Source organism: Dendrobates tinctorius, unplaced genomic scaffold (assembly GCF_039654945.1).
Source record: "Dendrobates tinctorius isolate UK_male_01 unplaced genomic scaffold, ASM3965494v1 ptg000062l, whole genome shotgun sequence".
NCBI lineage: Eukaryota > Metazoa > Chordata > Amphibia > Anura > Dendrobatidae > Dendrobates > Dendrobates tinctorius.
Window position 1 is genome coordinate 22737364 of NW_027361730.1, and position 288358 is coordinate 23025721.

At 44.1% G+C, this 288358-nt stretch overlaps 1 protein-coding gene across 3 annotated transcripts; it reads left to right on the plus strand.

Annotated features, from left to right (window-relative positions):
• Positions 1–50653: 50653 nt before the first annotated feature.
• DAPK2 (death associated protein kinase 2) lies at positions 50654–213221 on the plus strand. 3 transcript variants are annotated; one of them, XM_073579380.1, is made up of 12 exons: positions 50654–50750; positions 59156–59255; positions 120695–120916; positions 130435–130573; positions 131021–131150; positions 132343–132391; positions 132488–132514; positions 141028–141180; positions 141944–141989; positions 183426–183515; positions 189581–189664; positions 212713–213221. In XM_073579380.1, the coding sequence occupies exons 2-12, from the start codon at positions 59194–59196 to the stop codon at positions 212791–212793; spliced, it is 1083 nt and encodes a 360-aa protein (XP_073435481.1). In that variant the 5' UTR covers positions 50654–50750; positions 59156–59193; the 3' UTR covers positions 212794–213221. The 3 variants fall into 3 exon arrangements, with proteins under 3 accessions (XP_073435481.1, XP_073435479.1, XP_073435480.1); XM_073579378.1 differs by lacking the exons at positions 183426–183515; positions 189581–189664; positions 212713–213221 and adding an exon at positions 143264–144207; XM_073579379.1 differs by lacking the exons at positions 50654–50750; positions 183426–183515; positions 189581–189664; positions 212713–213221 and adding exons at positions 50799–50850; positions 143264–144207.
• Positions 213222–288358: the final 75137 nt, after the last annotated feature.

Below are 288358 nucleotides of genomic sequence, written 5' to 3' on the forward strand. Positions count from 1 at the left end.
AAAAATGCAGGTCATTTGACCTGCGGATTTCTTCCATTCTGCGCGGAAAAATCCGCAGGGATAAAAAGTCCGTCTGCACTCAGCCTTAAACCAACAAATATTGGTTTAAAGCAGACCTGGGCAAAAGGTTCGCAGGCCACATCCGGCGTTGGCCATTCCAGTCTGGAACGGGACTGCAGAATTGATGGAAACGCAGGTCGCACGCCACTGCTGTTCCCCTTGGCCAACATCCAGATGTAACTAGTTTCTGCATATTCAGGTAAATATAGCGGTGATGGGGGGCCTGGCCGAGCGTGCGAGCGGCCACATTGCAGATGAGCTCTGGGGGTATCTGCCTGCACATCACTCCACTGGGTCCCCTGTTATCCGAAAACAGAATTAATATGTACCCGAGCATCCTCTGCATTCAGCGGTGCCGGTGAGTGGAGTCTTCATTGTCTGGAAAGTAGGGGGGAGACTTTGGGAGATGCAGTCATCAGCGGGCAGAGAGATCCAAAATGGGGCCGGCTTGTCTTAGCAGGTTCCAGAGCGGGAAAAGTTATTGCAGCCAGCTTAGCAGTGAAATTTGCCAGCTTTCCCAGAATGGCACCTAGCAGAAGTGTTTCCACCCCCCTCCACAGTCACCCACCTGTGGAACATACTGATCACCTTACGAGACCTATGGAGAGTCTATTCATAAATATATGCATATTGACTGGGTCATTATTACTCTGCAGTCCCAACTAAACTGATCATGATGTGGGGTCTGGTACGTGTCCCCCTGCAGCAAAGTATCACTGCAGCTAAGTATCCAGAAGCTGCAGATATTTCAGTGGCCGGGAATTAACATCCATCTCCTCTCTTCACACAGGTAGAACCTCTGCTTGCTGTCTGTCATCTGCTGCTTATCATCCTGCAACATTTCTTTTAATGGTACAACCTCTGCTGTCTGATATCTGCTGCTTATCATCGTGCAACATTTATTTTAATGGTATATAACCGTGTCTGCTGAATCTTTGCTAAATTCATGTGTTGCATTGTACTCAATACTCACTGCTGTATATTATTATTTATAAAGCACCATTGGTTCCATGGTGCTGTACATGAGAAGAGGTTGCATACAAATTACAGAAATCACTTACAGTAAACAAATTAGCAATCAGATTGATATAGAGGGGAGGGAGGACCCTGCCATTGCGGGCTTACATTCCATGGTTGGGGTCACTAGAGATCAGGGCTGTGGAGTCGGTAAGCCAAACCTCCGACTCCTCAATCTCCATGACTCCAACTCCATCATACATGGCTCATGTTTAAGTGATAAATTTACTGTAGTTAAATGGTATCATCAGGCTTTTAATCATTATTATGATACAATAATCAAGCCATTTAGATAGAACATAAGATATATTTATTGGAATACAATTTTAGAACAAAAAATCTTTTGCATATTTACAATTTATTATACACTATGCAGTAAGTGGAAAAAAGTTTTCAACAAAAACGTGTTGAATAACATTTATGCAGTCTATGAATTTGTTCTGAGAAATAGTATCGCCTCCTTCGTAGATGACCCCTCAAATCTGACCTAATTATTTTAAGGTTAGAGAACAACCTCTCTACACTAACTTGGGTTGGTGGCAAAGCAGTAACCACACGGCAACATCTCTATTAATTTCAGGGTGTAAAGGAATTGCTTCATGCACAGTCAGTTTTGATGAACGATTGAACTCTTCTACTTTGAGAGCAAGTGAAAAATGTTGCTGAAATATGGTCAATCTGTTTTCTATGGGAGTGGAAACTTTTTCACTGCAGCAACGGTTTCCCTGCTCCATGTCATCCAAATACTTTTTGAAATCAAACTTCTCATCTGATGAGGATGAAGAAACAGCAGCAGCAGCACTGTCAGGACCAGAGTCCTCTTACGCTTGGCCGTTTTGTAGCCCGCTCATCCTAACTGCTACCTCAATCAGAGCTTCTTTTCTTTTAGTAAGATGTTGATCATCCAGCAGTATACGATGACTCGGGTTCACATAAACAGCTGCCAGAAGAATTTTATTTTCTAATAGCAGTGTGTCTCTACGTTTCATTGAAGCATCAATTCCATCTGCGATTAAACCTCCTCTTTGGGACAGGCAAAACAACAAGTTCTTCCACGCCTTTATAAAAATGCCAGGAGAGTAGCTTTTTAGTCACTGTAAATGGCTGATGAAGCAGTTCCTTCAGTTCAGCCACCTGTGTCCATTGACCTTCATGTAGTTTTACCTGAGGGTTGGCCATATCTACAAGGAAAGGGTTTCAGCTCAAGCAATCGCTCAATCATTAAATAGGTGCGGCCCCACCGAGTGGCTTGAACCACAATTGCCCTTTTTCCAGCACATCTCTTCAAGATGGAATCAATTTTAGGGATTCTGGCAGCAATAGCCAATTTCCTCAGTTTGCTAATCCGAGTTCCAGCATGTCCCTCTTGCAGACTATCTCTTATTACCACTTGCAGCATGTGCACAACACAGTGCATGTGATGAATAAGAAAGAGGTGTGAAGCAGCTTTAACAAGATCCTCTAATTGTAAAGAATCATTTTGCTGTTCTTCTGTAGTAATATGTATTTGTTCCTCCATTATGGGATCAGGACTGTGGCCTTCCATCTCCAACATACTGAATGTGAAATGTTCTTCTAGCCGCTGTTCACCTTCATTATTCTCATTCATCAGTTTTAATTGTACTTATGTTTGAAGCATTATCAGCTACAATACCAAGAACCTGTTCTTTTGTGAGTTCATAATCTTGCAGAACTTTTTCCACTAAGGTCTGGAGAAACTTTCTGCTGTGATGAACTTTAGTATCTTTTATTGCCAGCGTCTAACAATTTTTTGTGCTGTCACAAACATATCGAACATTGACAGCAAGTAGTTCACTCTGTGACGTGTGCAGGCATCCATTTTAAGAAACACAAAGCGTCTCTTGAGAGTCTTTTTAAGGTCTTCCTTTTGGTTAAGGGCTTCTTCAATCATTAATTTTCTAATACTTTCTCTTTCCAGAGAAACACCAAGTTTGCGGGCAATTTCTCCATTAAGAGCTGTAAAAGCTGGTCGTGCAAATAATCATGGTACACTGTCCTTCACAACAAGCTCGATGAGCTGTCTTTTAGACTCAGCTGTCATTGTTACTGTAACTTTGTCACTTCCAAATATCTTGTAACTGATGTTTGAGACGCTCGTTCCTCCTCCTTTGCCTGGCGGGAAGTGCTGGGCTCTGGTTTCTTGGTGCTGCTGTGATCTTTATCAATCACAGCTTTGTAAATTTCTGGGTGGCAGCGTTGTAAGTCTTTTAGATTGGAAGCTCTTGAAGGAGAATTTTTATCACTGTCTGAGTATGCACTGATTAAGGCATCACAGCATTTGTTTTCATCTGGGTCACTTATACGCTGACACACAAAATGTTTTTTACCTTGAGTCTCTGCAATGCTCAAATAAAGCTCACTTCATAAGATGCTTCTTAGACATTTTGTAATTATGTAAATTCGCTCTCAAAATAATTTTGTCCTGTAAAAAAAGGTATATTGAAATTCTTGCAAGAATAGGGAATCATGCACTGTATAATTTAGGATAGAAATAAAACAATCTTTGCATAAATCAATAGGACAGGTAAGTATAAAATTTGTAAAATATGTTGTTAGATAGCTTTACTCTAAACAAGCTTGTCTCAGAGTACAGCTCACTAAATGCTTCACATCATGTTTCTTCACAGTCTGTGAAGAGGGGAGGAGGGAGTGAGCATGTTTGTGCTGAATCATATTCCAATCATATTATATTCTATGTACAGGTGCTTCTCACAAAATTAGAATATCATCAAAAAGTTAATTTCAGTTCTTCAATACAAAAAGTGAAACTCCTATATTAGATCACTGTTTGTAATGACTATTTCAAGTGTTTATTTCTTATAATTTTGATTATGGCTTACAGCCAATGAAAACCCAAAAGTCATTATCTCAGTAAATTAGAATACTTTATACCACCAGCTTGAAAAATGACTTTAAAATCCGAAATGTTGGTCTACTGAAATGTATGTTCAGTATATGCACTCAATACTTGATCGGGGCTCCTTTTGCATCAATTACTGCATCAATGCAGCATGGCATGGAGGCGATCAGCCTGTGACACTGCTAAGGTGTTATGGAAGCCCAGGTTGCTCTGATAGCAGCCATCAGCTCATCTGCATTGTTGGGTCTGGTGTCTCAGCTTCTCTACAATACCCAATAGATTCTCTATGGGATTAAGGTCAAGTGAGTTTGCTGGCCAATTAAGCACAGTGATACTGTTGTTTTTAAACCACGTATTAGTACTGTTGGCAGTGTGGACAGGGGCCATTGCCTGCTGGAGAAAGAAATTTTCATCTCCAATAAGCTTGTTGGCAGAGGGAAACATGAAGTGCTCTAAAATTTCCTGGTAGCTGGCTTCGCTGACTTAGGTCTTGATAAAACACAGTGGGCCTACACCAGCAGATCACATGGCTCCCGAAACAATCTTTGATTGTGGATACTTCACACTAGACCTTGGAAATCAAGGTCCCAGAGTCTGGAGAAAGAGCAGAGCGGGACACAATCCAAGCTGCTTGAGGTCTAGTTGTTATCGGGAACTACCTAATAGTTTGGAGCCATAAGTTTTGTTAAGTAACCCACAGCCCAGTGGAAACACATCGTTTTCTAATCCTTTTATTACAGGCTACTAAGGAAGCACTTACACTAGAAAACACCTGCGGGCTTAATACATGTCTGGCTGCACGATGAATGGGGCCTTCTTCTACATGTTTGTTTCAGATGGAAATGTAATTTTATATGGTTTCTTTGTTGTTTTGAGGTAATTGTCTGTTCAAAATATGCTACACGGTTCAGTACACATTAATATCAGCTATTCCTTTTAAGGCTGGACAGAGATATGATAGGGTCCTGGCTTGGTTTCACGTGGAATTCAGTGATGTCTCTCTTATTTGCTTCAATACATGTATAGACAAAAACTATGGCTGACAGTGTTTATTTCCTTACATGGGACTTCAGAAGTTTGGATGACACTGCTAAGAGGTAACCCTTTATGGAATCTTTCCAAAATCATTCACCTGCAGTTGTATGCATTCAAGAAACACATTTAGAAAAAGATAAAACCTCTTCTATAAACCGTTAATGGATCGGTCATGGCTTCCTCTCTACTTTTTCAAGCTATTATGGAGGAGTCAGACTCCTGATTCATAAATCTATCCCATTTGAAGTTATTTCCTCTAAAATTGACAGGGATGGTAGACTTGTCAGTATTCATTGTAGAATATTCTCTAAGGAACTCCTGTTGATAGCAGTCTATAACCCACCTCCATATAACAATAATCTGATGAAATAGATAGCAACACTCATAGATAAAGCTCCAGGAGTCCCTGTACTTGTTATGGGAGACTTCAGTAACATTATACATCCATATTGGGATAGCCTCAAGACAAATCGGCCAACAAAAGGAGCCCCTATATCCATGTTTGGCAAGTTACTTATGGAAATGTCATCATCTGACCTCTGGCGAGTCAAACATCCCACTGCCCAACAGTTCTATGGCTACTCCAAATCACAGGAAGCACTGTCATGCAATGATATAGCGCTGGAACAGAACATATTTTGTACAGTATCTCCCTAGAGTCCTATCCGATCACTCTCGCGTACTGTTGTGCCTATGCTTACTACCTAGACCAGAGTCATGCATCACAATATGGACAGGTAATCCTTTTTGGCTCCAAATTATAGATGTTAGTGGTAAGCATTCGCCATCATTTTCAAGATAACAATGATTACGTTTTATACCCATGGCAACATAGGACCCAACAAACTTAAATACTCTATAATAAATAATTGAGACATCCAGACATATGTGGAGAAAAGTGGCCATGTAAACTTTATTAAGGGTTACTGAAATCCATGGGAAAAACAAAAATCCACCAAATAATTAATTCTTTAATAAATAATTCCATAAATAATTCCTTTATTAATCCGATAACCAAAATTCGCTCATTGAAAAGAGCAATCGTACCCAACTCTAATAAAGTTTTCATGACGGAAAAAGAGAGAAATACATAAAATTGGGGAGGGCGGGCAGGCATCTTCTTAACTTCAAAGTTGAAAAGTGATGAAATCACCTCAGGTTCTAGTATATATAGTCCTTTACTCCCGCCGAAAAGGCAGACCAATCAAAGCCGTTACCGGGTCAATTCACACAACTCGATTTCTTATTGGTTAATAACCAGCCAATTGCCGTATTTTTCGCTTTATAAGACGCACCTGATTATAAGACGCACCTAGGTTTTAGAGGAGGAAAATAAGAAAAAAAATATTTTGAGTCAAATAATGTGCAAAAACCTTTAATTAAATAACAAAATATTATTTTAACATAGTAGACTCAACAGCAGCATTGTGGGTAACATGTAAGAACAGTCCCATGGTACTGTAAGTAACAGCAAAAACCATGTTCTGGAAATTGGGGCGAAACGTTAATTGTCAGACAGCACAATCTTCTAGTCAGAGAATCCCAGGAATTCCTCATCACTGCTGTCAGAGTCTAGGAAGCTCAGGTCCTCACAATCATTGGTTTCACTTTCTTCACTGTCCTCATATAGCGCACCATCTTCGGTGCCATCTAAGGCATTGCTAATCCCACATTTTTTGAATGAACGTATAACTGTTTCATCCTTCACTGATTGCCATGATGTTTTCACCCACTCACAAACTTGAGTGATACTGGGCCTCTTCATGCGTCCAGTTGGTGTCAGGTCATGATTGCCAGCAGCCATCCATTTATTCCACTCTTCTCGCATGTAGACTTTAAACGGCTTGTTTATAGAAACATCGAGAGGTTGTAGCTGGCTGGTAAGCCCCCCTGGAATTACCGCGAGATGGGTCTTCACTTCTTTAAACACTTTTTTTGTGTTTTCACTAATATGTGCTCTGAACTGGTCTAGCACTAACAGGGATGTTTTTTTCAGAAGCCCTCCAGGACGTTTCGACCACACTTTGTCAACCCACAATCTCATTCCGTTCTCGTCCATCCATCCTTTCTCGTGAACGTGCACAACAACTCCTCGTGGGATAGCTTCTTTGGGCATGTTCTTTCTTTTAAAGATTAACATTGGTGGCAGTTTCGTGCCATCGGCACAGCAGGACAACACAACTGTGTAGTGGTTTTTTTCGTGTCCTGCAGTTTTTACCGTGATGGTTTTGGCACCCTTTGCATCAACAGTCCTGTTGGATGGCACGTCAAAGGTTAGAGGGACTTCATCCATATTCCCAATCTGGCCTAATTCATAACCATTTTTCTTTCTGCTGTCAATTACAAACTTGTGGAATGACAGAATCTTGGCTTCATATTCTTGTGGCATTTTTTGGGCAATTCTAGTTTTGGTGCGCATAGCAAAGCCACATCTCTTCATGAATCTGAAACACCATGCTGGTGATCCAGTGAAGTCATTGATGCCTTTCTCAGCAGCAATCCGCTTGGCTTCGAATAGGATCATTTTTGTTGAGACCGAAAGGCCATTATTTCTGTGGCGTATGATCCACTCTTTTACGTCCACGTCTAACTCTGGCCACTTTGCACCACGCCTACGTAGACCAGATCTGCTTTTTCTTGCTTTTTGCAGCTCATCCTCCTGCTTCCTCCACTCTCATCATTTTTTCTGTTGGAGGCGGTCCAAAATGTCTCTCCGCTGCTCTGTTCCCATGCTCTTTAGCGTATTTTACAACCTCCAGTTTAAAGGGAATTTTGTATGCAAGCCTTTTCTGCTTTGACATGCTTGAAATATGCAGCAGCCAACTGTACGGTATTTTTCTGCAACAAAATACAGTATTGAAACAACTGTCAGCTCTGTCATTCATAGTTATGGGGCAACTGAGAGCATGAATGAATACGGTACTCTTGCTGTAGAAAAGACATGGGCCGCACATCCAAAAATACGGTAACAAGTTGATCTAGTGGTGTTAAGCAAAATGTACTGTATTCATCTGAACAAGAAGTTTTTAGTTTACGGTAACATTATGATCAGACATATAAAGCCTACTGCCAAGTGACGGTGAATGTGTCCATAGCTTTAAATACTGTAACCATAAAGCTGTGGAGTAATGTGCCGACCACCACAACGACAACGAGCAGATGGGTACCTGGTGCCCTACAGTACCCATGCTGCAAGGCAAGGGGTTCCGCCTATTTTTGCTCACTAAGGCCGGATCACACATGCGAGTTAAACAGCCGAGTCTCGCATGGTAATACCCGGCGCTGGCGCGGGGACTCAAGAGCGGGGCGTGCGGCTGCATAGCAATACATGGAGCTGCACGTCCCACTCCTGAGTCCCGGCGGCAGCGCCGGGTATTACCATGCGAGACTCGTCCGTTTAACTCGCATGTGTGATCCCAGCCTAAGAAGTTCGCCGTCATGTGCTAGCGGCTTCATACAGTCTAATCAGAATGTTAAACTAAGAACCTCATGTTTAGTTTCATTTTGCCTAGTGTCATTAGATCAACTTATGATTTTAGATGTGTGGCCCATGTCTTTTTCTACACCTATGATGAATGAAAAACATTGTTATGGGAGATGTGTTGGGACGCACTGTTATGGGAGATCTGTGGTGATGCACTCCTATGAGGGATCTGTGAGGCACTGTTATGGGAGATCTGTGGAGACACACTGTTATGGGAGATCTGTGGTGACGCACTGTTATGGGGATCTGTGGATGACGCACTGTTATGGGGGATCTGTGGTGACGCACTGTTATGGGGATCTGTGGATGACGCACTGTTATGGGAGATCTGTGGTGACGCACTGTTATGGGAGATGTGTGGAGACACAGTTATGGGGTATCTGTGGTGACGCACTGTTATGGGGATCTGTGGATGACGCACTGTTATGGGAGATCTGTGGAGACACTGTTATGGGAGATCTGTGGTGACGCACTGTTATGGGAGATGTGTGGAGACACTGTTATGGGGGTATCTGTGGATGACGCACTGTTATGGGAGATCTGTGGAGACACACTGTTATGGGGGATCTGTGGTGACACACTTATGGGGGATCTGTGGTGACACTGTTATGGGAGATGTGTGGAGACACACTGTTATGGGGGATCTGTGGTGACACACTGTTATGGGGATCTGTGGATGACGCACTGTTATGGGAGATCTGTGGAGACACACTGTTATGGGGTATCTGTGGATGACGCACTGTTATGGGGATCAGTGGATGATGCACTGTTATGGGAGATCTGTGGTGATGCACTGTTATGGGGATCTGTGGTGACGCATTGTTATGGGGATCTGTGGATGACGCACTGTTATGGGGATCTGTGACGCACTGTTATGGGAGATCTGTGGAGACACACTGTTATGGGGATACTTGGTGACACACTGTTATGGGGATCTGTGGATGACGTACTGTTATGGGGATCTGTGGTGACGCCCTGGTTTGGGGATCTGTGGATGACGTACTGTTATGGGGATCTCTGGATGACACACTGTTATGGGGATCTGTGAATCACAGTACAATGTGTGTAGTAGTGACTACCACCCCCCCCCCTCATCATTAGGAATACACCCATGTACTGTATATATGGGTGTATTCTGAAAGATGAGGAAGGTGGTAGTCACAGTTGCAATAAACACTTTGGGCACTATCCCTAATATGGCTACAACCCCCATCATCCATCAGAATACACCCATTGATACGGTATGAAGGATGATGGGGGTTGTGTTTCCCTTCAATGTGTCCACTGCCTCACCTCTCCCAAGGATCTCAGAATAATGTGAGGTAAAATGAAAGTGCTACACTATACATTTTGCAGGGATAGATACCTGATTGGTGGAGGCAGCCCAGCAACAGATCCCTCCACCAATCAATATCCATCCCTGCAAACGAGGAGGAGAAACATGCTTCTCTCCCTCCTCTGCCTTAGGTATCTGTGTGCAGCGGAGCCTCCTGATCCTTCTGCCAGCTTTTAGCCACAGCGCATGCGCAGATCGAGTTCAGTGACCGAGCTCCATCTGCGCATGTGCCGGGTCGGCGGCCATTTTCTTGTAGTCCTGCAGACACAGGCTGTGATACCGGTATTCCATCGGAAACCGGAAACTCACAGCCTGTTCCCGGAACTGTCATGGCGCCGACCAGCACTATCCCGCCCGCGTAACGGCCGGTTAACCCGCAGCGATACCCCCAGCTCCTGGTCTGCTGCATTGCCCACCCGGAGACCCTGAGATGTACCAGGCTGCTCAGCAGCCGCCGCGGCCATCGCTAACGCCGCCATCACTACCGCAGCCGCCACTGCCCCCGCAAAAGTAAGTTTTTCCCCCCGATTTTTTCACTATACGATTGTAAGACGCACCCCCATTTCCCCCACAATTTGGGGGAAACAAAAGTGCGTCTTACAATCCGAAAAATACGGTAATAAAACAATTCCTCAGAACCTGAAAGAAGAAACTTAGAGACAGCATTAATCCTTAAACTACCCAACCCAAATAAAAACAGGTCCATGTTGCCATGTAACCATCGGACAAGGGTCCACTGCTTTGACATGGCAACATAGGACCCAACAAACTTAAATACTCTATAATAAATAATTGAGACATCCAGACATATGTGGAGAAAAGTGGCCATGTAAACTTTATTAAGGGTTACTGAAATCCATGGGAAAAACCAAAATCCACCAAATAATTAATTCTTTTTAATAAATAATTCCATAAATAATTCCTTTATTAATCCGATAACCAAAATTCGCTCATTGAAAAGACCAATCGTACCCAAACGGGCAGACATCACGAATGGCTGACCACCCCCAAAACAACCAGCCACTGCTCCACAACCGTCTGGAGGCCCAAATTAAAGATATCGAGGCCTATGTCCCCCAGATGAACACCATCCGGACGATACAGGCCCGGCAAAAAGCCTTCCAAATCCAAATGGCGAAAAGAGAAAAAACCTAGACTAGACATGAATCTTTCCATCCTCCTGTTAATCCTTTTCCTGATACCGTTCACAAAACCTAACGGGCCACCATTCCAGATCAAACTGGGAACGACTTCGGAAAAAACCAGAAAAGTCCCGGGAAACATAGAACGGAGTAAATTCATGTCCCTCTGCATTAACCAAAACAAATCCCAAGTCCGGATCTTACCCAAGTCGTTCCCCGAGAGATGAACAATCAACAGATCGGGAAGAGGACAGGAGGATGAGAGCTCTCTAATAAGCTGGCACAGATCCCCCCAGCGCAAGCCACGAACGCCATGCCAAAAAATACAGACGGTAGCCGGATCGAAAGACAAATTGTTTGTATAAGGCCGAAAACTTGCTCTACGATGAGCCCAATGAACGTAAGAATGTCCTACTATCCATATAGTCCTTGGACCTACAGTCATGGCCAAAAGTATTGACACCCCTGCAATTCTGTCAGATAATATTCAGTTTCTTCCTGAAAATGATTGCAAACACAAATTCTTTGGTATTATTATCTTCATTTAATTTGTCTTAAATGAAAAAACACAAAAGAGAATGAAGCAAAAAGCAAAACATTGATCATTTCACACAAAACTCCAAAAATGGGCCGGACAAAAGTATTGGCACCCTCAGCCTAATACTTGGTTGCACAACCTTTAGCCAAAATAACTGCGACCAACCGCTTCCGGTAACCATCAATGAGTTTCTTGCAATGCTCTGCTGGAATTTTAGACCATTCTTCTTTGGCAAACTACTCCAGGTCCCTGATATTTGAAGGGTGCCTTCTCCAAACTGCCATTTTTAGATCTCTCCACAGGTGTTCTATGGGATTCAGGTCTGGACTCATTGCTGGCCACCTTAGAAGTCTCCAGTGCTTTCTCTCAAACCATTTTCTAGTGCTTTTTGAAGTGTGTTTTGGGTTATTGTCCTGCTGGAAGACCCATGACCTCTGAGGTAGACCCAGCTTTCTCACACTGGGCCCTAAATTATGCTGCAAAATTTGTTGGTAGTCTTCTGACTTCATAATGCCATGCACACGGTCAAGCAGTCCAGTGCCAGAGGCAGCAAAGCAACCCCAAAACATCAGGGAACCTCCGCCATGTTTGACTGTAGGGACCGTGTACTTTTCTTTGAATGCCTCTTTTTTCTCCTGTAAACTCTATGTTGATGCTTTTGCCCTAAAAGCTCTACTTTTGTCTCATCTGACCATAGAACATTCTTCCAAAATGTTTTAGGCTTTTTCAGGTAAGTTTTGGCAAACTCCAGCCTGGCTTTTTTATGTCTCGGGGTAAGAAGTGGAGTCTTCCTGGGTCTCCTACCATACAGTCCCTTTTCATTCAGATGCCGACGGATAGTACGGGTTGACACCGTTGTACCCTCGGACTGCAGGGCAGCTTGAACTTGTTTGGATGTTAGTGGAGGTTCTTTATCCAACATCCGCACAATCTTGCGTTGAAATCTCTTGTCAATATTTCTTTTCCGGCCACATCTAGGGAGGTTAGCCACAGTGCCATGGGCTTTAAACTTCTTGATGACACTGCGCACAGTAGACACAGGAACATTCAGGTCTTTGGAGATGGACTTGTAGCCTTGAGATTGCTCATGCTTCCTCACAATTTGGTTTCTCAAGTCCTCAGACAGTTCTTTGGTCTTCTTTCTTTTCTCCATGCTCAATGTGGTACACACAAGGACACAGGACAGAGGTTGAGTCAACTTTAATCCATGTCAACTGGCTGCAAGTGTGATTTAGTTATTGCCAACACCTGTTAGGTGCCACAGGTAAGTTACAGGTGCTGTTAATTACACAAATTAGAGAAGCATCACATGATTTTTCGCACAGTGCCAATACTTTTGTCCACCCTCTTTTTTATGTTTGGTGTGGAATTATATCCAATTTGGCTTTAGGACAATTCTTTTTGTGTTTTTTCATTTAAGACAAATTAAATGAAGATAATAATACCAAAGAATTTGTGTTTGCAATCATTTTCAGGAAGAAACTGAGTATTATCTGACAGAATTGCAGGGGTGTCAATACTTTTGGCCATGACTGTATAACAAAAGAACAAAAATTAAACTGTGAATGCCAGGTCAGGACGAATATACAATTCTGCTCTATTAGATTCCCACCTTCCCAGACGTTTAATCCTGTCTTCTGACAGCCCAAGACGGGCCGCTTCAGTTGCGGCCCCGATCCTAAAAGAATGTGGGGTAATTCTTAGGTGTCCCAGACCCAAAAATAGCAAACATTTCTTAAGTAAAACACCAAATTGGAATTTCGTGACCGGCTCCAAAGAGCCGTGCAAAAATAATGGGCCATTGACTTTAGGGCGGAAAGAAAACCAACGTACCAAGTTTGCCTTAGGGCAAAGCGGGGGAATCTGGAACGGCCCCAAGCCGAATCAACACGCCTTTACCCAGTTGATCTGTTTTGGAACGACTGAGCCGAATAATGACCGACGAAAAATAAACGGTAATGTCAGAGACCTGTAAACCTGACGGCGAAACCTTGTTCAAGGCGACCAGCTCGCAAACCCGAAACGCGCCAAAAAAATGCAAAAACAAAGCACATCCGGAATAAGCAAGTTTCGAATGAATCGAAACAGACCTTGGGCAAAATGTCCCATAACCGCATCAGCAGGTCCACTGATATAGGCCGTCTACAGTCCGGACGAAAATTCGCTTTCCTTAAACCCTTTAGAAATTGGCGCACCGGAAAAAGCCCATGTAAAGACGTCCGACCGTAAAGTTGCATGAAAAAGGAGATCCCAGCCAAAATCCGATGGAGACCGGAAGAACTGACACCAGACTTTACCTTTTCTTGCAAGAAGGCTAGGGTTAAACTAGCGTCGTAGGACAAACAATGACAATTATGTACTGAACAGAACATCTTCCAATCAGACCAAGATGCTGAATAAGAACACCAAGTCGAAGGAGCCAGAGAATTACGTATCAGTGACTGGATGATATCCCCATCACACCCCACAAGGATTGCGGGCAAGGGACACTTTCTTGCTCCATCCTTGGATGTTGACACAGAAAGTCTTCCAAACGCTGTCGTGAGACAAAACCACCAAAAAATTGACCTTGCTCCTGATGCAAAGAAGCCTTTATCCAAATGTTATGCAAAAGACAGGTCAAAACCAACTCCCTCAAAACCCTAGCCATGAAACTGCATTTAGTAGCCAAAGTGTTAATCGCAAAGACCGAACCAACCAACTCCAGCCTAACCCGGACACGTTTATTAGCTAAACATTCACCCCACTGCGTCAACAATACCAATACTGCGAACACTTCCAGAAGAGCAGAGCCAGAAACAATCCCAGAAGACACCCATTCCGACGGCCACGACCATGAATCCCACTGGAACAAAAACAGATCACAAAACCAGAGGAAGGAAAAGAACGAATAAAAACCGACAATGCGTCGGAGTCCACAAAATCCTCTTGCATTACACTAATCCCATTAAAGGACACCAGGAATTTCCTCCAAACACCAAGATCCGAAAGAAGCTCCGCTGTTAACCGAATATGATCGCCTGCACCATGGACTCCTTTAATACTGTCATACAACCGACGGGAAAATGCTCTAGCCATTGGCAAGATCCTCAGGGCAAAATTCAAAGATCCCAAAAGAGATTGGAATTCTCTCAAAGTAGCTTTTTTCCTAAGCAGCAAAGAATCAATCAGGGAAACCAGTTTTTGAACTTTGTCCTGAGGAAGCCTCAATTCCATTGCGGAAGAATCTAAAATCACACCTAAGAATTCCAGACACGTACAAGGACCAACTGTTTTCTCAGGCGCCAGAGGAACACCAAAAAACTCCATTAAACGCTGAAAAGTATCCAGCAGTTTAAAGCAATCTCCCGAAATCTCCGTACCGAAAAACAAAAAATCATCCAAATAATGTAAAATAAACCCGCAATTCGCTTCCTCAAAAGTCGCCCATTCCAAAAACGTCGAAAAAGATTCAAAGTAAAAACAAGAGAGCGAGAAACCCATCGGGAGACATTTATCAAAATAAAACAAATTGTCGAACGAAAAACCCAACGAATTAAAACCCTCTGGACTGACCGGGAGAAGACGAAAAGCCGACTTGATGTCCGCCTTAGCCAAAAGAGAGAAACGGCCAAACCGACGCAGAGCGTCCACTGCTACATCAAACGGCGTGTATGAAACCGGAAACTCCGACGGATCGACTTGATCATTCAATGACGATCCTTTTGGATAAGAAAGATGATGAATCACTCTTACCGCATGCGAATCCCTCTTGGGTACGGCACCCAAAGGGGATACCTGAAAACGGAGGCTCTAAAAACGGACCCGCGATCCGATCCAAAGACAACTCCTTTTCAATATGAGCCCGAACCTCAGAGGAAAACGAACGCACTGAAGACAAATTACCTGAGACCGTACAACCAATACCAGAAAAACCAGGTACAAAAAAAACAAACAAAAAAACCATTACTGATTAACTCGGCCTTCTTGTGGTCGGGGTAACGGTCCAACCACGGGACCATATTTAGTACCTTCACAGGCGTCCGAGCTCTTGAAAATTGAGTCCCTCCCACCACCTTGTGGCTGCTGAGACAGCTGATTTGCCTTCTTAAAACATTTTGAGGCGGGGTGACTGCCGCCGCAAAAGGAGCACTTGTGGCGAAACCGACAGTTTGCCTGCCACTTACACATAGAGTCATTAAAAGCAAAGCAGAAACCCTTTTTCAAAGGCAAGCTGCTTTGCTGTTTAGGTCCTGCGGACCTCTGAGGCAGCATAAGGTTGAGCCAAAGGCCCACATCCTTAGTACCCCACGCCAGCAAGGGGTGCACGGCCATTTTCTGACGAAACGCTTCGTCATAATGAAGCCATGCGACCCCTCCAAAGCTTTTGTAAGCCTCCAAGATAGAGTCTGAGTGCTGAAACAGCCCACTGCATAGCGAGGGATGTTTTTCCCCTAAAACAGCGGCAAAAATATTGAAGGCCTGAAGCCACATATGAAAAGATTTAAAAGATTTCTTCTTCTCATCGCCGTCTGCTTCTTTCCTCTCAAGCCGAGAGCTATAATCCTTCCCACCAGGCAGCAATGAGAAAATGTCAACATACTCCTTATTCCATATTTTATCTTTGACTGTCTGACTGAGATGGAAGCCCAAAGGGGAGACATCGCAGGTCATAGCCTCGCGGTAAAGGGATTCATCCACCCCCACAGCTCCGACAGCTGAGGGTAACATCTGAGAATTAACCCCCATTGAACTTCTAACTTCCGCCACAACCCTATTAACTAAGTCCTGAACAAAAGCAGGAGAAGCCCTATCTGCATTAAGAGAAGAAAAAGCGTCAATCTCACCACCAGTAGCAGGTTGTTCCATGTTCGGTTCCTGTGAAGTCGAAGAGGTCCGGCACCTAGGTGGAGGCTGAACCTCAGCCTGAAGATCATGAGGCATCCACACCGCAGCCAGATCCGGGGCTTCTGATCCTCTGGCAGCCCCAGTCTGCCCTTGGCTAGAATGAGCTCGGGCGTAGAGACAAAAAACTCCAACATCTCCTCTTCCCGCGGGTACTTGCAGAACCTGGGCTTGTGCTTCAGCCTGTGGCAGAACACACTCATCTCTTCTCTTAATAAACCTCTCCTGAGGTTGCAATTCCCTGGCCGAACACAAGATGGCGCCAGAATCCCGTGATAGAGAACGAGATCCTCTCCTCCTGTCATTTCTGCTTCTAGATGGGGCCCTGGACCGCTGAGCCTCCACAGGGGACCTCCTCACTGCAGCACGGTGTCTGCGAGGGGTAGGGGGCGGTGGGGAATAAGCTTCTCTTGGCCTCCGCAACCTGGATCCACTCCTGCTTTCACCACTCTCCATGGCTTCAGCTGCAGGAACAATCACATCGGGGGAATTCTCCACAGAAGCCCCCGCAGCTGCTGAGGTATTTGATAACACAGGCTGAGATAAGCAGTCACGTAACCATGACTCCCCTCCTTCCCTCACACGAGATAACAGCTGTGCTAGCAGAGCGTCCATCTTCTTAACTTCAAAGTTGAAAAGTGATGAAATCACCTCAGGTTCTAGTATATATAGTCCTTTACTCCCGCCGAAAAGGCAGACCAATCAATGCCCGTTACCGGGTCAATTCACACAACTCGATTTCTTATTGGTTAATAACCAGCCAATTAATAAAACAATTCCTCAGAACCTGAAAGAAGAAACTTAGAGACAGCATTAATCCTTAAACTACCCAACCCAAATAAAAACAGGTCCATGTTGCCATGTAGCCATCGGACAAAGGTCCACTGCTTTGACATGAAGGCATGTCTAAGGAGAGCTCTCATACAGGCCACTAGTAGATCTAAAACTAATGCAAATCAATATTGGGGAATTCCTCCAAGAGATGTCGCATCCACTGAGGAACTTTTCATTTTCTCTGGAACAGATAGAGACCGTTCGTATGGAAGGAGGCTTACGAGGCATATAACAGACACTTCCAAAGAAAAAAACAAAAATAAACATGTTTTGTCAGCATAAATTCTTTTAAGAGGGAGAAAAAACGTGGCACCTGTTAGCCGTAATCTCCAATGCCCAATCAGGTACAGTGCCTTGCGAAAGTATTCGACCCCCTGTAACATTTCAACCTTTTCCCACATATCATGCTTCAAACCTAAAGATGCCAAATGTAAATTTTTGGTGAAGAATCAACAAGTGGAACACAATTGTGAAGTTGAACGAAATTTATTGGTTCTTTTAAATTTTTGTGGAAATTCAAAAACTGAAAAAAAACAGTTGTATTCTATCTGTGAAAACAGAAATACAAATGTGGTTCACGGACGTCTGAATGAGGCCTTACCGCCTTGTCCATTGCTCGAAATTCGGTCATTGCTGTGATTTCATCAGTATGTTGACCTCATTGCGTTCACTCCTTTAATTAATAATTCTGGAATTAACCCTACATGCCGACAAGACTCTGCACAATAATTTGGTCCTGTTGCAAAACGTTTTAGGAATGAGCCGATCAAAGGTTTTCTGACAATAAGCAAAATGAGGTATGCAGCTACAGTACATGGGGCTACATAGGGTCAGCAATATATTTACAAAGTAAAAAATGTTTATATATAGAATAATACTCTCTTGTGCAATGGTAGTAACTATCATAATATTTGTGTGTGTATATATAATTTATTTTTTTTAATTATTTATTTATATTACATCCAAAGCCTTTCACCAGGCTCCCCACAGTCTGAACAGTCGTACATTTTGCACCCCTTCCCGTGGCATCTACATACCAGTGTACAATTTTTCTGGATTTGATGCATGTCGCCTACAAATTCCGATTGCATAGCTTTCCCTGAAGTTCAGGGCTGGTGGCATGTGCTTTGACATTTTCATGCCCTACTGAATTACAACACCGTTTCTAAATACTGGATGTAATTATGGTCTCTGCTGTGTCTAAAATGAAATAGAATGGCAATTTGGAAGAAAGTCAAAAATATCTGAAAACGCTGCACATTAGTTGACAGCAGGACGCATGCACGAAACCTTATTATAAGCCATGACTAAGAGCTGTTGTGCGTCCAAGTACGTCAGACATGACTTTCTTTAGAAAAGTGATTTTCCAGCACTGTTTAAACTTTTTTTGTTCTGCGTTTATTATCTAATCAAACAATAATGAGACTCGAATCCACAGCAGGGAAACTACGGAGGGAAATTTCACCTTTCAAGCAATGGAAGCACATAGCAACAAATGGAGAAACATAATTGTGTGCCTGCCAGCCAGCCCCCTTTTCTACAGGACTCCAAGAGGAGACCACTCTGGAATTGGGACTTAAGAGCAGCATTCAGAATGAGAGCAGATTAGGGTTTGATTACTCTGTCGCCTCATTGGGGGACACAGAACCATGGGTGTTATGCTGTTGTCCACTAGGAGGCGACACTATGCATAATCTGAAAAAGATTAACTATGGCTCCTCCTCTGCAGTATACACCCCTGGACGGCGTCAGCCTTCTCCAGTTTTTGCTTCGTGTCACGTAGGAGGCACACCTAAAGATTTTTTTCCTTTTTATTTTTTTCCGTTTTTTTTTTTGTTGACGGACTACAGATGAAGAAAAGTGGGTCTCCTGCGAGACCTCCGGCTTGGCTCCTTCCTCGGCCCCTATTATAGGGTGCCCGGTTGAAGTTGAGGTGGCTATTCCCCATGTCGCTCCTTCCTCAGTCCCTCGGGTACTGGTTCGAAGTCGAGACCCCCCTCCTTCCCCTATTCCCTTGGGTTCTGGGTTGAGGCAAGGATGAAGCCCCCTGATGGTGACAGCAGCACCCTCCCTAATCCCCCTCTGGGGGCATTAGGTTGAGACCCCTCAGGTAGGGCCTGTACAAGGCAGCATTCTGCGGCTCCAAGGCCAGGGACCTCCAGCCCAGCTGCGGGCTCCTGTAGGGGCCGGGGGAGAGTGCACACAGGCATAGCACACACAGACACAGGGCTCCTGTGCCCCTGTCTCTGCGGCAGCGCCAGCTCCATAGCGCTTCAGGGGGACCCCTCACAAGGCCCCGCTCCTGTTACTAGCCCCACCGCTGTCCTGCCTTCAGATCCGGGGTGGTCTGGTTCAGATCCGACCCCCTCCCGGACATCCGTGCCGACCTGGAGCCCTTCTGGGCATCAGACTTCAAATTTAGACCGCGGCTTCGGCCTAGTTGAAGCCCCCGGCCCGCCCCCCGGATGACAAATATGACACCTTACAGTGTCATAGAAGGGGCGGATCGAGACAGGGCGCGTTTTTACATAACTCTGCGCGCCCTTTTCAGCTCTCTGCCCCCCTTCCTCTTCCTCCTCGTCCTCTCAGCGGCCATTTCTGGGTCAGAATTGCTGCAGGAGAAGGCATTGTGACATCAGCAGCACGTCAGCCAGTCTCCGGGGGGCACAGGACTGTGAATCTACGGCGCTGGACCTAGGGGCACACTAGTGGGGTAAGATCACAGCTGGGTTTTCTTACTCGGCTGTGAATCCATATTCCCTATAAGGCTCCCCTATAGGTTTCCTCTGCATAGCCACCCCTGTAGGGCCCTTTGCATAGCCAGCCCTTCTGCACTCGGTGCACTATGCTGGGCTCAAGGTACAAGAGAACCAGGCAGGACTGCTTTTATGCATTCTGCACAGCCTGTAAAACCACTCTCCCCAGTGGCAGCACGTACCCGCACTGCCAGGATTGTATTCAAAATACTGGGTCAGAACCCCAAGAGGCTCTTACCAATGCTTCTGCGTCTGCTACCACGCCGGAATGGGCTACTCAAATGTCGCAATCTATGACGCAGTCCATAGATAACCTGACCTCCACATTACTCCAGGCTCTGCAGGGTCTTGTCTCGGCTATGAGCGTTACCCAGCAAAGGGACAGCTCCACTCAGGGACAGGCCGTTTCTGGCTCTCCCGGACGTAAGCGGACCCACAGGTCGCGTTCATCTGCGTCATCCCATAGCACACGGTCATCCCTCTCTAGGGAGAGACACCGTAGTTCCAGGTCACCTAGACTGTTCCCTACTAGGGACCGACAACGCAGATCTCCACAGCGATCCCCGACCACAGGAGACCTCCACCCCAGTTCGCCCACCAGGGAACACCTTAGCGATACGCAGGATTCGGAAGGCATCTGTGACTCCGACTCAGACAACGAAACGGAGAGGTCTCTGGTCCCCGGTACCCCTAGCATTGCAGCGCTAGTTGAGGACATTATCTCTTCCATCCATCGGGTGCTGGACATTTCTGATCCACCCCCGGAAGCCCCAGAGCACAAGATTTGCTTTGAAGGTGTTCTGAAACCGCCTAAGGTCTTCTCTAATCACCCGGAATTTCAGGCAATACTTACTAAGCAGTTTTCGCAGCCCGAGAAGAAATTCACCAATCACAAATATTTGGAGGCAAGGTACCCTTTCCCATAGAAGGACACCAAGGAGTGGACAGATCCACTCGAAGTGGACCCTCCAGTCTCTAGGCAATCAGCAGCACAGACCCTCCTGTCACTGCCAGATAGCTCAACCCTTAGAGATGCAGCAGACCGGCAGGTAGAACGCATGGCTCGTTCAATTTTCGAAGCGGCAGGGGCCTCCCTGGCTCCCACGTTCGCTTCAGTCTGGGCGGCCAAGGCCATTCTGGCTTGGGCCAAAAATTTGCAGCTTCCAATCCTGAGCTGTCGGACCAAGCGGTTTCAAATAGCAGTGGTAGCAGATTACATGCTTCATGCAGCTCTGGATTCCGCAAGAGATGTAGCGGGAATAGCATCCAGATACAAGATGGAGTTCACTTCCAGCCCACCGAACCGGTTCTTCTCTGTTCCCCCAAAGCCGCCAGACAAGGCTCGTGCCTTCCGCTGCCACGCGGTTTCCTCCCTCCTTCAAGCAGGAGTCATAGTACCGGTTCCCGCAACCGAGCGCTTCCGAGGGTTCTACTTCAATCTATTTAGTTCCCAAAAAAGGAGGCAGCGTATGGTCCATACTGGACCTGAAACAACTCAACAAATATGTATGGGTTCGTCATTTCCGCATGGAGTCCCTTCGGTCCATCATTGCGTCCATGGAGCAGGGAGAATTTCTCGCCTCCAAAGACACACAGGACGCATACCTGCACATACCGATTGCTCCTGCCCATCAGAGATTTCTCAGGTTCGCTATCGACCAGGATCACTACCAGTTCGTGGCTCTCCCGTTCGGACTCGCCACGGCTCCCAGGACGTTTACAAAAATCATGGTAGCCACCATGGACGTTCTACACTCCAGAGGCATAGTAGTCGTTCCATACCTGGACGACCTTATCAAGGCTCTCACCTTCAAGGACTGCGAGGTCAGCGTCTCAATCACAATCAACACTGAGTCGCCTGGGCTGGTTAGTCAACTTGCAAAAGTCATCGACTACCCCGAGTCAGTCTCTGACATTCCTGGGGATGCTATTCGACACCTCCAGGGGTCTGGTGCTCCTTCCCAGGGACAAGGCACTGGCTCTCCATCTGGGAGTTTGCATACTCCTCCGCAATCCCCCCTGATCTCTCCGGTTTGCCATGAGAGTCCTCGGCAGGATGGCAGCAGCAATGGAGGCGGTACCATTTGCCCAGTTTCACCTCAGACCCCTTCAACTAGCCATCCTCAAGTCCTGGGACAGGAATCCTTTCTCCCTCGACAGGGAGTTCCGGCTAATATCGAAAACCAGAAGGTCCCTGCACTGGTGGCTCAAGCCTACCTCGCTTGCAAGGGGAAAATCCTCTCTCTCAGGTCAATGGAAGGTTCTGACCACCGACAGCCTGACAGGTTGGGGTGCGGTGCACCTACATCACAGGACACAAGGCAAGTGGTCAACACTGGAAGCGACCATGCCCATCAACGTCCTGGAGATTCGGACCATCTTCCTGTCACTGAGAGCCTTTCATCACTTGCGGGCAGGCTCATATCAGAATACAGTCGGACAATGCCACGGTGGTGGCATATGTGAATCACCAAGGCGGAACCCGCAGTACCCAGGCGATGAGGGAAGTGGCACATATCCTCCACTGGGCAGAAGACACGAGGTCGGTACTCTCTGCGGTCCACATTCGAGGTGTGGACAACTGGGAAGCCAACTTCCTCAGCAGACAAGGAATGGACTCGGGGGAGTGGTCTCTCCATCCCAAAATTTTTCACCAGATCTGCCATCGCTGGGGGACCCCGGACGTGGACCTAATGGCATCCCATCTCAATGCCAAGGTCTCCAACTTCATGGCCAGGACGTGCGATCCGCAGTCGCTCGGAGCAGATGCCCTGGTTCAGGACTGGACCCAGTTCCAGCTTCTGTACATTTTTCCACCCCTCCCTCTGATCTCCAGAGTCGTGAGGAAGATCAAACAAGAGGGAGTTCCAACCATCCTGATCACGCCAGACTGGCCCAGATGTACATGGTACGCCAACTGTTGTGGTTCATTTTCTGGTCTACCAGTTGTGAGTTCTCCTTCCAGGCTCCCTCTGGTGGTAACAGGAGGTAGTGAAGCTGATTTAATTAGTGGAGATCTGTCACCTGATAAGGAGGATGACAATTGTACTTCAGGACTCTGACTGGACTTAAGACAGCCTACGCCCTATTCTAGTGCTGGTGATTCCTTCTGGCTTGTCAAGTCTTGGTTCTCAGCTCTGTTCCAGTCAGCTCAAGCTACGTTTTTCTGCTAATGTTCACACTTGATTTTGTTGGTCTATTCAGTTTTTTGTGTGGTCAGCCAGCCCCGGCTGGGGCTGTGCTGAATTTCCACTCTTATTTGTATTTGCCAATTTGCTTTTTGTCCCTTATTAGATTGGCCTCTTTTTGCGCTGTCTCAGAATATTTCAGAGTGCTGATATAGTGGGAGAAGTCTAGTGACTTCAGGGTTAATTTTGTTATCAGAAGTGTTGGACATTATTTTTGTAGGGTTTTTGGCAGATTGCAGACAGTGTCTTTCCTTTCCTATCCTTTCTAGTTAGTTTGGGACCCATCGTTTGCTCGGCCTGTTTTCCTGCCTGTGTTTGTGTTTTCATCTTGTTTCACCGTCAATACATGTGTGGGGGCTGTCTTTCCTTTGGGGTCTGCTCTGGGACAGTTAGTTTTCCCCTTTTCTTGCTTTAGGCTTATTTAGTCCTCCGGCTGTGATGAAGCGTCTAGGTTCATCGTAGGAACGCTCCACGGCTGCTGCTAGTTGTGTGGTTAGGATCTGGGATCTGCAATCTGCATAGTTACCAACCTCTCTGGTTTTCTGTGACTTAGCTTGTTTTGTTTTTTTTCCTCCTCGGTGACCCATTCATAACAGCCGACATTGTACAACTTACAGCAGACGCCCCCTGGCGTTTCCCCGACCGTCCCGATCTTCTGTCACAAGGCCCGTTCTACCACCAGAACTCAGGGGCTCTCAATTTGACAGTGTGGCTCTTGAGACCTGGGTTCTAACCCAGGCAGCGCTCTCACCGGACGTCATTAAGACCATGATCAGGGCACGGAAGCCAGCCTCCGCCAAGATTTATTACTGTACCTGGAGAGCTTTCTTTACCTGGTGCGAATCTCACGGCCAGATTCCACTCCCTTATTCCCTCCCAAAGGTACTTGGTTTTCCTCAATCGGGCCTGGACACCAGGCTATCCCTAGGCTCGCTTAAGAGCCAGGTGTCAGCGCTCTCAGTGCTTTTCCAGAGGCGCATTGCTAACAAGCCGCAAGTAAGGACTTTTCTCCAGGGAGTTTCCTGATTAGTTCCCCCCTACAAACGTCCACTGGAAACGTGGGACCTCAACCTGGTCATGACAGGCACCACCTTTCGAACCCCTTAAGGAAGTCCCACTCCACATTCTATCACAGAAGGTGGTTTTTCTGGTGGCAATCACCTCGCTACGCAGGGTGTCTGAATTGTCAGCACTCTACTGCAGACGGCCCTTCCTAGCCTTTCACCAGGACAAGGTGGTTCTCCGTACAGTCCCATCCTTCCTTCCGAAGGTTGTGTCCAACTTCCACCTCATTGAGGAAATTTCACTGCCATCCCTTTGCCCGGTTCCGGTTCATAGAGTGGAGAAGGCTCTGCATACGCTTGACCTCGTCAGGGCATTGTGTATATACGTGTCTAGGACTGCGCGCTTCCGGAAGTCTGATTCCCTTTTCCTTCCGGAAGGCGTTCGCAAGGGTCTGCCGGCTTCCAAAGCTACCCTTGCCAGGTGGCTCAAGTCCACCATACAAGAGGCTTACCGCCTTAACAATTCTCTTCCGGCCGGTATCACGGCACACTCTACGCGGGCAGTAGGGGCCTCCTGGGCCATTCGGCACCAGGCTTCGGCACAACAGGTGTGTAAGGCAGCCACTTGGACTAGCCTACACATGTTTACGAAACACTACAGAGTTCATACCCAGTCCTCAGCGGACGCGAGCCTGGGTAGACGAGTTCTGCAGGCGGCGGTGCTCCAAGTTTAGGGACCTGTCAGCACAATATTCGTCCATTGCTTCCCACCCAGAGACTGCTTTGGGATGTCCCATGGTTCTGTGTCCCCCAATGAGGCTACAGAGTAAAGGAGACTTTTGTGTACTCACCGTAAAATCTCTTTCTCTTAGCCTCTAATTGGGGGACACAGCTCCCAAACCTGTTGCCCTTACGGGCCGTTGTTTACGGTTGAGTTCTCATATTGTTCTTTGAGCTCGTACATAGTTGCCTGCTTACAGGCATGGTTATGTTGTTTCTGTTATGTTCCTCATAATGCTTTTGCACAAAACTGGAGAAGGCTGACGCCGTCCAGGGGTGTATACTGCAGAGGAGGAGCCATAGTTAATCTTTTTCAGATTATGCATAGTGTCGCCTCCTAGTGGACAGCAGCATAACACCCATGGTTCTGTGTCCCCCAATTAGAGGCTAAGAGAGATTTTACGGTGAGTACACAAAAATCTCCTTTTTTCCATTTTGTAACCCCTTTAAGTGCTTGAAGTAACATTTTCCACCAGCAATAGATTTTTTGGATCTGTTTGCGCTCTTCAACCATCCTTTCTTCATATTTGATCACCTGCTGTAGTACAATTTGTAATTTAGACATCTGCTTTTGTATCATACAAACATTTTTCTCCCAGGTTACTTTTCAGTAAGGGGAACAATAGAGAATCCATTAATAGCAGATGGTACGGGTCATTCTGTAAAACACAAGCCTCATTTTACATTCAGCGCAGACGCCTATGATGATCACAGCCCGTATCAAAAAGCTAGACAAGAAGGAGATTTGGATCTGTTTTCTTGTGCTAAATGCCAAAGCACCACTGTAAAAGCTATTACCTCTTGCTAGCAGCACCAGCACTGCTATGAATGCTCTTGATTAATAAAATCTGTAGGAAAACGCAAAACCTGTTAAAAACTTGCACATCCCCATGCTTTGAAAATATATCCCAATACTGTCCTTTCCCACCGAAAGCAAAGAACTCACAAAAATTAAAAGCAAGTAAGTGTGAGATCCACTAAGGTACATTGAACTAAGCCCCATGGAGTGTGTTCACATGTAACCAAAACACTGGATTTTATATTGCAGATTTACAGGTGGAAAATTCTTACTGGATTACAATAGCAGAACTGTAGATGAAAGTTTACCAAATCTCATCCACACTTTGCATTAAAAAAAATCTGCAGCAGAAATTCACGTGTAGTGCAAATTTCCATTCCCCAGCATGTCACTTTATGCTGCTGATTTTCACTGCGGATTTTACGATTTGTAATGCATAGTATGAAACCTGCTGCAGGTCCACAGCATCTCTGCAACAAAACAGGTGGATTTTTTTTTTTTTTTTTACAATTTCTCTGTTGCAGTCACAATTCATCAAGTAGATTTTCACCAGAACTGTGGCAAAAAATGCTTTAAATATCTGAAAATTTTTGCCGTTTTACTTTGGTCCCTACTCGCTCAGCGAACTTTTTTAAAATAGTATGGGGCCTGGAAAAGCAAGCCTCACAAATTCATTATAACATACCCCACAAAAGAGGTAGCTGGCATGGCTATTTAAAGATTTACCAAATTCATTAGGAGTTTCACTCATCTTAAATTTTGGTGCATCTTACTCCAGTGCTCCCTACGTTAAAACTGACATACAAAACACCACTCTTAATAAATCAGGATCTATTTGTTTAGTCCAGTGTGGACATTTCTAATAAAATCAAATCTCCACATGCATGATTCATGATCCGAACATGGACCGCAATACAACGTCTGGTGGCTGGTATCAAGGCTTGCACTCGACAGACTCATATTAGCCGTTGGTCTCAAGACTTAAGGGTGCCGTCACACTAAACGATGCACCAGCAATCCCGACAACGATACGACCTTGTCAGGATCGCTGGTGCCTCTCTACATGATCGCTGGTGAGCTGCCAAACAGGCAGATTTCACCAGCGATCAGGACCAGCGACGACGCTGGTATCCAAGGTAAATATCGGGTAACTAAGCGAGCGCATCGCTTACTTACCTGCTGTGTACCTTGGATACCTGTGTGCTCGCGTTGGACGCTGGTATCCAAGGTAAATATCGGGTAACTAAGTGCGCACGTCACTTATTTACCCGCTGTGTACCTTGGATACCAGCTCCCAGCACGAGCACGCAGGTATCCAAGGTACACAGCGGGTAAATAAGCGGCATGCGTGCTTAGTTACCCGATATTTACCTTGGATACCAGCTCCCAGCGTCTGCTTACAGCGCTGGGAGCTGGCTGATCATTGCTCTCCTGCTGCCACACACAGCGATGCATGCTGGCCAGCGGGAGACCAACAATCAAAAAATGGCCCAGGACATTCCTGCACTATCAGCGATACCCGGGGGGGGGCGGTTCTCCTTCAATGGAAGTCTTCAAACAGAGGCTGGACAGACATCTGACTGGGATGATTTAGCGAATCCTGCTTTGAGCAGGGTGTTGGACCAGATGGCCCAGGAGGTCCCTTCCAACTCTACGATTCTATGAGGTGTCACACACAACAAGATCGCTGTTGCATTCCAAAATCAGCGATCTCGCTGTGTGACGGGGCCTTTACAACCCACAACCTCTTACTGGCAGCTGGTCTCAAGGCTTACACCCGTCAGACTCATAGTGGCAGCTAGTCCCAAGGCTTAAGGCACTGTCACACTAAGCGATCGCACCAGTGATCACGACAACGACACAACCTGGCAGAGATCGTTTGCACATCGCTATATGGTCGCTAGTTAGCTTCCAAACACAAAGATCTCATAAACGACACATCAACGATCTGTATAACGACCTCGGCGGTCGTTGGGACCTATCACACTGCATGTATTGTAAAAGACCCCGACCTCGGTAGGCGTGATTGAGCGCAACCTTTTCCACGCCCCTCTGCACAGATTGGTAGTCAGTGTATGGCATGACATTTTATGTCACAGCTCTCGCTTGGTGATTGGACGACCACGCAATAAAAGGACGACGTAGTAGCGCTCCCTTCCATTGTTGTAGAGCGCAGTGGTTCATACAAAATTTAAGCAGCGATCCAAATTGCGTCCAGCTAGCTTTCTGCTTTGCATCTCCCGCGATCCATTCTGTGGCGCTGTTGCGTTTGGCCCGGATTTATTCATTCCTTCAGGATCTCTACACTGTATTATAAAGTAGGCACTTATTTTTCTTATTTTATAATTTTTTAGCCATTTAATTTTTGAACTTTAATATTTTATATGTATATCTGTCTTTATATACAGCAGCTTTGGTAGTTTTCCTGCCACCGCTCTCCGGTATCACATCTTTCGGACATTTTTGTTTCTGCCGCGCCAACCATCACTATTTTTAGCAGCTCTGTTAACATTTGATGGCCATCTATGGATTTTTTTGGGGCAGCCTTTTTTTTTTTTTTCTGCCGCGCCTACCACTGCCATTTTTTCCCAGCTGTGTTGTCGGCCATCTCAGGATTTTTTTTGGGCAGCTATTTCTGTTTCTGCCACGCCCAGCACCGCCATTTTATGCAGCTGTGTTAACCGACGTTGTCCATCACTGTTTTTTTGGGGGGCAGCCATTTTTGTTCTGCCGCGTCCACCATTGCCATTTTTTCCCAGCTGTGTTAACAGTTGTCGGCCATCTCTGGAATTTTTTTGTGCAGCTAATTTTTTTTCAGCCGCGCCAACCACCGCCATTGTATACAGATGTGTAAACTGTTTTTGTCCATCACAAATTTTTTTGTGGGGTAGCCATTTTAGTTTCATACCGCGCCCACCACTGCCATTTAATGATCCGGGGAGTGTTTTATAAGTTGTAGGCTATGTACGCATTTTAATTCATCATCCCTTTCAGTTAAACAAATGTTACTTGTATTGTCCCATTCTCACATAATTATTTTTTTATTACAGATGGCTGATAAGCAAGATTTCCTGAGGGACTTCATTGAGATGTACCGCTCGATGCCTTGCTTATGGAGAATAAAGTCGGCTGATTATAGCAACAGGCTGAAAAAGAAGGAGGCTTACCAAAAACTTGTGGAGCTTTCAAAAAACCATTACCCCAATGAGCCTGTGGATGAATCAGCTGTCAAAAAAGAATTCAGGCCCTCCGCACAGTATACCGGAAAGAACTAAACAAAGTCGAGAATTCAACCAAGTCTGGGGCCGAGTCAGAAGATGTATATGTCCCCAAACTTTGGTACTTTGAACTTTCTTTCACAAGGGACCAAGAAGTACCGAGACAAATGGCATCTATGTTGGCACCTGACCCAGTGATCCAGCAGGACTCAGCTGTCGTTGATGTAAGTGGTGATGTAAGTAACTTTCATGTACTACACATAGGAATGTACATGCCCATTTGTAATATAAATTATTAAGTAAGGAAAATTTAACACAATAGCAAAAGTTATGATTAATCAAGCTTTACTTTTGAGGCCTATGTATTTCACTTACCGTTGAAGGACAGTTAATAACCATTGATACTATTGCCGTTATCTAATTTGCTGCTGTATTTGGCTGTTATAGTGTGAAGCTAAATTTCTTTTGCTTTGTGATGTAACATGTATTTTCTGTTCACACAGGACACAGAAGAGGCAGTCTTCTCACCTCCCTTACTCACCATCCCCATCTGCACCATCCGCATCTGTGCCGAGGCGACTCCAATTTTCCGGTCGAAAAAGGAAGGCCCCCACCATGGATACCCTAGGATTTATCCAACTGGCCAAAAAAGTTCTGACTACACCTCAGAACCTGACCGGATTTGCGTACTATGCTAATGAGAAGCTGCCTACACTCGACCCAGTTCAGCGTGTTCATGCTGAAAGGCTTATGCTCGAAGTTTTGAGTCAAGCAGCAACCAGGAAACTCACAGACACAACAGCTTTCATGGACAGACATCAATACTCTTGGCCACACAATCCTGAGCCTCTTGAGCCTACAATGAGGAGGGACCATCAGCAGAACCAAAGCCTTGTTCCCCCACCTTTTTATTATACTCCGCTAAGTCATCGTAGTAATGAAAACGACCCATATTACCAACAATTGTAGTTGTGCACATGTTATTAAATTTTTTTTAGTATATATATATTTTTTTCAAATTGTTTTTTAATTTTTTTAATAAAAATGTTATATTTCTAATGAATAGAGGTCTGGTTTTCTTGTTTTGTATTTTTACATTTTAGTATGCTACAATAAAAAGATGGCCGTAGACATGAACTCTGACGTCACTCCAACTAACCAATCTTTGTCCCAAAAAATGACACACACAGCCACGTATATGAACTTCAAATATATAAATATATATTAGTGACATATAATATGATTTTTTTTTTTCAAAATTACAAAATCTTTCTTTCTGTAGGGATAGAACTGCACAACCAACAGTTTAACATAAACATAGAAAAAAAAAAAAAAAAAAAGATCACGGACTGCCACCCTGTTGTTGGCCCGCAAGATACCTCTCCAGCATCTGTCCATGCATGTCCATGGCTGCCAGAGTAACAGCCATAGCTGCCCTCATCCGCTGGTGTGCTGCCAGCAGGGCCTGTGCAGTAGGGATGTCTGTTGAAGAAATGAGAAACGTAAACCTGTCAATTATTGACACACTACAAACCAAAGCTCCATGGTTCTTGTGTTTATACTTACGGTATTGTGGTCGCTCAGTTCCGTCTGGTGAGGGGCTAATAGCCCACCCCGAACCAGTGGCACCAACAGCTATGGGACCAAAAAGTAAATATTACACGACAACCCTCCATCCTTTCCAAAGGAAAACATATATAAGTACCCATTTTTTTCTCCATTTAATTATAAATCCTTGCTATAATTGGATTACCAGATGGAGAGGCAGCACCTATATCACTGAGTGATGCTGGTGATGGGCTGGCAACAGGCGAAGGGGTTGGTGGTGTGACACGTTGATCCCCTGGAGATGGTGGGACTGTTGTTGGTGCTGACCGCGATGACGGGCTGGATGGTGAGGGTGGCCCTACAGATAGGAAAAACATTCCATTGATATCTGAATGTAAAATGCAATCTATCATTCTGTAAAAAAAAATAAACCGGGCAGAACATTTGTCTTTTAAGCGAGTTGTTAAATGGTCAACAGGATTTGCATAACGCTAACATCTATTGCATAATAACAACTCTTCTTCTTCCAATTTGTAATGTTATGTTGTATTCGTTTACAGTTCTGCTGTAACCTACAGCAATAAAACGTATGTTCTTTTTTTTATATTATAATCCAGGAGTAACATTTACATTTCAATGTAACTTAAGCTTACAAATAATTTAGGATTAAATTATGTTGTGCATATTCATGTAAAATCAACATCCCAAAAAAAAACAAAAAAAACTGTTCACACTTCTAAGTTTCACTTTCTTTATAACACATTACAATGCACCAGCATTTTTGCATACAGCAAATGCCATCATGTTGTGTGTTTAGAAGCTGACACTTGTCAAAAGGTGAAGGTGCTACTTCAGATATGGGGTGGAAAAGTTATCATCCATAGACAACATACAAGTTAACAAAAAAAAAAAACCCACATCCTGTCAAAACCACACTCACCTTCTCCCCTTAGGTTTTCAGACCGAATGTTGGCTATGCGCTCACTCGAGCGGTAACGCAGATCCGCTAACTTCTTCGTGATCTGCGTTGTTGTCCGCTGCACTCCAAAGTTGCGCAAGAGTCCCTTTGTAATTTTTTTCAAAACACGTTTTTTGTGCAACATGGGACGATCATGTGTTGCACACTCATAGTCCCGTGGACCAAGTTCTCTGAAGAGAAATCTTACTTCAGGCTCCCCCAATGGAACAGAACGCTGTGACGCCATGTTTTTCAGCAATGTGTCGTCTAGGCCACAGTAACGCCGCCCACCAGAGCGTCATGGCGCTCGGGGACGCAGATGCGTCATAGTGATACAGTGGTCTCTTTGGCGACGCAACAGAACTTGCATGTCTTGGTATTACATGTTTTCTATAACAGTAGAAACTAAAAGAAAAAGAGCGCAATAGGGTCTTACCCGAGAAACTGAGAATGTAAATTAATTCGTTATACTCACCTTATGTCGGAGAGTATCAGACATAAAGGAACAAAGGTCAGCTTGCTGCACATCCAAATGACCACGCCGTGGTCATAAATCATCAGATTCAAAGAAAAGAACTTTTATGGATTAAGCGTGTGCTGCCAGACCATCACTCCTCACAAGTGGTGTATATATGTATGTCATCCCCTGAGGAAGAAGTTGTTAACTTTGAAACGCGTTGGGAATAAATGTATAAAGCACACCACTTGTGAGGAGTGATGGTCTGGCAGCGCACGCTTAATCCATAAAAGTTCTTTTCTTTGAATCTGATGTTTTCTATAACAACACATTGTTCTGATAAATTGGATGTATCCAAAATACACCACTTGCCTCATCACACCACCTACTATGCCTTCTTTCCATTACTCCCCCCTCCCCATCACACCCCTCATTTTTCCTTATCCACATTACTCCGCTCTCCCCATCACGCCAATTACTTTGCCTTCTCCCCATTCCAACCCCTTCCCTATCACACCCCTCATTTTTCCTTATCCACATTACTCCCCTCTCACACCCATCATTAGCCCTCACACCATGCCCTAAACAAAAAATGTTTTCAATTACGACTATATCTGATGCTGCCAAGTCACAGCACCGGGCACTTTGAAGTATTGGCAGTAATTGTCTCGGCAGGCCTTTGCATCGTCCTTGGTCTTGCCATGATTCACAGGTCGCAGTCCTGCAATAGCGGGATCATTGTCACGCCATTCTCCGAGCACCACGTCACCATTGCTGTCTGAGTCCATGAAGCCTGGCGGATTGTATGCTGAAGCATCGCGCTGCCGAAGAAAATTGTGCAGCACGCAACAGGCCAACACCACAGAGTCTATAGATTCCAGCTTCATGTTGATTGGAGTGTAGAAAACCCTGAAGCGGTTCGCCATAATGCCGAAGGCACATTCTCGACAACACGTTGTGCCCTTGACAGTCTGTAATTAAAAATACGCCTTACCTCGGTCAAAGTCTTTTGTGGGTACGGCTTCACAAGATGCGCATGAAGGGGAAAGGCTTCATCGCCCACAAATACAAAGTTAAGGTTGGCGGTGGTGTCCATGTTGGTTGGCAAATGCAGTTCATTGTTATTCAAGCGTTCCCCAAAAATAGTGTGCTCCAAAACGCCTCCGTCCGAAACCCTCCCGTTCATGCCAACGTCTACGTTTATAAATTCATAATTGGCATTAACAAGGGCCATGAGGATCACGCTGAAGTAGCCCTTGTAATTATAGAAGTAGGATCCGCTGTTGGCTAGTTGCGTGATCTGCACATGTTTGCCATCCAAGGCACCACCACAGTTTGGGAACTGCCAAATACGTTCAAAATCTGTGGCTGTTTTTTGGAAAACGCATGTAGCTGCGCAAACTGCGAACGATGGCGTTGCATGTCTCTGGAATTAAAACGCTGAGGAGTGATCGGGAAACAGCAGCAGAAAATTGCAAGTCTGTCATTGAACGTCCGGTTGCCAGAAACCACAGCGTGACTGCCAAACGTTCCTCTGCTGAAACAGCTGCACGCATCCGTGTATCTTGCCGTGCAATGAGTGGCCTCACACATTCCAGTAGGAGTTTGAATGAATCCTCTGACATCCGTAGATAATTTCGGAAATCCTACGGATTCTTCTCTTGCATCTCCCTCACTAGATGCATGTGTGTGAATTTGGACCTCTGCTCCAGCCATTCTCTGCTCCACATGTGACGCTTTCATTTGGAGCGCCTCTGTTCCACCCGCGCCTCTTCTTGTCGATCACCCTCCATCAGTAAAGGTGCTGCCACAATCATACGCTCCGCGGTGGTCATGTACATTATGTGCAACCTGCCCAGTAAAGAAGAGAAAAGTAAATTAATAAAGTTCATAAACAAAAAAATATTGTTTTTTCTTTACATCGCATTTGTTAATATTGGAAAAACGGAGAGCGTACAAAAGCCTAAAATGTCGGGGGGGGGGGGGGGATGCGCTGCTTTAAAACGATTGCAAGGTTATCCATAGTTATGGAGGATGTAAATTTAACTAAAAAATTTACTCAAAAAACATCAAAGATCTTACAATTGCTGTGTTAGTTTTTTTGCAGGCAAAAAAAAAAGGCCCCACAACACATCTATATATTTATTGGAGGTAAACAGCCAAAACTACAAACTGTGCTGCTAAAACAACTGGACCGCATTAAAAAACAACAGAAACAATATGTACCTTGCTAGGGAAATCCAAAAATGAGAAAGATGAAGCGCTGTAGCGAATCTGACAGGATCGCAAAACCACCCACACACGATAGTAATCTTCGCAACAACGCACAAAGGACTTGCACCGGAACGTTGAAGTTTTATCCACAAAGCGCTCAGGAACAATGGATGGGGGCGCAGTTTTACGTTCCTATTTATTGCTGAGGTGATGTTGTGGCCGCCAATCGGAGCTGAGGGGCGTAACTAAAGAATACATAGTCCCGTCTGTGCCGCTGACATATGAGTCGCCAACGAGGTCGCTCGTCGTTGTCAAACTCAGCAATTCCGGCTCACCAGAGGGACGCCAACTATCAAAATACGGTCCAGAACGTTCGTGCACGATCAGCGACATCGCAGCAGGTGCCACATCGCCGCTATATGTCACACAGCAACATCGTTGACGATGTCGCTGCTGCGTCATAATATCGGTGTCGCTTAATCGACATCGCTAGCGATCTTGCCTAGTGTGACATAGCCTTTACACCTGACAGACTCATACTGGCAGCTAGTCTCAAGGCTTACACCCGACAGCCTCATACTGGCTGCTGGTCTCCAGACTTACACCCGAAAGCCTCATACTGGCAGGTGGTCTAAAGAATTACCCCTGACAGACAGTCTGGTCTCAAGACTTACACTAGAGAGCATCACACTGGCAGCTGGTCTCAAGACTCACACACGACAGCCTCATACTGGCTGCTGGTCTCAAGACTTACACCTGACAGACTCATACTGGCTGCTGGTCTCAAGACTTACACCCGAAAGCCTCAATACTGGCAGGTGGTCTAAATAATTACCTCCGACAGACAGTCTGGTCTCAAGACTTACACTAGAGAGCATCACACTGGCAGCTGGTCTCAAGACTCACACACGGCAGCCTCATACTGGCTGCTGGTCTCAAGACTTAGGCTATGTGCACACGCTGCGGATTCTGCTGCTGTTCTGCAGCGTTTTTGGCCCTGCGGAACTGCAGCCGTTCCGCAGACATGGTACAGTACCATGTAACCCTATGGGTTTTAAAAACCACTATGCTCACGCTGCGGTTTTTTCCATGCGGTTTATAAACCGCAGCATGTCAATTGTTTCTGCGGATTCCGCTGCGGTTTCACACCTTTAACATAGTAGAGGTGTGAAACCGCAGGAAAACCGCAGGTCACTTTACCTGCGGTTTTACCTGTGGTTCCGCACGGAAAAACCCGCAGGTGAATCTGCAGCGTGTGCACATAGCCTTACACCCGACAAACTCATACTGGCAGCTAGTCTCAAGCCTTATACCCGACAGCCTCATACTGGCCACTGGTCTCAAGACTTATACTAGACAGCATCATACTAGCAGCTGGTCTCAAGACTTACGACAGCCTCATACTGGCTGCTGGTCTCAAGACTTACACTCGACAGCCTCATATTGGCAGCTGGTCTCAAGACTTACACCCGCAGACTCATACTGGCAGCTAGTCCCAAAGCTTACACCCTACAGACTCATACTGGCTGCTGGTCTCAAGGTATACCCGACAGCCTCATCCTGGCCGCTGGTCTCAAGACTTACACCCGACAGCCTCATACTTGCTGCTAGTCTCAAGCCTTAGTTACACTCGACAGCCTCATACATACCTATAAGGCTATTGACTTCAGGTTAAGATAACCATGGCTGATCCATGTATTGCAATCTATACTTGAACTGAGAGAAATGGATATGTAAATCTGTCCTGAAGCAAATGTAGACCAATATGTATGAATTTGGTCATAGTTTACCTGACAAATAAATCATTACGCGAAGGTTATGAATGTGAAGTATATAGGATATCCTGCATCCATATATACAATTCTATTCAGTTTTAGGTGCCAAAGTTGAATAAAATACAAATGATCTCTCTCGCAGAATGAACAGAGCTATATAGCAGCTGATCGCTTGACGAGAATAAATATTTCCTCCACGTTGCCTCAATGGCGTCCTACTGAGCCAGCCAGACTCTTATCATGGGTTTGTGAAAAAATTATGCAGTGCTCTGCTGCCATCTGTGTGCTGTCCATTTTCACGAAGGCTTGTGAAAACTTCTCGTATGCCAAAAAAAACAACACAAAATTATGATGGTAAAAAACTGATAAACATAAGAAAATCACTCACTTTTCCGTATAAACAAAAAATCGCTGACATCTGAATGAACTTCTAAAGGGCTATTTCCAAAATACTTGATTTTTCTCACTGAGTGAGTTAATTTGCATACTTTTATTCCATGAAACATCAGCTGATTCATACTGCCTAGACAAGGAGCTGGCAATCAATTATAGGCATGTTTTTCTCTGAATCGCAGTGGTATTGGAGAAGAAATATAGTTAGAAAATTCTTGGTTTTTTTTTTGCCTTCCTCTGTATCAACATGTTGGGCTATAGGTTGAGCTTGAACCTTAAAAACTCTAAAACTAGGATTCAGACAGGGTCCTTAGAGATGAGACAAGTGAAGATACTTGTCAATCACCTGCAGCAGCAGCCTTGGGAGGAGCCGGCTGGTAGTGGTGCCAGACTGGTCTCTATTTCTATGGTCCCTAGCTGGAACTCCTCTAAAACTCCAGTGCGTTTTAAATAAAATTTACCTTTCACCAATCATACAACCAGGTTCTGATTCATGCTGCCCCTGTTTTGGGGCTGCAAGACTCAGCTGACATGTTCCCTTTAAAAAGGTTGTCTCATTTTAAATAGGTAAATTTGCAATGTGCTTTTAAATTCAAGCAACTTTATTGGTATTAAAAGTTGAGATTGTTAGTGTTATTGTTAATTGCTATTTGTCCAGGTTATCCAGCAGCGCTTACAAGCTCATTTTTTTAACATTGGTTACAAGTAGAGATGAGCGAACCTGAACTTAAAAGTTAGTGTTCGGTGCTAAACACTGAACACGGACCTATCCCGGAAGTCCGTTGCAATGTTTGGAGTTCCAGGGAAAGTCCGCTGCAGAGAAAGAGAATTGTTTTTCCAGCTCCAAAGTTGAGGTCTCCATTGTTTTCATTGGGGTTCAGATTCTGGTTCAAGTTCGGGTACAGATCTGGTACCTGAACCAAACTTTAAACTAAAGTTAGAGTTGGGTGCCAGAACCTGAACTTTCACGGGTCCGGTCATGCCTTGCTATAAGCGTTGCTCTGAAGACCCACTCGCTGGATCCGGCAGTCTCAATGCCCCTGTGCTCTTCTGAAGGTGCAGAGATAAAGTTACCTCTACTTGCAGCATCAGAGAACACATAAGTTACACTGACCAGTAACTCGTACATGCCATTAGTCCAAATTGTCAGACAATCAGGAGCACACTAAACCTCTGACCCTAAAAAGTTGAAAGTCAGGAGGCCGGGGAGTGATGTGCTCCTATTTAGCAACACGAGGCAACCTCTTTAAGAAGAATCAGTACTTCTTCCAAAGCTGAACGAACAATGTAACATCCAAAAGCACATAACCTGAGGAAACGGCGTTGCAAGCAGTGACTGTTTACTGTTCATCTAAGCGTTTAGCCTGCTATTATACTAATTCATAGCTTTGCATTTCATTTATCTCTTTTACTTTATTTTTATTTATTGAATTTATGGAGAAATAAACAAGGCAATAATTGTGCCGAGATATATACAGAGAGAAAATTACTGAGAGATGCAAATAACAACCAAATCATTTAAATGATCACTCAGATCCTGAGGGATATACAGAATATAAACACCATTTAAGTATTAGAGAGCAAGATATGATACTCCATATCCAGAATTGCTTAAACCAATTGTAGCAAACAAAACATAAACGTAAACAAAGAAGACTAAAAAGAGTAACAGAAAAGCAGCAGAAGAAGAAGCACGAAGTGAAGAGGGAAGGATTGATTTTTATTTATTAGTAATTTACAAACACAAAAATTGTTTCAATGACAAAATATATGCAATACATTATTTTGCGTATATAAGGCTGGTTTCACATTTGCGTTTTTTTGCGCTGGAAAAAAACGCATACGTGCGCATGCGTTTTTTCCCCTATATTTAACATGGGTGCGCATACCTGCGCGCTGGCATGCGCACGTATGCGATTTTCATGCGCTGCGTTTTTTTGGGGTGTGCGTTGGTATTTTCCAGACGCAGCATGTTGCATTTTTTGGCCCTGCAAAAAAGCGCATGCGCACGTATGCGCACGTTTTGCGCTAAAAATGGCCATTATAGCCTATGGGTGCGCATATGTGCGCATTGGCATGCTTATGTATGCGTTTTTTTGCACATGCGTTTTTTTTTTTAACCATGGAATTTAGGGGTTTGGGTTAGAGTTAGGGTTAGTTAAAGGGGTTTAGGGTCAGGGTTGGGGTTAGGGTCAGGGTTAGGGTTAAGTATGGTTTGGTTAAGGGTTAGGGTCAGGGTTAGGGTTAGTTAGGGTTTGGGTTAGGGTTAAGTATGGTTTGGTTAAGGGTTAGGGTCAGGGTTAGGGTCAGGGTTAGATAGGGTTAGGGTCAGAGTTAGGGTCAGGGTTTGGGTTAGGGTTAAGTATGGTTTGGTTAAGGGTTAGGGTTAGTTAGGGTCAGGGTTAGGGTTAGTTAGGGTTTGGGTTAGGGTTAAGTATGGTTTGGTTAAGGGTTAGGGTCAGGGTTAGGGTTAGTTAGGGTCAGGGTTAGGGTTAGTTAGGGTTTGGGTTAGGGTTAAGTATGGTTTGGTTAAGGGTCAGGGTTAGGGTCAGGGTTAGGGTTAGTTAGGGTTTGGGTTAGGGTTAAGTATGGTTTGGTTAAGGGTTAGGGTCAGGGTTAGGGTTAGTTAGGGTCAGGGTTAGGGTTAGTTAGGGTTTGGGTTAGGGTTAAGTATGGTTTGGTTAAGGGTTAGGGTCAGGGTTAGTTAGGGTCAGGGTTAGGGTTAGTAAAGTCATGGTTTGGGTTAGTGTGAGGGGCCACCTAATGTTGGAAAAAAACGCAAACGCGGTAAAAACGCACTAAAAACGCATAAAAATGCTGCGTTTTTTTCATGCATGCTCATAAAAATGCTTGAAAAAAACGCAGCAGTTGTATGCTTTTGTATGCGTTTTTTTAATGCGTTTTTTTGCGGGAAAAACGCGCTGCAAAAAAAAGCAAGTGTGAAACTAGCCTAAGGCTGGTTTCACATTTGCGTTTTTTAGCGCTGGAAAAAAACGCATATGTGCGCATGCGTTTTTTCCCCTATATTTAACATGGGTGCGCATACCTGCGCGCTGGTAAGCGCATGTATGCGATTTTCATGCGCTGCGTTTTTTTGGGGTGTGCGTTTGTATTTTCCAGACGCAGCATGTTGCATTTTTTGGCCCTGCAAAAAAGCGCATGCGCACATATGCGCACGTTTTGCGCTAAAAATGGCCATTATAGCCTATGGATGCGCATATGTGCGCACTGGCATGCTCATGTATGCGTTTTTTTGCACATGCGTTTTTTTTTGATAACCATGGAATTTAGGGGTTTGGGTTAGAGTTAGGGTTAGTTAAGGGGGTTTAGGGTTAGGGTCAGGGTTGGGGTTTGGGTCAGGGTTAGGGTTAAGTATGGTTTGGTTAAGGGTTAGGGTCAGGGTTAGGGTTAAGTATGGTTTGGTTAAGGGTCAGGGTTAGGGTTAAGTATGGTTTGGTTAAGGGTTAGGGTTAGGGTTAAGTATGGTTTGGTTAAGGGTTAGGGTCAGGGTTAGGGTTAAGTATGGTTTGGTTAAGGGTTAGGGTCAGGGTTAGGGTTAAGTATGGTTTGGTTAAGGGTCAGGGTCAGGGTTAGGGTTAAGTATGGTTTGGTTCAGGGTTAGGGTCAGGGTTAGGGTTAAGTATGGTTTGGTTAAGGGTCAGGGTCAGGGTTAGGGTTAGTTAGGGTTTGGGTTAGGGTTAAGTATGATTAGGGTCAGGGTTAGGGTTAGTAAAGTCATGGTTTGGGTTAGTGTGAGGGGCCACCTAATGTTGGAAAAAAACGCAAACGCGGTAAAAACGCACTAAAAACGCATACAAACGCATAAAAACGCTGCGTTTTTTTCATGCATGCTCATAAAAATGCTTGAAAAAAACGCAGCAGTTGTATGCTTTTGTATGCGTTTTTTCAATGCGTTTTTTTGCGGGAAAAACGCGCTGCAAAAAAAAGCAAGTGTGAAACTAGCCTTAGGCTGGTTTCACACTTGCGTTTTTTTTCGCGGTATTTTAGCGCATGCGGTTTTTTTTCCTATACTTTGCATGGGATGCGCTTATGTGCGCATACACATGCGTTTGTACGTGTTTTACCGCATGCGTTTTTTTGCGGTATGCGCTCGGGCGCACAAAATGCAACCTGTTGCATTTTTTGTGCGTCCGACTTGCCTCAAAAAAACGCATGCGCGCGCAATGCGTTTTTTTGCAGCAAGACACCCAATATAAGTCTATGGGTGCGCATATGTGCGCATTGGCATGCTTATGTATGCGTTTTTTTGCACATGCGTTTTTTTTTGTTAACCATGGAATTTAGGGGTTTGGGTTAGAGTTAGGGTTAGTTAAGGGGGTTCAGGGTTAGGGTTAGTTTAGGGTTTGGGTTAGGGTTAAGTATGGTTTGGTTAAGGGTTAGGTTTAGTTAGGGTTTGGGTTAGGGTTAAGTATGGTTTGGTTAAGGGTCAGGGTTAGGGTCAGGGTTAGTAAAGTCATGGTTTGGGTTAGTGTGAGGGGCCACCTAATGTTGGAAAAAAACGCAAACGCGGTAAAAACGCATAAAAACGCAGCAGTTGTATGCTTTTGTATGCATTTTTCCAATGCGTTTTTTTGCGGGAAAAACGCGCTGCAAAAAAAAGCAAGTGTGAAACTAGCCTAACACCACCATTCTCCACAGAACTTTATATACATCATCACTTTCTATAATAGAGGCTCACAATAGATTCCCTGTCTTTGGTGTGGGCAGAAAGCCACACAAACATGGGGAGAACATACAAACTCCTTACAGATGTCCTTGGTAGGATGTAAACCCAGGATCTCAGTGCTAGAAGCTACAGTGCTAACCACGGAGCCAACCTGCTGGCCTAAAAGTTAAACTTACATTTTTAAAAGGGTGCAATAAAATAATATGAATGTATATAACTGTAAAGGCTTGTCCAGGTTTATCATGAAAGTCAATTCTCATGTATTGAGCAAGGCTGCCCAGGTCGAGTCAGAATGTGGAAGGAAGTATGCGTATCGCATATATGAAAAAACATGAAAAATTCTCTATAGCTAAGGGTGGCTACACGGCAGAAATGTGTCATGTTTTCTATGCAATATAAGCAATAATACGACATGCTGTTTTTTTAATCATGACTAAAATGTGAATGTTTTTATACAAGCCCCCGGAAGAAGCTGATTGCGAAACGTGCGTCGGGGTGAGGGGGGGATGCTGGATCTATTCTCAGTGATGTGCCTCCACATGCAAACATAGGTAATACCTTTATTATAGTGCTTTGAAGAAACCACTATCTTGTAATCCAAACGCTTCTAACTTCTTCTGTTTATTATTATTCAGTTGATTTTCCGCAATTAATGCAGCCCGAACCGCTACACGCACAGACTCCGTTGAGGTGTCGTTTCGAAGCCAGCGTCCACGAGTGGTGTGCGAAGTAATTTTTGTGTCGATCGGATTTGTAGTTTTTGCGCAATTTGCGTTTGAAAAAACATTTTCCTCAATGCATTTCAATGGGAAAATGTTGCCACAGGGAAAACATGCCCTGAGGCGATTCAAATGGCAGTTAAGCTCATTGATATGCGCAGGCAGACCCAGTTACTATGCCAATGCCTGCGAACTTTACATGACCCCTCCAGGACACAGTTTCTGGCAGATAATATCAGCTCTTAAAGCGAAACCCACAGCACAAATGCAAATCTAGCTTCATCACATGACGCATGCCCCTGAGAGAGAATGTGCGCCAAAGTGGATTTAGAAGCCCAGTGAGCCAAACTGGCTCTTAAAGGGCCGACGCACCAAAGTGATTCTTAAAGGGCCGGCGCACCGAAATGAGTCTTAAAGGGCCGGCGCGCCAAATCGAAAGCTGAGTGACCCCAGGCTCCAAATTGGAGGCTGATCGACCCTGGCCTACAAATCGGAGGCTGAGCCACCCTGGCCTCCAAATTGGACCCAGAGTGGCCCCACCCACCAAATCGGACCCTGAGGGGCCCCGCCCACCAAATCGGACCCTGAGGGGCCCCGCCCACCAAATCAGACTCAGAGTGGCCCCGCCCACCAAATTGGACCCTGAAGGGCCCCGCCCACCAAGTTTGACCAAGAGTGGCCCCACCCACCAAATCGGACCCTGAGGGGCCCCGGCCACAAAATCGGACCCTGAGGGGCCCCGGCCACAAAAGCGAAGCCTGAGGGGCCCCGGCCACAAAATCGGACCCTGAGGGGCCCCAACCACAAAATCAGACCCTGAGGGGCCCCGGTCACAAAATCTGACCTTGAGGGGCCCCACCCACAAAATCGGACCCTGAGGGGCCCCGGCCACAAAATCAGACCCTGAGGGGCCCCACCCACAAAATCGGACCCTGAGGGGCCCACCCACAAAATCGGACCCTGAGGGGCCCCACCCACAAAATCGGACCATGAGGGGCCACACCCACAAAATTGGACCCTGAGGGATCGCGGCCACCAATTCAAGCCCTGAGGAGCCAAGGCCACCGAATCGGATCCTGAGCGGCCCCACCCACCAAATCAGACCCTGAGGCCAAAGTGGCCCCTGAGAGGCACCCACAGTTACAACGGATCCTGAGTTGAAAGTCTTGCAGGGGCAGCAAGCAAGTCTCTCTTAAAGGGGCAGCCCGGGCACCATTTCAAAGCACTATCTGTACTTCCTTCAGGAAATACACATCTAGTTAATAGTGTTGTTTGTATTATGCCAGCATATATGAAGTTCTTTTCTGATTATATATATTTGTGTGGGGTATCCGTGGGTTATCTATATGGTGCTACACTCGCAGGACTAATCAGCACCCTTATTGAGCACTCTGTAACCATATATATAAAGTGTTTTCAAATTTATGTTTCTTTTTCCAATATTCTAATAAAGACTATTTTCTGTTTCTGGTTCTCTTCGTTCGGCCATGGGTCATGTCAGTCCAAATTTGAGTAAATATTAGGAACTAGCTGGAGAGCCCGGTGCTGTCCGGGCATAGTAATTAACTACAGTTAGTTATAACAAATTATGATTATATCTATATATATAAAGCTGAGTGTATAGCCCCGCCCACTCCTCATAGCCACAGTCACTATAATATCCCACATCTTCCCGTCAGCCAGAGCCATCGGACTACTACCCCTAATATCCCACATCATCCCGTCAGCCAGAGCTACCCGGACTACTACCCCTAATGTCCCACATCATCCCTTCAGCCAGAGCCACCAGACTACTACCCCTAATATCCCACATCATCCCTTCAGCAAGAGCCACCATACTACCCCTAATATCCCACATCATCCCGTCAGAGCACTGGACTACTACCCCTAATATCACACATCCCGTCAGCCAGAGCCACCGAACTACTACCCCTAATATCCCACATCATCCAGTCAGCCAGAGCCACCGGACTACTACCCCTAATATCCCACATCATTCCGTCAGAGCCATCGGACTACTACCCCTAATATCTCATCATCCTGTCAGAGCCACTGGATTACTACCCCTAATATTCCACATCATCCCGTCAGCCAAAGCCATCGGACTACCCCTAATATCCCACATCATCCCATCAGCCTGAGTTACCGGACTACTACCCCCTAATATCCCACATCATCCTGGTAGCCAGAGCCACTGGACTACCCCTAATATCCTACATCATTCCGTCAGAGCCACCGGACTACTACCCCTAATATCCCACATCATCCCATCAGCAAGAGCCACTGGACTACTACCATTAATATCCCACATCATCCTCTCAGAGCCACCGGACTACTACCCCTAATATCCCACATCCTAACTTCCATACCAGGGATCCCTTTAAGAGAGGCCTGGGGTCAAAACCAAAGCGCTGGATGGATTTGCCCTGACTTCTATACCAATGATCCGTTTAAGAGGGAAGATTTGCCTATGGGATGGAGGATGTATGATGGGTATGTGGGAAGGAGGGGGGGATTTATTTCTGTCTTGTGCTCTCTGCTCCTTTATGGGGGCAGACAATAGCTTGGAGCTTATGTTCCTGGGGATGCTAAATTTCTCCCACCATGGCAGTGTCTGCTGAAGTGTTGTCGTGGAGTCAGAAAACTATTACTCATAGCAACCAATCACAGCTCAACTTCTATGCTTATTGATTGGTTGCAAAGAAAACTGTTGCTCATTGTAACATCGGCGGCTGTGCCCGCCCTCGCATCCTCTCCCGCGGCGCCAGCTGCCACCACCCCTTATCGGCATCCTTGCCGCAGTGCGCACTCTCACCCAGCCTCCTGCCCTGCGACATCCCTACGCTCCTTCCTTAGGCCGCGGGCGTGCGCCAGCGCTCCGTCTTCTGCCGGCAGTGGGCGGCGCTGAGGGCGGTGCGTACTTCCCACTTCCGGATCCTAAGGTATTTCAGGCATTCTCTCTGTAGAGAGGACGCCTGAGGATTGTGTGTGCTATTCCACGCTTTGTTCTGGCCTCTATAGTGTTGCTATAGGTTCCTCGTTTAATTCCTTTCACCTTCTCCTTGTCAGTCTCCATCTTGTCCTGCCCTTTCCTCGCCTCGCTCTCCTGGTTCCCTGGGTCACTTCCCTTCTGCATATCCGCCCCTGTACCCTCTCCTGGGTTTTCCTCGTCTGCACTCCCTCCGTCCCTGTGGCTACTCCTATTACTCCTACTAGTAGCTGCTGCCTGGCTTCCTCCTCATCCTATAACCCTGCTCGGGTTCTCTAATTCTCTGTCCAGTGTTCTTGCCCCCGCTGGTGCTCCGTGTCCTTGAGCCGTCCCTCCTGGTACCGGCTGTCGCGGTTCTGTCCTCTGCGGTTTTGCCCCTACCGATCCCTATATAGGGGTCGGTCATCACCTGGCGCGCTCGACCCAGGGGCTCCAGATCCGCGACCCAGAGGGTCCACTCTCGGACGTTGTCCATTCCCTGAACGTCACAGTATCCTTAGGCCATGGACCCTGCCGGTGCCGCTGCCGCCACGCAGAAGGAACTGCTGTTCCTGCGTGAGAATCAGACCCGGATAATGTCCTTCATGAAGTCCATGGACACCCGGTTGTCCGCTCAGCAAACCTCTGACCCAGGGCATGCTCCCCTCCTAGACAGCCTTCAGCAGGAGCTCGCGCAGCAGCGCGATGTCCAGTCCCACATTTTGGGATATATGGTGTCCGTTGACGATCGACTACTTGCCTTGCAGTCCGCTGCGGCCGCCTCTACCCTACCCAGGGACGCAGATTCGTCTCCGCCCCCCTGCCTGGGTAAGCCTCCCCGGTATAGCGGAGACCCTAAGCTATGTCGGGGATTTTTAAAACAGTGCAGACTGTACTTTGAGCTTTTGCCCCAACAATATCCCACTGATAGCATCAAGGTGGCGTTCATTGTATCCCATCTTGAGGGAGAAGCCCTGGCCTGGGTGAATCCTTTATGGGAGAGGGATGATCCCGTCGTGTCTAGTATCCAGGACTTTCTGGAGACGTTCCGCAAAGTGTTTGACGAACCCGGACGCTTAGCCTCTACCACAGAGGCCCTCTTTAACCTCCGCCAGGGGTCCCTTACTGTGGGACAGTACGCCATCCGCTTTCGGACATTGTCGTCGGAACTTGGATGGAATAATGAGGCACTTGTGGGTGCCTTCTGGAGAGGCCTCTCAGGTAATATTAAGGACGAGCTTGCCAGACGAGATACCCCAACCACTCTGGAGGATCTCATATCCCTGGCTACACGCATAGACCTGCGGTTTTTGGAGCGCGCTCGAGAATCGGTTAGGGAGCGCAGACCCTTCAGGCTGTATCAAGCGCCCATTGCGTGCTCCTCAGCTCCCTCTACTAGCATCGCTCCCGAGCCCATGCAGGTAGATTGGATCAGGTTGACCGAGCAGCGACGCAGGGAGAGGATGACGAACGGGCTCTGCCTGTACTGTGGTGGAGCCAATTACTTTGTGCGCACCTGTCCTGAGAGACCAGGAAACGCCTCCACCTAGGTCAGGTAAGAGAGGTCTCCCTAGATGATTATAATTCCTATCTGCCCCTTACCCTTTCAGTTTTAATTATTTCAGGTCGGGAGCGCAGATCTGTGGAGGCGTATGTGGACTTGGGTGTGGCTGGTAATTTCATCCGGCAAGAAGAGGTGGATAAACTCCAGATTCCGGTGGTCATCTTAAAAGACCCGCGTGCTATCACCTCCATCGATGGAAAACCTCTTCCCGAGCTCGTCACCATGGTTACGGCCGAAGTAGACCTACAAATTGGAGCGCTTCATCTCGAAAGAATAGCCTTCTACGCCCTGCCTAAATTGTCCCACGCTGTCCTCCTAGGATTACCCTGGCTTCGGCTGCACGAGCCAGTGGTCGACTGGCGCTCAGGGGAGATCCTACGCTGGGGTCATTCCTGCCACGCACGTTGTTTGCAGTCCATCCTGCCTATGCCAGTCAATCTTCCGGGCCTTCCCGCACCGTACTACGCGTACGCCGACGTTTTTAGTAAAAAAGAAGCGGATTCCCTGCCTCCGCATCGGGCCTATGACTGTCCTATCAACCTGATTCCCGGAGCCACCCCTCCCAGAGGGAGAACGTATCCCTTGTCCCCAGCAGAGACCACGGCCATGACTGAATACATACAGGTGAACTTGGCCAAGGGTTTCATTCGGAAATCCCCGTCCCCAGCAGGCGCAGGCTTTTTCTTTGTTCGGAAGAAGGACGGATCACTTCGACCATGTATCGACTACCGGGGCCTGAACAATATCACGGTTAAGAATTGATACCTGCTTCCGCTGATCCCGGAACTCTTTGACCGTCTGAGAGACGCTCTGATCTTCACGAAGCTGGATCTGCGGGGAGCCTACAATTTGATCCGGATCCACACAGGGGACGAGTGGAAGACGGCCTTCAATACCCGTGATGGTCATTATGAGTATTTAGTCATGCCGTTTGGTCTCTGTAATGCTCCAGCTGTATTCCAGGAGTTCATTAACGAGTTGTTTCGGGATCTTCTGTACTTGTGCGTAGTAGTGTACTTAGATGATATTCTCATCTTTTCCCCAGACCTATCATCTCATCGGAGAAGCGTACGCATGGTCCTGCACAGTCTCCGGGAGAATCACCTCTACGCCAAAATTGAAAAGTGTCTCTTTGAGCAGACCACGCTGCCCTTCTTGGGTTATATAATCACAGATTCCGGCCTGAAGATGGATCCCGAGAAACTATCTGCGGTACTCAAGTGGTCCCGTCCTGTCAGTATAAAAGCCATCCAGCGTTTCCTGATTCGCGAATTACTACCGACAGTTCGTGCCGCATTTTTCCGTGATGGGTGGCCAAACCCATCACGGCCCTGACCCGTAAAGGAACTAAGCCAAACAGCTGGTCCCCCGAGGCTGAAGATGCCTTTCTGGCACTGAAATGCTCCTTCGCATCAGCGCAGGTCTTACATCGGCCGGTGGTCAGTAGGCCTTTTGTTCTAGAAGTGGACGCCTCTTCCACCACCGGAGCTGGGGCGGTCCTCTCCCAGCAGGTCCCCTCAGGACGACTGGTTCCCTGCGGGTTCTTTTCCAAATCCTTTTCGCCTGCAGAGTGCAATTACTCCATTGGAGACCGGGAGTTGCTGGCCATTAAGATGGCTCTAGAAGAATGGCGGTACTTGCTTGAAGGGGCTGTGCATCCCTTTACTATCTTCACGGACCACAAGAATTTGGCCTATCTGCAGTCCGCTCAGAGATTCAATTCCAGACAAGCCAGATGGGCCTTGTATTTTTCTCGGTTTGATTTCAAGCTTCACTTCCGGCCCGGCGATAAGAACATCAAAGTGGATGCACTCTCCAGGTCTTTACAGTCGCCTGAAGAGGACGAGGGTCCATCATATATTATCGAGTCTGCCAAAGTGATCACCGTGGCCCCTGTGAACTTTTCTACTCCTCCACCAGGCAAGACTTTCGTTCCTCAGAATAAACGTCCAGAGGTGTTGCGGTGGGGGCACGCCTCCAAGGTTGCTGGGCATGTTGGGACCAAGAAGACCCTCTCGCTTCTCTCCCGCTATTACTGGTGGGCCACCCTTCGCCAAGACGTGGTGGATTATGTTGCCTCTTGCACAACCTGTGCTCAGTACAAGGTCTCAAGGACCCTGCCCTCCGGTTTTCTCCACCCGTTGCCTGTTCCGGAGGCTCCTTGGCAGCAAATTGCTATGGATTTCGTAACCGACTTGCCCCGCTCAGCTGGTTGCACCACCATCTTAGTCGTAGCGGACCGCTTCTCTAAGATGGCTCATTTTATGCCCTTGTCCGGACTGCCGTCAGCTCCGAAGTTGGCCGAGATCTTCATCCACCAGATCTTCAGGTTACATGGTCTCCCTCTACGGATTTTGTCTGATCGTGGGGTCCAATTTACTTCTCGCTTTTGGAGGGCCCTCTGTCGGCTCATGGGTACATCCCTTGACTTTTCCTCTACTTATCATCCACAGACCAACGGGCAAGTGGAACGGATTAATCAGGGTCTGACAACCTACCTGCGTTACTTTTCCAACGCCCATCAGGACAATTGGGTCTCACTTCTACCTTGGGCAGAATTCGCCCATAATAACCATCCCAGTGAGTCGACTACCAAATCACCGTACTTTGTGGTCTCTGGTCGCAATCCGGGTGTTCCGCTGCCCTTTATCGCGTCATCAGGAGTTCCCGCAGCAGATGCTCTCGCCATAGAATTTTTGGAGATATGGAAGGAGACCACAGAGGCCCTCGTGAATGCCAGTGCCCGAATCAAGAAACATGCGGACAAGAGACGGAGGGACCTTCCTCCGTACCATCCTGGCGACAAGGTCTGGCTCTCGACAAGCACATCCGCTTGAAAGTTCCTTCCTATAAGTTGAGTCCTCTTTACATCGGTCCCTTCGAAGTGCTGAAACGCATCAATGAGGTGGCTTATAAACTGAGATTGCCGCCTTCACTCCGGGTCCCTAACGCCTTTCATGTCTCGCTCCTGAAACCTGTAGTTCTGAATCGGTTCCAACCTGTCTCCACTGCCCCTCCTTCACCTATTGGGTCGGATGATATCTTTGAAATAAAGGACATTTTAGCCATGAAAAGGGTCAGGGGGAGGACTCTCTTATTGATTGGAAGGGGTTTGGCCCTGAGGAGAGGTCCTGGGAGCCTCGAGAAAGTATCAACGCCCCCCTAATACTGAAAAGATTTCTGGCCAATCTCAGAAAGGGGGGATGTAAAGGGGGGTACTGTAACATTGCCGTCCGTGCCCGCCCTCGCGTCCTCTCCGGCGGCACCAGCTGCCACCACCCCTTACCGGCATCCTCGCCGCAGCGCGCACTCTCACCCAGCCTCCTGCCCTGCGACGTCCCTACGCTCCTTCCTTAGGCCGCGGGCGCACGCCAGCGCTCCCTCTTCTGCCGGCGGTGGGCGGCGCTGAGGGCGGTGCATACTTCCCACTTCCGGATCCTAAGGTATTTCAGGCGTTCTCTCTGTAGAGAGGACGCCTGAGGATTGTGTGTGCTATTCCACACTTTGTTCTGGCCTCTATAGTGTTGCTATAGGTTCCTCGTTTAATTCCTTTCACCTTCTCCCTGTCAGTCTCCATCTTGTCCTGCCCTTTCCTCGCCTCACTCTCCTGGTTCCCTGGGTCACTTCCCTTCTGCATATCCGCCCCTGTACCCTCTCCTGGGTTTTCCTCGTCTGCACTCCCTCCGTCCCTGTGGCTACTCCTATTGCTCCTACTAGAGCTGCTGCCTGGCTTCCTCCTCATCCTATAACCCTGCTCAGGTTCTCTAATTCTCTGTCCAGTGTTCTTGCCCCCGCTGGTGCTCCGTGTCCTTGAGCCGTCCCCCCTGGTACCGGCTGTCGCGGTTCTGTCCTCTGCGGTTTTGCCCCTAACGATCCCTGTATAGGGGTCGGTCATCACCTGGCGCGCTCGACCCAGGGGCTCCAGATCCACGGCCCAGAGGGTCCACTCTCGGACGTTGTCCATTCCCCGAACGTCACACTCATCGCAACCAATCACAGCTCAGCTTCTTTTAAACAGCTCTTTTGAAATGAAAGATGCTTCATGATCGGTGATACACACACACATACATACATACATTCACTTTTATATATAGATTGGGGTGTGCCGTTTTCTAGACTTTTTTCCACTATGCATATCACATACTTGCACTGGGGAATCTGGGCAACGCAGGCTATGCACAGTGTGAGGATTTACAAGTCTGCAGTCACATAGCATCAATACAGACTATTGTGAAAAACTTGGACAAACCCTTTAACTGTAGTGGAAATTATGCAGAAATATGTTTAGCTGTAGTATTGGTATTGATCCTCTAGAGATCCTCACAGTTACATCCTTTTTACCTATGGGGCTTGCGGTACCTGACATGAGCACTAGGTGTCTCTGAGGTTGTGTGATGTAAATGACTAGGGCGAGGGTACGCGGACAATTACAGAAGTGCTCTCATGACAGATAGGAAGACGTCCCTGCGAGTTCTGCAAACTGTGGTGGACCGGCCTGACTGGCACAGCAGGTATGTCTGTCTTTTGTAGCTTGGGGATGGTCTCTACGGTTCCTGTCTGGGGTAGATGAAGGCTCTTTGCACAGAGTAGGGGCTCAGTCTTGCAATGACTGTGAGTATATTAATATTGTACAATTTCTGGGTGTTTCTGGCTGGGGGTCTACAGATCTCTGCTTCCAAGAACTGGATTTTCTTAGGTTTATTTCACACGTCAGTATTTGGTCAGTATTTTGCATCAGTATTTGTAATCTGAAATCAGGAGTGTGTCCAAGATACAGAAGAGGTTCAGATATTTCTTTTATACTTTTATTTCCAAACGAAGATGTAAATGCTGACCGCAGTATGGCACTGTATGGCTGATCTCATACCTGTGTCACAGAATCCAGCAGAAAGTGTATAATGTAACGACATAGTCCAGTTATAGTCAAAGGGGAATGTCCGATACCGGAGAGGTCGGCACTGCCATTAATTTCATTGTGCTGTGGCCGAGAATAACAAAAGTACTAACACACACCTCGGATCACAGCCTGGCCATGTCACATCTTTTCTTATATGCATTAAATGCAACTTTTTATCATGTTTCTCTACTTGTAAATGTAATTTTTTTTCACTGCTTTTCGGGGAATTGCATAAATAGCAGCTCCATAATATAAAAGAGAGCATGCTGTGGCGGCTGTGAGCGTCTCCTAAAGCACACTTTATTTTTAGAAGCGAACCGTCATAAATAATACATTGCGACACACTAACATGCAGCATGTAGTAATTACACATTTATGACACGGGTGTTTTATAGAATTCTATAATCATTACATGTCTATTATCTGAGATCTAGAATTAGACACTTGGATGGTTGTTATATATGGAGTCTTTGGATATTTGCATTTTCTCCGGTCCTTATTGAAGCAAACCATAATCTGACACACCATTGATCTGCCAAAAAATCCACATTAGTGTTGACAAGTAATTTATATACTATTCCACAAAATACCAAGGCTCTACAGAGCCAAGGTCGGGAGATGCTGGGGATGACATCAGTGGAGATCGTAGAGGAATGTCATGCACTTTGTACTATTTAGTGGCACACTTGTGTGTTGCAGCTAATTCTAGTGGTGGACTTGACTAGTGAAGAGCTAGCAAACACATTGACATTGCCATAAAAGTCCAAATGTTCTTAGATTTCTATTTTATGTACAATTCAGCTTTGGGACCGGTTTTATGGTCTGTGCATGGGGCACTGTGAATGCACGTGGGGTCTGTGTGTGCGGAGGCACAGCATGGATCCAGATGTAGGGAAGAGCTTAGTTTAGCGAGTCTAGAAGAGAGTGTCACAGCATCCATGCCAGAGAGTCGTGGCAGTGGGGTGTCGCAAACTATCCCGCTAAAAGAAAAAATCTGCCCTACCAGCGAGAAGTTGGTCTACCTCCAGAGATTCTGTGTATTGTGGCAAAGTGTCTGCTTCTCTGAAGAACTGTGGAGAATCGAGATCTCTCCTGTAGACTAGACCATAGATGCTGATCTTGAGCCGTCACAGGGTTCTGAGATGTTAAAGTCATGTTGTTATGTGAATTTAGCTTTAAGTGTTGCGTCAATGTGAAACCACCAGCCTGTTTACCATGGGTTGTGTCTCTTTTGGAGTAAACCTTAGTTTCAAAGACGTATAGTCAGGCTTGGACAGGTCCACAGGAGAACAGAAGAATCCTCTGGTGGGCTCCTGTGCAAGAGTGGGCCACCCCACTCTTATATGAGCAGAACTTGGCCCTTTATACTTTAATCACTATGTACAGTACAGACTCAGGCAGCATCTTAATCATTTACCAATCTATCCAGTTCATTATTAAATAAATTTGTGATTGAGAAAAATGTCAAATTTGCATGAAGCTGGAAAGTGGGGCCCTGGAGTTGGTTTCTGGTGGGCCCTTGGCACCCCGGTCCGACATTGCTTACAGTATACTGTGATATGTCAACAAATGCTTAGTGACACCGATACTATGATCTAACAAAAAAAAAATCAGGGCATGGATTTTATATATTAAAAAAATAGGTTTATTATAAGGCAGATTGAAAAGCATAAATAAATCTATCAACACAAACCAACACATAGAATGTGATGTGAGAGCCAAGAATAACCCCAAAGCAATAAGGTGTAGAATAGTTTAACACTTACAAAATGTATATATGAGGAACCAATGATTGTTAAAATAGCATACAATGTGCATTCAATTCAGATAAATTTCCCAGGAAGTCAGATAAAAAAAATAGATAAATATATAAAATTGTAGTCAGAGGCCAGTAATGTTTAATAGTGTAAGGTAGATGCTCTTCCACCAAAAATACACAACATGTGTTTTGTATCTGCATTCTCAGGGATGTAAAGTATAGATTGGCTGTATCAGACCTAAGTCTACAGAGGGTTCTGCATCATTTTCTTGTGGCGTACCAACAACTCCCCAAGCCTTTTACTTGTTGGTATTCCATGCACATGATCCTGCAGTCAGCACCATGCGTAGGACAAACCTAGACAAATCTGATTATTTGCTCTCTTGGGCACTTTCCCCAGGGCATCTGCCGTGGTGAGGAAAATTCTTGATACATGGCAAGTATCAGGCTGAAGGTTGTGTCTATACCTATACATGAAATAGATTTATCTACAGTCTAAGAGTTTGCATGCAGGAGCAATTTCACTTATCTGTGCCGTCTGGGGTTATCTAGGGAACCTCCAGTGACTATATGGTTAATGGGAGTTTCCACATGTGAAAGTACCTTATACAGAGCATAGTAGTTTAGTGTCAGTGAGCGCTGTATAAAAATGAGCTTTGCAAGTAAGATGTCCATAGAATAAAGACCCAACTGTAAGTCGTAGCCAAAAAGGTAAAATTATTAATAAGTTTTTCTCATTTTTTTATTATTTGAGCGCCCTTTGAATTGCATTCAGATTAGTGGGGGTCCAGGTCCTAAACCTCCATCGATCACTCAAACCCCTCCCCGAGAGGTGCATAGCTCAGATGCTCAGGCAATAGGACAGTACATTTCCTACCTGAGTGCCCACATAGAATGGATATATTCAAAAGAAAACTTAGGCTATGATTACCTCCCTGCAGCGGCCCGTTGCAGACTCTATGCTTGACAGTTTTCTCACGGATCATTGGATACCGCCTGCTTCATCCCCCTGCACTGTTCCCGTACCGCAGAAACAAAGCTGACTCTGCTAGAGGCTTAGGAGGACAATAAGTTTAGGCCAGAAGCACAACCATGCTGCTGGTTTGAACTGGCAATCTTCAAGAGTGCACCACTCTTTTCGACCCCCGACAGAGGAGTGGTGCACTTCGGAGGGGTGAACCTTGGCGTAACCCTTTAATATAAGAAGAGAGTTAAAGATGTCAGCAAAACTCTTAGCATTACTTTCCTGGCATAAGCTATACTTTGTCTCAGAAATCCTTTCACAAACATGAATATTTGCATTAGTCACTGAACCACAGCAAGGGCAGCACAACCTTTATCTGGAGGGAATCAAGAAATGGACTTTCTCTGCTGTAAACATGGAAATCCAAGCTGAGTCACGTCACATTAGATGGAAGTATGTGAGGCGAATGATGAGAGCCACAAGAGCAATGGATGATTTTCCTTGGGATCTCCCTTTTCCCAATTCATTACAATTACATGTCCTTACTCCTCTCAATTTGTTACAATTGCATATCCTCTCACCCACCCCTCTTCCAATTCATTGCAATGACATGCACTTTCTCCCACCCACAGCCACATCATGTTCTACCCCACTAGCTAAAAAAATAATAATAATTACTTCTTCAGATGACTACATGAATTCTCTCCTGAAAGGGGACTGGGCAAATGACACAATTATGTCATTGGGCATCTGAGTCATAGAGAAAACACCAGGCAGGAGGCAGATAATGGCTTTCGGCAGCTACTATGTGACTTGCTGACGGCGGAGCTGAAGACATGCTCCCTGCCTGATGATGCACACTGCCAAAGTTGAAGGCAAAGGCAACAATGAAGATAATCTGGCCATAGACCTGCTTCCAGTCTTCTGTAGCTTAGGGTATCGGGCACTAACGTCAATTACCCTCATTACAACCGGTCCCTAACTGCAAGCAGAAAGAAAATGTTTTGTGCTTTGTTTGAGACCTCTTGTTTAATTTGTGTACATCTATTAGTTGGCTTACTTTGGTCCACTAGATAATCCACGTCTCCTTTTTGGTATGTTGAAAAATATGTACAAAACACTTAATGGTGCAAAAAAAGTAAGACAGGTTTTTATTTCTGTAAAGTAAACCAGATTTGTGGCAAATTTAGTTTAGTCAATGAAGTATTTGTAAGAGAAACATTGCATTTATCTGCCCACTCTTCCATAAATCTACCTCTACGGAGTGTACGGCTTATTGTAGTCGTATGTATAGATGCTCCAGTGTATGCTGGGGAACTCTGCAGCTCCCTCAAGATTACATTTGCTCTCTGTGCTGCCGCTCTGATTAACACCCATCTTGGTCTGGTTGAATTTTGGTAGGTGGTCGTCTCTTGGCAGGTTTGTTGTGGTACCATGTTCTTTCCATTGAATGATAATGGATTTGATGGTGCTCTGGGAGATCATCAGAGATTGGGATATTTTTTTATATCCCAATCCTAAAGGGCCTGTTACACACAGCGATCTCGCTGGCGAGATCGCTGATTTTGTGACACATCAGCGATCTCTCCAGCGAGATCGCTGTGTGTGACATCCAGCAGCGACCGGCCCCCCTGCCGGGTATCGCTGATCGTGCTGGATTGTCCTGGGCCATTTTTTCATCGCTGGTCTCCCGCTGGCCAGGGCGCATCGCTGCGTGTGTCAGCGGGAGCCAGCGATGAGCGACGCTGCACACTGGTTACCAATGTAAACATTGGGTTTCTAAGGGCTGCGGGGCCCTTAGAAACCCGATGTTTACCCTAGATACCAGCGTGCACTGCAGGCAGGGCGGGAGGTGGAGGCAGAGCGGCGCACAGACCGGAGTAGCTCTGCTATCTGCTACTCCAGTCTGTCAGACCGGAGTAGCAGATAGCAGAGCTACGCTGGTCTGTCTGTGCGCCGCTCTGCCTCCACCTTCCGCTCTTCCTGCAGTGCACGCTGGTATCTAACAATGTCCCAGCGATCCCATCCACGTCGGATCGTGGGTGGGATTGCTGGGACATCGTTATGTGTAACGGTACCCTAACTTGTTCTTCTTAACAACTTTTTTCCGTGTTTGGAGATCTCCTTGATCTTCATGGTGGTGTTTGGTTAGTGGTGCCTCTTACTTAATGGTGTTGCAGCCTCTGTGGCCTTTCAGAAAAGGTGTGTATATACTGACAGACTATGTGACACTTTGATTGCACACAGGTATGTTCCTTTCATTAACCATGTGACTTAGAAGGTAATTGCTTGCAGCATAAATTTTTAGGGGCTTCATCGCAAAAGGGGTGAATACATATGCACATGCCAATTTTTAGTTATTTAATCCAGAAAATTTTATTTATGCCTATATTTTTCTCACTTCACTTTACCAACTTAAACTATTTAGTGCTGATGCATCACACACAAATCAGATTACAAAGATATTTAACCACAACTTGTATTGTAACAAAATAGGTAAAAAGCCAAGGGGGGGGTTGTGAATACTTTCACAAGCCACTGTAGACTCATGACTATAATTTACCCAAAATAATGACTTGAAGGGAAAGCATAATTATATTTTTATAACTGTAATGAATGTAGATTGCTTTGTAAGGATTTTTTCCACTTTGACATTAAAGAGTCTTTACATCTTTCTGTCGGTCAGTTTCAAAACCCAATTTAATTCTGCGGTGAATCATCGTGATTTTTCGGGTTTTCTGTGTAATGACAGAGTCCAGTGGAGCATGCCATCATTTTGTTTTTCCTGTTGGATTGATCATAATATTCAAGCGTAAAAAAAACTGCCTTTGTATGAATCGGAGGCATCCGGAAGTACAGCAGATGCCTCCAGGACCTTTATGGCGACACCATTGTAGCTCCGTAGATAAGACCATATACATGAGCTCTTTTCACTAAGATCACCTGGAAATGACAAGTGAGACCTTCCTGTCACAGAGCAAACATGAATCTGATACCAGATACACCGTATGCTGTCTGTATGTTGCCAATTTGTGCTTTAATTGTAGTTGAACAACTGGAAAAGTGGCTTATCAGGTTCTGTGCACAAAAAAGATAGACGTGTCTAAAATTACGGTAGTTACATTTCTTTGGAATTGTACAAAAGAGGAAACAGGATGAAGTGGGATAAAATAAGTATATATCCCACAAGAACCCCCATTAGCCTCTAGTACCAAAAAGTTGTGTAGGCCCTATTCACATCACGTTTTTACCATAGGTTTAATGTGTACATTAAAGATTGCAAAGTGCATGATAAACACATCTGAAATGATCAGCATGATTTGTGTATCAAACAGATGCTATTATGGATTATATGGACAAAAGTATTGGCTCACCTACAGATTTGTGCATTTACAGGAGCTTTTATGACATCCCATCCTAAATCAATAGGCGCTAATACAGCGTTGGTCTCCACTTTGCATCTATTACCTCTTTCGCTTTTACGGGAAGTTTTCCCACAAGATTTTGGAAGGTGTCTGTGGGAATTTTTTCCCAATCAAAAGAGCATTTGTGACACTGATGTTGGACAAGAGGACCTGCCTCACAATCTCTGTTCTGCTTTATACCATGGGTTCTCAATGGGCTTGAGGTCAAGGCTTTGTGCACCCAGTCAAGTTTTTCCATCCAACCCTGTCTTTATGGACCTTGCTTTGTGTTTTGAGGCACAGTCACTCTAGAACAGAAAATAGACTTCCTCAAACTGTTCCCACTATGGAAGCACAGAACTGACCAAAATGTCTTAGTATACTAAACATTACGATTTATTTTCATTGAAACTAGGGAAACTAGGCCAACCTCTTAAAAACAATCCTATACATCACCCATCCTCCATCAAACACTACAGTTGTCACAATGTAGTCAGGAAAGTAATATCCTCCTTGTGTTCACCAAAACAGGACTCGTCCATCAGGCTCCATCATTTCACAAATCCTTTAAGTTAACCCTGCAGTTGCTCAGCCATGAAAACATATGCCATGAAGCTACCGACACAGTTTTTATGCTGTGCAGCTGTGGAGCTCTGTAGTTATTCAGTCAGCAGAGCATAGGTGACTTTTATATACTTTGGGCGCCTCGGCACTCGGTGACCCCGCTTTATAACTTAATGAGGTCTCCACTTCATATCTGAGTTGCTGTAGTTTTCAAATGCTTCAATTTTTCAATAATACCACTCACATGAAATCACTTGTTACTTCGGTGACATCCTATTAGGATCAGGCTCAAATTCAACGATCCCTTTATTAGTCATTCTTTCAGAAATATTAGTAAAGGTAGACTGCATGGTGAGGGGCTGGATTTTATACAACTGTGTTAATGGGACTGGCCGAGAAAACTCAATTCATTGATGAAAAGGTATGTCCCAATACTTTTTTCCATGTAGTGTAGCTTACGGGTGATGGAGGTCACTGTTCTGTATCCATCACAGTGTTCATATCATGTACAATTCAGGAGCTTTGTCTGGTACACACTGTAAATGGAGAAAATGTGAACATAGCCTTATATTGCAAAAAAAGAAAAAAGACAAAATTAGAGTTCACAGATATACAGCTATCCCGAATACACTACTATTGTACGAATGCATGACTTTCCGAGTAGGACTGAGCAGTATGGAAAATGATCAGTTCTCCCCTTGCTCTACAGGATTTATTTACTTTGGTTTGGAATATGCATTTAACCTGATATTTTGGAAATAATTTCTCCATGTATTAATATTTAGAAAAAGTAAGAACACTAAACCTTTTCTATATGATATCTGTGCCTGAATGCAGTGAATATTGGTAAAATGGATCTCCTGGTTGACAGAAATAACGTATCTCTGAGCTATTATCAGTCTCACGCTTACAAGGGGATTTCTTCACGAAGATAATGTGAAAACATCAGCTTCCCTTGCTCTGGATTGCTCACCTAACATGTGAATACTTGTTAAAAATCGTAGGCCATTGCAGAAATGCTTTAAACATTTTAAGATATTTGAGCACTGAGAATTCCTGAACTTTTTCATAATGCACGCTTGGCACTTGCCACTGACTATACGGGTTCAGCCCACATGTGTCACTTTGCTCATTGTAGAAGTGTGTGATCCATAAGAAGACATCTAATTAGGATTAGCTCATGCCAACTGTTTGTTTTATAATTACTTGATGCTGAGCGATACGTCTGCATGATAAAACTTGACTGTTGCCTTATGTAATTCAAAGGGATGCATTAGAACTGGGTCTCAGAACTGTTCACACCACTCAAATTATATGTTTTTCCGCAGCCTTCTCCAATGAAGTTCCTCTGACGTGAAGGCGTAGCATGGCTGTGTTCAAGCAGCAGAAGGTGGAAGACCTGTACACCATAGCTGACGAGCTAGGAAGGTAACATGAGGCTTATTTACAGCTCTTACAGGATTATAGGCCCTAAAATAATGATGTGACTCTTCCGAGCTGTCGACAGCCCTGCAGCTGTTTGCTTACATCAATGTGACATGCATATTATCTAAACCAGAAAATGCTACTTATTTCTTTACCATTCCATTTGCTGACCTGTAGGCATGAAAAAAATATCAAAACATAAACCGTGCGCCTTAAAATATGAAATTAAATAATGGAATGTATGGATATTATCAAGGGACACTGAGATTTATACTTAAAAAAATTGAATTTTGTAGTTTACCTGGGTTGTTCTGGATTTTAAAGCATGGAAGCTTTCTTAAAAAAACTGTGCCAACTTTATAAACAGGTTGCATCTGGTAAAGCAGAAAATCCCCATTCACTTCACTGAAGCTGAATTGCAATAATACTTAGAGGTTATCCACTTTAAGAAAAGTAAACCTCAATAGCTTTTATATACATAACAAACAGAACAGATGCTCACCTTCCCAGTATCCTGCTTTCTGCTTCTGCTCCAGGCTCAGTGTTTTGGCTGCAGTGGTTACATAACATCGACAGCTCACATCACTGGTGCAGCCAATCACTGAGCTCAGAGGGCTCTACGGATGTAGATGGCATGAGCTGCCAAGTTCAGTGATTGGTGGCAGAGGTAATGTGAGCTGTTGACATGATGTCACCATTGCAGCCAAAACACAGATGAGAGCAGCGATGGTGAGCCTGTGCGGGACCCAGGGAAGGTGATTACCCTGTGACGCTGAGTCAATTCTCAAGAACAAACTGTGAGTTGGGATAGTTGAGAAGTCAAAAGTCAATAGCCAAGAGGGTACATCATAAGGGAAGAGACAAAGTCATAGTCAGGTAACGGTCCGAGGTCAAAATACCAGAAGGATACCGAATCCTACATCTTTCTTCCCTTTGACTCAGCAAAAATCCTTACTGTAGCTCTTATTCATTCTCGTCTGGACTATTGCAACTCTCTACTAATCGGTTTTCCTCTTATTAAACTTTCCCCTTCCCAATCCATCCTGAATGCAGCATTCAGGATCATATTCCTTTTCAACCGTTACACTGATGCCTCTAGCATGTGCCAATCGTTGCACTGGTTGCTCATCCGATACAGAGTTCAATATAAACTTATCACTCTCACCCACACAGCGCTGCACGGTTCAGCACCACCCTACATCCCCTCCCTTGTCTCAGTCTACCAACCTACCCGTGCTCTCCATTCTGCTAAAACTAAAATCCTCAATAATCCGAACCTCCATTTCCGTCTCCAAGACTTCTCATGTGCTGCCCCAACTTTTTGGAATGCACTACCCAGGACAAGTAGATTAATTCCCAATACCCACAGTTTTAAGCTTGGCCTAAAAGGCATTTCTTTAGACTGGCCTATCGCCCCACCTTACTTATCTGTAACTAACCCTGCTTTGCCCATACAAAATTTTCTTCAAAATCATGACCCTCATAGCACCTGTTCACACCCTCCATGCACTTAATAGCCCTCTGTGTCTGTACTGTACACATACTGACTGGTGACCGGTTCATGCAGCTTTATGTACATACCCTATTTACTATATTATTGCAGGACTGTACAGTATAAGCACATTTTACCACTTACCTTTTGTCTGTCTCCCCTAGTTCCTCATAGATTGTAAGCTTGTGAGCAGGGACCTCACTTCTTTTTGTATCGGAGTTATGTATTATTCTGTAATGTATTTATTGTTTGTAAAAGTCTCCTCTAAAATTGTAAAGTGCTGTGGAATATGTTAGCGTTATAAAAATAAAAATTATTATTATTTTTATAGGTTACCAATGTCTATTCTGTCAGAGTCCAAAACTTGGCACACCCGCCGATCAGCTGTTATTGGTGTTGGCGGCATCCGCCAGCTGAAGTGCTCACTTGTGAAGCTGCTCCTTCTTCTGATAGTGGTCGGGGCAAGCGAATGCTTTCGGCCGGCGCCGACTCCGATAACAGCTGATTGGCAGGATGCCGGGTGACACCTACTGATCAGACATTGATTACCTATCCTGAGAATAGGTCATCAATGCTAAAGTAGTGGACAACCTCTTTAATAAAGTGACAAACCCATCAAGAATACTTTGATAATGAAGACAGATCGCTGCAGGTCCTACTTCTGAAATTGTGTGACTAAGTGTGTTAAAGGGACCATGCCGAATCTGCTAGACCCCTTCCCTTTTATCTCCCCACCTGACCTCCTCTGCTGACCTGCTCTTTAATCTAAGATCTCTCCTAATAAAACATAAAACAAGCCGCCACCTGCTCTACCTCTCTCTGCTTCTCACTGCTGGCGACATATCTCCACAGCTAATACTTCCCATTAATTCCCCCACCTACCGCAATCTCTTCAAAGTAAAACCTGTGCCCTTGACGCCCACCCCCCTCCTCCCTCTCGCTGGAGCACTCTGGAATGCCCGCTCCATGTGCAATAAGCTTCATGTGATTCCTGCCCTCTTTCTCTCTTGCAATCTTGCCTTCCTCGGCCTCACAGAAACATGGCTGACACCCTCTGACACCACCTCCCCTGCTGCGCTGTGTTAAGGCGGCCTCCAATTCACCCACACTCCTCGCCCTGGCAACAGACACGGTGGAGCAGTGGGTCTATTCCTTTCTACTAACTGCACCTTTAACCCAATACCCACTCTACCCTCCCTTATCCTCCCCTCTTTTGAAGTCCACTCTGTCCGCATATACTCTCCCTCCAACCTCCAAGTGGCCATCATATACCGACCTCCAGGCCCAGCCACTGCCTTTATTGACTAATTCTCTACCTGGCTTCTTCACTTTCTTTCCACTGACATTCCCACTATCATTATAGTCAACTTCAACATCCCCACTGACACCCTTCGGTCAACAGCCTCCAAACTTCTGTCCTTTACTTCATCTTTTGGACTTACTCAGTGGTCCTCCTCAGCCACCCACACAGACGGACATACATTAGACCTGGTCTTCACCCGTCTCTGCTCTCTATCTAACTTCACAACCTGCCCTCTCCCTCTATCTGACCACCATTTACTCACTTTCTCCTCCCTGTCCTCCTCACCTGTCACCCATGTCCAGCAACATGCACACCACCGCAGAAACCTTGCATACCTAGACATTCACATGCTCTCTGACTCTATTCTACCACTCATGACAGAAAAACTTACGGCACATCTAGAACTAGTCTGAATAGGTGCATAACAAAAAACAGCTTGCATATCAAATAAGGAAATGGTTGCACTCAATTGCATCAAGGCATATCAAATATGAAATATGTGAAATACGAATAGCATAATGGCTTTTGTAATCTAGAAAAAACATATGAGATACTTAGCACAAAATTTGGCCAAAAGATGTGAGCCCATTCACCAACGTCAAGGTGATCTCATTGAACGGGTCCCTATTCTAACTGCCTAGTGTGAACTAACCTCTGGCTAATAACATGGTAAAGCCTGTATTTATAGGAAGCTAGGAACCAAAATGTGATTGGATGTAATTAAAATCACAGCTTGATGAAGCTGTTTTTTGGTATGCACCTATTCAGACTAGTTCTAGATGTGCCATCAGTTTTTTCTGTCATTTGTATGTTAGCTTTCTGACTGAGCACTCCGCCCTTCATCAAGCTGTGATTTTAATTACATCCAGTCACATTTTGGTTCCTATCTTCTTATAAATACAGGCTTTACCATGTTATTAGCCAGAGGTTAGTTCACACTAGGCAACTAGAATAACGGACCCGTTCAATTAGATCAACTTGACGTTCGTGAATGGGCTCACATCTTTTGGCCAAATTTTGTGCTAAGTATCTCATATGTTTTTTCTAGATTACAAAAGCCATTATGCTATTCGTATTTCACATATTTCATATTTGATATGCCTTGATGCAATTGAGTGCAACCATTTCCTTATTTGATATCTATTCTACCACTGACATCCATATCCTCACACCACGACACAGACAGTGCCTCTGCTTTCTGCAATGCCACTCTCGCATCAGCTATTGACAAAGTCACCCCTCTCGTTCATGGCAGAGTGCGACATATTAATAGACAACCCTGGCACAATAACATCACTAAAAAGCTCTGGCAAGTGTCCAGGATTGCAGAGCGACGTTGGAAGAAAACAAAGTCGTAAGATGATTTCACTGCTTTCAAATCTGCCCTCACCCCTGCTAAACAAGCCTACTTCACAACCCTCGTATCTTCTCTATCCTACAACCCGAAACAGTTATTCAAAACTATTAACTCCCTTCTTCGTCCACCACTGCCCCCTCCAACCTCCCTCATCTTTGCTGAGGACTTTGCCACACACTTCAAAAATAAGATCGACCAAACAAGGCAAGTCTTTATTGGTCAACCACCACAACCCCTTTGTATACCTGCCCAATGCCCAAATCCCATAACCTCCCACTCCAACATCACTGAAGGGGAGCTTAATTGTCTCCTCTCCAAATCACACCTCACCACTTGTGCACTTGACCCAATCCCATCCCACCTCATCCCCAACCTCACCACCACACATATCCCATCCCTAACCCACCTCTTCAACCTATCACTAACTTCTGGTACCTTCCCTTCTGCTTTCAAACATGCCACAATCATGCCTATCCTTAAAAAGCCAACCCTCATCCCAACCGCTATGTCCAGCTATCGCTGCTCCCATTCGCTTCTAAACTCCTGGAGCAGCACGTCCACACTGAACTCTCCTCCCACCTCTCATCTAACTTGCTCTTTGACAATCTACAATCTGGCTTCCGTCCCCATCATTCCACTGAGACGGCCCTGACCAAAATCACTAACGACCTACTTACAGCCAAAGCTAACAGGCAATACTCTATACTCCTCCTTCTAGACCTGTCCTCTGCTTTCGACACAGCTGAAGACTGCCTCCTACTACAGAACCTCTTCTCCTTTGGCATCAAAGACTTCGCCCTATCCTGAATATCCTCATACCTTTCCAACCGCACATTCAGCGTCTCCCACTCCCACACTACCTCCTCATCCCACCCTCTCTCTGTTGGAGTCCCCCAAAGCTCTGTTCTAGGATCCCTACTCTTCTCAATCTATACACTTGGCCTGGGACAACTCATAAAGTCCCATGGATTCCAGTACCACCTTTATGCTGATGACACCCAGATCTACCTCTCTGGCCCAGACGTCACCTCTCTGCTGTCCAAAATCCCAGATTTTCTATCAGCCACATCCTCCTTTTTCTCCTCTCGCTTCCTCAAACTCAATGTGGATACTTTCCCCCGTACCGGAAGTCCGCTGCCTCGGAGTAACCCTTGAACCTGCCCTGTCCTTCAAACCGCACATCCAAGTTCTTTCCACCTCCTGTCACCTCCAGCTCAAAAATATCTCTAGAATCCGTCCTTTCCTCGACCCTCAATCTACTAAAATGCTTGTGCATGCCCTCATCATCTTCCGCCTCGATTACTGCAACATCCTTTTCTGTGGCCTCCCCGCTAACATGATCACACCTCTCCAGTCCATCCTTAACTCTGCTGCTTGACTAAGGCTAGTTTCACACTAGCGTATGGAGGAGCTGCGGAGGGATGCCAACTTCTTCTGTGAAGCTCCGCCCCCTGCCGCGCCGCCTCCGTTCAGCTCCACCTCCATCGTTATGCGGCCTGCGCACTCTATCTTTAGCATTGGGTATGCAGGCCATGCCGATGTATGCGGATGCTTCCGCATTCGTCATTTTGATGGTGCGGTGACCTGTGCCGAACGCATCGTGCTGCATTTTGGTGTGGTCACCGCACCATCAAATGATGCATGTGGAGGCATTCGCATACATCAGCATGACCTGCGTACCCAATGCTAAAGATAGGGTATGCAGGCCGCATGCCGACGGAGGTGGAGCTGAACGGAGGAGGCGCGGTCGGAGCTTCACGTAGGAAGTCCGTATCCCTCTGCAGCTCCTCCATAAGCTAGTGTGAAACTAGCCTATTTCATCTCTATCCTTGCTACTACTCCGCTTCTCCCCTCTGCAAATCTCTTCACTGGCTCCCATTCCTTCAGTGTATCCAGATCAAATTACTAATACTGACCTACAAAGCCATCCATAACCTGTCTCCTCCATATATCTCTGAACTAATCTCCCGATATCTTCCCTCACGTAATCTCCGGTCCTCTCAAGACCTCCTTCTTCTCCTCCACACTTATTCGCTGTGCACCTAATCGCCTCCGAGACATCTCCCGAATATCCCCCTTCCTCTGGAATTCTGTGCCTCAACACGACCGACTATCAACCACATTTGGACCATTCATACGAAACCTGAAAATACACCTCTTCAAAACAGCTTACAGCCTGCAATGACCCCACTGCCTCCTCACCACTACCGGAGCTACCGCCTCACCATCACCAGAGCTGCTGCAACCCCCCAACCTACTGTCTCCTTCCCCACCATCCTGTACAATGTAAGCCCTCAAGGGCAGGGTCCTCTCTCCCCTCTATATCAGTCAGTTATTGTTAGTTTGTTTACTGTAAGTGATATCTGTAATTTGTATGTAACCCCGTCTCATGTACAGCACCATGGAATCAATGGTGATATATAAATAATAATAATAGAGTGAGAAAAGTTCTTGTTTCACCAATTTGTCAAATTTATAAGTTGTCAAGCGAATGTCATCCATGTGTCTTAACAGGAACTGTGGACTGGGGAAAGGATGAAGTAGAAAGAACATCCTAAAGATATAAAAAATATACACTATTTAGAAGTATCAATAGCCCTGAATGTGCTAGCATTAGGAATGAATAGCTCTTGCGTCTCATCTATTGTTCTTATGTCTGATCTGTGGCAGACTTTTTCTACAAATTCATCATGACGTTGGACAGGGTTTTTTTTACTTGGAATGATTTCCAGATGAAACCCACATTACATCAGACATTGAGGTTGCTGAAGAAGAGATGAGAAAAGCTGGTGTTATGGAGACTGGGTTAATAGTTGTCGGAATGTGCTAGATGACAGGATAATTTACTGTGTATCAGGAGGTGATCTAGAGCTAAATGTCAGAAGTGACCCCCCATTCTGCCACCTGCGGTTTAACAAATGACAAATTCTTGCATTCATTTTTTTTTTATATGTACTGTCTTTTCATTTCAGAAAAATATATAATGCAAAAAACGGTTTCAAACAAAATTACTTAACCCTTCGGTTGCACAATTCTCCTACTCTTGTGATTGCAATGGCTTGCATTTCAATGTGAAAAAGGTAGAACTTGGAATTGTGTCTTTTTTCAACCTTTGTAATTATAAACCACAAATATGATTGCAACAAAAAAATATCTATACCTCTCTATATAAAAGATATCTACCGTATATCATAACTGTGCACATACAGTTGTGGCCAAAAGTATTGACACCCCTGCAATTCTGTCAGATAATACTCAGTTTCTTCCTGAAAATGATTGCAAACACAAATTCTTTGGTATTATTATCTTCATTTAATTTGTCTTAAATGAAAAAACACAAAAAGAATTGTCCTAAAGCCAAATTGGATATAATTCCACACCAAACATAAAAAAGAGGGTGGACAAAAGTATTGGCACTGTTGGAAAAATCATGTGATGCTTCTCCAATTTGTGTAATTAACAGCACCTGTAACTTACCTGTGGCACCTAACAGGTGTTGGCAATAACTAAATCACACTTGCAGCCAGTTGACATGGATTAAAGTTGACTTAACCTTTGTCCTGTGTCCTTGTGTGTACCACATTGAGCATGGAGAAAAGAAAGAAGACCAAAGAACTGTCTGAGGACTTGACAAACCAAATTGTGAGGAAGCGTGAATAATCTCAAGGCTACAAGTCCATCTCCAAAGACCAGAATGTTCCTGTGTCTACCATGCGCAGTGTCATCAAGAAGTTTAAAGCCCATGGCACTGTGGCTAACCTCCCTAGATGTGGACGGAAAAGAAAAATTGACAAGAGATTTCAACGCAAGATTGTGCAGATATTGGATAAAGAACCTCGACTAACATCAAAAGTATGTATATGCCACTTATCATTAGATGGCAGTGGATATTTGCCATATAATGTTTAAAAATTTTAATTATAATAATATGCGTGTATAGATCGATATTGATCGGCTAAAAATATTAAAAAATACTAAAGCTTCTATGTATCATCGTCTTGTTAAATAACGCTAACCTTATTCATTTGACAGACGAGAAGAAACTATTAGAAGAAGCGCATGTTAAGGGGATATAAATATATAAGTGCTCCCATAGGATAACCCTGTGATGGAAGGGACTGCGTGCATTTAGGGGTTTAGAGCCTGTAAAGAAGCGGCTGTGTGTGGAGTGCGCAGGCGCGGTATGTCCCTGGATGGTGACTCAAGGATGGGAGGGAATGTGCGCTCTGACGTAGGAAAGAGGGTTGGACTTGATATAGAACGCGCATGCGTGGTATGTCCACTCAAAGAAAAGTAAAAGAAGGGTGACGTCAGCGCGTTACTAGGCAACCCGATAAACCGAATGAAGGAGAAAGAGCGCGCACGATCATATGTTCTATAAGAAGGTCGATTGTTGTGCAATCGCATACTATGAATATGCGGTAGGGCTAACTGTAAACGAGTTAGTAAGTGGTATTAGGAATATATGAGCAATAGGCTTGTCACTATAGTAACACAGAAACAGGAAGTGGTCATGGGCATACACCCGCCCATCTTTATGAGGCGGGAACACACTAAGGAGTGCATGTTCTAAAAAGCGAGCAAATGAACAGCCCAGTGATGGCATTTTTCTCATGTAGGCATTAAGCTTTACTCAGAGACTCCCCTGATGATCTGGACGGTGAAACGCGTAGGGAGAAGGGAGCGTTACATGGAGGAACCCATTACTGAAAAGGATTTGGGTGAGATCTCTCCATGATATACGATATTATTTAAAAAGTCTGTGGAGGTGGTGAACTGCATGATTTAAGAGCAATGTATAGGTTCACACCTAAGTTTCAAAATTTCAGACTTTATGCCATGCCATTTTGTATTGTTTAGGCGGTTATTGTAAAAAAGGCTGTTATTATAAAATTTGTCTAAGATCATTGTGAGTGATGATGATGTATGTGACATAGTAGTAGCACATCGATTCAAGAGCAATGGATTTGTTATAGACAATTTTCAGCACTATAAGAGAGTGCTTGTTCCAAACAAATTTATACTAAGCGGATACTCTGAAGGAGTGTCTGTGCATAATTTGGATAACGACACTAAGAGTAAACCGGAAAGTTTTTGTAGTTTGGTCTTACCGCGTTTGATTGAGCGGTTCCTTCTTGTTAGTGTTTGTGTTTTTGTACATGTGCATATTTTATGAATGGACCAAGTCCTTTTTAATCTTATTCTGAATAAAGTAAATTAGTTTTAATTTCTAGTATTTGTCTAGCTTGCTGGTGAAGATATAATTTCTAGCTAGTGGATCACTCGCTGTTAACCGTAACATCAAAACAAGTTCAAGCTGCCCTGCAGTCCGAGGGTACAACAGTGTCAACCCGTACTATCCGTCGGCATCTGAATGAAAAGGGACTGTATGGTAGGAGACCCAGGAAGACCCCACTTCTTACCCCGAGACCTAAAAAAGCCAGGCTGGAGTTTGCCAAAACTTACCTGAAAAAGCCTAAAACGTTTTGGAAGAATGTTCTCTGGTCAGATTAGACAAAAGTAGAGCTTTTTGGGCAAAGGCATCAACATAGAGTTTACAGGAGAAAAAAAGAGGCATTCAAAGAAAAGAACACGGTCCCTACAGTCAAACATGGCGGAGGTTCCCTGATGTTTTGGGGTTGCTTTGCTGCCTCTGGCACTGGACTGCTTGACCGTGTGCATGGCATTATGAAGTCTGAAGACTACCAACAAATTTTGCAGCATAATGTAGGGCCCAGTGTGAGAAAGCTGGGTCTCCCTCAGAGGTCATGGGTCTTCCAGCAGGACAATGACCCAAAACACACTTCAAAAAGCACTAGAAAATGGTTTGAGAGAAAGCACTGGAGACTTCTAAGGTGGCCAGCAATGAGTCCAGACCTGAATCCCATAGAACACCTATGGAGAGATCTAAAAATGGCAGTTTGGAGAAGGCACCCTTCAAATATCAGGGACCTGGAGCAGTTTGCCAAAGAAGAATGGTCTAAAATTCCAGCAGAGCATTGTTGTGATGCTCAGGAGCAGACTACGTCCGAGAGTGGGCCCTCTGGGTCACGGACCTGGAGCACCATGAGGGTTTGGCTCTATTTTGAGCCTAGATTTTCATGTCACATGTGTGACCAATTTTAATGTTTTTAACGATTGGGTGTTTTGGTTTGTGTGTCTAAATAAAGATTGTTACAATTTTTGCTAAATCCTATGTTGGGTGATCCCCAATGTGTGGCCTATATCTTCTCTCTTCTTTGTAAATTGGCATCAATCTTGTATAGGTCTGGTTGGATCCCTTTTATATGTCAATGGTGCCCCCTTGTGTGTAATTTAAACTCTTCTTGACAAATGAAATTACCAGCTGCACCTGAGTCCACATACGCCTCCACAGATCTACGCTCCCGACCTGCAATAATCAAAGCTGAAAGGGTAAGGGGCAGAGAGGAATTATGATCACCCAGGGAGACCATCTGGCCTAGGTGGAGGCGTTTTCCGGTCTCTCAGGACAGGTGCGCACAAAGTGGTTGGCTCCACCGCAGTACAGACAGAGACTGTTTGTCATCCTCTCCCTGCGCCGCTGCTCGGACAGGTTGAAACGATCTATCTGCATGGGCTCGGGAATAGCGCTAGTAGACGGTACAGACCAACGTGGAATGGGAGCTTGATACAACCTAAAGGGCCTTTTCTCCCTAGCTGACTCCCGCGCGCGTTCCAAAAAGCGCAGATCTATATGAGTAGCCAGGGATATGAGGTCCTCCAGGGAGGTGGGGGTGTCTCGACCGGCAAGCTCGTCTTTGATTTTGCCAGAGAGGCCTCTCTAAAAGCACCCACCAGTGCCTCATTATTCCATCCAAGCTCAGAAGACAAAGTCTGAAAGCGGATGGCGTACTGCCCTACAGTAAGGGAACCCTGGCGGAGGTTAAAAAGGGCCTCCGTAGTAGACGCTATGCGACCGGGTTCGTCAAACACCTTGCGGAACATCTCCAGAAAATTCTGGATAGTAGAGACTACAGGATCATCCCTCTCCCACAAAGGATTCACCCAGGCCAGAGCCTCCCCCTCGAGATGGGACACTATGAACGCCACCTTGGCGCGATCAGTGGGGTATTGCTGGGGAAGGAGCTGAAAAAGCACAGTCTGCACTGGTTTAGAAAGCCCCGACATAACTTAGGGTCTCCGCTATACCTGGGAGCCTTACCCAGGCGAGGGAGCAGAGACTAAACTGCGTCCCGGGGTAGGGTAGAGGCGGCCGCAGAGGACTGCAAAGCAAGCAGTCGATCGTCAACGGACGCCATGTATCCCAAAATGTGAGACTGAGCATTGCGCTGCTGTGCAAGCTCCTGCTGGAGACTGGCTAATAGGGGAGCATGCCCTGGATCAGTGTTTTGCAAAGCGGACAGCCGGGTGTCCATGGTTTTCATAAAGGACATAATCCGGGTCTGATTCTCTCATAAGAAAAGCAGTTCCTTCTGCGTTGTGGCCGCGTTACCGGCGGGATCCATGGCCTGGTGATACTGTGACGCTTAGGAGCAGACTACGTCCGAGAGTGGGCCCTCTGGGTCACGGACCTGGAGCCCCTGGGTCGAGCGCGCCAGGTGATGACCGACCCCTATACAGGGATCGTTAGGGGCAAGACCGCAGGGGTTAGGACCGTGACAGCCGGTACCAAGAGGGATGGCTCGAAGGAAAAGCATGACCGGAAGAGCAACAGGGATGCCCCAGGGGCAGATATAGTAAGGAACGAGCTGAGACCGAAAGAGCCCAGGGGAGGGCAGGAGACCGGACAGGAAGCCAGAACAAAGATGACAGGCAGGGGAGACTTGAAGTGGAAACCACGGACGAGAGGAGGCGGACCAGACAGGGAGAATGGTAACGGAACGAAGACAGGGAAAACACGAACAGGACCAGAGGAAACAACTAGACAAGAGAAGTATAGAACCTATAGGGGCCAGAACTGTGCAGAAATACAACACAATCACCAGGCGTCTTCCCCATTGGGAGGACGCCAGAAATACCTCATTGCCAGGAAGTGGTCACGAAGCCCAGCCCCTCAGCGACGCCCACTGCCAGGTAAAGAGAGCGGTCGGGCGCGCGCCCGCGGCCTAAGGACGGCGCACGGCACCGCAGCAGAAGGGGAGTGAGGACGGGAGAGCGCGCAGCTGGAGGAGCACTGGTAAGAAGAGACTGCGGCGGGTGCCGCCGCTGATGGGGCATCGGCGGGCAGGGCAGCCGATGTCACAATTATAAGAAACTCATTGATGGTTACCGGAAGCGGTTGGTCGCAGTTATTTTGGCTAAAGGTTGTGCAACCAAGTATTAGGCTGAGGGTGCCAATACTTTTTTCTGGCCCATTTTTGGAGCTTTGTGTGAAATGATCAATGTTTTGCTTTTTGCTTCATTCTCTTTTGTGTTTTTTCATTTAAGACAAATTAAATGAAGATAATAATACCAAGGAATTTGTGTTTGCAATCATTTTCAGGAAGAAACTGAGTATTATCTGACAGAATTGCAAGGGTGTCAATACTTTTGGCCACAACTGTATTCTTAGGCTTCAACATTGTAAAGTGGTAGGATAAGAAATGGGAAGGCTTCAGCAAATCAGTTTCCTCTGATTGTCTGCAGCAGTCACATGACAATATTAATGTCAGACATAGGGTTGAATGTCATTCCAGTATATTTTTTTTTATCTTTATCCACCACTTTGGGGCTGTTGATAAGGGATTATCCTGCAGTGTTCAACCCATTTAAGATCTTATTTCATGGATGAAAAAAGACTGCATATGACTTTCTATGAAATTGAAGGCACATACAGGGGCACTACAGACCCTGTGGATCTTATGGTAGAGCTACTACAGTTTGTATAGAACAGAACTGTAACGTGGTCATGTGTGTGAGTCCTACTGCTTATTAAGACCAGTTCATATCATAAATGCAGGTCTTGTGCTCTATACATCTGAGGAATCTACGCTTACTATATAGACACATGATAACCTCGACATGCTCCGTGTGTGTCACGCACATGCCTCTCATAGCTCTGCTACTATATTAAGATTCCCATGAGCCTTTTACGGTTCAGAAGGTGCTTTCTAGTGGAAGAAGTTACTTCTCATGTTAGCGCTGCACGGAAAGAGGACGCTTAGGGTCTTTCACCTAATTGGATCTGGACAACTTTGTTTTTTGGCACGACCATGACATGTAGCCTTGTTTCGCAAGATAAAGGGCCTCAATTTGGCAGTTGTCTAGAAACAAACAAGACACAAAGATTTGTAAATAACCTAATACCAGATACTAGAAAAAGTTATTGACAAAGGGTAAGATTTGCAGGGTACAATAAATCCATCTGCATTACGGTAACTATATAGAACATCTGTGACCAGCCTGGCTCTCATTCTAATGGAAATTTCCATGGCACATAGTAAAATTCACAATCCATTTGTCCATATTATTATACTGATGTGTCAGTAAAATGTCAGTAATTATAAAAATAAATAATAATAAATAAAACACCATAAGGCTGTGTGCACACGCTGCGGATTCCGCTGCGTTTCCGCAGCGGTTTTGGCCGCTGCGGACACGCAGCAGTTTTAGCTGCGGTGTACAGTACCATTCATTTGAATGGGAAAACAAAAAACGCTGTGCCGACGCTGCGGAAAAAACCGCGCGGATTTGCTGCGGTTTTGAATCCGCAGAAAGAATTGCATGTCAATTCTTTCTGCGGAAACCGCTGCGGGTTCCTATCTCCACCATTGTGGAGATAGTGAATCCGCAGGACCAAACCGCAGGCAAAACCGCAGATAATCCGCAGGTCTTTGGACCTGCGGATTATCTGCGGTTTTTGCAAAATCCGTGCGGATTAATCCGCAGCAGAATCCGCAGCGTGTGCACGTACCCTTAGGCACTGACTATGGAGAGAAAAGTAACATTATATAGGGGATGGAAATTGCTATCCTGCAGAAAAGATCAGCAAGGAGTTCTACAGCGCTGACCTCTGTGTAATTGCTATAGGAGAGCCGGAATGAGCTGGGGTAATATTGGGGAGGTAAGAATTTTGTGTACCGACTCTTAGGGTAATTCTTGCTAGCTCTTAGGAGCACATTGTGGCTGAAGAAAGTCATCGCTGGCTCTTTTGAGCACACTTGGCTTTCTCTTCATAGCGGTATTGGCTGGTACAGTACACATCTCATCTTGTGTAGACCTCATTTTGAAGGAAAGGCCATTCAGACTTTATCTTTATAAAAATGTTTACCAACAGCAAAGGGTTGTTACATAGGCAACACAATAAATTATTAGGAATTTACTCAGAGCCACCTCTGAGTTCTGTCAAGTCCTTGGAGATTTCTAATACCCAGTTAATAATCTACAAGAGAATTACATTTCTCATATACACAGTAGGTAATAATTTTTTTCTCCAGTGCTCTTTTATTTCTTCCCTTGCTGTTACTGTATTTTATTCCTGACATTCCACGAAGGACTTCACAATGCATACTTATGACTTATTACATTAAGCTTTATTGTTCCCATGGGACAGGCTGGATTAATTTTACACACTTGGTCAAAATTGTTGGTACCCCTCGTTTAATGACAGAAAAACCCACAATGGTGACAGAAATAACTTGAATCTGACAAAAGTAATAATAAATCAAAAATCTATTAAAATTAACAAATAAAAGTCAGACATTGCTTTTCAACCATTCTTCCATAAAATTTAAAAAAAAATTATAAAACTCATGAAATAGGCCTGGACAGAAATGATGGTACCCTTAATATTTTGTTGCAGAACCTTCTGAGTCAATCACACGATCCCTTTAACTGTCAATGAGACTCCTGCATCTCTCGACAGGTATTTTAGCCCACTCTGCAAGAGCAAACTGCTACAGTTGTCTTGTGTTTGAAGGTTGCCTTTTCCAGATGCCATGTTTCAGCTCTTTCCAAAGATGCTCATTAGGATTTAGGTCAGGGCTCATAGAAGGCCACTTCAGAATAGTCCAATGTTTTCCTATTAGCCATTCTTGGGTGTTTTTAGCTGTGTGTTTTCAGTCATTATCCTGTTACAAGACCCATGATCTGCGACTGAGACCAAGTGTAAGGATTCTGGATGTTTCCATGGAGCCTGTTTTGCCCTTGTCCAAGATGGAGTCTGGTACTTCATCCTGTCCAGGAACTTCCTGTCTGTCCTGTTAGTTAAGTCCAGGTCGGGAGATCCTCCTTGCCTGAGTATTTTGTTGCTGTTGGCTCCTGAGCTTCTGCCTGTTTCTTCTGGACTCCTTGCTTCTGCTCATTACTCGTTACTTTGACAAGGGCAAAACAGGCTGTTAGACGTCGGATTCCTGCCCCTGCACAGGAGGAATCTCTAGCCTTGCCTTCTGCGGTCTCCCATTCAGTCACAGCCACAGAGGAGCCTGCTCAGCAAAGACGTTGTTCCCAGCATCTTGCTTAGGCTAGTGCTGTCAGGTTGGTTGCTGCTGCCACCTCTGGGTCAGCTTTGGCAATCCGCACTAGCCAGCAGCGAGCAGCTCCAGAGGCTAAATCCTTTTTGCAGCCTTCTGAGTATGCCCATGGGACGACCTCTCATTGGAGGTCAGGGGTCACACGCTCAGGTCCTTCTCCAGCTCAGATTGGACCACCAGGAAGGTCCCGGAAAGACGCTGCTATAAAAGGTTTGCATGGCCGCTCGGCCATGCGCTAGTATAGTCTGTAATTTGTAGTGGTATGTGTGATGATGGATGCTTGTGAAATGCTGACTGACTCATTATGAAACCCCTTCCCTCTGATACATATGTTGTTAGGGTTTAGAGCTCCAGTCAGCGCCGGGTAGTGGCACTGCCTAGCGCCGCAGTGCTCCCAGCACCCATCACATGCTAGCACCAGTGTGCGCCACACTGCATTAGGCACTACGGTACCGCACGTTCAGCGACAGCACCCTGAGCGGTGCCGTGCGCCACTAATGCGCTTTCCAGCCCAAAGCTTAGGCTGGTTAGTGGCGTCCGCCAGAGCTGCGCTGTACGTACTTTGTGCGGTATTGAGCTATCAGCTGTGCCCTGTGGCTGTTAACATTTAGTAAGGGTCTCTCCCTGGCGTCGCAGTTGTGGCGCCGACCGCTGGTGGGTCTAGAGGGACTCTAACCCCATGTCCTTGGGACAGGGTCCTGTGACCAAAACACTAGTGCGGTATCGCGGCCCTGTGAAGCAACAGGGTTCGCCTCCTATTCACGGGGTGAAGTTAACCCGTGTGTGTCTGCTATACTGCCGTTCTCTGTCCGCCATTACCAAGCAGCAGTCTACCATCTCTGCACAGTGGACCCCGGGCTGCGAACGCACCGCATTACCATCTTTTATTATTCAGTGCGTTCCACCAGCCCTAACACAGGCTCAATGGAAACATCCGGAATCCTTACACGAAGCTTTCTGACATTGGGCAGCACCTTTTTCTCTAGAACCCCTTGATAGTCTTGAGATTTCATTGTACCCGGCACAGATTCTAGACACCCTGTGCCAGATGCAGCAAAGCAGCCCCAGAACATAACAGAGCCTCCTCCATGTTTCACAGTAAGGACAGTGTTCTTTTCTTGATATACTTTTTTGCGTCAGTGAACTTAGAGCTGATGTGCCTTGCCAAAAAGTTCCATTTTTGTCTCATCTGTCCATATGACATTCTCCCAGAAGCTTTGTGGCTTGTCAACATTTAGTTTGGCAAATTCCAGTCTGGCTTTTTTATGATTTTTTTTCAACACTGGTGTCCTCCTTGGTCATTTCCCATGAAGTCCACTTTGGCTCATACAACAACAGATGGTGCGATCTGACACTAATGTTCCTTGAGCTTGAAGTTCACCTTTAATCTGTTTAGAAGTTTTTCTGGGCTCGTTTGTTACCATTCATATTATCCGCCTCTTTGATCTGTCATTAATTTTCCTCCTGCGGCCATGTCCAGGGAGGTTGGCTACAATCCCATAAAGCTTAAATTTCTGAATAATATGTGCAACTGTAGTCACAGGAACATCAAGCTGCTTGGAGATGGTCTTATACCTTTTACCTTTAACATGTTTCGCTTTAATTTTCTTTCTAATCTCCTGAGACAACTCTTTCCTTTGCTTCCTCTGGTCCATGTTGAGTGTAATACACACCGTGTCACCAAACAGCACGGTGAGTATCTGTAGCCCTATATACAGGCCCACTCACTGATTCCAAGATTGTAGACACCTGTGATGCTAATTAGTGGACACACCTTGATTTAACATGTCCCTTTTGTCACATTATTTTCAGGGGTGCCATCATTTCTGTCAAGGCTTATTTCATGAGTTTGATTTTTTTTTTAATTCTGTGAAAGCATGGTTGAAAAGCAATGTCTGGCTTTCATTTGTTCATTTGTATTACTTTTGTCAGATTCAAGTTATTTCTGTGACCATTGTGGGTTTTTCTGTCATTAAACGAGGGGTACCAGCAATTTTGACCACGTGTGTAGCTGCCGCGGTGCACACAATGTATTTTAAAGTCTGCAGTCATATAGAGTGACTGCAGACTAGTAGCCTAAGGCCAGATATATCCTATAATAAACCTGGTGCTTCTTATCTGGCATGAGCTTCCGTGCACCTAGCCAGAAATGTTACTCCAGTCAAGTACTGGAGTACATTTCTGGCATAAGTTACACCAGCAAAGTGGTTTAACTTTTGAAGAATTTGTTGGGTGGGCTTCACCTCAACATGTCCAGGACAGATGTGAAAACACCAAAAGTTGCAAAACTTCAAGTTGTGCAAACGTTTTGCAACTTTTCAAAGTGTTTTATGCCAGAAATCTGGTGAAAACAATTTGATGAATCGGGTTTTACGTGAATAGATTTGTTAGGTTAAAGAGGCCCTTTTGCCACATTTAGCATGTTAAACTGACCGCATCACAGAATAGTGACTGCAGATCTGAGTAAAATCTACTTTTAATTTCTTAATGTCTCATCTCTGTTGCAGAGATATTAGCGTGTAAAGTGTAAATTCTAGTTTCCACTAAGACCAGCGATAATTCCCTGGAGGTGTTTATATTTTCTTTGGTATGACATTCACTAAATACAGTTGTGCTTTTTTCAGGGAATATGAATGATAACACCAACCTTTTTCTCCAGTCATGGTTAGTGATTCGGTGAAGCCATTTATTGTCAAACTACTATGTTTTCTCTTTTTAAATCATAATGACAGCACAAAACATCCAAATGACCCAGATCAATAGTTTACATACCACATTTCTTAATACCATGTATTGCCCCTTTAGCATCAATGACAGCTCGAAGTCTTTTGTGGTAGTTGTGGATGAGGTTCTTTATTTTCTCAGATGGTAAAGCTGCCCACTCTTCTTGGTAAAAAGCCTCCAGTTCCTGTAAATTCCTGGTCTGTCTAGCATGAACTGCGCACGTGAGATCTCCCCAGAGTGGCTCAGTGATATTGAGGTCAGGAAACTGAGATGGCCACTCCAGAACCTTCACTTTATTCTGCTGTAGCCAATGGCAGGTCGATTTGGCCTTGTGTTTTGGATTATTGTCATGTTGGAATGTCCAAGTATTTCCCATGCGCAGCTTCTGGGCTAAAGAGTGCAAATTTGCCTCCAATATTTGGTGATAACGTGCTGCATTCATCTTTCCTTCAACTTTGTCCAAGTTTCCTGTGCCTTTGTAGCTCACACATTCCGAAAACATCAGCGATCCACCTCCGTGCTTTACAGTAGGAATGGTGTACCTTTCATCATAGACCTTGTTGACCTCTCTCCAAATGTAATGTTTATGGTTGTGGCCAAAAAGTACAATTTTGGTCTCATCACTGCAAATTACCTTGTTTCAGAAGTTTTGAGGCTTGTCTCTGTACTGTGTTGAGTATTGTATGTGAGATACCGTATTCTTCGAATATAATGCGCACCGGACCATAAGACGCACCCCAAATTTTCAGAAGAAAAATAGGGAAATAAATTAATGCTTCAAATGAGGGTCCATCTTACAGTCCGAATTATTCAGCTTACCTGGGGGGTAGGGTGTGATATGGAGTGCTGGTGAAGTGGGGTCACAGGAGGTTATCTGGCTCATCCCTGGCTGGTGCAGCAGGTTCAGTGGTGTGGGGGCTCTGCTATTTTGTGAAAGCCCCCACACATCCATCCCGGGCTGGTGCGACACTTTTGCAGGTGATCGACGGTGCAGGGGCTCCGCCGGCGTTTTGTGAAAGGCTGGAGCCCCTGCACTTCCATTGTTGTAATGCTGACTTGAGCTTCATGAAAATGGCCGCACATAGTGAGATCTCGGGATACGAGATCTCGTCCTGGGAGACGACATCCTGTCTCCTGAGATTTCACTCTGCGCATGCGCCGCCTCCGGCGGCCATTTTCCTGAAGCTCAATTCAGCATTACAACAATGCTGCACCACCAATCATCTGCCAAACCGCCGCCCATCAGCCTCGGATGTGTCTCCTGGTAAGTGCATCCGGACCATAAGACGCACCCCCAATTTTCCCCAAAATTTTGGGGGAAAAAAGTGCGTCTTATGGTCCGAAAAATATGGTACTTTGTGGCAGTAATGGCTTTCTTCTGGCGACTCGACCATGCAGCCCATTTTTCTTCAAGTGCCTCCTTATTGTGCATCTTGAAACAGCCACACTGCTAGTTTCAGAGAGTCCAGTATTTCAGCTCATGTTATTTGTGGGCTTTTCTTTGCATCCTGAACAATTTTCCTGGCAGTTGTGGACAATATTTTTGTTGGTCTACCTGACAGTGGTTTTGTTTTTACAGAGCCCCTGCTTTTCCATTTGTTAACCACAGCTTGAATGTTGCTGACTGGCATTATCAATTACTTGCACATCTTTTTGTATCCCTTTCCTGTTATATGTAGTTCAACTACCTTTTCCCGTATCCATTGACAATTCTTTTGCTTTCTATTCTTTTGTTTTCCCTATGACTCACAATCCAGAAACATCAGTGGCTGGATGAAAGATGCAAGAGTCTTTCTGGGTCCTAGAAACTCACTCAGCTTTTATGCGCGCACACTGATTAGAAGCAAACAGGTCACAGGTGTGAATGCTACCTTTAGTAGCCATTCAAACACATTTGTGTCAACTTCTGTGCATGTTATCAGGCCAAAATCACCAGGGCCAGGGTATGTGAACTTTTGATCAGGGTCATTTGGGTTGTTATTATGATTTAAAAAGATAAAACACAGTAGTTTGACAATAAATGGCTTCACCCAACCACTAACCATGAGTGGAGAAAAAGTTTTGGTGTTTTCATTCATATTCTCTGAAAAAAGGCCAAGAAAGCAAAAATCCTGCAGGAGTATGTAAACTTTTGAGCACAACTGAATAAGCACGAGGCATCATTTAGTGGAAAAAAAAAAAGAACACGCCTTCAGAGATGGTCAGAATAAGATTTCTACTGTGAGACGTGTCATTGATTACAAGTGGGGTAGATGAGTAGAGCAGAGCTGTGTTTCATTACAAACACTTCTGCATTTGCAGCTTTCATTTCAGGAGGCTGCCAGCTCTGATCAACTTCCCTCCCACCACACTGCCGTGAAATGTGAGCTGTTAGAGGTATTTGTAATGACACATAGCTCTGTTTATTTCCCCCTCTGCTTATAATCACAGCAGGTGCTAGCAGTGAGATTAGTGAGGTGAGCATGACTGTGTGTCATTAAATGTCTCACACAGAGAAAGCCATGTCTGACATTCTTTGAGGAGTGGGGGAAGTGGTGTTATTTTTTTTCTTGCATGATGCTACCTGCATCAGCATGTAATGGAAAAGTAAACGTCCTAAATGAGGACTCTGCTTGTGTCCACTTGATTTTAGCGAAAACTAGAATCTAAATTTTATAAGGTAATATCTCTGCAACAGGGATGAGAAACTAAAAAATAAAATCTACAGTATGTTTTATTTAGTCCTGTAACCACTTCATTATAATGTGGCCAGTTTAACATGCTAAAACTGGTGAAAGATCCTTTTTAAAGCAGATCTGTCACCAATTTCATAATACGAAATATACTCCATAGGCATGATGTACTTAGTTTTAAAATTGACTGCAGCTCCATTCATTTCCTATGGGGCTGTCAAGCGCTGCAATCAACTTGGTCCTGTTGAAGCGTATTGTGCGCGAAACGGCTGTTGTCCGTCTTCCAGCACATTGCTCCCGTGCCTATGCCGGTGCCTTGTGTATGTGAAATAAAGTGATTTGATTCACATGAAGGGTGAGTGCCATCCTATTTTTTCTTTCTCTTATCATTAAGGGGTGTGTGTTGTTCAAGTACAGAGTCCACCACTAATCTCTAGAGTGAGCTTCCATATTATTCTCTGTTGCTCCCAAGCAGAAGCTTCATTCACTTTGTTCTTGATCAGGTAGAATAATCCTTTTATGGGAAACTCCATAGGATTGCTGTATTTTAGATACAAATATCTGCCAGTGACCTTGGCATGGAGTAAATTTCAGGTTTTAAGTAATGGCTACTTTAATGTCCCTTTACAGATTTTTGGAAATAGTGGTCTGTGAAGAGTCTGTAATAAATAAAACATAGAACAAAGTAGGTCAGTTGCGTAACCTGCGTAGTAAAGTTATTGTCCATGTCTGCTGGATTTGTGTAGAAGTTACAGTATTTCATCATGCAGTCTAAAAAGATTTAATATAGAATGCCGGAAAGTGAAGAGGAATGTACAAGTGATAAAAAGGATCAGGGAAAGAAGAGGAAACCTCTGTACCATTATTATCACAAGAACTCATAAAGTGCATTGCAAAACCAAGTGCATACATGGGTGGGCAACATGTTGAATATGACTGAAGTGCCCGGGCGCCCTTTACCCATCTCTCTTCACATTGTTCTACGCTACCAGCAAAGCATGTTTCAAGATATATACAGCACCTTCAAAAAATATTCATACCCTATTAACTTTTCCACATTCTTTCATGTTACATCCAAAAACTTAAAGGGGTATCCCCATCTTCAAGATCTTATCACAATATGTAGTTGGTTTATTAATAATAACAATAATAATAATATTAATAGCAAATACCTCCACTGTGAAATGTAATATAGTTCTCCTGATAGCCTACGTTGCTTACTTTGTGCAGGGCATTGCAGTAGCTTAGGTATCCATGGTTATGACCACTAGCAACCAACTGTCACTACATGAGTGGTCGTAACCATGGATACCTAAGATACTGCATTGCCCTGCACATGAGGTAAGCGACATAGCAAATCAGAAGAACTATGATACATTTCTAACTAGAGGTATTTTGTATTTATTATTACTACACCTACTACATATTGGGATAGGATCTTGGATTTTATATGATGTACCAATACAAAGTAGCAAGTATTTGTTAAGTGTAATGGAAATGATACATGGTTTTCTATTTATTTTAAACCTTTCACAACCTTTGACATACTAATACGTCATAGTTGGGTACGGTTTCCCAACATTAGACATATCGGTATGCTATGGGAGCCTGTTTAGACCATGCCACGAACATAGTCTCAGAAGCTTCTGTCACTGTAGCACTGACAGGTATAAGGCATTGCAATGTATTATACCAGAGATCAGAGATATAAAAGTTAACGTCTTATAGAGGGACTAAGTAAAAAAGTAAAAAAAGAAGAAAAGGATAATTGTAAAAATAATTTAAAAAAAAATCACAAAATAAATAATAAAAATGAAAAAAAATATGTCAATAAATAGGTATATTTATGGAAAAACAAAAATAAACAAATAAAGTACATATATTTGGTATTACTGCATCCGAGAATGACCCGCTCTATAATTCTCACACTAGTTAACCCCTTCAGTGAACACCATAAAAAATGTTGCAAAAGCGATGCATTTTACTCATACTGCCAAACAAAAAGTGGAATAAAACACAATCAAAAAGTTGAATGTAAAAAAAAAATGGTATAGCTGAAAACAACATCTTGTCCTGCAAAAAATGAGCTGCAATACAGCTCCATCAGCAGAGAAATAAAACAGCTATAGTTCTCAGAATAAAGCGATGTTATAAGAGTTCTTTGTTCTGAAAAATCGTTATTTTTATGTAAAATCGCTAAAACGCTAAAAATATAAATGTGGTATTGCTGTAATTGTACTGACCTGACGAATAAACCTGCGTTATGCCTTTTACCACATGGCATAAAAAAAGATGAAACACAATTCCTAAATTGCTGGTTTTCGTTTGCTCTGCCTCCCACAAGTCGGAATAGAAAGCCGGTACCAATTAAAACCGTCAACTTGTCCTGCAAAAAGCAAGCCCTCATATGACTAACTGTGTCAGCGGAAATATAGAAAAATTATGAGTAGGAAGCATTGGCCTGCACTCACAAAGCGAGGTGCTGGTGTAATGGGCCCACAGACCCTAAGTCCATGAAATACAGTACAGACCAAAAGTTTGGACACACCTTCTCATTCAAAGAGTTTTCTTTATTTTCATGACTATGAAAATTGTAGATTCAATCTGAAGGCATCAAAACTATGAATTAACACATGTGGAATAATATAATTAACAAAAAAGTGTGAAACAACTGAAAATATGTCTTATATTCTAGGTTTTTCAAAGTAGCCACCTTTTGCTTTGATTACTGCTTTGCACACTCTTGGCATTCGCTTGATGAGCTTCAAGAGGTAGTCACCGGAAATGGTCTTCCAACAGGCTTGAAGGAGTTCCCAGAGATGCTTAGCACTTGTTGGCCCTTTTGCCTTCACTCTGCGGCCCAGCTCACCCCAAACCATCTTGATTGTGTTCAGGTCTGGTGACTGTGGAGGCCAGGTCATCTGGCATAGCACTCCATCACTCTCCTTCTTGGTCAAATAGCCCTTACACAGCCTGGAAGTGTGTTTGGGGTCATTGTCCTGTTGAAAAATAAATGATGGTCCAACTAAACCCAAACCGGATGGAATAGCATGCCGCTGCAAGATGCTGTGGTAGCCATGCTGGTTCAGTATGCCTTCAATTTTGTATAAATCCCCAACAGTGTCACCAGCAGAGCACCCCCACACCATCACACCTCCTCTTCCATGCTTCACGGTGGGAACCAGACATGTAGAGTCCATCCGTTCACCTTTTCTGCGTCACACAAAGACACAGTGGTTGGAACCAAAGATCTCAAATTTGGACTCATCAGACCAAAGCACAGATTTCCACTGGTCTAATGTCCATGCCTTGTGTTCTTTAGCCCAAACAAGTATCTTCTGCTTGTTGCTTGTCCTTAGCAGTGGTTTCCTAGCAGCTATTTTACCATGAAGGCCTGCTGCACAAAGTCTCCTCTTAACAGTTGTTGTAAAAATGTGTCTGCTGCTAGAACTCTGTGTGGCATTGACCTGGTCTCTAATCTGAGCTGCTGTTAACCTGCGATTTCTGAGGTTGGTGACTCGGATGAACTTATCCTCCGCAGCAGAGGTGACTCTTGGTCTTCCTTTCCTGGGGCGTCCTCATGTGAGCCAGTTTCTTTGTAGCGCTTGATGGTTTTAGCCAGTGCACTTGGGGACACTTTCAAAGTTTTCCCAATTTTTCAGACTGACTGACCTTCATTTCTTAAAGTAATGATGGCCATTCCTTTTTCTTTACTTAGAATTTGTATTATGGCAAGAAAAAAATAGCAAACAGTCTATTCAGTAGGACTATCAGCTGTGTATCCACCAGACTTCTGCACAACACAACTGATGGTCCCAACCCCATTTATAAGGCAAGAAATCCCACTTATTAAATCTGATAGGGCACACCTGTGAAGTGAAAACCATTTCCGGTTACTACCTCTTGAAGCTCATCAAGATATTGCCAAGAGTGTGCAAAGCAGTAATCAAGCAAAAGGTGGCTACTTTGAAGAACCTAGAATATAAGACATATTTTCAGTTGTTTCACACTTGTTTGTTAATTATATAATTCCACATGTGTTAATTCATAGTTTTGATGCCTTCAGAGTGAATCTACAATTTTCATAGTCATGAAAATAAAGAAAACTCTTTGAATGAGAAGGTGTGTCCAAACTTTTGGTCTGTACTTTATAAAATTCATCACATACTCTGTTCATATGGTGATGCAAAAAAATAACAATTTTATTACGCTCAGTGACAACAACAAAATAATTGTGGAGCATAAAAAAAGATTTTGAGCAACTATACTCAGGGACATTTCGACCTATCCAAGGCCTTATTCAATACGTCGCTGCGAGGTCCATAGGGATAGGGCAATATAGTGATATGCTGTGGAGCTTAAGGTGATTTGTTAAGCAGCATTCCCGCTCTGCCTGCTGAATATGCTTAGAGAGATGTGCACCGCTGCGCTCCCGTGAACGGACCCCTGCTGCTCGCTGCTGCTGCTCGTATCAGCGCCATTTATTCCATGGTGCTTTTACATGTGAACGGGACAAATATACATATAATAAACATGAGCAAAACAAGACACACAAGTACAGAAGGAGGGAGGACCCTGCCCGTGAGGGCTCACAGTCTACGGGGGATGGGTGAGGATACACTAGGAGAGGGTAAAGTTGGTCATGCCGTGGTTCAGCAGAGTGAGGATCGCTGCAGGTTGTAGGCTTGACAGAAGAGGTGGGTCTTCAGCTTCCTTATGAAGGTTTCCGTGGTAGGCAAGAGCCTGATGTGTTGGGGTAGAGAGTTCCAGAGTATAGGGGAAGCACGGGTGAAGTCTTGTATGTGGTTGTTCGAGGAAGAGATGAGAGGGGAGTAGAAATGGAGATCTTGAGAGGATCGAAGGTTGCGTGTAGGTAGGTACCGGGAGACCACGTCATAGATGTATGGAGGAGACAGGTTGTGAATGGCTTTGTATGTCATTGTTAGGGTTTCAAACTGTAGCCTCTGGGCAATAGGAAGCCAATGAAGGGCCTGGCAGAGAGGACAGGCTGGGGAATAATGGGGAGACAGGCGGATTAGTCGGGCGGCAGAGTTTAGGATTGATTGGAGTGGTGCCAGAGTGCTAGAGGGGAGGCCAGAGAGTAAGAGTTTGCAGTAGTCGAGGCGGGAGATGATAAGGGCATGCACTAGTGTTTTTGTGGTTTCATGGTCAAGGAATGCACGAATCCGGGAAATATTTTTGAGTTGGAATCGGCAGGAGGAGGCAAGGGCTTGGACATGTGGCTTGAAAGAGAGGGCAGAGTCGAGGATCACTCCGAGGCACCGAGCGTGCGGGCCTGGGGAAATTGAGCAGCCATTGACATTGATGGATAGGTTGGGTGGAGGGGTAGAGTGAGGTGGGGGAAAGATGATGAATTCTGTTTTGTCCATGTTCAGTTTTAGAAAGCGAGCAGAAAAGAAAGATGAAATAGCAGACAGACATTGTGGGATTTTGGTCAGTAAGGAAGTGAGGTCAGGTCCAGGTAGGTAGATATGCGTGTCATTGGCGTAGCGATGATATTGCAAACCGTGGGATTCTATAAGCTGTCCCAGGCCGAAGGTATAGATGGAGAAGAGTATGGGTCCTAGAACTGAGCCTTGGGGAACACCGACAGACAGGGGATGAGGTGAGGAGTTGGTGTGGGAGAGAGAGATGCTGAATGTCCGGTCTGTTAGATATGACGAGATCCAGGATAGCGCCAAGTCTGTGATGCCAAGAGATGAGAGAATCTGCAAGATGGAATGATCCACAGTGTCAAAGGCAGAAGACAGGTCCAGGAGGAGGAGGACAGAGAAGTGTCACTTGCTCTTGGCGGTTAGTAGGTCGTTGGTGACTTTAGTTAGGGCAGTTTCAGTTGAGTGATGCGGTCGGAAGCCAGATTGTAAGCAGTCAAAGAGGGAGCAGGAGGAGAGGTTTCCAGGGTTTCCATGTAAATCTCTGAAATATGTGATTCAGATGGAACCTCTGGTCGAAGATTTCCTATACTGAAGCAGATGGGGGCACTATGGACGCTGTCTGGCATATAATCCAGAGGTGTTTGTCTTTTTTAAGCGCACACATAAGTGCAGTCAACCACAGTTTTCAAATGAAGAACACTGCTGAACAGAGGCCAGACAGAGTCCAGAGCCTCATTATAGAGAATAAATCCCTCGGGGGTTTCATCTGAATTACATCATTTGGAAATTTAGATAGAAACCCTGATATAAATGCTCAGCGTAGAGCGCAGGATAAATGTGATCCAAAATGTTATGTAAAATGTTCCCAATGAAAGCTTCAACTGAATCCACTGTGAGCAGGTTGCAAGATGCAGTAACGGGTCGGAGGCAGAGCAAGGGTTAATGTGGGGTTTAATTTAACAGATAGACTCCTCGCAGGCAGAAAACAGGGAAAACAGTATAAAGGAACACAGGGTACGTAAGTCAGGGGAAACGGGTGGTAAAAATAGGGTAGGAAGTTGAAGAATAGCAAACGTATCAGTCCGATGACTTAAGAATGTGGTTAGTTCACGATGTGAACGTTGGCGCCAAAGCAATGGCGCGTAAGGGGTCCGGAATGGTCCTGGAAAAGATGGCGTCCTGGATCCTGGTGGCGGCGATGATTCCTTGTGGTCCAGTGTAGTCCTGGAAAAGATGATGTCTTGGCTCCTGGGGGCGACGGTGATTCCTAGTGGTTCGGTCGGTGATCGGTGTGTCAGGAAACGACAAGCCAGACAGAGCACAGTCTTTCCCCTGTCAGTGTACAGGGACGAGTGACTTGATTCAGGTACAAAGGGAAACCCCTCACAGCAGGTGTCCCAATTCTCCCATCGGTGCGTGGCGCGCTTATGTCCTGACTGGGCGTCCTGTCACTCACGATCAGCGATGTCAGCGGGGACCAGGTACATCGTTGTCGGCAGTTCTCTGTTATTAGCTTTTAGCCTCTGCTGGTTTAGGCCTGCTCTGGCAGTTGGCATTTCCGCAGAAGCCCTGACACTGCCGTCCTGCACGCTGCACGTTCCCATGGTAACTATCTGATTTCCCGCGCGCTGTGTCCCATTTATCTTACCCACGCCCCCTACTCCTAGGTGCAGATCAGTCCCGGGCCTTAAGCTTTCCCCCGTGAAACCTGGGTGACAGTCCAGACAGTTCCGGATCCATCACGGAGTAGGTAGGCCTGGTCCGGGTATTCTCCTTACACCACAAAAAACACAAGTCCCCAATCAGGGACAGCAAATTGTACCATCTATTTTCTTACGTTACCCTTTTGAAAATACAAAATTTGGGGCTAAAGCAATATTTTTGTGGGAGAAGGTAACATTTTCATTTTTTCTTCCACATTCCTTTAATTCCTGTGAAGCTGTAGGATTCAGCTAGGACGATAGTCATGGCCGAGGACACCAGGGCCTTAGTGTCCTGGCCTCCTCCTACAGGAAAATTTTCAGCTTCTGCCCACGTACCTGTTTGGGGTCCTGGTTCACCTTCAGGCATTCCATTGCGGTGCGACACAGCTCTTGTACACGTAGTTTCGGTGCATAGGGTGGAAAGAGCGAACACAGATACTGGTTCAGATGCCAAACAAATTATTTTACTTTTTGTGAATATTCTGCACCCTGCACGACTCTTGGACCACGTAATTCTCTCCTTCTCTTGCTGCTGTGAGACACCGTAACTCCTAGGATGCCTTGGTCTCATCCTGCACCCGTCTGATTGTGCCCATATACTTTTCTTTTAAAGAACGTTGCGTCGCTGCTATGGCATCCTGGGCCTAGAGCCCTTGTGGACACTTCGGGCGTGCTCGCCCTTCTAACCTGTTCCTACATCCTACACTCACTTATCGCATAGCAGCTCCTCCTACAATTAACCATCTATGAACTTCCTATCAACTATACCTAACAAGGCCCACTAGTATGCCCCCATCTAATGGCCGAATACAGAACTACATTTACCCTTTTCTAGGAACTATACCCTAATAGTGCCCTCCACTGATGTCCCCAAAGGATGCACTAGCTTACCCTAATCTGTACATAAATATGCAGAACATTATACAAAACAATATATTACAATCTTTACAGCATGGTAGCACATATATAAACATTAGGACTTCTTAAAGGGAGGTGACATTAAAGGGGACGTCTTACTTGAATCTCCTTCATTCCTCCTTTCCTTGAATTTGGTCGTCCCGACCAAACAAGCCACATTATTTCCACACCTGTATTTTTTCCACATAGAAAAAAATTTGGAGAACCATTATATCTACAAAATAACGCACCGCAGTCCATACTCAGAGGGTGCAAACCTGGCTCAGAGTCCTCCAGGTTAAGTCCAGTAATATATATTTATATTTTTATATTCAACATTAGAGTTGAGCGACTTTTGGTTTTTTAGGGTCGAGATCGGCCGATTATAGGGAAAAGTCGGGGTCGTCCCGAAACACGAAACCCAATGTAAGTCAATGGGGAATAAAAGTCGGCAGTGAGAGGAGGACAGGAAACACACCTACAGTTCCCATTTGAATGCCAAAAGCATCAATTCTTCTTACTTAAGCTTGTCAACCTTAATTAACTTCATAATACAAGTTACGCACTGAAAAATGGCTAAAGTTGTGGGGGGGTAGGGCTGGCTCCAGGTTTTCATGTGCCCTGGGCGAAAGAGCACCCCTTTAACACATACCACAACTCATCATGCTCCGATACGGCAGAGAAATAGCGGTATAGTACAATGAAAAATACTTCACTTTTTACATCTCATGACGAGGCCCATCTATTTCTCCATACAGAATCATTGGTCCCATATAATGTTTGAAACAGTATATGATGAGCTCCACATAATGCTACAGTATATGTTGGTCCCCATGGATGAAGCTCCACTGTCTTATGGGCCCAAATAATGCTCCAAACATAATGGGCCCCATTTCTAATGCTCTAGTGTATAATGAGCCCTGTAAATGCTGCTCCAGTGTCTGATGTCCACCTTTGGAATGTTCCAGTGTATGGTGGGCCCCATCTATCATTCTCCAGAGTATAGTGCTCCCCAAAAATTGCTGTCCCAACATTGAAAACAATCAAATAAGTCTCCTCGCTAGGGAATCCCTGTACTAGTCTGGACTCCTCGTCGTCCCCATCTTCCATCTCACTGCACAGTATTTCAACCTTGCAAGTGCTGTGATCCTGAGCAAGCAGGGGGGGCCCACTCGTTGGCGACGGCACTGGCACAGGGCCCCTGATAGTACGGTGGTGTGTCTGATGGCGGGTGGGCCGAACCTGCACTTTCATCTGCAGCTTCCTCTTTGTCACCGTGTAAGATGGAACTGTATATGGGAAGGGTAACCTGAGTTTCATCAGGGTCAGATTCAGTCCGTGTAGCGTGCGAGGGGAATGTAGTGGTCTGGGTCAATGTAAAAAATGAAAAACTTACGTGTGCAAACCACAGGTGCTGTAGCTTGCTTAACAGCTCGCCAGCCGTTCTCACGCCCAGTATGGATTACACGTGATTGCACAAAGGTGAGAAAGGGTACCGTATCCCCGGATAACATGTATGGATAGCGTACACATTCAAAATATATGTCTATACATCAGGAGGCAGGCTCAGACGATGTTAGGCCCAGTATGGCTTGCACGTGATTGCACAAAGGTGAGAAAGAGTACCGTATCCCCGGATAACATGTATGGATAGCGTACACATTCAAAATATATGTCTATACATCAGGAGGCAGGCTCAGACGGTGTCAGGCCCAGTATGGATTTGACGGCCCAGACTACACAGCGGAGGAGCAGGGAGAGGTAAAGATTGCAAATGCTGAGGCCCTGCCCAAGCAAGGGGGGCCCACTCGTGGGCGTCGGTACTTGCACTGGGCCCCTCATAGTACGGCGGTGTGTCTGATGGCGGGTGTGCACCACCACCGTCAGAGACACTTGATTGCACTATGAGGGACTCTGTGCCAGTGCCCGCGCCCAAGAGTCAGCCTACCCACCTGTCCAGGGCAACGGCACTCGCACGGTACTTGAAAAATCAGTCCACAACATTGTCATCAAACCCCTGTCTCCAACGCCACTTCTGCTGTGTGCACCATGAACACCTCTGCCAAGCTGCCCCCGGCCCGTATGGCTCGTGTGAGAACCATCACCGCTGCTGTGTGCTGGGAATGCCTCAAGCAACCGATTTACCAGAGTTGCTTGTTTATTAGCCAACATTAGGTCAAGGTTCTCCTGTGGCATGATGTTTTGTAATTTGCCTTTATAGCGTGGATCCAGGATGCTGGCCAACCAGTAGTCATCATCGTTCAACATTTTGGCAATGCGGGGGTCCTTTTTTAGGATCTGCAAGGCATAATCTGACATGTGGGCCAATGTTCCCGGTGTCAATGATGCACTGCGAGTGCTGGGTGGAGGAGCACTTTCTGGCAAATCCACATCCCTCCAGTCACGCACAAACCCTGTACCAGACCTTGCCACGCCAACATTTTCACTTGCCCCACGAGATGCATCCTCCTCCCCTAAGTAATCATCCCCATCATCATCATCCTCCTCCTCTTCTTCCTCCACCTCATCCAGGAGAGGTCCCTGAGCAGACAATGGCTGAATGTCATCAAGGATTCCCTCCTCCTCTTCCTCCTCATCAACATTGGCTGCAGACGCCTGCTCCTTAAGGTGCGTCAAAGTTTGCATGAGCAGACGCATAAGTGGGATGCTCATGCTTAGGATGGCGTCGTCTGCGCTTACCAGCTGTGTGCATTCCTCAAAACACTGAAGGACTTTACAGAGGTCTTTCAGCTTCGACCACTGCACACCTGTCAACTCCATGTCTGCTCTCAAAGTGCCTGGCCGTGTATCCTCCCACAAATGCATTATGGCCTGCCTCTGCTCGCACAGCCGCTCCACCATGTGCAGGGTGGAGTTCCACCTTGTTGCAATGTCGATAATGAGGCGGTGGTTGGGAAGGTGGAGCAATCGCTGCAGCTTCTGCATACGAACGGAGTGTACAGGCGACCGGCGGATGTGCGCGCACAGTCTTCGCACCTTCTGGAGCAGGGCTGTTAACTCCGGATAATTTTTGAGGAAGCACTGCACCACCAGGTTCAAGGTGTGAGCCAAGCAAGGTATGTGACTGAGTTTTGAAAGGGCTATGGCTGCCACAAAATTACGGCCGTTATCACTAACTACCTTGCCTGCCTCAAGATGTACACTGCCCAGCCATGACTCAGTTTGTCGCTTCAAGTACTCGGCCAGCACCTCGGCGGTGTGTCTGTCGCCCAAACACATCATCTGCAACACAGCCTGCTGACGCTTTCCACTAGCTGCTCAATAGGGGGACACCTCGTGTGCAACAGTGGCCTCTGCAGATGGAGTGCTCGTACGACTGCGCTCTGTGGACGAGCTTTCGCTTCTGGAGGAGGAGGAGGGTCGAACGCCTACCTCCAACTGTTTCCTATACCGTGGGCTAGGCAGCACTGTCCCACCACCGCTGTCCCCTGTGGACCCTGCATCCACCACATTAACCCAGTGCGCAGTGATGGACACGTAACGGCCCTGGCCATGCCGACTGGACCATGCATCAGTTGTGAGGTGCACCTTTCCACTCACTGACTGCTTGAGTGCATGGACAATGCGGTCTTTCACATGATGGTGGAGGGCTGGGATGGCTTTGCGAGAGAAGAAGTGGCGACTGGGTAGGTCATAGCGTGGTACTGCATAGGCCATGAGTTCGCGGAAAGCTGCGCATTCCACCAACCGATAGGGCATCATCTCAAATGAGATTAGTTTGGCAATGTGGGCGTTCAAACCCAGTGTACGCGGATGAGAGACTGAGTACTTTCTTGACCTACTCATAGTGTCTGGGAGGGTGAGCTGGACTTGAGAGCTGCATATGGTGGAAGTAGCGGTGGACAGGGCGGACAGAGAGAGGGTTGATGATGGTGATGGAGTTGGTGTTCTTTCTGATGGCCTAGATTCAGTATTTCGTTGATATAACAGTGGGATTCCCTGACTGCTGTGGCCTTGCAACGACACCTCAACATTTGCTGCTGTGCTAACCGGTGGGCTTACAGTGGGGGAAACAATGTAGCGTTGTTGACTACCTTCTTTGTGATCAGTTGCACATGTGGCACTTGAGGTTTGGTGTTGTGTCCACGCTTGCAAGTGCATGCTGGTTAAATGTCTAAGCATGCAACTGGTATTCAAATTTTTCAGATTTTTCCCTCGGCTAAAGGTCTTTGCGCACTTCTTACAGATAACCTTGGCCTGATCATGAGGATTTTGTTCAAAAAAGTGCCACACTGCACTCTTCCTACTTTGGCAGACACTTTGCGGCCTAGCACGCTGTGATCTTTTGACCGTCTGGACAAGCTGTCCAGCAACTCTTTTGATTTTTGGAACCTGTCTTTGGAGTGCTCCGGGCCTGCCAGATAACAGCTGTTGCGATGTCGATGTCTGCTGTGGATGCTCCTCCTCATCTGAGCTATTGGAAGCAGCACCCTCTTCCCCCAATGGATGCCAATCTGGGTCAACAACTGGGTCATCCATCACCTCCTCTTCAATGTCATGTGCACCTTCCTCTGTGTCACCGTGTATGGTGGTATAGTGTGCGGGAAGGGGCACCTGAGTCTCATCAGGGTCAGAATCTGGCTCTGTACACTGCAAGGACAATGTAGTGCTCTGAGTGAATGTACCAGCAGAATCATCTATCAGCGGCTGTGCATCAGTGCACTCCATGTCAGATTCATCTTGGCCTGGGTAATTCACCATTTCACTTGATAATCCAGGCATGGTATGTGAAAACAGCTCCATGGAGTAATCAGTAGTATGGCCTGCGTCATCCTTCAATCTTGGTTGGGGTGAAGGACACAAGGAAAGGTGTGGTTCATGAACATGAGCCTTCAATGACGACTCAGTGCTTTTACTTTTTACAACTTCAGAAGAGGAGGCGATAGAGCTGGAGGCTGAGTCAGCAATGTAAGACAAAACTTTTTCCTGATGCTCTGGCTTTAAAAGCGGTTTGCCAACTCCTAGAAAACTAAGCCTTCGAAGCCTTATGGAGCCAGACGATGACGCAGGCTCAACACCTCCTGCATTCGGTCCTATTTTGCTCTTGCCACTACCATCAGATCCACCACCAACACCATCATTACCAGCTGCCAACCCCCGCCCAATTCCACGGCCTCTTCCACCAGCCTTCCTCATTTTTTGTAGAAATGTAGACAAAATCCAACAAACTATATAGTAATGTAAAACAAGGTACAAGGTGTCTATAGCACAGGGGAGATTTTGAATTTCTGCAGACACTAGTGGACACTGGACACTTTTGGATTGTGTGAGGCCCACTGAATATCAGAGCGCTATGTCACAGGCTCGATGGCACAGGTGTGAAAAAAGGGACTACAGGATAAGGGAGATTTTGAATTTCTGCAGACACTAGTGGACACTGGACACTTTTGGATTGTGTGAGGCCCACTGAATATCAGAGCGCTATGTCACAGGCTCGATGGCACAGGTGTGAAAACAGTGACTACAGGATAAGGGAGATTTTGAATTTCTGCAGACACTAGTGGACACTGGACACTTTTGGATTGTGTGAGGCCCACTGACGCTGTATGGTGTGAAAAAATGCACGCTCAGTACCTCAGCAGGACAAAAAAAAAAATTGGGATTGCTTTTAAAAAAGCAGTTTGCAGAGCAGTGGGTAAACAGCAATGCAGCTGTCAGGAAGCCTTAGAAGGCAGCCTAACAACCAACACCGCTGATCCACCACAATATAGCCTCCCCTTGCACTGCACACACAGTGACTGGTGTGTTGTACAGGCAAAATCGCTAGCAGCAGAAGCAGTTTTTTTTTCTTCTTCCCTGCCTAACGCTCTCCCTACAGAATCAGCAACCTCTCCCTATGCTAAGATCGGCAGAAGTAAGATGGCGGTCGGCGTGCACGCCCTTTTATAACCCCTGTGACGCCCACCAAAGCAAGCCAATCACTTGCATGCCCTTCTGAAAGATGGTGGTGACCCCTGCCTATGTCATCATGTTGCCCACAGTGTCCGTGGATCCTGATTGGCTGAAAAAGAGCGCAAAACAAACTTTTGAAACGCGACTTTGGCACGTAAGTCGCCGACCTCGTGGCCGACCTCATCCTAGGGTCGGGTTTCGTTTCATGAAACCAGACTTTGCCAAAAGTCGGCGACTTTTGAAATTTTTTGACCCGTTTCGCTCAACTCTATTCAACATATTTACAATATATGGCCCGTTTTTATAACCCGTCAGTCTCTTTGAGGTAGGGCTCCCCCTTTCCTTAACCCCTTCCTGACATCCGACGTACTATCCCGTCCACGGTACCCGGGCCCGTATGACCGTGAACGGGATAGTACGTCTACCACGATCAGCGGGGCCCACGTGGTGAGCGCCGCTGATCGCGGCCGGGTGTCAGCTGATTATCACAGCTGACACCCGGCACTATGTGTCAGGGGCGGTCACGGACCGCCCCCGACACATTAACCCCTTGCACACCGCGATCAAACATGATCGCGGTGTACCGGGAGTTAAAGGGAAGCATCGGCAGGGAGGGGGCTCCCTCCGTGCTTCCCTGAGCCCCCCACGGCAGCGCAATGTGCAGCGCTGCTGCGGGGGGCTCCTATCCTCCAGGCCCCCGAATCCAAGATGGCGACGGGGGCCTTCGGGGACCTGAGGAAGCTGGCTTCCTCAGTGCCTGCAAAGCGCAGGCAAGAGGAAGTCTGCTTCAATGCCTGTGACAGATTGCTGATCTGTCAGTGATCTGTGATGTGACAGATCAGCGATCTGTCACAGGACAGTGTTGTCCCACCTGGGACTATGTAATAAAGTAAAAAAAAAAATAAAAAAAAAATGTAAAAATAAATTTAAAAAAATCGCCAAATAAATTAGTAAAAAAAAAAAAAAATATTCCCCAATAAATTCATTTTTTGAAAATAATAAAAAAAAAAAACAATGAAAGTACACATATTAGGTATCGCCGCGTCCGTAATGACCCGCCCTATAAAACTGTCCCATTAGTTAACCCTTTTAGCGAACCCCTTAAAAAATAAAAATAAAAAAACGAAGCAAAAAATAATGATTTATTATCATACTGCCAAACATAAAGTGTAATAACGTGCGATCAAAAAGACGCATATAAATATCCATGGTACCGCTGAAAACGTCATCTTGTCCCGCAAAAAACGAGCCGCCACACAGCATCATCAGCGAAAAAATAAAAAAGTTATAGCTCACAGAATAAAGCGATGCAAAAATAATTATTTTTTATATAAAATAGTTTTCATTGCATAAAACCGACAAAAACATAAAAAAACGACCTAAATGAGGTATCGCTGTAACCGTACTGACCCGAAGAATAAAACCGCTTTATCAATTTTACCGCACGCGGAACGGTGTAAACGCACCCCCCAAAAGAAATTCATGAAACGCTGGTTTTTGTTCATTCTGCGTCCCAAAAATAGGAATAAAAAGCGATCAAAAAATGTCACGTGCCCGAAAATGGTACCAATTAAAACGTCAACTCGTCCCGCAAAAAATAAGACCTCACATGACTCAGTGGGTCAAAATACGGAAAAATTATAGCTCTCAAAATGTGGTGATGCAAAAACTATTTTACAATAAAAAGCGTCTTTTAGCGTGTGACAGCTGCCAAAAATAAAAACCGCCATAAATAGTAAATCAACCCCCCCGTTATCACCCCCTTAGTTAGGGAAAAATAATAAAACTAAAAAAAAAGTATTTATCTCCATTTTCCCGTTAGGGTAAGGCTGTGTGCACACGCTGCGGATTAGGTGCGGATTCATCCGCGCGGATTTTGTAAAATCCGCAGGTGAAACCGCAGGTCAAAAGACCTGCGGTTTTACCTGCAGATTGCTCTGCGGTTTTGTCCTGCGGTTTTTCATCTCCTCAATAGAGGAGATGGCAAACCGCAGGAGAATCCGCAGAAAGAATTGACATGTCAATTCTTTCTGCGGATTGAAAACAGCGGAAAATTCCGCACCGTCTGCACTGCGGTTTTTGATTCCCATAGGGAATCATGGTACTGGGGTCCGCAGCAACCAAAACCGCTGCGGAACCGCAGCAAAATCCGCAGCGTGTGCACACAGCCTTAGGGTTAGGGCTAGGGTTAGGGCTAGGGCTAGGGTTAGGGCTAGGGTTAGGGCTAGGGCTAGGGTTAGGGCTCAGATTAGGGTTAGGGGTGTGTTGGGGTTAGGGTTGGAGTTATAATTGGGGGTTTCCACTGTTTGGGCACATCAGGGGCTCTCCAAATGCAACATGGCGTCTGATCTCAATTCCAGCCAATTCTGAGTTGAAAAAGTCAAATGGTGCTCCTTCCCTTCCAAGCTCTGCCATGCGCCCAAACAGTGTTTTACCCCCACATGTAGGGTATCAGCCTACTCAGGACAAATTGCAAAACAATTTTTGGGGTCCAATTTCTCCTGTTACCCTTAGGAAAATAAAAAATTGGGGGCAAAAATATCATTTTTGTGGAAAAAAATGATTTTTTTATTTTCACGTCCGAGTGTTATAAACTTCTGTGAAGCACTTGGGGGTTCAAAGTGCTCACCACACATCTAGATAAGTTCCGTGGGGGGTCTAGTATCCAAAATGGGGTCACTTGTGGGGAGTTTCAATAGTTTAGGTACATCAGGGGCTCTCCAAACGCACATGACACCCGCAGACCATTCCATCAAAGTCTGCATTCCAAAACGTCACTGCTTCCCTTCCGAGCCCCGACGTGTGTCCATACAGTAGTTTTCTCCCACATATGGGGTGTCAGCGTACTCAGGCCAAATTGGACAACAACTTTTGGGGTCCAATTTCTCCTGTTACCCTTGGGAAAATGAAAAAATTGGGGACTAATTGATCATGTTTCTGGAAAAAATACGATTTTTTTATTTTCATGCCCTGGCATTATAAACTTCTGTGAAGCCCTTGGGGGTTCAAAGTGCTCACCTCACATCTAGATAAGTTCCTTAGTGGGTCTAGTTTTCAAAATGGTGTCATTTGTGGGGGGTTTCCACTGTTTAGGTACATTAGGGGCTCTCCAAAGGCAACATGACACCCGCAGACCATTCCATCAAAGTCTGCATTCCAAAACGTCACTACTTCCCTTCCGAGCCCCGACGTGTGCCCATACAGTAGTTTTCTTCCACATATGGGGTATCAGCATACTCAGGACAAATTGGACAACAACTTTTGGGGTCCAATTTCTCCTGGTACCCTTGGGAAAATAAAAAAATGGTGACTAAAATATCATGTTTGTGGAAAAAACACGAATTTTTTATTTTCACGCCCGGGCGTTATAAACTTCTGTGAAGCACTGGGGGGTTCAAAGTGCTCACCACACATCTAGATAAGTTCCTTGGGGGGTCTAGTTTACAAAATGGTGTCATTTGTGGGGGGTTTCCACTGTTTAGGTACATTAGGGGCTCTCCAAAGGCAACATGACACCCGCAGACCATTCCATCAAAGTCTGCATTCCAAAACGTCACTACTTCCCTTCCGAGCCCCGACGTGTGCCCATACAGTAGTTTTCTCCCACATATGGGGTATCAGCATACTCAGGACAAATTGGACAACAACTTTTGGGGTCCAATTTCTCCTGGTACCCTTGGGAAAATAAAAAAATGGTGACTAAAAGATCATGTTTGTGGAAAAAATACGAATTATTTATTTTCACGCCCGGGCATTATAAACTTCTGTGAAGCACTGGGGGGGTCAAAGTGCTCACCACACATCTAGATAAGTTCCTTGGGGGGTCTAGTTTCCAAAATGGTGTCATTTGTGGGGGGTTTCCACTGTTTTGGTACATCAGGAGTTTTCCAAACGCGACATGGTGTCCGATCTCAATTCCAGCCAAAAAGTCAAATGGCGCTGCTTCCCTTCCGAGCTCTGCCATGCGCCCAAATAGTGGTTTACCCCCACATGTGGGGTATCAGCGTACTCAGAACAAATTGCACAATAACTTTTACGGTCCTGTTACCCTTGGAAAAATAAGAATTGAGGGTGAAAAGATCATTTTTGTGGAAAAAATATGATTTTTTAATTGTATGGCTGTATGTTATAAACTTCTGTGAAGCCCATGGGGGTTCAAAGTTCTCACCACACATCTAGATAAGTTCCTTAGGGGGTCTAGTTTCCAAAATGGTGTCATTTGTGGGGGGTTTCCACTGTTTTGGTACATCAGGGGTTTTCCAAACGCGACATGGTGTCCGATCTCAATTCCAGCCAAAAACGTCAAATGGCATTGCTTCCCTTCCGAGCTCTGCCATGCGCCCAAATAGTGGTTTACCCACACATGTGGGGTATCAGCGTACTCAGGACAAATTGCACAATAACTTTTAGGGTCCTGTTACCCTTGGGAAAATAAAAATTGGGGTGAAAAGATCATTTTTGTGGAAAAAATATGATTTTTTAATTGTACCGCTGTACGTTATAAACTTCTGTAAAGCCCTTGTGGGTTCAAAGTTCTCACCACATATCTAGATAAGTTCCTTGGGGGGTCTAGTTTCCAAAATGGGGTCACTTGTAGGGGGTTTCCACTGTTTAGGTACATCAGGGACTCTCCAAACGTGACATGGCGTCCGATCTGAATTCCAGCCAATTTTGCATTGAAAAAGTCAAACGGCGCTCCTTCCATTCTGAGCTCTGCCATGCGCCGAAACAGTCGTTCCCCCCCACAAATCAGGTATCAGCGTACTCAGGACAAATTGCACAATAACTTTTGCAGTCCAATTTCTCCTGTTACCCTTGGTAAAATAAAAAAAATTGAACCTGAAGTATTTTTTTTGTGAAAAAAAGTTAGATGTTCATTTCTTTTTAAATATTCAAAAAAATTCCTGTGACGCACCTAATGGGTTAATAAACTTCTTGAATGTGGTTTTGAGCACCCTAAGGGGTTCAGTTTTTAGAATGGTGTCACTTTTGGGTATTTTCTATCATATAGACCCCTCAAAGTGGCTTCAAATGTGATGTGGTCCTAAAAATAAAATGGTGTTGTAAAAATGAGAAATCGCTGGTCAACTTTTAACCCTTATAACTTCCTAACAAAAAAAAATTTTGGTTCCAAAATTGTGCTGATGTAAAGTAAACATGTGGGAAATGTTACTTATCAAGTTTTTTGTGTGCCGTATCTCTGTGATTTAAGGGCATAAAAATTCAAAGTTGGAAAATTGCGAAATTTTCAAAATTTTTGCCAAATTTCCATTTTTTTCACAAATAAACGCAAGTTATTTGAATGAAATTTTACCACTAACATGAAGTACAATATGTCACGAGAAAACAATGTCAGAATCACCGGGATCAATGGAAGCGTTCCAGAGTTATGACCTCATAAAGGTACAGTGGTCAGAATTGTAAAAATTGGCCCGGTCATGAACGTGCAAACCACCCTTGGGGGTGAAGGGGTTAAGGGGAGCTGGCTTTCCCATTGGTAAGGAAAAACATTTTTTCACAGACATTTGGCCCGTGGTTAAAGCCGTCCAGTAGTTTTTTTAAACAGTTTCTGCTTTTCCAGCAGAAAGGGCACAGCAGGTGCAACAGGAATACAGAAGAGTCCACAGTCTCCAAATTTTCTGCCTAGTTCTCAGTCGTCTAGGCCGATTTCACCTACCGAAACATTAATGCGGACAACGCTTTATCTTCAGCATTGTGAAAAGACTGTTTTACCTGTTATCCGTGAGCAGGGCTTTCTTATTGAAAGGCAACAGTGCCCACAGGGATGCAGAACAGTCCCAGCAGCTCCACTAGGGATGCAACAGGCATAACATGGTGATTTGCACACTTCAACAGCATGCACTGCGCGTTGCTCTCTCAAGTGCCATCTCTGCGGTCACAGAAGATGGAGACGGCGCCACTGCAGCACTGTCAGATTCCCGGGAGCCGGCTAATGGTCGGGCCTGCACTGACTCCGGAGAGAGGCCCAAATCGCCTTTGGGTTTTCTAGATTTCCATGCCCTGGTACAGGCCGAAGACGATTCCGCAGCCGCGGACTTCAGGACCCGTCTGGGCAGGACAGCAGCAATGCTACAAAACGAGGACATAGATGGGAGCGGACGTTCTCCCGCCTTAACGACATGGGAAATATCCACTGGTATGCCGATATTGGTCTCAGTCGCAGTCCCCTGTGCCCGTTGATCGAGGAACACATCCCAGGTGTCACGACTGCAGCCGCAGACGCAGCCCAGCAGGCGCCTCCACACCGACGGTGAGCGGGCGGGCGTCCTCCGGGGACGCAATATGGACCCTCCATACCACAGAGGGGAACCCGGGCCTACCCGAACTAGGGAAGGGCAGCGACCGGGATACTGTGGCAGCTGAGCATGTGGACACGGACACGTAGGACTTGATGAAACCGCACAACTTCAGGAAAAAATAAAGTAAAGTTTACTTAAAGTAAAGTCACAGTACATAGACAAAACCAGGACATATGAGGTCATCAGGACCTCAGGATACACGAGGTCATCGGGACATCAGGACACACGAGGTCATCAGGACATCAGGAGACACGAGGTCATTAGGATACACAAGGTCATCCAGACGCAGGCAGGACATCAGGGTCACCCACAGGACATCAGAGTCACCGGCAGACATTAAACGGGAGTCGTTTGGTTCTGGACATCCAACACGACCTACAGGCACCACTGCAGTCATCCAGCTCCAGTCTCCAGGCAGCGGTCATCAGGTTCCAGACTGCGGTCGTCAGGCTCCGGGCATCGGACCTAGGAAGGAACTCAAGCGTGATGGTGCTAACACCGCAGGATTGCTGGGCCTGCATGGAGCTAGCACTGCATGTTAGTCAGAGCGCAGCATAGTAGATGCTCAGCAGGAACACCGGTTACAAGAGTCTCAGAGTCACTGGCTGCAGGGCTCAAAACACAGAGGGATTCCAGGAACACAACATAGCAGACAGTTCAGACATGGTCAGGTACAGGACAGATACAGGATCAAGGATTCAGGCCCGAATATACCGCCTCCGGGGCAGGGCGAGGGAACAGGATAGGTACAGGATCAAGTATTCAAGCCTGGATACACCGCCTCTAGGCCAGGGTGAATTTAGACAGGGTCAGGTACAGGATCAGGGATTCAGGCCCGGATATACCGCCTCCGGGGCAGGGCAAGGGAACAGGACAAAGCAGGAATCAAGGCAGGGAATTTGGTACCATAACCGAGACAGACGAGGTCTACAGACACAAGACACACATGGCAAAGTCCAGGAGCATTGTGAGTTGTCACTAGCTCTAGCCCCGCCCATAGGGCAGAGTCAGTTTATAAAGGAGCTGCCCCTCAGCAATTGGCTGGGGACAGCATTTCAAGTACCCACACTAACCCTGATAAAAGCAGGGAAGGTGTGGCTGCGCACGTCCTAAGCTCACACAGGAACCATTGCGGTACAATCAGTGCAGGAACTGCAGCTTAGAGCACCTGGCCATGGCTGCCAGCCAAGACACACGTGGAAAGTCATGCACCAGTTGCAAATGACCTCACAACCCGCGGACAGCTTCCACAGCGGCGACCAGGGACCGCACATGTGAATGGTCAAGCAGCAGAGCAAAGACCTAACACCACATGTGTAGCTACGCAGCAGAGCAGGGAACTGAGCAGGATCCATACAGGTAACAGTCAGCAGTATCCCAGCTCCATTAGGGGGAAAGGAGCAAGGGGTTAAAGCAAAAAACGTGCATTGCCACGCCGACAACCAAATACAAACAGAACGGCGTGACACCAGGGACCGCTTTCAGCGATAGAAGGGAGAAGGGCTGGCCAAACCCAGTGGATTCGGAGCCGGGGTGTACTTGCCACCTCCCTGTAGAACATTTTGCACACCCCTGTCCTGCGGCTGTTATCCTCCCCCGCACCGACGGCCGAGCAACCTGGCTCCCAGAGGTGTAACACCGTACTGCCCTGTTCCTCCGGTCTGTGGCTCTTTTGTCTCCAGCATCTCGATCTCGGTGGTTGAGGGGGAGACTCAAGGCCCCTCCACTGCGACTCCGAAGGTGGAAACAACTGGGGCTCTACCAGGGAGAGCTCCGCTCTCCACTGGCTGGCTGGTTCCCGCTTCTCCATCCCACAGGGGGCGAGGCTTTCTTCTCTTCAGCCACTCCCACGAGGGAAGGGCCAGGGTGCAATAACAGGCAACTTTTGGCACCAAGGATGCATGGAAACACCCACAAAGGGTGAGGGCTATGTCATCTTCTTTATCTTCAGGGCCATTTCCCACCAACCCCATAGCCGCCTTCTTGGTTAACACAAAATCAGGTTGAGGCACAGAGTCAGTCCAATCTATTAAGTCAGTCATATCCGGTGATATACAATTTTGCACAATTTCTTCTTTACTATACTTCAGGGTCACAACTTCCACCCCCACAACACTTGTCATTTTTCTCTTCATGGGTTCTCCGCACTGCAAGGTAGTCGCATCCTGCCGACTACGCCAAATGTAGGATTCAGGCAGGATGGTAGTCGTGGCTGAGGACACCAGGAAAATTTTCAGCTTCTGCCCGCGTATCTGTTTAGGTTCCTGGTTCACTGTCAGGGATTCCACTGCGGTGTGACACAGCTTCTGTACACGTAGTTTCTGTGAATAGGGTGGAAAGAACAGACACAGATTCCGATTCACATGCCAAACAAACAATTTTACTTTTCTCTTCAACGATCCTGGACACATCAGTAACATTACAGTCCACATAGCATTCCTCCTGCACTTTCCCTTTCCTGTTTTCTTTGTCCTCACGCACATCACGGGGTAGTAGCACCCTAGGCGGTACCGCAGCATCTCTTCTGTAGGACCTCAAGACATAGGGGACCCGTTCATCCGTTTCGCCCCAGACTTACAAGCTTCAGCCCTATTTAAGATCTGCCACATTGTGAATATTCTGAGCCCTGCACGACTTTTGGACCACGTTATTCTCTCCTTCTCTTGCTGCAGTGAGACACTAACTCCTAGGGTGCCTTGGTCTCATCCTGAACCCATCTGACTGTGCCCGTGTACTTTTCCTCTAAAGAACGTTGCGTCGCTGCTATGGCGTTCTGGGCCTAGAGCCCTTGTGGACACTTCGGGCGTGCTCACCCTTCTAACCTGTTCCTACATCCTACACTCACTTATCCCATAGCAGCTCCTCCTACAATTAACCATCTATGAACTTCCTATCAACTATACCTAACAAGGCCCACTAGTATGCCCCCATCTAATGGCCCACTACAGAACTACATTTACCATTTTCTAGGAACTATACACTAATAGTGCCCTCCACTGATGTCCCCAAAGGATGCACTAGCTTACCCTAATCTGTACATAAATATGCAGAACATTATACAAAACAATATATTACAATCTTTACAGCATGGTAACACATAGATAATGTGGCAGTACCAATAAAGCGGACAGTGGTAATACACTTTGAGTGTAGCAGTACCATAGACTAATTACATATATACATTAGGACTTCTGAAAGGGAGGTGACATTAAAGAGGACGTCTTACTTCAATCCCCTTCAAAGCATCTGAAGTGTTAATAAACTTCTTAAATGTGGTTTTCATCAATTTGAGGGGTGAAGCTTTTAAAATTGTGTTACTTTTAGATATTTACCCTCACATACCGTATATACTAGTGTATAAGCCGACCCCCCTAATTTTGTCACAAAAAGACTGGGAAAACTTATTGACTCGCATATAAGCATAGGGTGCACAGTGAGTGGTCCCAGTTTTGCTGCACAGCGAGTGGACCCAGATAATGATGCACAGTGAGTGGCCCCAGTTTTGCTGCACAGTGAGTGGCCCCAGATAATGCTGCACAGTGAGTGGCCCCAGATAATGCTGCACAGTGAGTGGCCCCAGATAATGCTGCTGTTATGATTGGCTCACCAAGGAGGAAAGCAAGACCAAGCTAAGCCACAGAAAACCAGAGAGGTTGGTAACTAAGCGGATTGCAGACCCCTGATCCTGTCCACACAACTAGCAGCAGCCGAGGAGCATACCTACGATGATCCTAGATGCCTCGACACAGCCGGAGAACTAAATAAGCCTAAAGCAAGAAAGGGGAAATCTAAACAGCCCCAGAGCAAACCTCAAAGGAATAGATAGCCCCCAAACATATATTGTCGGTGAGACAAGATGAAAACACAAACGCAGATAGGAAAATAGACAGAGCAAACAATGGGGCCCACACTAACTAGACAGAACAGGAAAGGAAAGACTGTCTGCAATCACGCAAAAATCCCTGCAAAAAATGCCCAACACGTCTGATAGAAAAATACTGAAGTCACTAGACTTCCCCCACTATATCAGCACTCTGGTATATTCTGAAAGCAGAGCAAAAAGAGGACAATCTAATAAGGGACAAAACAAACTGGCACATGCAGTAACATATGGATGGTGATTCAGCACAGCCCCAGCCGGAGCTGGCTCACCACACAAAACTGAAATAGACAAAACCAGATAAAATGTGAACAATAGCAAAAGAACACTTAGCTGAGCATGCAGAGACTGAGCTGGAAACTAAGACCTCAGGAGGCAGGAAAAAATCACCAGCAGGGATAGAGGGAGTCGGCTGTCTTAAATCCAGTCAGAAACTCCAGATCTCCAGTCATCCTCCTCATTATCAGTTGGCAGGCCTCTGTTAATTAGATCAGCTCCATTACCTCCAGTAACCACCAGAGGGAGCCCTGAAAGAGAACTTGTGACCCCTCTGTCAATATAACCAGCTCCACTACCTTCACTAGTAACCAGAGGTAGGCCAGAAAGCGAATTCACAACAGTACCCCCCCTTAAGGAGGGGTCACCGAACCCTCATCCACGCCACCAGGCCGATCAGGATGGGCCCAGTGAAAAGCATGAACCACTCTATCGGTGTGAATGTCAGAAGCAGAGACCCAAGAATTATCCTCCTGGCCATAACCCTTCCATTTGACCAAGTACTGGAGTCTCCGTGTAGTCAAACGAGAATCCAATATTTTCTCTACTTCATATTCCACATTGCCTTTAACCAATACAGGGTCAGGAGGCGCCACCATAGGAACTACTGGCTCCACAAACCTCGTCAACAGAGATTTATGAAACACTTTATGGATCTTAAATGTAACTGGAAGAGCCAATCGGAAAGAAACAGGATTAAGAATCTCCAAAATCTTATAAGGTCCAATGAATCTTGGCTTGAACTTTGGAGATGCAACCTTCATAGGAATATTCTTTGACGACAACCAAACCATATCACCCACTTTAAACCAAGGACCAATGGTCCTATGCTGGTTGGAAAACCGTTGGGCCTTTTCCTGAGAGAGAGACAACTTATCCACCACTTGGTCCCAAATCTGCTGCATTCTCTCTACCACAGTGTCCACACTTGGGCAGGTCGAAGATTCCACTTGCCCTGAAGAAAATCGAGGATGAAACCCAAAGTTACAGAAAAAGGGCGACATCAAAGTGGCAGAACTAGCTCTATTGTTTAGCTCGAATTCGGCCAAGGGCAAAAATGAGACCCAGTCCTCCTGATCAGCAGATATAAAACATCTCAAATAGGATTCCAAAGTCTGGTTTGTTGTCTCAGTCTGCCCATTGGTCTGAGGTTGAAATGCAGAGGAGAAAGATAACTGAATTCCCAGTTTGGAACAAAAAGCTCTCCAAAATCTGGAAACAAACTAGACTCCTCTGTCCAACACAATGTTCTCAGGAATCCCATGCAACCGAACCACCTGTTGTAAAAACAAGGGCACCAACTCTGAAGCAGATGGCAACTTTGGGAGTGGTACAAGATGGACCATCTTAGAAAATCTATCACAAATCACCCAGATAACAGTCATTCTCTGAGAGACAGGAAGATCAGAAATAAAATCCATTGAGATATGGGTCCATGGCCTCTTGGGCACCGGCAGGGGCATCAACAAACCACTAGAACGAGAACAGGGTTTAGACCGAGAACAAGTCCCACAGGACTGCACAAAATTCCTGACATCACGAGATAAGGTAGGCCACCAAAAAGACCGACTCACGAAATCTCTGGTACCAAAAATACCTGGATGACCAGCCAACGCGGAGCAGTAAATTTCAGACATTACTCTCTTCCTCCACTGATCAGGAACATACAATTTTGCCATAGGGCAACGTTCAGGTTTGTCCTCCTGAAATTCCTCCAGGGCACGTCTCAAATCGAGTGAGATGGTGGAAAGAACTACCCCCTCATTTAGAATGGTAGTAGGCTCAGTCACAATAAGAGAATCCGCAAAGAAACTCCTAGAAAGGGCGTCTGCCTTGACATTCTTAGTGCCCGGTAGAAAAGAGACCACAAAATGAAAATGCGTGAAAAACAAGGTCCACCTAGCCTGTCTAGGATTCAAGCGTTTGGCCGATTCAAGATAAATCAAATTCTTATGGTCGGTGAGGACCACAACTTGATGTCTAGCTCCCTCCAACCAATGCCTCCACTCTTCAAATGCCTATTTCATGGCAAACAATTCCCGATTCCCCACGTCATAGTTACGCTCAGATGGGGAGAATTTTCGTGAAAAGAAGGCACAGGGATTCATTTTAGAAGTCACGGGATCTTTTTGGGACAAAACAGCTCCTGCACCAATCTCAGAAGCATCTACCTCCACCTGAAATGGGAGTGAGACATCAGGTTGCTGTAGAACTGGAGCAGAAATGAATCTCCGCTTAAGCTCCTGAAATGCCGAGACTGCCTCTGGAGACCAATTCACCACATCAGCGCCCTTTTTGGTCAGATCCATCAGTGGTTTGACAATACCAGAAAAATTACTTATAAATTTACGATAGAAATTAGCAAAACCCAAAAACTTCTGGAGAGCCTTCAAAGAAGTGGACTGAACCCAATCATAAATGGCCTGTACCTTGGCCGGGTTCATTTCAATAGCCGACGGGGACAAAATAAATCCCAAAAATGAAATCCTCTGTACACCAAAGAGGCACTTCGATCCCTTAACATACGGGGAATTTTCCCTCAAAATCCAGAACACAGTCCGAACATGTTCCACATGAGAATCCCAATCACTGGAAAAGATCAAAATATCATCCAGATAAATGATCAAAAACTTATCCACAAAGTCCCGGAAAATATCGTTCATAAAAGATTGGAAGACAGAAGGGGCATTAGTGAGCCCAAATGGCATCACCAGGTACTCAAAATGACCCTCCGGAGTTTTAAACACCGTCTTCCATTCATCCCCGTGCTTGATGCAAAAAGATTATACGCCCCCTGAGGTCAAGCTTGGTAAACCAGCAGGCACTTTTAACTTTGGAAAATAAATCAGAAATCAGGGGTAACGGGTACTGATATTTAACTGTGATTTTGTTAAGGGAACGATAGTCAATACAAGGCCTTAATGAACCATCTTTCTTGGCCACAAAACAAAACCCAGCACCTAAAGGTGAAGAGGATGGTCTTATATGACCCTTCTCCAATGACTCCTTGATATAAGATCGCATAGCATCATGTTCAGGTACCGATAAGTTGAAAAGCCGACCCTTGGAAAATTTACACCCGGGCATTAACTCAATTGCACAGTCAAAACTCCTATGAGGAGGCAAAGACGCAGACTTACTCTCACTAAATACATCAGAAAAAATCAGCCAAATATTCAGGAATATCATAAGACTGGGGAGAGGTGGAGAAAACAGGAGTGTCACTAAGAACACACTGACAACCCCAACTCACCACAGACACAGATTTCGAATCCAAAACAGGATTATGAGTTTGCAACCAGGGAAAACCCAGAACAATAGTATCATGCAAATTGTGCAACACAAAAAATTTACAATTTTTTTGGTGGTCCGGGGCGACCCACATTATCACCTGGGTCCAAAACTGGGGTTTATTCTCCGCCAAAGGAGTAGCATCAATACCCCTCAAAGGGATAGGAGTCCACAGGGGTATCATAGGAAAACCACAACATTTAGCAAAGTCTAAATCCATCAGATTCAAAGCTGCTCCTGAATCTATAAAAGCCATAGCGGAAAATGTAGACAAGGAGCAGATCAGAGTAATTGCCAAAAGGAACTTAGGTTGTACACTGCCCACAGCAAATGTGTGCGCAAAACATTTTTCTCGTTTAGGGCATACAGAAATAGTATGAGAGGCATCTCCACAGAAAAAACACAGCTTATTACGCCTTCTAAACTCCTGACGTTGCACCCTAGACAAAACCCCATCACATTGCATAGATTCAGACATTCATTCAAAAGGCGGCAACGCCTCTCGTGTAGTTTTACGCTCACGTAAACGCCGATCAACTTGAATGGCTAATGACATAGAATCATCAAGACCAGAGGGAACAGGAAATCCCACCATAACATCTTTTACGGTTTCTGCCAAACCCTTCCGAAAGAGTGCTGCTAAGGCACCGTCATTCCATGTAGTAAGGACCGCCCACTTTTGGAATTTTTGACAGTATAACTCTGCAGAATCCTGACCCTGGTTCAATGCCAATAGGGTTTTCTCAGCTTGATCAATAGCGTTAGGTTCATCATACAACAACCCCAAGGCTTGAAAAAATGCGTCCACATTAGTCAGAATAGGATCTCCGGGTGTCCGAGAAAAAGCCCAATTCTGGGGATCGCCGCGCAGCAAGGAGATGACAATTTTAACCTGCTGCACAGAGCTCCCCGATGAGTTAGGCTTCAAGGCAAGAAATAGTTTACAATTATTCTTAAAATTCAAAAATTTAGACCAATCCCCAGAAAACACATCAGGAGTAGGGATTTTTGGTTCAACAGCAGATAATTGAGCGAGATAGGCAGAAATTCCCCGCACTTCAGCAGAAAAATATATAAAAAAAAATTCTGACACTTTTTTTTTTTACAATTCTCTCCTGCTTTTGAGTACCCTAGAGTCTGCGGTTTAGGCTGGTTATTCTGTTATCATTGGGTCACTGAGGAGGAAAGCAAGACCAAGCTAAGCCACAGAAAACCAGAGAGGTTGATAACTAAGCGGATTGCAGACCCCTGTGTTGTGAGTTCATTTTCCCCTTCACCATTGAAGTCTGATGAACTCCCTCTTCTGGTGAAGGAAGGTAGTGAGGCTAATTACCAAGCACCTGGGCAGGATGATGATGACTGGGTGACGGGAATTACTGACTGGATATAAGGCAGCCGACGCCCTTCTGCCTTGCTGGTGATCTCTCTGAGGGATTCTAGGAGACCTGTCTGATTCCTGCTCCTCAAAAGCTAAGTTTTCTGCTCTACTTTTTGCATTTGTGTTTTGGTTTTGCATTGTTTTCCTTGATTTCTGCCATTCTCTGCTGAGGTGAGCTGAATTCCTTTTTGCTCTGTCTTCAGAAAATACCTGAGTACTGATATAGTCTTTTTGAAGCCTAGCGTCTTCAGGGCTTTTTCCATATCAGCTGTTGGCTCTTGTTTGATAGGGTTTTTAGCGGATTACAGACAGCAGCTTTTCTATCCTGTCCTATCTAGTTAGCTTGGGCCCCATCATTTGCTCAGCCTATCTTTCTATCTGTGTGAGTATTTTTTCATCTTGCTTCACCGTCATTATATGTTGGGGGCTGCCTATTGCTTTGGAGTCTGCTCTGGGGCAGTTTAGATTTCCCTTTCTGTCTTTAGGCTATGTAGTTCTCCGGCTGTGATCGAGGGGTCTAGGGCACCGTAGGAACCCCCCACGGCTACTGCTAGTTGTTGTTGATAGGTTCAGGGGTCTGCAATCCGATAGCTGCCAACTTCTCTGGTTTTCTGGACTTAGCTAGTATTTCTGTTTTTGCCTCCTACGGTGACTCATTCATAACACCCCTGATCCTATCCACACAACTAGCAGTAGCCGTGGAGCGTACCTACGATGATCCCCTAGATGCCTCGACACAGCCGGAGAACTAAATAAGCCTAAAGCAAGAAAGGGGAAATCTAAACTGCCCCAGAGCAGACCCCAAAGGAATAGATAGCCCCCAAACATATATTGTCGGTGAGACAAGATGAAAACACAAACGCAGATCGGAAAATAGACTGAGCAAACGATGGGGCCCACACTAACTAGACAGGACAGAAAAGGAAAGACTCTGTCTGCAATCACGCAAAAAACCCTGCAAAAAATGCCCAACACGTCTGATAGAAAAATACTGAGGTCACTAGACTTCCCCCACTATATCAGCACTCTGGTATATTCTGAAAGCAGAGCAAAAAGAGGACAATCTAATAAGGGACAAAACAAACTGGCACATGCAGTAACATATGGATGGTGATTCAGCACAGCCCCAGCCGGAGCTGGCTCACCACACAAAACTGAAATAGACAAAACCAGATCAAATGTGAACAATAGCAAAAGAACACTTAGCTGAGCATGCAGGGACTGAGCTGGAAACTAAGACCTCAGGAGGCAGGAAAAATTCACCAGCAGGGATAGAGGGAGTCGGCTGTCTTAAATCCAGTTATCCAGTTAGAAACTCCAGATCTCCAGTCATCCTCCTCATTATCAGGTGGCAGGCCTCTGTTAATTAGATCAGCTCCATTACCTCCAGTAACCACCAGAGGGAGCCCAGAAAGAGAACTCGTGACCCCTCTGTCAATATAACCAGCTCCACTACCTTCAATAGTAACCAGAGGTAGGCCAGAAAGCAAATTCACAACAGCTGCACAATGAGAGGCCCAAGATAATGCTGCACAGTGAGTGGCCCCAGATCATGGTGTACAGTGAGTCGCCTCAGTTTTGCTGCACAGTGAGTGGCCCCAGATAATGCTGCAAAGTGAGTGGCCCCAGATAATGCTGCACAGTGAGTGGTCCCAGTTTTGCTGCACAGTGAGTGGCCCCAGAAAATGAGGACAGTGAGTGGCCCCATCATGTTGCTGCTGCTGCCACTGCCTCCGTTACAGAAAAAAACAGAAAGACAAAACAAAAAAAACTGTATACTCACCTCTGTCGCTGCCAGCTGCTCATCAGCGTTGCCGGCTCTGCAGTGATTGTTCAGGCAGAGGGCATGTACTAACTACGTCATCGCGCCCTCTGACCTGAATGTCACTGCAGAGGATGCAAGACAGCAGAGCGACGCGCAGCGGTGGAACGGGGACAGGTGAATATGGCTCCCCCCGTTCATAATCACCCCCTCCTGGCGCGGTCTCTGCAGCCCCCCTGCTTATTCCATGTTCTCAGCGCCGCTGCTCTTCCTGCTTCAGCAGTCACGTGGTACTGCTCATTAAATTCATGTTTATGCGCATATTCATGACTTTAGTGAGCGGTACCAGGTGACCACTGAAGCAGGAAGAGCATCGGCACCGAGAACATGGAACAAGCAGGGGGGCTGCAGAGACGAGCCAGGAAGGGGCAAGTATGATCTCTGACACTCCCACTCCCCCGCCGCCCCCCCACCAGGTATATGACTTGCTTATAAGCCGAGAGGGGGCCTTTCAGCCCCAAAAAATGGGCTGAAAATCTCAGCTTATACACGAGTATATATGGTAGGTCCCTCAAAGTCACTTCAAATGTGATGTGGTCCCTAAAAAAATAGTTTTTTGAAATTTTGTTGCAAAAATGATATTGTAAATTGCTGATACAATTTAAGCCCTTGTAACATCGTAACAAAATAAAATTATATTTCAGAAATTATGTGAAGTAGACATGTGGAAAATGTCATTTATTAAAGGAGTTGTCCACTACTTTAAATTAATCCCCAATGTATCCCCCCGGGGCCCCTAATGAATTTTGTAAATACCTTATGTTGCCTATACTGCCTATGAGCGGCGCTATCCGTGGCCGCTCACAGGCAGCACGTGACCCATCACTGATATCATGACAAGTGAGGTGTGACTCAGCGCTGGGTCCCCTCGGTGGCTGCTGGGTTGTGGGCGGGGTTACCCCCGCGTCACACCCAGCATCCACCGCGCACTTTCTCAATGAATGGGCGCATGTTGGATGCCGGGTGTGACGCGGGGGGATAATCCCGCCCACAGCCTGGCAGCCAGCACGAAAGCAGGAAGAGGGACCCCCAGCTGCTGTGAGCACTTGATGTGACGTCAGCGGAAGCAAGAGCCGGCTGCAGCCAGGGGTCACGTGCTGCCTATGAGCGGCCAGCGATAGCATGCTCACAGGCAGTATAGGCAACATGAGGTATTTACTAAATTCATTAGGGGCCCCAAGGGATACATTGGGGGGATAATTTAAAGTAGTGGACAACCCCTTTAACTATTTTGTGTGATATAACTATCTGGTTTAAGGGCATAAAAATGTAAAGTTTGAAAATTGCAAGATTTTTTATTATCACGTAAAGTGACCCTGGTCAGAATGTAAAAAATTGGCCGGGTCAAGAAGGTGAAAACATGCTGGGGTTGAAGGGGTTAAAAATATAAATCTGAAAATTGTAACGTTCATTTGTATTCAGCCGCCCTGTGTCAATAGTTTGTAAGACCACTTTTCACTGTAATTACTGCTGCAAGTCTTTTGGGGTCTGTCTCTACCAACTTTGCACATCTAGAGGCTGAAATTGTTGCCCATTCTTCTTTTGCAAACTAGCTCTAGCTCAGTGAGATAACATGGAGAGTGTCTGTGAACAGTAATTTTAAAGTCTTGGCTTCTTCTCTAATTAGTGTTCTCCTTGCATGGGATGTCAGTTTAGGTGGACGGCCATGTCTTGGTAGGTTTGCAATTGTGTCATACTCTTTCCATTTTTGGTTGATGGTTTGCCCCATGAGCCGTTCAGAACTTGGGCTATTATTTTATCACCTGACCTTGCTTTACTCTTCTCCATAACTTTATCCCTGACCTGTCTGGTGTGTTGCTTGGTTTACATGATGCTGTTTCATCCCTAAAGTTCTCAAGAAAACGTTTTTAACCTTAACAGAACAGATGTAGTTATAATGTGAATAAACTCCAGGTAGGTGGACTCAATTTACAAAATGTGACTCCTGGAGGCAATTGGTCACTTAGGATTATATTTTTGAAATAATTAGAAAACCAAGTATTATCTAGTTTTTAACAAATACTTGCTACTTTGTATATCACATAATCTCAATAATATACCTTTAAGTTTGTGAATGTAATGTAAAAAATGTCACAGGGTATGAATACTTATTCAAGGCACTGTGTATTATGCGTAGGCTTTTTAACCCTTTACTTTGTACTACTGTAATGTGATATGTAGAAGTCTTTTATTTTTGGGATACCACTGGCTTCTCTGTTTTGTTATTGTGGTACTAGCTTCATTATATTTACTACCATTCAATTACCAGTGTGTTACTTTCAGTATTTATTATATTGATATAGTATACTGTACCTTTCTATTAATAGCAGTGCTATATTATTATTTAAGGCCTCTTTCACACGTGCTGATATTTCCGGTACTGGAGAAAACAGTACAGAGATCTGTCTCTGTGTGTATGTGTGTTTCATATGTGTGGCAACCGTGTGCCACATGGGCGTACCCAGGATCAAAACTATGGGGGGGGGCAAGCCATGGTCGTTCAGGTTGTAAAATTTTAGGACGAAAAAGGTGAATGAAACGAAAATGAACAAATGACCCCCATACACAACACAATCCGCTATACCAAGACCAATAATACCACATACAAGGAGAAATACCGCCACACCATAACTAGATTCCACCTCATAGTGACCGAAAAATACCACATACTAGGGACAAATACCGCCACACCGTGACCAGACCACAAATTACCACCACACAGTGATTGAATACTACAATACTGATCATGAATACAAACCACAATACTAACAACACTGTTATTACCACCAGGAGCTCTGCATATAATGTATTTAGATTGTGAGCCCCATCGGGGACAGTGATGAAAATGTGTGCAAACTGTAAAGCGCTGCGGAATATGTTAGCGCTATATAAAAATAAAGATTATTATTATTATTATTATTATTATTATAGTGTACAAGTAATACAGTGATCACCAATGACAATATACACAGAAGCTCTGTATATAGTGTACAGGTAATAGTGAGCACCAGTGACATTATACATGGGAGCTCTGTATATAGTGTATAATGTACAGGTAATGCAGGAATCACCAGTGACATTATACACAGGAGCTCTGTATATAATGTACAGGTAAAACAGAGATCATCGGTGACATTACAAACAGGAGCTCTGTATATAGTGTCAGTGTTCAGGTAATACAGTGATCACCAATGACATTATACACAGGAGCTCTGTGTAATGTCAGTGTACAGGTAATACAGTGATCAACAGTGACAATATAGACAGGAGCTCTGTATATAGAGTCAGTGTACAGGTAGTACAGTAATCACCAATGACCTTATATACAGAAGCACTGTGTATAGTGTCAGTGTACAGGTAATACAGTGAACACCAATGACATTATACACAGGAACTCTGTATATAGTGTAAGTGTATAGGTAATACTGGGATCACCAGTGACATTGTACACAGGAGCTCTGTATATAGTGTATAGTGTGCATGTACATGTAATACACTGAACTCAACAGTGACGTCTGTAGTTAAAGTCCTTCATCTTCACTTTTCTTCATCCAGCACAGACCATCACTTCTTGCAGCCAGGGCTCGTCTCTGCAAAAATATAACACAGTCGTCAATAGCTGATCGCTTCCAGAGCACTTTCCCCACTTTTTTTTCCCGACTTCAACACTATGTCAAATGAAAAAAAAAGCAACATACTGTAGTACCACACTGTATAATAAAAGGACCCCCATTTTGTTCCCTCCATGGAAAACAGTTTCCTAAAATGTAAATTATATGAAAGAAGTAATAATATCCCTAATTGGATCCTAAAGAAATTATGTTCCCCACTTGTCACCATAAACTAAGACAGCATGTTCCTCATTCTGGCCCCCAAAAAGTAATTAAGTCCCTCTTTATTTAATAATCTCACCCAGCCTGGAACCCTTTATTTTATAAAATGCCCCATCCTGGTACCCCATGTCCCTTGTCTAGCCTGGCCCCAATATCTGCAGCCTGGGTCCCAGATATCCATCCTGCCCCCCAGCTATCCATACAGGCCCCCATATATGTCCATTGTCCTCCTCCCCCCATATATCCCTCCCTTGTGCTGCTCTCCCCATATATCAATCATGGACCCATGTGCTGCTCCACTTATATATCTATCCTGGTCCTTTGTGGTGCTCCCCCCATGTAACAATCATGGGCCCATGTGCTGCTCCCCCCCATATATCCATCCTGTTCCCTTGTGCTGTTCCACTCCATATATCAATCATGTGCCCATGTGCTGCTCCCCCCATATATCCATCCTGGTCCTTTGTTCTACCATCCCCCCATATATCCATCCTACCTGTTGTGCTGCTCCCCACATATATCCATCCTGGCCCTTTGTGCTGCTCCCCCCATATATACATTCTGGTCCCTTGTGTTGCTCCCCTCCATATATCCATCCTGGTCCCTTGTGCTGCCACCCCCATATATCCATCCTGACCTTTTGTGCTGCCAGCCCCCGTATATCCATCCTAGTCCCATGTGCTGCTCCCCATATATCCATCCTGGTCCCTTGTGCAGCTCTCCTCCATATATCCACCCTGATCTCTTTTGCTACCACACTCCCCAAATATCCTTCCTGGTCCTTTGTGCTGCCACCCCCATATATCCATCCTGGCCTTTTGTGCTGCTCCACCCCATATATCCATCCTGGTGTCATGTGCTGCTCCCCCCCCCATAAATCTCCCAAATATATATGCATCCTGGCTCCCCCATACATCCATCTTGGCCCCCATATATCCATCCTGGTCCCTTGTCCTGTCCCCATATGTATCCATACTGGCCCCCCATATGTATCCATCCTGGAACCTTGTCTTGCTGCCCCCATGTGTCTCCAGCGTGGTCCCCCCCACCAAGTGTCTCCAGCCTGGTCCCCCCCTCCAGTTGTCTCCAGCCTTGTCCCCATCCATGTGTCTTCAGCCTGGTCTCCCCCATGTGTCTCCAGCCTGGTCCCCTCTTGTGTCTTCAGCCTGGTCCCCCAATGTGTCTCCAGCCTGATCCCCCCTCCAATGTGTATCCAGCATGGTCCCCCCCAATGTATCTCCAACCTCGTCCCCCCAATGTGTCTCCAGCCTGGTCCCCCCATGCACACATGCGCGCACACACACACACAAGAAAAAAAAATTCCTCTTACCTTCCTGCGCTCCCAGCACTGGGCGGAGTCCTTCTCCTCTCTGCAGGTCCGGCGCACACAAGGTAAAATGGCCTCCCCTTAAAACCGCTGCCAGGAGGTATTCTTTCATTGTGCGCCCCTGCTTCTAGGGGGGGGCGGTGACCCCCCCTGCCCCAGGGTGGGTACGCCCATGGTGTGCCACATGAGTATCACATTTACTGGCACCCGAGAATAGATGGTACAGTTTGCATTGTTCTCAGGATCCAGGTACTGAATACAGCTCATCAGCGAGAGCAAGGGACAATGCTGAGAGTTGTAGTCAGCCTCTCTGTCTACATCGAGTGTAAAAATAAGAAAAAAGTAAAAAAAAAATCACATTGAACTCACCTTAACGCCTAATCTCCTGAAGCCATTATTCCCTGTAAATAAAAATCAAAAACAACAATATCCCTCACCTGTTGGAAGTTAAAAGAATTCATAGTGTCCCACACCATAATCCTTCTGTGTGACATTTGTTCATAAGCATGAGCAGTGGTCTGAGGCGACCGCTCACGTTGAAGAGCTGGAGAGAATGACTTGCTGCAGCGAGACCGGGCCTCACAGTGAACTGCAGTAACCTCATTGATATCACCGCTAGCACCGTGAGACTTTTTCTCATGGTGCTAGTGGTGATCTCACTGAAGTCACTGCAGGTCATTGGCCCGGCTTGGAACACAGCCTCTGTGACCTGCGGTAACCTTGATGAGGTCGTTGCTGGTTACTGACGCTGCTCATTCTCCAGTGGTTTTCGGTCTGAATGGTCGCATCTTGACACTGTCCAGGTTGAAAACTATTTATCGCAGACATGGAGTACGACATGGGACAGAACATCAGACAGGTGAGAGATATTGCTGTTTTTTTTTATTTTTGTTTGTTTACATGGGACAACAGCTTCCGGGAATTAGGTGTTAAGGTGAGTATAATGTGATTTTTTTATTTTATTATTAATTTTACACTTGAATACAACTCTCAACATTGTTCCCTGCTCGTGCAGGAGACATTGATGAGAGCTGCCTTCAGCACCTGGCATCAGGGGAACAGTGTGAACATTACCGCTGATTCCCAGGTGCCGGTAGGTGTCCCACTGATGACACATGGATGTTATCCATGTATCATCAGTGTGCATGCGTGTGGGACGTCTTGTGGCCTGTGCTGTTGCTAATAAACAGACATATCAGTGTGTTTTGCCCACAGACACACGATGCATGAAAACACACTGCCATGTGCACAGACCCATTCACTGTTAGACAGCCTGAACACATAAGGGTGTTCCCTGTTTGTTATGGAATCCCCACATGTTTTCAGGCTGTCTAACAGCCGCAAGGACGCGAACATAATATACGAGCATGCCCAAGATACTCGGATAACACCCGAGCATGCTCTGATAAGACAATATCCAAGCACATTCTCCCATCATTTGTTGGCAACTACCACAAGACATAAAAGGAAAGTGAAACATAAAACCCTCAGATGATGAATCAGGGCCCAAATGTTCCTATTTCTCAGCTGCGGTTCCTAAAAAGTTCTCTCTTAATAATTCTGCCACTATATTACCTGCCTTCACCTGAACTTTTACATTAGAAGTAACTGTACACCTATCAAGTGTATGCTCATTTAACCTACTCCCTTTCTTGCACACATACACACTTTGCCAGATCTATTAATGAGGAGGGGAAATAAACCACTTCCAAAAAAAACTTTAGTTTCCTTGAATACAAAAGATTGGGAATGTTTAAAACCAACATGCCAGATCCTTCATTCCCTAGCACCTGCCATTGGAGGAGAGTTGGGTCACTGTCATGCACATTAGATATCCATATGAAATGTTACACAAAAGCTTTTTGATCTTTTATTGTACAGTAATAAAAATGTTACCTAATTTTCTCAGTAACATTTACTTGTTGATTTCTGTTTCATATCTGTAGAAAAATATTTCTATGATGACCATGAACATTAGAGTAATGTATTCCAAGCCCCTTGATTACCATGTGTCTATTCAACAAACTAATTGGTATGAAGTGCTTGGCTAATCTTTAGTTGCCAGATGTGGGGATGAGGCAAGTATTGAGCATGTTGAATATGCCTGATCTCTAAATAGCTTATTTATTACAATGTTCCAGCTTCCATTGACTGTTGAGTAAATTAAAGTTTATCTGTCACCAGCTTTTGCAATACAAATGGCTTACATTATAAAGCCATTCTTCATGAATTATCAAAGTAAGTACATAAGCTTCATCAGGTCCAAAAGATCTATTTAATAATGTATGCAGTTTGTATTGTGAAATCTGGTGACTGATTCCCTTTAATATATGGAGCATCACTGTATGGTTTATTTGATAATGAACTAAGTCCTTTAAAAACATTTCATCAAGCTTGTACTCGGGGTGTGGACTTGGACTTGCAGCAAAAGTAAATCTTTAATTTACTGCTGCCAGTTTTACTGTGAACACTATGATAGGACACTATATTACTGAACACCAAAGAATGAACCAGCAGCGGGTGCTTCATGAGGTGAGAGGTGACATGGGTGGCAAGCTGCTGTTTACTGTATGATGACGCACCTGACAACGTGTTGTGCAGACAGTACTAATAAATACTTGGGTGAATAATGTGTTATCGGATTCTGGGACAGCACATGATGTCACTTTATGGAAGTCATAAAAAAACAAATGGCTTTTGCCTTGTCCCATTGCAGTTTAGGAGCAGGGACACACTCATCTGGTCAGATAAGGCTGAATGATATCTGAATAGCCACTTGGCAATAACTCATTGAAAGAATTCATACAGACATGGCAAGTAGCTCAGATGGGTACTAGAAAGTGCAACAAGAATTTTAGTGACTTTGTATGTGAAATGATAGTTTGTGCCAGAGAGAATAGTTTGTCTGTTGATATCTCAATATTTGTATTCTCAACTCTCTTTACAGTTTCCAAAGAACTGGGAACAAAACTAAAAACATCAAGCGATAACAAGCCCTGTGGAAAACATTGTGCTAATGTGCTAATGTGTATTATTCAAAGGGGAATGTGTGTGATGCATGTTTCTATCCATGTGTGTACTATGTATATATATATCTCTGTGTGTGATGTATATTTGTGTAATAATGTGTATATATATATATATATATATATATATATCTATGTGTGTGATGTATATATGTGTTTGTAATGTGTATACATGCGTGTGTGTGTGGGCTGTACGGGTGTACTGTACACTTATATGCGTGTTTGTAATGTGTATACATGCTTGTGTGTGTGGGGGGTGTACTGTATACTTATATGCGTGTTTGTAATGTTTATGCATGTGTGTAATTGGTATAAGATGGTGTATGTGTATGCATTATGTGTATCATTTAGCAGTATTATATATTATAAACATGTAGTATAGCATTACTATGTACGGTATTTGTATGTCATTGCAGTATGTATATTACTTTAGATTTTATGCAAGTTGACAAGTTTAGTTTCAGTTGGAGCAGATCTTGTGGAGGAGCGAACCGTTGCTGCAGATGAAGAAATGCCCAGCTATTAGGGATGAGCGAACATGCTTGGATAAGGTTTAATATGGCTCGAGTTGTAATCCAGCATTTCGGCGTGCTCAAATGCTATGCTCGAGTCGCCAGGGCTGCATGTCTCACAGCTGTTCAAGAGCCACAACACATGCAGGGATTGCCTAACCTGCAGACAACCCCTTCATGTGTTGCAGCTGACGAACAGCCACGAGATATGCATCCGCGGCGACTCAAGCATGTTTTTCAATTAAGACACTAGCGTGCTCGGATAACACCGTTTCCAAGCACGCTCGCTCATCACTACTAACTATGTCTCTGTATACAGTCACTGGTTGAACTTTTAAAGGACACATTTTGTCCTTTCTGACGCAAAGACTATATTTTAAGGATGGCTCGCCCCTCCTACACTGCACTAGGCTTTCTGATAAATATTCACTCCAATTACTTATTTGATATATGATCGCATTTGTTCCCTACTTTATCTTTCATTGTTCCGTGCTGTGATAAAATGTAGAGAAATGTGGTGAGCAGCATGTTGAATGAGGAGGGACAAAATATTTGTGTTATGAAAGGCAGTCATGGAGTCACATAGCGAAAAGTACTATATCTACCCAAAGAGCAAATTTACTATACCACGCTGTTAAATTTGGCACAATTTCCATCTGTCTAGAGTGGTTTTATCATGTCTGACTACACAAAGCTATTAATAAATATGGCTCACACATATCCTACCGAGTCTAAAAAGGAGATGCTGAGTAGCATGTTAGAAACCAGGTTTTCATTTCCTTCAATTGTCAACATATTTTTTAATACCTGAGGATGCAGATATTTTCTTTATGATTTTTCATTATTTATAGGTTTTAACAATGAAAAACCCTTTTTTTTGTTCTTCAGTGGACAGTTTGCCATCGTAAAAAGGTGCAAAGAGAAGAAGACTGGGATAGATTACGCTGCCAAATTTATCAAGAAGAGACAAAGTCGTGCCAGTCGTAGAGGAGTGACACGGGAGGAGATAGAACGTGAGGTGGACATCCTACGAGATATTCAGCATCACAACATCATCACTCTGCACGATGTCTATGAGAACAAGACGGATGTGGTCCTCATCCTGGAGCTGTGAGTCCCTAACACTAATAATTGATGTAATTAATAATACATGTTATGGTCCTTAATGGACCGGTAACACATCAGTTTGTACAGAGTTAATGATGTTAATATACTAAACAGTTGATGTCGTTGACGTCACTTATTGTAGTATGTTAAGAAAAAACTGTAGGAAAACAATACTTATCAACATAAGGAATATTAATGCTCAAATGACAAAAGCATCAAATGTAGACACAGGAAAATCTGAACGACTCGTATTCCAGGAGGAAATGATACATCTCTTCCTTCCTTCAACTTCCTTCTCATCCTAAAATGTGAAGTCTTTCACATTGTAACTTTTGTAAAGGGGTCTGGTGACCAGTGGGGGAGGTGTCCTATTAAGCTTATACTTTTATTATATTTTATGTATTTACACTAAACTACTTAATCTGGACAATTAGCATATGAAAGTAGCTCATATCTTTTATTTATTACTGATTAAATATACATACGGTAAATGATTAAAAAATCACCTATCTACTCATTCAGCTTTAAATATAAGATGACCTGTCCACTTCATATCCATCAAGCGATGTGCAAATCCACATTCGATGTATATTGCTGTCCATTTGAAAGGAAATGAATGGAGAATTGTTTCTTCATTGGGTTTTGTTCAAGAGTATCACAATATTTTGATGTGACTTGTACCTTACTGTGCATTGCTAGATGGAGCCCCTAGGAAGGGTGGCCCTATGCATCAGCCTGTCCATCTTATCTTCTATTCCATCACATTTCCTATAGAGGATTTTCCTCTTTGTCATAAGTTCAAATTTTGGTATTACCGTGTGTGGTGTGCGGCCTGGTGATATGGTGACCAACCGGTGGCGCGTCTCCTCAAACTCCGCTCATTCCTCAACCATGAAACCACAAAAACACTAGTGCATGCTCTTATCATCTCCCGCCTCGACTACTGCAACCTCCTACTCTCTGGCCTCCCCTCTAGCACTCTGGCTCCGCTCCAGTCCATCCTACACTCTGCTGCCCGACTAATCCACCTGTCTCCCCTCTATTCCCCAGCCTCCCCCCTATGCCAGGCCCTTTACTGGCTTCCTATCGCCCAGAGGCTCCAATTCAAAACCCTAACCATGACATACAAAGTCATCCACAACCTGTCTCCTCCATACATCTGTGACATGGTCTCTAGGTACCTACCCGCACGCAACCTTCGATCATCTCAAGATCTCCTTCTCTACTCCCCCCTTATCTCTTCTTCCCACAACCGCATACAAGACTTCTCCCGTGCTTCCCCCATACTCTGGAACTCCCTGCCGCAACACATCAGACTCTCACCATCAAAGGAAACCTTCAAGAAGAACCTGAAGACCCACCTGTTCTGACAAGCCTACAGCCTGCAATCATCGGTCTACTGAACCACAGCATGACCTGCTCTACCCTCTCCTACTGTATCCTCACCCATCCCTGTAGACTGTGAGCCCTCGCGGGCAGGGTCCCCTCTCCTTATGTACTTGTGTGTCCCTTGTCTTACACATGTTTACTATACTTGTCTATATTTCCCCTTTTCACATGTAAAGCGCCATGGAATAAATGGCGCTATATAAATGCATAATAATAATAATAATAATAGTAATAATAATAATAATAAAAGTACAGTGATTCAATGGTTAGCACTGTTGCTTTGCAGATCTGGAGTCCGGAGTTCAATTCCCACCAAGTACAACATCTGCAAGGTGTTTTTATGTTCTCCCCGTGTTTGCATGGGTTTCCTCTGAGTTCTCTGGTTCTCTTCGAACCTCCAAAGACATAAGGATAGGGATTATAGATTGTGAGCCCCATTGGGAACAGCGATGATAATGTCTGTAAAGCGCTATGGAATATGATGGCGCTGTTTTAGCAAAGCATAATAATAAATAAACCTCTTATGGATAACAAGATACAATCACTTTCTGCCACAAATAAGGGGCCAAGTAAGACCAAAGCTGGTGGTGTGGGAGCTGCCCACTCTACACTTCCCACTCTGCACTATCGACTCTGCACTGCTCACTCTGCACTGCCCATTCTGCACTACCCACTCTACACAGCTCACTCTGCACTATCCACTGTAACGAATGGAAACGGAGGCAGAGATGGTGAAGTTCACATTCGTTTTTTATTTTTAAAGTGGAACCTTGGGACCATGGTCCGGAGGGCTCCGAAGGGGGCCTAACTAGTGAGTCCCGGGTACCCGTAGTAAAGTCCCTCAGAGAGGACCAAAATGGAATACCTGGAGGACACAGGTGCTACCTCCAGTAAGACCCCGGACACGTGGCAGCTGTCCCAGTGGGACCGAAAGGGATAACAAAACAATAGCAGAGTCCTTAATGAGGCAGGTCCTGGATCCGGGTAGTTGGTAGATAGCAGGCTCCAGTAACCTTGCCACAGTCCTCGGACTTGGATGACTGTTGGCGGAACGGGATGGCTTTTGCACAGATGATTGCAGAGATAGCCAGGGTTATCAGGATACAGATAATCTGTGGAGACAGCATGAGAGAATGCACAGAGACTGCAAACGCAGCGCAGACAGGTTAGCAACAGAACCGGATGTAGCAATGGTTCATACTCGTTGCTCCAGTGCTCTCCCTATGGAGGAGAGGCCAGAAATAGCAGCCAGTGCGCTGCCATTGGATAATTACAGATTTTGAAAAATGCACGCTGTCCCTTTAAGAAGCCAGGGGAACGCACGCGCGTGCTCTAATAGCTATGCTTAGAGACCTGCTGGGCGGACACCAGGAGCTGGAGGAGGGGAGGGAGCAGAACGCTGAGAAGCAGCATGGGACACACAGGGAGCCTGCTGCTGCTCAGGGACAGCGTGCAAGGCACAAGTTGAGTGGCCTGAAAGGGAGGCAGCGCAGACCGGGGCACAGAGCCAGGATGGGGACCGGGTGTAACACCCACTCCGCACTGCCCACTCTGCACTGCCCACTCTGCACTGCCCACTCTTCACCGCTCACTCTGCACCGCTCACTCTGCAACACTCACTCTGCACTGCCCACTCTGCACCACCCACTCTGCACAGCCCACTCTGAGGTACTTGGTGATTTGTTTGCAGTTTAAGGGTTTTTTCACAGTGGGATTTTTCCATACAGATTTTGACATGTATACTATACAAAAATACACATAAAAAACTCACTGAACACTTACTATAGTGTTTGATTGGAAATCAGCATTGCTGTTTGTTGGCTGCAGATTTGAAAAAGTCTTTAATAAGTGACATATCATTTATTAAAGCTGTTTCCATACAGATTAATTCATTCTTTGAATGTGTTGAATCTGTGTATTATCCCACAGCAATTTTGCAAGTCTGCAACAGAAACTTGAGGGTCTGTCAAATCAGACTTCAGATTTTTCCATCTTTAGAAAACCTCCATGTGAACATACCTCTGTATAACTTATTCAATAGCAAGTAAAAGTTATTTTTTAATTAGTCAGTCCGTGAAGATGATCCTAATCAGTGATGAGCAAAAAGGGATTGCTTCACGAAGCTAGCTGCTATACGTCCTAGCTCAGCGAAGAGTAATGGATGAGCATATTGCTTCTGTAGCTGTAGATGAGCCCATCACAGTGGATGCTGTGTAACGTGGATTGATATTGAAAGACGTTCTATCTCTAGTTTGTGGTTCAGGAGGAGGATATTGCATGGCTTTTACTTCCTCTGCAGTTTTCTTTAAAGAAGACCTGTTGTTCTCCTGAGATGTCTATTTTATAAAATACTTAAAGGGGTATTTCCATCTTCAAGATCCTATCCCAATGTGTAGTAGGTGTAATAAGAATATTACTAAATTATCCCAATCAAAAATGGAAATGTAGTATAGTTCTTCTGATTTGCTATGTGCTTTCCCTATGTCCTGGGCATTGCAATAGCTAACTAAGTGTCACTATAAGACTGGACTATGGATACTTAAAATGTTTTTCCCACAAACAAAAGTTAATTTTAAATAAATAGATCTTGGAATAATAATAAGTTCCACAATTGGATATGTTTAAATAAAATGTTCGTGTGCTGAAATAATCTTATAAATGTGCCCCTGCTGTGTACTGTGTAATGGCTGTGTCTGACCGTACAGGAACAATAGTCTGATCATACCACAGCTCCTGGGCAGGGGAGGAAGAAAAAGAGAATATACAGACAGGACAGCAGATCACAGCTAATTCTTTCTTTGAATTAAAATATTGTTTAAAAACAAGGAGGGAAATGTTTTATCTCACAAAAAGAATCAGTTGTAATTCCGTGCTGTCCTGTCTTTATATTCTCTTTTGCTTCCTCCCCTGCCCAGGAGCTGTGGTATGATCAGACCATGTTCATGCATGGTGAGACACAGCCATTACACAGTACACAGCAGGGGTGCTTTTATAAGATTATCTGCGCACAGGAACATTTTAATTATACACATCCAATTGTTGAAATTATTATTATTCCAAGATCCATTCATTAAAATCAACTTTTGTTAATGAGAAAACCAAAAACCTTCAAGCTACTGCATATCGGGTAAGCGACATCGTAAATCAGAAGAACTCTACCACATTTCTAATTGAAGTTATTTTCCAATACTATTATTACACCTACCATATATTGGGATATGATTTTGGAGATGGGACTACCCCTTTAATTATTTTCCATGATTAACAATGCTGGAGCATCTTTTTTTAACTCTATGTTGTGCCCTTCCTATGTCAGGGTGTGTGCACACGCTGTGGATTTTTTCTACAGAAAAATCTGCATCGCTTGGCAGAAACCGCAGGGTAAAATGCATGCAGTTTTCCCTGTGGATTCCTATACTTTGTCTAGCAGAATTGATGCAGATTCTATTGCGGTTTGTGGAGAGAGAGAGAGAGAGATGCAGCTGCGGTTCCGCAAAAAAGAAGTGGCATGCTGCGGAAAATAAACCATAGCAAATCTGCGCGGAAGTTTCCGCAGCATGTGCACAACGGATTTGGTTTTCCACAGGTTAACATGGTACTGTAAGCCGCATGGAAACTGCTGCGGATCCGCAGGACCAAAACCGCTGCGGATCCGCAGCAAAAACCGCAACGTGTGCACATACCCTCAGTCCCCCTGAGTGTTCGCAGTTAGAGCTGTGACCCTACACGTTCCGACACTGTCCAATCAGTGCTGAAAATGTCAGACTTTGTAAGGATATACTGCTTGGACAAGGACAATGGTAATACCCAGGTGTCAATTTATTTTGAGATATTTGGGGGGAATAAATGAGGAAAAGTGCAATGCAAAGATGTTCCAGAATTTGTATTTCATGGGGAGTGCAAATCTCCATTAATCCTATACTTAATGTCCTATGAACATTATTAAGCCATGTTCATTCCTTTTTTTATTTTAACCAAGCAAATTATGGGACATCTATTAATATAATGTTAATTTATCATCTATTTAACAGGCCACATTACAAGACAACATTATATACACTACAGTATATACAGATACCCTCAGGGAAGTCTATGTGTAGTGTGACTGATGTGCATGGTGGCAGAGAAATGTATAGACAAGAGGGTTTGTGTGTTTCACCAATATGGTAGCTAATATTTTTCTGGAAGGAAGATCAAAGGGAGGACCATGTAAAAGGTTGAACACTGGGTTCTTATTTAAAATTCATGGGTCATTTTCAGTTTTTATAATCTCACAGCCTAAAAGTGGCTAATATAGACTAAGGCTGTACAGATATATTGATCTATCTAGAGCAGGGCTGGTCAATTAATTTTCCCAAAGGGCCACATGAGAAACTGTAACTGTTGTGGAGGGCCGAACCAACTGGATAAACTTAAAGGGAATTTGTCACCCCATTCTCGCTGTATGAGCTGTGGCCACCGCCATCAGGGGCTTATCTACAGTATTCTGGAATGCTGTAAATAAGCCCCCGATGTTACCTGAAAGATAAGAAAAGCAAGCAAGTTAGATTATACTCACCCGGGGGTCCGGTCCGATGGGTGTCACGGTCTGGTCCAGCGCCTCCCATCTTCATACGATAATGTCCTCCTTCTTACTTCTACTTTCTTCTCCCTATTGAGAGCAGAGTAAAGTACTGCAGTGCGCAGGCGACAGGAAAGGTCAGAGAGGTCCGGCGACTGCGCACTGCAGTACTTTACTCTACCCTCAACAGGGCAGATAAAGTATGCCTGCGCAGGAGCCGCAGCAGAAGTAAGAAGGAGGACGTCATCGTATGAAGATGGGAAGCGCCGGACGGGACCGTGACACCAACCGCCCCCGCCCCCGGTGTGTATAATCTAACTTGTTTTTCTTATCTTTCAGGTTACATCGGGGGCTTATCTACAGCATTACAGAATGCTGTAGACAAGCGCCTGATGGCGGTGGCAGCAGCTCATACAGCAAAAATGGGGTGATAGATTCCCTTTAATAAATCTCATTGTTATTATATTCTATTAATTTGTATCAATTAATATTGTGCAGAATTACGGTAAGTCTGGTGACTTGTTGCTACTGCTAATGCATGTTATGGTAGGGCTTATTGTTACTTGTATTCATACCTGTAGCAGCAAATCAAAACCACATAATTTACTGCTTTATATAAAGCATATAAATCATATTTCTCCTATTATTCAGCTCTTGTACCTTGAGACACAGCTCACAACAAAATATGATGCCCCCCACAGTCTCCACACACAGTATGATTGTCCCCTGAAATTGTTTGAAGTCTCAAAATGCCTCCCCCCACACTGTATGATGTCCCCAAAAAGCAACCCACATGACAGGATGTCGTTATGCAATATGATGTCCCCACAAACCCCCTCACACAGTATGATGTCCCTTCACATAGTATGATATCCTCACAAAGCCGCTGCACAGTATGATGTCGCTACAAAGCTACTAACATAGTGTGATGTTCCCACAAATTCTCTCACACAGTATGTCACCACAGACACATCAATGCAGTATGAGATGCATATATAGCCCCCTTCACAGTATGATGTCACCACAAAGCCCCCTCACACAGTTTGATGTACACAAACAGCCCCTCACTGTCAGTATGATGTCCCCACTCAGCCCCCTTTGGGCAAAACACACAGGCCCCTTATCAATTAAAAAAAAGTCACCTAAAAATCCAAATAGTAGATAAAGTGGTTATGACCTCCATTACCTGTATACAAAAATGATGCAGAGAGGAAAATAAGTATTTGATACACTGCCGATTTTGCAAGTTTTTCCACCTACACAGAATGGAGAGGTCTGTATTTTTTTTGTAGGTACACTTCGAATGCAAGAGACAGAATCTTAAAAAAAATCCACAAAATCACATTGTATGATTTTTACATATTTAATTTGCATTTTACAGCATGAAATAAATATTTGATACAATAGAAAAACAGAACTTAATATTTGGTACAGAAACCTTTGTTTGCAATTACAGAGGTCAGATGTTTCCTGTAGTTCTTGACCAAGCTTGCACACACTGCAGCAGGGATTTTGACCCACTCCTTCATACAGATCTTCTCCAGATCTTTCAGGTTTTGGGGCTGTCGCTGGGCAACACTGAGTTTCATCTCCCTCTGAAGATTTTCTATTGGGTTCAGTTTTCGAGACTGGCTAGGCCACTCCAGGATCTTGAAATGTTTCTTACGGAGCCACTCCTTAGCAGCTCTGGCTGTGTGTTTCTGGGTCATTGTCATGCTGGAAGACACAGCCACGACCCATCTTCAATGCTTTTACTGAGGGAAGGAGGTTGATGGCAAAAATTTTGCGATCTATGACCTCATCCATCCTCCCTTCAATAAGGTGCAGTCGTCCTGTCCCCTTTGTAGAAAAGCTCCCCCAAAGTATGATTTTTCCCCCACCATGCTTCTCGTTGTTGGGGTTGTACTCATTGCTCCAAACACGGCAAACGGAATTGAGACCAAAAAGTTCTATCTTGGTTTCAATTGACCATATGACCTTCTCCCATGCCTCTTCTGGAACATCCAGATGGTCATTGATGAACTTCAAACAGGTCTGGACATGTGCGGGCATGAGCAGGGGGACCTTGTGTGCCCTGCAGGATTTTAATCCATGACGGCGTAGTGTGTTACTAATGGTAATGTTTGAGACCGTGGTCCCATCTCTCTTCAGGTCATTGACCAGGTCCTCCTGTGTAGTTCTGGGCTGATTTCTGATGTTTCTCAGAATTATCTTTACCCCACAAGGCGAAGATATTGCATGGAGCCCCAGACTGAGAAAGATTAACAGTCATCTTTTGTTTCTTCCATTTTCTAATAATTGTGCTGCCAGAAACATTTGTAATAACACATAGCTCTGCTTTGCTTCACTCCCCCCTCTTGTAATTACAGTAGTTGAGATAAGTGAGGTGAGAAAGACTCTGTGTGCAACATACAATGATGTAACGACACAGAGAAAGTCAGGTCTTTCTCCCCCCATCCTCCCGCATGACATCTCTTGCTTATGATTAGTCAACACCATGCAGGGGATAAAGTGAACTGTTAGGAATCTGTGTCCTGCCATACTTATGCAGAGATCCAGATCCTCACATTTGTCTCCAGAGGCTAAGTCCTTTCAGCCAGCTTCTGAGCATGCTCCTGGAATGAGCTCCCATTGGAGTTCAGGAGTCAGGTGCTCAGGTCCTGCTCCTGATTCCATTGGTTCAGCTCAGGGCTCTGGAGATTTCCGGAAGGTCCCGGTCACTATAAAAGGTGTGCATGGCCGCTATGCCATGCGCTAGTATTTTCTTACTGCTGCTGTATGTATGGTGACGGATGCTTGGACTGGTGACTGACTTATTAAGAAACCCCTTCCCTCTGATAATACGATTGTGTGAGTGATTGGGCAGCCGCCAGTAGCAGCGCTAGCGCCAGCACGCTCCAGCTATACCTTATCAGCAGCCAGCGTCCTGCATCGCGCCAGCAATATTGCGGTGTCTCCTCGGTGGCTCTGTTCACACCGCACTGCGGTTGCAGTTCTCCGCGTCTGCAGTTGCGACGCCTCCTGTCTTATCTAACGGTAGGTCTAGAGGGAGTAGTCCTGCTGCCTAAGGCTATTTCTGTGACTCTAAATACCGTGACAGTTTCGCTGTTAGTCTGTGTCCCTGAACAGACTCAGCGTATTAGTTTATACTTTTGCCTGCAGCTCTGTGAGCATAACAGAGCTCGCTTCAGTGCACTTAGGGTGCAGTTAACCCCGTGCACATTACCGCCACAGTGCCCTGCCTCTCTAGCAGCGGTTATATCACCTGCTGCACGGTGAACCCCGAGTGGCGAAGGCACTTCATTTATTTTTTATTTAGTGCCTTCCGCCACTCGTAACAGTGAACAACCCCAGTGCAGTGAGGAATCTCTGCTAATGCCCCTTTAACTCAGTGGAAATGATCATAGATACCTTCCAAGCTAATATCTCTGAGAAATTAAAAAATAAAAACATTTTATTCAGCTCTGCAGTCACTATTTCATGATGTGGCCAGTTTAACATGCTCAATTTGGTGAATGGTCATCTATAACCTGTTCTGTGATCTAAGTCATTTTGTATGCTGTCTGGTTAGCGTTTCAGGAGGAGAACTTTTTGATTTTCTGGCTCAGAAAGAATCATTGAGTGAAGAAGAGGCTACCAGGTTCATCAAACAGATACTGGAAGGCGTGAATTATCTGCACACCCGCAAAATTGCACACTTTGACTTAAAGGTAAAATCATCTACTAAATAATATAAATATTGTATGAGGCTACTGTTTGCACTTCAACATATCACTACAGTAATTTTTGTCATGTTTGGTTTGCATAATGCAGTTGCTGTATACATTATTTTACCAAAAAGGAGAAACAACAAAAGGGATTGGCCAGAATTAGAAAAACATGTCTGCTTTATTTTAAAAACAGTTCCACATCTGTCTACCTGTGTATGGTAATGCTGCTGACCCCCAATCAGGAAGATGCTTACATTCTTGGCTTGATAAGCCAACACCAGAAATGTATGACATTGGATTACTCCCATTTTCTTTGTGAGAACACATGTACAATCTGCCAAACCCAGCACACATATGTATGGGGTGGCCAGGAGAAATAGTGATTGGCTGACGGCTAACTAAAGAGTGTGACTAACCTAATTCTTGTATCGTTATGTTCTTATTCAGCCAGAAAACATTATGCTGTTGGATAAAACAATTGCTGTACCCCATATAAAGCTTATCGACTTCGGCTTGGCACATAAAATTGAAGAAGGGGTAGAATTTAAGAATATTTTTGGCACACCAGAATTTGTAGGTATGTAGAATCAGTATTATGTTTTTTAATTCATTAACATTGTATTTAAGTTTTTACAAACAAAGTCCTGTTCACTTTATTACAGCATGTGCCTAAAGGGATTTTTTAAGTTTGGAAGTTATCCCATATTCAAAGGATATGGTATATCTTCCCAATCACTAGGGGTTCAACTGCTAGGATCCCCACCGATCCCAAGAACAAGGACTCTGAAGAGACATGTGTAAATGAAGAGGTGGTTGATCATCTGTACTGGTGATCCATTCATTATTATGGGAGTGCCGGAGACCAGCCAAGGGCTGCGCTTGGCTAACCCCAACTGTTCTGTTAACAATGAATGGAGCAGCAGTATGCATGATCAATCACCACTCCTTTCACAGTGGTCTCCATCCTCGATATTGATGGAGTTGCAGTAGTTGGACCCCTAGCAATTGGGAAGTTATCCCCTATCCCATGGAAAAGGGATAACTTCCAAACATAAAAATACCCCTTTAAGTTTCCAGAAAGAGTAGATGTCTAACTTCTAGAATTGTGATTGATGCAATGTTCTGCATTTCATGAGCAGTGGATGCAGACTATTCTTGCCTACTTGCTGGTTTTATACATGAAAATCTTCCATTTTTACGGTTTCCCCATAAAGAATGGAGAGAGCTATGCATACGTGTCCCAAAGATGAGATCCGCGCCTATCAGGTACTTATGGCATATGCTGACGGATTCACTCTGAATGTCTGTAATAAAAATAACATGTTATCCCAAACTGGACTGGAAACACCGAAAAAAATGTAGAGGAAATATTTCTGTTACGCTGTGTGAACATGGCCAATACTTCATTTATGGCGACATATTGAGGTGTTTTGCTACTTCATTAATCTTATAAGTTAAGAAGCTAGGGTACTTGTCAGCCCATTGGATCCCATGATTAAATATTTGGAATATTTTTTGCAAAACACCCATGTTTGGAAAAAGAAAAAAAAAGAATTGATTTTTTGAGTCATAACCGGCAATGTTACAGATAAGGACATTTCTAAAAAAAAAATGGGACAAGCATACAAGAGAGACAGTCACTCAATGCGCCTGGATTGGAAATGTAGAAGCTAAATATGTACTAAGTGCTTCCTTCTGCCTTGTAGGACAGGACGTTTCTCGCTTTGTACAATCAATGACTCTTTTAATTTTGTACATTTTCATTTCAGCTCCTGAAATCGTGAACTATGAACCGCTTGGCCTGGCGGTAGATATGTGGTAGGTTTTCTCTACATAATAAAATATGTCAGATAACACCAAATGAGCCTTGGCTTTTAAAACTAAGGGTATCGTTTTTACTTTTTTCTGTTTCAGGAGCATTGGTGTGATCACGTACATATTGTGAGTATTTCGTGTTACGCATTAATAATTTCTAGACGTATGCATTATTACTGACCAAATATTGAAGAATTGGTGACTACATTGTATGGCACAGGAGATCAGAAGGAAAGACAAGTCTGACTAAGGCTTCATTGTTACGCCAGTGCTGACACATTCTTAGCTGAGGGCAAGTGTCACCCTTTGGTGTCAGTGACATCTAGCAGGCAGCCTCAGCCCATTAACTTATTGGCAGACAGGAAACAAGAGACAATATACGAAAATTCTGCTTCCTGACACTGTGCAAATCGGAGCATCCTGGACTGTCTGGTTTATGATAGCACCTGATGGAAGGTCCGCAATGTCAAGTTAGCAGCAGATCAGCAACTAAAGCAAGCAGCTGGTAGGAACTATATAGCTTGGAGTTATCTGTATCACACTGTGAAGACCACCCAGCCTGCTGTTCCATCTATTACAGTGATGATAGGTGCAGAGGGTCAGCTTACTGGGTAATTGCAGCATTGTGGTTGAGTCCCTCATATCCAGTAAAATTGCAATATGTGACTCAGAACTTTCTTTAGATCTTATTTTTGATACACAGAAGTGGCTTTTTCATGTCAACATAGCAAAGTCCATTTATAATGCAAACCTCAAATGCTTTCGCTTTACATGGATTATTATTGTACTGCTTCCTCATAAAATAACAGAACTGTCATTTAACCAAAAGAAATTTAGAAGTTTTCTTCTTTCGAACGTTACAGCCATATAAATACGAAGACTGGCTGTCAGAACTTGAACTTTATACTTCCTTACATGTTACAATAAAAAGTAAATGTAGATAGTCGTATATAGACAGACAGATAAATATGCAAATTTGAAGAGGTGTTCAACCTCCAAGGTATATACCAAACCTATTCCAATAAATAAAAAAAAGTTTGAGAAATCCAACATTTGCATAGTTTGTTGGAGTGCTGCTTCCCTTTTTTATATTGTGTTGAACAATATAGCCCCAATTCATCAAAGCAGTTTTGCCGGGGCGTGGCCTAGCAGAGCATGGTGCTGGTCACATAATCCAGGAGCTCTGACGACTTCAGGCGGTGAAGCGGCTCACACCGGCTCTTACCGGCAGTTCCTTCAGCGGTGAATCTTTCTCCAGGCACTTAGTATCACCCTGGCATCAGATGAGGCGGTCAAAAACCGGGCTCCGGAGCTCCCCCAGAAAGGTATCTGACTTTTTTGCCAGAGGCTCCAGGCTGGAGAGGAGTTCTAAGATGGCTGCTGCCTCCCCTCATGCTGCAAAGTCTGCAGGATCAGCACGTTCTGCTACTTCCTCTGCCTCAAGCAGAGAAGGCTCCATGGAGACTGCGCGCACTGTGGAAATGGCAAGCCCTGACAACCAGCCTGTCACAAAGGAGGAGATGAAATCCCTCTTTGCAGCTTTCAGGAAATCTATGCAAAATGATATAAAGAGCATGTTGGCAGAGCTGAAGGGGGAAGTAGGAGCTATAGGGAACCGCACAGATCATTTAGAGAACAAAATGGAGGAGTTAACAGGGTCCCACAATGCACTGATAGATGAGCATGAGGAGCTTAAGGCTGAAGTCCGCAAGTTAATAGCTAAAATGCTGGACATGGAGGACAGATCCAGGAGAAACAATGTTAGAATAAGAGGAATACCAGAAGCAGTACATGATAAAGATTTTCTCCCCCTGTTACAGGACTTTATTCAAGCTGTTGTGCCTGAAGCAGAAGGGAGAGATATCTTAGTGGACCGGATTCACAGAATCCCTAAGCCTCAAGGACTTAACCCTTCGATTCCCAGAGATACTATTGCCCACATTCACTTCTATAAAACAAAGGAGGCCTTCCTGCTTGGTTTAAAGAAGAAACCTTCCCTGCCGGACAGATTTGCTCGCCTTTTGGTATTCCAAGACCTCTCAGCTGGCACGCTTGCGAGGAGGAGAGAATTCACCCCTTTTACAAAGATTCTATGGGATAAAGGCATTATATATCGTTGGGGTTTCCCTATCAAGCTCATTGTCAGTAAAAATGGTAACACTCGGGGTTGCTTCTCTACTGTGCAACTTGGGAAAGTGTTTGAGGACTGGGATATTCCACCCCCTCCGCCATCTTCCTTGGATAAAGGTTCACCCCATAACAGGAGAATTAACCCTGAATGGTTTAAAGCTTGAAGTTCCCATAACTTTCGCCTTTTGAGGTTGTGGTCTCCATTTTTCTGGATTTTTTTTTTGTTTCTGCAGAGGGTGCTGGCTACTAAATTTTGTGGCCGCATCCAGCCCACCTGCAGTTCCTGCCCCACGAGCGTCTTTGTTTCGCTCTTACTGCTTTGACTGCTTGTCAGTCCTTGTGTAGCTCCGTCATGTTATGTGAGGAGAAACTTGTTTCTCAGTTTTTCTTTAATTGTTATGTCATGTTATTTGTTGACAGGTCTTGCCTGTTTGTACCGTTTCTTTCTGCAGGGTTAATACTCCAAAGGAAGCAGATTCTCGGCTATCACAGCCACTTCTGGCCTTACATACCATGGGTTTAAAGATATTGTCTCTAAATGTAAAGGGATTAAATTCTCCGCATAAAAGGTCATGGGTCTGGAGGGAGGCAGGCAGGGAAGGCGAGTAGTGATGTTTTGTGCATTCAAGAATCACATTTATTAGCCCAGGATAATGGTAGAATGAAAAATGTTAATTATCCTCATCAGTTTTTTGTCAATAATGTCCACAAGAGGGCGGGTGTGGGAATCCTCATTAGAAGCTCTGTAGCCTTCCAGCTTGAAAGGTTGGTGGGGGACATTGAGGGGAGATATGTCATTTTAATTGGTCTACTAAACAATGTGCAATTTACTATTGCTTCAGTATATGCTCCCAATGTGGGCCAGTTGAGATTCATACGTAAATTTTTGGAGTCTTTTAGGGGAATAGCAAAGGGTTCCTCGGTAATATGCGGAGACTTTAATGTCCCTATGTGTAAATTCCTAGATTGTTCCCACCCAGCCCGGGCCAGAAAAGAGTTGGGCCACCTGATCCGTAAGTTTTGTTTTCATGATATATGGCGATATGCTCATGCGGGAGAGAGAGACTACTCTTTTCACTCCCTAAGGTTTAATACCTACTCTAGAATAGATTATATCGTAGTAGATGATTAGTTACTGTTGGGTTGTGACCAGATTAACATTGGACCCATTACGTGGTCGGACCACGCGCCCGTTATGTTAACAATTTCAGACGGGGGTCCTACCCGGTCTCCTTCCAAATGGAAACTGAATGATTATATCCTCACTAACCAAGATACCAGCGATGAAATCGCTCGGCAATTAAAATAATTTTTTGCCATTAATGATAATCAAATGGTCTCGGATGAAACTCTTTGGGCGGCCCATAAGGCCTTTGCTAGAGGTGTCCTCATTAAAATTGCAGCAATGGAGAAAAGGGAAAGGTTAAAAACATTTAATGATATTTTGTCTAAACTCCAGCTCCTGGAAAGGGCAAACAAGGCCCACCCCTCTGACATTTTCCTTGACTCTATTAGAGGTCTGAGAGATCAGCTGAGATCAATTATGCTGTATTCCTATGAAAAAAATCTAAAAAAAGCTTAAATCCAAATTCTATAGCTTGGGTGATAGAGCCGGTAGGGTCCTAGCAAGTCGAGTGAAGAAAAGGGGGGCTCGGATGGCCATTCCCTTTTTGATTAAGCACGACGGGTCCAAAGTTTTAAACCCTACTCATATAGCTAGTGAGTTTAAAGAATACTATTCCCAACTATATAATCTCAAGTCAGATCCTAAAACACACCAGCCCACGAAGGGTGAAATTTCTTCTTTCCTTGCTAAACTAAATTTGCCCAAACTTTCCCCCACGGCTCTGGCTGCTCTTAATGCCCCCCTTACTGAGGAGGAAGTAGTTCGGATTATTAATTCCTCTAGGAGACTTTCTGCCCCCGGGCCAGATGGTTTTTCTAATTCTTACTCCCGCCAGTTTGCGCACATCTTGGCTCCATTTTTGGTTAGAACGTTCTCACTATGGAGGGACTCATCTGATATCCAATCTGAAAGCTTGGCTGCGACAATCACTACTATTCCTAAACCGGGGAAGGCCCCAACCTCTCCTGGTAACTTCAGACCTATCTCTCTTTTGAATTGTGATGTGAAGTTATTTGCAAAAGTCTGGGCTAATAGACTCCTCTCAGTTTTGCCGGCCCTGGTCTCCCCTGACCAAGTGGGATTTGTCCACGGGAGCCAGGCTAGAGATGGCACTAGAAGAGTGATTGATTTGATGGATTTTCTTAAGTCCAGTGGTACCCCCGGTGTATTCCTGTCTCTAGATGCGGAAAAAGCGCTTGACAGGGTACACTGGGGCTATGTGGACGCTGTTTTGGACACGTTTGGTTTCTCTGGTAATATAAAGGGTGCTATTATGGCCTTATACAAAAAGCCAAATGCTTCGGTCTGTGCGGCTGGCTTCTATTCTGATAGATTTGACCTGACTAATGGGACCCGCCAGGGTTGCCCCCTTTCCCCTATAATTTTTGCTTTAGTCATGGAGCCCCTGGCAGAGTCCATTAGGCTCAACCCGGAAATCTCTGGAGTTAAAATAGGCCCTGTAGAGCATAAGATCGGTCTATATGCAGACGATGTAATTCTCTCTTGCACTGATAGTGAAAGATCTTTGATAGGGATCAAAAACGCTCTCCTTGAATTTTCTAAGATTTCATATTACAAGCTAAACGAAGGAAAATCGGTTCTCTTCTCGGTTAATGTTCCACCATCTGTTAGAAATAGAATCTCCTCACTTGTCCCATATACTTGGGCCCGGGACGGCTTTTTGTACCTAGGACTAAGGATTTGTAAACTTTCCAATATTGTCAAACAGAATTTTAATACTCTGCTTGATTCCATTCGAAAGGACATAGACAATCAAATACATTTACCCCTTTTCTGAATGGCGCGCATTCCGATAGTTAAGATGATGTTCCTACCAAAAATTATTTATTTATTCCGTTGTCATCCCTTGAAGGTTTCTCTCTCTTCTGCAGGCAGTTGTGAGCAGATTTATTTGGGCAGGAAAGAAACCTAGGGTTGGTATGTCTACCTTATTTTATAGTTATTCACATGGTGGTCTGGGGGTCCCGAATTTTTATTTTTACCATAAAGCAGCAGTTCTAGAGGCGTTAAGGGAGTGGTATGATGATTCTAGTACCCACAAATGGGTGCTTGTGGAGAAATACTTGGCTCCGCGTGGGACTTTGATATTTGTACTGGAGGCCCGAGTGCTTGGTTCCTTTGCCCCCTCTCTTCCCTTGCAGACAATGAAAGTGGCATTTTCTTACTGGTCTGATCTGGTCTCTTCTTGTCAGGTGATTAAATTTGAGTCTGTCTCTATTAGAGCCTCGGAGTTTCATGTGGATGGCCTCACGTTAGGCAATTGGGTGAGGAATGGTATTGTGGTCATGAAAGATATCCTCTTAACTCAGGAGTTGAAACCTTTCTCTGTCCTAATGGATGAATTTGGCCTTCACAAAAATAAATTCAACCAGTACCTGCAAATTCGGCATTTTTTAAATTCATGTGTATTTCCCTTATCCTGCCATAATGCTGTTTGCTTGCCAATACAGCGGTTTTTAAGTTCTTTCTCCTCTCAAAAACACGGCCTCTCGGTAGTATATAAAGTGTTTAATTCCCCCGTAATGGTCCTAAACAAGCGTATATGAGGCGCTGGGAAGGGGCTCTTGCTTTCTCCTCATCTCCGGACCAATGGTGGTCCGCTTCTGGCGACTTGCAGAAATATTCCTCCTGTATTAATCATCTTGAGCAGCTTAAGAAAGTTCACTTTGACTGGTATTACACCCCGCTGAAGATTTCCAAATTCCGTGGTTCCTATCCCTGATCCTGCTGGAAGGGTTGCTCGGGTGTTGGTTCCCTAGGGCACGTGTGGTGGGATTGCCAGCTCATCCAACCTTTTTGGGAAGAAGTGTCTAACATTATTGCCTCAGTTACAGGCCTGGCTGGAAGTTTGAGCGGTCCGCTAGCGGTTTTGGGGATCGGTTTACATATATTCCCTATATATTCCATATATACTTCAGATTTTGTATTAGTCTAGCCTGATGAAGAGACCTGAGTAGTCTCGAAAGCTTGCAATGTATTACCATCTTTTCAGTTAGCCATTAAAAGGTATCAACTACTGAGGACTCTCAATCCTGAATATTTTTCTATCTACTGGCTAACACGGTACAAAGATATACATCTTTCCTGTATCATATATTCCCTGGCAATTTGAGACCAATTGTATCACACATTCTAATAGCAGCACGTATGTGTCTGGCAGACAACTGGAGAGAAATAACTATCCCCTCTAAATTGGAAATTATCCAAAAAAATCAATAAACATTACCAATACGAGCTCCTTCTGACCTCAGATATGTTTACCAAAAATAAAATAAGGAATAGCTGGTTCCCCTGGGTGGTGTCCAAATTCTCGTCCTTCCAGTCCTGATTGGTGGACCTGTGATCTTATTACCTATCATCCCTACCCTTGCTTCCTATGTTGCAAATTGTATCCCCTAACCCTACTATGCAGAATTTTCAGCTGTTATCTGTTTTTACTTTGAATTTTATTGTCCTGCTGTTATGGGAAAAATTATTCAACTGTCCGCATGTTTGTTGCGGTGTATAATCTGTATTATATAAAATCTTAATAAAAATTATTGATATAAAAAAGCAGTTTTGCCAAAATTTTGGCAAATATTGCTTTGAAAAGTTGCAAAATTTGGGCTCAACTTGGAGTTGCTCAAAAATGTTGAGATTTTTGGTGTTTTATTGCCAGTTTCTCCCAGTCATGCCATAATAGGTGGAGCTTTTAGCATAGCGCCATGGCTCATCTAATTCATGATGAACTGTGGTTCCTTACTCTAAAAATCTTACTCCAGTCAGGGACTGGTGTAAAATTTCTGGTGAGACACGCAGAGGCATACGATGCTTATCAGATGCTTGTGATTAACAAAGAAGTATGCACATACAGGAGCATCTGACTCCGCTTTGCCCTTCCCATCAGCACTGATGGATCTGAGCCTTTAGATATATGTCCAGGAGGCTTTGCACCTGTTATTTTTGGTGCTGCTTAATTGCAACTTGATAGATAGATAGATAGATAGATAGATAGATAGATAGATAGATAGATAGATAGATAGATAGATAGATCGATCTGCCTTTGGAACTTTGTATATTGTGAGCCAGTTGGTCATGGTCCAGAAAGCAATATCCTGAACCGGAATGTTACCACATGAGCCAACAGAGTCCAGTATTATTTTATATTTTTTGTGGCTATTTAGAAACAAAAGAATACAGCAGCACTCTGTAGGCACTAAGGTGTATGCAAACATTGAATATATGAAATCCGGAGCACATTAGTGCTGTATAATAAAATAATAATCTTTATTTATATAGCGCCAACAGCGCTTTACAGTTTAACAGTTTCAAACACAACAGTCATAAATAACAACGTTAACAATACAATAATTAAAGCAAAGTAAGACGACCCTGCTCGTGAGAGCTTACAATCTACAATGAGGTGGGGGAGATACAAAGTACAGGTGTGTATTTACAAGGATGTATTTACAATGATGGTCCAGCCATCTTGAGGGAGTGGGGGATAGATAGAGATAGTGAATGGGCTACACACATACTTACACATAAAATGACTTAGGGAACACTCTGAACAAATGTGTTTTGAGAGAGCGCCTAAAACTGTGCAAGTTGTGGATGGTCCTAATTTCTTGGGGTAGACCATTCCAGAGGATTGGTACAGCACGGGAGAAGTCTTGGAGTCAAGAGCAGGAGGTACGGATTAGTGCAGGGGTTAGTCGAAAGTCGTTTGCAGAGCACAGCGATCGGCTAGGCAGATAGACAGAAATGGGGAGGAGATGTAAGGGGGTGCACTGTGGAGAGCTTTGTGGGTGACAAGTACTTTGAATTGGATCCTGTAGTGAACAGGCAGCCAATGTAAGGACTGGCGAAGAGCGGAAGCGTCCGAGTACCGATTATAGAATATACTTATAAAATTAAGGAATTTAACAAATAAATTAGATAATTCTTGAAAGCCCATCTGCCATGACAAGAGGTAACTTTCTTTGATGGGACCCTAAACCTAATATTTATCAAACATGCCTCTCCGGGCTAAAAGTCTACCAATATAAAGGGCAGGTAGGATCTAGCACCAATGTAAAACAGCCTAAGGCTGATGTGAGAAGTGCTCAGTCAAATATGGAGGCAGTAACTCCAACAGTATTGTAGAAAAAACTATCCAGCACCTCCGAAAAGAATAAAGCAAGAGTGAACAGGTGCAAGCTGCTAAGGAAAGAAGAAAGAAAGAGAGAGAGAAAAAGAGAAAGAGAGAGAGAGAGAGAAAGAGAAAAAGAAAGAAAGAAAAGAAAGAAAAAAAGAAAGAATAAACAGTGCAGTTTGGTCTATTACACACCATTAGTTGCTGTCCATTACTGTTTATTTTCAGAGTAATCTTTCTATTATTCAGGTTAAGTGGAGCATCCCCATTCTTGGGAGAGAACAAACAGGAAACTCTTTCCAACATTACGGCCGTTAACTACGAGTTTGATGAGGAATTCTTCAGTCACACCAGTGATTTGGCTAAAGGCTTTATCAGGAAGCTGCTCGTGAAGGACACAAGGTGACAAGTAAATGCTGACAAAACATATTCATATAAAGCGAACTCTGAATTGTGGAAATGTAAAAATGCCCATGATTTTCTAAGAAATAGGTTTTAATTTTAGACTGATTTTATACAACATCTTTGAGTGAGCCAATACCAAATGTGGGCTATCTATCATCACTCATGATTGGTGGGGGCTGAGTAAATCCTTAGGGGGGAAAATAGCTATTTAGCACTCATTACTATTTATTATTAGAAAACCCACATTAAATATATGCCTCGTGGAGACAATTATTTTCTCCTTAAAAGCCTTGAAGAGCAATGGGAATATGTACCACAAAAATGAACAAGGAAAAATATAATTATCCAGCTAACTAGCAATCTGCATTGGGTGAAAGTGTTTTCCTCACATACATTCCTAGATTGTATGTATTCTCTTCCCATTTATGGAAGAAGCAAATCATAATTGGAGCGAAGTACAGTGTTCACGGATATCTGAAGTATAATGCACATATGGATCTCTTCAGATATGTTACCTATTCAGCCCATAGAGTGAAACATATAGGTTCTCACTCTTAGTTATTCCCTGCAGTTCTTATTCTGGCAATCACTTAGTCTCCACTGATTACCAAAAACGAGGAAAATAAATATGGCTTCTTTTATTATTTTTAAGCAATTTAAAAAAATAATTATTTATAATCCCTCGAAAACCCATTGAAATTTAAGAGTTCACACCTTCATGTTTTCAGTCACAATCTATATTTACCGTATATTTTTTTAGGAAGCGTCTTACTATCCAGGAAGCTCTTTCACATCCATGGATAACCGTGAGTACAACAATCTTATTATTCTTGCATGAGAGTGATGTGTATAAGATAGGGGTTGTCCACCATTAAGATCTTCTTTTTTTTTTTACAATATTGCAGGTATTTTGGCCTAAAAATCATTTTTGCAATTGGTTTTCATGAAAAATGTTTGCATTCTTTGGCTATTACAGGCTCTTTGTTTGCCTGTTAGCTGCTCTCTGATGTGGTATGTAGTCTTTAAAGAATGAGCTGTTTGATGGAATGTCAGGTTTTATTTATAAAAAAAAACATTTTTATTCAGCAAACTTTTACATCTTACAAAATGGTTGATAAAATGAATCATATTATACAATCCCAAGAAATTGAGTACAATTTTGTATCAATCATTGAATACAAAGCCCAATCTTCCCCTTCCCATCTCCTTTCCCTTCCCATCTCCTTTCCCTTCCCTCCCAACCTTCCTGCTCACCTACCTGAACTCAGATTTTAATACTATACAGGTACAGTACCTAGTCAGCAATTTAAACATGAGAACCATACAGTAAGGTGTTTTATAGCTGAAATATTAGGTCGCTTTTAAAGAATTAAGTTAAATATGACATCTCTTGCCGGTACCTCCAACACCACCACTGGACATTTATTCCTTGCCCCCTACTGTTTTCTAAATTTCTTAATGGCCAAAACTTTGATATATACTGTATCTTTTTTTCCCCATCAGAATGGTAGACAACCTCTTCAACTGAGAGATATTCTTGGCACCCAGTATTTAGCCAGGATTCTGATTTTTTTTTAACCAAAAGCTTTTACCGAAACGAAAAATTGCAAAAAAATATTTTCAGCCCAAAAATACATGTATTTAAGAAGGAAAAGAAAATGATCTTCATTAGTGCACTGTATTTGATGGATCTTCAATTTTCAGTTTTGTAATTATGTATGGCACCTACTTATATTTATAAAGTAATCTCATGGATCTGGAGAATTCAATATGTAGCATATTTTGGCGGTTTAAAAAAAACACTACTGATGAACTCTGTTAACAGACTGATACTAATTTCAATGGGTCCCTGTTTTGCTGTGCTGAATTTTGTGTCTGTGGAAGCCTCACTTTCTTACACCCTTACCAAAAGAAGTGGACTGTTGACTGACCAAGAGTGAAAAGCATGGTTTGATGTGTTGTCCAATATTTTACCTTGAAATGGTCTGTGGATTCCTTACCTGGCATGAACTTGTTCAACCAAGTTTTGAGAAACAGTTGTAGACATATTCTTGTATTAATGTCTCCTTTTTACCTAAAGACACATCAGTCAAAAGAAGAGAACAAAATTCATGATACCAAAAGAACAGCCATGCGAAAACTGAAGGCTAAGAGATTAAAAGAATATACCATGAAGTCTCATTCCAGCATGCCCCCCAATAATACATATGTTAATTGTGAGCGATTTGCACAAGTAGTGGAAGACTTGACTAGTGCGGAACAAACATTCAGCTCTTTGGCTACAAACTATGATTCTCTACAAGAAGACGTAGAAGCTCTGATATCTATCTACAATGAAAAGGAAGCTTGGTATAAAGAAGAGAATGAGAATGTGAGGCACAGCCTCTCCCAACTCCGATATGAGAGTCGTAAAGTGGAATCCATGAAGAAAAACCTTAATCAAGACATTCGCTTTGTAGAATCCAATGTAGGAAATGTTGCTGTAAGGTACGCTGATCTAGAGTCACGGTATGAATCTCTGAGCAAAGAAATTACAGAGGACCTTAAAAGAATTCAAGACTTGATGGGTGGATTTCAAGAAGGAAATGTGGGTTATGAATGTGGAAACTTTGATGCTGTATTCAACAGAGATATAAGTGATTCCTTCATGAATCTTCTGAATGGATCATGCAGTGAAGATCTTTTCGAACGATTAAATCTCAGAAACACAGACTCTAAGTTTTAATAGGCCTTGTGATGAATGTTTAATGTATTCATATGTACAAATATCTGTATAGTCATTATATCATCCCTTATAGATGTAGAATAATATACTGTTCACAAAGCAGAATCTATTTTATATATATTTATTACAAGAGAGAATATTTTGTGCCAAGAATAATATATTGATACTTGTGATTCACACTGTTCTCCTGCAGTAACTATTAGGTAATGTAGGTAATAAAATATTGGATTTATTACATACTCAATACCAGGACTAAGTTACCCAGCATTGTAAAGTACATTATAATGATTTTCAATTCCTGTGTATCCATTCTTTAACTCCTTTGCGACGTTGGGTGTAATAATACGCTCACATCAGAATCCCTTCCTTTGATGTGGGCCCTGGTGGTGAGCCCACATCTTTAACGGCACATGTCAGCTGTTTTGAACAGCTGACATGTGCCTATAACAGCAGCGGGTGGAATCGCGATCCACCCTTGGCTGTTAACCTGTTAAATGCCGCTGTCAATCTCTGACAGCAGCATTTAACTCGCACTTTCCGGAAGTGTACCGGAAAACCCCCCCATCAGTGACCTCTCACATGATCGCGGGTCACTGCCGGTCGTTGGCGCTCATAGCAAATGAGCATTTCTGCTATATACAGGATATCTGATCATCGCCAGTATGTAGCAGAGCCGATCAAAGTACTGCAGCGTCTAGTCTCTCATGGAGACTATTGAAGCATGCAAAAAGTAAAAAAATATGTTTTTAAAAATATAAAAGTTCAAATCACCCCCCTCTCACCCCATTCAAAATAAAACAATAAAAATATCAAGTATACACATATTTGGTATCGCCACGTTCAGAATCGCCTGATCTAGCAATATAAAAAAAATTAACTCAATCGCTAAATAGGGTAGCGAGAAAAAAATTAAAACCGTCAGAATTACGTTTTTTTGGTCGCCGCTACATTGCAATAAAATGCAATAACGAGTGATCAAAAGATCATAATTATACCAAAGTAATATCAATAAAAATATCATCTCAGAATGCAAAAAATAAGCTCTCACCCATCCCAAGATCACAAAAAATGGAGACGCTACGGGGCTCGGAAAATGGCGACATTTTTTTTTCCAAAGTTTGGATTTTTTTTTTCACCACTTAAATAAAAAAGAACCTATATATGTTTGGTGTCTATGAACTCATAATGACCTGGAGAATCATATAGGCAGGTCAGTTTTAACATTTAGTGAACATGGTAAAAAAAAAACAACGACTGTGGATTTGCACTTTTTTCACATGGCCATTTTGACTGAAAAATAAAAAAGTTATGGATCTGGGAAGAAGGGGAGCAAAAAAAAGAAAATGCAAAAACTAAAATACCTCCGGTCATGAAGGGGTTTAAGAAAAACTTAAAAGTAATCAAGAAAAGCTGACAGAAACTCAAGCTTTTTACTGTTATTGGTCTCTATTATTATTCAATGTTAATAGCAGAAACTGAGCACTGTAAATTTTAGGGGTCAATTGCAGAATTCCTGGAGCTATGTAGAATTTTTAGTCACTAGGTAAAATACATAAAGAAAGTAATCCTTCGAGGCCAGTCAATGGTATTAGGACATGAGAATATCTCAGGCTGGGTGGGGAACATTCTGAAACCCTTAGTGAGGCGCACACGCAGTTATATCCATGACACTACTGATATTTTCTGAAGATTGTCAGCCCTGGGTCCACTTTCGGAGGACACAATACTAGCCACCATGGATGTAGAATCTCTCTACTCCAACATTTCTCATGAGGATGGGATTGTGGCATGCAAATATTTCCTTCAAAAAAACAATATTTCCATAGTACCAACACTGCAATTTATCAGGTTTGTGCTCCATCACAATTATTTCTCCTTTGGAAACAATTCATACCAACAGTGTATGGGCAGCGCCATGAGAAGCGAAATGTCACCGCAATATGCTAACTTATTTATGACTAAACTAGAGGAGGAGTCTTTGTCATCTTGCTCTATTAAACCTCTAACATACTTCTGTTATATTGAAGATCTGCTAATAATTTGCACAGGCTCAAAAGATGATCAGCTTACCTTCCACAATAACGTCAACAAGTTCCGCCCAAATTTCATACTAACCCTCGACTTTCAAAGTCCCAAATACATTTTCTGGACATATATATCAAGGACAACACCATACAAACATCAATTTACCATAATCCCACAGGACGTCCGGCATATCTTAGATGGAGCAACTTTCATCCAAGACACAAAAAAAAATCCATCATCTACAGTCAAGCTCTGAGGTAAATTTGAATCTGTTCAGACAGTAAGGACAGAAAACTACAGCTGATATTACTGAGGAATACATTTCTACAACAAGGATACCATCCACTGGTAATAGATGAACAGATCCATAGAGCTACAAGGATCCAAACAACAACAACCTAAAGGTCATAAATTCAGAAAAACAAACCAGAAAAAAACAGCTTTACCAACACCAGGTCAGATCACAAATTATAAACCCCAATTATAAAGGCAGGGGCAGCACAGGTGCAAATTACTGATGGAAGCAGCCACTCACAAACCTACCAATTTATGGAGGGGGTGGCTGCCAATTAAAAAATGCACACAAATGAGGTTTGAATAGAACGCCAGTTGGGTGTACTGGCGTGTCTGTCTTTGTGAGGTGCAACTCATATAGTGCTGGACAGCCCGCCTGACATAATATTATCGGCGTCATTAATAGGCTGTAAGCCGGACACTGTGTGTGCTACTTGCAGGTACGCAGGATGCAGTGACGAGTCGCGAGATGGTTTGGTGCTCTTTATAATAACGTTTATAGGACTAGATGTAACTATCCTCAGTCACAGCCTGACCAACAAAAGGGGTAACAAGGGTTGCCCTCGCAGGGGCTCAATACAAGCAAACACAACCAGAGTAGAACATGACTACGTCCGGCGAAAGCCGGTCACTATAGGGCCGGGGTATGGCCGACTACGGGTCCTTAACTATATAACCAACTTAGCCGTCCTGACATCCCTCTGCGTCCTGGACGGTGGTTCTTTCGGCGGAGTAGCCGCTGGGCCCAGCTGCTGAAGAGTCGACGTAGTCTTCGAGCGTTCCGACGCTCCTGTGACACTGGGGCACCTCCGGCCCTGGAGGAGTCCTTGGATGAGTGGGCCGCGGCCCCCGGGCTGGGGTAAGCGGTAGCGATGCAGGGTGGCGAGTGGCAGGCCACCTGTGCAGCTAGCAGCTGCAACGGGGAATCCGCGGCAAGCAGAGGCTCAGCTTCTGCCACGGATCGGAGCGGGACAGTGGTGGCCGCCGACGGCACTGGACTTGCCGCAGCCACGGGTGAGGGCAGAGCGGCTGCGGGCATAGGGAGACAGGCCGCAGCCGTGGGCTGGAGTGAGGTGGCAGCGGCCGCTGGTGTCCGCGGGCAGGCCACAGCCGCGGGCAGGAGCGAGGCGGCAACGGCCGTGAGTGACCGCGGGCATGCCGCAGCCGTGGACTGGAGGAAGGCGGCGGCCGCTGGTCGACGCGGGGCAGTGGTTCTCGGACGGTCATCTCAGCGCCGTCCCACTGATGTCCAGGGGAAATATCTCTCCTGTCTCTGGCCTCCTTCCGGGCTCTGGTGAGTCACTCTGGCTCTCAGTCGCTCCCACCATCTCCTACTCCTTCTGTCTCGTTCTGCTGACTCACTATGACTTGCGTTCCCCGCCCCTTTTATATTGGCTCCTCCCCCAGTCCACCTGTCAGTCTCCACGGTCCGTCCCTGAACTCTGTCCCCCGGAAACAGTTTCCCCCGGAACCCAGGTGACGGTCCCCTTGGTTCTGACCCAGACACTCAACAGGGACTCTCTCTCCCACACTCCCCCACCCTGTATGCTCACCAATCCTCGGGCAAGGGCTTTAGTAGACTCGAGTTAGTCTTTGGAGACGACAGTTCTTGTTGCCATACGAACTGGTCCTGTTTGCAACGTTCAGGGGGTTTGCCAGCTGTTGACCGCTCGGAGCGTCTATGTTCGACTGTCGTGGAGCTTTCTGGGGTGGTGGATGGTGGTGAGTTGGTCGATTCTGGCAGGCTAACTGGGTCTGCTGCAATGTCATTACTTGGAGGGCCCGCGGATGTGGCTGGGAAGTCCTCTTCGTCATCCAGGTCCCAGACCGTTGACAGGGGGTCGGGGACCTGAGCGAACGGCTTGGGTCGAATGGGATCAGTGGGCGCACAGGGGCGCAACATATTTCAGTGCACAGTACGAGTGAGAGGTGCACCATCTCTTTCCGATTGTATTTCATACACAGGCCCGTCGGGGCTTATCCGGCGCAACACTCGGTACGGGTTCTCCTCCCACCGTGGTTCTAACTTGTTTTGGGGGTGTTGATCTAGTACGAGTACCCGATCTCCAGCCTGGAAGTCAATTGGTCGGGGCAGCGCTCCCCCCGGGTGTTCTAGATCCTGGAGCTTTGTATGGACGATTCGGTGGAGGGTCTGCAGCCGGTGCCGGTGGTTTCGGACCCACGAGGATTCCCTTGCCTTCCTGTCCAAACAGCAATGAGTAGGGGGTGTAACCAGTCACTCGGTGCACCCGGTTATTATATACCCACACCAGCTCAGGGACGTATTCAGGCCAGCGGGCCTTTCGGTCACTCTCCAGGGTACGCAGCATTTGGCTTAGTGTCCGATTGAATCGTTCGCAGGCTCTCCCTGCGGGTGGTATGGTGTAGTCCGAGACTTATCGATACCGTAGAGGTGATGTAGTTCTTCCATGACTCTTCCTAGGAAGCACGCTCCTTGGTCTGAATGTATTCGTTGCGGGCAGCCGTACACTTGGATAAAGTTTTTACAAATCGCATAGGCGGCCGACTCCGCTGTCTGGTCTCGGGTGGGGGTGACCACGGCGAACTTGGTGAAATGATCCACCATAACGAGACAATGCTCATACCCCTGGAAGGCAGGACCTATGGTCTGATAGTCCACCGTGAGAAGCTCGAGGGGACCTGATGTTACAATCGTCTGCACCAGGGCTCGTTGCGCTGGAGGTTTAGCTCGCACGGGCGGCAGGTTCAGCAAACTTCTTCCACAGCAGCGTGTAAGCGTGGATGGTACACTATCTGCTGCAACCATTGCAAAGTCTTTTGAGCACCAAAGTGAGCCCCCTTTTTGTGGGCTTCCCGAGCCAGTTGGCTGAGATGGGTTCCAGGCACGATCACCTGCCATGCTGTCGCAGACGTTGTTCGTGACACGGCTCTCCAATATAAAAGTCCCTTTTTGATGACTAGTTTCTCCCACTGGCGCAACATCAGCAACATATCCTGGGTCAAAGTTTGTCTCTGTGAGCCAGTGGGCAATTTGCCGGTGGCCACCCATCGGCGCAGGAGTCCAATTTCTCCATCTTCTTGCTGCTGCTGGATCCACTTGTTGCTGTGATGGTCAACGTGTGACTGGACACACCGCCTCCAGCAGGGCGAATTTCTATGGCACACGTGACCCTGGATACACCGCCTCCAGCAGGGCGAATTTAAATAATATAACGTGCAGCCGGATACACCACCTCCAGCAGGCGAATTTCAGAATTACACATATAACTGGATACACCGCCTCCAGCAGGGCGAATTTAAATAATAAAGCGAAACACCAGGGAAACTGATACAATGGAGAGCCCTGCGATTGGGAACGAAAACGTGGAGACCTCCTGCACTCCCCTGAGTCAGTGTCTCTACGCTTCCGCACCGGGCGCCGATCAGGAACCTAAAAACCCTAGCTCATCCTGCACCTAGCCCTTTCTAGTGAAATGGACGGTGCAGAAACTAAACCAACCACTGCACTGAAACACACAAAAGGAAAGTTACAAAACAGGGGTAACACCACTTAGCTTTGCTCTGTTGCTCTTGCTCCCAGCAACAGAGTCCACCACCAGAATGCAGCTTTCCTCCAGAATAGCTTCTGCTTCACCAAACTTTGTCAGAGCTGCAAGGAACTCTCTCTAGCTCCTTCCACACCAGGTCTCTGACTGAGCTGCCAGGAACTCTCTCTAGAACCTTCCTCCACCAAGGATGGTTGAAATGAGCAATATCACCAACAGTGAGTGAGAGAACATGACACACCTTTATAGTTAAGCCAGAGGAATCACACCTGTTAGTGATTCCCATGTAATAACGCTAATCACCCCTGGGGGCAAACTAGAACAAAAGACACCACTGTGCAATGACCTTAATGGCCACCGGGGGCAAAACCAAACTTAAGCACAAAGCTTAAGGGAAAAAAAAAGTTACATGTGCTTTATTCTGTCATCATCCAACCTGGATCATGACAGTACCCTCCCTCAATGAGGGGCCTCCAGACCCTCAAGACCGCTCGTCATCAGGGAACCACCTACAGCGGGGACGCCCAGATCCAGAGTTCACACCTGCTACTACCTGCACTTCAGGTTTATGACAAACGAGCACTGCTGATATTGGCAATGTATGTTCTGGAGGTACCACACATCTCCGAAGCGCCGACCTGGGGAACGAGTTGTGTATGGGCAAGTATGTGGGTAACTCCAGCTGGTAAGTCTCCGGACCCTGGACAGCCGACACCAGATACGGCCCGATCACCTGAGAATTCCAGACCCCTGCAATACACTTCCACTGGATGTTTTTGGTGGCCACCCATACATGCTCGTTCACACACAGGTCTGGACCTGAACGTTTATTGCCACACATTCGTTTGTCAAAATTCGGTGAACTCATTCTGGAACTGACAACAGAGGCGTCCCCCTGTGTCACCACACTCACACCCCCGCAATTCACCAAGGGAAACACCACCCTCCAACCCCTCCTACTATGAGGTCTGCGACTCTCAGGGTTGGCTACTGGCGAGGGTTGAGCCTTGCCCCTACTCTCCTGCAGCACCTCCGCTGCTCTCACTGTAGAAGAAGGGGACGATTGTAGAGAGACGGCAGAGACACTAGTCCCTAGGCAGTAGCCCTCACACGACTGCTCCCAGCTGACTACTTCCCTAGTCCGATAAAAGGAGAGATACAGGGCGCATCCACTGTGTGAAATCCGTATAAAACAATTAAAATTGTGGAACAGTAAGGAAGGTGCTCACCTATTGGGGTGAGGAAGTCACAACACCCATGAACGCTTAAGAAGCAGCAGCAAGTCTGCACAGGGTCCTAGGACAGAATTGCAGAAATGACGTGGAAGTGCACTCTTTTTCATATTTTTTGTACTTTTACATAATTTTATTTTTTCTTTTCTATATAAACTCTTATTGTTGTGTTTTCTATGTTTGTAATTTCATTGTTTTTAACCCCTCAATTTACTTTTCACACCACCACAGTCAAGCCTTATGGTCTAGTGGACTAATACCTTCTATTTGCATTTTATGAGCCAGGTTCTAATACCCCTTGAGGACTCACCTTTTTTAACTATAGCCATGTTTTAACCCCGTGATCCATAGCACTCTGTTTTATATTTTAATTTTTTGTACTTTTACATATTTTTATTCTTTCTTTTCTATATATACTCTTATTGTTGTGTTTTTTATGCTTGTAATAAAGTTTCATTGTTTGTTTGTTTTTTTTTTGTTTTTTTTTTTTTGTTGTTGACCTTTGCTGATTCTGTTTGACCCTGTATTGGCGCCTTTTTTGTCTATAAGTATGTTTCACTGTCTTCCAATGTAATCTGCCCTGATGAAGTGAGCCAGCAGGCTCAGGAAACGCGTTGGCTGAATAAAGAACCCTTTCCTCTACCAGAAGCAAGCGCAGTCCTTATTGCACTTCCACGTCATTTCTGTACTTCCCTAGTCCGACAATCTAAAACCGGGTTGTGTTTTTTAGACCAAGGGGGGCACACAACGATAGGTGCTGGATTTCTCTCCAAGACGTAGTATTACTGGGACTCATCATGATGTTCACTATACAGCACAATGTCTTCTACGACTTGGTTTAACCCCACCGGGTCAGTGGGACAGAGTTAATGGCCTGGACGCTTATGGGTTTGTCCGGAGTCTCACCACTCAAACCATGAGTCTGGACAAACTGAGCATCCACCAGACTGACTTCTGCTCCACTGTTAACAAGCACCGGTATGCCCTCACGTACCTCGCCAACCATCACCTCTGCTGACATAGTACCTTCTGAGGGCAAGGAGGAAATATACACTCCCAGGTCGTCATCCTCCACACGACCAGGGGGGCACGGCTTCTCTAATAGTACAGAAATTTCGGCGTCAGTGCCAATGACTAAATCATTAGTCTGCTCACTACAGGGACGTACCCCTTCACCTTGGGGAACAACAGGCAGCACCATGGGGACACCGACTCCACCCACCTGCCTGGGTACGTCCACCTGTATAAGCAAGTCCTGCTCCCCAGCAGGGACTCCTCGGCACATCCTTGCCAAAGCCGTATATGGACCCTCTAGTTGAGGCAGAGGATAGGCCTCAGACCCATAATTCCGCTGCAGGTGCTGCTGAAACACATCATGCAGCTCCTCACTAATCTCAGTGAGGGCCAGCAGCAACTGCTCACTGGTCTGAACTTGGCCCATGGCTCACCAGAGAGAAAAAAAATGTTGTGGTTGATGATAATGTGATGGTCAACGTGTGACTGGACACACCGCCTCCAGCAAGGCAAATTTCTATGGCACATGTGACCCTGGATACACAGCCTCCAGCAGGGCGAATTTAAATAATATAACGTGCAGCCGGATACACCGCCTCCAGCACGCGAATTTCAGAATTACAGGTATAACTGGATACAATGCCTCCAGCAGGGCAAATTTAAATAATAAGGGAAACACCAGGGAAACTGATACAATAGAGGGCCCTGCGATAGGGAACGGGGACGTGGAGACCTCCTGCACTCCCCTGAGTCAGTGTCTCTACACTCCTAATGATCCCTAGGCCGCTTCCGCATCGGGCGCCGATCAGGAATCTGAAAACCCTAGCTCGCCCTGCACCTAGCCCTTTCTAGTGAAATGGACGGTGCAGAAACTAATCCCACCACTGCACTGAAACACACAAATGGAAAGTTACAAAACAGGGGTTACACCACTTAGCTTTGCTCTGTTGCTCTTGCTCCCAGCAACAGAGTCCACCACCAGAATGCAGCTTTCCTCCAGAATAGCTTCTGCTTCACCAAGCTTTGTCAGAGCTGCAAGGAACTCTCTCTCTAGCTCCTTCCACACCAGGGCTCTGACTGAGCTGCCAGGAACTCTCTCTAGATCCTTCCTCCACCAAGGATGGTTGAAATGAGCAATATCACCAACAGTGAGTGAGAGAACATGACACACTTTTATAGTTAAGCCAGAGGAATCACACCTGTTAGTGATTCCCGTGTAATAATGCTAACCACCACCGGGGGCAAACTAGAACAAAAGACACCACTGTGCAATGACCTTAATGGCCACCGGGGCAAAACCAAACTTAAGCACACAGCTTAAGGAAAAAAAAAGGTTACATGTGCTTTATTCTGTCATCATCCAACCTGGATCATGTTAGTCGCGCGGCTGTTCCAGCATTCCCCCTAAGGGTCCCGGCTGAGGCGCTTCTTGCGCGGTGACTGTAAGCGCGGCGGTGGTGAGGGTGAACGGCGTCTCTTCTCCTTCTAATTTGTCGTCTCGATTCCTCCCTGGGGTGGTGTGTCGGATTGTGGAGAATGCGTCAGTGTGCACGTTTTCAGCCCCTCTTCTGTAGATGATCTTGTAGTTGAACTTGGCCATCCGAGCCACCCACCGCTTGTCCGGGGCCCCCAGTATGGCATTCTCCAAATGGGCTAGTGGGTTGTTGTCAGTCCGCACCAGCACCTCGGAGCCCGCCAGATACTCTGCAAACCGCTCTGTCATTGCCCACACTACCGCGAGGAGCTCGAGCTTAAAGGAGCTGTAATTGTCCGGGTTGCGTTTGGAGTCATGCAGCGACCGGCTACCATAAGCGATCACTTTCTCTCGGCTGTCCTGCACCTGTGACAACACAGCTCCTAGTCCCTGGAGGCTCCCATCGGTATACAGGATGAACGGTTGCGAGAAATCCGCATACACCAATACCGGGGCTTCCAAGAGCGCAGCTTTGAGATCTTGAAACGCATCCTCTTGCGATTGCTGCCACTGGACCTTCCGTCCATTCGCCCCGGCTGGAGTCCCCTTCAGCAGGTCCTGCAGGGCTTGGGCTCGGCATGCAAAATTCTTCACGAACCGATGGTAGTAGCCAGCCAACCCCAGGAAGGCCCGCACGTCTTTCACCGTCTCGGGGGTAGGCCACCTCTGGATGGCAGAAACCTTTTCCAGGGATGGTCTGACACCTTCCGCCGAGACGGTATGCCCCAGATATTCGATCTGGGTGCGGAACAGGTGGCATTTCTGGGGCTTTACCTTCAACCCGTACTTCTGCAGCCGGCCGAGCACCTGCCCCAACCGCCGCAGGTGGTCCTCGAACATGGCGGAATAGATAATGATATCGTCCAGGTATAGCAACGTGGCTTCAAAGTTGAGGTTTCCCAGACACCACTCCATCAACCGCTGGAAAGTTCCTGGGGCGTTGGCCAGCCCGAACGGCATCCGATTAAACTTGAACAGTCCCATGGGAAGGATAAATGCCGTCTTGGCTCTGTTTTCCTCCGACATCGGTACCTGCCAGTACCCACTGGCCAGGTCTAGAGTTGAGAAGTATGTTGCGTTCCCCAAGGCGGACAGAGACTCTTCTATGCGGGTCAGTGGATACGAGTCCTTGATGGTGCAGGCATTCAACTTTCGGTAATCCACACAAAAATGCAAGGTACCATCTTTTTTTCGAACCAGTACAATGGGGGCCGCCCAGGGGCTCTGACTTTCTCGTATGACCCCCTTCCAAAGCATTTGAGCCAATAGGGTTTTCACTTCCTGGTATAGCTGCGGTGCAATTTGCCGATATCGCTCCCGGATGGGGGCCGCTCCTGCCGTGGGCATCCCATGCGTGATGGCCGTGGTACATCCAAAGTCATCCTCATGACTGGCGAAGACACTGTAACATTGTCCGAGAAGTGTCTCTTCCTGGAGAAGTTGGGCGGGTGCTAGGCCAGAAAGTTTGACCCGCATTCTCTCCAGGATGGCTTGACCTATCTCTTGGGTCGAGGATATGGCAGTCTGTAGGGTTCGTATCGTCACTGCCAAAGGATCTTCAGACTGCACCTTCAACTGGACCGCGGGGTCCGGCAGCATCTCCTCCAAAGGCCTTACTAGTTTGGCCACTTCGGCCCGGGGCTTCAAGGCGATATCTTGGTCTTCCAGGTTGACACAACGCACCAGGATGGTCCCCTCCCGCACTGTGGCCAGGGAGCAGGCTACCAGTATGTCGAGGTGCAGGCGTTCTGAGTAGCATGGTTCCAACTGCACCTTCACGCCCTCCAGTGGCATCGGGGCGCGGATCGGCAGGGCCACCATCTGCCCTGGAGGAAGCACAAGCGGGGGAGCCGCCGGCGCGATGACTTTGCCCAGCGCCTCACCCTCCTGGCACTCCTGGAGCACCCGCGCCTCCCGCACCAACCACTGGAAGACCTGCCCTTGGGCCGTGCGAGAACCCCAGTGGCTCAGAGTCTCTTGTGCGGGCTCATTGAGGAGGAGGTTGCGAAACTCTCGTAGTATGTTCATACCCAAAGTAACCGGATGTTTGCTGTTTGTGTCTCCCTGGGTCAGGACCACTCCCTGGCGGCCAAGTGATTTGGCGCATATCGAAATCTGCATCCAGGCTACTCCGACGACAGGAACTGGTAGCTGGTTGGCGGCTACCAACTTTATCACGGTCCCCCACTGAGGTCTCACTGCTTCGGGAAAATGCTGCCGAAAATAAGTCTCTGGCATGGTCATTACTTGCGATCCCATATCTACTAGGCATCGCATGGCACGGCCTTCGATCTCTGCCCATACCACTGGGCACCGCGCGACCAGGTCTTCGTGACTTCCTCCACCCCGTGTGGTGGGCTCCGGCTCCGGGCAGCGTCTCCACAGCTCAGGGTCCTCTGCTCTTCTTGGCCAGCGGGGCGGGTTTCCCCTGGAATGTGGGCACTCTCGGGCGGAGTGTCCCAATTCTCCACAATCGTAACAGGCGAATGGTCGTGGGGACCGACTTGGGTGAGGGCCGCAATGGTTCATGCCTCCTTTACCCGGCCCTGGCCGGCTCCTTGTGGCCGCTTTCTTGGCTTCGGCCAGTTCACCTTTAATACTCTGTATCTCTTGCTTCACCTCTTGTACCCAGTGGGGTTCGCTCAGGGCGCTTACGAATGCTTCGATACTCTGAGCCATCCCCACGGGGGCCGTCACCTCTTGCTCCTGTTCCCGAACCCGTGCCTCCTTCCCTATTTCTGAAAAGGTCAGATGTGGGTCCACTCGCACCCGCTCCCGCAAAGCCTGTCTTGTCAGGGTGTCTTGTAACCCGGTCACTAACAGGTCACGTAATGTTACGTCCACGGTCCCCACGCCGACTCCATCCTTCCTTTCAATGGCTAAAAACAGTTCCTGCAAAACATTCATATACTGGGTCACTGTTTCCCCCTCTTTCTGCATGCGTCCAAACATCTGGGTTCTCAGTTCCCCCACATCGGTCGGGTCCCCATAGGTCTCTTCTAAGATCTGTAACACCCTGACGAAGGTGTTTTGCTGCCCCCGGGGCCTCAACATTACGGTATCCCGGGCTTCGCCGTCCATCGCCATCAGGGACACTTCTGCCTCTAAGTCAGGGGTAAGTGGATGCATCCTAAATAACCCACGCATTCGCTCCGTCAAGTTCCACAGAATAGTATTGCTGCCGGAGAACCTGGGTAGATTGCTTAGCATAGCCCCCAAAGAAATGCTGGGCCGGGGGCCCTCGTTGTCCACGCTCGGAGACTGCATCCTGCCGACTACGCTAAATGTGGTACTTGCAGGTACGCAGAATGCAGTGACGAGTCGCGAGACGGTTTGGTGCTTTTTATAATAACATTTATAGGACTAGAGGTAACTATCCTCAGTCACAGCCTGACCAACAAAAGGGGTAACAAGGGTTGCCCTCGCAGGGGCTCAATACAAGCAAACACAACCAGAGTAGAACACGACTACGTCCGGCGAAAGCCGATCACTATAGGGCCGCGGTATGGCCGACTACGGGTCCTTAACAATATAGTCAACTTAGCCGTCCTGACGTCCCTCGGCGTCCTGGACGGTGATTCTTCGGCGGAGCAGCCTCTGGGCCCAACTGCTGAAGAGTCGACGTAGTCTTCGAGCGTTCCGACACTCCTGTGACACTGGGGCACCTCCGACCCAGGAGAAGTCCTTGGATGAGTGGGCCACGGCCCCCGGGATGGGGTAAGCGGTAGCGATGAGGGGTGGTGAGTGGCAGGCCACCTGTGCAGCTAGCAGCTGCGACGGGGAATCCGCGGAAAGCAGAGGTTCGGCCCCTGCTGCGGATTGGAGTTGGACAGTGGTAGCCGCCGACGGCACTGGACTTGCCGCGGCCACGGGTGAGGGCAGAGCAGCTGCGGGCGGCGGGAGACAGGCCGCAGCCGTGGGCTGGAGTGAGGCGGCAGCGTCTGCTGGTGTCCGCGGGCAGGCCGCAGCCGCGGGCAGGAGCGAGGCGGCAACGGCCGTGAGTGACTGCTGGCAGGCCGCAGCTGCGGGCTGGAGGAAGGCGGCGGCCACTGGTCGACGTGGGGCAGCGGTTCTCAGACGGTCATCTCGGCACCGTCCCACTGATGTCCAGGGGAAGTATCTCTCCTGTCTCTGGCCTCCTTCCGGGCTCTGGTGAGTCGATCTGGCTCTCAGTCGCTCCCACCATCTCCTGCTCCTTCTGTCTTGTTCTGCTGACTCATTGTGACTCGCGTTCCCGCCCCTTTTATATTGGCTCCTCCCCCAGTCCACCTGTCAGTCTCCATGGTCCATCCCTGAACTCTGTCCCCCGGAAACAGTTTCCCCCGGAACCCAGGTGACGGTCCCCTTGGTTCCGACCCGGACACTCGACGGGGACCCTCTCTCCCACATGTGCATCAGACGTATCTGTGTGACTGGCGTTCTATTCAAGCCTCATTTGTGTGCATTTTCTACTAGGCAGCCACCCCCTCCATAATTTGGTAGGTGTGTGAATAGATGTTTTCATCAGTAGTTTGCACCTGTGCTTCCCCTGCCTTTTTAATTGGGGTATGCTGCTTCCTGCTTGGCATTTGTGATCTGACCTGGTGTTGGTAAGGAAGGATACAAAGAAACAGCCTCCTGGATTACAGACAGAGGGAGAACATAAAAGTAAGTGACCTGTAAGCGACTTTTACAATATAAGTCTATAGCGTGTCAGAACGAGACTCCATAATCTTTCACTGTAAAGAGACTTCCGGCTCATATATAGAGCGTAGCGTGAACCGAGGAGTCTGACGTTCAGTGATATCACTAAGGCTAGTTTCACACTTGCTTTTTTTTGCAGCGCGTTTTTCCCGCAAAAAAACGCATTGAAAAAACGCATACATAAGCATACAACTGCTGCGTTTTTTTCAAGCATTTTTATGAGCATGCATGAAAAAAACGCAGCGTTTTTATGTGTTTGTATGCGTTTTTAGCGCGTTTTTACCGCGTTTGCGTTTTTTTCCAACATTTTTAGGTGGCCCCTCACACTACCCAAACCATGACTTTACTAACCCTAACCCTGACCCTAACCCTAACCCTGACCCTAACCCTAACCCTGACCCTAACCCTTAACCAAATCATACTTAACCCTAACCCAAACCCTAAACCCTAACTAACCCTAACCCTAACCCTGACCCTAACCCTGACCCTAACCCTGACCCTAACCCTAACCCTAACCCTGACCCTAACCCTTAACAAAACCATACTTAACCCTAACCCTGACCCTAACCCTAACCCTAACCCTAACCCTGACCCTAACCCTTAACCAAACCATACTTAACCCTAATCCTGACCCTAACCCTGACCCTAACCCTAACCCTAACCCTGACCCTAACCCTTAACAAAACCATACTTAACCCTAATCCTGACCCTAACCCTGACCCTAATCCTTAACAAAACCATACTTAACCCTAACCCTGACCCTAACCCTAACCCTGACCCTAACCCTAACCCTGACCCTAACCCTAACCCTAACCCTAACCCTGACCCTAACCCTTAACAAAACCATACTTAACCCTAATCCTGACCCTAACCCTGACCCTAATCCTTAACAAAACCATACTTAACCCTAATCCTGACCCTAACCCTGACCCTAACCCTAACCCTAACCCTAACCCTGACCCTAACCCTAACCCTAACCCTAACCCTGACCCTAACCCTTAACAAAACCATACTTAACCCTAATCCTGACCCTAACCATGACCCTAATCCTTAACAAAACCATACTTAACCCTAACCCTGACCCAAACCCCAACCCTAACCCTGACCATAACCCTAACCCTAAACCCCCTTAACTAACCCTAACTCTAACCCAAACCCCTAAATTCCATGGTTTAAAAAAAAAAACGCATATGCAAAAAAACGCATACATGAGCATGCCAGTGCGCACATATGCGCATCCATAGGCTATAATGGCCATTTTTAGCGCAAAACGTGCGCATATGTGCGCATGCGCTTTTTTGCAGGGCCAAAAAATGCAACATGCTGCGTCTGGAAAATCCCAACGCACACCCCAAAAAAACGCAGCGCATGAAAATCGCATACATGCGCTTACCAGCGCGCAGGTATGCGCACCCATGTTAAATATAGGGGAAAAAACGCATGCGCAGGTGTGCGTTTTTTTCCAGCGCTAAAAAACGCAAATGTGAAACCAGCCTTAGAAGAGGAAAAGAATGGCACTGGACATCGGAGAGAGCAGCGGTGGTTGAGTACAATTACATATACACACCACATTGCTTGAACATATATTCATATTTAATGTATAAAAAAAACTTAGTGAGAGTGCTTCTTTAATGGTATGTTATGCTCTACTCATTAAAATATACACTCTTCTGCACTGAAATTGCAACAGCAAGAAGGAAAAGTCATGGAATTATGGAAATCCCAGGATCTATGCACATTGTCATGATATACAATTGATGAAAAAATAGAAACAAACATTTCAAAACATTTCTATTTATCCAGTATTGAGGATGATCACCAGGAGCAGAAATACATTTTACATCTATAATGTCATTAATGGTAAGCTGAGCATTGTTCTGCCACTGAATGTGCTACCATGGCCTGCGGCATCTCCCATTGAGCACATCTGGGACGTCATTGGTTGTCAGTTGCAAAGGGAGCTGCCAGCAGCGGATCTTTACGATTTGCCAAGCCAAAACCAGGAGAGGAACAATCAGAAGAAAAGAATAATAGAAACACATCACACACGAAGAAGGAGGTCATTCAGCGAAATATGTACTCTACTATTCAAGCGCAATGTAAGATTCTAACTGAATTATCCAGCAACTTTGCGGGTCAGAACCAGAGAAGGTACGATGAGGTCGTTCGTGGATCCTAAAGAAGCCATGGAATGTTTAAAACAACAGATGCCCTCTTCTGGACATTAAACACCAGCAAATACCAGCCCATCAAGAGAGGCGGTGGAAAGGAACATAGAGGAGGAGAGGGGGACGACTCAATCCCATAGTTATAGACTAAGATCGGAGGCGCATACAGAGGGGGACAATGAGGGAGTCTCAATGGCAAAAGAACAGAGACCCCCAGTGAGAAGGTCGACCAAAAAAAGCCAAATAAGACAAGATGCAAAATGAATTAAGGATGGAGACTCTGACATAAAATACACCTCATGATTGGTAAGGGCGTCCAGTTAAGGCTAAGCCATACAAGAGTCACTTGAGAGATGGTGATGAAGACTAAGCAAGATAAATATAAGCTTAGAAAGGACTGTTTACTATCACCAACTCTCTGAGAAAAAGTAGCTGCACATCAGCAACATCTAAAAGATGTACGAAGATGCATTATCTACTTATATGTTCACTCGTCTGGGACCTAGGAAGAGGGACTCTCAGATGTTCGTGGGGAGTTGCTCTCTTTCTCCTACAGATTTCATAAACTACCACACCCCATGGAATCCCTTTTTCTTGTTTTTTTTTGTTTTTTTTCTTCTTCCTCAGCTGGCGGGTTTTGTGTCCTCTTGCTTTAAGGGTACTAAGGTACTGAGAGGTCTTCACAGACGAGAACTTTATGCCAACTCCTAACAATGACAGCTGGGGATGATCAGTATATTGGGAAGATGGACAAGGACAACACTATTTGTATGGTTTTGTTCTGAGTTGGGAACTTTTTCGGGGTAAAATTGCACCGCAACTGTTGAAATTATATTGTGGGGGTTCTCTTGGGGGTTGGGGGGAACAAACTTTGTGCTCCTCTGACATCATGGATGAGGTGATGAAAGGGGTTTTTGTAATGTTGGAACAATTTAGGAATTAAGAACTGTTGTAGCTATATAGAAGGATGGGGGACTTTTAAGTTCTAAAGACTTGAAGTTGGATCACAAGAGGTTCAGGGCTCAGGGCCAAATTATATATAACATCGACGGGTACAGTTAGATGTGAGAAATAAGGCGGACGGGAGATATTTTAGTCTGGATAGTGGTGGAAAAAAGAGAAGTCAAAGACGTGGTTTCTACATGGGGTGGGAAGGCTGAGGGATGCAGAAAACGAGGGGGAGGGAGGGAAAAGATTGTCCATGATTCTACTTGTTATATGCTAATGAATTTACTACTGGCTAAGAAGATACTTAATGACATACCGCACACGAATAAGATAAAGTTATATCTCACTTATACCCGCAGAAGGAAATATCTTATACTAAAAAATGGTTAGGTTAATAACTTGGAATGTAAAGGGATTACGCTCACCAAACAAAAGGCTGATGATACTCCGTCATTTAAAATGACTAAAGGTAGATACAGCCATGCTTCAGGAGATGCATCTGGCCAAGGAAGATTTTTTTAGGATGAAGAAACTATGGGATGGAGAAGTTTATGGCTCTAGCGCGCTAGATAGGAAAGCAGGGGTCTTGATACTTATACATAAATCGTTGGCACATAAAGTGACATCTGTAGAGACAGACCAAGAGGGCAGGGTAATACATTTAACATTACGTACAAATACATAACGATATTGTTAGTTTATATAACATATACGCCCCAAACATAAGCCAAAAGAAATTCTTTACATCTTTACAGAATAAATTACTTACGGATAAGAATGATAACATAATTATAGGGGGAGACTATAACGAGGTACTTAGAGAGGATGAGGATAGAAAAGGGAGGTTAACGGGACTGAGCATAGGGGAGGAGAAAAGACGCACGGGAAAAAAGGGTATTTAGAGAACATGATATTGAATTGGCAACTGAGGGATGCGTGGAGATCAATGCACCCTATGGACCGGGAATTCACACATTACTCTCACGTGCATAAGACATGGTCGAGGTTAGACATGTTCATTATTTCAGATAAGTTACTGCTTGGAACGCTAGCCGTCAATATTGAAGACATGGTGATCTCGGATCATAATCCTGTAACTCTGGACTTGGCTGATATACACCAGAAAGGGACAGATTATATATGGCGTTTCCCGGGATTTATGACAAAGGACTATGATTTTGTAAAAAGGATGGGAGAATGGTGGACAGAATTTGCATCCCATAATGAAGAATACAAATCCAACCCTAGACTATACTGGGAAACTGCGAAGGCGGTATTAAGGGGAAACATCATAGCACACACGCAGAGATTAAAGAAGCAAATAAAGTCAGGACAACATATATAAAATATAAAAACTCCCTATTAGACGCAGATAAAAACAATTGGATGCGAGCTAAAAAAGATTTAGAAGAATGGGCAGAAAAAAGGGAACAACTATATAAGAGTTACCTGGACATAGAACTAAATAGGTATGGCGATAAAGCAGGGAAAATAATGGCCAATTTGGCCAAGGGAAGGTATGCACATACATCTATAATGGCAATCAGAAATCGGGGAGGACAACGACTGACAGATCCCAAAGACATAAATCGGGAGCTAGGGAAATTTTATACTGACCTGTATAGAGAGGAAGGGAGACAGGTTGCAACAGGAGACACATGGCTTGACAAAATTAATATCCCGAAACTTACGGACGAGGAGTTACAAGACTTAAATGGTTACATCACAGAAGAAGAAATAAGTATGGCAATAAAGGGGTTGGGGTCCAATAAAGCTCCTGGACCCGATGGGTTTAATGATTCCTTCTATAAAGCATTTAATGGACAAATAACTCCCATACTTAAAGATTTGTTTAACCGTATTCTGCAAGGGGAAGCCATGTCAGAAGTTATGAATACGGCTTACATAAAACTTCTCCCAAAGGGAGGGAAAGACTTAGAAGACCCCTCGGGATATAGGCCATTATCATTAATAAACCAAGACGTCAAACTTCTATCAAAAATAATGGCCAATAGACTGGCTAAAATACTACCAAGGTTAATCTCGAAACATCAAACAGGCTTTGTAAAGGGTAGGTCAGCCGTTACCAATATCAGGAAAGCTATGTTGTTACTAGACGTGACTAGAAATAAACGCCTGGAAAGGGGGGAAGACCCAGCCATGGTCACACTAGACGCAGAAAAAGCGTTTGACAATGTGAGGTGGCCATGGCTGGGTCAAGTATTAGAATAACTCTGGTGGGCCCATTTAGGCATTTTTTGGCGGCTCTATATCATAACCCAAGAGCAAGGATATATACGCCGGGGTTTCTGTCAGAAACCTTCGAGCTGAAAAAAGGAACGAGGCAGGGGTGCCCTCTATTGTTTAACCTGGCAATAGAGCCTTTGTCAAGGTATCTAAATGATCATGATCTATACAAGGGTGTGGCGGTGGGGGGACAGATGGTTAAAACTGCACTATTTGCAGATGACATAATTTTATTTAAGAGAAACCCAGAAGAAGATCTCCCTAAATTACTATCAGAGATTGAAAAATGTGGAGAATTCTCGGGCTTCCGGTTAAATAAGAGTAAATGTGAGATTTTGTTTATGAGAAATGCTGAGAAACGAAGCCAGGGAAATAACATAATGGGTATCCCGAAAGCGACAACTTCTATAAAATACTTGGGAATAAATTTGGGAAAATCGCTGAAACAGATATATGATCTAAATTATAAATCAATTATCGATAAAATACAGAAAGAACTAGAAAGATGGGGGAGTTTACCCCTCTCACTACTAGGACGATGCCTCCAATCAAAATGACAAGTTATGCAAGACTACTGTACCCATTGCAGACTATTCCAATGCTGATTCGGCACGTTGATGTTCTAAGACTGAATAAGGCCTTTTCTAAGTTCATATGGAGAGGGAGAAGGGTGAGACTTGCTTTGAGAACTTTAATACGTTCAAAAAATGGAGGGGGGTAGGATTTCCAAATATTAGAGGCTATAATCTCTCATGCTTAATGAGAAATGTAATTGATTGGGTTAAAAAGACAGGGCGTTATACCGATTATACGCTAGAATCGGAATTTTGTAGTCCATGGGACCTGACGGCATTGCTTCACACACCATTATCACATATTGCGCCAGATATTAAATACTCGGTAATCTGTAAGGACACTATTGCCACATGGAAGGCAGTAAGGAAAAAACTGAAAATGTCATGGAAGGTATCAAAACATCTTAATCCCTGGGCGCTCCCAGCTTTTAAATTAGGTAGAGAAAATACATTATATACGGCATGGATACAAAAAGGTATACAGACGTTAGATGACTTAATACACGTTCAGGACTGTCGCTGGTTGACGGGACCAGAGGTGTTAGAGAAGTATAAATTGCCACGATTCCATCTGATGCTCTATAGTCAATTAAAGCACTATGTATTAGATAATCTACAGGACGTGAGGAGGGAGATCGACTCTGAGGTATGGGGCGACATGGTGGCCAGGGACATCGGGGATGTATCAATCTCCTCAATATATGGGGAACTGAGGGACACACTGCGTCCATCAGGAACAGACAGAGTTTTTCACAAATGGGAAAAACACTAGTTGCCCTAAATGTAGCACACCTAAAACAGACATGGAACATGGAATATGGTCGTGCCCTAAAACACAAGAACTCTGGGTAAAGACTCAAGACATGTATTTTAAGATGTGTGGGATTTGGGTGGACATCAACCCACTGAGCTGGTTGTTCCACTATACGACAGGCAAAACAAGAGGTGGAAAATTGCATGATTTGTTTCACACCATGACAATAGCAACAAAACGTTTAATTTTGCAAAATTGGCTTGCCAAAGCACTTCCAGGGATGAAGGAGATAGGGGCAGGGCTGCTTTCTGTCTTGAATTTGGAAAAAAAAAGAGGCAGAAAGACAGAAAGACAAAATGACGGAAAAGTTTTTCAAAAAGTGGAGAGTGTTCATGGAATCGTTTCTGTCTACTGGAGAAATACAGGAGATAATGGTGTCTTTTATTAACTCAGATTGGTACATGTTAGAAGATTTAAGTGGTAATTTGGGTAAACTTAAATGTGTCATTTAGTAAATATATCAGAAAGGATAGATACAGAAATTGGCTGGTCAGAGTATAGCCACTTTGGGCGAGTAGATTTGTGGACATATGGGGTTAAGTTATTGTTGTTTGAGCAATATTGTTTTGATTGACCTAATCTTATATATACGCTTAGATTATATAAGGTGTCCTTTATCCTATGACACTGTATACATTGGTCAATATGCTGTATTTGTCAAAAATCCAATAAAAAAGATGTTTAAAAAAAAAAAAAAAAAAGAAACACATCGCCACTTATGTATTTATCACCCACTCCTGGTTTTGGCTTAGAAATACTGATGTAAAATACTGATCAAATACTGAACGTGTGAGACTCGCCCATTCAAGTCTATGGGTGCACACAAAAAAATTTCTTACCATAGGGAGCCACAGTATGGCATCCGATTTTTACGGATGCATTGTAATTCTCTAAGATAGGAAACTGTAAATGAGTAATACCTGCTGCTGTGAAAAAAAAGATTTTATATGGACTGCACGTGGATGACAAGTGAGAAATATTCATCTTACTTTTCAGAATAAAAATCTGAACGATTTTTTATATGCTCGTTTGAACCTACTGCAAAATAGATTTTTGATTTATTGATTCATGGGAAGTCACAACATCATTATATTGTGTATGATATTATTTTATTAGGTATTGCTATGAAAGAAATAATGCCTTGAAGCAGACCATTCAACAGTTTTTAGCATATTAAACGGCCCAAATCATGGAATAGTGGCTGCAGAGCTGAATAAAAGGTAGTGATTTATTTATTAAGTTCTCCTTTCCGGTGCGGTGATATTGACATGTAAAATTTAGGTGTTAACCCCTTAATGACCACCAATACGTCTTTTTACTGAACGGCGATATAAGAGGCTAGCAACCCCCCAAGGGTAACAATCCAACAGCTAGCTGTCGGCTGTATACCATAGCTGCCAACTTGCTGTATCAGCCACAATCAGTGTTGGTACTTACTATAGTTGTTTAACCCCTTAAATGCTGCTGTCAATAATGACTACAGCATCTAGATGGTTAACAGAGTGTGGGGGCTCTCTCTTTAACCCCATCAGCACCCTGAGATCTTGATTGTGTGGTCCTGATGTTTACTATAGCAGATCATGGACAAATAACGACTTTAAAGTCTTCCAGCTATTGCGGCCTATTCAGAAGTTAGAAATATTTAGTGATAAAAATATTTTTTTTAATTTCTGTTATGCCACTTTGCATTAATTCATGAAAAGCATCTGAAGAGTTAATAAACAAGCTGAAAGCAATTTTGAATATATTGAGAGGTGCGGATTTTAAAATAGTATCACTTTTGGGGGTTTCCAATATATAGGACACCCAAAGTCATTTCAATACTTAATAGGTCCCTAAAAAAATAAGTTTTGTAAATTTTCTTGGAGAAATTAAAAAGTGCTGTTACTCTTTTAATTTCTAACAAAACAAAACAACATTTTACAAATGGTGCTGATGTAAAGCAGACAAGAGGGAAATGTTATTTATTAATGTTTTTGTGTTTTATGACCAACTGTATTAAAAGGATAATCAATCAAATTTCAAAATTGCAAATTTTTTGAAATTTTTGTAAATTATCTGCTATTTTTGTAAGTAAATGCAGAAAATATCCACATAAATTTACCATTATCATAAAGTACAATATGTCAAGAAAAAAGCAATCTCAAAATCAATGGGATATGTTGAAGCATTCCAGAGTTATTAACAAATAAATTGACATTAGTCAGATTTTAAAAAATTGTCTCTGTTACTAAGGGGTTAACCGTGTATAAAGAGAACCTTACATAAATTTTGACTTTATAAACTGTATATTCCTGCACATAGGAAGATCAACTGGGGACCGATGATGGGTAAGTTTCACGCTGACACAGTTCTGACCTTCTCTATGGGTTTTTCATTTTGGTCAGAACTGTAGGCATCTACTTTTTCTGTCACTGTCATGCTGCCTTTTTATAATTGGATAGAGTCGTAGTAGGTTAAAAGTACATGCCCAGACAGGTGGTATTACCAGAGATTTTTCTCTGGGGGCATGTACTTCTTACCTTGCATGAGGCTGACCAATCATAAGCACGTAGCAACACACAGGGAAAATGAACACACCCACACAATAGCTTAGAACATGTTTTCTCCTGTGAAAGACAAGTAATGAAATTCTGCTCTCCTCACTGATCTCACTGCAAAGCTGTGTGTGATTAAAAAAAATGTTGGGTATAGAGTTGAGTGTGATTACTTACACTTCTTCAGCTTTTATCTTAAGGAGGTCAGTGTGGGACAGAGGCAGAACTTCAGAGCTGTACTTTGTACTTGTACCTAAATTTTAACACCTAATATCTTTACAATTTAAAAAATAAAATGTATGGTTTATTCACCTCTGCAGCCTCTATTTAATGATGTAGCCAATTCAATATGATCAAACTCATTAAAAGACCTCTTTAACAACGATAACAATATGGGCAGAGTAATTCAAATTAATGAATGAAATTATAAATTATATCAAATAATAGTAATCCACTTTAAAGGGAATCTGTCACCCCTTGGACTTATGTAGGTTACTAATATGGGCATACAGGATATTGAATGGTTAAAATAGTCATACTTGTATGCCTGATATCTGTGGTCTTGTTTGTGGAGAAACCCTCTTTTATTCGTTTATGGTAATGAGTTCTTCCAGGCTCTGGGGAGTGCAGTGTTTGAAAGAAAACTCTGCATCCGGTTGTCAATATCATACCACTCCCATTAGCGTCACAGTGCCCTGTTACGTCTAATGGTGGCCTCGGAATCCCATGCTTTTGCCCTCCAATAGCATGATTACATTTGATGTTTCCGTCCTTCTATGGTCACTGGCTTCTTCTTTCTTTGGCGCAGGTGCCAGCGAGTCACTGCTACTACCACTCCAGTGACCTCCGGCGTGCGCGGTGATGAGGTGCTCTCCCCATTTCCCACTTATAGTGACTCACTGGTGCCTGCACAGAAGAAAGAAGAAGGCAATGCCCGTAGAAGGACAGAAACGTCAAGTGTAATCGCGCTATTGCAGGGCACAGGCTTGGGAGATTTGTCACGTTGAGAGGATCCATCTTTCACCTATTCTGGGACTGTTCATTCTGGACTAATGTATAAACCTTAATTAATTTGACCATACCATTAGAACCTCAGCTCTTCCTACTTATTGTCTTCCCACAGAATATATCCAAGAAAACTATTAGACTTCTTTTACACATATTGACGGTTGCAATATGTTTAATAGTTTCTCACTGGAAATAAACTACTACCCTTTGTTAGGAGTCAGGTTCCTGCATCTGCTCTGCAGGAATCCAGACCCTTACATTCTGCGGTCTCTTGCTCTTTCTCTACTGCAGAGGAGATTGCCTTGCAGCAAATCTCTCCAGGGGCTAAGTCCCTCTGTCCTCCTACTGAGCATGCTCATGAGACAGTTTCTCATTGGAGATCGGGAGTCATGTGCTCAGGTCCTGCTCCAGATCTCATTGGTCCATCTCAGAGATCTGGAAGCTTTTGGAAGGTCCCGGCTGCTATAAAAAGTGCGCATGGCCACTCCGCCATGCGCTAGTATAGACTATACTGCTATGTGTGAATGGTGACGGATGTATGATTCTGGTGACTGACTTATTATGAAACCCCTTCCCTCTGATATTACGCATGTGGTTAGGGAATTAGTTCAGTAGTCTGCGCCAGTCTGTGGCAAGCCTTAGGCCACTGTGCACACCACACCTCTGCGCTAGCGTCCGACATAGCGCCTGCTTTGTAGTTGTGTCGTCCAGCGGCAGTGTCCTGCGCCGCGCTGCAGTTGCAGCCCTTGGCGCTCGCAGTAGCGACGTCACACACACAGTAGGTCTAGACGGACGCAGCATCTCTGTCTTAGTTCCTGCTCCTGTGACCTTATACCGTGTGTGCATTTACCTGAGGCCTGTGACTCTAACAGGCTCAGCCTTTTTGTATGTCTTTGTTGCGGCACCTCTGTGTATGAACAGAGCCCGCTCTGCGCACTTCGGGTGAAGTTAAACCTGTGCGCATTATATCTCCATATTGCTCGTCTGCCATTACTCAGCAGCGGTTGTAACACCTACTGCACCGACCCCGAGCGGCGAACGCACTTTATTTTTATTTTGTGCGTTCCACCGTTCCTAACACCCTGTCTTTACTTGACCTATACAACAGAATCAAAGACATTAGAAATTTCAAATATCATACCGCTTTGAATGATGAAATGGTTGAGAGATTGAATCACATTTGGTCCCCTTGGGATACTTTTTGGTCACTCCTGGATATCTAAGAACATTGTGTGACGCTGAGTCACTTCTCACGGCCAAGCAGTGAGACGGAATAGCCAGGAGTCTCAGGTTAAAAGCCAGAAGGGTACGTCATAAATAGAAGGAAGAGACAAAGGCGTAGTCAGGTAACGTTCAAAGGTTATACCAGGTTACCAGTATAGCGGATCACAGCAGAAGTTAAAGAGACAGATGGTCAGAATGATGTCCAAGGTCAGGCAACGAAAGATCTATAAACAGAATGCAAGACACAGAGAGACAAACTACACAGTAGCTGAATGTATGTCTGGCAGAGGTCTGGGAATAACAGCACAGTTAAGTAGCCTGGCAATCACCTGGGGTAATGAACACCTGGAGACAGCCAGTGCCTCCTAGTCTCAGATTGGATGGCTGAGCTGTCAATCAACACACTGACAGCTCAGCATGCCTCTGCACCAGACTGGACAACTGAGCTGTCAACCAAAGTATTGACAGCTTCAGCATGCCCTTGTACCAGATTGGACAGCTGAGTTGTCAGTAACTGCATCCCAGACACACTGAGGGGTGGAACCGTGGCGCCTGGCACCTTGTTTACTAGGTCATTCCTGAACCCCTTCCTATTCACTCCCCAATACCTATTCTGATCCTTCCCCTCCTGTCTATTGTCAGTCTTCTACATCTTCACTCTCTTTCAATTTGTTAGATATATAGTAATTTATGATAAAGTTCAAATTACTTATATATCTATTTTGTATCCAGTTAATCTAGCTTCATTGTAATCTGACAGTGTATAAGTATTTTTATTGTTTCTTTCTTTCAATCTTATATTTTGTAGAACATAAAAATCTTTCAATAAAAAATTACAATAAAAAATAAAATAAATCATGACATGTGGTGCTGTTCCTCAAGCCACAAATCTTACTCCAGAGCCCGATCTGGGTAAGATTTATGACGAGTTGCACGCAGAGGCGCAACAAACTATGCGTCTCATCTTAATAAATCGGGCTAGACACCTTTGCACTCCCCCTGCCCGCACATCAAGACCGGCGTAAAAAACGTTGGTCGCGATGACCCCGAGCCATTGCCTCCATCACCACAAAACGTTTTTATTTTTTTATCATATTCACAATTAAAAAATTGCCACATATTTTATTATAAATTCAGTGTAACGTTTCTAGAATTACTCAAAGAACTCCTATTTACATTTTTCTCTAATGTGTACAGTAAAAGTCTGTACTCAATGTGCTGAATGTCTAGGTTTTGGGGTCACCAAGGCACATGTTGATTGAATGACTACTGCACTCTCCAGTACTAGGGATATGCACATTGCATTGATCTGAACCAGCTGCTTCCTTAGGGTCAGAGCGGAGGGCAGGAAGCTAAGAATCATTTGTGGAATGTTCACAAAACCTATTTTAAGACAAAATCTTCTGCAGTACATTTTCTGTTCCTTTGTCGGTTTAAATAATTTTTTTTTCACAGGCTACCATCAATGCACATTGGATAGAGATATATGAAATACATGTTCTAAAGGGGATCATACTTAAAATTAATACTTTTTGAGCTATTTAAAATATAGTACAACATTATATTCTATTTAATAAAACACTGTATACATCAAATTTTTGTAAAAAAACAAAACATTTATTTCCCTATTATAGCTGCTACGATAGAGCTGCATAGTATTAACATACAGTTGAGAAGAAAGGGAAAATATCATCAGCTCACCAGCAATCCAAGGGAAGTACTGCTGTTTAATTCCGGGTGCGGTGCACAGACAACTCTGGTCTGGTTCCTGGGTAACCAGCTGAGAAAAAGTAGGATGGGGTCCAGTCTACGCAAGTAGTGATATATTACTACTCACATTTATTGGAAATAAGTTAAAGGAGAATGATGATAAAAGCCAAATATGGCATGTGGGAAACCAGGGGTATGCGTTTCGAGACCAAGTTGGAAATTTAATCGAGTCCTGCTTGGACTCGAAACACATAGACCCAGTGTCCCTCACGCCATAATTGTCTTTTATCTTTACTCTCCTTTAACTTATCTCTAATAAATGTGAGTTTTAATATATCCTTACCAGTGAAAGCTGAACCTCGTCCTACTTTTTCTCATTAACATACTATGCTCAGCATAAATGAATAGACCTCATTTGAAAAGTTAGATTTTAATCAATATCTCACTAAACACAAGAACAATGTCCAAAATTTTGACGAGACTGAGTTCTATAGAACATTTTATAACTCATAACATGAAAGTAAGGTTAATAATATAATTTTTATAAAAAAAAGTTCAGTTTTACTAAAATTAATAAACCCAAAAGAAAGGTGGAGCCAAGAGCAACAAATAAAATATGCAATTTTTATTGTATGTCCAAAAATTAAGTGCAATGGTGCAAAATTGCCAATATGTAGCAGAAAGTGCATATTCCTCTCAATGGTCAATAAAGGTGCAATAGCGCATAATTCAGTGATCCTCAATGAGGACCTACAAAGAGAATGAACTGAGAGAAAAAAATATATATTTTTGTAACCTAGTTTTAGATATGACTGCTATCACAAGCCTATAAAAATGAGGCGATCCTAAATACAGATCTATAAAATAAACCTCAAGTGAACCTCAAATAAGGAGCCTTAATCTGATGTCAAGTATGGCTGCTGCCAATGGTAAGATGGACAAAGAGATAAAAATATGCAATATAAATAATAATCATGAAGTAGAGCCAAGAACCAACCTTGCTGTAGTGTGGAGAACGGGACCCAACGCGCGTTTCGCTACTTAGCTTCTTCCCACTTTCTGCTAGATATTGGCAATTTTGCACGATTGTACTTTATATGATTAATGAGAGATATCCGTGTTTTTCCATATTTGGGAGTTACTTTTGCACTTTCTTGCACTTCTTTGTCCCACTTTTTTGGTGGGCAACAATTTTTTGATTATTTTTGTGCATCATACCAGGTCTATTCATTGATATATGCAATTATGTTTATATTGCCAATTATTTACCTTTCCTTGCCCATGTGTGGAAACTAAGTGTCGCTGATTCCCTTTTATACTCAACTTTTTGATTGATTTATCATAACCTGAATTTTATTAATTTTTGGACATACAATAAAAATTACATGTTTTACTTGTTGCTCTTGGCTCCACCTTTCTTTTGGGTTTATGTGTTGGTATGGTGGATGAGCTTGTATTATATTGGCCTTTTTTCAGTTTTTTTTTACTAAAATTAGTTGATGCAAAATTGAACACAGCACACAACAAAAACTACTACATCTATTTTATTGTACGACCTCTATGATTTTTAAGGACATCACCAAGTCTTCTAGGCATGGAATGAACATGTTGGCAACATTGTAACAGCTTTATTTTTCCATTCTTATAGAATGACCTCTTTCAGAGCCTGGATTATGGATGGAGAGACAACTTGTCTCTTCAGAATTCCTCATAGGTGTTCATTTGGGTTCAGATCTGGAGTACTTGTCAAAATGTTTGAATTAGTTCTTGTCTTCAGTGAGATATAGATTAAACTCTTACTTTTCAAAGGAGGTGTACCCATTTATGCTGAGCACTGTAGGTATGTGTTTCTCTTATACTGTATATTTAATATGGAGAGATCCATGAATATGCATTAATTAAATAAATATTTTCTTTGTAATGTCACGTGTGACTGAATACACCGCCTCCTGCCTGGCGAATTTCTATAACACCCGTGAATCTGGATTACACCGCCTCCAGCAGGGCGAATTTAAACAGAGTTAAGGGAAACACCAGGGAAACCGTTACAATGGAGGGCTCTGCAATAGAGAACGGGGACGTGCTGACCTCCTGCACTCCCCTGAGTCAGTGTCCCTACACTCCTGACGATCCCTAGGCAGTTTCCACACCTGGCAACGAGCTGGATACCTCAAATCCCTAGCTCGCCCTGCACCTATCCCTTTCTAGTGAACTGGACGGTGCAGAAACTAATCCCACCACTGCACTAATACACACACAAGGAAAGTCACAAACAGGGAAAAACACCACTTAGCTTTGCTCTGTTGCTATTGCTCCCAGTAACAGAGTACAACACCAAAGTTCAGCTTCACCCCTGAAGCTCGACACCTGAATTCAGCTTCCGCCTGAAGCTATTACACCATAGCTCCCCTGAGCTGCCAGGACCTCCTCTCTGTAGTTCCTTCCTTCACCAGACTTGGTAGGAAATGAGCAATATCACCACCAGTGAGTGAGACCACCTTCAACTCCTTTATAGGTAGGAGCCAGGGAATCACACCTGCTTCATAATCACGTGCAATAACACTAGCAGCCACCGGGGGCAACTAAGCTAAAATAACCAGAGTGTAATAACCCTAACGGCCACCGGGGGCAAAGCTAGAACTAAAACAATCACAGTGTAATGACCCTAATGGCCACCGGGGGCAAAACTAACTTTAAGCAAACAGCTTAAAGGAAAAAAATAAAGGTTACCTGTGCAAAATCTGTCATAATCCAACCTGGATCATGACAGTACCCTCCCTCAATGAGGGGCCTCTGGACCCTCAAGACCGCTCTTCACCAAAAAAAAAACACCTACAGTGGGGACGCCCAGATCCAGAGTTCACCACAACAGCTACCTGAACTTCAGGTTTATGACAAACGAGCACCGCTGGTATTGGCAATGTATGGTCCGGAGGCACCACCCCTCTCCAAAGCGCCGATCTGGGGAACGAGTGGTGTATGGGCAAGTTTGTGGGTAACTCCAGCTGGTAAGTCTCTGGGCCGATGATGGCCGACACCAGATACGGCCCGATCACCTGAGAATTCCAGACCCCCGCAACACACTGCCACTCATTTGTTTGTCACAATACGGTGAACTCTTTCTGGAACTGACAATAGAGGCATCCTCCTGTGTCACCACACTCACACCCCCGCAATTCACCAAGGGAAACACCACCCTCCAACCCCTTCTACTATGAGGTCTGCGCCTCTCAGGGTTGGCTAATGGCGAGGGTTGAGCCTTGCCCCTACTCTCCTGCAGCACCTCAGCTGCTACCACTGGAGAGGAAGGGGACATTTGTAGAGAGACGGCAGAGACAGTAGCCCCTAGGCAGCAGCCCTCACACGACTGCTCTCAGCTGACTACTTCCCTAGTCCGCCAATCTAAGACTGGGTTGTGTTTTTTAGACCAAGGGGGGCCCACAACGATAGGTGCTGGATTTCCCTCTAAGACGTAGTATGACTGGGACTCATCATGATGTCCACTATGCAGCACAATGTCTTCTACGACTTGGTTTAACCCCCCCTGGCTCAGTGGGACAGAGTCAATGGTTTGCACGCTCATGGGTTTGTCCGGCGTCTCACACCTCAGACCATGAGTCTGGACAAACTGAGCATCCAGCAGACTGACTTCCACTCCACTGTTAACAAGCACTGGTATGCCCTCAGGTACCACGCCAGCCATCACCTCTGCAGACATAGTACCTTCTGAGGGTGAGGAAGAAATATACACTCCCAGGTCATCTTCCTCCACACGACCAGGGGGACACGGCTTCTCTGACAGTACAGAAGTTTCAGCGTGAGTGCCAAGGAATAAATCGTTAGTCTGCTCACTACAGGGACGTACCCCTTCACCTTTGGGAACACCAGGCAGCACCATGGGGACACCAACTCCTCCCACGTGCCTGGGTACGTCCGCATGTATAAGCAAGTCCTGCTCCCCAGCAAGGACTCCAAGGCGCATCTTCGCCAAAGCCGCAAATGGACCCTCTAGTGGAGCCAGAGGGTAGGCCCCAGACCCATAATTCTGCTGCAGGCAGGGCCGCATCTTCCATGAGCCAAGTTGAGAAAAGAGCTCAAGCGGCACTCTGTCTCTGAAGAGAGGGGGCGGCAGCGCGGCGCCGCCCCCTGCAGTCAGATAACGTGCTATGCAAAAGAGGCTGTATACAGCCTCGCCCTCATACACAGCGAGCCTTCTATACTCGTACAGTGACGGCTCCCCATACCTCAGCATCCCCTTGGGAAGGGCGGCGGCACTCACTGCGATTTCTGATTGGTAGGTAGTGGTAAAGGGGAGGAGTCAAGGTGATGAATACCAGCAGCCGACGCGAGTCCGCTCGAGTCACTTTACATATAGAGAGGCCGCGGTCTGTGATGTCATACATCCTGGTATCTGCCCACACGGCCCTTCCGCATTCATCATGGACGCCAGTAAGACGTCGCAGAGTCCCGGGAGCTTCTGGCTGCTGTTTGTCTTAACACTCTTGCTCACCGCCGGCTCCGTCACTGTGGACAGCGCAGAAATGGAAGACAGTAAGTTTGTATATTGTTCTTATTAGGAGACTGTGACTGGGGAGGACAGGACTACATTTCCCACCACGCTTTGGGGGAGGCGCCTCAAACTTGTCTGATGCTCTGAGTCCCCTGTGTGATGTGTGTCTTCTGTGTGATCTGTATGAGGATCTGTGTGTCACTTGTGTGACGTGTGTCCTGTGAGTGGTGTCCTGGTCTCCTGTGTGATGTATGAAGGTCTGTCACTTGTGTGATGTGCCCCCTGAGTGATGGTGTCCTGGTCACTCGTGTCTCCTGTGTGATCTGTAAGAAGATCTGTCACTTATTAAAAAACAAGTGAGCGGGCACCAACCAAATAAATGCTCGTGCAGGGATCACCATATGCAAGTTAACTAAGTAAGTATACAAAAAAGAGAGAAAGACTATGCATAAATGTGGGATCACCACGCCAAAAACCAATTATTTGTATATATATAATTTTTATTGTAAATTACACAAAAAGCAGCAAAAGAGCAGCAAAAGACACCACACATAAAAACAATTAAAATGATCTGATCAACATGTAAACCGCTGGCTGCAAAATGTAAAGGCACCAATATGAATCAATAACATTCTTAATAACGTACCATATAATACAGACAGTATAGTGGGGACAAAGGATCACAAATGACTGGACAATTCAATAAGATCCTGTACCTGTATATGTTGGTACAGGATCTTATTGAATTTTCCAGTCATTTGTGATCCTTTGTCCCCACTATACTGTCTGTATTATATGGTACGGTATTAAGAATGTTATTGATTCATATTGGTGCCTTTACATTTTGCAGCCAGCGGTTTACATGTTGATCAGATCATTTTAATTGTTTTTATGTGTGGTGTCTTTTGCTGCTCTTTTGCTGCTTTTTGTGTAATTTACAATAAAAATTATATATATACAAATAATTGGTTTTTGGCGTGGTGATTAGTGTTGAGCATTCCGATACCGCAAGTATCGGGTATCAGCCGATACTTGCTGTATCGGAATTCCGATACCGACATCCGATATTTTTTCAATATTGGGCATCGGAATCGGAAGTTCAAAGTTGATTGACAGCCGAAATGACGTCATCATGATGCGCGGTGTGTGCGCATCATGATGCGCCGTCATTTCGGGCCTTCCGGGGGTCTCTGCCGGCCTGCCGGGGGGCTGTGCCGGCCTGCCGGGGGGCTGTGTGGCCTGCCGGGGGGCTGTGCCGGCCTGCCGGGGGGCTGTGCCGGCCTGCCGGTGGTCTGTGCACCCTGTGGGGGTCTGTACCGGCCTGCCGGGGGGCTGTGCCGGCCTGCCGGGGGGCTGTGCACCCTGTGGGGGTCTGTACCGGCCTGCCGGGGGGCTGTGCTGATGTCCGAGGGTCTGTGCAGGCATCGTCCGATGGGACTACAAGTCCCATCAGGCGATGCCTGCTACCATGACAGTGATTGACACATTAGCCAATGATGGGACAGTAGTAGTCCCATCATCCGGCTAATGTGTTAAATGTTAAAAAAAAAAAAATACTACATACATACTACATGCATGCTACATACATACTACATGCTACATACATACCACATATATACTACATGCATGTTACATACATACTACATGCTACATACATACTACATATATACTACATGCATGCTACATACATACTACATGCTACATACATACTACATATATACTACATGCATGCTACATACATACTACATGCTACATACATACTACATACATACTACATGCATGCTACATACATACTACATATATACTACATGCATGCTACATACATGCTGCATACATACTACATACATACTACATGCATGCTACATACATACTACATGCTACATATATACTACATACATACTACATACATACTACATATATACTACATGCATGCTACATACTACATACATACTACATATATACTACATGCATGCTACATACATACTACATGCTACATATATACTACATGCATACTACATACATACTACATGCTACATACATACTACATATATACTGCATGCATGCTACATACATACTACATGCTACATACATACTACATGCTACATACATACTACATATATACTACATGCATGCTACATACATACTACATGCTACATACATACCACATACATACTACATGCATGCTACATACATGCTACATACATACTACATATATACTACATGCATGCTACATACATACTACATGCTACATACATACTACATGCTACATACATACTACATACATACTACATATATACTACATACATACTACATGCTACATACATACTACATATATACTACATACTACATGCATGCTACATATATACTACATGCTACAAACATACTACATACATGCTACATACATACTATATGCATGCTACATACAATACATTCATACAATACATACATAGACATACAGTACATATAACATAGAGTAACATACTTACCAATACTTGTCACATTGTTCCCCGAAGCCATTGTCTTTTACGGAATAAATATTAACATAACAAACCACAAAAATACTCACCCATGATCCGAAGCAGTCCACGAGTGTGTCCCACGACGATCTTGGGTAGAGAACTGCAGCATCAGCTGATGCGGCCGCTCTCTACGGGCTGCAGGAATCCAATGACGGAAGGTAGGTATCCTTCCGCACTGTATTCCTCCGCCACTTAAAAAAAAAAGTCCCTAGTCTCACTTTATGGTAAATTCCCACACAGCTTTTACCATAAAGTGAGACTAGGGACTTTTTTTTTTTAAGTGGCGGAGGAATACAGTGCGGAAGGATACCTACCTTCCGTCATTGGATTCCTGCAGCCCGTAGAGAGCGGCAGCATCAGCTGATGCTGCAGTTCTCTACCCAAGATCGTCGTGGGACACACTCGTGGACTGCTTCGGATCATGGGTGAGTATTTTTGTGGTTTGTTATGTTAATATTTATTCCGTAAAAGACAATGGCTTCGAGGAACAATGTGACAAGTATTAGTAAGTATGTTACTCTATGTTATATGTACTGTATGTCTATGTATGTATTGTATGAATGTATTGTATGTAGCATGTATGTAGTATGTATGTAGCATGTATGTAGTATGTATGTAGCATGTAGTATGTATGTAGCATGCATGTAGTATATATGTAGTATATATGTAGCATGTAGTATGTATGTAGCATGCATGTAGTATATATGTAGTATGTATGTAGTATGTAGCATGCATGTAGTATATATGTAGTATGTATGTAGTATGTATGTAGCATGCATGTAGTATGTATGTAGTATATATGTGGTATGTATGTAGCATGCATGTAGTATGTATGTAGTATATATGTGGTATGTATGTATCATGTAGTATGTATGTAGCATGCATGTAGTATATATGTAGTATGTATGTAGCATGTAGTATGTATGTAGCATGCATGTAGTATGTATGTAGCATGCATGTAGTATGTATGTAGCATGCATGTATGTAGTATGTATGTAGCATGTAGTATATATGTAGTATGTATGTAGCATGCATGTAGTATGTATGTAGCATGTATGTAACATGTATATATGTAGCATGCATGTAGTATGTATGTAGTATGTATGTAGCATGTAGTATGTATGTAGCATGTATGTAGCATGCATGTAGTATGTATGTATGTAGTATTTTTTTTTTTTTTTTACATTTAACACATTAGCCGGATGATGGGACTACTACTGTCCCATCATTGGCTAATGTGTCAATCACTGTCATGGTAGCAGGCATCGCCAGATGGGACTTGTAGTCCCATCGGACGATGCCTGCACAGACCCCCGGACATCGGCACAGCTCCCCGGCAGGCCGGTACAGACCCCCACAGGGTGCACAGCCCCCCGGCAGGCCGGCACAGCCCCCGGCAGGCCGGCACAGCCCCCCGGCAGGCCGGTACAGACCCCGGGCAGTCCGCACAGCCCACCGGCAGGCCGGCACAGCCCCCGGCAGGCCGGCAGAGACCCCCGGAAGGCCCGTACAGACCCCCGAGAGGCTGTACAAGGGCAGGAAAGGGTTTTTCCAATTCCGTTACCGGAAGTCTCATAGACTTGAATGGGACTTCCGGTATCGGCATCGGCGATACCGATACTTTTTTTAAAGGTCGGCCGATCCATTCCGATCCGATATTTTGAAGTATTGGACGGTATCGCTCAACTCTAGTGGTGATCCCACATTTATGCATAGTCTTTCTCTCTTTTTTGTATAAGATCTGTCACTTATGTGACGTGTGTCCTGTGAGCGGTGTCCTGGTCTCCTGTGTGATCTGTAAGAAGTTCTGAGGTGATCCTCTAATTGTATGATATTTCCCCATGTTGTGATATTGTGTGACAGTGCATAGACCCTACATCCATCATTGGTTAGTCCTGACAGTGCAGTGTTGTCCTGTATAAGTCAGCTGCTCCGATTATAAGGAGTGCTGCATACAACCAATAGTCCAAGATGGCCCCTTTTAATGTTCCGCTAGGAGACCTAGACTCCATAGATGGAGGGATCTTCTTTATATTTGGATGGACCACCCATTATTTCCATACTATGGCTTGGTGATCTAATCAGTGAAGCTGTCCCGGTTACTATATGGTGTCTGTTTTCTGGTGTGTCAGTGGTGGATGGCATTGCTGCCTATGACTGATACTGGCAAACAAAGGGCATGGTGGAGATAATTGTGATTTTTCTATGGAATGGTCTGATAGTGAAGGGGTTATTCCCAAGGTTGGAACTTATCCCCTAATCGTGGGATGAGGGATAACCTACTAGTTGTAGGGATATGACCATTGTACCCCCAGTGATTCTGATTGAGCTCTGGGAACTGCTCTGCTGGGCCTCATCCCAAATAGAGCAGGTGTCCATACTCTACCTCCACACCATTGTTTATGGATCATCTGCTGGAAATGGTGCAGTGCTGACCTCTGATTTCTCCACCAGGCCCATAGACAAATTAATGCATTGAAGGTCAACCATGAGCATCTCCACTCCATTCAGGACAGGACTCTGCAGCATTCAGCAAGTAATCACCTATTTTGTGGATACAGGATAACTTTTTTTGGTTGATATTGAGGGAGTAACACTGATTTTTGCCGAGTCTGAGGTGCATCTCACGTGATCGTGGGCCATCAGTCTGCAATGTGCTGTTTGGCAACCATTAATATGGTTAATCTCCTTTCTAATGAATATTCAGCTGAGAGATGATCAGACAATGAGGATGGCTCCTTAGAACTGGAGATCAGGATGAGAGCTACAGCCCCAACTGTTAGAAACAGATCTTTTTTTTTTAAAGATTCATCCAAAACTTAGCCATAGATTTGTGGCATTGAACTTGGTCTCAACTGGAATTTGTAGCCTTTTTTTGCATCTTAAAGCCTGATGGTGTATGGCTGTACATTGAGGCCTAGATGTGATCGCAATGCGGCTGAAAAATTGTGTTGTCGATTTCGTAGTTAATGACGGTGCAGTTGTGCATATATTGGGCAGAAAAAAGTATTTAACAGCTGTAACTTTCAGTGCGCACTGCTCTACATCCTTGCATAGTGTATGACTGCATATCGGCCACAATGCTGACACAACGTGTCAATGCATCATAAGGCAAAAAGGCCTTGAAAAACAAATGCGTTTTTTTTCCCTTCAAACAAATCCATCAGAGAAACAAATGTTTGTTAGTTTTCTGGCGTAAAAATGCTTTACATAAGTTTTTGCGCAACTTAGTTGAGCCAAATGCTACAACTTTTGCTGTTTTTCCACCAATTCTTGCTAGCTCTTGTAATGGGGCCCATTATACTGTATGGAGGAATATGTGGTGCCCATAATACTGTATGGATGGTTATATGGTGCCCATAACACTGTATGGAGGACTATGTGGTGCCCATAATACCGTATGGAAGACTGTGGTGCCCATAATACTGTATGAAGGGTTATATGGTGCTCATAAATACTGTATGGAGGGTTATATTGTGCCCATAACACTGTATGGAGGACTATGTGGTACCCATAATACTGTATGGAAGACTATGTGGTGCCCATAATACTGCATGGAAGACTATGTGGTGCCTATAATACTGTATGGAGGATTATATGGTGCTCATAAATACTGTATGGAGGGGTATATGGTGCCCATAACACTGTATGGAGGACTATGTGGTGCTCATAACACTGTATGGAGGACTATGTGGTGCCCATAATACTGTCTGGAGCACTGTGTGGTGCCCATAATACTGTATGGAGCACTGTGTGAGTTGCCTAAAATACAGTATGGAGGACTATGTAGTGCCCATAATACTGTATGGAGCACTATGTGGTGCTAATAATACTATATGGAGGACTACGTGGTGCCAATAATGCAGTATGGAGGACTACGTGGTACCCATAATACTGTATGGAGGACTACGTGATGCCCATAATACTGTACCCATGATACTGTATGGAGGACTATGCAGTGCCCATAATACAGTACTGTATGGAGGACTATGTGGTGCCCATAATTCTGTATGGAGGACTATGTGGTGCCCATAATACTGTATGGAGTACTACGTGGTACCCATAATACTGTATGGAGGACTACGTGGTGCCCATAATACTGTACCCATAATACTGTATGGAGGACTATGCAGTGCCCATAATACAGTACTGTATGGAGGACTATGTGGTGCCCATAATTCTGTATGGAGGACTATGCAGTGCCCATAATACAGTACTGTATGGAGGACTATGTGGTGCCCATAATTCTGTATGGAGGACTATGTGGTGCCCATAATTCTGTATGGAGGACTATGTGGTGCCCATAATACTGTATGCTATTACACCAGAGCTCCCCTGAGCTGCCAGGAACTCCTCTCTGTAGTTCCTTCCTTCACCAGACTTGGTTGGAAATGAGCAATATCACCACCATTGAGTGAGACCACCTGCAACTCCTTTATAGGTAGGAGCCAGGGAATCACACCTGCTTCATAATCACGTGCAATAACACTAGCGGCCACCGGGGGCAACTAAACTAAAGTAACCAGAGTGTAATGACCCTAACGGCCACCGGGGGCAAAACTAGAACTAAAACAACCACAGTGTAATGATCCTAATGGCCACCGGGGGCAAAACTAACTTTAAGCAAACAGCTTAAAGGAAAAAAAAAGTTACTTGTGCAAAATGTGTCATAATCCAACGTGGATCATGACGTTCTTATATATAAATCACTAAGTTATGCAACTATCCTTAACCCTTTTCCCTTAGCTATACAGTGTGTGTGTGTATATATATATATATATATATATATATATATTAATATATATAATATTTCTACAGGCACTTGTACTTTTTAGCCAATCACTAGATCTTTTCTTATCTCCTCCACTCAAGATATCCAGCTCGTCAGTCCTTATATAACCCTTATTATACTGCTACATTATAACTTCTAATTTGACCATGTAATATATATGCTGGTTGTTCTCTCAATATAATTAACTAACTGCTGATATTCATCTTTATCCCACAGCCAAAAGACAAACATCAGGTCCTGGTAAGGAAAAAGTCCATTATCAACTTGGAGAATTTAAGAAAGCAATATATCCGGAGACGTTGGAAGGTAATACACTCTTACCACACAAATCAATCTTTTATACAGGTATTTACTGCTTATGATCTTGGCAAAGGTCATTGTAAAGAGAGGGGAAAGAAGTGAGTGGTGACATCACCTATTGTGAATGGAGAGTCTGCTGTTTATAGAGGGGTAATCCTGCCTGTTAAAATAACGAAACTGTTGAAAAGTCAATAATTCAGAACAGGAAGAACGAGTCAAGTAGAACGTTTAATGGCCAGTAGAAAAACTATAGCTAGTATTATAGGAAGACTGAAAAATCCGATCAAAGTTTTTATAAAATTCATTTAGCGTAAAAACCTCATAGTATCAATAGGTTATTGTCTGATGACATATTCCCTTTACAACTGATTGGACGTAGTAGTTACTATAAGGTTAAAATTTTGTCATACTTGGACATCCTGAACAAATGAGGAAACAGGATTCCTAAAGGACCTTTGCAAATTATATAATTTAATGTAAGTTTGAAAAACAATCCCCAATAGAAATCACTGTTGGAGTTCCAAGACCAAAATTATTTAGAGGTTGCTCAGTTTTAACTTATTTTATCTCATATGCTCAGTGATTTATAGAAAAAAAAAGAGCTACACTTACCATCCCTGGTCCAGCAGTGCCTCTCCACCAGTGTTGATCGGTTGCAGTGGTGACATCATGTTAACAGTGCTGCAGCCAATCACAGAGTTTAGTGGCTCTGCCGATGTAGAGGGCTCAAGCTGCTGAGCTCAGTGATTTACTGCCTCGTTGTCAACATGACCTGACTGATGCCGCCGATCAACAAAGACCGGAGCAGCAGAGGAGACACATCACTTAGTCTATGGGACATATTTTTTTTAAAAGCGGGACAACCCTTTTAACATTGTGAGAAGCCATATTTGGATGTACAATAGCTAATGGTAGCAATTATTGTACCTTTTAACAGAATTGTAAAAACTTCTTTAATTTGGAATAGTGTTCCTTCAGGTTCATTTATTACAGAGAGGCCTCCTGTTGCCTTTATAGTTTATGTAGGAAAACTATATTGCATTAAATGGTATTAATTTAGTAATGCAGTATAGCATCTGAAATACTTTAACAGGCATAAAAGCTTTAACAATTAAAGGAAGCAAAATGTTCCAACTGCAAGCAGTACAGGCCTCACCCTGAGATTAGGGCTAATTGCTTTTAGTCATAGTTAATAACAAGAAAGATTAAATTCTGATTACATTTTCAAGGTCAAAGTGTGAAATGCAGCCTTATTTCTTACGTGAATAAATGGTATGCAATAAATATATAAGGGATAAGAATTTTCAACCAGCTGATTATATTCACAGAGTTCAAAAATTTTCATGTCGTAATTATTAAAGGGTTTTTCCACTACCTAGACAACCTCTTTTTAAAGGAGTAGAATAGAAATAACATACTCGCATCATTCAACCAAGCCACTCAAGTAGTATCGGTGCCAAATCTGCCAGGGTTTGCGTGGCATTATTACACCATGTGAGCCCTGCAGATATTTAGTGGTCACTATTGTACTGCTGCGATCTCACTTCTTCAGTTTCTAGCCCAATAGCAACCACTGATTGACTGCAAGGCTCATATGGTATAACAATGCTAGTGGACAACTCCTTTAATTTGGATATTACATGCATAATTTGGCTGTATGGGCTCTGCAGACTTCCTCCCTGAAGCTCTACCCACTTCCGCACTTCTTCCGTTTAGATCCACCTACTTCTGCATCCGTCCTGCGTACCTATATTTAACATTGGGTACGCAGGACATGCGGATGCATTGTTTCGACGCGCCCGCCGTCTGCACAGGAATTATTAAACAGCATGTATATAAGTACTTGGATACAGTAATTAACCATACAGAATATAGCATGGGATTGTAGCAATCAAGTCATGCCAGACTAATGTAATTTCCTTCTATGATGGAATTACTGACTGGGTGGATCAGGGAAATGCTGTGAACATAGTACATCTCTATTTCAGCAAAGCATTTGATAAGGTATCTAATACTATCCTTATTGAAAAAATGACAAGAATGGGATTGACAAGGCTACGGTTAGGTGGTGGATTCATAACTGGCTCAGTGATCATACTCAAAGAGTGTTAATTAATGCTTCACATCCAATTGGAAGAGTATTTCAAGTGGGGTACCACAAGGCTCTGTCCTGGCCCCTGTGTTGTTCACCATTTTTATAAATGATCTAGATAAGGGAACTGAAGGTAAACTAATCAAATTTGCAGACGATGCAAAGCTAGGAAGGCTAGCTAACAGTAGAGAAGACAGAGAAAGGATTCAGAAGGCTCAAGATAAGCTTGAACAGTGGGCAGCGACTAATAGAATGGCATTTAACAGGGAGAAATGCAAGATTCTACATAAGGGCAAGAAAACACAAATTACATCTATAGAAGGGGAGGAATAGAACTAAGCTACAGCATGTGTATAAAAAAACTTGGTGATACTAATAGATCAAAGCCTTCACGTGAGTCAAAAGTGAGATGCAGCAGCAAAAACGGCAAACACAGTTCTAGGATGTATTAAGAGAAGCATAAAGTCTAGATCACATAAAGAAATTACCCCCCTCTACACCTCTGTGGTCAGGGCTCATCTGGAATACTGTGTTCAGTTCTGGGCACCACATTTCAAAAAAGACATTGAAAAACTGGCGCAAATTCAGAGAAGAGCTACCAGGGTGGTGAGTGGACTGCAGACCATGTCCTACAAGGAATGGTTAAAGGATCTGGGAATGTTTAGCTTTCAAAAAACAAGGCTAAGAGGAGACTTAATAGCTGTCTACAAATATCTGAAGGGATGTCATAGTGTACAGGGATCATCCTTATTCTCATTTGCATATGGAAACACAAGAAGCAATGGAATGAAAGTGAAATGGAGAAGATACAGATTAGATATTAGAGAAATACATTTTGACAGTGAGGGTGATCAGTGAGATGAACATGCTGCCATGATAGGTTGTGAGTTCTCCTTCAATGGAAGTCTTCAAATAGAAGCTGGGCAGACATCTGTCTGATATGGTTAGTGAATCCTACGCTGCATTGAGCAGGGGATTGGACTCGATGAGCCTGGAGGTCCCTTCCTACTCTAACATTCTATTATTCTATGATTCTAAACTACTCAATAAGTCCAGTATGCAAGAAGGGTCCAAGGTACATCGTGGCATGGAGTTCAAAAGCACTTAACTGTGATATTTTGGCATTAAGAACTTTCCCAAGCTAGAGGAAGGCTTGTCTGTCAAAATATTGTCATGCTACACAACCAAACATTAATAACTTGATGTGGAGCCTTCTCATATATTGATTTATGAACTTCTTGTGCGATATGGTTTTCTCACAAATCCTGGCCTGTTCTCCAATTTACTGTCTATATCAAAATGATGATAAGTTATTTTTTCTAGTTTATCAAGTAAGCAGTTAAATGACACATTTAAGAAAACTGCTGTACTCTGTTATATTAGTACATTTTATTAGTTATGGGAACTGTATTCTGAGATGCAGTATGGGGGCGGATTCAGTTTAACAGTGAAGTTCAGTGGTTTAGCAGTAGTGACCACATTGCTTTGCTGACGTCTAATATAATTAGCTCTGATGGAAAAGTAATAGGACATTTTTAAAAATTATTTTAAAAACTTTGAATACATCAGTTTTCACATGATCAGCGCTTAATTATTTATCATTATCTGTTTTATGTTTTATCATTGTGATTGTCAAACAATAGCATGAGTTAAGCATATCCTTGTCTAAACTCCCCTAATAGTATCAACAAAACCTGTAGATGTCAGTCTTTTGTGTATGGGGGGCCCTGATAGATGATTCACCACTGGAGCACCTGCAATGTATGTGGTCATTGATTCCCAACCATATCACTGTATGGAAAACCCTTATATTTTATGTGTTTTGTGGGGATCCCTGCTCTCATTCCTGCATAAAAAAAACTTGTATGGAATGGTTTATAATTTGGCTAATATTTGTTGACTGCCATGACTGTTCTGAACACTTTGGACCTGGCTTCTGAGTTTGGGCTCCCTGTGGTGGTTGCTGCTGGTAATGGAGCTGGTCTAGCTGACAGAAGTCAATCACCTGAGCAGGATGATTGGAGATCAGGTGTTACAGACTGGGGAGATTTAAGTGAGCAACTTTCCCTCAGCTCTTGCCGGTGATTTGTTTTCCTCCTGTGCTTTTGGGAAGTCTGCTTGCCTCCTGCTTTATTCTGCATCTTTCTGATAAGTTATTTGTCTGCTTGAATCTTTTTGCATTTGATCAATTTTTTGCTTGTCTCTGATTCCTGCCTTGCTGGTGTGAGTCAGCCTGGTTCCCTGCTGGGACCTGTGCTGGACTCTGTTCCATAAGCCACGGCTTATGTCAATCTTTGCAGTAATTCTAATCCCCTGTTATATCAGTATCTTTTGTTTGCGTCCAGTTACACCAGAGTGCTGATTTAGTGGGGGAGAGGTTGTGTGGCCTCAGTATTTTTGCATATCAGACGTATTGGAATTTTGCTTAGGATTTTTGCGTGATTGCAGACAGTATCCTTTCCTGTCCTATTCTATCTAGACAGTTTGGGCCCCATCATTTGCTTACTCTATTTTCTGACTGTGTTTGTGCCTTATCTTGTCTCACAGGCAATATATGTTTGGGGGCTGTCTATTCCTTTGGGGTTCTACTCCGGGGCAGTTTAGCTTTCCCCTTTCTCTCATTAGGCTTAGTTAATTCTGTGGCTGTGCTGAGGCGTCTAGGGCATCGTAGGTACGTCCCACGGCTAATTCTAATTGTGTTGTCAGTTTAGGGGTCTGCAGTCAGCTAAGTTACCAACCTCTCTGGTTATCTGGTTGCCTCGCTTATTTCCCTGTTATCCTCCTCCGTGACCTAATCATAACACATGACTGTACACATAGCAAGCCTATATGGGCAAGCTTCATATGCCATCCCTGTTGAATAATGAAAGCTTCTTGTGCTGTCTTCTCAGGAGCCCTTTTGGGGAATCACTGTGTTATGGTACAGCAAAGTATTTTGCGCTATTTGCGTTGTTATCTTCTTCTATGAAGATATACAAGTAGTACAGTTGTGTGACAAAATGTTTGCCCCATCCTGATTTCCTATTCTTGGGTAATCAGCAGGACAATGCTGGACACTGATATTGGACAATGATCCAAAACACACCAGCAAGTCTATCTCTGAATGACTTACGAAAAACAAAATTAAGACTTTGGAGTGGCCTAGTTAAAATCCTGTCTTTAATCCGACTTAGATCCTGTGGCATGACGTTAAAAAGGCAGTTCATGTTTGGAAACTCTCCAATGTGGCTGAACTACAATTCTGCAAAGATGAGTGTGCCAAAAATCCTCCAGAGCATTGTAAAAGACTCATTGTCAGTTACCGCAAATGCTTGATTGGAGTTGGTGCTGCTAAGGGTGGCCCGACCAGTTATTAGGCTTAGGAGGCAATCACTTTTTCACACAGAGCCATTTAGGTTTGGATTTCTTTTTCCCTTAATAATAAAGATTTCATTTAAAAACTGCATTTTGTGATTAATTGTGTTATCTTTGGCTAATATTTATAGTTGTTGATCTGAAACATTTAAGTGTGACAAACATGAAAAATTATAGGAAATCAGGAAGGGGGCAATCACTGTTTCACACAACTGTATAAGGAACAATATATTTAATATTGCACAGAATTACACTAGTACTACTTCACTTTAACAGTAGTCCATGTAAAAAACAAAAAGTGGTCTAGGTGGATTACAAAATTTGCTTTGAAATATGAGCAAATTGACGATGCATGGTGATCAGTGTCCTACATGATTGGGAGTTTGACAATTAATGCAAGGGTGGACATACCATTGGTGCAACCTATGCAGCCACTTATTTACCCAAGAGGCAAAGGGCCCACTTCTCTGCCTGTTTCTGAGTTAATGCATTCTTGGTGCCATTATTTCTACTTGAATATTATTGCTTCTATATCCTGTAGCAATATTACATGTGATACACAATAGCTGTTGTTGTATAATGTGTTTGATGAGTTGTTCTAGTTAATATGTATTTTCCTCTCCAGCTTTCTTACAGTGTAGTATCACTATGCAATCACCTGAGTCGTTCCCTTAAGAAGAAAGTTCTCGAGGAAGAAAAGATTACACTGGTAATTTCACTTTATATCTTATGTCCTATTAATATCTTCTAGGTAGAAATCTAGGAAAAGTATTTATCTCAAATCACAGTAAAGTAAATGTTACGATATTACCGCTAATAACTAAGAAATATTTTCAAGCAGGAACAATTAGTTTTGTAAATAAAGGAGCAGATTTCTATTGGTTAGAACTGATTATTTTTAGTACCACAAATTTAAAGAGGTTGTTTAGGATTATTTTAACTTTTCTCATGGACCTAAGAACTGACAGGCATATAGTTGCTAATTACTTGCCCGTTCTGCCCGGTGCCAGTTTATAGTGACCACTAGAGTTGAGCGAAACGGGTCGAAAAAATTCAAAAGTCGCCGACTTTTGGCAAAGTTGGGTTTCATGAAACGAAACCCGACCCTAGGATGAGGTCGGCCACGAGGTCGGCGACTTACGCGCCAAAGTCGCGTTTCAAAAGTTTGTTTTGCGCTCTTTTTCAGCCAATCAGGATCCACGGACACTGTGGGCAACGTGATGACATAGGCACGGGTCACCACCATCTTTCAGAAGGGCATGCAAGTGATTGGCTTGCTTTGGTGGGCGTCACAGGGGGTATAAAAGGGCGTGCACGCCGACCGCCATCTTACTTCTGCCGATCTTAGTATAGGGAGAGGTTGCTGCTGATTCTGTAGGGAGAGCGTTAGGCAGGGAAGAAGACAAAAAAACTGCTTCTGCTGCTAGCGATTTGGCCTGCACAACACACCAGTCACTGTGTGTGCAGTGCAAGGGGAGGCTATATAGTGGTGTATCAGTGGTGTTGGTTGTTGGGCTGCCTTATAAGGCTTCCTGACAGGCTGGCATTGCTGTTTACCCACTGCTCCGCAAACTGCTTTTTTAAAAGCAATCCCAATTTTTTTTTTTTGTCCTGCTGAGAAGAAAAAAAAACTGCTTCTGCTGCTAGCAATTTGGCCTGCACAACACACCAGTCACTGTGTGTGCAGTGCAAGGGGAGGCTATATAGTGGTGTATCAGTGGTGTTGGTTGTTGGGCTGCCTTCTAAGGCTTCCTGACAGGCTGGCATTGCTGTTTACCCACTGCTCCGCAAACTGTTTTTTTAAAAGCAATCCAATCTCCCTTATCCTCTAGTCACTTTTGTCACAGCTGTGCCATCGAGCCTGTCACATAGCGCTCAGATATTCATTGGGCCTCACACAATCCAAAAGTGTCCAGTGTCCAAAAGTGTGTGCAGAGATTCAAAATCTCCCTTATCCTCTAGTCACTTTTGTCACAGCAGTGCCATCGAGCCTGTCACATAGCGCTCAGATATCAGTGGGCCTCACACAATCCAAAAGTGTCCAGTGTCCAAAAGTGTGTGCAGATATTCAAAATCTCCCTTATCCTCTAGTCACTTTTGTCACAGCAGTGCCATCGAGCCTGTCACATAGCGCTCAGATATCAGTGGGCCTCACACAATCCAAAAGTGTCCAGTGTCCAAAAGTGTGTGCAGATATTCAAAATCTCCCTTATCCTCTAGTCACTTTTGTCACAGCAGTGCCATCGAGCCTGTCACATAGCGCTCAGATATCAGTGGGCCTCACACAATCCAAAAGTGTCCACTGTCCACAAGTGTGTGCAGAAATTCAAAATCTCCCCTGCCCTATAGACACCTTGTACCTTGTTTTACATTACTATATAGTTTGTTGGATTTTGTCTACATTTCTACCAAAAATGAGGAAGGCTGGTGGAAGAGGCCGTGGAATTGGGCGGGGGTTGGCAGCTGGTAATGATGGTGTTGGTGGTGGATCTGATGGTAGTGGCAAGAGCAAAATAGGACCGAATGCAGGAGGTGCTGACCCTGCGTCATCGTCTGGCTACATAAGGCCTCGAACGCTTAGTTTTCTAGGAGTTGGCAAACCGCTTTTAAAGCCAGAGCATCAGGAAAAAGTTTTGTCTTACATTGCTGACTCAGCCTCCAGCTCTATCGCCTCCTCTTCTTCAGTTGTAAAAAGTAAAAGCACTGAGTCGTCATTGGAGGCTCATGTTCATGAACCACACCTTTCCTTGTGTCCTTCACCCCAACCAAGATTGAAGGATGACGCAGGCCATACTACTGATTACTCCATGGAGCTGTTTTCACATACCATGCCTGGATTATCAAGTCAAATGGTGAATTACCCAGGCCAAGATGAATCTGACATGGAGTGCACTGATGCACAGCCGCTGATGGATGATTCTGCTGGTACATTCACTCAGAGCACTACATTGTCCTCGCAGTGTACAGAGCCAGATTCTGACCCTGATGAGACTCAGGTGCCCCTTCCCGCACACTATACCACCATACACGGTGACACAGAGGAAGGTGCACATGACATAGAAGAGGAGATGATGGATGACCCAGTTGTTGACCCAGATTGGCATCCATTGGGGGAAGAGGGTGCTGCTTCCAATAGCTCAGATGAGGAGCATCCACAGCAGACATCGACATTGCAACAGCTGTTATCTGGCAGGCACGGAGCACTCCAAAGACAGGTTCCAAACATCAAAAGAGTTGCTGGACAGCTTGTCCAGAGGGTCAAAAGATCACAGCGTGCTAGGCCGCAAAATGTCTGCCAAAGTAGGAAGAGTGCAGTGTGGCACTTTTTTGAACAAAATCCTCATGATCAGGCCAAGGTTATCTGTAAGAAGTGCGCAAAGACCTTTAGCCGAGGGAAAAATCTGAAAAATTTGAATACCAGTTGCATGCTTAGACATTTAACCAGCATGCACTTGCAAGCGTGGACACAACACCAAACCTCAAGTGCCACATGTGCAACTGATCACAACGAAGGTAGTCAGCAACGCTACATTGTTTCCCCCACTGTAAGCCCACCGGTTAGCACAGCAGCAAATGTTGAGGTGTCGTTGCAAGACCACAGCAGTCAGGGAATCCCACTGTTATATCAACGAAATACTGATTCTAGGCCATCAGAAAGAACACCAACTCCATCACCATCATCAACCCTCTCTCAGTCCGCCCTGTCCACCGCTACTTCCACCATATGCAGCTCTCAAGTCCAGCTCACCCTCCCAGACACTATGAGTAGGTCAAGAAAGTACTCAGTCTCTCATCCGCGTACACTGGGTTTGAACGCCCACATTGCCAAACTAATCTCGTTTGAGATGATGCCCTTTCGGTTGGTGGAAAGCACAGCTTTCCGCGAACTCATGGCCTATGCAGTACCACGCTATGACCTACCCAGTCGCCACTTCTTCTCTCGCAAAGCCATCCCAGCCCTCCACCATCATGTGAAAGCCCGCATTGTCCATGCACTCAAGCAGTCAGTGAGCGGAAAGGTGCACCTCACAACTGATGCATGGTCCAGTCGGCATGGCCAGGGCCGTTACGTGTCCATCACTGCGCACTGGGTTAATGTGGTGGATGCAGGGTCCACAGGGGACAGCGGTGGTGGGACAGTGCTGCCTAGCCCCCGGTATAGGAAACAGTTGGCTGTAGGCGTTCGACCCTCCTCCTCCAGTCGTACGAGCACTCCATCTGCAGCTGCCACTGTTGCACACGATGTGTCCCCCTATCGAGCAGCTAGTGGAAAGCGTCAGCAGGCTGTGTTGCAGATGATGTGTTTGGGCGACAGACACACCGCCGAGGTGCTGGCTGAGTACTTGAAGCGACAAACTGAGTCATGGCTGGGCAGTGTACATCTTGAGGCAGGCAAGGTAGTTAGTGATAACGGCCGTAATTTTGTGGCAGCCATAGCCCTTTCAAAACTCAGCCACATACCTTGCTTGGCTCACACCTTGAACCTGGTGGTGCAGTGCTTCCTCAAAAATTATCCGGAGTTAACAGCCCTGCTCCAGAAGGTGCGAAGACTGTGCGCGCACATCCGCCGGTCGCCTGTACACTCCGTTCGTATGCAGAAGCTGCAGCGATTGCTCCACCTTCCCAACCACCGCCTCATTATCGACATTGCAACAAGGTGGAACTCCACCCTGCACATGGTGGAGCGGCTGTGCGAGCAGAGGCAGGCCATTATGCATTTGTGGGAGGATACACGGCCAGGCACTTTGAGAGCAGACATGGAGTTGACAGGTGTGCAGTGGTCGAAGCTGAAAGACCTTTGTAAAGTCCTTCAGTGTTTTGAGGAATGCACACGGCTGGTAAGCGCAGACTACGCCATCCTAAGCATGAGCATCCCACTTATGCGTCTGCTCATGCAAACTTTGACGCACCTTAAGGAGCAGGCGTCTGCAGCCAATGTTGATGAGGAGGAAGAGGAGGAGGGAATCCTTGATGACATTCAGCCATTGTCTGCTCAGGGACCTCTCCTGGACGAGGTGGAGGAAGAAGAGGAGGAGGAGGATGATGGGGATGATTACTTAGGGGAGGAGGATGCATCTCGTGGGGCAAGTGAAAATGTTGGCGTGGCAAGGTCTGGTACAGGGTTTGTGCGTGACTGGAGGGATGTGGATTTGCCAGAAAGTGCTCCTCCACCCAGCACTCGCAGTGCATCATTGACACCGGGAACATTGGCCCACATGTCAGATTATGCCTTGCGGATCCTAAAAAGGGACCCCCGCATTGCCAAAATGATGAACGATGACGACTACTGGTTGGCCAGCATCCTGGATCCACGCTATAAAGGCAAATTACAAAACATCATGCCACAGGAGAACCTTGACCTAATATTGGCTAATAAACAAGCAATTCTGGTAAATCGGTTGCTTGAGGCATTCCCAGCACACAGCAGCGGTGATGGTTCTCACACGAGCCGTACGGGCCGGGGGCAGCTTGGCAGAGGTGTTCGTGGTGCACACAGCAGAAGTGGCGTTGGAGACAGGGGTTTCATGACAATGTTGTGGACTGATTTTTCAAATACCGCTCACACAACTGGTAATACTGCATCGATGGAAAGTGACAGGAGACAGCAGTTGTCAACTATGGTAACAAACTACTTTTCCTCCCATATCGATGTTCTCCCACACAGGTCATTCCCCTTTGACTATTGGGCCGCTAAACTGGACACCTGGCCTGAATTGGCCCAATATGCCTTACAGGAGCTCGCTTGCCCAGCTGCAAGTGTGCTATCGGAAAGAGTCTTCAGTGCAGCTGGATCAATCCTGACAGAAAAAAGGACCCGTCTGTCAACCCAAAATGTGGATGATCTAACCTTCATTAAAATGAACCACGCATGGGTTTCCAAGGATTTTGTCCCACCTTCCCCTGATGACACATAGGGTGACAGAAAAATGGCTTGCTTTGGTCCACCTCTTCCTGGTACTTCACCTATTTTGCCTTTTGCATCAGCTGAATGTCCAACATCAACATATGCCACTTTCTAAAACTCCCTAACTGTGCTGCCTCCCCCCCCATGGCCGGGGTCACCACCTACCGCACGACACCGTGCGAGTGCCGTTGCCCTGGACAGGTGGGTAGGCCGACTCTTGGGCGCGGGCACTGGCACAGGGTCCCTCATAGTGCAATCAAGTGTCTCTGACGGTGGTGGTGCACACCCGCCGTCAGACACACCGCTGTACTATGAGGGGCCCAGTGCCAGTACCGACGCCCACGAGTGGGCCCCCCTTGCTTGGGCAGGGCCCCAGCATTTGCAATCTTTACCTCTCCCTGCTCCTCCGCTGTGTAATCTGGGCCGTCAAATCCATACTGTGCCTGACACCGTCTGAGCCTGCCTCCTGAGACATATATTTTGAATGTGTACGCTATCCATACATGTTATCCAGGGATACGGTACCCTTTCTAACCTTTGTGCAATCACGTGCAATCCATACTGGGCCTAACACCGTCTGAGCCTGCCTCATGCTGTATAGACATATATTTTGAATGTGTACGCTATCCATACATGTTATCCGGGGATACGGTACCCTTTCTAACCTTTGTGCAATCACGTGCAATCCATACTGGACCTAACACCGTCTGAGCCTGCCTCCTGAGACATACATTTTGAATGTGTACGCTATCCATACATGTTATCCAGGGATACGGTACCCTTTCTAAACTTTGTGCAATCACGTGCAATCCATACTGGGCCTAACACCGTCTGAGCCTGCCTCCTGAGACATATATTTTGAATGTGTACGCTATCCATACATGTTATCCAGGGATACGGTACCCTTTCTAACCTTTGTGCAATCACGTGCAATCCATACTGGGCCTAACACCGTCTGAGCCTGCCTCATGCTGTATAGACATATATTTTGAATGTGTACGCTATCCATACATGTTATCCAGGGATACTGTACCCTTTCTAACCTTTGTGCAATCACGTGCAATCCATACTGGGCCTAACACCGTCTGAGCCTGCCTCATGCTGTATAGACATATATTTTGAATGTGTACGCTATCCATACATGTTATCCAGGGATACGGTACCCTTTCTAACCTTTGTGCAATCACGTGCAATCCATACTGGGCCTAACACCGTCTGAGCCTGCCTCATGCTGTATAGACATATATTTTGAATGTGTACGCTATCCATACATGTTATCCGGGGATACGGTACCCTTTCTAACCTTTGTGCAATCACGTGCAATCCATACTGGGCCTAACACCGTCTGAGCCTGCCTCCTGAGACATATATTTTGAATGTGTACGCTATCCATACATGTTATCTGGGGATACGGTACCCTTTCTCACCTTTGTGCAATCACGTGTAATCCATACTGGGCGTGAGAACGGCTGGCGAGCTGTTAAGCAAGCTACAGCACCTGTCCAGACAAGTACAGGGATTCCCTAGCGAGGAGACTTATTTGATTGTTTTCAATGTTGGGACAGCAATTTTTGGGGAGCACTATACTCTGGAGAATGATAGATGGGGCCCACCATACACTGGAACATTCCAAAGGTGGACATCAGACACTGGAGCAGCATTTACAGGGCCCATTATACACTAGAGCATTAGAAATGGGGCCCATTATGTTTGGAGCATTATTTGGGCCCATAAGACAGTGGAGCTTCATCCATGGGGACCAACATATACTGTAGCATTATGTGGAGCTCATCATATACTGTTTCAAACATTATATGGGACCAATGATTCTGTATGGAGAAATAGATGGGCCTCGTCATGAGATGTAAAAAGTGAGGTATTTTTCATTGTACTATACCGCTATTTCTCTGCCGTATCGGAGCATGATGAGTTGTGGTATGTGTTAAAGGGGCGCTCTTTCGCCCAGGGCACATGAAAACCTGGAGCCAGCCCTCCCCCCCACAGTTTGTAGCCAAATAACCCCCATTTTTCAGTGCGTAACTTGTATTATGAAGTTAATTAAGGTTGACAAGCTTAAGAAAGAAGAATTGATGCTTTTGGCATTGAAATGGGCACTGTAGGTGTGTTTCCTGTCCTCCTCTCACTGCCGACTTTTATTCCCCATTGACTTACATTGGGTTTCGTGTTTCGGGACGACCCCGACTTTTCCCTATAATCGGACGATCTTGCTCGACCTGACTTTTGGAAAAGTCGGGTTTCACGAAACGAAACGCGACCCTAAAAAACCAAAAGTCGCTCAACTCTAGTGACCATAGACCGCTCCTGCCAGCAATTCTGCTGCTTGCCGAAATGACTGCTGACATCATGCTGATTGACAGCTGGCTCCTGGCATTTATGCTACCTGACTGTAATTTCGTAGGCCCAGAAGGAAAACTAAAATAGTCCCTGACCACCCCTTTAACACTGATGTTTAGCAACTGTAAAATTGTTTGATGGTTAACAATACTACATTGGGTTCATGGAAAACTCATCCCACTCTGTAATGATGTGGCCACAACTCCACAACACTTTCATCACAGTATCATAATCTTATTAAAAAAATGGCGATACACATGGGTATTTCCCTATGGGTGCTTTCTTTACAAACCAGGTTACCATAGAACGTCTTGTTTCATACATGAGCAGACTCATGCACTCCCAGGGCTGCCACTAGGAATTTCGGGGCCCCATACTGGCAAAATTTTTGAGGCCCCCTTGAAGACTCCACCCAGGTTCCACCTCAGCCGTGCCTCCACCCTTTGAACTGTCCACAGCCCCACTGCTCTCTCTTGGAAAAACTCCACTTCTCACTATTCACACATCAACAGTTCCCATCACCAGATCACATATATATCCAGCAGCCTTTCTTTTGGCCAAAAGATTTTTTAAGCCACCACCACGACACGGTAGACTCTATTGGCCAGGCCCTACTCTACTCTAACATATTAAACATTTGTTAAAATATGCAATACAATCTATATATATAAAACTGAATGTACACTCACTGGCCACTTTATTAGGTACACCATGCTAGTAACGGGTTGGACCCCCTTTTGCCTTCAGAACTGCCTCAGTTCTTCGTGGCAGAGATTCAACAAGGTGCTGGAAGCATTCCTCAGAAATTTTGGACCATATTGACATGATGGCATCACACAGTTGGCGCAGATTTGTCGGCTGCACATCCCTGATGCGAATCTCCCGTTCCACCACATCCCAAAGATGCTCTATTGGATTGAGATCTGGTGACTGAGGAGGCCATTTGAGTACAGTGAACTCATTGTCATGTTCAAGAAACCAATCTGAGATGATTCGAGCTTTATGACATGGCGCATTATCCTGCTGAAAGTAGCCATCAGATGTTGGGTACATTGTGGTCATAAAGGGATGGACATGGTCAGCAACAATACTCAGGTAGGCTGTGGCGTTGCAACGATGCTCAATTGGTACCAAGGGGCCCAAAGAGTGCCAAGAAAAAATTCCCCACACCATGACACCACCACCACCAGCCTGAACCGTTGATACAAGGCTGGATGGATCCATGCTTTCATGTTGTTTACGCCAAATTCTGACCCTACCATCCGAATGTCGCAGCAGAAATCGAGACTCATCAGACCAGGCAACGTTTTTCCAATCTTCTACTGTCCAATTTCGATGAGCTTGTGCAAATTGTAGCCTCAGTTTCCTGTTCTTAGCTGAGAGGAGTGGTACCCAGTGTGGTCTTCTGCTGCTGTAGCCCATCTGCCTCAAAGTTCGACGCACTGTGCGTTCAGAGATGCTCTTCTGCCTACCTTGGTTGTAACGGGTGGCAATTTGAGTCACTGTTGCCTTTCTATCAGCTCGAACCAGTATGCCCATTCTCCTCTGACCTCTGGCATCAACAAGGCATTTCCGGCCACAGAACTGCCGCTCACTGGATTTTTTTTCTTTTTCGGACCATTCTCTGTAAACCCTAGAGATGGTTGTGCGTGAAAATCCCAGTAGATCAGCAGTTTCTGAAATACTCAGACCAGCCCTTCTGGCACCAACAATCATGCCACGTTCAAAGGCACTCAAATCACCTTTCTTCCCCATACTGATGCTCGGTTTGAACTGCAGGAGATTGTCTTGACCATGTCTACATGCCTAAATGCAGTGAGTTGCCGCCATGTGATTGGCTGATTAGAAATTAAGTCTTAACACACAGTTGGACAGGTGTACCTAATAAAGTGGCCAGTGAGTGTATGTACAGTATGTGTGTATAAACAACCAATCACGAAGCATCTTTCATTTCACCAGAGCTGTTCAAAAGAAGATGAGCTTTGATTGGTTGCTATGAGCAACAGTTTTCCTTGCAACCAATCACTAAGCATCTCTCATTTCATCAGGGATGGTTAAAAGAAGCTGAGCTGTGATTGGTTGCTATGAGCAAGTTTTCCCACTTGACAACACCTCAGCAGACACTGACTGGGTGGGAGAAATCTAGCATCCCTGGGACCATAAGCTCCCAGCCATTGTCTGCCCTCCAGAAAGGAGCACAGAGCACTTTGGTTTTGACCCCAGGCCTCTCGTAAGGGGATCCTTGGTATGGAAGTTAAAACTGTTCCACTCAGCTCTGTGGTTCTGAAGCCAGGGTCTCTTAAAGGGATCATTGGTATGGAAGTTAGGGCAAATCCACTCTGCACTTTGGTATTGACCCCAGGCCTTTCTTAAAGGGATCTCCAGTATGGAAGTCAGGGCAAATCCATCCAGCGCTTTGGTTCTGACCCCAGACCACTCTTATAGAGATCCCTGGTATGGAAGTCAGGGCTATTGTCTTCAAATGCTCTGGTACTGACCCCAGGCTCTCTTAAAGGGATCTCCTGTATGCAAGTCAGGGCAAATCCACTCAGCGCTCTGTCTGGTTCTGATCCCAGGCTCTCTTAAAGGGATCCCCGGTATGGAAGTCAGGGCATAACAATTCTGTGCTTTGGTAGCGACCCCAGGCCTCTCTTAAAGGGATCTCCGGTATGGAAGTTAGGGTAAATCCCTCAGTCCTCTGATTCTCACCCCAGGCCTCTCTTAAAGGGAACCCTGGTATGGAAGTTAGGACCGTTCCACTCAGCGCTCTGGTTCTGACCCCAGGCTGACAGGATGATGTGGGATATTAGGGGGAGTAGTCCGGTGGCTCTGGCTGACAGGATGATGTGGGATATTAGGGGTAGTAGTCCAGTGGCTCTGGCTGATGGGATGATGTGGGATATTAGGGGTAGTGGTCCGGTTGCTCTGGCTGATGGGATGATGTGGGATATTTGAGGTTGTATTCCGGTGGCTCTGGCTGACGGGATGATGTGGGATGTTAGGAGTAGTAGTCCGGCGGCTGTGACGGGATGATGTTTGATGTTAGTGGTAGTTGTCCGGTGGCTCTGGCTGATGGGATGGTGTGGGATATTAGGGGTAGTAGTCCGGTGGCTTTGACAGGATGATGTAGGATATTAGTAGTCCGGTGGCTCTGGCTGATGGGACGATTTGGGATATTAGGGGTAGTAGTCCGGTAGCTCTTGCTGACGGGATGATGTGGGATATTATAGTGAAAGTGGCTATGCGGAGTGGGCAGGGCTATACACTCAGCTTTATATATATAAATATATATAGAGTAAATCATTATAATTTGTTATAACTAACTGTAGTTAGTTACTATGCCCGGGCAGCGCCGGGCTCTTCAGCTAGTTTAGGTATATTTTTAAATTTTTAAAATGACCAATATTATTACACACAAGGGACAAATACCACCGTGCCATGACCAGAAACCATTTTACCACCACATAGTGACCTATAATACCACATGTAATGATAAGTAAGGTATGACTTAAGGTTCCCTGATTATTACACTACAGATGAGAATCACCTGTCACATAGCTGCGGCCCCTCCTTTTTTTCCCCACAGCTCTGTGCCTGCATCTTTAACCCTACACCAGACACTTCCTGTGCACACATTCCTTTCTCCACAGCTAAGGAATGTTAATTAAGCTGAGTGGAAAGAATGTCTTTGTCCAGGCCATGCGGCCAATTCAGGTATGGGAAATATTAAAAGAAGCCATAGCTCGCACCGCCTTCATGAAAGGAAAATGAAACGGACATTTTTTGCGACATGCCCCGATCCAGCGTCATTATGGTGGTTCTTGGGAAGTTCTAACCCCAACGGAATCCGAGAAATGGGTTCCTCCTAAACGGTGTGACATAATTACTGCATGTTTGGTCTTTAACTATTGTCTGCGACAGGCTAAAAAGAATGATACCATGTGCGTGTTTATACGAGGTACCCTTTGCGGATATAGTCATTATAAGTTTTGTAGTCAGAATTGCACTCGTAGAGCAGGGAGAGGAACATCCCCAGACCGTCCCTTTCGTGATGTCACAAACCCAAAGCTATAAGGCATTCCCTTCCAAAAATCAGTCATTCGCGCTGGCGGTTTGATGCCGAAAAGACCCCAGATGCAGGGCGACGTGTGGCCCCACCTCCCCACATGGCTAGCCTAAAGACCATTGAGCAACTGTAAGTGTTGATTTTCTATGTTAATCCCATTTATTTTATATTTGCATTGTACATACCTAATGTCTCAACTTTGTAACATCTTTTATCTGTGTAATTACTGCCCCCCTTTTGGGGAATAAATTATAATTTTATTAGTCTGTCTTCATGCTCTAAGAATGAACACGTGCCTTTAAGATAATTGCTACTGAATTGAGTTGGCTTCGAACCCCTCTATTAAGTTTATAACTTAATCAGAGAAACTCTGGAGCTGGTGGCGGCAAAGTGTGATCTGGAGCCTGGGCACTGCTGAGAGTGATGGAAGGGAGTTTATAAACAAATTGGGTGGCTGCGGCCAGAGCATTTTATAATTCCCTCACTGCAGCGTGCTGGGTGGCCAGTCCTCATTGCTACTGAATTGAGTTGGCTTCGAACCCCTCTATTAAGTTTATAACTTAATCAGAGAAACTCTGGAGCTGGTGGCGGCAAAGTGTGATCTGGAGCCTGGGCACTGCTGAGAGTGATGGAAGGGAGTTTATAAACAAATTGGGTGGCTGCGGCCAGAGCATTTTATAATTCCCTCACTGCAGCGTGCTGGGTGGCCAGTCCTCATTGAAGCAGCCGGCCGGCGACCAATTATCCCAGGTGTAGTTCCCTGACTGACCTGAGGGTAGGGGGGCACCAGAGAGCTGCGAGTTCCAAAGTGGAACTGAAAATTTTTGTGAAGTATTGTGGGCAGTGGTGGGACAACCAAAATAACCCCCCTGCGATAAATTGTTAGGGCAAGACTAGCTTGCTGTTTTTTATCACATGGTGCCAGCGGTGGGATAACTAAGATAAGCCCCCCTTGTGCCTGTGATAGCCGTGTGTCGGCAGTGCGTCGCATCCCTCCGTCCGTGACATACCGGTGTCAGCGGTGGGTCTGTGACACCACATACAAAGAACAAATACCGCCACACCATGTCCAGACCACATATTTTTGAATCAGATCTTTTTTATTAAACATTCAGGAATCAATACAGAAAGAATATGACATCTTATATAGCTAGTAAAATTTACATTGAGAGCAAATATTATTTAAAGGGTAAAACTCTTCCTGTGTAAGAATAAATAAAAAGAAGAAATCTCAAAACACAGATATTTGCATAAAATTGAGCCTATAAACAACATGGCTCCACAAATAAACAAAAATCAAAATTATACATCAGTGCCTCATTTCAGCGGGAAAACCATCCCCGCCAGCCGCGCCACTCCGCATCATATTTCGCCCCCCCCCGCCCCCCACGGATATCAGGTCCAATCCACCCCAGCTCCCTCCCACCGCGCCACTCAAAATCTACTTCGCCACAAAGGGCACTAGACTTTATTTTCACCCCCCAAGCATCCCCTCATCGCAAGCACAACAGCAACTGGTCCAACATCGCATCCCGTACCAGTGCGCCCGAGGGGAGACCCGGTGACTCCATCCATGGCTGCCAAATTTTGTAAAACTTTCTTAATGCATTTCTTTTTAAATAAGCCCCCCTTTCCAATCTGATGACATTATTTAGTTTATTTTTAAGCTCTGACAATGTTGGTGGCATAGGATCCAACCAATGATATGCAAGTATCTTTCTTGCCTGATACAGGATGCGTGCTATTCCCAGGGCCACTGCAGAGTCCGGGTCAACCCCCTCCTCCCACAAATTCAACAAACATAGACGAGGTGACGGTCGTATTGTGATATGGTATACTTGGGCTATGAGTCCCAGGGTCTGCCTCCAGAAATCCCCAATGTGCCCGCACTCCCACATAACATGCATCAAGTGGGCATCATCCTGCCCACACCTAACACATTGTGTATTGGGCCTAAGTCCCATTTTAAATAATAAGCTGGGTGTTTTATATACCCTGTGAATGAGATATATTTGCGAAAGCCGCTGGCACTCAGAAACCGCCATTTTAGGGACCTGTTCTAGAATATCGGACCACTGGTCCTCCGTCAGGGGGCCAACGTCCCGTTCCCACTTATTCTTAGCAGCAGTCAGTGGATATGTCTCCAGATGGGCAGGTAATAATCTTTTATATAATTCAGAGATAAGTCCCCTAGAAGACTCAGATGTAAGTAGCATATGTAGTGTTTGATTATGTGTCACTATCACCGGATTTGTCCTTCTCTGTTTTTCCAATGCATGTCTTAGCTGTAAGTACTGATAAAAGAAGACGTGCGGGAGGTGAAATTCTGTTCTCAATTGTTCAAAACTCTTAAGAGTATTATTTTGCAAAATTTGTGACACCAGATAAATCCCTTTATCTTCCCATCTTCCGAACCCCACCAGCTTTTTGATCTCTTGCAAATCCGGATTTCGCCACAATGGCCACAATTCCGTAGGCCCATTTATCTTCAAAAGAGACTTACCCCTATCCCACACCTTGAAAATCATAGCCAACGTGGGGTATCGTGCCCCATTTATCTGCCGTCTTCCCACCTCCAACCGGCACCCTGGATATTTCCATACCGATCCTTCCCTCACAATATCACCACCATTGTCACACGCCCCGTCTCTACCCCAACCCTTAAGATGTTGCATCTGGGAGGCTATAAAGTATATGAATGGGTTTGGCACCGCCAATCCTCCCTCCTCCTTCCCTCGCTGCAGTATCTCCAAGCGAATCCTAGCCTGTTTTTTCTTCCAAATTAATTCCCGGAATAATGTATTTATTTTTGCAAAAAAGTCCCTACAGATCCACACCGGAGAATTATGTATCAAATATAATAATTGTGGCATCATTACCATTTTGATTAAGTTAGATCTACCAATATTCGACAACGGCAGGCGACACCAAGTATGTACTTTTGCTCTAAATCGCTGCAACAGGGGCTCCAGATTCAGAGCCCGAAAATCCTTCGGGGCAGGACTAACAATTATACCCAGATACCTAAACCTCCGAACTACAGGGACCGGTATCTGCAAATCTGAGAAATCCGCCGGGAGAGGGTCTATCGGCATTAAAGCTGATTTGGACCAATTAATCCGAAGACCAGACCTCAGCCCAAATTCTCGAATGACCTCCATTGCCGGCAAAATCGAGGAATGTACCTTATCTAAATATAGAAGTAAATCATCCGCGTACAATGATATCCTCAGCTCCACAGTTCCACATCTGAATCCCATTATTTCTCTGGACTTCCGAATTGCAACTGCCAATGGCTCCACCGCAGTAGCAAATAGCAAGGGCGAGAGCGGGCACCCCTGTCTAGTACCTCTCCCAAGAGGAAAAGACTCAGAGACCCTGCCATTAGCCCCAACCTTCGCCACCGGCGAGCCATACAACAGCCTCACCCAATTTATAAATCTGTGTCCAAAGCCCATTTTCCGAAGTACCGCCCACAAAAAACCCCACTCCAAACTATCGAACGCCTTAGCGGCGTCTAAGGACAAAATTGCTCTTCCCCCCAACTCCCCAGAACTATGTTGAATCCCCAAGTATAGTTTCCTAAGGTTCATAGATGTGGCTCTGCCTGGGATAAATCCCGTCTGATCCTTCTGTATAACAGATGAGATAACTCGGGACATCCTATTGGCGAGTACCTTGGCCAATAATTTAACATCTGTTGATAATAGGGAAATCGGGCGATATGAATCCGGAACCTCTGGATCCTTTCCGGGCTTTAATATTAAAACTATCAAAGCTTCCCTCATAGATGGCGGGAGGACCCTCTGCCTTTCAGCCTCTTCAAATACCTTAAGTAGCTTAGGTAGCAGTAAGGGTGCATAGGTTTTGTAAAACTCGCCAGGCAGGCCATCCATTCCTGGAGCCTTTTCATTTTGCATCTGACCAAGCGCCTCCTCCAACTCCTCCAACAGGATGTCCCGATCCAATGAATCCCTATCGCTATCAGCCAATGCAGGGAGAGAGAGCGCATCCAGGTACTGCTCAATCTCAGTCTCCGTGAGACTGCAATCTGATGTGTATAGTCGCATATAATACCTCCTTATCTCACTCACTATGTCCGCACTGTCTGTCACAGGACCACCCGAGTCCGTTTTTAGCCTATTGATATATGAAGATCCGTCCTGTGCTCTAATGACCGTGGCCAATAAATGTCCTACTCCCTCCCCCTCTATAAAATATTTTTGTTTGAGGAAATAACGTTTATTTGCTGCCGCCGACATGAGGTTTTCCCTGAGCGACCCCTGTGCCTTCTCCAAAGCTTTTTTAGTTTCCTCTGTCGGGTTGAGTATCACCGCAGCCTCCGCAACAGACACCTCCTGGATCAGACTCTGGGTGTAGCGTCTATTTTGGCTTTTCCGTGTGCATATTTCTCTAATATATAAGCCCCTGACATAGGCTTTCATGGAATCCCAGACTATGTGTGATGATGCAGAGTACTCATTAAGTTGAAAATATTCTAGAATGGCATCATGCAAAGATCCCGCTATAAGCTGGATCCAGAAGGGATTAAGCTTCCAGATAGGTCTAGATAGGGTGAGGGGGTGTCCCCATGAAAGTGTGACATGTAGCGGCGAGTGATCAGATACACTTCTAGGCAGGTAGGCCACCCCTCGTACATATGGGGTCATGAGTGTATTCCCAATGGCCAGGTCTATCCGTGACATAGCGTGGTGGGAGCTAGAGTAGCAGGAAAACTGTCTGGCTGTGGGGTTTCGGACACGCCAAAGATCTACCATACCCAGCTCCACTAACGTTCTAGCAAATGAGGTTGAGGCTGCATCCTCTGATATGTTTCCCGAATGCAACTTATCCAAATAGGGATGCAAATATGTATTAAAATCTCCTATTAGAAGAGTCGGCGCAGGGGGAAAGGAACCCAAAATAGACAAGATTCTTTTTACTGGTTCGACTGAATAGGGCGGGGGGATGTATATGGCAACCAAAATAAATTGTATACCGTATAACGTGCAAAGCAAACATACAAATCTGCCCCCAGGGTCAACCACTGATTTAGTACATGAGAAGGGGATGGACCTGTGCACCAGCACACTGACACCCCGCGCATGGGTCGAGTACGTGGAATGATATTCATGTGAAACCCATCCCTTTCTTAGCCAATGAATATTATCTTTCACCATGTGGGTCTCAGACATACACAGGATAGCCGGGAGAAATTTCTGCATATTAGTAAATATAGCACATCTCTTATTTGCATCCCCGAGCCCCCTAACATTCCACGCTACAATATTAAGTGATATCGCCATAAGAGCAGACTAAAAAATGAGAAATCGGAACATACTCCACTCCCGAGGGAGAGAGGCAATCTCCACCATCCCTCAGTACAATGAATTGGGCGACACGGCTGACGCACATCACATCCCACAGAACAATTAGGGAATACAACAACAAACGAAAAAAACAAAGGAGGGAGAGGGAGCACTGCACACCAGTGCACAGCGCCCCTACCCCCAAACACAAGTGTAACTTGCACATTTCTCTCAAATAGAGAGAATCAGGGCTAGAAAACTCGCCCAGAGTCCATGCAGGGAGAAGGGTCCACAGCTTGTCACTGTAACGAGTGTCCACAGCAATCCGGTCAGCTCCCGCCCTGAATCCGAAATGGAATGAACAGTAGTAATTATACCAGCATAGCGTCCTAGACAAAAAGGAGTAACAACACCTGGTGGCGAAAAAAGGGAGAACTTCAAGTATTCTTCCTCCTCATGGACCTCTCATTAATATCCAGCCAGGACAGCGCCATTCCCGCCGTATCAAAAAAGTGCGTTTCTCCATTCACATCAATCCGCAGTCTAGCAGGGTACATCATGGAATATGTCACCTGTAAGTCACGTAGGCGTTTTTTAATCTCAATAAATTGCGCCCTTTTACGCTGCACCTCCAGGGAAAAATCAGGGAAAATGGAGACTTTCCTCCCATTAATAGCAAGTTCCTTAATGTCTCTGGATCTGCGCAGGATAGCATCTCTATCTTTAAAGTGTAGGAGCTTAAGCAAGATGGGACCCAGACCACATATTAAACCACAGTGACCAAATAATATCACATAGAAGGGACAAATACTACCACACCATGACCAGACCACATATTACCACCACATGATGACCAATAATACCACATACAAGGAACAAATACTACTCCACCATGGCCGGACAACATATTAACCACCACTTTGTGACTGATACTACATTAGTGATCAGTAACAAAAAAAGCCACAATACTAATATCACCATATGTGCCATTATACACAGGAGATCTGTACTTAGTATGCACTGACAGTGTAAAGGTAATACAGTGATCACTGGTGACATTTTACACAGGACTGCTGTATATAGTATACAGTGTATAGTATCAGTGTATAGGTAACACACTGACTCAACAGTGACGCCTCTAAGTGAAGTCTTTCATCTTCATCCAGCACAGATCAACGTCACTTCTAACAGCCAGTGCTCGTCTCTGCAGGAAATAACAGATATCTAGAGCACCGCTTGCAGAACACATTACTTATTTTTTTCCCAACTTCTACACTACACCAAATGAAGAAAAAAAGGCAACATAGTATCACTCTGCACAGTAACAGGATCGCCTCCCCATTTAAAACAGTATACTCAAAAATAAAATAAATACATCACTGCAATAATAATATCCCTTAATTAGCCCCTATGGTAATAATATCCCCTATCCCGGCCCTCGTGTGTGTCATTCCTGGCTCCAGCCCTATGTTCTCCCATCCTGCCCTCATGAGTATCCATTCTGCCCCATATGATCTTCCCATCATGCCCCATCTGTCTACATCCCACACCATGTCTCCAATCATGCCCCATGTGTCTCCAATCATGGCCCCTGTGTCTCCAATCCTGCCTGTGTCTCCATTCCTGCCCCCTGTTCTCCAATCCTGCCCCCATATCTTTCATCCTGCCACCATGTCTCCAATCCTGCCCCCATATTTTTCATCCTGCTACCAAGTCTCCAATCCTGCCCCTAAATCTTTCATCCTGCCACCATGTCTCCAGTCCTGCTCCTATATCTTTCATCCTGCCACCATATCTCCAATCCTGCCCCCATATCTTTCATCTTGCCCCATGTGTTCAATCCTGCCCCCATATCTTTCATCCTGCCACCATGTCTCCAATCCTGCCCCCATAGCTTTCATCCTGCCACCATGTCTCCCATCCTGCCCCCTGTGTCTCCAATCCTGCCCCCATGTCTCCAATCCTGCCCCATATCTTTCATCCTGCCACCATGTCTCCAATCCTGCCCCCATATCTTTCATCCTGCCCCCTGTGTCTCCAGTCCTGCCCCGTGTCTTCAATCCTGCCCCGTTTCTCCAATCATGCCCCCTGTGTCTCCAATCATGCCCCCTGTATCTCCATTCTGCCACCTGTGTCTCCAATCCTGCCACCTGTTTCTCCATTCTGCCCCCTATGTTTCCAATCCTGTCCCCTGTGTCTCCAATCATGCCCCCATAGCTTTCATCCTGCCACCATTTCTCCCATCCTGCCCCGTGTCTCCAATCCTGCCCTCGTGTCTCCAATCTTGCCCCATATCTTTCATCCTGCCACCATGTCTCCAATTCTGCCCCCATATCTTTCATCCTGCCCCCTGTGTCTCCAGTCCTGCCCCCTGTGTCTTCAATCCTGCCCCGTTTCTCCAATCATGCCCCCTGTGTCTCCAATCATGCTCCCTGTATCTCCATTCTGCCACCTGTGTCTCCAATCCTGCCACCTGTGTCTCCATTCTGCCCCCTGTGTTTCCAATCCTGTCCCCTGTGTCTCCAATCATGCCCCCTGTGTCTCCAATCCTGCCCCCTGTGCCTCCAATCATGCCCCCTGTGTCTTCAATCATTCCCCATGTGTCTCCAATCATACCTCTATATCTTTCATCCTGCCCCCTGTCTCCATTCTGTCCCATCTCTATTGTGCCCCCCCGGCAGGATGGACACTGGTCTCCATCCTGCCGGCTTGCCGCTTTCAATAAAAATAAAAAATAAAAAGCTTTCTCCTTACCTTGCCGCGCTTCTGTGGTGAGTGATCTTCCCTCCAGGCTGAAAGCGCGCACTCACCAGCGAATGACGATGACGTCAGACGCCGGCGACGTGCGCGCTGACGTCAGCTGCCAGCCTCCTATTGGCTGGCAGCTTTAACTATGGCCATGCGGGCCCGGTCCCGCACAGCAATAGAGTGTAACTGAACCCTGCATCTTGGACGCAGGGTTCAGTTACTGCACCGGCAAAATCCTGCTGCTGGGGGAATTGTGCATTATGATGAGCTATTGGACTGCAAAGGGCCCATATATTGTTCTTCTACAGGCGCCTCTTCTGTCTGCATCTGCTTTTGGACAGATTGTTCTAGAGTAAACTATAGAAGGCGATAAGGGAATTTCTGTTTTTTTATGGAAGTTTTTACACTTACTGTATATGCCTTCCCAAGTGTGAAAAACGTAACTGCCTTTTGCCCAAAAGTGCCTCATTAAAAAGTGTATCATAAACTATTTCTAATTACTCAAGAAATGAAAAACACCCACACATCTTCTGGTCTGTTAGTGAATGTTCCTTGAAATGATGCAGAATTTGTTTTTAGCCTTTACTTTATTCATTTTCTCAGGCTTTAAAAATACTTTGTCTATTAAGATTTCTACAGTGGAAGAAAAGGCTCGTTAACACTTTAATCAGGAAATAACTTGTTTGCTCTTGGAAAGTAAACAACATTGTGCATTAAAATGGCCATTAGCCGTTACACTGACAGAAATCTGTAGAAATTTAGTAGAACAAGTGACTGACACTGTGCAGTAGAGAGCTCTGACCTCCTCCTTTTCATGTAGGATGATGTCCTCCCTCTAGATTTTATGATCTATTACTGGAGATACAGGAGTGCTGAGGTAAGAATAGGCTGCTCACACTGCTGTCCACACTGTGTGTCTGATCTAAAAATGAGGATACCAAAGGTGATGAGGTAAAAAGAGTCTGCTCACACTGCTGTCCACATGTCTGCATGACCTTGTACTGGAAATACCTGAGTTGCTTAGGTAAAAAGTCCACCATGCCTTTCTAATATAATACTGGCAATACCAGGAGTGCAGAGGTAAGAAGAAGCTGCTCACACTGCTGTCCACCGTGTCTGTCTGATCTAATACAGGAGATACCAGGGATGCAAAGGTAAGAATAGGCTCCTCACACTGCTGTCCACCATGTCTGTGACCTAGTACTGGAATTACTAGGTGGCTGAAGTAAGAGGCTGCTCACACTGCTGTCCACCCTGTCTATCTGAAGATACCAGGGGTGCAGAGGTAAGAATAGGCTGCTCCTACTGCTGAGCACCCTTCATATCTAAATAAAAAGTGGCTGCTATGAATTATAGATTTCCTATACCATGTTGTATCAAGCTATCTCCAGGTCACACAACAAAGTTTACTACTGCACATTCTTTTAACTCTTATCAAATTAAAGGGGTTGTCCACTTTACCTTGTTCGTGCATCCTTCCTCACAAATAAAGCACTTCTGTCCATAAAATTTTAGTTTATGGAAAAGCATGTAGTCAGTCAGTCTGTTCCAATAGAAACACGACTTTCTCATGCGAGGTGTTTTACTGTCGTAAGAGGCAGATGAACTAGTCTTTTCGCATGCTCCTCCATCAGCAGCCAATTTATGGACAAAAGTGCAGTTTGTGAAGAAAGCTGACTAACAAGATGAAACAGCCAACTCCTTCAGCATTCTAAGGCCAGGGTCACATGAGCATATAATACGGCCAACTGCTATGCGATAAAACATGGCATGTCACTCGGCCCAGTGTTACTATGGGGCAGCTCAGATCTGCGATTATTTTCTCATGCCGATTCGGAAGCATGCTGCCATTGGCAGTGAGACTCAGCTCACAAGCACCCATACAAGTCTATGGGTGCGAGCGAAACATTGGACTGCACTTGGATGTCATCCCAGTGCACTCCGATATACACCGGGATACGCTACGGAGGGAATGGAGAAATTACTTTTTCCGTCTCCTACGCACCTGTGCTGCTATTATCTCATGCGATAGGATTGGAGCACAGAGCACTGACACCCGGATCACGCTTGCAGCAGAGCTGGAGCCGAGGGTCATTAGCACATCGCATCCCATGCTCTCACATCCAATGCTACGGTATAGACTCATCTGACTCCAGCCTAAGACTGATTTCTGTCAGTGTAAAAGACGACAACCATTTTGATGTTTATAATGATTACATCCCTTGACACAATTTATTTAATTTGCGAAATAAAGATATTTAGGAATTTTATTTATAATAACAATTATTTTAGTTATTTATTTTCTATTCTGGAGGAGCCCTTAAAGTAAAATAGCATCAGTAAGCCATAAAGTCACTTTCTGGATTCCTTTGTCTCAACTGCTGCAGAGTTATGGTTATCTTACTCACTGGCCGACCGAAAAAGGCCCCTGTGCAAGAACGTTATATGGGCCCTTTACAGTCCAGTAGCTCATCATAATGCAAATTTCACCTACTTTGAATGTGGAAATGGGTCCTCTTAACTCTTGAGCCCTTGTGCAGCTGCACAGGTTGCAACAATGATATATCCGCCCCTGATCTTACTACTTCTCAAGCACTAGATCGAGAATGGACCCTATCTCTGCCACCAATTTCAGTGGCTATAGATGATGCATGCATTTTTCCCCAAGAACATGGAGGTCTGAGTCTGTCTATACAGCACACACAGTGCTGCTGTGCAATAGCCTGTAAATTAGTCAGTTTTTGTGTGTGGCTTTTGACCCCAATAAAGTCCCTATCTCAAGGTTGGCGCAGTAAAGAACGGACATGGCCTACAAATTGTGATACAAGGATTTGCAGTTAGACTTTAAGATTGAGGTAAAAAGTTTTAACAGTGAATATGACATAACAAGAACATTTGCCTGTTCCACTGTTACTCCTCAGGGCAGTGTGCAGGTATTCTACAATAAATGGCAGTCACTTAAAGGGCCAATGACAAACAGAAAACAACATGGCACCTCATAACTAGTGTGGCCAGCTAGTTCACTGGCTCAGAACAGTTCAAGGATATATTTTCTGTAAATAAGGGGTTGCCAAGCCCAGTAGGTTATACTCAAATCATCCTTATTATGAGCCCAAACATATTTGGGTTTAACAATAAATGATCATTTATTAACTGAAGTGTTTGAAAATATTAAGTTGTATGTTTTCCGGATCCTCCCCCCCAGTAGTTAGCAATGGTTACATGGGGGACGTCATCAACAGTCATTAACTCAAATAGAGATTTATATAAAGTAACAATAGTAGAATAACAGCATTCATTATAATGGCAGAAGATACATGAAAAATATCCAATCTTATATATTTGAATTTATGTTCTTGTATCTTTCATTAAAGAGAAACTGTGAAAGTGATGTCGAGGATAACACAGAAAGAAGACCAGTGATTCAGAGCAGAAGGAGAAGCAGCATATCTTGAGAAGCTTGCCTGTGGAGCTGGAGTTTGGAGGCGGAGGAGCAGCCAGTGCCCATGCTTATGGACAATGCAGGATGCTGTGCATTCAGATGTACTGGCTGATATGCTCCAATTCATACTGCACTTTTAATATTTACAGTACTTCCCCACAGGAGACAATGTGGTTCAAGAAACCATAATTGCATATTCTATGTTCACCTGCACAAATTAACTATAAAGGACTTGTACGAGCAGAAATGCTTACATTACAGTGTTTTCCCTGCTCTAGTAAACAAAGTAAATGGGCACATACAAGTAGTTTTATTACTATGGATGGCATCATTAATGTCACTTTGAAAGTATTTCTATGTAGAAATGTTATTCTTTGTTACATTATTTTTAATAGTTGACAATGCTTTTAAATGTGTAAATACAGAAAACCTGCATTAAGACATCTCTGTGTAATTGTCTGCCATAAAGCTCGCCTTCTGGACTGGTTTATTTTCGAATGACTGGTCAATATTACTAAAAGGGGATGTTCAGGACTTAGGTTATCAATATAAACATCAAAAGACTGACTCGTACTTCCAAGCAAAAATCATGTGTGAACAGGTGCTTACTAGGAGAAGCCATCTCCATATATAGCCAACAAAATAAAGTAGCACTCTGTAGCCCTTTAGCATGCAAATATGAAATACATGAAATCGGAATTGCATTATGCACTAGAAAATATGAAATTTGAGAATGCTAAGAGCATAAATTGGCCAATTCATGTGTACCCTGCTGTCACGATAAGGCGATTCTCGTTGTTCGGAACCTGCCCAATGTGAATCCTCTCTTAGACTGAAGTCTACATTTTTATGGGAAGGTAAGATCCTACTGAAATTAAAACAATCAGAGGCTGAGCTGTGGAATGCTCAGTCAGAGAGCCTATGTATACAAATATCAAAAGAGTGACAGGCAATTCCAAACAGAAAACAGGTGCTTAGTACGAGTTGCCATCTCCATATATAACCATCAAATATAGTAGCACTCTGTAGTGTTATAACATGCAAACATGAAATATGAAATTTGAATTGCATTACTGCATTAGAAATTAGGAAAACTTGAGATTACGTAGAGCATAAGTTGGCAAATTTATGTGTATCCGGCAGCCACAATAAGGCAATTCTCGTTGCTGGGACCTATCCTGTGGGGACTCCTCTCATGGCCTCCATTTATATCGGAAGGTAGGATCATGCTGTAATTAAAACCACTAGAGACTGAGGGATGGAGTACTCAGTCAGACAGCCTTTGTATAAAATATCAAAAGACTAACACCTTGGCATGTCAGGCTTCACATGTCACACTCCACAAAGAGAAACATTACCATTGGATCCCGGTCAGACGATTCTCACCTAGCCAAAACAGATCTCACGCTTTGCACTGATGAGGGGCAGCAACCCAAAACACAGTGTCTGCAAATTGAGATATTCATTTTGGCTTCTATCTTAAGTCATATCACAAGGCTCATTAGAGAGTCAATATTGATTTTGAGGATTGCTACTTCCTATAGATGGCACTAAAGTTCTAGTCTTCCTCTCTCAAGAGATAATTTACGTATTTAAATTTGTTACATAGATTGGGAGTCGCTATTGAAAAAAAAAAATATTACATGGAACTGAAATTTGATGTGGCAATTTTTTCTCTGATTTTTACTATTACAATGTGAAAGATTATACATCTTATATGTTCCTGCTATTAACATCCAAAAATGCTAATAACCTGCAGATATGTGATTAACAGCATTCCAAAGCTGCACATCTGCTGCACTGAAAGCTCGCCTGCTGGGAGGAAATGGATTTGAGTTCTCCCTGCAGCGTATGGCTTACAGTCACGGCATCCTCCAGCATTGCTTTAGACACCGCTCAATACATAAGTGAGAGTTGGCTGTAACCAGGCCCCTATATTGATTGACAGATAGCTCTGTACTGATGCATGCTGAGCCAGCTGTCAGTCAGTGGTTACCACCACCACCATTGCTCACTGTGTACTGAGCGATGACTGAAGCCGTACTGGTCATCTCTAGACAAGACCAGTCCCATATGAGATTTCATAGTTAAATCGCTAGCATCTAGTTAAGCATTAGGATTTTTATGAGACACTTCACATTTGTTCTTCTGAGCAACATAATTTTTTTCCCCCCGAGTATGCAAGCTTTCTGTAGAAGTATTTTCATATCTGTGTTCCCCATAGACTAAACAAAATTGTTCTTGGTTCTAAAAACCAGAAGTTGAATCTAGGGAAATTAAAATCATTCAACAGTGTGGTTTTTTGCATTGTGTTTCTTGCTTAAAAAAAAAGAGTAGTAGACTACGCTTTCCTGTAAACTAAAAACACACCACAGAGAGCTATTAGTATAAAAATTCTAAATTAAAAGGTGCGTAGTAATGTAAAAAAAGCATACAAAAATGATAGCTCCAAGACCTGTGCCGATCATATGTTATCAGCATTACTGGTCCCTTGGCATCAACATCTGGCAGATGTGCTAGAGTAAATTTCTGCTATTGTTCACATTCTTTTTGTGTCATAATTATAATTAATTTGTTGGATCGTCCTAGGCCACTCCCCTTATAGCTAAGCTCAGCCCATTTCATTGCAAAGTTGTGGGAGCTGGAGTAGAAACACCAAAAGTCGCCAATTTTTTTTTAACAAATACACGGTTCACAGAAATTTCTCTACATTTGCCATTATCTTACAACAGTTTTCTGTGGCAAACTGTTTAATCAATTGGGCCAGTAGTGTTTTTTGTTTGGTTTTTAACCCCTTCACCCCCAAGGGTGGTTTGCACGTTCATGACCGGGCCAATTTTTACAATTCTGACCACTGTACCTTTATGAGGTCATAACTCTGGAACGCTTCCATGGATCCCGGTGATTCTGACATTGTTTTCTCGTGACATATTGTACTTCATGTTAGTGGTAAAATTTCATTCAAATAATTTGCGTTTATTTGTGAGAAAAACGGAAATTTGGCGAAAATTTTGAAAATTTCGCAATTTTCCAACTTTGAATTTTTATGCCCTTAAATCAGAGATGCAGCACACAAACAACTTGATAACTAACATTTTCCACATGTTTACTTTACATCAGCACAATTTTGGAACCAAAATTTTTTTTTCTTAGGAAGTTATAAGGGTTAAAAGTTGACCAGCGATTTCTCATTTTTACAACACCATTTTATTTTTAGGACCACATCACATTTGAGGTCACTTTGAGGGGTCTATATGATAGAAAATACCCAAAAGTGACACCATTCTAAAAACTGCACCCCTTAAGGTGCTCAAAACCACATTCAAGAAGTTTATTAACCCTTTAGGTGCGTCACAGGAATTTTTTTGAATATTTTAAAAAAAATGAACATCTAACTTTTTTTCACAAAAAAAATACTTCAGGTTCAATTTTTTTTATTTTACCAAGGGTAACAGGAGAAATTGGACTTCAAAAGTTATTGTGCAATTTGTCCTGAGTACGCTGATACCTGATATGTGGGGGGGAACGACTGTTTCGGCGCATGGCAGAGCTCAGAATGGAAGGAGCGCCGTTTTACTTTTTCAATGCAAAATTGGCTGGAATTCAGATCGGACGTCATGTCATGTTTGGAGAGTCCCTGATGTACCTAAACAGTGGAAACCCCCTACAAGTGACCCCATTTTGGAAACTAGACCCCCCAAGGAACTTATCTAGATATGTGGTGAGAACTTTGAACACACAAGGGCTTTACAGAAGCTTATAACGTACAGCGGTACAATAAAAAAAATCATATTTTTCCACAAAAATGATCTTTTCACCCCAATTTTTATTTTCCCAAGGGTAACAGGACCCTAAAAGTTATTGTGCAATTTGTCCTGAGTACGCGGATACCCCACATGTGGGGGTAAACCACTATTTGGGCACATGGCAGAGCTCGGAAGGGAAGCAGCGCCATTTGACGTTTTTGGCTGGAATTGAGATCGGACACCATGTCTCGATTGGAAAACCCCTGATGTACCAAAACAGTGGAAACCCCCCACAAATGACACCATTTTGGAAACTAGACCCCCTAAGGAACTTATCTAGATGTGTGGTGAGCACTTTGAACCCCCCAGTGCTTCACAGAAGTTTATAACGCCCGGGCGTGAAAATAAAAAATTCGTATTTTTTCCACAAACATGATCTTTTAGTCACCATTTTTTTATTTTCCCAAGGGTACCAGGAGAAATTGGACCCCAAAAGTTGTTGTCCAATTTGTCCTGAGTATGCTGATACCCCATATGTGGGAGAAAACTACTGTATGGGCACACGTCGGGGCTCGGAAGGAAAGTAGTGACGTTTTGGAATGCAGACTTTGATGGAATGGTCTGCGGGTGTCATGTTGCCTTTGGAGAGCCCCTAATGTACCTAAACAGTGGAAACCCCCCACAAATGACCCCATTTTGAAAACTAGACCCCCTAAGGAACTTATCTAGATGTGAGGTGAGCACTTTGAACCCCCAAAGGCTTCACAGAAGTTTATAATGCCAGGGCATGAAAATAAAAAAATCGTATTTTTTCCACAAACATGATCAATTAGTCCCCAATTTTTTCATTTTCCCAAGGGTAACAGGAGAAATTGGACCACAAAAGTTGTTGTCCAATTTGTCATGAGTACGCTGACACCCCATATGTGGGAGAAAACTACTGTATGGACACACGTCGGGGCTCGGAAGGGAAGTAGTGACGTTTTGGAATGCAGACTTTGATGGAATGGTCTGCGGGTGTCATGTTGCCTTTGGAGAGCCCCTAATGTACCTAAACAGTGGAAACCCCCACAAATGACCCCATTTTGGAAACGAGACCCCCTAAGGAACTTATCTAGATGTGTGGTGAGCACTTTGAACCCCCAAGTGCTTCACAGAAGTTTATAACGCTCGGGCGTGAAAATAAAAAAATCATTTTTTTCCACAAAAATGATATTTTTGCCCCCAATTTTTTATTTTCCTAAGGGTAACAGGAGAAATTGGACCCCAAAAATTGCTTTGCAATTTGACCTGAGTAGGCTGATACCCTACATGTGGGGGTATAACACTGTTTGGGCGCATGGCAGAGCTTGGAAGGGAAGGAGCACCATTTGACTTTTTCAACTCAGAATTGGCTGGAATTGAGATCAGACGCCATGTTGCATTTGGAGAGCCCCTGATGTGCCCAAACAGTGGAAACCCCCCATTCTAACTCCAACCCGAACCCCAACACACCCCTAACCCTAATCTCAGCCCTAACCCTAGCCCTAACCCTACCCTAACCCTAGCCCTAACCCTAATGGAAAAATGGAAATAAATACATTTTTTTATTTTATTATTTTTCCCTTACTAAGGGGGTGATAATGGGGGTTTGATTTACTATTTATGGCGGTTTTTATGTTTGGCGGCTGTCACACGCTAAAAGACGCTTTTTATTGTAAAAATAGTTTTTGCATCACCACATATTGAGAGCTCTAATTTTTCTGTATTTTGACCCACCGAGTCATGTGAGGTCTTATTTTTTGCGGGACGAGTTGACGTTTTTATTGGTACCATTTTCGGGCACGTGACATTTTTTGATCGCTTTTTATTCCGATTTTTGGGACGCAGAATGAACAAAAACCAGCGTTTCATGAATTTCTTTTGGGGGGGTGCGTTTACACCGTTCCGCGTGCGATAAAATTGATAAAGCGGTTTTATTCTTTGGGTCAGTACGGTTACAGCGATACCTCATTTAGGTCGTTTATTTATGTTTTGGCGCTTTTATGCAATGAAAACTATTTTATATAAAAAATAATTATTTTTGCATCGCTTTATTCTGCGAGCTATAACTTTTTTATTTTTTTGCGGATGATGCTGTGTGGCGGCTTGTTTTTTGTGGAACAAGATGATGTTTTCAGCGGTACCATGGATATTTATATGCGTCTTTTTGATCGCGCGTTATTACACTTTTTGTTTGGCGGTATGATAATAAATCATTTATTTTTTGCTTAGTTTTTTATTTTTTAAGGGGTTCGCTAAAGGGGTTAACTAATGGGACAGTTTTATAGGGCGGGTCGTTACGGACGTGGCGATACCTAATATGTGTACTTTTATTGGGTTTTTTTTTTTATTTCTAAAAAATGGATTTATTTGGGGGAATTTTTTTTTTTCTAATTTATTTGGCGATTTTTTTTTTATTTATTTTAACACTTATCTTTACTTTTTTTTTACTTTATTAAATAGTCCCAGGTGGGACATCACTGTCCTGTGACAGATCGCTGATCTGTCACATCACAGATCACTGTGACAGATCAGCAGGCTTCCTCATGCCTGTGCTTTGCAGGCACTGAGGAAGCCAGCTTCCTGCAGGCCCCCGAAGGCCCCCGTGGCCATCTTGGATTCGGGGGCCTGCAGGAAAGGAGCCCCCGGCAGCAGCGCTGCACATTGCGCTGCCGTGGGGGGCTCAGGGAAGCACGGAGGCAGCCCCCTCCCTGCCGATGCTTCCCTATAACCCCCGGTACACCGCGATCATGTTTGATCGCGGTGTGCAAGGGGTTAACGTGTCGGGGGCAGTCCGTGACCGCCCCTGACACATTGTGCCGGGTGGGCGCCGCTGATCGCGGTAGACGTACTATCCCGTCCATGGGCATAGGGGCCCGGGTTCCATGGACGGGATAGTACGTCTCATGTCAGGACGGGGTTAAGGGTGAGTGATATTTAATAGTGCATGAATTTAATTTTTTTTCTGGGAGATTACTCTATAGGCTACTTCATAGGATTTTAAAAAGGCATGCACTGTATAAGCTAAATAAAAATAAAAACTTCACCAAAATTTAAATGTAATGTATGCAAAAAAACATAAAAAACATGCTTTACAAAATATCAGTTGACAAGGAGGCATGTCTGTGCTCAACTTTCCCAATGAGAGGAGAGAGAAGTCACTTCTGTATTTCTACTGTCACTTAATTAGTCTTGGTCCTGCTCAGCCCTTATTCACATTTACATCATTTGACATGTCAAGGTTATTAATGCTAGATGTTAGGACCATCCCGAATAGGGTCACCGTGATGTGGTGGGATGGGTTTTACATTTTGTTTTTATCAAAATTTTATTAAAGGGAATCTGTCACCTCATTTTGGCACTCTATATAAATGAATTGGTTCCGGTCTGATGGGAGGTGTTTTGGTACCTTTCTTCCACCCCTCCTTGGCCGCAATATTTCATGTAATTTCCGCAGTTGTCCTCCATATTACGCGCATGCGCATTGGAATCTTGACTCGTGCACGCAAAATATGCTTTGCCCAACTGCAGGCAAAGCCGAAAAGCATTAGTGCGCATGCGCCGGTGAACTATGTCCCGGAACACAACAAAATACTTCCGGGACATAGTTCACCAGCGCATATGCACTAATGCTTTTCGGCTTTGCCCGCAGTTGGGCAAAGCATACTGCCCGTGTCAAGATTGCAATGCGCATGCGCGTAATAGAGAGGACAACTACGGAAATTACCTGAAATATTGCGGACAGCGGCCAAGGAGGGGTGGAGGAAAAGATCCAAAAGACCGCCCATCGGACCGGATCCAACTAATTTACAAAGAGCGCCAAAATGAGGTGACAGATTCCTTTTAACCCCTTAACGACCAGGGGTATTTTTGGTTTTGCATTTTCATTTTTTGCTCCCCTTCTTCCCAGATACATAACTTTTTTATTTTTTAGTCAAAATGGCCATATGAGGGCTTGTTTTTTGTGGGATGAGTTGTACTTTTGAACAACACTATTGATTTTACCATGTCATGTAACAGAAAACAGGAAAAAAAATTCCAACTGCGTTGAAATTGCAAAAAAAGTGCAATCCCACACCTGTTTTTTGTTTGGCTTTTTTGCTAGGTTCAATAAATGCTAAAACTGACTTGTCATTATGATTTTCCAGGTCATTACGAGTTCATAGACACCAAACATGTATAGGTTATTTGTTATTTAAGTGGTGAAAAAATATTCCAAAGTTTGTAAAAAAAAAAAAGTTGTCATTTTCCGAGACCAGTAGTGTCTCCATTTTTCGGGATCTGGAGCTGAGTGAGGGCTTTTTTTTGTGTGCCGATCTGATGTTTTTATTTGTACCATTTTGGCACAGATACGTTTTTTGATCGCCCGTTATTGCAATGTTGCAGCGACCAAAAAAACGTAATTCTGGCGTTTTGATTTTTCTCGCTGCGCAGTTTACTAATTCGATTAATTATTTTTATATATTGTTAGATTGGGTGATTCTCAATGCGCCGATACCAAATATGTGCATATTTGATTTTTCCTTTATTGTTTTATTTTGAATGGGGCGAAAGGTGGGTGATTTGAATTTTTATATTTTATTTTTTTATATTTTTAAAAACATTTTTTTTACTTTTTGCATGCTTCAATAGTTTCTATGGGAGACTAGAAGCTGCACTTGTCCGATCGCCTCTGATACATAAAGTAGGGATGCAGCCTTGCTCTATGTATCAGAAATGCTGACTTGCTATGAGCGCCGACCACTATGTGGCGCTCATAGCGATGCAGCAATGACAACCATAGGAGTCTTCTCCTGACCCTGAGTTGTCATGCCAACCCGTCAGCGACCCGCGGTCATGTGACACGGGCGCCGATGGGAGCAGGAAGCAACGCGCTTCCTGCGCGTCCATGTTAAATGCCGCTGTCAGAGTTTGACAGCGGCATTTATCATGTTAACAGCCACGGGTGAATCGCAATTAGGGGAACATGTCAGCTTATCAGATCAGCTTTCATGTCCCGGAAAAGGTGCGGGCTCATCGCCGGAGCCTGTGTCCGTCATTGGACGTTAAGGGGTTAACCAAGTGCCCTATGTTACTTTAATGCTCTATTGCTATTCATTTATTAGCTGCAGGATATTTGCTCACTTTGCTTTTATCTTAGGTTTTGGTGCTCATTTAGCAAAAATGGTCTAAGTCCTGAAGGCACAACATAACTAGAGGAAACCTGCTGGTGCATTGTAAAGATCTTCTCTTTATGATCAATTTCTGAGTATTTCTGTGGTTGTCTGCAGCTGTCCAGTCTATAGTACTTGCTCCCCTTTATAATCATAGGATAATTTTCCTTTTCTAATGGATTATATAACGACAATCTCACATTGTTATTGCCATGAAAAAGTCTTTAGTGGCTTGTAATCACTCTAGGGTGTGACGCTCCACTCACACCCACTATTATAACTCAGGTGGAGCACCCAATATTTGAAGGGAAGAAGTACCAAGCAACCGAGTTAGTGATGTCATAAAGAAAATAGTCTACAAAGGGAATCATTTTTTAATATTATGGTTGGTATGCATAGATGTGTGTAGTGTGAATCATTCCAGTTTCGTACAATTCATACACTTGTCTGATCATATGCAAATTATAGTCTATAATGTGAGTGGGAAAACAAAGGTTTTCCTGCTATTTTAGTGCCTTGCTTAAAGCAAGCAGCGGGCATGGTGGAAAGGATTAAATGCGTCATCCTTTTACCTTTGAAAAACACGTCAAAGTTGTTGCCATACATGCAAGCAAACTGCTAGTCCACAAGAATCAATTACAGAATATGTATTAGTAGTGAAAAAAAACTGTGGAAAAGCAGATTAAAATCAGACCCAATGCATGATATGCAATAGCCTCATAGACTACAATGGGTACATGTATCCATGACAAACACTGATAGAACACCTATGTGCAACATGGACATCTGAATGAGAGGTTAAGTTCTATTTGTTGTTTCTTAAAGGCTATGGACATTGAAGAAGTCCATGGTTTCTAGAATAGTTTGCAGTCTTCAAATACAGAACCCCTAAGTGTTAGAAGAGCAAAATATCCCCTCAAGTGACCCCATTTTGGAAATTATACCCCTTTGGGAATTAATCTACCGGTGTAGTGACTATTTTGACTCAGTGTTTTGCAGAAACAAGCAGCAGTGGATGTTGCTCAGCAAAAATCGCAAACTGCCATTGTGGTGCCTGTACGTTGTAGTGATTAGTACGTGGTATTGCTCAACTCATGCTTCTGGAGACATGCACCTACAAATTACAGTAAATGGGCAGTCATCGCTACAGAAATGCCAAACAGGTGTATGCTAAATATGGTTTAGGCACACTGTGGTGCTCAGAAGGGAGAGGGGCATTTGGATTTGGGAGTGCAGAATTTTCTGAATTTTTTTGGGGGGGTTGGGGCACTATAGCACTTTTACAGAACCTTTGTACTACCAGTAATGTAGAAGACCCCCTATATTTCTGTTAACAGATGATGGAGGACTTGCTTTTTTGTGGATTGATTTGAAGCTTTTGTAGGGAACATTTTACATAACGTTTGGGATCACATTTATCCTGCGCTCTATGATGAGCACTTACATCGGGGTTTATATCTAAATATCCAAGTCACGTGATTCAGATGAAACCCCTGAGGGATTAATTCACTATAATGCGGCAGCAGAGTTAATCTGGAGTCCATCTGGCCTCTGTTCAGAAACGTCAAAACTGTGATCGACCACCTAAAAAGATCAATACTGTTGGATCATAGACTGCCGCACAGCATCCACAGTGCTTCCATCTGCCTCATTATAGGGAATCTTCCTCCATGGATTCCATCTGAATCACGTTTTCATAGATTTACATGGAAACCCTGGTGTAAGCACTGAGCGTAGAGCGCAGGATAAATGTGAGCTGAGCCTTACTGCGATCTTTGGAGGCAGAATGAAAAAATCAACAGCAGATGAAGAATTATTTAATTTATTCTTTATGCTGTTCCTCATGCAGTATAAGTGATTTGATTACTTTATTCTTCAGGTTGGTGCGATTACAGCGATACCAGATTTATAGCGTTTTTTATGCTTGGCTGCTGCCCACACACTAAAAAAATTTTTTATTAGAAAATCTTGCTTTTGCATTGCCATATTTTGATAGGTATAATTTTTCCATATTTTGGCTGACATAATCATGTGAAGGCTTGTTTTTTTGCAGGACGAGTTGACATTTTTATGGGTACTATTTTTGGACACATGACATTTTTGATCGTTTTCTATTCCAATTTTTGGGAGGCAGAATGAACAAAAATGAGCAATTCAGAAATTATTTTTTAAATTTTTTTTGCATTCCGTGAGCTCTCCCTAACTTTTCTGACAACTTCCATCCCGAAGACGCTCCTTTCACTTCTGCAGCTCCCGTGCCACAGGTTCACCATCTTCCTTCATTCCACCATCCAGTTTCCCTTGGAAATGGTAAAAGGCGCCCACAGTTCTGCCTAGTCCCAGCCGTAGGCTCTGGATCATCTCAGAATGATTACTGCATTAGATGGTGACCGCCAGCACGCTGCTTATTCATCTGTCTTCCATCTTGGGTTGCTAAATCACTCGTTCTTTCCCTAATCAGGAAGTCTCACCACTATATCTCACTGCTCTGCACTACACCCATCTCTAGCTCCTCCCAACCTGGAAAACCCCTTATTTTAATTATGCTTATACTGGCACTCTCATTTCCTATCTCTATTGTGTCCCACTAAACTATACCCATGAACATTGCGGGGAGATGCTCCTGTCACACCCTTACAAATAGTGAAGGTCAAAGCCATTGTTTTGTGCGAGCGCTGCATGAAGAAGCCCAATGCAACCTCTCCAGGCTGTACACATAAAGGTGAAGGCAGCTAGTACTGGATGGGAGTGAGATCTGGCTGCAACATCTGTCACCCCATTGATTGCTAGGGTTAGTTTGATCTGGCTAAGCAGTATGGCTGATCTGGCTGGCTAGGCCGATGTCTCCTTCCTCCATCCCATTGTGGAGTGATGAAGCTCCAGGTCTCCAGACACATCAAGAATGGCTCCTCATGCAGTTGAATGAACTGTGGTTCCGGAATCTTCTTTAATATCATAGACGAATGTGTTTATGACATCAGCACAGTTGCCATAGTTATCATGGGTGTTTTTACTGATACTTCATTGGCTGGAAAGTTACTCTCAGTGTTCCAAAGAATTAACCCTTGAATGACTGGCATTGTGCCTAAAAGCCTGTAAAATAATCTTGTCACTAGGCAAGACCATTATCATTATTATATTTTAAAGTGCTGCCACCACCATGTTTGACAGTGGGGATGGTGTGTTCAGGGTGATGAGCTGTGTTGCATTTACGCCAAACATATCGTTTAGCATTGTTGCCAAAAAGTTCGATTTTGGTTTCATCTGACCAGAGCACTTGTTCCACATGTTTGGTGTGTCTCCCAGGTGGCTTGTTGAAAACTTTAAACGTCACTTTTTATGGATATCTTTGAGAAATGGCTTTCTTCTTGCCACTCTTCCATAAAGGCCAGATTTGTGCAGTGTACGACTGATTGTTGTCCTATGGACAGACTGTCCCACCTCAGCTGAGAACTCTGCAGTTCATCCAGAGTGATCATGGGCTTCTTGGCTGCATCTCTGATCAGTCTTCTCCTTGTTTGAGATGAAAGTTTAGAGGGACTGCCGGGTCTTGGTAGATTTGCAGTGGTATGATACTCCATCCATTTCAATATGATCACTTGCAGTGCTCCTTGGGATGGTTAAAGTTTTGGAAATCATTTTGTATCCAAATCGGGCTTTAAACTTCTCCACAACAGTATCATGGACCTGCCGGTTGTGTTCCTTGGTCTTCATGATGCTCTCTGTGCATCAAACAGATCCCTGAGACTATCACAGAGCAGGTGCATTTATACGGAGACTTGATTACACACAGGTGGATTATATTTATCATCATTAGTAGTTTAGGACAACATTAGATCATTCAGAGATCCACAATGAACTTCTGGAGTGAGTTTGCTGCACTGAAATTAAAGGGGCTGAATAATATTGCACACCCCACTTTTCAGTTTTTGAATTTCCACAAAAATTTAAAATAACCAATACATTTCGTTCAACTTCACAATTGTGTCCCACTTGTTGTTGAGTCTTCACCAGAAATTTACATTTAGTATCTTTATGTTTGCAGCATGGTACAGTATGTGGGAAAAGGTTGAAAAGTTCCAGGGGGCCGAATACTTTCACAAGGCACTGTATATAGATATATATACTGTATATTATATATATATACTGTATATATATATATATATATATATATACACACACTGCTCAAAAAAATAAAGGGAACACATCCTAGTACATTGTGTTGTTTAAGCATTCCCTTTATTTTATTTGAGCAGTATATATATATATATATATATATATATATATATATATATATATATATATACAGCGTCGGACTGGAACACCTTGGGCCCACCAGAGAAAGTCATTCTTGAGGCCCACTATGCAGCTACATAGAGATAAATACAAGACCACCAATTGTGTGGTAAAACACGCTAATATCCGGGTATAATATAAGGTAGTACAAGTCTTAATTATGTAGCAGGAGTTGGGGTAGTCTCCCTCATAGAATATAAAGCAGCTCCCTCATATAGTATAATGCAGTCTCCTCATAGAATATAATGTAGCCCCCGCATAGAATATAATGCAGCCATCTAATAGAATATAGCCCTCTCATAGGGTATAATGCTGCCCCCCTCATAGGGTTCAAAGCACCACCTCATACAATATAATGAACCCCCTCATAGGTTATAATGCTGCCTCCTCATAGGGTATAACGCCTCCTCATAGGGTATAATGCAACCCCTCATAGGGTATAATGCACCCCCTCATAGAATAAAATGCTTCCCCCCTCATAGGGTATAATGCTACCTCCTCATAGGGTATAATGCTGCCTCCTCATAGGGTATAATGCTGCCCCCTCATAGGGTATAATGCTGCCCACTCATACGGTATAATGAACCCCCTCATAGGGTATAATGCTGCCCCCCTCATAGGGTATAATGCTGCCTCCTCATAGGGTATAATACTGCCTCCTCATAGGGTATAATGCTGCCCCCTCATAGGGTATAATGCACCCCCTCATAGAATAAAACGCTGCCCCCCTCATAGGGTATAATGCACCCCCTCATAGGGTATAATGCTGCCCCCCTCATAGGGCATAATGTTGCCCCCCTTATAGGGTATAATGCACCCCCTTATAGGGTATAATGTTGCCCCCTCATAGAATATAATGCACCCCTTCATAGGGTATAATGCCGCCACCCCTCATAGGGTATAATGCTCCTCCTCATAGGGTATAATGCTGCCCCTCTCATAGGGTATAATGCTGCCCCCCTCATATGGTATAATGCACCCACTCATAGGGTATAATGCTGCCCCCTCATAGGGTATAATGCACCCACTCATAGGGTATAATGCTGCCCCCTCATAGGGTATAATGCACCCCCTCATAGGTTATAATGCTGCCCCCTCCTCATAGGGTATAATGCTGCCCCCCCTCAAAGGGTATAATTCTAGATAGATAGATAGATATAGAGCTGGATAGATATGGGATAAATAGATAGATCTATGGATAGATAGATAGATAGATATAGATATAGAGATAGATAGATAGAGAGAGAGAGAGAGAGAGAGAGAGAGAGAGAGATATGGAAATAGATACATAGATAGATATCGATATAGAGATAGAGATAGATATAGATAGATATAGAGAAAGAAAATTAGATATAGAGAGAGATAGAGATATAAAAAAACAAATCACAATACTCACCTCTCCTCCTTGCTCCCACGCTGATCCCGGCTTCTGTGTCAGGAGGTGCCCCATCTGCCAGACACACGGCTGTGAGTCAGCAGAGGGGACTGATGGGAGAGAGAGCATATCTTACGCTGATGCCCTCTCTCCCTTTACAATTGAGGGCGGCACCGGCCCTGATTTACAGCCGCACAGCGGCTTACTGGGTTGGGGGCGGGGCGCCTGGGGGCGTGGAGACCGTGAAATGATATTCACTGCTTCCCACACCCATGTGGGCGTGGAAAGCAGTGAATATTCATTTCTCTTTAGCAGCAGGGACATTGGCTCCTGCCTCCTGTCACCCGCTGCTGCTCCACTGGCATGGGCCCCCATAGCAGCTGCATGTTGTGCGACACACCACTGGCTGGGGGCCCCTGGAGCAGCGGGGGCTCTAGGCAACTGCTGGCCCTGTATGCCAGCAGGTGCCAGGGTCCACCAGAGAATCCTCCGGTTTTCCGGTGGGCCAGTCTGACGCTGTGAAAGATCAATACCTCCCTTTTTGGTGTGGAAGTCATTGTATGTGCTGCAACTATTGGCTCTTATTTTGCCACAGGAATTGTCCAAACAGTCTCTGCAGCTCTAAGAAAAAAGATTTGGGAAGGTAAATCGGAATAGCTTGTATTAAATATGTTACTTTGAGCCAAATAAAACTTCCTGAGTTAAAACATTAGTATTGTTGTTTCTAAATGATTATGAACTTGTTTTCTTAGCATTATTTGAGGTTGTCAAGCATTGCATTTTTTTGTTATTTTAACCATTTCTCATTTTCTGAAAATAAATACAAAATTTAGTGCTTGGAAGTTTGAAGACATGGTGTCAGTAGTTTATAGAATAAAAGAGCAATTTACATTTTACTCAAAAAATACCTATAAAGAGAAAAATCAGACAAAATGAAAATTTTGCAGTGGTCTCTTAATTTTTGCCAGAGCTGTATCACCTACAATGTAGGAACTAGAATATGTAAATCCACATTGTTGATTATTGCTACTCTTGTTTGATTATGACTTGGTACCTGAATCCGAAACCACTCCAGCGGTACCTGAATCCGAAACTGCACCCTCAGTACCAGAATCTTGAAACTGCTAGGCTGCCAGTTCCAGAGTCCATCCTGTCTGAACAAGCATCTACGTGTGTACTATTTGTCTTGGGTCCTGCCTTGGACATCAAGTCCATTTATATTGTCCTGACCAGTGGGTTTAGCTGACGCAGTACTGAGATCTGTTCTGGAGTATCACCTGGGCACAAGTGTAACCCCACCATCAGGGGCACTAGTTAATACTCTGGTGGTCTCTTACTTATGCCCCTCCAGGCTCTTCCAGTACATGGAGCAGTGGGTGCACGATCCAGAAGCATGGCAGCTTGCTCTGGCCATGGAATCTGCTAATCCCAAGACTTGCCGACTCTCTGAGTTATTTCAAGAGATATCCTGACAATGTGATCATCAGGACAAAATCATATCCTTTCTGCATACAGTGAATACTTGTTTGGATGCAATGACGTTGGCTGCTCCATTACAAGTTGCATCAGCCGCTGCAGTTACTACTCAGCCTGCAGTTCATGCATTTGGACATACTCCTCGTGTCAAGGCTTTACCATGACAGACAGAAGCCAGAGGACTGCGCTGTCTCAATTCTCCTACTCCTGCACTGGATGAAAGCACTTCACCTTCATATTAAGCAGTGCAGGTTTCTTCTAGCAGTGCAGAAGTTAATTTGTTCAGTTGAGAGCTCCTGAAAGCTTACCTGAGTTGATGCTCTCAGCTGTTTAGTGCTGGCCACTCCCCTCTCCTATATATACTGGTCTCTGGCAAGCAGGCATTGCCAGAGTTAGCTTCAAGCTGCATGGTTCAGGAGCTGGAGGAGTTTTGTTGTTTGAGGAGGCGTTTGGTTCATTTATGACTGTTGCTTGGTTTTGGTTGTGTGCAAATCCTTTTCTTCTCCTACGTTAGTAATTAGCTTGGTTGGTGTATTTCCATACACTACTACTACTTACCTTTTCCCTGGGTGGGTTGAGGGAACAGACTAGGGGAAGATTAGGAGCTCAGCAAGGCACATGGCCCCGGCATTTTCAGCATCAGAAGTAATCCAGGGAACAAGGATAGCTAGGGTACCCCCTAGTGCTAGACACAGTGTAGGAGCCCCGGCACCAGGATATCTAACAACAGAGTTGTGACATCGCATCTGTCTGTGCAGCCACATTTCAACAGGGAGACCAAGCAGTTCAGTGGGTTTGTAAACCAGTGTGCCCTGCACTATGAACTGCTGACCCAGCAGTTCCTCTCAGATCGGGTTATTATTGCGTTCCTGATGTTTCTTAGAAGGAAAGGCCCTGGCATGGTTCAATCCCCTATGGGAGAGAAGATATCTGGTGACCTCGGATTTGCAGGTTTTCCTGGAGTCGTTCCGTAAGGTCTTCGATGAGCCGGGCTGTGTCATTTCTGCAGCATCTTCCCTCCTCAGGCTGCTTTACAGTAGAATAGTCTGACTGTAGGCCAATATGCAGTCCAGTACTGCACTCTGTTTTCCGAACTTGGCTGGAATAATTAAGTACTGGTGGCGGCATTCTGGGAGGGATTATCCAGAAGAATTAAAGATGAACTGGCCGGTGTCACCCCCAGGAGGCCTGGGACCTGAAATGCTAGTGTATAAACACATTAGACAGACAGGGATAACAAAAAGCTACTAGCATGCAAAAAAACTCACCAAAAGTAGAGATGTATATAAGGAGGGGTAGGAATGTACAAACCAAATAGGAATAGGACAAGGAGAAAAGCATACAACAATCTCCAGCAACAAGAACAATCTCCAACTACAGCACAGCAACTCTAGCAAACCAGGAAGGAAACTTTCACTGGCGAGGAAGAGAAGGTCTGGCGAGATTTTTTAGAGAGAGGAAATGACCAGATCAGGAGAAGCTGTGAGATGGAGCTGAATGTTTCCAACCAGCAGAGAATGTGTCGTTAATCTCTTCAACACCAAAGGAAACTAAATCCATTTAATATGGGACACTAAACACAGAGGCTACGTAATGATTTTCTAACCCCAGATCTCCTAGGAGGACATGACACACTTGTGACAGCCAGTTGAGACATTCCACAACCAGATCACGATCAAAAAGAAATATCTTCTGCCCTGATATCGGAATTCTTTGATCACTTAATAGATGCCAGGATCTTCACCAGGCTGGATCTTAGAGGAGCATACAATCTGACCTGTATACACCAAGGAGATGAGTGGATGACCATTTTCAACACCCGAGACGGTCACTACGAATACCGTGTGATGCTCGGTAAAGCCCCTTCTGTCTTTCAGGAGTTCATGAACGATGTCTTCAGAGATCCCCTTTACTTCTGCTTGGTGGTGTACCTGGACGATATCCTGGTTTTCTCCCTGACCTACCTTCTTATAAAAGAAATGTTTGTCTATTCTTGCAAAGACTCAGAGAGAATTGCCTGTATGCAAAGTATAAGAAATGCATTTTTGAGCAGACTTCTCCACTTTTCCTAGGATATATTGTGGGGATGGTGACGTGATGGACATACTTGACTGGAGGAAGAGGGGATGGTATGTGCACTATAGACGGGAATTGGCAATGACAGAAGGGTAACAACTGGGGAAGATAGAAAAGGGAGTGCAATACCTGGATTTGACCACAAGATGGCATGGGGAGCGTAGTTTAGGACTTGACAGCAGCTTAAGGCTATAGAAACCGCTTAGTCATGGGGGGTGGGGAGATAGGAACCCAGGAGGGGATTTCCCAAGGAGGGAGATAAATAGAACAGGAGTGGGTGCCAGAGAGTTCTAGTCCTGGGAGGAGCTCAGGAGCAGAAGACTGACAATGGTGGAGAGCTCGACCAGGGGACTGATGGGAAGAGACAGTCAGGGGGGTGGTCCTGACATCAAGAACTGCAGGACAGACGAGGCCCCGGGGGTACCGATTGGACGACGACCTCGGGCAGGTGAAGCGCTGGCGGTAGATAGGTCTAGGACAGCCCCAGCAAAAGATCCGCGAGGAACGTCACCACGACTGAAGGAAGTTGAAGATACCTGGGCCTGAGTGCGGAGGGCTGTAAAGGAACTGCGGTGTATGGCTACGGTCGTCAGGAGGACGGCCAATAAAAGCCAGACCTGTTGCAACTGAAATCTGCCTCCGTCTTGTCTCTGTGTCGGCTGTGCGCAATAAGCAGTGGACCACCCCCCAATCCGGGCCACTACTACAATATCATCTCAGATATGGGGCTGAATATGGATCTGGAGAAGGTACCGTCCATTCTCAATTGGCCATGTCTTGATGGTGCTAAGGTTATTCAGCAGTTCCAATGATTTGCCAACTATTACCACCAGTTTATTCCTCATTTTTGATCCCAGATGGTTCTCATTTCTGCAATGATCTGCAAGGGTGCTAATCCTAAGATCTGAACTCTGGATGCTGAAGAGGCATTTCTCTTTCTAAAACAGGTCTTCTCTTCTACTCCTGTGCTTCATCAACACGAGCTAAGCAAACAATTCTTCCTGGAAGTGGATGCGTCATCCTCTGGAGCAAGGGCTGTTCTCACACAGAAGTCTTTCTCCGGTCGTATGGTAACTTTTGAGTTATTTAACAAGATTTTTCACCTCCTGAACATAACTACTCATTTGGTGATCAAGAGTTGCTGGTGATCAAGATGGCCCTAGAGCAGACCTGGGCAAAGTGCCCGCCTACTTGCTGTCTCCATGACTTCATTGGTGGAGGAGGGGCCTCAGTCAGCGCACCGGAAGCAGGAAGAGAAGTAGAGCGCCGGGAACATGATCGAGGTAAGTGGTGTTCATTTTTTTTAATGTGTATGGGATGTTTGGGTGGGCATGGGGAGGGAGGCAAAGGGGGTGTCATGCTGTACATCGGGAGGCTATGGCGGTGTCATGCAGTACATAGGGAGGCTATGGAACTGTCATGCTGCACATGGAGAGGCTATGGGGGTGTCATGCAGGACATGGGGAGGCTTTGGAGGTGTCATCATGCACTTGGGAAAGCTATGGTGGTGTCATGCTCCACATGGGGAGGGTATGGAGGTGTCATGCAGGACATGGGGAGGCTATGGGGGTGTCATTCTGTATATGAGGAGGCTGTGTGGGGCTCATGCTGTATAGGGGGAGGCTGTGTGGGTCTCATGCTGCATATGGTGGAGGCTGTGTGGGGTTCATGCTGCATATGGGGGAGGTTGCGTAGGGCTCATGCTGTGTATGGGGAGGCTGTGGGAGGCTCTTACAGTATATAAGATGCTGTGGGGGACTCTTACATTATGTAAGGGGCTGTGGGGGCTCATATGACATACAGAAGGGGCTGTACTCGGGTTCAAACAATATATAGGGGAATGTCAGCATACTTAATTCTACTCAATATTAAGTGATACAATTAATATTAAGATATTATCAATAATATAATAATTATAATATATTGATATTAATATTGAGTAGAATTAATTTCAGCCTATTGATTCGGCCTGGACAACAATCATGATCTCTCTTGTGGCCCGTCTGGAAAATTAATTGCCCACCCCTGCTCTAGAGGAATGGGGTTACTAACTCGAAGGAGCATTCCAGATTGTCATCATATACAGTGACCAGAAGAACTTTGCCTACCTACAGTAAGAGCAAATGATGAATCTGTGCCAAGCTAGGTGGTCACTGCTCTTCACCTGCTTTGATTTCATCCTACATTTTCATCCAGATGACAAGAAGGTCAAGGCAGATGCTGTCTCTAGGACCTTTCTACCTCCTGACCAAGCGGAATATCCTGCAAATTATTGAACCCTCCAAGATGGTGACTGTGGCCCCAATGAACTTTTCTCAAATTTATCCCGGGAAGACTTTAGTGCTGGAATCCAATAAGAAACGAGTTCTGCAGTGGGATGCCACAAAATCGTGGTCAGAGTCATTCATAGCAGCGCTGTATCCCATTCTCAAACAATAACTGGTGTACTGGTAATTACATACCCATATGTAAATTATGTGAAAGCCAAAGAAAAAACAGGTCACCACACATGCAAGTCTTCATCCTAGATGCTCGGGAACTGAAGCAAAGAAAAACTGTCTTGTCCTCACTAAATGAACCGGGATTCATGTAGCTTAGCAGGCAGCTAAACCGCTATACCGGGGTCCAATAAGGGAGACTGTAGTTGAATCTGTGCTTTATCGAACGTAGGGTATATTGATGTGGTGAAACTACACACAGAAACATACAGTGGGGAAAAAAAGTATTTAGTCAGTCAGCAATAGTGCAAGTTCCACAACTTGAAAAGATGAGAGGCGTCTGTAATTTACATCATAGGTAGACCTCAACTATGGGAGACAAACTGAGAAAAAAAAATCCAGAAAATCACATTGTCTGGTTTTTTTTCATTTTATTTGCATATTATGGTGGAAAATAAGTATTTGGTCAGAAACAAGCAATCAAGATTTCTGGCTCTCACAGACCTGTAACTTCTTCTTTAAGAGTCTCCTCTTTCCTCCACTCATTACCTGTAGTAATGGCACCTGTTTAAACTTGTTATCAGTATAAAAAGACACCTGTGCACACCCTGAAACAGTCTGACTCCAAACTCCACTATGGTGAAGACCAAAGAGCTGTCAAAGGACACCAGAAACAAAATTGTAGCCCTGCACCAGGCTGGGAAGACTGAATCTGCAATAGCCAACCAGTTTGGAGTGAAGAAATCAACTGTGGGAGCAATAATTAGAAAATGGAAGACATACAAGACCACTGATAATCTCCCTCGATCTGGTGCTCCACGCAAAATCCCACCCCGTGGGGTCAGAATGATCACAAGAACGGTGAGCAAAAATCCCAGAACCACGCGGGGGGGACCTAATGAATGAACTGCAGAGAGCTGGGACCAATGTAACAAGGCCTACCATAAGTAACACACTACGCCACCATGGACTCAGATCCTGCAGTGCCAGACGTGTCCCACTGCTTAAGCCTGTACATGTCCGGGCCCGTCTGAAGTTTGCTAGAGAGCATTTGGATGATCCAGAGGAGTTTTGGGAGAATGTCCTATGGTCTGATGAAACCAAACTGGAACTGTTTGGTAGAAACACAACTTGTTTTGTTTGGAGGAAAAAGAATACTGAGTTGCATCCATCAAACACCATACCTACTGTAAAGCATGGTGGTGGAAACATCATGCTTTGGGGCTGTTTCTCTGCAAAGGGGCCAGGACGACTGATCCGGGTACATGAAAGAATGAATGGGGCCATGTATCGTGAGATTTTGAGTGCAAACCTCCTTCCATCAGCAAGGGCATTGAAGATGAAACGTGGCTGGGTCTTTCAACATGACAATGATCCAAAGCACACCGCCAGGGCAACGAAGGAGTGGCTTCGTAAGAAGCATTTCAAGGTCCTGGAGTGGCCTAGCCAGTCTCCAGATCTCAACCCTATAGAAAACCTTTGGAGGGAGTTGAAAGTCCGTGTTGCCAAGCGAAAAGCCAAAAACATCACTGCTCTAGAGGAGATCTGCATGGAGGAATGGGCCAACATACCAACAACAGTGTGTGGCAACCTTGTGAAAACTTACAGAAAACGTTTGACCTCTGTCATTGCCAACAAAGGATATATCACAAAGTATTGAGATGAAATTTTGTTTCTGACCAAATACTTATTTTCCACCATAATATGCAAATAAAAAGAAAAAAAAAACAGACAATGTGATTTTCTGGATTTTTTTTTCTCAGTTTGTCTCCCATAGTTGAGGTCTACCTATGATGTAAATTACAGACACCTCTCATCTTTTTAAGTGGTGGAACTTGCACTATTGCAGACTGACTAAATACTTTTTTTCCCCACTGTATAAATACAATCAGTACTGGGTTCATAGGAATACATATATACATAACATACATATCTGCACTACTAGCTGACCAAAGGAGCTAACTAAGCTGGCTAATATGAGATAGGGATTATATACAGGGAGCATGTTACATACCAGCAATGCTGATGCAAGGGGAGTAGAGAAATGAGATGTTCCCATGAAGCAGGCTTGAGAGAAAATGGAAGACTGGAGGGAAAATGGGCTGAACTAACCATAATCCCTTGCACAGCGTACCAGGGTGCTTTGCAAACCTCCCAGAATGCATTGAGAATGGAGGGAAAGAGAATTCAGGAAGTACAACGCATAATAACATGCAATTATGACTTTCGTCAGTAGATGGAGCTAAAAACAATGAAAACATTAAATCTATGGCTGAAACTGAATACTATGGATATTCACAGCAAATCATTGTATATATTATCAAAATAGACAGTTAAAGGTTGTGATTTATATCAGAGACAGAACAAAAACATTCAGGCTTGAAGAAATCCTGTACTCCATCTTCCTTTAAAAGATATGCTCTGCTTAAAAATCACAAAAAAAGTCCATGGACATACAGACTGCTCTGAGGCATTTTGGAATTGTATTTCCTAATTTGTAGCACATTTTGTACTTTTATTTTTTTTTTTGTGCATCACAGGCAGGGCTTCCACTAACAATTTTGAGGTCCCATACTGGCAAAATTTTCAGGGCCCCCTTGAAACTTTGCCCAGTCTCCACCCCAGGCCCGCTTCCACCCCTCGAACTGTCCACAGTCCCACCGCCCTCTCTTGGAAAAACTCCACTTCTCACCAATCACACATTTACAGTTCCCATCACCAGATCACACATTTAGCCTGCAGCTTTTGTTTTGGCCAAAAGATTTTTTAAGCCACCACCACGACACGGTAGACTCTTTTTTGCTGGGACCTACTCTCCTCTAACCTATTAATCATTTGTTAAAATATGCAATACAATTTAGGTATATTTTTATTTATTTATCAATTTTTAAAATGACCAAAAATATCACACATCAACATCCTTCAGCATGACCGGTTTGGCAGTTGGACAGTAATGGTGTGGGGTGGCATTTCTTTGGAGGGCCGCATGGTGTTGAGATGTGAGCACAACCCCCATCTGTGGACGTCGGGCCCTCAGACCATCCTTTTTTTTTTTAATCCAAAGATTTTTATTGAATTTTCAAACAACAAGAAAGGCAATGCACAAAACAAGACAAGGCATAACATCATACATTGCAAGAAAAGGGGGAAGGGGGGAGGTAACTTACAACAATACAGTAAGTACAATTATTGCACAGAAAAAGAGAGTAGTTCTAAACCACCGGTTACCGAACTACCTGTCCAACCTATCACCATTTTAGAGGGGGAGAGGCCCTGGGAGAGGCCGACCACATCGCCCAACGTTTTTGAATTTTTAAGGCCAAAGAGACACTGCTGGCTAATTGAGTTTCATAGTGGAAGTGCATGTTGATTTTAGCAATCACCTCCTCTAGAGCAGGAATATCAGGGGACCTCCACCTAGCTTCGATACACTGTCTGGCCGAGATTAGGATGTGAGAGATGCATTGAGCAATGGGAGCAGGAAAGGCGTCCAAGCCCATGTGTAAAATCCCCATTTGAGGTGAGGGAGGAAGTCTAGTCTAGTCTCACAAACCTCTGCCACTAGATCAAAGATCCGACCCCAGAAACTATAAATTAAAGGGCAAGACCACCAGAGATGTCCTATTGTCCCCACCATGCCACAACCCTTCCAACAGAGGGGAGAGTAATCCTCCGCAAACCTAGCTATCTGGGCTGGGCACCTATACCAACCCATGTGTACTTTCTTAATCTGTTCCAAATGGTTAAGGCAGGCGGAGGACCCCAGTACCATCCGGGAGGCCACATGTCACTGCTGAGGCGGCAAGGGGAGAGACAGCTCTTTTTCCCATTTTGTCATATATGTTGGTGTCTTCCCTTCCACATCAGAAGCAAAGTGGCGATATAACAAGGACAAACCCTTGACCGGTGGCGAGTCCTTCAATAGAAAGTCTGCCAAAAACCTATGTCCTGATGCTGAGGAACTCAGGTGGAAAGTGCTTAGGAAATGCCTAATTTGAAGATATTGGTAGAAAACCTGCCTTGGAAGGTTGAATTTGGACATCAGCTCAGGAAAAGGTAACAGGGAACCCTTGTCATAAAGATCTGACATACGCAGGGACCCCAACTGATCTCAAGCCCTGAGGTCAACATCAGGAACACAAGCCCTAACGTCCTTAAAGGGCAACCTCCAAATCAGACCGGCCACAAGCTCCGATGACCAATCCCTCCAGTGCCACCTCACCGCCTCGACGGTGCCCAGAATGGAATACGGGACCAACCAATTTTGAATCAAAGCCCCCAGCAGTTTTTTTGTTGAACCAAGTGGACTTAGGAATCCCTCAATCTGCAGCCATCTATGATCCTCCGTCTCTCTCCACCAGTCCCTGACAGACTCTAAAACCGCCGCCCTGTGATATGCTACCACATCAGGCACACCCATTCCGCCTTCCCCAAATGGGGGGTGAAGTGATTGATGGGGTATTCTAGATTTCTTTCCAGCCCAAATATATTTGCGGATAAGGCCTTGTATACCCGACAGGGAGTATCTCGGAATCTTCAAAGGGAGGCATCTAAAAAGGTATATCAGCTTTGGGAGAAATAACATTTTAAAAGCGAGAATTCTGGCCAGCCACGATAGAGGCAATGCAGAAAAGTGCGGGAGCTCTTTTCCCAATTCTTTGGTCAGTTCTGAGATATTTTTCCTTACCAATTGTTTAGTTGTTGTAAGATGGATTCCCAAATAGGGAATACTATGGTCCACCCAACGAAATGGCAAGGATGTGGCGAGCCTCTCCCTTTCAGCCCGGGGAACAAAGAAGGGAAGAATTAGGGATTTATTTGCATTAAGTTTATAAAATGAAACAGCAGAAAATTCCTCAAGAACCGATAGTACATTAATTAAAGAACTCTGTAATTCAGAACAGGAAATAATAATGTCATCAGCATACAGACCCACAACATGATCAACTTTACCAACTGCCACCCCCACGATACCCTTATGCAACCGAATGTACTCCACCAGAGGCTCCACCACCAAAGCAAAAATTATTGGGGAAAGGGGGCACCCCTGGCGGGTACCATTAGATATAGAAAAACTATGGGAGGCAAACCCTGAAGCGAGAACCTTAGCGTTAGGATTGGAGTACAGGGAGAGAATTGCTGATAAAATTGGTCCCCGAAATCCAAATTTCTCCAAAACATTCTTTAGAAATCCCCAGTGCACCCTGTCAAAGGCTTTTTCCGCGTCAAGGGACAGGAGAACACTGGGGACCCTCCTACTCTCTATCACAGCTATAAGGTCAATCAAACGTCTAGTCCCGTCTTTAGCCTGCCTTCCGGCAACAAACCCCACCTGATCTGGAGCTATCAAGGAGGGAAGGATCTTATGTAAACGAGAGGCCAAAATTTTTGCATATATTTTAAGGTCACAGTTGAGCAGTGAGATAGGGCGAAAGTTCCCCGGAGAGGTGGGGGGCTTCCCCGGCTTAGGGAGGGTAGTAATTATCGCTTCTAAATTGGAAGGGGCGACCGAGGATTGATTTTGCCAATATGTGAAAGTCCTGCACAAATAAGGACCCAGGAGATCCACAAATTGTTTATAGTATACAGTCATGGCCAAAAGTTTTGAGAATGACACAAATATTAATTTTTACAAAGTCTACTGCTTCATTTTTTCTAATGGCAATTTGCATATACTCCAGAATGTTATAAAGAGTGATGAGCTTAAGAGCAATTACTTGCAAAGTCAATATTTGCCTAGAAAATGAACTTTATCCCCCAAAACACATTTCAACATCATTACAACCCTGCCTTAAAAGGACCAGCTAACATCGTTTCAGTGATTGCTCCATTAACACAGGTGTGGGTGTTGATGAGGACAGGGCTGGAGATCAATCTGTCATGATTAAGTAAGAATGACACCACTGGACACTTTAAAAGGAGGCTGGTGCTTGGCATCATTGTTTCTCTTCTGTTAACCATGGTTATCTCTAAAGAAACACATGCAGTGATCATTGCACTGCACAAAAATGGCCTAACAGGGAAGAGTATCGCAGCTAGAAAGATTGCACCTTAGTCAACAATCTATCGCATCATCAAGAACTTCAAGGAGAGAGGTTCCCTTGTTGCCAAAAAGGCTCCAGGGCGCCCAAGAAAGACCAGCAAGCGCCAGGGCCATCTCTTAAAAGTGTTTCAGCTGCAGGATAGGGCTACCAGCAGTGCAGAGCTTGCTCAGGAATGGCAGCAGGCAGGTGTGAGTGCATCTGCACGCACTGTGAGGCGGAGACTCTTGGAGCAAGGCCTGGTCTCAAGGAGGGCAGCAAAGAAGCCACTTCTCTCCAGGAAAAACATCATGGACAGACTGAATTTCTGCAAGAGGTACAGGGAGTGGACTGCTGAGGACTGGGGTAAAGTCATTTTCTCTGATGAATCCCGTTTTCGATTGTTTGGGACATCTGGAAAACGGCTTATTCGGAGAAGACAAGGTGAGCACTACCACCAGTCTTGTCTCATGCCAACTGTCAAGCATCCTGAAACCATTCATGTGTGGGGTTGCTTCTCAGCCAAGGGAATGGGCTCTCTCTCAGTCTTGCCTAAAAACACAGCGATGAATAAAGAATGGTACCAGAATGTCCTCCAAGAGCAACTTCTCCCAACCGTCCAAGAGCAGTTTGGCGATCAACAATGCCTTTTTCAACATGATGGAGCACCTTGCCATAAAGCAAAGGTGATAACTAAATGGCTCAGGGAACAAAACATAGAGATTTTGGGACCATGGCCTGGAAACTCCCCAGATCTTAATCCCATTGAGAACTTGTGGTCAATCATCAAGAGACGGGTGGACAAACAAAAACCTTCAAATTCAGACAAAATAAAAGCATTGATTTTGCAAGAATGGACTGCTATCAGTCAGAATTTGATCCAGAAGTTGATTGAGAGCATGCCAGGGAGAATTGCTGAGGTCCTGAAGAAGCAGGGTCAACATTGCAAATATTGACTTGCTGCATTAACTCATTCTAACTGTCAATATAACCTTTTGCTACTCATAATATGATTGCAATTATATTTCTGTATGTGATAAAAACATCTGACAAACACACATAAAAACCAGAGGCCAGCAGATCATGTGAAAATATAATATTTGTGTCATTCTCACAACTTTTGGCCATGACTGTAAATTAGAAAATACATCTGGGCCTGGAGCAGAATGTGTCTTTGTAGCTTTGACCGTTTTATGGATTTCTTCTATAGAAAAGGGGGCATTTAGAACCTCCAGGTCCATTTGAGACAGACTAGGCAGGTGTAGTTTACCTAGGAAGGCCTCAATAGCAGGTTTCGTTGGCTGAGGGGTGGACGGGTCGTCTTTTAAATTGTAAAGACCCTGGTAATAGTCTGCAAAGGCATTTGCAATGTGAATAGGATTTTTAATTATAGAGCCCTCCGGGGTATGCAAAAATTCAATTCTGGACTTCATTTCCCGACTTTTGACCCTCCTAGCTAAAATGGAACCAGCTCTATCTCCCAAAGAGTAATGTTTGATTTTAAAAGCTCTAAGATTTTTTTCATATTTGGAGATAAGAATTTGCCTTAGCTATAACCTTAGCTCTTTTAATTGGGCCAAGCGCGAGGGTAAGGGGCCAGTTTTATTTAGTGATTCTAAGGTTTGAATCTGACCAAGTATATTCGCTGTCAACTGTTCTCTTTTCTTTTTTTCCCAAGCAGCAATTTTAATAAAAATTCCCCTAATTACCGCCTTATGCGAAGACCAAAGAGTCTCATCTGAGACTGAATTATTATCATTCAGAAGAAAAAACTCTGATAACCCCCCAGATAATTCTTGTAAAACATGTTGTTTAAAGAGCAAGGAATCATTTATTTTCCATCTATGAAAAATTGAGGAATTATGACGCTCATTAATTGTTAGGGAGACGGGCGCATGGTCAGACCATGATATGACTCCTATTTGAGACTCCGAGCACTCAGCCAGTAGGCTACTATCCACTAAAAAATAATCTATGCGGCTATAAGAGGAGTATCTAGCAGAATAATACGTGTAGTCCCTTTCTTCAGCATGGGTGTATCTCCAAACATCGTGAAGGTAATGTTGTGCTAAAAGCTGGCCAATTTCTTTCCTATGAGCAGTATTAGCGGAACAGTCTAGTTGTTTTGAACAGGGATATTGAAATCTCCACAGATTACTTTATGACCCACAGCTGTTTGGTCCAGGATTTTTAGGAATTTCCGCAGAAATCCGATTTGCCTTATATTGGGAGCATAGACCCCGGCCAGAGTGTATTTCACATTGTTCAGGTAGCATACTATAATCAGAAATCTGCCTTCTGAGTCAGAATGTACAGAATCCAGCTTAAACGCCACTGTATGTTTAATAAAAATACTAACCCCAGCCCGCTTTTTACTAAAGTTAGCATGAAAATTATGAGGGAACAACCGATTGTTGAGCCTGAAATTGTCAGCTGCAACCAGATGAGTTTCCTATACGCATAGAATATCACACTTTGACTTGTGAACCTCATTCCATAACATGTTACGCTTAGCCAGGGAATTTAACCCTTTAGTGTTCAACGATAAGAACTTTAACCCCATTACAGATCATGCAGAATATTTATGTTACCTGTAGGAAGGAAGGGAGGGGGGGGAGGGAAATGGAAGAGGAAGATGGAGAAGGAGTGGGTGAGGAAAAAAGCATGATAACTAGAAGGAAAGAAGCAGAAACTAGCAAAAATAACATGAAGAAAACATGCAGTCAAATAAACAGCTTTAACAAGAAGCTGTATCACAACCACCACAAAGGGGGTAGCTGGTTGGTAAAAATGAAACTGAGCCACTTGGGGGCACCTGGTGAAGTAAAAAAAAAAAAAAAAACAGACCAGGATCTTGAGCAACAGTGAGCTGGCTCTTAACTTCAGGTTTGGATCCATTCCTCTGAGATCTTTTCCAACTGGGAATTATCTTGAGGGCGACCTGCAGCCTCACAATGTGGGAGAATGTTCCAGGATTCCATCAGTTTTGCTAGATGGGCAGGAGACCAGCAAACATGGAGGGCACCGTTGTGTGAAACTGAGAGACTGACTGGGAAGCCCCAGCGGTATTTTATTCCAGCATCTCTGAGAGCTTTAGTGAGAGGAGCATATTCCTTTCTTTTTGCAAGTGTCCCTGCAGATAGATCCGGGAATACCAACAAGGCTGCATATCTTGGGGATAAAACCGGCTGTCTCCTCAGAGCTCGCAAGAAGGCTTCTTTAGTCTTAAAGAAATGTAACCGGGCCAGGGTATCACGTGGGATGTCAGCTCCGAGCGATCTAGGCTTAGGCACTCTGTGGACCCGATCCACCATGAGACTGGCCGATTCAGCCTCAGGGAGCACCTCAGATAACAGACCTTGTAAAAACTCTGACAACTCCCCATCTGGTACCGACTCGGGGATTCCACGAATCCTTACATTATTACGGCGTGACCGATCCTCCAAATCTGTAACTTTAGCTTGAAGGCCACTAACGTGATCTTCTAAAGTAGAATGGGCGTCTATAAGGTCGTTATGAGACTTGGTGAGCTCCGCCATTTTAGATTCTAAATGATCCGTTCTGTCCCCTATAGCCGTTATGTCCTCCCGGATCCCCGCCAGCATACCTCTCAGATCCTCCTGTAAAGAAGCTCTCAGTGAGACCAGCAGGCTCTGCATTGTTTTCTTTGTCAGCGGGATGTCTGACTGGTCCGGCGCCGTGTCAGAGTTCACCACTGAGGCTCTTCTGGAGGAGCGGGAAGAAATGGAAGCAGGGGAAGCTGCCATCTTCCCCTTCACCATGCTGCTGTCTCTGGGGAAGAAGTCTGTAAGTTTGGCTGGAGAAGGACACTTAGCAGCTTTCCCTCTGGTCATCTTGTTCCTGGGAGGCACGCAGGAAAAACTCACAACCCCAGCCAGGAGAGAAGGAGGAATGAATCTATTTGAGCCGATTTAGAGCAGCTCACATGGGAGCTCAGAAGTTATGCAGCCAGAACCATTGCCAGTCAGGCCACACACCCCTCAGACCATCCTCATGGAGTTGGTTTCTAACCTTTTGTACAGACACATGCACATTTGTTGCATGCTGGAGGTCATTTTGCAGGGTTCCGGCAGTGCTCCTCCTGTTCCTCCTTGCACAAAGGCTGAGGTAGCGGTCCTGCTGCTGGGTTGTTACCCTCCTACGGCCCCCTCCACGTCTCCTGGTGTACTGGCCTGTCTCCTGGTAGCGCCTCCAGCCTCTGGTCACTATGCTGACAGACACAGCAAACCTTCTTGCCACAGCTCGCATTGATGTGCCATCCTGGATGAGCTGCACTACCTGAGCCACTTGTGTGGGTTGTAGAGTCCATGTTATGCTACCACTAGTGTGAAAGCACAACCAACATTCAAAAGTGACCAAAACTTCAGCCAAAAAGCATTGGTACTGAGAGTTGGTCTGTGGTCCCCACCTGCAAAACCGCTCCTTTATTGAGGGTGTCTTGATAATTGCCAATAATTTCCATCTGTTGTCTATTCCATTTGCACAACAGCATAGTGAAATTGATTGTCAATCAGTGTTGCTTTCTAAGTAGACAGTTTGATTTCACAGAAGCTTGATTTACTTGGAGTTATTATTATTATTTATTATTATTATTTATTTATATAGCACCATTGATTCCATGGTGCTGTACATGAGAAGGAGTTACACACAAATTACAGATATCACTTACAGTAAACTAACAATGACAGACTGATACAGAGTGGAGAGAAGACCCTGCCCTTTCGGGCTTACATGCTACAGGATGGTGGGGAAGGAGACAGTAGGTTGGTGGGTTGCAGCAGTTCCGATGTTGGTTGAGGTGATATCACCGGTAGTGGTGAGAGAGAAGGAGGAAGAGGGGTCAGTGCAGGCTGTAGGCTTTCTTGAAGAGGTGGGTTTTCAGGTTCCGTCTGAAGGATCCAAATGTGGTTGATAGTCGGACTTGTTGGGGCAAAGAATTCCAGCGAATAGGGGCTATTCGGGAGAAGTCTTGGAGGCGGTTGGGTGAGGAGCAAATAAGTGTGGAGGAGAAAAGGGGGTCTTGGGAGGACCGGAGGTTACATGAGGGAAGGTATCGGGAGATTAGTTCAAAGACACATGGGGGAGACAGGTTATAGATGGCCTTGTAGGTCAGAATTAGTCATTTGAACTGGATACACTGAGGGAATGGGAGCCAGTGAAGAGATTTGCAGAGGGGAGAAGCGGAGGAGTAGCGAGGAGAGAGATTAATTAGTCGGGAGGCAGAGATAAGGATGGACTGGAGAGGTGCGAGGGTGTTAGCAGGGAGACCACAGAAAAGGATGTTGCAGTAGTCGAGGCGGGAGATGATGAGGGCATGCACAAGCATTTTAGTAGGTTGAGGAAAGGACGGATTCTGGAAATATTTTTGAGCTGGAGGCGACAAGAGGTAGAAAGAGCTTGGATGTGCGGTTTGAAGGACAGGGCAGTGTCAAAGGTTACTCCAAGACAGCGGACTTCTGGTACTGGGAAAAGTGTGATGTCATTAATTGTTATAGCTAGGTTGGGTAAAGAAGATCTGTGAGATGGAGGAAAGATGATGAGTTCAGATTTGTCTACATTGAGTTTGAGGAAGCGAGAGGAGAAGAAGGAGGATATGGCTGATAGACACTCTAGGATTCTGGACAGCAGAGAGATGACGTCTGGGCCAGAGAGGTAGATCTGAGTTTCTTCAGCATAAAGGTGGTAGTGGAATCCGTGGGACTTTATGAGTTGCCCCAGACCAAGTGTATAGATTGAGAAGAGTAGGGGTCCTAAAACAGAGCCTTGGGGGACTCCAACAGAGAGAGGGTGGGATGAGGAGGTAGTGTCGGAGTGGGAAACGCTGAATGTGCGGTTGGAAAGGTATGAGGAGATCCAGGATAGGGCAAGGCCTTTGATGCCGAAGGAGGAGAGGATCTGTAGTAGGAGGCAGTGGTCAACTGTGTCAAATGCAGCGGACAGGTCTAGAAGCAGGAGTATAGAGTATTGTCCATTTGATTTGGCTGTAAGTAGGTCGTTAGTAATTTTGGTCAGGGCTGTCTCAGTGGAGTGATGGGGGCGGAAACCAGATTGTAGATTGTCAAAGAGCGAGTTAGATGATAGGTGGGAGGAAAGTTCAGTGTGGACATGCTGTTCCAGGAGTTTGGAAGCGAATGGGAGCAACGATATCGGGCGATAGCTGGACATAGCGGTTGGGTCGAGGGTTGGCTTTTTAAGGATAGGCGTGATTGTGGCATGTTTGAAAGCAGAAGGGAAGGTACCGGACGTTAGTGATAGGTTGAAGAGGTGGGTTAGGGATGGGATAAGTGTGGTGGTGAGGTTGGGGAGGAGGTGGGATGGGATGGGGTCAAGTGCACAGTTTGTGAGTTATATTCTGTTGTTTAAGTGTTCCCTTTATATTTTTGAGCAGTGTATATTTAACAGTGTCATATGGCCTAGTAAGGTGTCATTTAAACATAAGATATATTACACAGAATGGGCAAAACCTACACATATTATTATTTTAGGGTCTAATGGGAAAACGTGTTATTTTGCGCATTAATATGATTTTTAATAAAGGATAGAACTTACAAATTTGTTGCTGGCTCTCACGTGGCCGGTCCTCATAATCATTAAACATTTGGACACAGATCCTCCTCCATGCCACCTCTTTTTGGGCCCTGTCTGAGTAATGTGCATCTTTCTGGTCCCACAGTTCTGGCCTCCCTTAGACCAGAACGATAAGCATTTCCACGTTGATGTATGTGGACATGATGGTGGACTCCGTGGAGACGTTCTTCCGGGATGTCTGGTGTGATTTCTAAGCTAATTAGCATGTCAAAGCTTCCTGATAATGGCTGAGTCCATTTCCTGTCACCTGGAGAAGTCTTGCGTATTTCTCGCAAGTCACATGTCTGGTCCATGTGTAATCCGTAGTTTTCTCGCCCCCATAGACTTGCATTGGTGTATTTCGGGCGTAATACGCTGACAATCGCAGCATGCTGAGATTTTCTCAGCCTGTATAATACGACCGAGAAAAAAATCGGCTGCTGGGAGCTGCCCCATAGATTAACATTGGTCCGAGTGCAATGCGTTGTTTTTGTGCTTCGTACTCGTCCGTATTTCTCGCTAGTGTGACGCCGGCCTTAGAGTAAAACCCAATGTATTAGGAGAGAATAGTTTCACCATTTGAGTCAACAGCCTTGTTGCATTAAAAATACACTTTTAAGTTAAGCCATGAAACAAACATGTAAGGTACATTAAGCAACTGTTATCCTTTGTACTTTTACTAAAATATTGATTATTTTTGGTAGGACTTCCCGGTGTCTTCTATATTCTTGGAAGCTGATCAGCGACTAAGTGAGGAAACTTTCAGGGGCAGATGAGGTAGTGTGCCTATGTCTATAATTAAGCAGAACATAAAACTATTTCTAGTTCCAGCCTCACACATATGTCCATATTGCCCTCTGCTGGAAACAGGTGTAAGCTATTCGACTAAAATACTTCCCCGATTGACCTTTTCTTACCTCCATATGGAACAATCAAAAATAATTGTTGCATCAAAGACATATGACTGCTAATACAGATACCTACATTAGGCATATGATTTTTATAAGACACATCCAATCTCCTTTAAAACTGATTTATGCAAAAACATCACCATGTTTTACTAGAATATTCAGATCTTAAGCTGAGTTCACTCACATACAGTCATCATCAAAAGTGTTGGCACCCTTGAGATTGCTTCAGAAAGTATTTCTCTCATAAAATTATTGCAATTACACATGTTTCCTTATACATATGTTTAATTCCTTTGTGTGTATTATTATTATTTATTTATATAACACCATTAATTCCATGGTGCTGTACATGAGACGGAGTTACATACAAAGTTATATACTGTATATAGTTTACAGTAAACAAATTTACAATGACAGACTGGTACAGAGGGGAGAGGACCCTGTCCTTGCGGACTTACATTCTACGGGATAATGGGGAAGAGACAGAAAGTCGGGGGTGCAGCAGCTCTGGTGGTGGTGAGGTGGCAGTACAGGTGGTGGTGAGGTGGCACAATGGTTATTGAAATAATGCAAAAAAGAAAAAAAAAGGTAAATTGGACATAATTTGACACAAAATTCAAAAAAGAGCCGGACAAAATTGTTGGCACCTTTCAAAAAATGTGGGTAAACAACTTTGTTTCAAGCATGTGATACTCAATCAAAATCACCAGTGGCAAGTAACAGGTGTTGGCAATATGAAAAGCACACCTGAAACCAGATAAAAAGAGAAGTTGACTCAATCTTTGCACTGTGTGTCTGTGTGTGCCACATTAAGCATGGAGAACAGAAAGAGAAGAGAACTGTCAGAGGACTTGAGATCCAAAATTGGTGAAAAATATCAACAATTTCAAGGTTACAAGTCCATCTTCAGAGCTCTTGATGTTCCTTGGTCTGCAGCACGAAGCCTAATCAAGAATTTTACAACCCATTGCACTGTATCTGATTTCACTCAATGTGGGAGAAAGGCTGGCGGTAACAACCATGCGCTGCTGATGACAGACCACCGATGTATAGATTAATAACATTTATTAGGCAGGTTTAAGTCAACACATTTCGAGGTCATGCAGGACCTCTTCATCATGACGAAAACCTGAATGTGGACAGAAGAGAAAAATTGATAAAAGTTTTCAATACAGGATAGTCCGGATGGTGGATAAGCAGCCACAATCAAGTTCCAAAGAAATTCAAGCTGTCCTGCAGGCTCAAGGTGCATCAGTGTCAGAGAGAACTACCTGTCGACATTTGAATGAAATTAAGCACTATGGCAAGGCATCATGAAATCTGAAGGATTTTAGGTCGCAGTGTAGTGCCCAGAGTCAGGAAACTGGGTTTTCGTCCTAGGTAATGGGTCTTCCAGAAGTGCAATGACTCTAAATATACTTCAAGCAATCCCCAGAAATGGATGGAAATAAAGCACTGGCTAGTTCTGAAGTGGCAAGCAATGATTCTGGATTTAAATCCCATTGATTACCTGTGGAGAGATCTTAAAATTGCTGTTGAGAGATGGCACCCTTCAAATAGGAGAAACCTGAAGCAGTTTGCAAAAGAAGAGTGACAAAAAATTCCAGTTGAGAGGTGTAAGAATCTTATTGATGGTTATAGGAAGAGATTGGTTGCAGTTATTTATTCCAAAGGGTGTGCAACCAAAATGTCACAACTCTGTTGTCGAGTGTCCCAGGACCAGGGGCTCCTTCCTAGTCCCTAACGCTAGGGGCACCCTAGTTCTCCTTTTCTTCGGATTACATCTAATGGTAAAGATGCCTGGACCACGTACCTTGCCTTGGCTCCTGAATCCGCCCTCAGTCTTTACCCTTCCCCTACCCAGGGAAGAGGGGAGTAGTAGTGTTCCGTAATACACCAACCAGACTGTCAAGATAATACAAACAGGGATACAAGAAAATACCAATCATACAAATATACTCACCCAAACAGATGTAAACACTGGAGAATGGAGTATGTGGTAAAACCAAAGTAGGAGAAGGAGGATTAGCACACAAACAAAACCTAGCAACAGTTTCAGATAAATCCCCAAACGCCTTCTCAAACAACAAGAAACCACCATCTCCTAAACCATGCAGCATGAAGCTAACTCTGGCAATGAGTGGCAGGGACCAAAATATATAGGAAAGTGGAGTGGCCAACAGTGAATAGCTGAGAGACCCTTAATGCAGGAAAGCTTCCAAGAGCTCTCAACTGACCAGATTGACCCCTACACTGCTGAAGGAAATCTGCACCATTTAATATTGAGGCAAAGTGCTTCTGAATAGTATTTGAAACCAGAACGAGTAGCTCTTCTCTGTCGTTATAAGCCTGTGACACAAATATTAAGGTGAGGGTGCCAACAATTTTGTCCTGACCATTTTTGGGTTCTGTGTGAAATAATGTCCAATATGCCTTTTTATTCCTTTTTTTGTGTTATTCCAAGGAAATAAACATGTGTAAAATAAAACGTGTGATGGCAATAATTTTCTGGGAGAAATACTTCACTTTCTGGAACAATGTCAAGGGTGCCAACGCTTTTGGTCATGACTGTACTGTATATCACTTGTGTCCTTGTGTCTGTCAGTTTTTTTATGCCTGAGATGGACACTACTGATGACAAATTCATGCACTGATACGGCAGTGACTATAGCTGGACAGAAAACTGCTACCTGCAATGGTTTTCGATCCAGTGTTCAATAACTGATGTGCTGGATACCAAAACATTTGCATAAAAAACAATGGGATTAGTCCTGGCATCAGTTTCCACTGGCATGTCTGTATCAGACATAAGGAAAAAAATAGCAACATTCCAATTCAATGAGGGAAATTTAGCAAGCAAAATACAAAACTGTCTTTTACTACTAGCACCCTATTATGTGCTTTAGACAATTTCTGCAACTTGTCTGTGGTGATCAAGCTTGGATCCTGACAAGTCTGGGTAAGGTGAGGTGAGATACAAATGATGAAATTGATTCAAAGATGTAATAAGGTGTACAGGTGTAATTACAAAGTCAATAGGCCCCAATGAAAAATCTGCAAAATCTACCATGTGAAATTTATAATATATTTTCCATCAAGGCTTCTATTTGTCATAGGCTAAATGTTTTGGTGTGTTATCTGGGTTTATATACAGTACAATATACAAAAGAGTTTTAGCACAGTAGAGTACAACCCATGTAAATGTGAAATATGAAATATGAATAGCAATATGGCTTTTGAATATTAGGAAAAAATGAATGAGACACTTTGCACAAAATTTGGCCAAGTAATGTCTGCCCATCAACCATCGTCAAGGTGGTCTCAAAACTATTTTGTTTATTGTATATGGCGGTAGCTTCTCATAATATGCACCTATTCACACTAGTTTGGATGTGCCTGTCAGTCTTTTGTTATTTCTGTGTTTTCTGGATTCATATAGCAGAAAGTAGGGCCATTAATATGTAAATCTTGTGTATTTACTTCCAAAACTTGAGAGAATTGTCAGAATCTTGGTGGAATAAATGGAAAACAACAGTAATCGAGGAGAAAACATATACATTGAGGTTAAGGCCGGAATCACACTACCGTGTGTGATGTGAGGAACTCGCACGAGTCTCTTGCATCAACACCCGACGCTGCCGCCGGCACTCAGGACCAGAGCTGCGGCTGCATGTACAGTATTTCTATGCAGCCGCAGCACTGGTGATGAATGCCGGCGGCAGTGTCGGATGTTGATGCGAGAGACTGGTGTGAGTTTCTCTCAACACACACAGTAGTGTGATCCCGGCCTAAGACTGGAAATTCAGATTCTGTCGTAATTATGGAATGATGAAGACTGTGGGGGTTTATATGTATAACCAGAATATTCATTTTTGCGATTTTCTCCTTGAGAATTCAGCAATTTGGTGAAAAAAAGTAATAATTCCTCACCACTCACCTATCCCTCTGACATTGAAGTTCTCCAGACCACTTGTTTTTCCTTGACTCTGGAATTGCATGACTAAAGAGCCCAACCTTTAAGATAAGGCCCCACAATTAACCCTTTCCCAACTTCTTACCTAAAATAAAACCCCACTGCATGACGTTGGATGTAAAAAGGCCAAATTTATTAAAATAACAGTAATAAATAAAATCATAATCCCAATAACAAATAGTATAACCACCTAAAAAGGAAGGGTGGGGGGTGAAATGAAGGTTCCAATTTTCCATATTGCAGCAACAGCTCCTCAACACTGCCCTCATCTACAATATGCAATCCACCATCTTCCCACATCCCCCTCCTTTTCCGCCAAAGCTAGCATGCATGGCTCCTTATGGATGTGAGTCCCGCCACAGACACTAACCCTTTCACGACCTTGGATGTATCCATGCATCCAGGTTACTTGGTACTTACCGACCTTCAACGTATGGAGACGTCCCAGTGATTTTGCACACACGGGCTGTGTGCCGCAATTGCCATGGGGTGTCACCCAATTCAAACAGCCGACACCTGGCCATCACCGCTCCCATCACTTTAACTCTCTAAAAGCTGTGATTTAGTGAGCAGGCATAGGAAAGAAAGCTCCTCTGACCTTGGATCGGCGCCCCTGCGACTTCATAGCTGGGGCCCAATTGTTGCCATCATAACCCGATGTTATCATGACAACAACTCAATGTTATGCTCCTGCATTTCTATACCTTATAACTGCGATCAGACTGCAGAAAATGAAAGTCCCACAGTGGGACTAAGTAAAAAAGTTTTTAAAAAGTTGTAAAAATATATTATTTAAAATAACAAAATATATTATATTTGTTGTACCCATAAATAAATATTTGTATGAAAAAAAAGTACACATTTGTTATTGCCGCATCCACAAAGACCCAAACTATAAAACACTAGAGATGGGTGGACCCCTGGATGTTCGTGTTAAAAACAGTTAGAAAAAGGTTTGGGTTAGGGTACTGTACCAGAACAGTGCCTGAACCCAGACCCCATTAACCTGAATGGGGGGCCCAAACATCCAGTGTTTGCCACCCTGTCATGCGCATGACAGCTCGGCAAACACTGCCTCTGACTGGCAGTAAAATCCTTACCACCAATTAGAAAGCCGCAGTTCCCACACTGTGAAATGACAGCGCAAGCCCGCAGCTGTGATCAAACATAAAAAGTTTACCTCCAGTCACTGGCGTCGCTGATGGGACTACTACTCCTATCAGCCTATGCCTGCTGCCGTTAATAACACCAACAGCAGGTGCAGCTGATGGGAGTGTTCATCAGCTGGCGCCTGCGCTCTAAATAATTTTAAAAAACACAGCGTGGGTTCCCCTGTATTTTTGGTAACCAGCCAGGCAAAACTGACAGCTGCGGGCTGCAACCCTCAGCTGTCAGTTTTAGCAAGGTTGGTTATCCAGAATAGAGGTGTCCCCATGCCATTTTTTAAAATTATTTAAATAAATAATTTAAAATATGGCGTGGGGTCCCCCATTTTTAACAATCAGCCAAGATAAAGCAGACAGCTGGGAGCTGGTATTCTCAGGCTGGTATGGGGCCATGGATATTTGTCCTCCTTCCAGCCTAAAAATATCAGCCCATAGCGGCCCAGAAAAGGCACATCTGTTAGATGCACCAATTCTGGCGCATGTACAGTAGGATAGGAAAGTGGTATGATAGGACCCATCAGAGAAGTGTCACCTTGCCGTGGTTGATGGGCACACATGAATTGGCTAATTTATGCACTGAGAACCTTCGTTTTTTAGTAAGTACATCTTACTGAGTAAGAATACAGCTTAGATTTATTGTCTTCAGTGTTTCTATATATCTTGGCCCTCACAGAATGCTGCGGTGTTTTCTTTTTATATATTGTGCAGTCATTATTAAATAATTCACAGGGTAATTGATTATAAGACAAGTAGTGATTAATATAATGAACATAATCAATTGTGCAGTCTTAATCAAAAAATGAGGATTAAAATTATAGAAGATACTCCTAAAAGATATAAATAAAGATAACTGGAGTGCTGACTTCAAAAATTAACCATGATTTTATTGATACAATAATAGGTAACATACATAATCTTGCACACAAAAATTATTGCTGAAGGAAAAGATAGGATCCACAATAGAATCCATGGTAATGAGGTGTTAGGGGTAAGAGGCAGTTCCACAAATTAGATAAGTATAGAGTATTGGAAGACCATGTAAACATATACTCTCCTACTGCAAATGTAATAATATTGCAACAATCATACAGTGCTTGTGCTGAAACAACCTACCATTAATTATAAGCTGATAATGTGGAAAGCAGGGGCATAAAATAAATGTACTCCCTGTACCCTAAGTTATAAGGGTTGCATGGACTTACCCATGTAAAGTGCCGGTGCACAGACCACAGAATTCCCAGGGGTCAGAGATATAGAATAGACAGATTTCATATAAACGTTTAATGTCACAAGACCCCTACATATAATAAACTAGCACCCTTTAGTGACTTTTATGTGGAACTAATGGATGTTTAGCCTTATTAAACCTATTAAATTAATAATTAAAGCAAAAAATGAACCAGAAAGTTGCCCAAAGCCAAGAATTCAGTAGAGTAAATACTGTAGATAGAGAACATGCATATGCTTACTGTCACAACCACCCTGACATATCCTAAACTCGCGCCCTTTAGTGCCTTTCTTGTGGCACTGAAGAGTGTGTTTATGTCATGCCCTCAGCCGCAGGCACGGTCTCTGCTGCGCAGGGAGACCGGCGCCTATCTCGCAGCTTCACTGCTACTACTCACCCTGTCCGTGGCTCCAGACAATCAGCGGCTCCTTTCTCTGCTAAGAACTTGCATCCTCTTGGCAGGTCTCCTGGTTATGCTCTTAGGAGGCGCGCCCCGCTTCCTGCACATACTTAAAACAGCAGGGCATCTGTTGTCTATTAGGGCTGTCTGTGCTGTGATGCTCTGTGCATAAAAGGCATCCTCCCTCAAGAGGGAGTTGCCTGAACAATGTGTTCATTCTGTGGGATCGCTGCCTCCCACTCAGGCCACACTCTGCTTTGCTCTGTGTTCTGAATGCCATTGCAGTATTCTAATATCTCTGTCTCCTCAGAATCCTCTGCTGGCAGTTCCCGCTCCTGGATCCCTCTGGACACTCCGGTTCCTACCCCAGACTGACCAAGGCTTTCCTCTTGGAATCATCCAGTGACCATCGCAGGCTAGATTAGCCTTTCTGTGATTACTCAGACCTTCCAGGTCTCTCACCACCTCCTCTATACGGTCTGTATGGGTCGTCCCTCTGGTCCGGGCATCGCGGCATTAAGGTCATCTGGTGTTGTGACGGGGGAGCCCCTGTATAGGGGTACACCTTGCCCGGTGCTCCACTACGTGGTTCTGTGTCGTGGGCCAGAGGGTTCTTCCCTCAGGCACCTTGTCCATTTGTTTGCTTTATTTAATAAACATCTTTAGTTTATTTGATGCTCTTCTCCTGTCTCTTGTGTATCGGGTATACAGCTACCACTGCACCATCAGTAGTCTAGTGGGTCCACTATTCATCTTCACGCCCTGTGGGTGTAACAGTTTGATCAGGCCATGGACTCCGCTGATACCCGATACTCAGCCCAGGGTGAGCTGCCTGTGCTTCGACAGAGTCAGGATCAGCTAGTGGCCTTTATGCAAACTTTGAATACCCATCTGTCTACTCTACAGGCTGCCGAGCCCACCAACGCCACCCAGCTAGCAGAGCTCCATCTGGAACTCACTCACCAACTAGAGATGCAGACCCGCTTGTTGGACTACATGACCTCCGTGGAGGACCAGTTAACTAAAGTACTGCCGGTTGCTGCATCCCCAGTCCTTCAGCCCCCAGTGCTGCATCCTATGGTTGTGACCTCTACAGGACCCAGTCCTCATCTCTGCAAACCTCCTCGTTACAATGGTGACCCCAAGTTGTGCAGAGGATTTCTCAACCAATGCTTGTTGCATTTTTGTTTTTCGCCTCAGCATTATCCGACTGACCATGGTCAAGGTGGCTTTCCTTGCCTCACACCTGGAGGGAGAGGCTTTAGCCTGGTTCAACCCCCTAATGGAGCGGAATGATCCCATCGTATCTGATCTGCAGGTATTCCTGGACACCTTCCGCAAGATATTCGATGAGCCTGGTTGTGCCACATCTGCTATGGAGTCTCTCTTCAATTTGCAACAGGACTCTCTCTCTGCCGGTCAGTATGCCATCCGTTTCCGTACCCTGGCTTCGGAGCTCCAGTGGACCAATGAGCCTTTGGTCGGAGCCTTTCGGCGAGGATTATCCGGAAGAATCAAGGATGAATTGGCGGTCAGGGACCTACCTGAGACCCTGGATGATCTCATATCCCTCGCCATTCGAATTGACCTGCGTCTCCAGGAGCGCTCCAGGGAGAGGATTCTCGAGAAGCCATTTCATCGTCCTGCAGCTTCTTCACCAAAACCTCGGTTTCCGCCTTGTCCAGCTCCAGTTTCTAAGAATGAACTCATGGAGCTTGATTGCGTTAAGGTGAAGAGGAATAGGCAGGAGAAAATGTCCGCTAGGAATCCGCATCGTTATGGTGGATGCCCTGCTCCCAGTCCATGCAGTGGAATGGAGAGGCCGGAGAAACTCTTCCGCCTGGGACAGGTAAGAGAGGCCTCCCTAGGTGAGAATGATTCCTCACCTCCACTAACTATATCCATACAGGTGATCTTCAGAAAGGTGCGGTTCTCCGAGATGGCCTATCTGGACTCTGGATCGGGTGGAAACTTCATCCAGCAAGCAGTGGCCATGCAGTTCGGGATCCCTATCACTCCTTTGCAGCCGTCCCGGCACATCATCTCTGTAGATGGAAGACCCCTGAAAGATCCCATTCTTGGTATCACCGAAGAGGTGGAGCTTCAAATCGGAGCACTCCACAAGGAGAGAATTGCCTTCTTTGTGTTACCGAATCTTTCTCCACCGTTTCTACTAGGTCTTCCGTGGCTGCGCCATCATGAACCTGTCCTGGATTGGCAGTCAGGAGATGTCCTTCGATGGGGTCAGTCTTGTCACAATCACTGCCTCGTACCCGTACGGCCTGGTTCAAGCCCACGTCCTCCTGCAGCCTTACCCGGGTTACCCGCTGCCTACTGGTCCTTCGCAGATGTATTTGACAAGAAGGAGGCCGAAACTCTTCCCCCGCACAAGTCTTATGATTGTCCCATCGACCTAATCCCCGGATCCACTCCGCCTCGAGGTAGGATCTACCCTCTTTCTCCCACTGAGACTCAAGCCATGTCTGATTACATCAAGGAGAATTTGGCTCTAGGGTTTATCCAGAAGTCCTCTTCTCCGGCTGGAGCTGGATTCTTCTTCGTCAAGAAGAAAGATGGAACTCTTCGTCCGTGTATAGACTACCGTGGTCTCAATTTAATAACGGTAAAGAACAGATACCCTCTTCCCTTAATTCCAGAGCTCTTTGATCGTCTTCGAGGTTCCAGGATTTTTACCAAGTTGGATCTCCGTGGGGCTTACAACCTCATCAGGATACGATCTGGGGATGAGTGTAAAACCGCCTTCAACACGTGAGACGGTCACTACGAATATCTGGTGATGCCCTTCGGACTAAGCAATGCGCCCACCGTCTTCCAGGAGTTTGTCAATGGCATATTCTGTGACCTGCTCTATGTTTGTGTGGTGGTCTATCTGGATGACATCCTGGTATTTTCTCCCGACTTACCATCTCACCGGAGGAATGTTCGTCTCGTTCTTCAACGTTTGAGAGAGAATCGCCTCTACGCGAAGTTTGAAAAATGTCTGTTTGAAGAGACATCTTTACCCTTTCTTGGGTTTATCATTTCTGATACAGGTCTTGAGATGGATCCAGAGAAGGTCTCCGCCGTGCTTAAGTGGCCCCGACCTGAGGGAATCAAGGCCATTCAGCGGTTTCTGGGATTCGCCAATTACTATCGGCAATTTATCCCTCACTTCTCCTCCCTGGTAAGACCACTCACCGCTTTGACTTGTAAAGGTGCCAAACCAAGGGATTGGACTCCTGAGGCCGAGTCGGCTTTCATTTCCCTTAAACAAGCCTTCTCTACTGCCCCGGCTCTTCACAGACCAATGATCAACAAGCAGTTTTTCCTGGAGGTTGACGCCTCATCATCTGGAGCCGGAGCAGTCCTCACGCAGAAACTGTCTACCGGTAAGATGGTGACCTGTGGATTCTTTTCCAAGGCATTCTCGCCCTGCGAACGTAACTACTCAATTGTGGATAGAGTGTTACTGGCAATTAAGTTAGCCTTAGAAGAGTGGCGATATCTGCTTGAAGGCGCAGTTCATCCAGTCATCATTTACACAGATCATAAAAACCTGTCCTACCTCCAGTCAGCTCAAAGACTCAACCCTCGCCAGGCTCGTTGGTCTTTATTTTTTGCTCGTTTCAATTTCTCTCTCCATTTCCGCCCTGCAGAGAAGAATATCAAAGCCGATGCGCTTTCCAGGTCATTCCTGTCAGACGACCTTGAAGAGGAGCCTCAGCATATCATTGAACCATCCAAGATGATCACGGTGGCTCCAGTCAGTCTGTCGCAGATCCCGCCCGGTAAGACTCTTGTAATTGAAAGAGACAAGAGGAGAGTTCTACGCTGGGGTCATTCTTCTAAGCTGGCCGGACACGCCGGTCAAAAGAAGACGTTACAGCTAATATCTCGATACTACTGGTGGTCGCCTCCTTCCGCTCCCGGTTCCGTCTGCTCCCTGGCAACACATTGCCATGGACTTCATCACGGATCTGCCAGCATCATCCGGTTGTAGAGTAATCTGGGTTGTTGTTGACCGGTTCTCCAAGATGGGACATTTCACTCCGCTCTCCGGTCTTCCTTCCGCCCCTAAACTCGCAGAGCTCTACATTCAGCATGTCCTTCGGCTTCACGGACTTCTACTCCATATTGTCTCTGACAGGGGAGTTCAGTTCATTTCCCGCTTCTGGCGGTCCCTCTGTAAGTTGTTGGATGTCACCCTGGACTTCTCCTCGGCCTATCACCCACAATCTAATGGCCAAGTGGAGAGAGTGAATCAAGTCCTCACAAACTATCTGCGACACTTTGTGAATGGTCACCACAGCGACTGGGCCAACCTGCTACCATGGGCGGAGTTTTCTTTCAACAATCATGTCGGTGAGTCCTCCTCTAACTCCCCGTTTTTCATTGTTTATGGACAGCATCCTAGTATCCCGACTCCACTGCCTCTTGCTTCTGGCAATCCTGCAGCTGAGTCCCTGGCAAAGGACTTCTCAAAGGTCTGGATAGAGACCAGGACCTCTTTGGAGCAGGCATCGGTTCGGACCAAGGAGCATGCGGATAAAAGACCTCTGGATCCGCCACCTTACCAACCCGGAGATAAGGTATGGCTGTCTTCCAGGCACATCCGTCTTAAGGTCCCTTCTTATAAACTGGCTCCTCGTTTCATCGGTCCCTTTGAAGTGCTCCACCGGATCAACGATGTGTGCTATCGTTTGAAGTTGCCAGCCTCCTTACGGATCCATAACTCCTTCCATGTCTCCCTGCTGAAGCCAGTTGTTCTCAGTCGCTTCACCCAGGATCCAGGTAAATTTCCTTCTCCTGTCAGTTCCAAGGATATCTATGAAGTGAAGGACATCCTGGCCATGAAGAGAAGAGGGGGCAGGTCGCTCTTTCTGGTTGACTGGAAGGGATATTGTCCTGAGGAGAGATCCTGGGAGCCTGAGGAGAACATTAATGCCCCGATGCTTCTTAGAAAGTTCCTGGCGGGTTTGAAGAAGGGGGGGCGTAAGGGGGAGGGTACTGTCATGCCCTCAGCCGCAGGCACGGTCTCTGCTGCGCAGGGAGACCGGCGCCTATCTCGCAGCTCCACTGCTACTACTCACCCTGTCCGTGGCTCCAGACAATCAGCGGCTCCTTTCTCTGCTAAGAACTTGCATCCTCTTGGCAGGTTGGCAGGTCTCCTGGTTATGCTCTTAGGAGGCGCACCCCGCTTCCTGCACATACTTAAAACAGCAGGGCACCTGTTGTCTATTAGGGCTGTCTGTGCTGTGATGCTCTGTGCATGAAGAAAAATATATCTCTTCCTTACTTAATTTCAAGTAAGTGCACGGTTGAGAATAAAAAGCAATGTTGAATTGAGGATAAAATAAATCGTGTTTAATTGTTCATTCAAAAAGTGATTACAAAAATGAAGAAAAGTAAGTTCATGACATGCAATAATCATTTGAAGAGAAAAACAAGCATCGTTCTTACATATAGTCTTGAGCAGCTGTGGTCCGGGTGTTCGAGAGTCTCAAGGGATATGAGATCTCCTGAATAGTGTTGAGCATTCCGATACCGCAAGTATCGGGTATCGGCCGATACTTGCTGTATCGGAATTCCGATACCGACTTCCGATATTTTTTCAATATCGGAATTCGGCATCGGAATCGGAAGTTCAAAGTTGATTGACAGACTGACGTCATCATGATGCGCGGTGTGTGCGCATCATGATGCGCCGTCATTTCGGGCCTTCCGGGGGTCTCTGCCGGCCTGCCGGGGGGCTGTGCCGGCCTGCCGGGGGGCTGTGTGGACTGCCCGGGGTCTGTACCGGCCTGCCGGGGGGCTGTGCCGGCCTGCCGGTGGTCTGTGCACCCTGTGGGGGTCTGTACCGGCCTGCCGGGGGGCTGTGCCGGCCTGCCGGTGGTCTGTGCACCCTGTGGGGGTCTGTACCGGCCTGCCGGGGGGCTGTGCCGGCCTGCCGGGGGGCTGTGCTGATGTCCGGGGGTCTGTGCAAGCATCGTCCGATGGGACTACAAGTCCCATCTGGCGATGCCTGCTACCATGACAGTGATTGACACATTAGCCAATGATGGGACAGTAGTAGTCCCATCATCCGGCTAATGTGTTAAATGTTAAAAAAAAAAAAAAAAAAAAAAAAAAAAATACTACATACATACTACATGCATGCTACATACATACTACATGCTACATACATACTACATATATACTACATACATACTACATACATGCTACATACATACTACATGCATGCTACATACATACTACATGCTACATACATACTACATGCATGCTACATACATACTACATGCTACATACATACTACATATATACTACATACATACTACATATATACTACATACATACTACATACATGCTACATACATACTGCATGCTACATACATACTACATACATACTACATGCATGCTACATACATACTACATGCATGCTACATGCATGCTACATACATACTACATGCTACATACATACCACATACATACTACATACTACATATATACTACATGCATGCTACATACATACTACATGCTACATACATACCACATACATACTACATACATGCTACATACATACTACATATATACTACATGCATGCTACATATATACTACATGCATGCTACATACATACTACATGCTACATGCATGCTACATACATACTACATACATACTACATACATGCTACATACATACTACATATATACTACATGCATGCTACATACATACTACATATATACTACATGCATGCTACATACATACTACATGCTACATGCATGCTACATACATACTACATACATACTACATCCTACATACATACCACATATATACTACATACATACAATACATTCATACAATACATACATAGACATACAGTACATATAACATAGAGTAACATACTTACCAATACTTGTCACATTGTTCCCCGAAGCCATTGTCTTTTCCGGAATAAATATTAACATAACAAACCACAAAAATACTCACCCACGATCCGAAGCAGTCCACGAGTGTGTCCCACGACGATCTTGGGTAGAGAACTGCAGCATCAGATGATGCTGCCGTTCTCTACGGGCTGCAGGAATCCAATGACGGAAGGTAGGTATCCTTCCGCACTGTATTCCTCCGCCACTTAAAAAAAAAAAAGTCCCTAGTCTCACTTTATGCCATTGCTGCGTGGGAAATTCCCACACAGCAATGGCATAAAGTGAGACTAGGGACTTTTTTTTTTTTTAAGTGGCGGAGGAATACAATGCGGAAGGATACCTACCTTCCGTCATTGGATTCCTGCAGCCCGTAGAGAACGGCAGCAACAGCTGATGCTGCAGTTCTCTACCCAAGATCGTCGTGGGACACACTCGTGGACTGCTTCGGATCGTGGGTGAGTATTTTTGTGGTTTGTTATGTTAATATTTATTCCGGAAAAGACAATGGCTTCGGGGAACAATGTGACAAGTATTGGTAAGTATGTTACTCTATGTTATATGTACTGTATGTCTATGTATGTATTGTATGAATGTATTGTATGTATGTAGTATATATGTGGTATGTATGTAGCATGTAGTATGTATGTAGTATGTATGTAGCATGCATGTAGCATGCAGTATGTATGTAGTATGTATGTGGTATGTATGTAGCATGTAGTATGTATGTAGTATGTATGTAGCATGCATGTAGCATGTAGTATATATGTAGTATGTATGTGGTATGTATGTAGCATGTAGTATGTATGTAGCATGCATGTAGTATGTATGTAGCATGCATGTAGTATATATGTAGTATGTATGTAGCATGTAGTATGTAGCATGCATGTAGTATATATGTAGTATGTATGTAGCATGTAGTATGTATGTAGCATGCATGTAGTATATATGTAGTATGTATGTAGCATGTAGTATGTATGTAGCATGCATGTAGTATATATGTAGTATGTATGTAGCATGTAGTATGTAGCATGCATGTAGTATATATGTAGTATGTATGTAGCATGTAGTATGTATGTAGCATGCATGTAGTATATATGTAGTATGTATGTAGCATGTAGTATGTATGTAGCATGCATGTAGTATGTATGTAGCATGCATGTAGTATGTATATGGTATGTATGTAGCATGTAGTATGTATGTAGCATGCATGTAGTATATATGTGTTATGTATGTGGTATGTATGTAGCATGCATGTAGCATGCATGTAGTATGTATGTAGTATGTATGTCGTATATATGTAGTATGTATGTAGCATGTAGTATGTATGTAGCATGCATGTAGTATATATGTAGTATGTATGTAGCATGTAGTATGTATGTAGCATGCATGTAGTATATATGTAGTATGTAGCATGTAGTATGTATGTAGCATATATGTAGTATGTAGCATGTAGTATGTATGTAGCATGCATGTAGTATATATGTGTTATGTATGTAGCATGTAGCATGCATGTAGCATGCATGTAGTATGTATGTAGTATATATGTGGTATGTATGTAGCATGCAGTATGTATGTAGCATGCATGTAGTATATATGTAGTATGTATGTTGCATGTAGTATTTATGTAGTATGAATGTAGCATGTATGTAGTATGCATGTTGTATGTATGTAGCCTGTAATTTTTTTTTTTTTTTTTTTTTTTTTACATTTAACACATTAGCCGGATGATGGGACTACTACTGTCCCATCATTGGCTAATGTGTCAATCACTGTCATGGTAGCAGGCATCGCCCGATGGGACTTGTAGTCCCATCGGACGATGCCTGCACAGACCCCCGGAGCCTGCACAGACCACCGGCAGGCCGGCACAGCCCCCCGGCAGGCCGGCACAGCCCCCCGGAGCCTGCACAGCCCCCCGGAAGGCCGGCACAGCCCCCCGGCAGGCCGGCACAGCCCCCCGGAGCCTGCACAGACCACCGGCAGGCCGGCACAGACCACCGGAGCCTGCACAGACCCCCTGGCAGGCCGGCACAGCCCCCCGAAAGGCCCGTACAGACCCCAGAGAGGCTGTACAAGGGCAGGAAAGGGTTTTTCTTATTCCGATACCGGAAGTCCCATAGACTTGAATGGGACTTCCGGTATCGGAATCGGCGATACCGATACTTTTTTTAAAGATCGGCCGATACCATCCGATACGATACTTTGAAGTATCGGACGGTATCGCTCAACTCTACTCCTGAACAAGAGTTAGGTTGGCTTATATACTATTTTGACCTATAAACTACAACCACATATGGTGGCTTGCCTCTATGTTCATAACTTCTTCCATACTAAATGAACCCTAGTTATTTTAACAATATGCATACAGTTATTTATGCATTACCTTAGTCTGAGAAACTTAAACCTAAAGCCTGAGATCTTTAGAACCATTCATTACCTCTAAATAGTCACATTTTGACAGTTCTGACAAGTGACCTATACGTTTGACAAGTGAGATACAGCTGTATGAGCCAAGGAACTCAGAATAACTCAGTCACTTCTCTAAACTAAGCAGAGCCTGTTAGCTAGACTCTGTATGTGAGAATTAATCTATATATTTTTTTATTATAGAAATACTGATATTTTACAGTCCCCCCTGATTATGATTTGAGAAATATCATAATCAATCCTAACTCATTCTATCACCATTCGTATCACATTCATTCTTTATTCTGAAAACCTTGTATCAACATCTGCCATAATTGTCATCTGAATTTTCAACCTATTGTAAAAACAAAAATTAAATCAGAGTTATATTTTTTCGTTTTAACATCTCTCTTAAAATATCATCTTCCTTTTTCATTTCTATCTTTATATTCTTATAAATTCTCCTAATTTTACACATAATAACTATTTGATATATTATACACAGCAAAACTATGATAAATAAAATAACAATCGGATTAGATAATACATTTCCTGCTGCCATTTTTGCTGAAGACTGTTACCAACTAGTTACAGATTTTCCTAAATTTCTCCACCAAGATGAGCCTGACATACTTGTCCATTCATGTTCAATATCATTTAGATTACCTTGTTCATGTCTAAATACAATTTCAGCTTCTTTTAATTGTTTTGTCAGCAGATTTAATAAACCCTTGTCTTTCTTTATCTCATTTGTCCACAAATCCCAAGGGAATTTATTGACTTGTGACAAATTGAACTGGATCGGAAGGATTTTCAGACGTCTTGAGCCTATTGACGTAATATTAATACTTCCTTCCTTCTTTGTGAGAGTTTTAACATTTCCCTCAATACAATATACACCCATTGTCAGATTTTCGACATGTACACAAGATGAGAAGAATGCAGAAACTGCTTCTTTTCCTGACATGACTTGGAAACAAGTTTTGTTAGCGCTTACTGGTGTCACCAAGTCATGTATCGTGTGGACATTCTCAACTCTGGCATGACAAGAAGTATGATTATGGAAACATGAATGATAAATGACTTTATCCTGTCCAGGTAGACACATTACCTTGGAAACAAAATTTAAGCATGACGAAATGTCTAATTGTTCAATGTTTTTACCATCAAATGCAAAATCTGTGTACTGTAATTGATAATATAACAATTGTGTAGGACTGACAGGAATTCCCAGAACACCTATAGGAACCAGGGTTTCTTCTCTTCCTGACACTGGAATCAGTGATGTTCCAACACAAATGTTCTGTTCACATCCTAACCACTTATTTACCCACAAATCTGTATGGTTTAACGCAAAGTTATATTCTATAGGCAAATTTCTCATTAGCCCTAAAGGGGTAATTCCACTTTGTAAGGCTTGTGCAATCATTTTCAGATTGGTGGAATATTCAATCTGAATTTCTAGACATGTTTTGGCCACTTGAGATTCCTGTTCACTTTCCATTAAAGCTAAAGCAGCATCTTGTAGATGTGATACAGAAGATCCCAATACAGCAGCAGTGTTCAAAACCATCTTTTCAAGGACTTGATTCAAGCTTTTCTGAATCTTTACCCCTTTTCCTCCAATATACCCAATATTTTCCAGACCTGATTTAAGTGTATGAATGTCCATAGTGTTAATTAAACTTCCTACTGTTCCTAATCCCCCCAAAATACCTTCAAACACTCCCCTCTTACTCCTAACTTGTGTTGAAGTTCTTTTCCCAAACCATTGTTCTATTCCCATCTCCATGTTAGTGAGATGTGGTTGACACTGGGGATATTTTGAAGAAATCTTCCAGTTGGACATATTAATATTCCATATCATAGTCAGAAACACTCCATCTCGTAATAGAGGTTTAATTTGGAACTGATTGAACTGAAAAGGAGTAGATGGTTGAAATCTTGTCTGTGTGCATACATTATCTACTGCTGACCATATATTTACCTTTACATCTCTACATTGTTTGTAGTTATATTTCGTTAAAATGCAACATTGGTAAAGTCCAGAATCCTTAGGCCTGTTTCACACTTCCGTTTTTGTGTCCGCCAAACGGATCCGTTTCCGTTTTTTTGACGGAAACGGATGCCAACGGATCCGTTTTTAAAAAAACGGATCCGTTTTTTTGACGGATCCGTGGTAACCGTAATGGAAGTCTATGGGACAAAAAAAACGGATCCTGCAAAAAATGGCGGATCCGTTTTTTTACGGAAAACAACGGATTTTGACGGATTTGAAAAAACGGAAGTGTGAAACAGGCCTTAGGAGATGGATTATCTACAGAAAAAATAAAATCCTTATTTAACCATCTCACGTTACCAGATTGACCTCTGTGTATAACATTTGTTGGACCATTTGAAAAACTTCCCAAAAATGATTTATCTTTGGTCCATATTAACAGAGATTCTGAAGGTAGCTCTAACCTCGTGCTGCATTTTAGTAATAAAGGAGACATATTTTCTTGACTATATACTGCTTGTGGTGTAACCCTTACTTCTTGAGCTATAGTATTTGATACTGTAAAAACTACAGATACCTGTACTTGTACTGGTTCTCTGGTTACCTGAAAATTCCATGTTTTCACCCAATCCTCGTCTCCTTCTGTAATAGAAAGAAATGAAGGATCTAAAACTTTCCCAAAAAGTTGTGTCTTTAACCAAGCATCTGTCTTGGATGTTTCAACTTTCTCTTTTGCGATCATATCATTTGTAATATCGCCTGACCACTCAGCTTTCTCTTCACCTCTTATCTCTATATTCCAGAATAACACATCTGTAGGACTGCATTCCCATGTGCCTGTCTTATTATTGTGTATATAATCTCCTTGTAACTGTGTGAACTTCGTCTTAGGTCCTGTGGCTGCATGTAATATTATGTTAGTGTCATGTATGAAGTGTAGCTCAATACAGCATTTTGCACCAAAACCCATGCAAATGTTTCCAGTAATATCTACTGAATCATCCGGTATGTCCTTATCTATTAAGTTTTGTAGATTCGTTCCTCTTGGTTTCCTTGGATGTAAAGTTCCTTTGAAAAGTTCATTCACTTCACTAGTATTTGTTCCATGGTGTAAAATATCTTCAGCGTAGATCACAGTTGAAACAGTACAAAACAGCAGAAATGTGATTCCCATCAGATAGTAGCTTTTCCTGGGAAATTTCTTTTTCTCCTGAAGGATTGGTGTTGAATCCCTTCCATCAAGGACGTGGAGTTTCGTATTCCAGTTCTTATTGGAATCCATTTCTTCCTAAAAGAAATGCAGTATCATTATTTTGCAATATACAGTTTGCATTGATCAACATGTACCCACAATTTTTGTTGTCCGCGGGTATTATTAACCACCTTAGATGCTCGTTGCACAAGAATCATCATTTGTCCCATGGTTTCGATAATTTCAAAGGGACCTTCCAAATTACTTTCCCAAGGTCCATTCTTCCTGAAAGTTTTAATCATCACTAGAGCCCCTTTCTTGAATTTGGATATATATGGTGGCTCCATTCTCTGCATTCTTGATGCAGCATGTGGAAGAATCGTTTCCAAATTTTCCTGCAACAATTGCAGCCATTTGGACCTTGCAACAGCATCTTTTTGTGGTGTAGACAAAAATGGTTCATGAGGAAAAATCAATGGCATTTTTCTTCCTGTCATCAGTTCAAAAGGAGTAAACTGAGTTGTGGCAGAGGTTGTTCCTCTTACACTCAACAGTACAAAAGGTACTGCATCAACCCAAGTATTGCCTTTGTCCAATAACATCTTGGCAATTCTGGATTTTATTGTTCTATTCATCCTATCCACAATACCAGCAGACTGTGGATGGTAGGGTACATGAAACTGCTGTCGTACCCCTAGAATAGCACAAACGGCTTGCATGATTTTTCCTGTAAAGTGACTTCCTCGATCAGAAGTGATCATTCTTGGGATCCCCCAAGTACAAAAGACATGATTAACTAATGCTCTAGCTGTAGACAAAGCATCATCTTTCCTGACAGGTAAAATTTCAACCCACTTAGAAAAAACATCTACTACAACCAATGCATACCTAAGACCATTTTTACCTGATGGTAACGGTCCAATGTAGTCGATTTGTAACATAGACCATGGACCATCTGCAGGTGCGATTCGGAGTAGTGGCGGTTTCTGTCCTTTTGGTCTCGGATTAATTTGGGCACAAATGAGACATGATTGAACAACACTTTGCACTGTCTCTTACATCTTTTCCCAGTAAAATTTCTCTCTGAGAATGCCTAACAATTTTTGTTGGCCCAAATGACCCAAACTTTCATGATTGTATTTTGTGAACTCAACCTGTAGATGTCTTGGGACAACAGGACGCAACTCCCCGTTTAAGTCATGACACAAAACCCCATTTTCACAAACAAAGGGAGGTTTTGGATCAACCCGGGAAGCGACAAGAGATGAGTCTTTTTCTTGCTTTTCCGCAAAAGAAGGGATATGCGTGTCTGTTCTTTGAACTGCTGAAACCTCGAGAGGTTCAGGTTCAAATACCTCTTCTCCTGTCAGGGCTGCCTCTTTGGCTAGCATATCTGCGGTTGCATTTCCAACAGATAATTCATCATCAGATTTTTTATGGGCCGGAACCTTGACAATAGCAAAACCATTAGGGTTTTTTGATGCTATCCTGAAAATTGTCTTCAGTGTGTCACTGTGAACAAGAGTCTTATTAGATGAATCTACATAGCCTCTTTTTTTCCCAAACTGACAAGTAATCTGTCAGTGATCTTACAACATAAGAGCTATCACAGTAGATTGTAATGGGACACTGATCATCTGCTTCATTCAGCTGTAGTACCATTTTTACTGCTTCTAGCTCTGCACTTTGAGCTGAAAAATGACTCGGTAATTTGTGCTTCACAACCTGTCCTCTTTTGGGATAAAAAATGGCATATCCTGAATAATACTGCCCATCTGAATAGAATCTGGAACCATCTACAAAAATTGGTTCATCTGTTACCTCTGCCTTCAGTCTGAAAAGTGATGGACTTGGATCCTGAAAAGACTGTAAACAATCATGAGTTTGTCCTTCATATTGCATCAGCTGAGGAAGAACATATTTGGCCTTGTAATCTACCTCAATTTGTTTGGGAGACAATGACAGTAACCAATGAGCAAATCTCTGATGTGACACACCTGGGATATTATTCTCAAGGAGAAGTTTTAGTGTAGTATGAGGAGTTTGCAAAATGATTTTGTTGAACCCGACAATATGTTCGGTTGCTTTGACTGCAAAGTACACACCTACCAAGTGTCTTGCACAGGTCTCAAAACCTTATTCAACAGGTGAGAGAAGTTTTGAAAAATAGCCCAAAATTCTCCACTCTTCTCCCTGTAATTGCAGCAACACAGCAGATACAGATGTCTCTGATGTGTGCACTTGCAAAGCAAATGGAGCCGAAGGATCTACTGTGGACAAAGCAGGTGCATTTTGTAAATTCATTTTCAATTGTTCAAATGAGGTTTGCTGTTCATCACCCCAAGGACCAAAGTAATCACTGTTTTCACCTTTCAAAAGATCATATAAAGGTCTGGCCTTGTCTGCAAAATTCTCAATGAAATCCCTTGAATAGTTCATAAGACCTAAAAAATGTCTCAATGCCTTGTGTGATGTCGGAATTGGTAGGGAAGCAATTGCCTCAGTTCTTTCCTGCAGTGGCTGCCTTTTTCCTGGACTCAACAGCACCCCTAAAAATCTGACCTCAGTCTGCATTCATTTGACCTTTTTCAACCCTGCATCATGCAACAACTCAAACAATTCTGTCAGAAGAGAAACATGTGTCTCTTTATCCTCTGTAGACAATAAAATATCATCCACATATTGCAAAATGCAATCAGGCCTCGAAAATCTGGATAATACCTTTGCCAATGCCTGATGAAAAACACTAGGTGACAAATGTGCTCCTTGAGGTAACCTGCAAAACAGATATTGCTCGTCCAAGAAAGTAAATGCAAACTTATACTGACAACTCTTTTCAAGAGGTATACTGAAAAAACCATTACTGATGTCCAGTACAGAGAAATATTTGGCCTTTGCATTTAACCTTGCCATCATGTCATGAGTATCTGCCACAATTGGCGCTACGTTGGGTGTATGCTTATTGAACATCCGTAAATCCAATATCATTCGATAAGAACCATCAGATTTCAAAACACACCACAAAGGGTTGTTACTTACAGAATTAGCCTTTCGGATAACACCTTGATCTAACAATTCCTGTATGATCTTTGACATAGAATCAATTGATTCTGGAGGCAATTTATACTGACGCTGTGGCGGGGGATCACGTTCCTCCACATTCACAATCACATTTTTCATTGTTCCAACCTCATTTCTGAACTGAGCCCAAAGAGAAGGAAATTGCTGTAAAATTTCTGTCAATACCTTGTCATCATTAGTGTCAGGCCACAAATGGTCAGATGACACCACATCATTCAAGCAAATACTTCCAACATGGCTATAATCATTAGGGTCAATGACTACCGGTTTACAACCATTGGAATCTTTCCAGATCACTTGATTTCCTAGGTCAACTACCCATCCGAATTTCTGCATAAAATCTGTGCCAAGTATATTTTCAGAATCACGACAATACCAGATGTCAATTTCTGTTTTGAAAGAACTAGGTATTTCCAAAATCACATTGGGAACTAACGTTGCTTTAGTTCCACCTTTTCCACTGAAACCGACAATTGTACAAACTGGTGAATCTGGGTTTAGCTTCAAATCAAGATTAGTAACACTTAACTGAGCTCCTGTGTCAATGAGAAATACAGCATTCTGGCCTGCTAAACTTACTTTGATAAATGGTCTTCCACAGTCATCCAATGTAACTCGAGTCACAAATTCCAATAGATGTGGTACAGGAATAGTCTGTGATTGTCAGAAAGATGAAGGAGATGGGAGAAGACCAGTGTCCTTTTTAAAAGACCTTGGAATTCTATCCCTTGACTCTGTTTCCTTCACTGTCATCTCTCTGATCTGTCTGATTAATGGTGCATATGGTGAATGCGTTTGTCTGTTGGCAGTATGAGTAGGTGCAGAAGATTGTAATGCAGGTGCGGAAGGTGTGGTGTATGATTTTGGCATGAGTCCGTTTTCCCTTCCAAGCTTACCTGTTCCTTGTGTACCTATCTCTGATTCTGCTCTCAAAAATTTCCTGCACTGCCACTTCAAATGTCCAGGTATACCACAAAAATAACAATGGATATTGTTCCTTTGTGTAGTATTTTTACCTCTATGCTCAATGTGATCCCTGCTCTTGGAGATTACTGTGGCTCTAGGTTTCAATTGTCTGTCTTCTTTCTCATGAACTACCGCTATTTTAGCTTTGACCTGGTTTTGTTTCATGGATCTCCTTATTTTGTCAATAAAAACTGTTGCTTCTTGCAATGATGACTGAGTGTTAGCCAATTGCACTGAGACAGGATCTAAGTACTTGAACTTCTTTACAAAAAATTTGATCATGGATGCTGGCTCTTCGTGAGGCCCGAGATCCATTACCATCCTGTAGGCCTGTTCAAATTTTACCAAAAAAGAGAATGGATATTTGTTTGTAAACTCCCTAAAATATCAACTGTTTTCCAATAATTTTTATTAAGGTATTTCAAATTTAACAAACATAGGAAAAAAGGGTATGGGAAATGGGATACAGAAGGAAAGGGAAGGGAAAAGAAAATACAATAGGAAACTCAATGAGTGATCATTTATAGCCATTACTCCATAAGCATCTTAAAGCTAAAAGCTAAGAATATAACTAAAACTTAACATCTGAAGTCTAAAATCTAAAATAAACAGAAGAAAAGAAAAATAAGATCCTATCTGTATTCATCAGTGACAACAAAACTAGTTTTTTGTAAGAAGAGTTTTATCCATACTTCCCACTTTTTATTATATTTGTCCAAGAAGTTATTATGTAGAGCAAAGCGTCTTTCTAATGCGCTATGTATCAGAAGATTGTGAAAAATATCTTCGAATTTTGGTATATCGGTTTTTTTCCAGTGTGGCTTGGAATATGGGATGAGAAGGCAAACTTGGTCGGGAACCCAATACATTAGCAAAGAAAATATTGTGGAATATGTCATTATTACTTTGACTTTCTTCCAAGGCGATCCACGCAGGTGTTGTATTACGACTAAACCAATAAACGCTAGCTTTAATCAGTAAGGCTTGGTAATAAGCTGTTACATTCGGTAGCCCCAGACCTCCATTTTTTTACTTTTATAAAGGATGTTCGACGCAATTCTTGATTTTTTGCCATCCCAAACAAAGGAGTTTATTAATTTTTGAATTTTTGACAATTGCGCTGAAGGAATGTATACTGGAAGGATCCTAAACAAATACAATATCTTAGGTAAAACAAATGACTTGACAGCCAATATTTTCCCGAACAAGGATAAACCAATACGTTTAAAATTTACAAAATCTGTGGTGATATTGTGAATTAAGTTGTTAAGATTAATTGAGATAGTTGAATGTAATTTGTTTGTCAGCTTCATCCCCAAATATCCAACTTCCTCCTCCTTGCACGAAAATTTTGAGAGAGTTCCTAAACGTTCCACTTCTTGAGGATTTAAGTTAAAGGGTAAAATCTTTGATTTTGAATGATTTATTTTAAAATAAGATATATTTGAGAATAGCTTTAAATCTGTTGACAATGCTGTGATAGAAATCTCTGGGTTTAAGAGTGTCAGCACTATATCGTCCGCAAACAGACTGATTTTAAATGTGCGTTGAGGAGTTTCAAGGCCAAAGATGTTAGGATTAGATCTGATTTTTTCTGCCAGGGGTTCTATTGCCAAAACAAATAAAAGTGGAGAAAGGGGACACCCCTGCCTTGTACCATTTGAAATAGGAAATGACTTTGATAAATGATTATTCGTGTATACTTTTGCACAAGGCTCTGAATACAAGGCCAGAACTGAAGAAATGAAGTGATCATTAAATCCAAATTTCAATAATGCTTTCTTTAGATACGCCCAATCTAGCCTATCAAAGGCTTTTTCAGCGTCTAGCGTAACTAGAACTGAAGGATCTGTAGAAAATTTAGTAGCGGTAATTATATTCATGATCCTTCTAGTCCCGTCAGCAGCTTGACGACCTTCTACAAAGCCAATTTGATCGTCTTTTATTAAAAAAGGTAGAACCTTTTTAAGTCTTTCAGCCCATATTTTTGAGTACAGCTTTGCATCCCCATTAATGAGTGAAATTGGTCTGTAGCTCTGAACCTTGTCAGGGTCTCCCTTCTCCTTAAGTATCATAACAATCGTAGCTTCTAACATTTCCTTTGGAAAGGAGCCCTGACAGGTAGCCAAGTTAAATATGTTTTCCAGATAAGGAGCTAGGATAGTTTGAAAGGTCTTATAATATTCATTGGTAATCCCGTCAGGCCCCGGTGATTTCTGGGCTTTAAGTTTATTAATCGCATCAAATATTTCTTCTGTTGATATGGGTCTGTTTATATGTTCCAACTCTAAAGGATCAATTCGGGGGAGATCTAATTTGTCTAAGAATGTATCTATCAATTTAACATCTGGTTGTGCTGTTTCAGCGTCCGAAGCTAAATTGTATAAGCCTTGAAAAAACTCTGCAAAGGCGTTTGCAATATCCCGAGGATGAGTCTTAACATTTCCGTTATTGTCTTTGATTTTAACTATTCTCTTATTAATTCTCTCTTGTTTGAATCTTTTCATCATATATGCAGTTGGTTTGTTAATAGATGAGTAAAATTTAAATTTTGAATTTTTGATAACTGCATCATAATCTGAAATGATTGCAGTTCTTAATTCCTGCCTTAATTTCAGTATTTCCGAGTGAACACTCGAGGATGGAACCGGCAAACTGTTTTGAAACTGGCAAACTGTTTTGAAACTCTTCTTTCAGTTTTATCTGAGACTGTAAATTTGTGATTGTCTGTCTTTTTATCCTTTCTGATTTGGACGAAAGTTGAATCAAATGGCCTCTCAGGACCGCCTTGTGAGCGTTCCAAAGAACGAACGGATTTATATCACCAACGTCATTTTCTTTAAAATAGTTAGAGATTGTATTTGAAATTATTTCCTTATATTCGGGATTTTTAAATAAAGTGGAGTTAGCTTTCCAGAGAAACATGTTTTCTGAATAGAATCCCAATTCAAACTCCGCCAGCACAGGGACATGATCTGATATAGATTTGCCCAAGATATTAATTTTTTTGAATTTAGAAATAGCAAAAACATCTGTCAATATTAGGTCTATTCTCGATGATGTTTTGTGCGTGTCCGAATAGTGCGTGTATTCACACGAAGAAGTATTCAGACAGTGATAAATGTCAAAGAGTTCATTAGAAATTAACCATTTACTAAGAGAAGGTGCTTTATGGCGTACTGGTGATGAAGAATCCATTGTACTATCAGGGACTATATTAAAGTCTCCTGCGAACATAAGCATCCCTTTCTTAACTTTATTGATCTTATCCATTAATCTATTTAGATATGAAATGGTCTTTTTATTTGGAGCGTATACATTAATTATTGTGCAAAGTTTATGATTGAGTTGACATATGAGGATATGATATCTCCCTTGTGGATCTGTGATTTCTTCTATTAATTCAAATGGAATATTATTTTTTATAAGTGTAATGACCCCGGCCTTCTTTTTCCCTTTCAGGGATTGAAACATATGTGGAAATTTCTTATTTTGAAAGAACGGATGATTTTCCCTAGTAAACTTGACTTCTTGTAGACATACAATGTCCGCTTTGCTATATTCTATCTCCCTCCAAAGTGTATGCCTTTTATAAGGGATATTTAGGCCCCTAACGTTGAAAGACAAAATTTTAAGCTTCATGTTTATGTTGCTGTGAAATAAAGTAGGAAGTGGAACAAATCCAAATAAGACTCCTAACTACAGCACTGTAAATACCAAGTGATAGAAATAAGACTTCAGTAAGTCTGTGTAACAAACAACAATAAAAAAAAGAAAAGAGAGAAACAAAAGAAAAATCAAAAATCAAAAAGTAAACTCGAATGAGTTCCCCTGGAGGAATCCAACCTAGAAGGATTCTCACCTAGTTTGGGGTTATATGAAAAAAAAAAGTGGTTCAACTCCTACCCTTACACCTATTAATCCTTCAAATTTTTAAGCATTATAAACATTCCAAATAATGAAAGTGAAACCCGGTACTTCTTGACAATAATGTCAGCCAATGTCATCCTGGAATGATTGGACGAAAAGCATTGCTTCTTTTGGTGTAAAAAATGGGATTGTCTTCCCCCTATACCACACCAAAAGTTTAGCAGGATAACCCCATCTATATGAAATGCCAAGATCTTTTATTTTTGTATTTACTTCTCTAAAAGATTTTCTGAACTCCATGGTTGCCTTGGAGAAATCTCCAAAAACTCTTATGTTGGTATAAGGATCTGGAAAGTTTCCCTTGTCTCTGATATAGTGTAAAATTTTTTCCTTTGTTTCAAAATAATGCATATAGAGGATAGTATCCCTCGGCTTATCGACAGACAAGCCTCTAGGATGCGGAATACGGTGGATTCTGTCAATCCTGAATTCAAAATCTGGAAGATCAGGTAGAGCCTTTTTAAATATAGTTTTCGTGTAGTTGGAAAGCTCATCTTGTGAGAAATTTTCAGGGATACCTCTTATTTTAAGATTATTCCTCCTACTCCTATCCTCCACATCCATCAATTTAGTTTTCAATGTCTGTATTTCCATTTTCAATTCAGAATTCTGTTTAAGCAAAGTATCCGTTTTATTTTCAACAACTAAGATCCTGTTTTCATTCTGTTCTATTCTCTTAGTGATTTTGTCACTTACTTCATCCATTTTCTTATTCTGAGCTTCAAATCCCAAAGCCATAGAGTCACTAAGCATTTTACAAAATCTAGCCATAGAGCCTTCTGTCACTACCTTTTCAGAGGCTAAAAGTATATCTAGATCAGTGGGAGCTAGCCCTTGTTTTAAAGGTTGAGGAGATGAAGGTCGATCTTTTTTAGTACGTTGTCTAGTTGGACTACCGTCAGGTGAAGAGTATTCTGAGTTGTTTCCAGATTCGGCTGGTGTTGAACTTTCAAGTTCTTTTCTTTTTGTGGATTTGGAAGTATCCATTGCGTCAGAGTTAACCTCTTTAATTGTGGGCACCTGAATAGGATGATTAGGTTCTAGTCCTTTACCTTCTATATCCTTTTTTGTTGGTTTACTCTGAGCTGTTGTAGGTACCTGACTAGCCTGTGGATCCCTTTTTAATGGAGACCTTGATTTCATAGGACTTAATATGTTGGGGGAGTCTTCCCTGGGTTTATTATAAGACCTATGTGGAGGTTGCTTTCCTTTTTGATTTCTGTTTGAAGAGGTCATCTTATGAATTAAGACAGTTTAATATACAGAATATTAATTCCTGATTATTTGTAATTGAATAATCACCTTAATAGTATCTATGAATCAGATAGTTAGAATCCTGAATTCACTCAAGGGTCTACCCAAATTGGCAACAGGGATTATTATCCTATTAAATTAGTTAGGAGTTAGAGATATCACAAAAACAAACTCTATAACCTCAAAAAGGCCAAAGTTAGAATAATACCTGACTTATGTATCGTTGCCTATCAACAATAGTACTAAAGATTTCCTATAGATCTCTATATCCTATATCTTTCCTGAAAAGAGAACAAAAGCCTATATATAGAGTTGTGTAGGATATACTGCTAATAAGCAGCTAAACCAAAGATTATTGTATATGATTTGAAATATTAGTTATGAGGATAGAAATAATATATAGTATATACAACCACAGTAATCAAGTAAGCATCTAACAATTGCATATAATACTGTATATATCTAATGTCGATTGGGTTATTAGAGCCTGGTGAATAATAGTAAAAATGTATATAATTTGTACTGCTATCCAGGTACCAAATTATAAGTAATAAAATATAAGTTATGTTCAGGAGCTCCGTAGCTTTAAATATCAAACAGCCGCAATCACCTAAAGCTCAGCTTCCACTCTCTATCCTCAGTAGCCTTAAGTATCAAACAGCCGCGATCATTTAAAGCTCAGCTTCCACTCTCTATCCTCAGTGGCTTTAAGTATCAAACAGCCGCGATCATCTAAAGCTCAGCTTCCACTCTCTATTCTCAGTGGCCTTAAGTATCGAACAGCCGCGATCTTTTAAAGCTCAGCTTCACTCTCTATCCACAGCAGTCTTAAGTATCAAACAGCCGCTATCATTTAAAATTCAGCTTCCACTCTCTATCCTCAGTGGCCTTAAATATCAAGCAGCCGCGATCGTTTAGAGCTCAGCTTCTACTCTCTATCCTCAGTGGTTTTAAGTATCAAACAGCCGCTATCGTTTAAAACTCAGCTTCCACTCTCTATCCTCATTGACTTAAGGTATCAAACAGCCGCGGATTTTTAAAGCTCAGCTTCCACTCTTTTTCCTCAATGGTTTTAAGTATCAGACAGCCGCGAACACTTAAAGCTCTATCAAACAGCCGTGATCATTTAAAGCTCAGCTTCCACTTAAGTATCAAACAGCCGCTTTCAGTAAAGCTCAGCCCCCACTCAGATATCAAACAGCCACTTTCAGTAAAGCTCAGCTTCCATTCAAGTATCAAACAGCCGCTTTCAGTAAAGCTCAGCTTCCACTCAAATATCAAACAGCCGCTTTCAGTAAAGCTCAACTTCCACACTCTCCTGACCCACCAATATCTGCTTATCAGGGATTACAAAGTTCTCCTTGTATTCCAATATATCAGGACTCCGTCTTCTTCCTTAAAGTCTCCTTGGCGCCAAAGAAAGGGATTTCCCACGGATCAAACCAGCAAGAGGAATGCAACACCACAGCGATCGCGGCAAATCTGGGAGTATGGCAGTCACTCAAATCCAGTGCCAGTACCCTCTCTTCTCCTCCCCATGGGCCCTCTCAAGAAAGGACTCGGAGATCCGGATCGGCAAGGGCTCACAACAAACCTTAGACCGCGTTGAATCTGCACACCGGCAGCAGCTGTCAATCATCTGCCTGCTCCTGCTTCTCCTGCCCCGCCAAGGATTTTAGCCAATAACTCCTCCAATTTTCAGCAGATTTCTTCGTGCCCGGTCTTGATCTGCTCAGAATATCTCTCCGGATCCTACTAAGCAGGATCCCCCGGGATCATGTCCACCGGCGTGGTACAACACCCCGAAAATCGCGGCGGGTCTGTGGATGCCGCGGCTGCTAACGTCACACTCCAAGTCCTGCTCTTCTCCTTCCTTGGTCTTCCGTAGCCACCTCAGAGTCCAGGAATATTACCAAACACCAGCCCCTTTGACTTTTCAGCAGTAAGCTTCTCTCCTGAAGCCCTTTTCCTTCTCCATCAGGCAGGCAACAGCGGGTAGTGTAGAACGCGGGCCTGAACAGGACCCACGGACAAGCGCCAGTCCTCCGGTCTCTGCACACAAACAGCCCGGTCACCTCCACTCCTCCTGATCACCGATACAACAGGATAGCTGTTCGGTAGATGTGAAACTCTTCCACCTCCTTTCTTCTTCTGCAGGAGTCAGCTACAGGCCCCTCTCCTCTGCTCAGCACAGGAAAACAACACTGCTCCTCCTCAGTAGCTGTAGTTCTGTTATTTTTGGTCCAATCTTCACATTCTTGGTATCAAAATGCTCCAGGCGACTTCTAGACTCTTGTTGTGAGTATGAATTCTTGATTGGAGGATTCCTGTCGCTTCAAAGTCACTTCATATCGGTAGTTGAGCAGGAGACCTGAGCAGACACTTCCTCACACCATCACAGCTCAGGCCACGCCCCCCTAAAATATCAACTGTAGGCATGTCTTCTCCAGTTGTAAACAATACTAATTGTCTCAATCGGTCTTCTTTTGTACTATGTGTCATTTCATTCTCATCATTTAATCTGGGTGTGGTCTGTAATCTTTTTCCCATATGTGAAGGTAACCAAACTTTGAATATTTTATTCTTTTGCTCGTCATTCAGATTGTATTTGTCTGTGTTTGATTCAAAACTGTCAGCATTATAAAAGGCATCCATCTTATCATTGTAATTTGGAATGTCTTTTACAATTTTCATTAACTGATCGTGTATTTTCAGATTAATGCGTGCTGCTCTGTCATGTAATTTTTTCCGTTGTAATTCTACTGCCTCTAATTCCTCTACTGAAGCATCTGGATCCTGCATGTTTGATACAAATGATGAGGCAGCAGCACTGTCCTCCTGTTTACCTGTTGATCTTGTGTTAGCAGAAACCCTTTTTATGTCTTGTCGTAATTTGGACAATAACTCTGTCCTGGTATCTATTTGATCCTCCAATTGTTCAATATGTTCTGACAAAATCAAGCAATTCGGACAATCAAAGTAATCCCCGTCAGACTCCTGTGTGTCACCTGGTGTGTCATTGTGATTAATGTCTTGTGTGACAATGCATGTTTTAAAGGTGTTAGGTTCAGTTTTCTCAAAGACTAAGCTATTATACACATGGACAAGCTGCATAACATTCTGAAGTTTCCTTTGTAACTTTCTTACTGAGAAAAATCTTTTGTCAATTTTAACATTTTCTGCTTCACATTGATTATACAAACTAGACCATAATTGGGCATCCGTATGATTATGAACAAACTTGAAATCTATGTTACTTTTCTTAGAATAATCATGTATAAAATCCATTTTTTTTTCTCACCTATGGAGAGTCTTTCCCGTCAATGGATGGTCCTCTGTGTCCTTATGCAATCCTCAGATCTCCGTCTGGATGGGACGCATGCAGCTCTGTACGATCCTCACCCGTCGTCTCTAGGTTCAGTCTGATCCTTGTGCCGTGAAATAGTGGAATTCCTGAGGAGGCTTGTACAACAGGTGTTTTTAGCAGTCTAGTGCTCTCCCCTTGTACAATCGAGGAAGGAATGGCAGCCAAAATAAGCACAAAAGAGCAGCCTGGCTAAGGCTCGCCAAAATGAAGAAAAATATATCTCTTCCTTACTTACTTTCAAGTAAGTGCACGGTTGAGAATAAAAAGCAATGTTGAATTGAGGATAAAATAAATCGTGTTTAATTGTTCATTCAAAAAGTGATTACAAAAATGAAGAAAAGTAAGTTCATGACATGCAATAATCATTTGAAGAGAAAAACAAGCATCGTTCTTACATATAGTCTTGAGCAGCTGTGGTCCGGGTGTTCGAGAGTCTCAAGGGATATGAGATCTCCTGAACAAGAGTTAGGTTGGCTTATATACTATTTTGACCTATAAACTACAACCACATATGGTGGCTTGCCTCTATGTTCATAACTTCTTCCATACTAAGTGAACCCTAGTTATTTTAACAATATGCATACAGTTATTTATGCATTACCTTAGTCTGAGAAACTTAAACCTAAAGCCTGAGATCTTTAGAACCATTCATTACCTCTAAATAGTCACATTTTGACAGTTCTGACAAGTGACCTATACGTTTGACAAGTGAGATACAGCTGTATGAGCCAAGGAACTCAGAATAACTCAGTCACTTCTCTAAACTAAGCAGAGCCTGTTAGCTAGACTCTGTATGTGAGAATTAATCTATATATTTTTTTATTATAGAAATACTGATATTTTACAGTGCATAAAAGGCATCTTCCCTCAAGAGGGAGTTGCCTGAGCAATGTGTTCATTCTGTGGGATCGCTGCCTCCCACTCAGGCCACACTCTGCTTTGCTCTGCGTTCTGAATGCCATTGCAGTATTCTAATATCTCTGTCTCCTCAGAATCCTCTGCTGGCAGTTCCCGCTCCTGGATCCCTCTGGACACTCCGGTTCCTACCCCAGAATGACCAAGGCTTTCCTCTTGGAATCATCCAGTGACCATCGCAGGCTAGATCAGCCTTTCTGTGATTACTCAGACCTTCCAGGTCTCTCACCACCTCCTCTATACGGTCTGTATGGGTCGTCACTCTGGTCCGGGCATCGCGGCATTAAGGTCATCTGGTGTTGTGACGGGGGAGCCCCTGTATGGGGGTACACCTTGCCTGGTGCTCCACTACATGGTTCTGTGTCGTGGTCCAGAGGGTTCTTTCCTCAGGCACCTTGTCCATTTGTTTGCTTTATTTAATAAACATCTTTAGTTTATTTGATGCTCTTCTCCTGTCTCTTGTGTATCGGGTATACAGCTACCACTGCACCATCAGTGGTCTAGTGGGTCCACTATACATCTTCACGCCCTGTGGGTGTAACAATTTAGCTTTGTTTAACCTAATAAATTAATTAAAAAATGACGTGGTGTCTTCCCCTATTTTTAATAATCAGCTAAGGGAAAATTGACAGATGCGCTCTTTTATTATTAGGCGGGAAGGGCCAGATAACTATGATGTAGAGTCCCCCCATTTTTGATAACCAGCAAAGGCAAAGCAGGCAGCTGTGAGATTGTATTAATTTGCTGGGAAGTTCCATGGTTATCATGCCCTTCCCAGCCTAAAATACCAGCCCACAGCCGCACCAGATTTGGCACATCCATTAGGGGCATTAATAATCTATCAGACACTTATTTAGTGACCTGAGATAGAGAATAGATAAGAGAATAGCCTCCCCATACAGGTGACATTCCAGCAGCTGTCAACTGTACACTATAGCTGACAACTTGGTGTATCACAAATGATCAGTGTTGGCACCATTCATATCTGTTTAACCCCTTAGTTGCTGTTGTCAAAAGTGACTACATCAAATAAATGGTTAATAGATTGCGGGGGCTTCCGCTTAAATCTAATTGACACTCCGAGATCATGATTGTGTGGTCCTGATGTTTGCCATGGCAGTTCATGGCCAAGTAGCGGCCTTAGAGTGTCCCGGCTATAGCAGTCAGATCAGAAGTTACCAACATTTAGGTGGTAAACAAACACTTTTTCATTCCTGCTATACCACTTTGCATTAATTCCTGAAAATCACCTGAATTGTTAATAAACTATCTGACAGAAGTTTTCAATATGTCAGGGGGTTCTGTTTTAAAAAAGGTATCACATTTGGGGTTTTCCAATATATAGCACCCCCAAAGTCACTTCAAACCTGGATAGGTCCCTCAAAAAATAAATTTTGTAAATTTCCTTGAAAATATGAAAAATTACTGCTGCATTTTTAAACCTCCTAAAAGGCTAACAAAATAAATTAGAGCTTTAAAAATGGTTATGATGTAAGGCAGACATGTGGGAAATGTTATTTATTAATGTTTTTGTGTCGTATGATGATCTGGATTAAAGGGATAATCATTCAAAGTTTGAAAATTGCAATTGTTTTTACATTTTTGTCAAGTTTCTGATATTTTTTAGAAATAAACACAAAACATATCAACCTAAATTTACGACTATCATAAATTATAATGTGCCATGAAAAAACAGTCTCAAAATCAATGGGATTTGGATTTGTTGAAGCATTCCAGAGTTATCACCACATAAAGTGACATTGGTCAGAATTTAAAAAATTGGCCCCATCACTAAGGGTTTAAAAAACACTCCCCCACCTCTTTCACCCATTTAATTAGAAAAAAATAAGATCCGACTTAATTCAACGAATTTGAAGTATTCCAAAAATGGCACTCTTAAAAACATAAAGAGAGTTAATGAAATAAAAACAAGAAACAGTCCCTCATTCACCAATTTATTATGAAAAAAAAATCCCCACAGTTTCAACTTAATACATTGGGGTTCCCATGACGTCCAGCAATACTGAAAAGCAACCTATAGAGTCTTTCTGAGAATGACACTTCTTAGATCACTCCTGCTCATGCGTCATGCTCAATGATGTCAGTAACTCAGTAGCTCTATGAGACTGGGGACTCTGATGAGTGGTGTAGTTACAGATGTCACCGCTTTTAAAAGCCGCCAGGTCTCACGGGAGTCGGCAGTTGTGATTCAGTACTGCAACTATAAGTTACTCCTGTTCATGTCTTGTGCACGATGGCGCTACTGAGTTACTGATGTCATTGAGTGTGAGATATGACTGGGAGTGACTTTTGAAATGTTGTTCTCAGAACAACACGCCATAAGTTGCAGTACTGAATTCTGGACGTCGTGGGAACGCAATGGATTAAGTCGGAGCTGCAAGGATTTTTTTTCATAATAAATTGGTGAAGGAGGGAGTGTTTCTTGTTTTTATTTCATTAACTCTCTTTTTATGTCTTACAGGTTCCCATTTTTGGGCTACTTCGGATTCTCTGGATTACGTTGGATCTTCATGGTTTTTATTTATTAAATGGGTGAACGAGGTGTGGGAGAAAATTTTTAAAAATAAAATACACAGAAAAAATAGTTTATTTTTGATTACTGAGTTAGTAATAGGAATGTCTGATAGACACCTGCCATTACTAGCCCCTGGCCTTGATGCCAGCGGACATTACAAAGCTGACATCAACCCCATAAACTATTACCCCGGTTGCCACCACACCAAGGAAATCGGGAAGAGACTGGTTAAGGCCGGTTTCACATTAGCGCTTTTTAAGCGCACGCACGGCCGGGGGTAGCTCCGCCCCCGAGCCGGCTCTCTGCCCGGCGTGCCCGCCCCTTGCTTGTAGCGCCGCCTACTAGCGGACAGCGGCGCCTGCGATCGGCGCACCCTATCTTTAGCATAGGGTGCGCAGATCGTGCGCAGGCCGTGCGCTATTTGCGCTTTGACCTGCGCTGCGCACTTTTGACGGTGCGCCGTGCGCGCCAAAATCAAACTTTTCGGATTTTGGCGCGCAAGGCGCACCGTCAAAAGTGCGCAGTGCAGGTCAAAGCGCAACTAGCGCACGGCCTGCGCACGATCTGCGCACCCTATGCTAAAGATAGGGTGCGCCGATCGCAGGCGCCGCTGTCCGCTAGTAGGCAGCGCTACAAGCAAGGGGCGGGCACGCCGGGCAGAGAGCCGGCTCAGGGGCGGAGCTACCCCCGGCCGTGCGTGCGCTGAAAAAGCGCTAATGTGAAACCGGCCTAAGTCAAGCGCCAGAATTGGTGCATCTCATGTGAAGTGCAAAATTATAAAACTGCTGCGGGATTGTGTTTTTAGGTTGGGAAGGGCACAATAGCGAGAGGCCTTCCTAGGATGATGATATACTGTAAGCCCACAGCTGTCTGCTTTACTTTGGCTGGTTATTAACAATACAATATGGGGGAGTCATCTAATAGGTTTAAGAAGGCTAAACACCCTTTAGTGCTACATGAAAGGCACTAAATTGTGCTAGTTTATTATATGTAGGGGCCTTGGGACATTAAATATGTGCAGGACATCTATCTATTATATCTATTCTATATATCTAGCTATTTTATTTAGCTATCATCTATCTATATCTGTATGTAAGATTACTTTATTAGTTTAAAAACTAGCTTTAAATTACATAGAGATTTATAATATGTAAAAGACGTTAAAAGTGCACTGCATACGGATTACATACGAATGTCAAACAAATGTCATACGGATAATAGTTGAGAAAAATCACATTGTACTCGTATGACACTCTTTTCTGGATCAACATCGGTCCGATTTTTATATACGCTAGTGTATATCCAGTCTTACTCCATTCAATAACCTTTCAATAAATTCTGTTTTGTGATGTATATTCTACTGGTTGAAGGAAAAAATGTTATGTTCTATATTACTGTGGATGGGAGAGCATAACTTTAGAACAGAGGAGCACAGAAAAAAATGAAAACTGTTCAAGAATCAGTTGAACAGCAGAAATTGGAAAAGGTATTGGGTTTAAATAAAAAAATCCAGTAAAAGGTTCTTTTTAACTATTTCTGGACTTGCCAAAACCGATAAACATCCAGGTGGTCTGGATTTTACTCTTCAGTAACGTTCTAAAATGTCACTGGATAGAGCAGCTGTACGTGATCGTGCAATAGTGGGGAGTTTGCCTTCAGACACAGCAGGAACTGATGGTTCATTCTCATTTTTGCTTTTCTGATCGCTGCATACACAGTTCTAAACAAGTGGAGTGTACACAATATGTAGGAAGTGCTAATGGCGCTTTCTCCTCCATACCCTACAGTCATGTGATCATGTCATGTAGGTAAGGAGCAGAAGCGGCTGGGCCTTAGAAGACCCAGTCAGCTCTGCTATGCAGCCAGGAGGCTACATTTCCACTGTAACTGGGGCTAACATACCAGCCACAGTTACAGGGGAAGACAGATAAAAAAAATATTTAAAAGTTGAAATTCCCCAAAAAGGTGACTTTATAAGGCACAATATGTGAGATAAATGAAAAATAAATTCTTAAATAAATAGAAAGCAGGAAAAAAAAAAAAAAAAAAAGCTGTTGGCAATTCAAATCAAAGGTCATTAGCACCGCCTCCATAAAAAAAAGTGTCTGATATATAAAAATAATTGTCATGGAAAGGGGAACACAATTGTATCTCAGTGGACTTTTGTGGTTATAGAACAAAATTAAAATGATTAGCAAACACATTTTCATTATTTTCCCACAGATATCAGAAAAAAATAAAAATAGACAGTATGAAAATAACATAGAAATTACACCCTACTTATCATGAAGAAAAGATTCAAATATGATTTGAATATCCGAGCAAGAAATCATTTTACAGTTCTTTAACCCCTTCCAGATATGCACCGTACATATAATGGTTTGCGGGAGCTACGTTCCCGTAAAAGCGCCAAAACAAAAAAAAAAGATATAAATTGGGCATCGCAGTAATCATTCTGACCAGAAGAATAAAGCTGCCTTACCAATTTTACCCCATGTGGAACAATATAAAAACAAAAAAAACAAAAAGCAGTTCCTATATGGCTGGTTTTTGTTCATTCTGTCTCCCAAAAATCGGAATAGACCCCGATAAAAAAAGTCATGTGTCCGAAAATGGTACCAATAAAAACGTCAGCTCGTCCTGCAAAAAAACAAGCCCTCATATGATTCTGCCATACAAAATATGGAAAAATGATAGCTGTCTAAATATTGTGATGCAAAAACTAGTTTTCACAATAAAAAGCGTATTTTAGTGTGTGACAGCAGCCAAACATAAAAACTCGATATAAATCTGGTATCGCTGTAATGACACCGACCCAAAGAATAAAGTTGCCATAACACTTATACCGCACGAGGAAAAAATAAATGAAACCAATTCTTCACCTGCTGTTGATTTTTCATTCTGTCCCAAAGATCGCAGTAAGGCTCGGCACACATTTATCCTGTGCTCTGCGCTAAGCACTTACACCGGGGTTTCCGTGTAAATCTCTTAAATACATGATTCAGACAGAACCCATGGCGGAAGATTCCCTATAATAAGACAGATGGAGGCACTGTGGACCTGTGGGTATCTGCACACTCAGGAGAAATTGCACAATAAATTGTACAGAGCAATTTCTCCTGTTACCCTTATGAAAATGCAAAATTTGGAACTAAAAGAGATTTATCTGGGAAAATGTGATTTTTTTAATTTTCACAACTTTGTGTTATAAACTTCTGTGAAGCACCTGTGGGTTCAAGGTGCTCAACACACACTTAGATAAGTTCCCTAAGGGTCTAGCTTCCAAAATGGGGTCACTTGTTGGGGGTTTACATTGTTTAGTCATACCAGGGGCTCTCCAAACATGACATGGCGTCCACCAATTATGCCAGCAAATTTTACACTCAAAAAGTGAAATGGTGCTCCTTTCCTTCCGAGCTCTGCCGTATGCCCAACAGTGGTTAAAAAAAATTAGTTCTAAAGGAAAATTTTTGTGAAAGAAAAGTAAATGCTAATTTTTTTCCTTCCACATTCCAAAAATTCCTGTGAAGCATCTGAAGGGTTAATAAACTTCTTGAATGTGGTTCTGAGTACCTTGAGGAGTGCAATTTTTAGAATGGTGTCACTTTTGGGTATTTTCTGTCAAATAGTCCGCTCAAAGTAATTTCAAATGTGAGGTGGTCCCTAAAAATAGTTTTGCAAATTTTTGTTGTAAAAATGAGAAATCGCAGGTCAACTTTTAACCCTTATAACATCCTAACAAAAAAAAAATCTTCAAAAATTGTGCAAATGTAAAGTAGACATGTGGGAAATGGTATTCATTAACTACTTTGTGCGATACGACTCTCTGATTAAGGTGCATAAAAATTAAAAGTCTGAAAATTGCAAAGTTTTCTAAATTTTCACCAAATTTCCGTTTTTTCACAAATTTTCACAAATAAGTCGTATCAAAGAAATGTTATGATTATCATGAAGTACAATATGTCACGAAATAACAATTTTAGAATCAGTGGTATCCTATGAAGCGTTCCAGAGTTATAATGGAGCAGCAGGCGCATGCTCAGTAACTAGAGGTGACGTCACCACTCATCACTGAGTGCGCTCTGCTCCATTCATTCCCCAGTCATTTATAGTCGGAAGCGGTTGTATTAGCAGCGCTCCCACTGTAAATATATTAGCTTACAGTAGCCGCTTCTTCCCGGCGGCCGTCCGTGAGCACGGAGGACTGTGAACAGTTCTACGTGTGCAGCACGTGTTGCGGACCATGTGTCCGTGTTAAAATGGACATGTCTCCGTGTTTTGCACACGGACACATGGCCCATGAAAACCCACTGATATCTGCATAGACCCATTCATTCGAATGGGTCTACGTGTGTCAGTGTCTCCGGTACGTGAGAAAACTGTCACTACGCGTACCGGAGACACTGACGTGTGAAACCGGCCTTATGGAGCAATGGTTACAAATGCTTGATTCACACAATAGACTTTGAGTGCAGCAGCCAGATCCCTACGTATTCATCTACAGCGGGGAAAATAAGTATTTGATACGCTGACGATTTTTCCCTCCTACAAAGAATGGAGAGGTCTGTAATTCTTATTGTAGCTACACGTCAACCGTGAGAGACAGAATCTTAAAAAAAATCCAGAAAATCCCATTGTATGATTTTTACATAATTATATTGCATTTTATTGCATGAAATAATGATTGGATCACCTAACAACCAAGAATTATTTCGCAAAGACCTGTTAGTTTTTCTTTACTATGCACAAATTACCTGTATAAGGCTACTTGCACACTTGCGTTATCAGTCGCAGTGCTCGGCCGCCGCTAAGCACCGCCCCTGGCCACGCTCCCTCTGGTCAGCTCCTCGTATGGTCGGATGACGCTGCATGCGATCAGCGTACCCTATATTTAGCATTGGGTACACTGGCCATGCGCTGGTATGGTTTAGCCGGCGCATGCACCCTTTTTGCGCTGTGCCGATGTGCGCCAAATGCACCATGTTGCATTTTTGTGCATTCAGCGCAGCACAAAAAGGGCGCATGTGCCGGCAAAACCATACCAGTGCACGGCCAGCGTACCCAATGCTAAATATAGGGTATGCTGATTGCATGCAGCGCCATGCGACCATAGGAGGAGCTGACCGGAGGGGGCGCAGCCAGGGGCAGAGCTTAGCGGCGGCTGAGCACTGCGACTGATAATGCAAGTGTGAAAGTAGCCTTAATTTGCACCTGTTTGAACTCGTTACCTGTGTAAAAGACAATTGTCCACAAACTCAATCAATCACACTTCAACTTCTCCACCATGGCCAAGACCAAAGAGCTTTAAGGATACCAGGTACAAAATTATAGACCTGCACAAAGTTGCAATGGCCTACAGGACAATAGGCAAGCAGCTTGATGAGAAGGCAATAACTGTTGGCACAATTATTAGAGAATGGAAGAAACACAAGATGACTGTCAATCTTCCTCAGTCAGAGGGTCCATGTAAGAGCTCACCTCCTGAGGTAAGGATGATTCTGTGAAAGGTCAGGAATCAATCCACAACTACACGGGAGGACCTCGTTAATGGCCTGAAGAGGGCTGTGATCACAGTCTCAAACATTACCGTCATGGATTAAAATCCTGCAGAGCGCGTAAGGTCCCCTGCTTATGCTAACACATGTCCAGGCCCGTTTGACGTTCACCAATGACCACCTGAACGATCCAGAGGAGGCATGGGAGATGGTCATGTGGTCAGATGAGACAAAAATAGAACATTTTAGTATCAACTCCACTCACAGAGTTGAGTGGAAGACGAAGGATGAGTACAAAAACATTATCCCAACTATGAAGCACGGTAGGGGAAAAAATCATACTTTGGGGGTGCTTTTCTGCAAAGGGGACAGGACAACAGCACCATATTTAAGGGAGGATGGATGGGTCATATATCGTGAGATTTTATCCAACAACCTTCTTCCCTCAGTAAGAGCATTGGAGATGGGTTGTGGCTGGGTCTTCCAGCAAGACAATGACCCGAAACACACAGCCAGGGCAACTAAGGAAGGGCTGTGTAAGAAGTATTTCAAGGTCCTGGAGTGGCCTAGCCCAGTCTCCAGACCTGAACCCAATAGAAAATCTTTGGAGGGAGCTGAAACTCAATGTTGCTTAGCGACAGCCCCG

What these genes read in the sequence shown, in the direction of transcription:
- DAPK2 (XM_073579378.1), top strand. Translation starts at nt 59,194, where the DNA reads ATGGCTGTGTTCAAGCAGCAGAAGGTGGAAGACCTGTACACCATAGCT. An exon ending in TTGCACACTTTGACTTAAAG is followed by an intron (nt 130,574 to 131,020) that starts GTAAAATCATCT and finishes GTTCTTATTCAG; the next exon opens with CCAGAAAACATTATGCTGTT. An exon ending in TGGCACACCAGAATTTGTAG is followed by an intron (nt 131,151 to 132,342) that starts GTATGTAGAATC and finishes TTTTCATTTCAG; the next exon opens with CTCCTGAAATCGTGAACTAT.